Source organism: Oncorhynchus mykiss, chromosome 7, assembly GCF_057628025.1.
Source record: "Oncorhynchus mykiss isolate SJ-2025 chromosome 7, ASM5762802v1, whole genome shotgun sequence".
Classification (NCBI taxonomy): domain Eukaryota; kingdom Metazoa; phylum Chordata; class Actinopteri; order Salmoniformes; family Salmonidae; genus Oncorhynchus; species Oncorhynchus mykiss.
Genome location: NC_143028.1, coordinates 79,562,729 through 79,851,086, shown reverse-complemented (window position 1 = coordinate 79,851,086; position 288,358 = coordinate 79,562,729). Strand labels below are relative to the sequence as shown.

Sequence of the window (288,358 nt, the reverse complement as noted above, 5' to 3'; positions counted from 1 at the left end):
TCGTGACTGCAGGTACGTTGAGCAGACAGCCTTGGAGACGTGTGAGGCTGAGCCGAAGTCGATGACCTTGACCCTGTAGGGCTGTCTGAGTGGATCCACCAGCATGATGTTCTCTGGCTTCAGGTCAGCATGGATCAGACCCAGAGACTTCAACTTCATCAGCGCCGTCGCCACCTGGTGGGGAAATAGACGTAGCACTGAAGAGTTAAACAGCTGTGTGCCAGCTATGGACACTGAAGGGTTAAACAGCTGTGTGCCAGCTATGGACACTGAAGGGTTAAACAGCTGTGTGCCAGCTATGGACACTGAAGGGTTAAACAGCTGTGTGCCAGCTATGGACACTGAAGGGTTAAACAGCTGTGTGCCAGCTATGGACACTGAAGGGTTAAACAGCTGTGTGCCAGCTATGGACACTGAAGGGTTAAACAGCTGTGTGCCAGCTATGGACACTAAAGGGTTAAACAGCTGTGTGCCAGCTATGGACACTGAAGGGTTAAACAGCTGTGTGCCAGCTATGGACACTGAAGGGTTAAACAGCTGTGTGCCAGCTATGGACACTGAAGGGTTAAACAGCTGTGTGCCAGCTATGGACACTGAAGGGTTAAACAGCTGTGTGCCAGCTATGGACACTGAAATAATTGTCACATTGTCTCTGTGTCAATAAAGTTGTATTGTACTGTCACCTGTTGCAGTATGGGTCTGATGTGTTGTAGCGGCAGGGGGCTGAACTTGCTGTGCTTCAGGAAGTCATACAGATTCTGCTCCAGCATCTCGAACACCAGGCAGGTGTGACCTTTGTGTTGGAAACACTCGTAGGAACGCACAAAGTTAAACTCGTCGGCGTTCTCCGCGCTCAGACGGTTCAGGATGCCCACCTGGGAACAGACAGAATGACAAACCTTGACACTCTAGTTCTGTACATTTTAGTCATAGTCTAGCTCAAGTTGAGCTTGAATTTAATCTTGAAAGCCAATAGAAATCTATCAATTAAATTGATCTAGTACCTCAACATACTAAACAGTCAGTCCTATCTATTATAGAAGTAGGTGCGTCCCAATAACATCTAATTTCTCCTGAAGTGTGCACTCAGTCAATACTTCACACAAATCTGAAAAGCATTGGATTGGTGGAGGCATGGGTTAGTGGGGCATTACCCCATATTTTTTTTATACCAGTTATTTCCTTTCAAATCAGTGAAGGAAAAGTTAACAACGTAGGGAGGAAGGAGAGATGAATTGGGACTTCGCCCTGGTCTCGTGCTTGCATATGGTAATGACAGGAGGGGTTTAAAGAGGAACTACACCCGCTGATTCGGCCTCGTTTTTTTTGGCTTGCTCTTCAAGAAATGCTGGCGGCCGTGACAGAAGCCAAACGAGAGTTGGCTTGGGGGTGTGGTTTGATGTGGCTGTGTCCTTGCCACCACCAAGACACACCCCTTCTGTCAGAACCTCGCCCACAGCGGTTTCCTCTCCACTCAGTCACAACTAACAAACCTCCTGCAGGTTGAGCTCAGTAACTACAGGCAGATGTATAAGATAAGATCCCCGGAGGAAACTTCGGGTCGGTAGCCTCCAGAGTAAACTACGTTTTGTTTTTTATAAATAATGTTCAACTGGAGTAACAGGTCCATGTGGAATAAACAACCCTTTACGTAATACCATAGAAAGAAGCAGTGTTCTGCTAATATAATGTTCACCTTTCATTCCCAGCCGATACAGATACGGTGCCTGTCAGCATTTTATCTGGTGGTAATGGGTTTACCATGGTAACATGTCAGAGCGGTCTTAACTTCCTGTGTGGCGTCTCGTTTTCAACCGTTGTTCCCTGATCCTGGTTCAGAATACACAGGGTTTCTCCCTCCCCATATTGACTGATACCTGATCCTGGTCCAGAATACACAGGGTTTCTCCCTCCACATATTGACTGATACCTGATCCTGGTCCAGAATACACAGGGTTTCTCCCTCCACATATTGACTGATACCTGATCCTGGTTCAGAATACACAGGGTTTCTCCCTCCACATATTGACTGATACCTGATCCTGGTTCAGAATACACAGGGTTTCTCCCTCCCCATATTGACTGATACCTGATCCTGGTTCAGAATACACAGGGTTTCTCCCTCCCCATATTGACTGATACCTGATCCTGGTTCAGAATACACAGGGTTTCTCCCTCCACATATTGACTGATCCTGGTCCAGAATACACAGGGTTTCTCCCTCCACATATTGACTGATACCTGATCCTGGTCCAGAATACACAGGGTTTCTCCCTCCACATATTGACTGATCCTGGTCCAGAATACACAGGGTTTCTCCCTCCACATATTGACTGATACCTGATCCTGGTCCAGAATACACAGGGTTTCTCCCTCCACATATTGACTGATCCTGGTTCAGAATACACAGGGTTTCTCCCTCCACATATTGACTGATCCTGGTTCAGAATACACAGGGTTTCTCCCTCCCCATATTGACTGATACCTGATCCTGGTCCAGAATACACAGGGTTTCTCCCTCCACATATTGACTGATCCTGGTCCAGAATACACAGGGTTTCTCCCTCCACATATTGACTGATACCTGATCCTGGTCCAGAATACACAGGGTTTCTCCCTCCACATATTGACTGATACCTGCTCCTGGTCCAGAATACACAGGGTTTCTCCCTCCACATATTGACTGATCCTGGTCCAGAATACACAGGGTTTCTCCCTCCACATAGACTGATACCTGATCCTGGTTCAGAATACACAGGGTTTCTCCCTCCCCATATTGACTGATACCTGATCCTGGTTCAGAATACACAGGGTTTCTCCCTCCCCATATTGACTGATACCTGATCCTGGTCCAGAATACACACTGTTTCTCCCTCCCCATATTGACTGATACCTGATCCTGGTACAGAATACACAGGGTTTCTCCCTCCATATATTGACTGATACCTGATCCTGGTCCAGAATACACAGGGTTTCTCCCTCCCCATATTGACTGATACCTGATCCTGGTCCAGAATACACACTGTTTCTCCCTCCCCATATTGACTGATCCTGGTCCAGAATACACAGGGTTTCTCCCTCCCCATATTGACTGATACCTGATCCTGGTCCAGAATACACAGGGTTTCTCCCTCCATATATTGACTGATACCTGATCCTGGTCCAGAATACACAGGGTTTCTCCCTCCCCATATTGACTGATACCTGATCCTGGTCCAGAATACACAGGGTTTCTCCCTCCCCATATTGACTGATACCTGATCCTGGTCCAGAATACACAGGGTTTCTCCCTCCCCATATTGACTGATACCTGATCCTGGTCCAGAATACACAGGGTTTCTCCCTCCCCATATTGACTGATACCTGATCCTGGTCCAGAATACACACTGTTTCTCCCTCCCCATATTGACTGATCCTGGTCCAGAATACACAGGGTTTCTCCCTCCCCATATTGACTGATACCTGATCCTGGTCCAGAATACACAGGGTTTCTCCCTCCCCATATTGACTGATACCTGATCCTGGTCCAGAATACACAGGGTTTCTCCCTCCCCATATTGACTGATACCTGATCCTGGTCCAGAATACACAGGGTTTCTCCCTCCCCATATTGACTGATACCTGATCCTGGTCCAGAATACACAGGGTTTCTCCCTCCCCATATTGACTGATACCTGATCCTGGTCCAGAATACACAGGGTTTCTCCCTCCATATATTGACTGATACCTGATCCTGGTCCAGAATACACAGGGTTTCTCCCTCCCCATATTGACTGATACCTGATCCTGGTCCAGAATACACAGGGTTTCTCCCTCCATATATTGACTGATACCTGATCCTGGTCCAGAATACACACTGTTTCTCCCTCCCCATATTGACTGATACCTGATCCTGGTCCAGAATACACAGGGTTTCTCACTCCACATATTGACTGATACCTGATCCTGGGTCAGAATACACAGGGTTTCTCCCTCCCCATATTGACTGATACCTGATCCTGGTTCAGAATACACAGGGTTTCTCCCTCCCCATATTGACTGATACCTGATCCTGGTCCAGAATACACAGGGTTTCTCCCTCCTCATATTGACTGATACCTGATCCTGGTCCAGAATACACAGGGTTTCTCCCTCCCCATATTGACTGATACCTGATCCTGGGTCAGAATACACAGGGTTTCTCCCTCCACATATTGACTGATACCTGATCCTGGTCCAGAATACACAGGGTTTCTCCCTCCCCATATTGACTGATACCTGATCCTGGTCCAGAATACACAGGGTTTCTCCCTCCATATATTGACTGATACCTGATCCTGGTCCAGAATACACAGGGTTTCTCCCTCCCCATATTGACTGATACCTGATCCTGGTCCAGAATACACAGGGTTTCTCCCTCCATATATTGACTGATACCTGATCCTGGTCCAGAATACACACTGTTTCTCCCTCCCCATATTGACTGATACCTGATCCTGGTCCAGAATACACAGGGTTTCTCCCTCCACATATTGACTGATACCTGATCCTGGGTCAGAATACACAGGGTTTCTCCCTCCCCATATTGACTGATACCTGATCCTGGTTCAGAATACACAGGGTTTCTCCCTCCCCATATTGACTGATACCTGATCCTGGTTCAGAATACACAGGGTTTCTCCCTCCCCATATTGACTGATACCTGATCCTGGTCCAGAATACACAGGGTTTCTCCCTCCCCATATTGACTGATACCTGATCCTGGTCCAGAATACACAGGGTTTCTCCCTCCCCATATTGACTGATACCTGATCCTGGTCCAGAATACACAGGGTTTCTCCCTCCACATATTGACTGATACCTGATCCTGGGTCAGAATACACAGGGTTTCTCCCTCCCCATATTGACTGATCCTGGGTCAGAATACACAGGGTTTCTCCCTCCATATATTGACTGATACCTGATCCTGGTTCAGAATACACAGGGTTTCTCCCTCCCCATATTGACTGATCCTGGTTCAGAATACACAGGGTTTCTCCCTCCCCATATTGACTGATCCTGGTCCAGAATACACAGGGTTTCTCCCTCCCCATATTGACTGATACCTGATCCTGGTTCAGAATACACAGGGTTTCTCCCTCCCCATATTGACTGATCCTGGTCCAGAATACACAGGGTTTCTCCCTCCCCATATTGACTGATACCTGATCCTGGGTCAGAATACACAGGGTTTCTCCCTCCATATATTGACTGATAAAATGCAGTAATAAAAAAATACAATGTACAAAGTAAAAGATGTCAACTAGAAGTTTAATGCAGTGACAGGTTTCTTCTCCATTCCCGAGACATCAAACCCGTCTGGACGTCATCCCGCAAGTCTCCATAGATCCACCTGTGAACCCAGTTGTTGTGAACCCAGTTGCTGTGAACCCAGTTGCTGTGAACCCAGTTGAGTTGCTGTGAACCCAGTTGCTGTGAACCCAGTTGCTGTGAACCCAGTTGTTGTGAACCCAGTTGTTGTGAACCCAGTTGTTGTGAACCCAGTTGCTGTGAACCCAGTTGAGTTGCTGTGAACCCAGTTGTTGTGAACCCAGTTGTTGTGAACCCAGTTGTTGTGAACCCAGTTGCTGTGAACCCAGTTGCTGTGAACCCAGTTGCTGTAAACCCAGTTGCTGTGAACCTAGTTGCTGTGAACCCAGTTGTTGTTCTATGACCAACGGCAGTTAGGACCGATGCTATCTGACAAACAAACGTGTCCTCTTGTTTGAAGTTTGAACCGGTCAGACTAAACCTAACTAAATTATGTTCTCCCCACGGAAAACCGCTGGTCAGCAGGCAAAGAGGCTGGCAGAGTAGATCAGCTCCTGGCCCGTCATCAAAGACACTGGTCGGTCACACAAAAACAAGAAATCCACTTTTGTCATTATAGGGTAATTGTGTGTAGATGGGTGAGAAAATATATACTTTATGCATTTTTTTTATTTTTTATTCAAGCTGGAACACAACATGTGGAAGACATCAATCGGTATGAACAATTATGAACACTAATTATAATCCATCCAAACTACTAGGCCTCGCTCAAATGTACATGTAACCGGATGAGAAATGGCTAGCTAGTTAGCGAGGTGCGCGCTAATAGTGTTTCAATCGGTGACGTCACGCGCTCCCGAGACCTTGAAGTAGTGGTTCCCCTTTGCCCTGCTTTTGTATAAGGGATGGGTAACGATGCTTCGAGGGTGGCTGTTGTGCAGAGGGTCCCTGGTTCGAGCCCAGGTAGGGGCGAAGAGAAGAACGAAAGCTATAACTGTTACATATTAAACGATCCATGAAATAAACCAGGATGCCTAATAGAATTGTTCTGGGGGAAAAAAATGCCTCAGTAGTAGATTGATACACTGTATATATGGATCATATTTACATAGGCAGGCTACTTTTTTATGCCAGACAAAACCGGAGGATATTAAAACAAGCGCTTTCTGGTCACTAATGTCGATATGTGCGCCAATGTTGATGAATTGTCTTCGGTCAACATTCAAGGCACGGAGCTTTTTGGTTCTGAAGCACAGAGATGTTTTTTTGAAACAAGAATTTGGTGCAATTTTATTTTACCTTTATTTAACTAGGCAAGTCAGTTAATTAAGAACAAATTCTTATTTTCAATGACGGCCTAGGAACAGTGAGTTAACTGCCCTGTTCAGGGGCAGAACGACAGATTTGTACCTTGTCAGCTCAGGGGTTTGAACTTGCAACCTTCCAGTTACTAGTCTAACCACTAGGCTACCCTGCCGCTACCCTGCCGCAATGCCGTAGGGTCTATGTTAGTTACCAGATTGAATATGCAAAGGTATAAATAGAAAATACAAGTGGTAGGCTAATAGCCTATTAAAATATGTACAGCATATAAAATAAATCCCATTCCGTTTCACACCGACGGCCCCAAAAACCCTTCTCACTAGGCTAGCTCATCCGAAATGTGTTGATTGACAGTCTGCTGGTCCAATCAGAGGGCTGAATGTGCGTTTCACTAACCAGTTAGTTGTACTTTTTTTGCAAGCGCATAGCTGCAGCTACTGTCTCCAGCTGCTTGGAGTAACTACGTAGACTCTGTGCAACACAACAAGTAACAAAACATTACAAAAACCTGGTCAGATAATTTCAAGTAATCCGTCTCTAGTTATTATATTTTTCTATGAAGCCGAGTTTTAAGTCATCAAATTTGTGACTCGAGTCCAGGTCATGTGACTCGAGTCCAGGTCATGTGACTCGAGTCCAGGTCATGTGACTCGAGTCCAGGTCATGTGACTCGAGTCCAGGTCATGTGACTCGAGTCCAGGTCATGTGACTCGAGTCCAGGTCATCTACAGAGAGGGTATGTCTGCGTGATGCTGCGGGTCCCCTTTTCTGGTCTCCTCCCTGTTGCATGTTGGGCTGCAAACTGGATCCGTCTCGAACAACTGCAGCAGGCGATCCTCGTACACAATGTGGTGGTGTTGACACGAAGGGCCTGTGACAGGGTGATACAATAGACACGTGGTTAAATTGCATTTTGTTAGAAAAGGACAAAGATTTTTTGATAATGTACTTCACAACCAATATGACTCTGACTGGTTGTATCTGCTGGTTTGAGGAACTAACCTTGGTCTGTCATCAGGGCAGTAACCTCAGTAAAGCCATTTCTAAATCGTCACTAGTTACCACAGCCACAAACCACAACCATTTCTAAACATTCTTAAAATGTGATTTCAAAACCTAACCACAATGCTAACCTTATGCCTAACCTCAAATCAAAACCCGAAAAAGCTACCAAAAAAATAAATTTGGTTTTCATGATTTGTTACATTATAGCCAATTTTGACTTTGTGTCTGTGGTAAATCCTAATGGCATGCGTTTACAGATGTAGACTGGCTGCCTGTAGCCTCAGATGGGACTAGAGTCAGGTGGCTGACGAATTTGCGGTTTGATGCTCCAAATTCACTGTATAAATCCGACTCCGTGGTGAGGTTGTTACGACCAGAGTTGCACCCATTATTAAGTTTTGCCTTAAGGCAATATACACTTGTATGAGCCACAAACTAACTTGCAAATCGGACTTGCATGCTAACGTTAGCTAGCTAGCTAGCTACCTAACCTGTAACTAGCTTGCAACTCGCTAGCATGATCAAATAACAACATTAAATCACCAGCAGTATCTAGACAATACACAAACTGGTAGGAGCACGATTTAACTAACATTGTAATGAGACAGCTGGCTAGCTAGTTAAGACTTACGTTAGCTAAAATGTCAGCTAAGCCTGCCCCCGTTTTATCTATAAAAAAAGATATAATGTTTTAAAGATAGCTACCAACATAACCAGCAATAACATTATCGAACGTCGTTAACTAAGTCATACCAGGGAGGTCATTATCTCTGGTTATACTCACCACCACCAGACGAGCGCCATCCACCTGTTCCGCATAGCCAGGATCCTCCGGCAGGACATGCAAACCACATAACTTTGGCTGTGGAGGCATGGTCACGATCTGCCTTCCGTTGAACGTGTTGGGGGAGGCGGGGCCCATTCAATGAAAGGAAGCAGGCAGACCGGGGGCAATTTGCACGTGGAGCTTGGCCAAAAGGGGGCATGATTTTGTTAACAATTTTAATCCAAACCCCAATCTTCATTTGGCCCATAATTCCAACCCATACAACGACAACAGGCCTAGGGATATATATATATATATATACACAGAGAATGTAAAACATTAGGAACACCTTTCCATGACAGACTGACCGGGCGACAGCTATGATCCCTTGCTGATGTCACTTGTTAAATTCACTACCAGATCAATGTAGATGAAGGGGAGGGAGACATGTTAAAAGAGACGGTCTGTTTTCTCACATCTATTAAGAAGCCAGTGTTTTTCCTCTCGTTGTTTCTGAGTAACTTGGGTCACGCGGCCAAAGACAAAGAGCCTCAGACTGACTGACCACGTTTTTTTTTTTTGGTCCACCCTGTTCTTTTCCTATCTTTCAGTGTGGAGATATGAAGAGAACAGAGGTCAGCTTGAGCAGCAGTTATCACACACACACACACTCACTCACTCACTCACAGTTACAGTCCACAAAGACACACACAGACACACACACACTCACTCACTCACTCACTCACAGTTACAGTCCACAGAGACACACACACTCACTCACACACTCACTCACTCACTCACTCACTCACTCACTCACTCACTCACTCACACACTCACTCACTCACAGTTACAGTCCACAGAGACACACACACTCACTCACACACACACTCACTCACTCACTCACTCACTCACTCACAGTTACAGTCCACAAAGACACACACAGACACACACACAGACACACACTCACTCACTCACTCACTCACTCACTCACTCACTCACTCACTCACTCACTCACACAGTTACAGTCCACAGAGACACACACAGACACACACACACTCACTAACTCACACACTCACTCACTCACACACTCACTCACTCACTCACTCACACAGTTACAGTCCACAGAGACACACACAGACACACACAGACACACACAGACACACACAGACACACACAGACACACTCACAGTCCACAGAGACACACACAGACACACACAGACACACACACAGTCCACAGAGACACACACACAGGTTGTATTTTTCCTATAAAGGCTGAGACCCAAATCTTGTTTGTTGGGCTCTTAACGCTGCACTGTTGAGTGGATTGTTAACCAGCTCCAGATTTGCAAATCTTATAATACATTATATAATATTATAGTAAACAACATATAGGGCTTAACATAGAACCCCTTTAAGAACAACACTAAGAACAACACATTTTTTTTAGGCCAAGCAAATGATAGTAGGACAAACACATATCAGTCAGTCAGTCATAAGTAAGTAAGTAAGTAAGTACACTTCCCCTCAATAAAAAAAAAGCTATCAGCAAAGTCATAGCTAGTAAAGGGGAAAAAGCTTGGACAAGAGACCCGAGGTGGCAGGAAGGAAGGCTCAGGGTGTGGTGAAGGGTTTGAGCATAGCCTGAAAGTAAGGAGGGACAGTTCCACTTGCTGTGGTGGCTATTCAGCAGCCTGATGGTCTGGGGGTAAAAACTATCAGCCAGCAGGTAGCCTAGTGGTTAGAGCGTTGGGCCAGTAACCAAAAGTTTGCTAGATCGAATCCCCGAGCTGACAAGGTACAAATCTGTCATTCTGCCCATGAACAAGGCAGTTAACCCACTGTTCCTAGGCCGTCATTGTAAATGTGAATTTGTTCTTAAGTGACTTACCTAGATAAATAAAGGTTAAATTTAAAAATTAAGTCTGACAGTTTTTTGCCACGATGCTGCTATGTCTGAGTGATGGAAGCGGGGAGAACAGGCCATGACTCGGGTCCCTGATGTGTCCTGGAGGCCAGGCAGTGAGCGTACCAGCCTCTGTAGCACCTTGCGGTCTGCGGCGGTGCCGTACCAGGCGGTGTTGCACCCTGATAGTATGCTCTCGATGGTGCTCCTGTAGAACACTGAGGAGCCTCAGGGACATGACGAATTTCTTCAGTATCCTAAGTTGAAGAGTTGCTGTTGTGCCTGTAGAACACTGAGGAGCCTCAGGGACATGACAAATTTCTTCAGTATCCTAAGTTGAAGAGTTGCTGTTGTGCCTGTAGAACACTGAGGAGCCTCAGGGACATGACGAATTTCTTCAGTATCTTAAGTTGAAGAGTTGCTGTTGTGCCTGCACCACGGTGTCCATGTGGTTTGACCAGTACAGCTCATTCGGAGATGTGTACGCAGAAGAACTTAAGTTTTTGGTCGTCTCCACGGCAGCCCGGTTGATGAGAATGGGGGCATGCCCAGCCTGGTTTGTCCTGAAGTGCGCAATCAGCTCCTTTGTTTTTCTGACGTTGAGGGAGAGGTTGTTTACCTGGCACCATGCCGTCAGAGTGCCTACCTCCTCCCTGTAGACAGTTTCATTGTTGTTGGTAATCAGGCCTACTACGGTCGTCTTGTAAGCGAACTTAATGGAGTTGGAACTGTGCGAGGCCACGCAGTCGTGGGTATACAGGGAGTACAGGAGGGGACCGAGGACGTACCCTTGTGGGGCCCCCCTGAGTTGAGGATCATTGTGGAGGAGGTAATGTGGCCTACCTCCTCCACTTGGGGGCGTCTCGGCAGGATGTCCAGGGCCCAGCTGCATAGGGAGGAGTTCACTCCTTTGGCCGTTAGTTTTGTGGTGAGCTTAGAGGGCACTATGGTATTGAAGGTTGAGCTGTAGTCGATGGAACAGCACCCTCGCATATGCTTTCCTTTTGTCCAGGTGCGTGAAGGCAATGTGCCGTGCAATGGCGATTGTGTCATCCTTGGATCTGTCAAGGGCCGGCAGCCAAATTGGAAAGAGTCGAGTGTGTCGGGGAGGGAGGTGGTTATGTGGACTTTGAATCACTTCATGATGAAGGAAATGAGTTCTACTGGTCAGTTGTCATTCAGTTCGGTTACTTTCCCTTTCTTGGGAACGGGGATGATAGCGGACATCTTGAAGCAGGTGTGGATGGTGTTCTGTGCTCGAGGGAGATTGAAAATTCCAGAAAACACAACACCCAGCTGGTTTGAACTCTGAGGGCGTGGCTTTTGGATGCAGTCTCGGTCGGCAGCCCTGCGAGGGTTAACTTGTTTGAATGACTTACACACGTCCTCTGTGGAGACCGTAAGTACCTATCCCTCTTTGCCCCCGGGGGATTTTCCTCGGCCGCTCAAAATCGTCACTGTGCTCGAAAATGATGTTCAGCTCGTTCGGCAGTGCGGCGTTGGAGTCCGCGACGTGGCTGGCTTTCTTTTGGTAATCCGTAATCGATGGGGGCCCCTGCTCTGGAAGAACGTGTGAACGTTGAACACCAAGCGGTATGCAGCATTCTGAATAAGTTTGACAACATCAATTCGTTAGGGATATTAGATCCAACATGGGATCCAGGCATAACTGTTTTCACCGGCATAACGAAGGATACACCGAAGTATTCTGGACATTCCTCGCAAACACATTTTTTTCCCCCAACACTTGGGCTGTTGTCGCCGCGCACGCGCTATCCCAACAGCTGTTCTTCACTTGACTGTCAGTCAGAAAATTCCTTCCTGGATCAGATGATGTGTGAAAATATCAGTATAATTAGAAATATTCTACTTCATTTAACCTTTATTTAACTAGGAAATTATTATTTTACAATGACGGCCAAACCCGGACTACGCTGGGCCAATTGTGCGCCGCCCTAATGACAGTATCGATTTAGGTTTTAAGTATCGCGGTTAGGTCGGTTAGAGACGTTCAATTTCGTAATGCAATACATTATTTTGGATTTATTTAAAACAGTTTTCACCCCGTTGACACGAAGGAGACACTGTTACTAACTGTTACTGAGACCTCTATACAAAAAAACAACACAAAAAATAATTATCTGACAGATTGAACCTTGTAAGAATCCTGGATCTATGGCTAATTTAACTGACTGATTAGATGCAAGGACAGAGAAGTAAATGTTTGATGTCACACGAATCTGGACAAATCCGACAAGACGCCAACCAGGAGAAAGGCTTAAACACCAACGTGTGAGTTATATTGAATATGATCCCCCTTTATATAACAATGTTATAAACCGATTTAGCAAGTTGTCCCGTGTAGAAAATCCTCAGTGGTACCTAGTTTCTAGAGATGACCATGTATTAGTTGTGACACACTCAGGTTCCAAACTCTGTTTTAGACGAGACTGACTTTGATCCAATTTGATCCAATGATCCAATTTACACTTTCCGTGTCTGATTCATATCGATGCGACACAGGCTGTTTTCAAGGGGATTGGTTGAAATTGGTTGCTTTTTTTAGGGGCGGTCGCTCTAAGGGCTATGGGACATTTCCTCTTGAAAGGCAATAAACGTCTAGCCAGGTATCCGAGCTGATATGCTCTCACGTCACAAAACCATGAAGGTGAAACGGATCACATCGGTCTGGAATCCAGGCTAATACACATCGGTCTGGAATCCAGGCTAATACACATCGGTCTGGAATCCAGGCTAATACACATCGGTCTGGAATCCAGGCTAATACACATCGGTCTGGAATCCAGGCTAATACACATCACCAATTAAAATCAACCAAGCGTAACAGACTGACAAAGCAGTACCACGTCTTGAAGGGCGACAAACATGAATGAACCAAATCAAATAAAATGACTCACCTCGATCTGACCCTGTCGTGCGTACGAGGGGTGGTTCTTGAGGATCTTGATGGCCACGATATCATTGGTTCCCCTCTTCCAACACTTGGTTACCTGACCGAAGGTCCCTCTCCCCAGGAACTCCAGCACCTCATAACTACAGGAGACCGAACACAGAATCTCATGTTGCACCAGCTGGTAGTCCCCTTCTCCACTGGAGCTGGAGCTCTTGGTGGTGGTGGCCGAGTGGGGGATGGACTGGCCCGTACCCCCTCCTCCTCCTCCCGTACGCGTAGAGAAGACGGGAGGAGGGGCAGAGAGCTCCTCTAAGATCTGAACACTCCCACAGCCGCTCCCGCTCCCTTTGACGACCTCGTCATTCTTCCTCTTCTGGCCCTGTCGTCGCATCCCGTTCCCCATGCTGGCCGTCTCAGAGTTTGTGTGTGAGGGGTGCGTGTACTGGTCGTTGAGGCGGCGACTGGAACCCCGGGGGAGGTTGCCCGTGCTGTCTGCTGGCCTGACCACCACCTGGCCACGGGAGCCTGGGGCGGGAGGGAACACTAACGCAGAGGGGGCGAAGGGGGGCACCGCCATGCCTAGTGCAGGGGTGAAGGAGTAACCGCCTACTCCCTGCTGCCCCCCCACGGAACCGTATGGGCAGTCAGAGGAAGCGTCCCAAACACAGTTCTCCACCTTCATCTTCTTGACACGACAAAATGCGCTGGAGGAGCTGGAGGGAGCAGAGAACACCTGGAGCTGGGACGACATACCTGAGGAGAGGAGGGGAGAGGGAAGGAGAGGAGGGGAGAGGAAAGGAGAGGAGGGGAGAGGGAAGGAGAGGGGAGAGGGAAGGAGAGGAGGGGAGAGGGAAGGAGAGGGGAGAGGAGGGGAGAGGGAAGGAGAGGGAAGGAGAGATCCATATACAACATTTAACACGTCATCGTGCCTTGATCAAAGGTCTTATAGCAACAAAAAAACACATTGCATGTTACAGAATGCTCATTTAGCAAGAAATACATACTGTGAATGTGTGTTGTGTCCATTTTATCTGTCTGCTAAATTCCTCTCCTATCAGCCAAAAACTGACTCCTGAGCCTGTGTTTATGAAGCATCTCAGGAACAGGAATACTGAACTAGGGTGCGTTTTCTCTTTTCGATAAAGATTACATGGACACGAAAGACCTGGGGGCCTGGGCCCGTATACACAAAGCATTTCAGAGTAAGAGTACTGATCTGGGATCTGTCATTATGAAATAAAAGGGCAAAACTGATCCTAGATCCAGCACTCTTACTTTGAAATGCTTTGTGGATACGGCCCCAGATCTCGCCTGTCCATTCATGACAATCTTAAAGAGAAAACTGATCCTAGATCAGCACTCTTACTCTGAGACACTCTCACCTAGGCTGCTAGCATGCATCCCATCTCCTCTCACCTAGGCTGCTAGCATGCATCTCATCTCCTCGCACCTAGGCTGCTAGCATGCATCTCATCTCACCTAGGCTGCTAGCATGCATCTCCTCTCACCTAGGCTGCTAGCATGCATCTCATCTCCTCTCACCTAGGCTGCTAGCATGCATCTCATCTCCTCTCACCTAGGCTGCTAACATGCATCTCATCTCACCTAGGCTGCTAGCATGCATCTCATCTCACCTAGGCTGCTAGCATGCATCTCATCTCCTCTCACCTAGGCTGCTAGCATGCATCTCATCTCACCTAGGCTGCTAGCATGCATCTCCTCTCACCTAGGCTGCTAGCATGCATCTCATCTCACCTAGGCTGCTAGCATGCATCTCATCTCCTCTCACCTAGGCTGCTAGCATGCATCTCATCTCACCTAGGCTGCTAGCATGCATCTCCTCTCACCTAGGCTGCTAGCATGCATCTCCTCTCACCTAGGCTGCTAGCATGCATCTCATCTCCTCTCACCTAGGCTGCTAGCATGCATCTCATCTCACCTAGGCTGCTAGCATGCATCTCATCTCCTCTCACCTAGGCTGCTAGCATGCATCCCATCTCCTCTCACCTAGGCTGCTAGCATGCATCTCCTCTCACCTAGGCTGCTAACATGCATCTCCTCTCACCTAGGCTGCTAACATGCATCTCATCTCACCTAGGCTGCTAGCATGCATCTCATCTCCTCTCACCTAGGCTGCTAGCATGCATCTCATCTCACCTAGGCTGCTAGCATGCATCTCCTCTCACCTAGGCTGCTAACATGCATCTCATCTCACCTAGGCTGCTAGCATGCATCTCATCTCCTCTCACCTAGGCTGCTAGCATGCATCTCATCTCCTCTCACCTAGGCTGCTAGCATGCATCTCCTCTCACCTAGGCTGCTAGCATGCATCTCCTCTCACCTAGGCTGCTAGCATGCATCTCATCTCCTCTCACCTAGGCTGCTAGCATGCATCTCATCTCACCTAGGCTGCTAGCATGCATCTCATCTCCTCTCACCTAGGCTGCTAGCATGCATCCCATCTCCTCTCACCTAGGCTGCTAGCATGCATCTCCTCTCACCTAGGCTGCTAACATGCATCTCCTCTCACCTAGGCTGCTAACATGCATCTCATCTCACCTAGGCTGCTAGCATGCATCTCATCTCCTCTCACCTAGGCTGCTAGCATGCATCTCATCTCACCTAGGCTGCTAGCATGCATCTCCTCTCACCTAGGCTGCTAACATGCATCTCATCTCACCTAGGCTGCTAGCATGCATCTCATCTCCTCTCACCTAGGCTGCTAGCATGCATCTCATCTCCTCTCACCTAGGCTGCTAGCATGCATCTCATCTCACCTAGGCTGCTAGCATGCATCTCCTCTCACCTAGGCTGCTAGCATGCATCTCCTCTCACCTAGGCTGCTAACATGCATCTCATCTCACCTAGGCTGCTAGCATGCATCTCCTCTCACCTAGGCTGCTAGCATGCATCTCATCTCACCTAGGCTGCTAGCATGCATCTCATCTCACCTAGGCTGCTAGCATGCATCTCCTCTCACCTAGGCTGCTAGCATGCATCTCCTCTCACCTAGGCTGCTAGCATGCATCTCCTCTCACCTAGGCTGCTAGCATGCATCTCCTCTCACCTAGGCTGCTAGCATGCATCTCCTCTCACCTAGGCTGCTAGCATGCATCTCTTCTTCCATTGCCTGACTGCACTATAGAAGTATTTGGAGAGTTGGTTAAAGCTAGTCATGATGATTCTAACTGCATTGTGGGTTAAGGGCTTGTAAGTAAGCATTTCACGGTACGGTTGTATTCGGCACGTGTGACAAATAAAATTAGATTTGAACTGTGTCGAGGAGAAACCCACGTCCCAAATGATCGAATGTAGTGCACTAAATGGGCTGTAACAAAACCCTGCAAGGAAGTTAGCTAGCTCTCCTGGAGCACAAAACTGGACAGTTTTATCTCCATCTCTTAATTCAAAGACTCAATCATAGACACTCTTACTGACAGTTGTGGCTGCTTTGCGTGATGTATTGTTGTCTCTACCTTCCTGCTGTTGTCTGTGCCCAATAATGCTTGTACCATGCTGTGTTGTCATGTTGTGTTGCTACCATGCTGTGTTGTCATGTTGCCATGCTGTGTTGTCATGTGTTGCTACCATGCTGTGTTACATGCTATGTTGTTGTCTTAGGTCTCTCTCTTTATGTAGTGTTGTGTTGTGTTGTCTCTTTATGTAGTGTAGTGTTGTCTCTTTATGTAGTGTTGTGTTGTCTCTTTATGTAGTGTAGTGTTGTCTCTTTATGTAGTGTTGTGTTGTCTCTTTATGTAGTGTTGTGTAGTGTTGTCTCTTTATGTAGTGTAGTGTTGTCTCTTTATGTAGTGTAGTGTTGTCTCTTTATGTAGTGTTGTGTTGTCTCTTTATGTAGTGATGTGTTGTCTCTATGTAGTGTAGTGTTGTCTCTTTATGTAGTGTTGTGTTGTCTCTTTATGTAGTGTTGTCTCTTTATGTAGTGTAGTGTTGTCTCTTTATGTAGTGTTGTGTTGTCTCTTTATGTAGTGTTGTGTTGTCTCTTTATGTAGTGTTGTGTTTTCTCTTTATGTTGTGTTGTGTTGTCTCTTTATGTAGTGTTGTGTTGTCTCTTTATGTAGTGTTGTCTCTTTATGTAGTGTAGTGTTGTCTCTTTATGTAGTGTTGTGTTGTCTCTTTATGTAGTGTTGTGTTGTCTCTTTATGTAGTGTTGTGTTGTCTATGTAGTGTAGTGTTGTCTCTTTATGTAGTGTAGTGTTGTCTCTATGTAGTGTAGTGTTGTCTCTTTATGTAGTGTTGTGTTGTCTCTTTATGTAGTGTAGTGTTGTCTCTTTATGTAGTGTTGTGTTGTCTCTTTATGTAGTGTTGTGTTGTCTCTTTATGTAGTGTTGTGTTGTCTATGTAGTGTAGTGTTGTCTCTTTATGTAGTGTAGTGTTGTCTCTTTATGTAGTGTTGTGTTGTTTTTATGTAGTGTAGTGTTGTCTCTTTATGTAGCGTTGTGTTGTCTCTTTATGTAGTGTTGTCTCTTTATGTAGTGTTGTCTCTTTATGTAGTGTAGTGTTGTCTCTTTATGTAGTGTTGTGTTGTCTCTATGTAGTGTTGTCTCTTTATGTAGTGTTGTGTTGTCTCTTTATGTAGTGTTGTCTCTTTATGTAGTGTTGTCTCTTTATGTAGTGTAGTGTTGTCTCTTTATGTAGTGTTGTGTTGTCTCTTTATGTAGTGTTGTCTCTTTATGTAGTGTAGTGTTGTCTCTATGTAGTGTAGTGTTGTCTCTTTATGTAGTGTTGTGTTGTCTCTATGTAGTGTTGTCTCTTTATGTAGTGTAGTGTTGTCTCTTTATGTAGTGTTGTGTTGTCTCTATGTAGTGTTGTCTCTTTATGTAGTGTTGTCTCTTTATGTAGTGTAGTGTTGTCTCTTTATGTAGTGTTGTGTTGTCTCTTTATGTAGTGTTGTGTTGTCTCTTTATGTAGTGTTGTGTTGTCTATGTAGTGTAGTGTTGTCTCTATGTAGTGTAGTGTTGTCTCTTTATGTCGTGTTGTGTTGTCTCTATGTAGTGTAGTGTTGTCTCTTTATGTAGCGTTGTGTTGTCTCTTTATGTAGTGTTGTCTCTTTATGTAGTGTTGTCTCTTTATGTAGTGTAGTGTTGTCTCTTTATGTAGTGTTGTGTTGTCTCTATGTAGTGTTGTCTCTTTATGTAGTGTTGTGTTGTCTCTTTATGTAGTGTTGTGTTGTCTCTTTATGTAGTGTTGTGTTGTCTCTTTATGTAGTGTTGTCTCTTTATGTAGTGTTGTCTCTTTATGTAGTGTAGTGTTGTCTCTTTATGTAGTGTTGTGTTGTCTCTTTATGTAGTGTTGTGTTGTCTCTTTATGTAGTGTTGTCTCTTTATGTAGTGTTGTCTCTCTTTATGTAGTGTTGTGTTGTCTCTTTATGTAGTGTAGTGTTGTCTCTTTATGTAGTGTAGTGTTGTCTCTTTATGTAGTGTTGTCTCTTTATGTAGTGGTGTGTTGTCTCTTTATGTAGTGTTGTGTTGTCTCTAAGTAGTGTTGTGTTGTCTCTAAGTAGTGTTGTGTTGTCTCTTTATGTAGTGTAGTGTTGTCTCTTTATGTAGTGTTGTCTCTGTAGTGTTGTCTCTTTATGTAGTGGTGTGTTGTCTCTTTATGTAGTGTTGTGTTGTCTCTTTATGTAGTGTTGTCTCTTTATGTAGTGTAGTGTTGTCTCTATGTTGTGTTGTCTCTTTATGTAGTGTAGTGTTGTCTCTATGTTGTGTTGTCTCTTTATGTAGTGTTGTGTTGTCTCTTTAAGTAGTGTTGTGTTGTCTCTTTATGTAGTGTTGTGTTGTCTCTATGTAGTGTTGTGTTGTCTCTTTATCTAGTGTTGTGTTGTCTCTTTATGTAGTGTTGTGTTGTCTCTATGTAGTGTTGTTTTTATGTAGTGTAGTGTTGTCTCTTTATGTATTGTAGTGTTGTCTATGTTGTGTTGTCTCTTTATGGAGTGTTGTCTCTATGTAGTGTTGTCTCTTTATGTAGTGTAGTGTTGTCTCTTTATGTAGTGTAGTGTTGTCTATGTAGTGTAGTGTTGTCTCTTTATGTTGTGTTGTCTCTTTATGTAGTGTAGTGTTGTCTCTTTATGTAGTGTTGTCTCTTTATGTTGTGTTGTCTCTTTATGTAGTGTTGTGTTGTCTCTTTATGTAGTGTTGTGTTGTCTCTTTATGTTGTCTCTATGTAGTGTTGTCTCTTTATGTAGTGTAGTGTTGTCTCTTTATGTAGTGTTGTGTTGTCTCTTTATGTAGTGTTGTGTTTATGTAGTGTAGTGTTGTCTCTTTATGTAGTGTAGTGTTGTCTATGTAGTGTTGTGTTGTCTCTTTATGTAGTGTTGTGTTGTCTCTATGTTGTGTTGTCTCTTTATGTAGTGTTGTCTCTATGTAGTGTTGTCTCTTTATGTAGTGTAGTGTTGTCTCTTTATGTAGTGTTGTCTCTTTATGTAGTGTAGTGTTGTCTATGTAGTGTAGTGTTGTCTCTTTATGTTGTGTTGTCTCTTTATGTAGTGTTGTGTTGTCTCTTTATGTAGTGTTGTGTTGTCTCTTTATGTAGTGGTGTGTTGTCTCTATGTAGTGTTGTCTCTTTATGTAGTGTTGTGTTTATGTAGTGTAGTGTTGTCTCTTTATGTAGTGTAGTGTTGTCTATGTAGTGTTGTGTTGTCTCTTTATGTAGTGTTGTGTTGTCTCTATGTTGTGTTGTCTCTTTATGTAGTGTTGTCTCTATGTAGTGTTGTCTCTTTATGTAGTGTAGTGTTGTCTCTTCATGTAGTGTTGTCTCTTTATGTAGTGTAGTGTTGTCTATGTAGTGTAGTGTTGTCTCTTTATGTTGTGTTGTCTCTTTATGTAGTGTTGTGTTGTCTCTTTATGTAGTGTTGTCTCTTTATGTAGTGGTGTGTTGTCTCTATGTAGTGTTGTCTCTTTATGTAGTGTTGTCTCTTTATGTTGTGTTGTCTCTTTATGTAGTGTTGTGTTGTCTCTTTATGTAGTGTAGTGTTGTCTCTTTATGTAGTGTTGTGTTGTCTCTATGTAGTGTTGTCTCTTTATGTAGTGTTGTGTTGTCTCTTTATGTAGTGTTGTGTTGTCTCTTTATGTAGTGTTGTCTCTTTATGTAGTGTTGTCTCTTTATGTAGTGTTGTCTCTTTATGTAGTGTAGTGTTGTCTCTTTATGTTGTGTTGTCTCTTTATGTAGTGTTGTGTTGTCTCTTTATGTAGTGTAGTGTTGTCTCTATGTTGTGTTGTCTCTTTATGTAGTGTTGTGTTGTCTCTCTTTATGTAGTGTTGTCTCTTTATGTAGTGTTGTGTTGTCTCTCTTTATGTAGTGTTGTGTTGTCTCTTTATGTAGTGTTGTGTTGTCTCTATGTAGTGTTGTCTCTATGTTGTGTTGTCTCTCTTTATGTAGTGTTGTCTCTTTATGTAGTGTTGTGTTGTCTCTATGTAGTGTAGTGTTGTCTCTCTTTATGTAGTGTAGTGTTGTCTCTCTTTATGTAGTGTTGTGTTGTCTCTATGTAGTGTTGTCTCTTTATGTTGTGTTGTCTCTTTACGTAGTGTTGTGTTGTGTCTTTATGTAGTGTTGTCTCTTTATGTAGTGTTGTCTCTTTATGTAGTGTTGTCTCTTTACGTAGTGTTGTGTCTTTATGTAGTGTTGTCTCTTTATGTAGTGTTGTCTCTTTATGTAGTGTTGTGTTGTCTCTATGTTGTGTTGTCTCTTTATGTTGTCTCTCTTGTCGTGATGTGTTTTTAGTCATTTAGTTGTTTTACATGTTTAATCCCAAGCACCCGTCTCCGCATGAGGCCTTTTGCCTTCTGCTAGGCCGTCATTGTAAATAACAATTTGTTCTTAACTGACTTGCAAAATAAAAATACAGGCCACAGCCCTTATCTAGTGTCTGACTGTCAAGTTGTTGACAACAACGTTGTTCACAAACAGCTATCTAGCTAGTGTGCTCAAGACAACTGCACTTATCAACATTATACATGTTATACTAGCCATGTATGATACCAAAAAAAAGGAAAAGAGAAGGAGCTTCACCATCTGAACTGTTTTTCCATCTAGGTTGACCATTGCAATGTTAAGGCCAAAACAGTGGACTCTCCTGAGACAAAGGCCTAGCTAGATAACTATCAAAATGTTGTGCCACTCTGGTGAACATCCACATTTCACCTCCAGGCGTAATCTATTGCAGTGGTTCCCAAGCGGTGGGATGACATTGACAAAATAATAAATAAATAAATAAATAAATATATATATATATATATATATATACACAAATACACAGAGAACAAAAATATAAAACACAACATGTCTCATGAGCCGAAATACAAAATCCAATAAAATGTTCCATGATCACAAAAAGCTTATTTTTTCTCAAATGTTGTGCACAAATGTGTTTACATCCCTGTTTGTGTGCATTTCTCTTTTACTAAAATAATCCATCCCCCTGACGGTTGTGTCATATCAAGAAGTGGATTCAACAGCATGATTACACAGGTGCACCTTGTGCTGGGGACAATAACAGTCTACTATAAAATGTGCAGTTGTGTCACAACACAATGCCACAGATGTCTCAAGTTGAGGGAGCGCACAATTGGCATGCTGAGTGCAGGAATGTCCACCAGAGCGGTTGCTAGATAATTGAATGCTCATTTCTCTAATATAAGCCGTCTCCAACTTTATTTTAGAGAATTTGGCAGTACGTCCAACCGGCCTCACAACCGCAGACCACATGTAGCCATGCGAGCCCAGGGCATCCACATCCAGCTTCATCGCCTACGGGATTCGGAGGAGTATTTATGTCTGTAATAAAGCACTTTTGTGGGGGAAAAAGTCATTCTGATTGGCTGTGCCTGGCTCCCCAGTGGGTGGGCCTATTGCCCTCCAAATCATGTGAAATCCATAGATATATTCATTTGTCCCTAATCTATTTCAATTGACTTATTTCCTTATATGAACTGTAACTCAGTATAATCTTTGAAAGTGTTGCATTTATATTTTTGTTAAGAGTGTGTGTGTATATATATATATATATATAATGTTTCAGTATCAAAAAAAAATTCCAGTGTAAACTTAAACACCTAAAACCGAATAGATTTGATGTAAAAAGGCCTTGTACATTATACAATAGCCTATAATCTTTAATCATTTACAATCAACAAAATACAAGCTAGACAATCAGGGCCCCATTGATTTTGATATGTTTGAGCATAAGAACACAGCATTGGCCATGTCAAATTGCAATGAAATTAGCTTAAAAACGGTAACGTTTTACTTTCAGTTCCATGGCAGGGTGTCTGGATTTGCATGAGATTAACTTTGAAACTGCTAGTTTCAATCTGCTGCCAAGATAATATTGTTGATGTATTGCTTGGTCTACTTGTTTTTGCACCCCTCAACCCTTATGGTGGGTCGCAACTCAAAATACAACTCAATCGGTGGGTCATGAAGCAAAACAGTTTGGGAAGCCCTGATCTATTCAATAGGACGTTTTATTGTATGTTACCCATTTCTCAAACAATACAATCGATCAAACGCAGAAAAATAAAACAGAGCTAGCCGAGATTGTCATTACTTAAGTCATAGACAACTACAGTAGCTAGCTGGCTAACTTTAGCTACTTGTCCCATTTCAAGCCTAGCTAACTAACGTAGTTAGAAACGTCAATATCCCCCTCGGGATGTAAACCCTACCAAAAACATCGTGTTTGAGACATAAACCATCTACATACCTGATTTGATTTCACAGTGTAATGTCGATGATTAATACAGTCATCAATTGAAATCCCACACAGGCTAGCAGAATATCTGATTTAGTTAGCTGACGTTCGCTATTTTGCCGATTAACTAGTAACGCTAGGCCTTCATTTCATTGTTTTCCAACGACAGAGAAGTAGATAAGAAGAAACACACAATTCGCGTGGGGGTTTCGGTCGGAAACAGTCGACTCGGTTGAAATAAAAATGAAATAAAAAGCAATAAAATAATAAAAACGTATTTCAGTAAATTAAAAAACACTTATTTTATAAGCTAAAACCCGATCATAAGACCACCTAACAGCAGACCGCTGTGAAGCAAGCCAGAAATACTAAGTACTTCCGGGTCACGGATTCTTCTTCTGCGGTAGGGTTTATCGGCGGTTGGTATGTAGCGTTATGGTGCATTTACCGCCACCTACTGTACTGGAGTGTGGGCCAGAGACCGGGACAAACTAAATCCTACCTGCCAGCCCCGTTGCTCTCAAAAAAGAAAAAACATGTCAGACTATATCTAATGACGTTCTACTCAATATACTCTTTGAAATAATTTCCTGTATGCCCTTCTCCCTCATACTAGATGTCAGCCTCTCTCTTTCCCTCTGATACTGCCCACACTGTAGCAGTACATGCTCCAGGGTCTCTGTTTCCTGGCAATAATCACACTTTCCTGTTGGATGCTTTCCCATCACATTTAAGGTCTTATTCAACCGGCTGTGTCCCACCCTTAATCTACTGGCTGTGTCCCACCCTTAATCTACTGGCTGTGTCCCACCCTTAATCTACTGGCTGTGTCCCATCCTTAATCTACTGGCTGTGTCCCACCCTTAATCTACTGGCTGTGTCCCATCCTTAATCTACTGGCTGTGTCCCACCCTTAATCTACTGGCTGTGTCCCACCCTTAATCTACTGGCTGTGCCCCACCCTTAATCTACTGGCTGTGTCCCACCCTTAATCTACTGGCTGTGTCCCACCCTTAATCTACTGTCTGTGTCCCACCCTTAATCTACTGTCTGTGTCCCACCCTTAATCTACTGTCTGTGTCCCACCCTTAATCTACTGGTTGTGTCCCACCCTTAATCTACTGTCTGTGTCCCATCCTTAATCTACTGGCTGTGTCCCACCCTTAATCTACTGGCTGTGTCCCACCCTTAATCTACTGGCTGTGTCCCACCCTTAATCTACTGGCTGTGTCCCACCCTTAATCTACTGGCTGTGTCCCACCCTTAATCTACTTGCTGTGTCCCACCCTTAATCTACTGTCTGTGTCCCACCCTTAATCTACTGTCTGTGTCCCACCCTTAATCTACTGGCTGTGTCCCACCCTTAATCTACTGTCTGTGTCCCAACCTTAATCTACTGTCTGTGTCCCACCCTTAATCTACTGTCTGTGTCCCACCCTTAATCTACTGGCTGTGTCCCAACCTTAATCTACTGTCTGTGTCCCACCCTTAATCTACTGTCTGTGTCCCACCCTTAATCTACTGTCTGTGTCCCACCCTTAATCTACTGTCTGTGTCCCACCCTTAATCTACTGGCTGTGTCCCACCCTTAATCTACTGGCTGTGTCCCACCCTTAATCTACTGTCTGTGTCCCACCCTTAATCTACTGGCTGTGTCCCACCCTTAATCTACTGTCTGTGTCCCACCCTTAATCTACTGGCTGTGTCCCACCCTTAATCTTGTAAAAATAGCCTCCTCTCTACTGTCCCTTCCTGCCGTCCTCCCTTTCCAGACTTTCCTCTGTACTTGAAATAAATGCCTGCCTTTAGTATCTCTATTCCACTGCTCCTGTCATCTCTACACCATCACTGTCCATATCAGGCTTTAAACCTGTCATCTCTACACCATCACTGTCCATATCAGGCTTTATTAAACCTGCTCCTGTCATCTCTACACCATCACTGTCTATATCAGGCTTTTAACCTGTCATCTCTACACCATCACTGTCTATATCAGGCTTTAAACCTGCTCCTGTCATCTCTACACCATCACTGTCTATATCAGGCTTTAAACCTGTCATCTCTACACCATCACTGTCTATATCAGGCTTTAAACCTGTCATCTCTACACCATCACTGTCTATATCAGGCTTTAAACCTGTCATCTCTACACCATCACTGTCCATATCAGGCTATTAACCTGCTCCTGTCATCTCTACACCACCACTGTCTATATCAGGCTATTAACCTGCTCCTGTCATCTCTACACCATAACTGTCCATATCAGGCTTTAAACCTGCTCCTGTCATCTCTACACCATCACTGTCTATATCAGGCTTTAAACCTGTCATCTCTACACCATCACTGTCTATATCAGGCTTTAAACCTGTCATCTCTACACCATCACTGTCTATATCAGGCTTTTAACCTGCTCCTGCCATCTCTACACCATCACTGTCTATATCAGGCTTTAACCAGCTCCTGTAATCTCTACACCATCACTGTCTATATCAGGCTTTAACCTGCTCCTGTCATCTCTACACCATCACTGTCTATATCAGGCTTTTAGCCTGTCATCTCTACACCATCACTGTCCATATCAGGCATTTAGCCTGTCATCTCTACACCATCACTGTCTATATCAGGCTATTAACCTGTCATCTCTACACCATCACTGTCTATATCAGGCTTTAAACCTGTCATCTCTACACCATCACTGTCTATATCAGGCTTTTAACCTGCTCCTGTCATCTCTACACCATCACTGTCTATATCAGGCTGTTAACCTGCTCCTGTCATCTCTACACCATCACTGTCTATATCAGGCTTTTAACCTGCTCCTGTCATCTCTACACCATCACTGTCTATATCAGGCTATTAACCTGTCATCTCTACACCATCACTGTTTATATCAGGCTTTAAACCTGCTCCTGTCATCTCTACACCATCACTGTCTATATCAGGCTATTAACCTGTCATCTCTACACCATCACTGTTTATATCAGGCTATTAACCTGTCATCTCTACACCATCACTGTCCATCAACATCCCCACTACTAAGTGCTTGTTTAGCCAGTACATCAACTGCCTCCTTCCCCTTCACCCCCACATGAGCTGGGACCCAAGTCAATCTTATCTGTTTGCACTACAGATGCTGACCCAGTACGTCTTGTCCTTGGATCTTTTGAACCATCTGTGTAAATGGCCACAAAATTCTGATACACAGTATCCAGACGTCTCTTAAACCAATCATATGGATCAAAACCCTCCCTATCTTTCTGTAGTCTCTCCAATACTTCTAGATCTACTACTGGAGGTGGGAGGAGCCATGGTGGATTTACAGGAATACCTACCGTTAGACTAAACTCCCTTCCACACAGCTCCATCTCCTTCACCTGGGTATTACCAACCCACCCAAAGCTCGTGTTCTGTCTTCGCTCATGTTCCCAGCATGCCTGTAAAATCCCTTTCGCAGGATGAGACACCCCATGTCCCTGTAGGTTGACCCAATAATTCATTGCCAGCTGCAGTCTCCTAATCTGCAATGGCACATCCCCATCTCCACCTGTAGTTCAGCCAATGGGGAGGTCTGAAACGCCCCCCCCCCCCCACACTCCTTCCCTGTCAGACCGGATCAATGCAACATACATGGTCCTCAATGAGGAAAAATACAGCTACAAGTCTCCTTGTTCCCCTGAGCCTTCCTGACCTCTGCTTCTAAGCAGAGCACTGGGTCCATAGTTCCCCTTCCCTTCCTGAATCCACTCTGATGTGGCGATACTAGCCCCCTACTCTCCAGGAAGTAAGTTAGCCTCTCCGTAATCATACGTTCCATAGTCTTACATACATGTGATGTTAAAGCTATCGGCCAATAGCTTGTTGGCCTCGATGGGTCCTTCCCTGGCTGGATGCCAGACTCATTTGCAAATTCCTGTCATCCGCTTTCGCCATTTTCTCCCTCCAACCAAAGATGTTCAGAACTAATCCATTGTGCCCCATTGTCCTTAAGAAAGCCTGTAACTTGAGCATCAAGGATGATCAATCAATCAAGATTTTTAAAAAACAGATCTCAGAATTGTAAAACCTCTTCTATTTTCAGTCATAGATAGTAGTTTAGTTAGCTACAGTGCATTCAGAAAGTATTCAGACCCCTTCCATTTTGTTACATTACAGCTTTATTATAAAATTGATTAAATAAAATAAAATCAATCTACACACAATAACCCATAATGACATCACAATACCCCATAATAACATCACAATACCCCATCATGACATCACAATACCCCATCATGACATCACAATACCCCATCATGAAAACGAGATGGTGAGATAAGACACATTGTGTCAGACTCATTTTCAATTGACTGTCACAGCCCCACATGAACAGTATGTGATGGTGAGTTGAGAAGACAAATCAGAAATACAGTTAGAATGTTTTACAATTGACTGCCAAAGCCCCACATTTAGTTTATTTAGTAAATATTTTCTTAACTCTATTTCTTGAACTACATTGTTTGTTAAGGGGCTTGTAAGTAAGCATTTCAACGGAAGGTCTACTACACCTGTTGTATTTGGCGCATGTGACACATAGGATTTGATTTGAGTTGAGAAGACAATCAGAAATCCTGCTAGAATGAGTGCATTTTAGTGCATTTAATTTAATTTAATTATTATTTGAGTGCATTTAATTACCACATTTTTTCACATGGTTGAGGTCACAAGAATTTGGGGTCGTAGGGCAAAAAAGTTTGGGAACCCTTGCAACATTGTCTACCTGTGCTTTTAAGCCACTGCGAAGGTGAGGGTAGCCTAGTGGTTAGAGTGTTAGACTAGTAACCGGAAGGTTGCAAGTTCAAACCCCTGAGCTGACAAGGTACAAATCTGTCGTTCTGCCCCTGAACAGGCAGTTAACCCACTGTTCCCAGGCCGTCATTGAAAATAAGAATTTGTTCTTAACTGACTTGCCTGGTTAAAATAAAGATACTTTTTTTTTTTTCTTGTTTCATAAGGGGCGGTCTCTCACCTCCTCCGCTCTCAGGTGACGCAGGTTAGTTCCATGGAAGTCCAAAAACACAGAATTGTCAACACTTGTGGAGAATTCACGCCATGTTTTATTTCTTCCAGGAAATGCTTTGATGGAATCCTCTTTGTCAGGCCCTTGCAGAGACATTTAGGGAACAGGTATTCATGTCTAAAAACGACACACATGTCCAGTTTTTGGTCACCGATATCTAAAATAGATCAATCTTATTTTGTAGGGGTATTTTCACTGGAGGAGGGTAGCACTTCTAGACCCCTATCTGAGAACGTGCCTTGTCATTGTAGTGGTTTTAACTGAAGTCGATGTCCGCGCGCAGTTGGAAATCTAATTGGCATTATGAAAAAAATCCCCATAAAAATCAGTCTGTTTAAACTAGAGAGAGATTCTGATTTTGGAAACAGTGAGAGGAAACGCCAATCAGATGTTTCACATTTATTCATCCGGTGAAATATCTGGCACATTGTTCTGTCTGTGGACCAACCGTCTGTCATCACCTTTAGGTTTCCCCCTTTCAGTTTCACTTCTCAAGAATCAGCTGTTTTTCCTGCATCTCCGGTCCGGGGTCACGGATTTATGTAATCCTTCAGAATAAAAGTCCAGTCCCGTATACTTTGTAAATTAACAATTAGGGCGAAAATTATGAAAATGTGCACAATTATCGCAGAAGGTTCCTGACTGTTTTTTTTTTTTTTTACCGAACAAACGACGTCCTTTATAAACCCTTAACTCTGAATTCTCAATACCGTTATAACAGTGAGAGCTGTCGCACCTATACCGTAATTACACTAAGAGCTGTCGCACCATGGATACAAGCTTTCTAACCCCAGTGGCATAACAATGACATGGCAGCGAATGTAACGTAATTCTATGATATTGTTGCGAATTACAACACACTTACGGGTACAATAACATTAGCTTATTTTGCTGTTACTACAATAATAGTTCCTCAAACCAGAGGGAGAGGGAGAGAGAGAGAATTGATTGCACCAGAGTGATTTCACAACTAGAAGACAGTTATTTTAAAGCAGATTAATTTATTTTACAATCATAGCAATAAATATCACTTGAGTACAAAAAATATGCACTTCAGACATAAAGGGACAATCATATTACAGGGTTCATTTGAAAAAGAGAAACTAGGTCTCAAAAAAACTACATGTTGAAATAAAGGTGACATATTTGTTTTGATTATAAAGATTGTAGACCGTATATTGTATAAAATATAACAAATAAATACTGAAAAAGAAAGACCTTGGTATCCCAACTGCTGCTTCCTGTCCTAGACTACTACGGTGACATCATCTATCAAAACACAACCAAGACCTTCATTTCTTCCCTTCTTTTAGTGCTCTCTGACCACTGTGCCTCATTCTCCTCCAGAAACTCTGTAGCTTGATCCTCACACCAGAATGCCCCAATGAAGAGCTAGAAGATAGGACCAGAGCAGAAAGAGGGAGAGAATTACAATATAGTGATGTTTAACAGACTCTTGAAATACCTCCTATCCTGAGCATCAACCCAATAACAAAACTGATACGATCATCATAAGTGACACCAAAAGTAAAACTATCACAGTACGACAAAAAAAAACAAGATTCAGAGAGAGAGCGAGAGAGAGAGAGAGAAGATTGAGTTAGACAGAGAGAGAGACTGGAGGAAGATCAGACATCAACAGACATCCATTAACAGAGACCAGAGGAAGGTTTCAAGAAGTTTCTAAATCCATCTACATAGCAGCTATCCATCCATCCATCCATCTTAGCCTGGAGTACTCACCATTTGTACTGTGTGGAGGTCTGTGTCTGTCTGTTATTTCCTATCCACGCCTCCATCTCCTCCTCTTCCTCCTGTCTGTCTGCTATCTGGTCCCAGATCTCAGTGTTGACAACCAGAGAACCAGCAAAGGGTAGGCTGACCTGGCTACAGGTGATCCAGCGACACAGAGGGCAGCACGCGGTCAGGAGGCCACTCTGGAGCCTGGAGATTGTCTCCAAGCACGGCCCACAGAAGGTGTGTTCACAGTGGAGCACCCGAGGGATTTTCTCCCTGCGAGAGTAGGGTTGGAAGCAGACGCAACAATTCATGTCTTCACTCATCAGACCCATGGCTGGTTGGCTGGGGTGTGGAGGGATGAATGGATGGATAGACGGATGGACAGCTGGAGCACAGGAGGAACTCTGGATGGAGAGCAGTGTCTGGACAGGAAGACGTGGGGTTTAAATGCTGGTCTCAGGTCCGTTTTCCCCTTTGTGGATTATTAAGGTCCTGGTTTGGATTTGACGAGGGTGAGCTGATCCTAGATCTGTCCTTTGGAGCATGGATCAGGAAGCTGCAATAGACATCAATCAGGGTGTTTAAATTACTTCAATCACTGACATTATAGAAACATATCTAATGATTTCTCTCAAATCAACAGTCTGGCAGGTTTTTCTGAGAAGACGTGAATAAATTGTTTTTTTAACATCACACAACTCTTAATCACATCCATAGTTATCACACTTAGACAATATGTTTTCCTTTCATCATTATCAATAAGAGGAAAGATTTTACTTACTTGGGAGGTTTACAGCCCAGGAACCAACTATTCGATGCCTAAACTTTATCCGTGAATGTGTGTGAGAGAGAATAAAAGTCTTGTAATATTGTCTGCCTGTGTGTCTGCTCTCCTTTTAAGCCACTGGGGAGGTGAATTTTTTTTTTTGTTTCATAAGGGGCGGTCTCTCACCTCCTCCGCTCTCAGGTGACACAGGTTAGTTCCATGGAAGTTCAAAAACACTTTTAGCCCTCTTCTACAGAATTGTCAACACTTGTGGAGAATTCACGCCATGTTTTCTTTCTTCCAGGAAATGCTTTGATGGAATCCTCTTTGTCAGGACCTTGCAGAGACATTTAGGGAACAGGTATTCATGTCTAAAAACGACACACATGTCCAGTTTTTGGTCACCGATATCTAAAATAGATCAATCTTATTTTGTAGGGGTATTTTCACTGGAGGAGGGTAGCACTTCTAGACCCCTATCTGAGAACGTGCCTTGTCATTGTAGTGGTTTTAACTAAAGTCGATGTCTGCTCATTACGCCAATCCAATTAGCATAATAAAACAATTGCCCATTTAAAAAAAAAATCTGTCTGTTTAAGCTGAAGAGAGCTGCTGTTGTTTTGTTGCATGGGCTGCGTGTCAATCTACTGTATCTGCTGATGTCGGAGTTCCGTATCTGGTAGAGCAACAGAGGTGTGAGTCAGACCAGGAAGTATCCCGAAAAATCGATATAGTCACACTTAAACATCTGTAGCATCTGAACGGTTTGGTATACAAATTATTACCGAACCCTTCTATGGAAAGATGAGACTCTCACAATCAGTTGTGGGTAATGCATTTACAAAGTAACAGCTTAGAGTACTCAAATAACACGTTCGTTTTTTCAAATAAGCATATATTTACTTAAAAAACATTTTTTATTACAAAATAAAAATCATAAAATGCAAACTGGGCCTCGGTGATAAGTGCATTTCAACTGCGAATAACTCAACTTCAAATATCAAGACGCACCTTCAGGTCAAGCACATCTCCACAAGACTGGTGGAGAAAGACCCACGTCAGCCGATTTGCCTTGAACGCCGAGGATGACGGTTCTGCTCCAAAACAGCAAAAGCTTTGATTTCTGTTCAGCTCTTTGTTCCCAGAGAGAACTAAATGAGCCTGTATGCGTCTTTGATGATTGTACGTCATTCATTTTGATTGCATGCCGTTTATTTCAATGCATTATTTTTTTTGGGGGGGGGGGGGTTTATCAACGTTTCGTGGTCAACAGTTTAATGGATAGGTTATTTTATTTTTCTTGTCGATGTTTCAAATCGGGCTTGTTGTGACTTCATAGCCTGCTTTTAGTGGCTTTAGTGTGTATATTTAGTTTCATAAAGCTTCCTAAATGTTGGTTTTGATTCACGGACAATGTTCCTTTGATGCCTTGGATTTATGAAGAAAGAATGCATTCATCAGACATTTAGACGTTCAGACGTTCAGACATTCATCAGGCATTCAGACATTCATCAGACATTCATCAGACATTCAGACATTCATCAGACATTCATCAGACATTCAGACATTCATCAGACATTCATCAGACATTCAGACATTCGGACATTCATCAGACATTCATCAGACATTCAGACATTCATCAGACATTCATCAGACATTCATCAGACATTCATCAGACATTCAGACATTCGGACATTCATCAGACATTCATCAGACATTCATCAGACATTCATCAGACATTTAGACATTCAGGCATTCATCAGACATTTAGACATTCATCAGACATTCATCAGACATTCAGACATTCATCAGACATTCAGACATTCATCAGACATTTAGACATTCATCAGACATTCAGACATTCATCAGACATTCAGACATTCATCAGACATTCAGACATTCATCAGACATTCAGACATTCATCAGACATTTAGACATTCATCAGACATTTAGACATTCATCAGATATTTAGACATTCATCAGACATTCAGACATTCATCAGACATTCAGACATTCATCAGATGTTTAGACATTCATCAGACATTCAGACATTCATCAGACATTTAGACATTCAGACATTCATCAGATATTTAGACATTCATCAGACATTCAGACATTCATCAGACATTTAGACATTCATCAGACTTTCAGACATTCATCAGACATTCAGACATTCATCAGACATTTAGACATTCATCAGACATTCAGACATTCATCAGACATTTAGACATTCATCAGACATTCAGACATTCATCATACATTCAGACATTCATCAGATATTTAGACATTCATCAGACATTTCAATAGTTTAATATGGAATTTCGTTTGAACACTTAAGGCCATTATTTATACATAATTCTTTATTATCATAACGTGTAAATATTTCTCCTCCATCACACATTGTTTGTGGAACAGTTAGGCTACATTTCAATACAGACTGCTGAACCACAAAGGCCCCTTATTTTTGGCAATAAAAAGTCTAAAGCCATATCTAAGGATAATTTAGCAATTTGAATTTGAATTGTAAGACCCCTGGAAATATCCAAAATATATACACGTGTGCAAAGCTGTCGTCAAGGCAAAGGGTGTCTACTTGAAGAAAAATAGATTCTGATTTGTTTAACACCCCTTTTTTTCGGTTACTACATGATTCCATGTGTTATTTCATAGTTTTGATGTCTTCACTATTATTCTCCAATGTATAAATGAGTAAAAGAAAGAAAGAAAGAAAAACCCCTGTACTGAGAAGATGTGACCAAACGTTTGACTGGTACTGTATATTGTTATATAGTCTCTACATGTTATATAGTCTCTCTCTACATGTTATATAGTCTCTCTCTACATGTTATATAGTCTCTACATGTTATATAGTCTCTCTCTACATGTTATATAGTCTCTACATGTTATATAGTCTCTCTCTACATGTTATATAGTCTCTACATGTTATATAGTCTCTCTCTACATGTTATATAGTCTCTCTCTACATGTTATATAGTCTCTCTACATGTTATATAGTCTCTCTCTACATGTTATATAGTCTCTCTCTACATGTTATATAGTCTCTCTCTACATGTTATATAGTCTCTCTCTCTACATGTTATATAGTCTCTCTCTACATGTTATATAGTCTCTCTCTCTACATGTTATATAGTCTCTCTCTACATGTTATATAGTCTCTCTCTCTACATGTTATATAGTCTCTCTCTACATGTTATATAGTCTCTCTCTACATGTTATATAGTCTCTCTCTCTACATGTTATATAGTCTCTCTCTACATATTATTTAGTCTCTCTGCATGTTACATAGTCTCTACAGGTTATTTAGTCTCTCTCTACATATTATTTAGTCTCTCTGCATGTTATATAGTCTCTACAAGTTATTTAGTCTCTCTCTACATATTATTTAGTCTCTCTACATGTTATATAGTCTCTCTCTACATATTATTTAGTCTCTCTGCATGTTATATAGTCTCTCTCTACATGTTATATAGTCTCTCTCTACATGTTATATAGTCTCTCTCTACATGTTATAATGTTATATAGTCTCTCTCTACATGTTATTTAGTCTCTCTACATGTTATATAGTCTCTCTGCATGTTATATAGTCTCTCTACAGGTTATTTAGTCTCTCTCTACAGGTTATTTAGTCTCTCTCTACATGTTATTTAGTCTCTCTACATGTTATTTAGTCTCTCTACATGTTATATAGTCTCTCTACATGTTATATAGTCTCTCTACATGTTATATAGTCTCTCTACATGTTATATAGTCTCTCTCTACATGTTATTTAGTCTCTCTCTCTACATGTTATATAGTCTACATGTTATATAGTCTCTCTCTACATGTTATATAGTCTCTCTCTACATGTTATATAGTCTCTCTCTCTACATGTTATATAGTCTCTCTCTACATGTTGTATAGTCTCTCTCTCTACATGTTATATAGTCTCTCTCTACATGTTATATAGTCTCTCTCTACATGTTATATAGTCTCTCTCTACATGTTATATAGTCTCTCTCTACATGTTATATAGTCTCTCTCTCTACATGTTATATAGTCTCTCTCTACATGTTATATAGTCTCTCTCTACATGTTATATAGTCTCTCTCTCTACATGTTATATAGTCTCTCTCTACATATTATTTAGTCTCTCTGCATGTTACATAGTCTCTACAGGTTATTTAGTCTCTCTCTACATATTATTTAGTCTCTCTGCATGTTATATAGTCTCTACAAGTTATTTAGTCTCTCTCTACATATTATTTAGTCTCTCTGCATGTTATATAGTCTCTACAAGTTATTTAGTCTCTCTCTACATATTATTTAGTCTCTCTACATGTTATATAGTCTCTCTCTACATATTATTTAGTCTCTCTGCATGTTATATAGTCTCTCTCTACATGTTATATAGTCTCTCTCTACATGTTATATAGTCTCTCTCTACATGTTATAATGTTATATAGTCTCTCTCTACATGTTATTTAGTCTCTCTACATGTTATATAGTCTCTCTGCATGTTATATAGTCTCTCTCTACATGTTATATAGTCTCTCTCTACATGTTATATAGTCTCTCTCTACATGTTATAATGTTATATAGTCTCTCTCTACATGTTATTTAGTCTCTCTACATGTTATATAGTCTCTCTGCATGTTATATAGTCTCTCTCTACATGTTATATAGTCTCTCTCTACATGTTATATAGTCTCTCTCTACATGTTATATAGTCTCTCTCTACATGTTATATAGTCTCTCTCTACATGTTATATAGTCTCTCTCTACATGTTATATAGTCTCTCTCTCTACATGTTATATAGTCTCTCTCTACATGTTATATAGTCTCTCTCTCTACATGTTATATAGTCTCTCTCTACATGTTATATAGTCTCTCTCTCTACATGTTATATAGTCTCTCTCTACATGTTATATAGTCTCTCTCTACATGTTATATAGTCTCTCTCTCTACATGTTATATAGTCTCTCTCTACATATTATTTAGTCTCTCTGCATGTTACATAGTCTCTACAGGTTATTTAGTCTCTCTCTACATATTATTTAGTCTCTCTGCATGTTATATAGTCTCTACAAGTTATTTAGTCTCTCTCTACATATTATTTAGTCTCTCTGCATGTTATATAGTCTCTACAAGTTATTTAGTCTCTCTCTACATATTATTTAGTCTCTCTACATGTTATATAGTCTCTCTCTACATATTATTTAGTCTCTCTGCATGTTATATAGTCTCTCTCTACATGTTATATAGTCTCTCTCTACATGTTATATAGTCTCTCTCTACATGTTATAATGTTATATAGTCTCTCTCTACATGTTATTTAGTCTCTCTACATGTTATAAAGTTATATAGTCTCTCTCTACATGTTATTTAGTCTCTCTACATGTTATATAGTCTCTCTACATGTTATATAGTCTCTCTGCATGTTATATAGTCTCTCTACAGGTTATTTAATCTCTCTCTACAGGTTATTTAGTCTCTCTCTACATGTTATTTAGTCTCTCTACATGTTATTTAGTCTCTCTACATGTTATATAGTCTCTCTACATGTTATATAGTCTCTCTACATGTTATATAGTCTCTCTACATGTTATATAGTCTCTCTCTACATGTTATTTAGTCTCTCTCTACATGTTATATAGTCTACATGTTATATAGTCTCTCTCTACATGTTATATAGTCTCTCTCTACATGTTATATAGTCTCTCTCTCTACATGTTATATAGTCTCTCTCTACATGTTGTATAGTCTCTCTCTCTACATGTTATATAGTCTCTCTCTACATGTTATATAGTCTCCCTCTACATGTTATATAGTCTCTCTCTACATGTTATATAGTCTCTCTCTACATGTTATATAGTCTCTCTCTCTACATGGTATATAGTCTCTCTCTACATGTTATATAGTCTCTCTCTACATGTTATATAGTTTCTCTCTCTACATGTTATATAGTCTCTCTCTACATATTATTTAGTCTCTCTGCATGTTACATAGTCTCTACAGGTTATTTAGTCTCTCTCTACATATTATTTAGTCTCTCTGCATGTTATATAGTCTCTACAAGTTATTTAGTCTCTCTCTACATATTATTTAGTCTCTCTGCATGTTATATAGTCTCTACAAGTTATTTAGTCTCTCTCTACATATTATTTAGTCTCTCTGCATGTTATATAGTCTCTCTCTACATGTTATATAGTCTCTCTCTACATGTTATATAGTCTCTCTCTACATGTTATAATGTTATATAGTCTCTCTCTACATGTTATTTAGTCTCTCTACATGTTATATAGTCTCTCTGCATGTTATATAGTCTCTCTCTACATGTTATATAGTCTCTCTCTACATGTTATATAGTCTCTCTCTACATGTTATAATGTTATATAGTCTCTCTCTACATGTTATTTAGTCTCTCTACATGTTATATAGTCTCTCTGCATGTTATATAGTCTCTCTACAGGTTATTTAGTCTCTCTCTACAGGTTATTTAGTCTCTCTCTACATGTTATTTAGTCTCTCTACATGTTATTTAGTCTCTCTACATGTTATTTAGTCTCTCTACATGTTATATAGTCTCTCTACATGTTATATAGTCTCTCTACATGTTATATAGTCTCTCTCTACATGTTATTTAGTCTCTCTCTACATGTTATATAGTCTACATGTTATATAGTCTCTCTCTACATGTTATATAGTCTCTCTCTACATGTTATATAGTCTCTCTCTCTACATGTTATATAGTCTCTCTCTACATGTTGTATAGTCTCTCTCTCTACATGTTATATAGTCTCTCTCTACATGTTATATAGTCTCTCTCTACATGTTATATAGTCTCTCTCTACATGTTATATAGTCTCTCTCTACATGTTATATATTCTCTCTCTACATGTTATATAGTCTCTCTCTACATGTTATATAGTCTACATGTTATATAGTCTCTCTCTACATGTTATATAGTCTCTCTCTACATGTTATATAGTCTCTCTCTCTACATGTTATATAGTCTCTCTCTACATGTTGTATAGTCTCTCTCTCTACATGTTATATAGTCTCTCTCTACATGTTATATAGTCTCTCTCTACATGTTATATAGTCTCTCTCTACATGTTATATAGTCTCTCTCTACATGTTATATAGTCTCTCTCTACATGTTATATAGTCTCTCTCTACATGTTATATAGTCTACATGTTATATAGTCTCTCTCTACATGTTATATAGTCTCTCTCTGCATGTTATATAGTCTCTCTCTACATGTTATATAGTCTCTCTCTACATGTTATATAGTCTCTCTCTACATGTTATATAGTCTCTCTCTACATGTTATATAGTCTCTCTCTACATGTTATATAGTCTCTCTCTACATGTTATATAGTCTCTCTCTCTACATGTTATATAGTCTCTCTCTACATGTTGTATAGTCTCTCTCTCTACATGTTATATAGTCTCTCTCTACATGTTATATAGTCTCTCTCTACATGTTATATAGTCTCTCTCTACATGTTATATAGTCTCTCTCTACATGTTATATAGTCTCTCTCTACATGTTATATAGTCTCTCTCTACATGTTATATAGTCTACATGTTATATAGTCTCTCTCTACATGTTATATAGTCTCTCTCTACATGTTATATAGTCTCTCTCTCTACATGTTATATAGTCTCTCTCTACATGTTGTATAGTCTCTCTCTCTACATGTTATATAGTCTCTCTCTACATGTTATATAGTCTCTCTCTACATGTTATATAGTCTCTCTCTACATGTTATATAGTCTCTCTCTACATGTTATATAGTCTACATGTTATATAGTCTCTCTCTACATGTTATATAGTCTCTCTCTACATGTTATATAGTCTCTCTCTCTACATGTTGTATAGTCTCTCTCTCTACATGTTATATAGTCTCTCTCTACATGTTATATAGTCTCTCTCTACATGTTATATAGTCTCTCTCTACATGTTATATAGTCTCTCTCTACATGTTATATAGTCTCTCTCTACATGTTATATAGTCTCTCTCTCTACATGTTATATAGTCTCTCTCTACATGTTATATAGTCTCTCTCTACATGTTATATAGTCTCTCTCTACATGTTATATAGTCTACATGTTATATAGTCTCTACATGTTATATAGTCTCTCTGCATGTTATATAGTCTCTCTCTACATGTTATATAGTCTACATGTTATATAGTATCTCTCTACATGTTATTTAGTCTCTCTCTACATGTTATTTAGTCTCTCTCTACATGTTATTTAGTCTCTCTCTCTACAGTTTTTGTTATTGATGTGTTGTGCTGCTTGCATCATACCTTGTTTGAAGAAGTCTGTTACAGATGTGGTACAGGCTTCAGGTATGATGCCCTTGCTTGATGCTCCTGAAGAAGATGCAGATACGGAATCTAACTTCCGGAGACAGATGGGGCTGACTGAGGATGACCCCTGGTTTGCTGTGGGTGAGGTCGTGGAATGATAACTTCTTAAATAAATATCATGTACGATATAACTTGTCCTCTCTTATGTGAAGGTTTAGAGTCCCTGGGTGGCAAGGAGCCCACCTGGTACAGGATAGGAGTAGCTGAGAGGACCAGATGGTTTATAATACAAGGAGCCCACCTGGTACAGGATAGGAGTAGCTGAGAGGACCAGATGGTTTATAATAATGCTTTGCTTTACTCTGTTTTCCATGACCAAAGTTTTATCCTATATGTGACATGTCAATAAACAATGAAGTTTTATCCTACATGTGACATGTCAATAAACAATGAAGTTTTATCCTATTTTTGGTAAGTGACACCCTTGTGTGTGTCAAAAGGGGGAGACAAAAGCATGTATCATTTGTTAATTTATTTTTTAAATTTTTCTTTGTTGATTTTTCTTTTCTGTTTTTCTGTAAAAATATATATATATATATTATAATAAACGTTTTATTATTTTCATGAAATGCTATTAACATATTACTATGTTGGGACCGCTGAAATAAAGGATAATGAGTGACACCCGCTAGGGGACTTAAATTTAACACAATTTTATTTTATTCTGTTTTTAAACGAGCTGTTGTTCTCTTTTGACATGAGGGTTTAGAGTTCCTAGGTGGCTGGTAGCCAATCTAGTACATAGTGGGATCGAATGGAGGACATGAAGGTATTTTAAACTTTGTAGCTTTTATATGATTCATTGCTGAATTTGTATTCACACCCATGGGGGGTGTGAAAAGGGGGATTGTGAGGATTGAAAATATGCTTGGCCTATCATGATGTCTGTGGTGTCTGTGTATGTTAAAAGCAACATATGGTGTGACTAGCGGGAAGGCTGTGGCTGGCCTTGAGGTGTAGGCAGCTATCATGAGTTGTGGGAGACACGTACAGAACGTAGGCAGTTAAACAGACTGTCTTTTGTTAAAACTCAAACTTAGCAATAACAGGAACCAGATAACGGTATCTAGGGTATGAGCGCATAGATACTCTACACAGCAACAGTTACATCTATCAACTGGAGCGCCCGGGGGCTGGGACCAGCTCGTGCGCCAACAATCAACGATAGGTTGAGTAAGTTTAAACCACACTTGACCTCTACTCTGACAGGCCGGCTCGGAAGCAGGAACTACTTCTGTCAGAGTATTAAAGAAGATAGCTTTAGGGTGTTGGCCAGTTCTCTGTCTGCCCTGCGAGGTGTGACAGAGAGCCCGTATATACGAAAATTGCATTTATCACTTAGTGCTTAGCTTATAAAAAGTACATAGTATACAATCGGTGACTCATTGTCATATTTATCCTGATACCAGATTCGATTGACGCAACCCTTAACAAGCAGCAGAACGCAACATTGAACATTCAGGTTGCAAAGCAGGAGAGGAAACTCCCCGAAATGGAGTCAAAGGTTAACGAGAATGACCGGTATAGTCGGAGATGGAGTCTTCGAATTAATGGAAGGCAGAAAAATCTGACAAGAACATCAAAGCAAGAGTGAAGGACATTTGTAGGGCAATTAGTCCCGGAGGAGGAGCGAAATGTTGTTGCAGGTTCTTTGGATGTAGTGCACTGCCTGGGTAGGCTGAGAGATGGGGAAAACAACCAGCCACCACGACCAGTGATCATGAGATTCATCTCGAGGACAGTGAGGGATATGACATGGAAAAGTGCAAAGAAAAATGACCTGAGGATCTGACAGCATTTGACAAAGAAGCTCGGGAATCGTCTGTGGCGGATGATTGAGAGAGCAAGGAAGGAAGGGAAAAGGTCATTCACAACGTATCTAGCCAAGGCTTTTGGTAATGGAAGGGAAATTCACGCTGACGCCTAGTTTGTTGACTGCTGGACTTATCAAGTGAGTTGTGCAGGACTGATTTTTTATTTGCATCTGATAAAACTTTATATTTCTTGTGGAAAGAGCATATTTTTTTGTGTGAGCCAAGCTTTTTTTAATATATATATTTTTTTTATGGCAGGGAAATTCGCACTGACTTTTAATGTTAGCTTGATGGCTATTCGTTTTACCAATCTATGGTACAATGTTATTTGCAATTGTATAAAAATATATATATATAATTTACGTCAACCACTTGCGTGGTGCAAAGGACTGTTTTTATTTGCAACTAGTTAGAACATTTCTATTTGTGAAACCCTGATTCATGTGAACGTATACAAGTGTAATATTCTTCATACAGTCACTGTGGTAGTAAATGTCAATTTTCAGTTTTTTGTATTAATGCCATGGAAATCCGTAATATTTTGAAAAGGAAATCTTTATTTTTGTATTGTACGGGTAAGAGTGCCGACTTTTATTTAATTCAAGAAACTCATGCCTGTTCCACAGATACTGCGTTTTGGAAGTGTCAATGGGAGAATGATATTTGGTTTTCATTTGGTACTAATCGGTCAGCAGGTGTCGCTATTTTAAAAGGCAACATTAAGGGTCACATATTGAGTCATGAAGCAGATCATACAGGGAGATGGATTATACTATTGGTAGATGTCAACCACGTTGAATTCATTGTTGTAAATACTTATGCTTCCAATAACAAGTCAAGTAACTGTATTTTATTTTGAGACATTGAGAGGAAAATAAGTAAAATTATGTCTACATTTCCATTGGCCAAAGAAATATGTGGTGGAGATTTTAATAGAGTATTACATGATAATCTAGGTAGATGTCCTCCTAAGGATAGCAATACTGTTTGTAAGATTAGGAATATATGTCTAAGGTTAAGTGTTCTAGATATTTGGAGACATAAGAACCCAGATAAGATTATGTTTACATGGAGTACCAAAGATGTATCTATACAATCCCGTATTGATTTCTGGCTGATATCTGTAGATATGACTGACAAGGTTGATACAGTCTCGACTGAACCATTGATTTTAACAGTCCACAAAGGGATCTCAATAAAGAGATCGGCAGGGTAGCCTAGTGGACTAGTAACCGGAAGGTTGCAAGTTCAAATCCCCGAGCTGACAAGGTACAAAGAGCTGACATGGTTCTCAATCAGAGGCAGGTGTCGTTAGTTGTCTCTGATTGAGAATCATACTTAGGTAGCCTTTTCCCACTTGTGTTTCGTGGGTGTTTAATTTCCGTGTGAGTGTTTGTTCCACACGGAACTGTTTCGGTTTGGTTATTTCACGTGTCGTTTATTGTTTTGTTTCAGTGTCAGATTGTTTTAATAAAGAGTATGAATGAACACGTACCATGCTGCACCTTGGTCCGATCCTTGCTTCTCCTCTTCAGACGAAGAGGAGGAAATCCGTTACAACTCTGTTGGCATTTTTTGCTTCGATGTAATTTTGATGTTGATAAAATCCCAGTCAAATTTGCCAAATTCCATAAGTCGACAATTTTAGCTTGGATGTTAGCGTATAAAAACAATTTCCCCCCTCACATATACGTTCTATGGAACAACAAAGATATATAATTTAAAAATAAGTATTTTTTTCGTAACTGGTTTGAAAATAAAATGATTTTAGTTGGTCAGTTACTGAATGAGGATGGATATCTACTCTCATATGGGGAATTTCTTGATAAAAAATAATATGCAATTGTTTTTGATGCGATTCCAAGAGGGTTTGTATCTCTTTTAAATTCCTCTGTGGTTGATGTAAGTAACATAGATTTACATGAAAATATATTCATTGGCAATATTAACATCAAAGATAAATGTAGTAATAAACAGATTAGGAATAATGTTTGTGATACAATTCCCTCAGTAAGATTATTTTGGTCAAATATCTATGATGATATACAATGGGGGAAAGCATGGAAAATTGCTAACAAATATTGTATCAGTAACAAGGTAAACGAAGTTTCATTTAAAATGTTACATAGAATTTATCCTGTGAAACATGTTTTGGAAATAGTCATGCTGAATATTGACTATAAATGTGATTTCTGTGGAACGGAGAAGGAGACCATTTTGCATTTGTTTTTTGCCTTTATTTATAGTACAATGTTTTGGATTGACATACACAATTTTGTTACAAACAAAAATAGGACCGTTTTTACTATTTAATGGTTTTGATATGATGATTTATTTCAGAAATTCTGACATTGATAAAGATGTAGTATATTTAAGTCATCTGCTAATAATACTAGGTACATTTCATATTCACAAATGCAAATGGTCTAATACAAAACCTAACTTTTTATTCACTTTATAAATGAAGTTTAAACAATATGGCACTACTTTAACTAAAATGAAAAAACGAAAAAGGCCATTAAAATGTGTTGTATTATTAATGAATGTGACTTGTTTGTTTAGGATTCCTGGTAATGTAAATAGTTTGTTTGTATGCTTGTTTGCATGCGACAATTCCTCTTTTTTGTTCATAAATAAATAAATATGAATAAAGACTACAAATACCAAGAAGTGCAGGGCTGTATTCCAAACACTCAAAAGACACACCCTCTCCCCTCCGCCCTCAAATGAAGTGGACACTTCTGATGACGTCTGACGAGTTGACACTTGCAGGTCGAGGGTCGAGGGTCGAGGGAAGAATTCATTCATTTCAAATGGATCTCTCTTGCCCGGAAATGTGTCACTCGTTCATCCCAAGGTTTTTTGTTCAGTCATCATGGAACTGATGTGGGTGCCTTATATTACACTACAGTCATTTATGATTGCATTTCATATCTTGGCTAAAAGACAGCTCACAAAATGAGTTCATGTTATTTTTGCTATATTAAATACATGCTTAATCATGTGGACAAGTAAATAACATTTCTAAATAATAATAATAGTTTTAAAAAAAGGTCTTTTGCTATGGTCCTACATGCATGAAACCATTTATGTGGCTCTACAGGTTCCATGTCCTAATGATGATAACGGGGGCTAAATGCCAGAGGTGATGAGCCATTAAGAGGAGTTGCTATGAGCAGGACGTGAGGAGGATACATTTATAAAATGTGTGCGCCAAGACTGGAAGACAGGGGTGTTCATGATCCAGCTGGGCTTTTATTATGAAGTAATTAAAAGTCTAATTGAACTCACAGGCTCTGGTATTTGTGAAATGTGATTGACCAGATATTTCCACGACAACACCTCTTCAAATTAGTGGATTCAGTTATTTCAGCCCCCACCCGTTGCCAGTGGTGTAAACTACTTCAGTAAAGATACTTTCAAGTACTACTTAAGTAGTTTTTTGGGGGTATCTGTACTTTACTATTTATATTTTTGCCAACTTTGACATTTGCTGCACTACATTCCTAAAGAAAATAATGTCATTTTTACTCCATACATTTCCCTTGACACCCAAAAGTACTTGTTAAATTTGACAGGAAAATTGTCAAATTCACACACTTATCAAGAGAACATCTCTGGTCATCCCTACTGGCTCTGATCTGGTGGACTCACTAAACAGAGAACATCCCTGGTCATCCCTACTGCCTCTGATCTGGAGGACTCACTAAACAGAGAACATCCCTGGTCATCCCTACTGCCTCTGATCTGGAGGAGTCACTAAACAGAGAACATCCCTGGTCATCCCTACTGCCTCTGATCTGGAGGACTCACTAAACAGAGAACATCCCTGGTCATCTACTGCCTCTGATCTGGAGGACTCACTAAACAGAGAACATCCCTGGTCATCCCTACTGCCTCTGATCTGGAGAACTCACTAAACAGAGAACATCCCTGGTCATCTCTACTGCCTCTGATCTGGTGGACTCACTAAACAGAGAACATCCCTGGTCATCCCTACTGCCTCTGATCTGGAGAACTCACTAAACAGAGAACATCCCTGGTCATCCCTACTGCCTCTGATCTGGAGGACTCACTAAACAGAGAACATCCCTGGTCATCCCTACTGCCTCTGATCTGGAGGACTCACTAAACAGAGAACATCCCTGGTCATCCCTACTGCCTCTGATCTGGAGGACTCACTAAACAGAGAACATCCCTGGTCATCTACTGCCTCTGATCTGGAGGACTCACTAAACAGAGAACATCCCTGGTCATCCCTACTGCCTCTGATCTGGAGAACTCACTAAACAGAGAACATCCCTGGTCATCTCTACTGCCTCTGATCTGGTGGACTCACTAAACAGAGAACATCCCTGGTCATCCCTACTGCATCTGATCTGAAGGACTCACTAAACAGAGAACATCCCTGGTCATCCCTACTGCCTCTGATCTGGAGGACTCACTAAACAGAGAACATCCCTGGTCATCCCTACAGCCTCTGATCTGGAGGACTCACTAAACAGAGAACATCCCTGGTCATCCCTACTGCCTCTGATCTGGAGGACTCACTAAACAGAGAACATCCCTGGTCATCCCTACGGCCTCTGATCTGGAGGACTCACTAAACAGAGAACATCCCTGGTCATCCCTACTGCCTCTGATCTGGAGGACTCACTAAACAGAGAACATCCCTGGTCCATCCCTACTGCCTCTGATCTGGAGGACTCACTAAACAGAGAACATCCCTGGTCATCCCTACTGCCTCTGATCTGGAGGACTCACTAAACAGAGAACATCCCTGGTCATCCCTACTGCCTCTGATCTGGAGGACTCACTAAACAGAGAACATCCCTGGTCATCCCTACTGCATCTGATCTGGAGGACTCACTAAACAGAGAACATCCCTGGTCATCCCTACTGCCTCTGATCTGGTGGACTCACTAAACAGAGAACATCCCTGGTCATCCCTACTGACTCTGATCTGGTGGACTCACTAAACAGAGAACATCCCTGGTCATCCCTACTGCCTCTGATCTGGAGGACTCACTAAACAGAGAACATCCCTGGTCATCCCTACTGCCTCTGATCTGGAGGACTCACTAAACAGAGAACATCCCTGGTCATCCCTACTGCCTCTGATCTGGAGGACTCACTAAACAGAGAACATCCCTGGTCCATCCCTACTGCCTCTGATCTGGAGGACTCACTAAACAGAGAACATCCCTGGTCATCCCTACTGCCTCTGATCTGGAGGACTCACTAAACAGAGAACATCCCTGGTCATCCCTACTGCATCTGATCTGGAGGACTCACTAAACAGAGAACATCCCTGGTCATCCCTACTGCCTCTGATCTGGTGGACTCACTAAACAGAGAACATCCCTGGTCATCCCTACTGACTCTGATCTGGTGGACTCACTAAACAGAGAACATCCCTGGTCATCCCTACTGCCTCTGATCTGGAGGACTCACTAAACAGAGAACATCCCTGGTCATCCCTACTGCCTCTGATCTGGAGGACTCACTAAACAGAGAACATCCCTGGTCATCCCTACTGCCTCTGATCTGGAGGACTCACTAAACAGAGAACATCCCTGGTCATCCCTACTGCCTCTGATCTGGAGGACTCACTAAACAGAGAACATCCCTGGTCATCCCTACTGCATCTGATCTGGAGGACTCACTAAACAGAGAACATCCCTGGTCCATCCCTACTGCCTCTGATCTGGAGGACTCACTAAACAGAGAACATCCCTGGTCATCCCTACTGCCTCTGATCTGGAGGACTCACTAAACAGAGAACATCCCTGGTCATCCCTACTGCCTCTGATCTGGAGGACTCACTAAACAGAGAACATCCCTGGTCATCCCTACTGCCTCTGATCTGGAGGACTCACTAAACAGAGAACATCCCTTGTCATCCCTACTGCCTCTGATCTGGAGGACTCACTAAACAGAGAACATCCCTGGTCATCCCTACTGCCTCTGATCTGGAAGACTCACTAAACACAAATACTTTGTTTGTGAATGATGTCTGAGTGATGGAGTGTGCCCCTAGCTATTGGTAAATTTAAAAAAATAAAAAAAAATTAAATGCCGTCTGGTTTGCTTAATATAAGGAATTTGAAATGGTTTATACTTTTACTTTTGATACTTAAGCACATTTGAGCAATTTACTTATAGACTATTACTCAATTAGTATTTTACTGGGTGATTTTCATTTTTACTTGAGTCATTTTTAATGAAGGTATCTTTACTTTTACTCAAGTATAAAAATGGAGTACTTTTTCCACCACTACTTTTTGCTGATAGTTCCCACCAATATCCAGCAACTTCCCACAGCCACTGAAGAGGAGTGGGAGAACATTCCACAGGCCACAGTCAACAGCCCAATCAACTCTATGTGAAGGAGATATGTCACGTTGCATGAGGTAAATGGTGGTCACACCAGGTTCTGATACTGGTTTTCTGATCCACGCCCCTACATTTTTTTAAAGGTATATGTGACCAATAGATGCATCTCTGTATTCCCAGTCATGTGAAATCCATAGATTAGGGCCTAATGAATTCATATGAACTGTAACCAGGAAAATTTCTACTGAGAAAACGCTGTAGATGGCTCATCCAACTACCTACCTCAACCCCATACTTGTTTTTGTTTTTCTGCTCTTTTGCACACCAGCATTTCTACTTGCACATCCTCATCTGCACACCTATAACTCCAGTGTTAATTGCTAAATTGTAATTATTTCGCCACTATTGGCCTATTTATTGCCTTATCTCCTTACTTCACTTGCACACACTGTATACAGATTTTTCTATTGTGTTATTGACTGAACGGTTGTTTATGTGTAACTCTGTGTTGTTGTTTTTGTCACACTGCTTTGCTTTATCTTGGCCAGGTCACAGTTGTAAATGAGAAAAAAAAGGTAGGGTCAGAAAACCAGCCTATCTGGTGACCACCATTTTTGCCTCATGAATTAAGCGCAGACAAAATCCTAGAGGAAAATCTAGTTCAGTCTGCTTTCCACCAGACACGGGGAGATGAATTCACCTTTCAGCAGGACAATAACCTAAAACACAAGGTCAAATCCACACTGGAGTTCATTACCATGACGACAGTGAACGTTCCATAGCGGTGGATAAATGATAATTACCCATCCGCACTAGCGTTGAAATGAAAGCCAGTTAGGAAGAAGTTGCCTACCTTAAATTGTTTTTGCTTGAATACAAGGCTTTGGGCTAAAAACGTAACTCAAAAAAACATGTCCTGCTTAAGTACTAGCCGATAAGTCACATTTAAGTAGCTTGTCAATGATAAAGCAAAATAAAAAGACAATAGTCCCCAAAAAAACGGATTACTACCAGGATGTTGAGCATCTCCGTTGTCTAATCTATGTATGCCTGGTCCCGTATGCAAGCAACAACCTTGTTAGTATGTAAATGAATTTACCTTGATAGTATGTTAACACAGTCCAATGTGTTTCCGTGGCTGTTATAGTTTACATGTTTGTTTTTCCCAGCAGGGCTTTTAATAAAACACAAGACGGTGCGGTTCACTGCGTCTAGCAGTATGACCAGGCAAAGTTTGAGACTAACTATGTGATATAATATGGCCGGGGTCCGACGTTTGCTAAATTAGCTAACAAAATATCTGATGACGTTTATGCTAAACACTGCTGATCCTGGTGTCAGATTCATGTTGGCTGAATTTCTATAGCCAGTGATGAGAAACAGATCCTTCCACTGTAAACTAGCTGATAAACTTTACGATTCAGTAACAACACATGTCTAAGACAAAACAGTCACCTTGTAAAGGTTCAAACTCTGCTTGCAGTGGAAAAGGAAGTCCCTCCAAACGGTGAAATCTGGTTGAAAGGAGGGAAATCGGCTAGTAAAATGAGTATATTTAAGGACCGCGTTAAGTTAGCGTGTGTAGGTGTATATTTAGCAGCTGTAGGCGTTAACTTGACATGTGCAGAGCTGCTTGCAGGCGTTTGTTTAGTACATGTTGAATTTAGCGCCCGCACCTGTTTTACTTTACACACGTAGCATTTAAAACATCGCAATATTTGTTTAAAAACGTTAACGCTATTAGATGTTTGGACCATATCCAGCAGCCCTAACGTGTGGGAGAGGGTTGTCTGCTAAATATTTAGCAGTATGCGACAAATAACATTTCATTTCACCTACATCACAAATGCCATCTAGTGATTTAAGTTTAGGAGTGAAGTTGTGGAATTATAGCAAAAAAAAAAAAAAAAAGACTGGTACACGGACTAGGAAATTGTGACTTTCTAGCTTAATTAACTTTTTTGTTAACATTTTGTGTCTATCTGTCGATTTGTGTAGGAGATAAGCGTTGTCGCCAGGGGGCGACGGTGGCCATTTTTAGAGCAGAATAACCCCCTGCACCCTATATAAATCTATGGGGATGTCAAAGTACAGCTTTTTTGTAAGCTGCACTGACATTCCGTTTTCTGGATTGTAAAAATGCTTAAGTGCACCGTTGTGGCACGTGTTTTCATATGTGTAAATAAAACCAATCTATATCTTTGCCCATTTGTGTTGTAGACATTATCCATCACAGTTTGTAATACTGAACAACTAACTGCCCCATGCTTAGTAGTGTTGCAGACTCTGGGGCCTTTCAGAACAGGTGTATATATACTGAGATCGTGTGACACTTAGATTGCATACAGGTGGACTTTATTTAACTAATTATGTGACTTCTGAAGGTAATTGGTTGCTCCAGATCTTATTTAGGGGCTTCATAGCATAGGGGGTGAATAAATATGCACTCACCACTATTTTGTTTTTTTAGTTTTGTTGAATTTTTTGAAACAAGTTATTTTTTTCATTTCACTTCACCAATTTGGACTATTTTAGTGTATGTCCATTGCATGAAATTCAAATAAAAATCTATTTATATTACAGGAAATGCAACACAATAGGAAAAACGCCAAGTGGGATGAATTATTTTGCAAGGCACTGTATGCTGAGCACTTGTTGGCTGCTTTTCCTTCACTCTGTTTTCCAACTGGGTTGAGGTCAGGTGATTGTGGAGGCCAGGTCATCTGATGCAGCACTCCATGAATCTCCTTCTTGGTCAAATAGCCCATACACAGCATGGAGGTGTGTTTTTGGTCATTGTGTTGTTGAAAAAAAAAAATGATAGTCCCACTAAGCGCAAACCAGACGGGATGCCGTGTACCTGCAGAATGCTGTGGTAGCCATGCTGGTTAAGTGTGCCTTGAATTCTAAATAAATCACTAACAGAGTCACCAGCAAAGCACCCCCACACCATCACACCACCTCACCATCACACCACCTCCTCCATGCTTCACAGTGGGAACCACACATGCAGAGAGATCTGTTCACCTACTCTGCGTCTCACGAAGACATGGCGATTGGAACTAAAAATCTCAAATTTAGACTCCTCAGACCAAAGGACAGATTTCCACCGGTCTAATGTCCTTTGCTCTTGTTTCTGCCCAAGCAAGTCTCTTCTTATTGATGTCCTTTAGTAGTGGTTTCTTTGCAGCAATTCGACCATGAAGACCTGATTCACACAGTCTCCTCTGAACAGTTGATGTTGAGGTGTGTCTGTTACTTGAACTCTGTGAAGCATTTATTTGGACTGCCATCTGAGGCTGGTAACTCTAATGAACTTATCCCCTGCAGCAGAGTTAACTCTGGGTCTTCCTTTCCTGTGGCGGTCCTCATGAGAGCCAGTTTCATTATAGTGCTTGATGGTTTTTGAAACTGCACTTGATGAAACTTTAAAAGCTATTGATTTGAATCCAGGCAGCATCACATCCGGCCATGATTGGGAGTCACATAGGGCGGTGCACAATTGGCCCAGCGTCGTCCGGGTTTGGCCGGGGTAGGCCATTATTGTAACGGCAGATTTCCTCCTCTTCGTCTGAAGAGGAGTAAGGATCGGACCAAGATGAGGCGTGGTAAGTGTTCATGACGATTTTAATAAGAAAAGCACTGAACACGATGAAATACAAAAACAATAAACGAATATGTGAAATAACCAAACCGAAACAGTACCGTGTGGAAACAAACACCCATAAACCAACAGTGAAACCCAGGCTACCTAAGTATGATTCTCAATCAGAGACAACTATTCAAGGTGACAAGCTCATGAGGCTGGTTGATAAAATGCCTGGAGTTTGCAAAGCTATCATCAAGGCAACGGGTGGCTACTTTGAAGAATCTCAAATAAAAAATATATATTCTTGGTTACTACATGATTCCATATGTGATATTTCGTAGTTTTGATGTCTTCACAATTATTCTACAATGTAGAAAATAGTACAAATAAAGAAAAACCTTTTGAAAGAGTTAGTTTGTCCAAACGTTTGACTGGTACTTTTATATACAGTGGTATTTGTTTTTGTGTCAGAAATTAATCATGCGATAACCATCAAATTGAATTAAACTTGAGACTCACACTTTATGGCGTGTGGTCGTCCTGCTATGACTCAGGGGAAACAATGCAGTTTATTAGTCGACAGAGGAAACCAACGATGATGAACTTCACTGAATCGTGCCAGATAATCAAGTTGATGCTTCTTTCCAATAAATGATCGATGCTTGACTGCCATTTGACAAATACAAATATTCTCACTCTTTAGTTGTACCCTTAATGATCTCATGTAGACTAGCCTAACCGCACTGTATCTGCCAGTTGTTGGCTAGAGTGTACGTACCAAGACCGGAGTGGGCATATTTGCCATTTAACGCAACAGTGTTTGACAAAACTAATTGGTACAGTTGAAAATGCGATGGAAACACATTGAACCTTTTTATTAATTTATTTTATTTTATTCCGTCTTTTTATTCATTTATTTTATTTTATTCCGTCTTTTTATTCATTTATTTTATTTTATTCAGTCTAGTCGGACTCCTGAGATGTCTGAACAACAGAACAAGTTGTTCATTTCACTATAGTCTCAGTCGTTTGGTCCTTGTCCTCTTCTTGAAGTCCTGAATGAACTCGTGCAACTGGTTGATCAAATTCCTCCCAGAGTTTTGGCGATAGTGTATGCATGAAATCAGCTACAGATGCTGGGGGGGATTAGAGAAGAGGGGGGGGGGGGGGGATTAAAAGAGTGTCTGATGAGAGCAGTATGCATGGTGAGGAGGAAAGAGGTCAACAGAAGAGGGGGAAAGGGATCAGAGTAAATGAGGAGAGTTTCAAATGATTTTCCTCCGGGACAAGCTGCTGGCTCCGGTGCGTGACGTTCTCCAGATTTTTTAGATCTGTCTTCAATCGTTTGCGATGTCTTTGCCAGTGATGTGTCAAGGGCTGAGTCTGCAGCTCTTTCCTTCCCTTCTCACACCCATGCTACTACTGCTGCTGCTCTGTGGCATCGCTGAGGAGCTCACAGCCCTGCTGCTACTGCTGCTCTGTGGAGTGGGTGAGGAGCTCACAGCCCTGCTTCTACTGCTGCTCTGTGGAGTGGGTGAGGAGCTCACAGCCCTGCTTCTACTGCTGCTCTGTGGAGTGGGTGAGGAGCTCACAGCCCTGCTGCTACTGCTGCTCTGTGGAGTGGGTGAGGAGCTCACAGCCCTGCTGCTACTGCTTCTCTGTGGAGTGGGTGAGGAGCTCACAGCCCTGCTGCTACTGCTTCTCTGTGGAGTGGGTGAGGAGCTCACAGCCCTGCTGCTACTGCTGCTCTGTGGAGTGAGGAGCTCACAGCCCTGCTGCTACTGCTGCTCTGTGGAGTGGGTGAGGAGCTCACAGCCCTGCTGCTACTGCTGCTCTGTGGAGTGAGGAGCTCACAGCCCTGCTGCTACTGCTGCTCTGTGGAGTGGGTGAGGAGCTCACAGCCCTGCTGCTACTGCTACTCTGTGGAGTGAGGAGCAAGCCAGTAGGTCTTTGAGATGGGGCCCAGGACAGGGGCCTGCATGGAAATGCTTTTCCATTTTATTTGTTTATTTCACCTTTATTTAACCAGGTAGGCTAGTTGAGAACACATTTATTTAACCAGGTAGGCTAGTTGAGAACAAGTTCTCATTTACAACTGCAGCTCAGTGCAGGAGATGGACGAGGACCAGTAAGTGCTGTGGGCTGGTGAACAGGCAGTGCTGGGTGACAAAAAGAAAACTGTCCCCGTTCGATGGTGTTTTGTAAAATTAAATTAAAAAGTAGAGGGCTATTTAGTACACATATCCAAACCAAACACAAGATCAAAGAACAACATATCTAATATCATTAACCCGAGACTACCATAGACGAGCAAGCTATAATGCTGCAAGTGTTTGAGCAGAGTTGAGTAGGCCTGGCATAGCTACTCAACTCTGCTCAAACGTTTGCCTCATTTTAGCTAGCTGGACCTTCCTACTGAACTTTGACTTCAGTGTAAACCAATTTCGGGAAGCTCATGATTATCTTTCTGTGACAAAATGTTTGTAAAGACTGTGGCAATGAACGCAACAAAAACCGCTACCATCTTTTCACGAGCAACTCTTGTTTTGTCAATTATTTTGATCATAGGAGATTTGATTGATCGCTCTAACTTTTGCCAACTCAATCTCCTTCCCCCTTACAGGGCACTCCAGGAACTCAGGATCATGATCCCCACCACAACACTGTCGTCCTTTTACACACCTTTCTTCAGTATACTCTATTCATTGGGCTCCCAAGTGGCACAGCGGTCTAAGCATCTCAGTTCAAGAGGTGTCACTACAGTCCCTGGTTCAAATCCAGGCTGTATCACATCCAGCCGTGATTGGGAGTCCCATAGGGCAGCGGGTTTGGCATCCTGGTTTGGCCGGGAAAGGCCAAACCAGGATAAGAATTTGTTCTTAACTGACTACTTAAATAAAGGTTCAATTTAAATAAAACATCTGCACACACTTGAAACATGGCCAAATCCTTTACAATTCTTACACAAGCAGTGGTTTGGGGACAAAGCTTTTATGGCATATCTTACATAACCAAGACCAACGGACTTTCTTAATTTCCTCCAATCTCCCAGCGGGTCAGAGGCCGGGCACCAACCACACGAGGAATTCTCATCAGGGATTCAACCTGAACATCCCTGAGATGACTCCTTTGACCGGCGCTCTACTCCGAAGTTCAAAACACAAAACCTTTGTTGTCCGGATTCTTTTGAGACCGACTGCAATATTCCTCTGTTCTTCAGAAATACAACTAATCAAAATAAGACCACTCCTGGTCACTCTGACAGACTCTACTTTTCCAAGCCCAGACGTCACAATTTTCGACACCTCAAACGGTTTTCCCACATATGCATCCTTACTCAACAAACGCATCCCAACAAGAAACGATTAATTGTCATTTACACACGTATCCTTCACTCCAATTTCAGACAATGTAGTTTTTGTTCCAGTTTTCGATATTACTGTTGTCCATTCAGAACATTCGTCTTCACCAAATTTACTCGACGCGCTACTTAATTGGAACTCCGCATCTACTTCCGCCAAACACTGAGTTTAGGGCTGATTGGAGTCCAGTCGCGGGTTAGTGGGAGAGGATGGAACTAGGTGAAACTGGGCCTACATTCTGCAAATGTTCTCATCGATTTAAACATCTGGGCCCAGATTCACACAAAAACATAAGAAGCTTTTTAAGAAAGAAAAAAACAAGAAGTTCGTAAAATAGTAAGTGCAATTCCTCAACAATATCTTTTAAGATTTTATGATTTTCTTGGAAACTTGACAAATATCTTCCTCTGAATCTTCTTAAGATGTTTGTTGCTAGGCAACCAATTTAGCTAGCTATCTAGCTACCATTGACAATCATGTTAGACCAATAATCTCAGAAGGAAATAATCTAAAACATGTTCTTGGGTTTAAAGTCATCAATACCGAAACTTTCAGATTAAGTTTGTGAGTGAATTAAACATGTACTGTTGCTTTCATGATCTTATTATCTCACTGCCCAGAGTTTAGGACAAGGTGTTGGTAATGTATTTAAGAAAATTTCCATTAACTTTATTTTCAATAATAATTTTTTTTCTTCACTTTTTGCTTAAGGAGAAACATGAGAAATAGCTCAATACATTTTCCAATAACCTTTTTGAGGAATAGCAATTTTGCTTAATTTCATTCTTAAGTCTATAGTTAAGAAAAAAAAAGCCAGTTATTGCTTCTTTAAAAGGTTTTGTGAATCTGGGGCAAGATCTCCTTATATTTTTCTGTTCCCAAAACATTTTTCTGTTCCCAAAACTACAAACACAATCCATTAAGTTTTATAGAATTAACGTTTTCCCAAAGTAAAAAAATATTGCGAAGTTTAGGTGTGCAAGGTCAAATAGAGTTTGTGTACACGCTTACTATACAGAGGAGGCGTTCCCTAACGAAATATGCAAATAGATGATACTACAACGCGCCAATAGGATCTCGTGTTTGGCTTTGCCCCACCTCCTTACTTGTTCCGCCCACTATATGCTTCATTAGCTACCGATCTAAACGACACAATCTTGGATTAGTTATAAAAATGTCTTTGCTAGCGTCAGCCTTACAATTGAACCAATCACCGACGAAGGGGCGTTGACTAAGGCTATCGAACTTCGGCTTGACTACAGAAGAAGAAGAAGAAAAAGAAGAAAATAATGTCGTGTGCACGAACATCCGACAAAAACCGTTACCGAAAACCGTTACCGAATACCAAAACCGTCACAAAATGTCGTCATAATATATGCCGTACCGAACTGTTTTGGATGCGAAGCATGCCGTTATTAGACGGGAGAGTGACACACACACACACAGATATATATTGTTGCCTGAACTGAGGGACCCGAATTAGCTATTGTGCTAAACCGAGTCGCTGCTAACTAGCTAGCTTGTTATCGTGTGTTTTAGTCAGACATTTAGCTAGCGTTAGCTAAGGTTTACAGAGTACCTACCACCTGAATACCCTTTCTCAGGTTGCAAGCACGTCCTAGCTAGTTAGCCATGTTGACTTGTAGCGAACATTAACTACATCGATTTAAGTCAACAGTAACTAGCTAAAATGCAGTCACACAGGCTACAAGTTATCTGCTAACGCGTTAGCTAGCTAAGGTTTATTTCGGGCGGGCACAGTAGGCAGGGGTCTGTCCTGTTTGCCCTCCGATTTGGGTTTTGCTTTCATCTGTCAAACTGAGGATTCACAAACCCGGTAAGTAAACAACGTTAGCTAACCTTGGTATAATGTGTAATGTTAGCGTAGTTGTAAAACTATTTGGCGAGCATTGCCAAAAAAACGTTGTACCTAATATAGCCAAATATGTTTATCTAGCTGAGCTAAAGTCTTTATTGGATTAAGCATACCTAACGTACATGTTTTGGTGGGCTAACTGGCAAGCTAACGTCATACTCCTCGCACAATGTAATCAGTTAACGTTACAATCTGGATCTTTGCCAGGGTTGGTTGTTGATACTGCAATGACTGATATAAACATGAATGTTATAATGTTTGCTGTAGCTATCCATATGTGATAGAACCTTTTTGAAAAAACATCAACCGTTTTTAGTGTTAGGGCAGTAAACAACTGCTCACACTCAAAGCCTCCATCGTGCAATGAAAACATGTTACGTCGGTATTCAGCTGTGACAACCTATGGTCGGTCATATGTAACACTGGAGAAGCAAGTGTGACTTAATCTGCCTCGTATATTTAAATATGAAGGATTGTATTGTCAAAATAACGCTCAGTCTGTACGTACTCTCAGATATTTGTCTACATATAGGCCTATCATATATTCATTAATGTGTTTATCCTTCCCATTTTCTACCAATGTATTTAGTGCCTCTGAGGATGTGGTAAAGGGATATTAGTTATCGAAAACCCTACTCCATATGTGTAGTGTTTACAGCGGTTACGTTCGCCCACATTTGGCTCCGTGTCAACTACAATTCCGACGCGGTGTTTTTAACGTTTTAGAGCAGTTTTGCACATTTCCACAAGCAGTATGTGCCTCCAGTTGACAAACTACACTAACTCCCCAGTTGCGTTTACACATAGGTGTTCAGAGCACGCGAGATAGCTATGAAAAGCCAACTGACATTTACTCCTGAGGTGCTGACCTGCTGCACCCTCTACAACCACTGTGATTATTATTATTTGACCCTGCTGGTCATCTATGAACGTTTGAACATCTTGGCCATGTTCTGTTGTAATCTCCACCTGGCACAGCCAGAAGAGAACTGGCCACCCCTCATAGCCTAGTTTCTCTCTAGGTTTCTTCCTAGGTTCCTGCCTTTCTAGGGAGGTTTTCCTAGCCAACATGCTTCTATATCTGCATTGCTTGCTGTTTGTGGTTTTAGGCTGGGTTTCTGTAAAGCACTTTGTGACATTGACTGATGTAAAAATGGCTTTAAAAATACATTTGATTGTTTGATAATTAGCACAGGTGGCTGCATATTTATTCTGTCTGTCTTCCGTAGTAACATGGAGAAATGGCTTTGTGGGAACACAAAGGTGTGTAGTAATTTAACCTTTTTGTTTTTTAAAGATACATTCCTTATGTTTCCAAAAACGTACAACAAGCGATGTCAGAAGACACCATCATCAGTAGGCTCTAAAGCAGTTAGCATCTATGAATGTGGTAGGGGGAGATCAGTTGAATGATTTATGTGATCACATATTAGGAGCCAATCCAGCTGTGGCTTTTGAAAAGCCAGTTGGCCCTGTGTCATTCTGTGGCCTGTCCTACCGGGACATCCTAGAGTTACTGCCTGCCCCACTGACGGGCTGTGCCCCATCAATTAGCATGGGTCACCTGTTGAATGTGTCTCTGTGACAAATGTTATTCTTTCCACATGCAGCGTCCCTATACGTTCCTCTCTAGAGGTCACCAACCTAGCCCGTTTCTCTGGCTCCTGCGTGCTGGCTGACCTCCCTGGAGTTGACAGTGATGTTGAGATGGGGGGGGGGTGTTTGAGTGGCATGCGTAGCCATGTTATTAGACATAGCTGTTGTTGAAGGATATCGCTGAAGGCTAGGAGCCTAACCCATTATGGTTGGTGTCTTGGGGAGTGACATTGTTGTTTTAACAGTGCTGGTGTCTGTCACTCTGCACAGCTCTCTTTCTTCAAAAGCATAATCCCATGTAGAGAGATCACACGCCACTGACGAAATGACATTTTATGCTGGTAGAAAGACAACAACAACTGCATAGTAAACATTCGGTCAGCAAAAGCGATATACATTTGCAGACTTGCATGTTGTAAGTTATGACATGTCTGTGAGTGTGAGAAGATGTTGATTAAGCATTTTTTAAAGTTGTTTTTTTTTATAAAGCTATTCTATCAAGCTTCCCCAGCAGTTAACCTACATGCCCATTCAATAGGCCTACCTCCACCCAGCTATTACACATGTTCATTCAAATCCTCCACCTCTAGTCTAAATATTTGTTGTTGTTGAAATTCTGTTTTTATTTGGGGGGGGGGGAGCAAAAATAAGATTCAGACACAAGTTACATTTCATTGAGACTTCTCTCACACCAAGCCATAGTTCAGTTGTCCATGAGAAAGTCCACTCATGCAACACAGCCCCTCAGGGCCACTCCACATCACCAAGTCCAAATATAGAATGTACATATAGTTGCCTCCATTTTTAAGTGTGAATATGCAAGATGTCTACAATGAAAAGCATCAAGACAAAGAGAGCACAAAAGTTAAAAAGCATTAAAACTAAAAAAAAATTAAGACATTCAGTGAGTCTCAGGAATGCAGTGTCATAGAACAAAGGTCTTTGTTCTCAATGTTCCAATATTTTTCTCTCCCGTTTTTTTTTACAGTAACTATTAACAGGTGAACAGATGGATTGTATTACAGAGCCAGATTTTTCCACTTTGACCATTAAACAAAATCAGACCTTAACGATGTTATATTTACTCAATCCATTTTGACAGTCACTATGAATCCATTTTTCCCCCCTGTAGTCTCAGAGAAAAGGTCAGCCTCTCCATCACATAGATCACATGTTATCCAGTCATCTACCACGGACGCCTTTGATTCTAACTGTTATAAGGGCTTTCTTACTTGCGATTGGGAGTATTACCAATCAAGCTTGTTCCCTGAATATATATATATATATATATATATAAAAACAATGTAACCTTCTTTTATTTAACTAGGCAAGTCAGTTAAAGAACAAATTATTATTTACAATGACAGCCTACAGGGAAACAGTGGGTTTAACTGCTTTGTTCAGGGGCAGAACAACAGATTTTTTTTACCTTGTCAGCTCGGGGATTTGAACCAGCAACCTTTCAGTTAGTGGCCCAAGTCTCTAACCAGTAGGCCACTGAATACAGAACCTCACCTCTGCATGAGACATCAACCCTAAATATGCCTTCCATGCATCTTTGCACGTCCTGCCAGTAAGAAACAAGCTCAGGGCATTCACAAAATATGTGGTAATGGTTTGCCTCATTTGCCTCATATCTCTACCTGTACATGACCATCTGATCATTTATCACTCCAGTGTTAATCTGCAAAAGTGTAATTATTCGCGTACCTCCTCATGCCTTTTGCGCACAATGTATATAGACTCTCTTTTTTTTCTACTGTGTTATTGACTTGTTAATTGTTTACTCCATGTGTAACTCTATGTTGTCTGTTCACACTGCTATGCTTTATCTTGGTCCAGGTCGCAGTTGTAAATGAGAATTAGTTCTCAACTAGCCTACCTGGTTAAATAAAGGTGAAATAAAAAAAAAATTGTACCCGCATGATGTCCAACACCCCATTCCACCACTCTGATGTCTTTCTGCAGATGAGTGATTAAAAAAAATATGATGCGCTTCTATCTAAATTCCCTCCAAGTCAATGATCTTCTTAATTTCCATAGTGATTGGAATAAGGTCTCCCGAATGGCACAGCGGTCTAAGGCACTGCATCTCAGTGCAAGAGGTGTCACTACAGTCCCTGGTTTAGAACCCGGGCTGTATCACATCCGGCCGTGATTGGGAGTCCCATAGGGTGGCGCGCAATTGACCCAGCGTCGTTCAGGTTTGGCCCGGGGTAGGCCGTCATTCTAAATGAGAATTTGTTCTTAGTTGACTTGCCTACTTTCCCATTCCTACACAGAAATGACCAGGTTCTCCTCCCTTTTCCATTACTATTTTACATACAGTACCTTCACACCCCTTGACTTTTTCCACATTTTGTTGCTTGAATTTCAAATTGATTACAAAAAAATTGTTTTGGTCAATGGCCTACTGCACACAAAAACCCATAATGTTGAAGTGGAATGATGTATTTTGATATTTTTACCAATTAATACAGAATGAAAAGCTGAAATGTCTTTAGTCAATAAGTATTCAACCCTCTTTGTTAATGGTAAGCCTGAATATGTTCAGGAGTAAACATTTGCTTAACAAGTCACATAATAAATTGTATGGACTCACTCTGTGTGCAATAATAGTGTTTAACATGATTTTTGAATGACTACCTTATCTCTGTACCCCCACACAAACAATTAACCTTTAAGGTCCCTAAGTTGAGCAGTGCATTTCAAACACAGATTCAACCACAAAGACCAGGGAGGTTTTCCAATGTCTCGCAAAGAAAGGCCCCTATTGGCAGATGTGTAAAAAAACAAACAAAAAAAACAACAGCCATTGTATATCCCTTTTGAGCATGGTGAAGATATTAATTACACTTTGGATGATGTGTCAATCCACCCAGTCACTACAAAGATACAGGCGTCCTTCCTAACTCAGTTGCCAGAGAGGAAGGAAACCGCTCAGGAATTTCACCATGAGGCCACTGGTGACTTTAAAACACAGTTTAATGGCTGTGATAGGAGATAACTGAGGATGGATCAACAACATCAAATCCTATTAGTCACATGCACCGAATACAACAGGCCTTACAGTGAAATGCTTGCTTACAAGCCCTTACTCAACAATGCTTGAAGATAAGTGTTAAGTAAATAAAAGTAACAAATAGTTTAACAGCAGCAGTATAATAACAATAGCGAGGCTATATACAGGGGGTACTGGTACAGAGTCAATGTGGAGGCTATATACAGGGGGTACCAGTACAGAGTCAATGTGGAGGCTATATACAGGGGGTGCCGGTACAGAGTCAATGTGGAGGCTATATACAGGGGGTACCGGTACAGAGTCAATGTGGAGGCTATATACAGGGGGTACCGGTACAGAGTCAATGTGGAGGCTATATACAGGGGGTACCGGTACAGAGTCAATGTGGAGGCTATATACAGGGGGTACCGGTACAGAGTCAATGTGGAGGCTATATACAGGGGGTACCGGTACAGAGTCAATGTGGAGACTATATACAGGGGGTACCGGTACAGAGTCAATGTGCGGGGGCACCGGTTATTTGAGGTCTCTGACCTCCCTATAGGCTTTCTCATTGTTGTCGGTGATTAGGCTTACCACTGTTGTCATCGGCAAACCTTGATGATGGTGTTGGAGTCGTGCCTGGCCATCCAGTCATGAGTGAACAGGGAGTACAGGAAGGGACTGAGCACGCACCCCTGAGGGTAGGGCTGGGCGCTATACCGTATTTTACGATATACCGGTATTAATGCATGGACCAGTTTGGGTTTTTACTTACCTTCTATAACGGTATTTGAATGTTTGATTTAAAATTTAAAAAAAGTGATGCGTCGTGTGTAACATCCGTTTTTATAGTTTACTTCGCTACATGAGTCATCTCTCGCTCTCTCTCTCTTCATGCTGCTTTCAGTCTGCATGGTCAATGCAGCGCATGCAACAATGTCGATGGCAACATTGCTGTTTTCACTTTGTTTCTTCATATAAATCCACCAGTGTTCTATAATTACACCATTAGTTTGTGTTTCTTACATCAGCACACAGCTAGTTTGTCTTTTCTTAGCAAGTTGGGGCCTAAAATCTTGTTAGCCGCTAATCGCTAGGTAGCTAGCTAATGTACGGAGTCAGAGCAAACATAATTAGTTATACAGCCTGATACTACCAGTGATGGTATAGACCAAAATCAGCATGTTGTTTGTGCAACAGTATCTTCTAAATCAAAGAGGAATACCAGAAGCAGTAATATGTTAGCTACATGAGGTAGCTAAGAGAAAACAGACAATGTAGCCAAAGATTATAGGGTCCCCTAGGAAACAATTATCAACACTTTGGTTCCTACCCTAAGTGTTAGGTTCCTAAAAAAAAATCGCAATAACTCCTCCCTGGCATTTTCATTTGTTTTCATGTCAAACAACACTATTCAAAGTGACCACTATCATATTCTAACTATAGAATTAGAATAGTCATTCTATTTCCATGATTCCAACATTTCAAAGTGTTTTGCTCGAAATCACAAGTCAAAACGCTATTGCAACGTTTGGTTCAAAATAAGGTTTATTCATGCAGCCCTGTATGGCAGTGTGACAATTATCTCAAATGAGTGCAACAAATGCATAAAATATATGAAAATACCCCCCAAAAATTGTTGAATTGAACAGTATAAAACATTCAGAATGGAGAAAGACCCATTTTGAAGTTACTTAATGTATTTGTTGCCACCCTAAGGTCATGCACTACTTATAAAGCACATTTAGAAATGTTCTAATTTAAAAACATAAAATACTGTGATACTGTGATAAAAAAACTATATATATATATATATTTAAAAAAAATTCAATACCGTGATATGATGTTTTGGCCATATCGCCCAGCCAGACTTGAAGGGCCCTCGTGTTGAGGATCAGCGTGGCGGGTATGTTGTTACCTACTCTTACCACCTGGGGGCGGCCCATCAGGAAGTCCAGGATCCAATTGCAGGGGGAGGTGTTTAGTCCCAGGGTTCTCAGCTGAGTGATGAGCTTTGAGAGCGGTATGGTGTTGAACGTTGAGCTGTAGTCAATGAACAGCATTCTCACGTAGGTGTTCCTTTTGTTCAGGTGGGAAAGGGTAGTGTGGAGTGCAATAGAGATTGCATCATCTGGATCTGTTGGGGCGGTATGCAAATCGGTGTGGGTCTAAGGTTAGTGGGATTATGGTGTTGATGTGAGCCATGACCAGCCTTTCAAAGCACTTCCGTCATGGCTGCAGACGTGAGTGCTACAGGTCGGTAGTCATTTAGGCTGGTTACCTTAGTGTTCTTGGGCACTGGGACGATGGTGGTCTGCTTGACACATGTTGGTATTACAGACTCAGACAGGGACATGTTGAGATGTCAGTGAAGACACTTGCCAGTTGGTTAGGTCCAGGTCCAACATTGTAGTTACTCCACAATATGAACCTAATTGACAGAGTGAAAAGAAGGAATCCTGTCCTGGACCTGTTCTGTCACCACACTAAAGAGGCTTATTAGGGTCACCTCTTGCTCTCTCTCTCCGACTCCTCCTCTCGTTCTCTCTCCTGCTCCTCTCTCTCTCTCTCTCTCTCTCTCTCTCTCGCTCCTTCTCTTTCTCTCTCCCGCTCCTCCTCTCTCGCGCTCATTCTCTCTCTCAGCTGTCGCCTTTCTTTTCTGTTGGGTCCTGAAGCATGGCCTCAATTTTAGAGGGGACTGTCGCTACAAAGCAGTGTTTTGAGTTTTGAACTGATTTGGAGTGGGGCTTGAACCAGAGGGTGAAGTATGACTGTATTTCTATAATTCCCTGGAAAATAATGGCAAAAAAACAAACTGAACAGGAAGGAAGTTTATGCCAAACACTTAAAGGCTTTAATCCCTCCCTCTTTGAGCCCTAGGTATCTTTGAGCTGAGTGCCAGCCAGTCAGTCTCTCGTATAGGACTAGCACAGCACAACATGGCTAGCAAGCTCTGACTGAGACAACAGGAAGAGAAGGAAAACACTAAGGCTGGATACTACTGTACTTCTCTCATCACAAGGAAGATGTCAGAATGAGCAGGTAAAGAGTAGACTGTTATGTACCTACTTTTCTTCAGTCGTGTCTTTTCAAGTTGATAGTAGTTGATAGTTTCTTCATTCCTAGTTTGAGCCACATTGGTGTGAATCTTCTGTTAAACAGGATTTAATTTTTTTATTTTTTTAAGCTCCGTTATAATTCCATGGTGTTTGGGATAGACTGAGGTCGTAGCTTGGAATCCTATTAATTGTAGGCTAGGGTATGTTTCATATCCGTTACACTGACACCGGCCGTCGGAGCATGCCTTTTATTGTTATGGTAATGTGGTCAAGCAAAAACAGTGTCAGATTATCGTGGTTGTCATGGGGAAATAATGTAGTAAAGAAATCTATATATGAAGAAAGTGTGTTGTTGTTGTGTGAATGATTGGCTGATGTTCTTGCATTAGCCTAGTTTATTGCGACTAGAGACGAAGTGCTGTCGTCTCCTTTAACAGGGATTTTTCTGCCGTTGTAATCCTTGGGTTGGCCGCCTAAGCATTTTCTCGGATCGTCCAAGTGTAAAAATACCAACCAAAAAACCCCCCAACTAAACCAGATATAAACTATGTAGAAAAGATAATGGATCTAATATATATTTTTAAATTTAGGGTATCTTTGAGAACTAACAGTCACCAAAGTAAATAAAAACTAGACAGGGAGAATTGACATAACCCCAAAATAATGAATTTAGCAGTACTAATTTTGTCATTTTTTGAGCAAAATAAAATAGAATTAGCCTTGGCAAAATGCATAGAATCACAGGAAATGAACTGTCACATTTCCTCTCAGCTGCATGGTAAAATGTGTGTAATTGCAGGAAATATGCTTGCTTTTAAAAAAAAAATGTTTTTAATGGAGGCCTCAAACCATCACATTTTATTTATTAAGCCGTTTTTACATCAGCAGATGTCACAAAGTACTTATACAGAAACCCAGCCTATAACACCAGAAACGCAAGCAATGCAGATGTCGAAGCACAGTGGCTAGTGAAAAAAAAAAAAAAAACTTCCTTGAATGCCTGGAACCTAGAAAGAAACCTAGAGAGGAACCAGGTTCTGTGTGCCAGGTGGAGATCATAAGAGTACGTGGCCGCTAAGGCCAGATCGTCTTTCAAGATGTTCAAAGAAGACCAGCAGGGTGAAGTAATAATCACAGTGGTTGTAGAGGGTGCAAGAGGGCAGAGTTAATGTCAGATGGCTTTTCATAGCCGAACATTCAGAGGTCGAGACAGCAGGTGCCGCGGGGGGGGGGTGGGTCGTAAAAGCAGGTCTGGGACAAGGTGGTTAGGATTCCATAGCTGCAGCCTAACAACAGAAACTGGATCAGCAGCACGACCAGGTGGACTGGGGATGGGGACAGCCAAGTCAGTGGACAGGAATGAAGATCACGCCAGTGACTCAATCCACTTAGGTTGAGAAAGCCTGGTACGACGTGATTCAGGGGACGGCATTGGAGAGCGTGAGCATTCTAGTGACTCCGCCCCCGTAATATGGTCAGAGATAAAGAATCCCAGTGGACATAAGGGAACCGGCCAGGCAGAGACGGCAAGGGTGGTTGGTCACTCCATTGCCTTGTCGTTCACTTTCGGTCCCCTGGGCAGGACCACGCTCAATCATAGGACCTACTGAAGAGATGAGTCTAAAGTAAAGACTTGAAACCGAGTCTGCGTCTCTCATATGGATAGGCAGACCATTCCATAAAAATGTATTTCTATAGTAGAAAGCCCTGCCTCCAGCTGTTTGCTCAGAAATTCTAGGAACAGTAAGGAGGCCTGCGTCTTGTGACCGTAGCGTACGTGTAGGTATGTACGGCAGAACCAAATCATCTGGTTGGAGCAAGTCCATGTAATGATTTGTAGGGTAGCAGTAACACCTTGAAATCAGCACTGGCCTTAATTAACAGGAAGCCACTGTAGAGAGGCTAGCACTGGAGTAATATGATCAAAATGTTTTGGTTCTAGTCAGGATTCTAGCAGCCTTGTTTAGCACTAACTGAAGACTATTTAGTGCTTTATCCGGGTAGCCTGAGAGTAAAGCATTACAGTAGTCTAATCTAGAAGTGACAAACGCATGGATTCGTTTTTCTGCCAGAAAATGTTTTACCAAAAAGTGTCTGATTTTTGCAATGTTACAAATCTGGAAAAATGCTGCTCTTTAAATATTGTTGATATGTTTGTCAGCAGAGAGACGCAGAGATCCTTCAGTTTTATTTGAGCCGACTGTACAACTATCCTTGTCAAACAGCAGATATTTTTGTGTCTTGAGACCTAGAATTAGCATCTCTGTTTTGTCCAAGTTTAAACTTAAAAACATTTGCAACCATCCACTTCCTTACGTCTGAAACACAGGCTTCCAGGGAAGGCAATTTAGGTGCTTCACTATGTTTCATTGAAATGTACAGCTGTGTTTCGTCCGCATGGCAGTGAAAGTTGACATTTGTATTTCCCAATGACCACTAAGAGGTAGCATATATAGTGAAAATAATAGTGGTCCTAGAACGGAACCTTGAGGAACACCGAAACTTACCATTGATTTGTCAGAGGACAAACCATCCACAGAGATGAACTGACATCTTTCTGAACGATATGATCTCGACCAGGCAAGAACATGTTCATGTCGACCAATTAGGGTTTCCAATCTCTCCAAAAGAATGTGGTGATCGATGGTGCAGAAAGCGGCACTAAGGTCTAGGAGCAGGAGGACAAACACAAAGCCTTGGTCTGAGGTCATTAAAAGGTAATTTACCACCTTTACGAGTGCGATCTCAGCGCTATGATGACTGGAGCGTTTAGTAGACATGATCTGTCTTCAGAAAGGCAGTGAGTTGCCTAGCAACAACTTTTTCTTACATTTTTGAGAGGAATGACAAATTCGATAAAGGCCATTTAATTTTATTTTTTTTTTCCACTAAATATTATTTCAGGAGAGGCTTTGTTGCTGCCACTTTTAGTACGTTTGGTACATATCTGGTAGATAGGGAGGCATTTATTATGCTCTGCATATGAGGGCCAAGCACAGGAAGTAGCTCTTTCAGTAGTTTAGTTGGAATAGGGTCCAGTAGAGAGCTGGAAGGTTTAGAGGCCATTACTATTTGTGAATGTTTCAAAAGATGCATGATTTAAAAAAAAAAACTTGAGTGTCTCCATTGATCCTAGGTCCTCTAAAATGTAATGTAAATGTAATCTCTGTCACGCCCCCTGCTACGCCCACCACCTAAGCCCATAAAAGAAAATGCCTGTGTAAGTGCAGTCTTTTAAAAAAAATGTTCAGTGAGAACAGTTCATAAGGAAGGGCATTGGGGATCAACAGCTGTCTAGTTCTGCCTTGTGCCTCCTCTACCCACCCCGGGGTTATTTTCACTGGTAAGTTGCATCACCGTTGTCGACACGTTTGACAATACTACCATCTACTATTCATGTCATGGAGTATTCTGTTAATTAAAATCAACCACATTTTGACTACAGACCGTGTTCACACCCCTTGACTTTTCCCACGTGTTTGTTGTTACAGCCTGAATTTAAAATGGACTACATTGAGATTTGTTTTGTCACTGACCAACTATACACATTACCCCATAATGTCAGTGGAATTATGTTTTCTGTACGTTTTCTTTTTTTTTTACAACTTAATTAAAAATGAAAAGCTGAAATGTCTTTAGTCAATAACTATTCAACCCCTTTGTTAATGCAAGCCTAAATCATTTAAAGAGTAAAAATGTGCTTAAGTTACATACTCGCTCTGTATTCAATAACAGTGTTTAACATGATTTTTGAATGACTACCTCATCTCTGTACCCAACACGTACAATTATCTCTAAGGTCCCTCAGTCGAGCAGTGAATTTCAAACACAGATTCAACCACAAAGACCAGGAAGCTTTTCCAATGCCTCGCAAAGAAGGGCCCCTATTGAAGAAAAAAAAAGCAACAATTGAATATCCCTTTGAGCAGGGAGACGTTATTATTTGCACGATTGCCGTGCGTGCGTGCGGTTGCCGTGCGTGCGGTTGCCGTGCGGGCGGTTGCCGTGCGTGCGGGCGGTTGCCGTGCGGGCGGTTGCCGTTGTGTGCGTGCGGGCGGTTGCCTAGTGTGTGCGTGCGCGCGGTTGCCTAGTGTGTGCGTGCGCGCGGTTGCCTAGTGTGTGCGTGCGCGCGGTTGCCTAGTGTGTGCGTGCGCGCGGTTGCCTAGTGTGTGCGTGCGCGCGGTTGCCTAGTGTGTGCGTGCGCGCGGTTGCCTAGTGTGTGTGTGTTCGGTTGCCTAGTGTGTGTGTGTTTGTAGTTGCCTGGTGTGTTTGTAGTTGCCTGGTGTGTGTGTGTGTGTGTGTGTGTGTGTGTGTGTGTGTATATATGTGTGTGTGTGTGTGTGTGTGTAGTTGCCTAATTGTGTGTGTGTGTGTGTAGTTGCCTAATTGTGTTTGTGTAGTTGCCTAATTGTGTGTGTGTTTGTGTAGTTGCCTAATTGTGTGTGTGTTTGTAGTTGCCTAGGGTCTGTTTTGTAGTTGCTTGTGTGTTTTTGTTTCTGTGAAATCTTGACATTTGAACTTATTTCTCTTTTGTAGTCTTTGATTTAGAGAAGCTACGTTCACTCTGTCTGTGTCTGAGGTTGTGTGTCTTCATAAGTCTCTTGTGTATATAACACAGGTATTGTGATATTTGATTAGAATAGCTCTTCCAAAAGCAACAGCTACTCTTCCTGGGCTCCACATGAATCATGACATTACACAGAACATTTTAATAGACAAGAATAGCTCAAGGACAGAGCTACATAATTATTTTTTTTTTAAAGGCACACGTAGCCTACATATCAATACACACAAACTTATCTAGGTCAAATAGGGGAGAGGCGTTGTGTGCGGTGAAGTGTTGCTTCATCTGTTTTGGGTTTTTTTAAAAACCAGGTTTGCTGTTCACTTGAACAATAGGAGATGGAACGGAGTTCCATCCAATAATGTCTCTATATAATATTTGTACTCTTTCTTGATTTTTATACTGTATTTGGGGACTCTGTTGCTCATAGAGGCTATATAGAATACTAATGTACTTGAAAGGGTAAGTATTTGTTTGGTTTTTTAAACTGTATAGTATAGTTATGGGCTTGTATTCATTGTCTGAGTAGGAGTTCTGATCTAGGATCAGTATAGTTATGGGCTTGTATTCATTGTCTGAGTAGGAGTTCTGATCTAGGATCAGTATAGTTATCGGTTTGTGTAGGGTATAGGGTGCACTACTTTAGACCAGGGCCCATAGGGTATAGGGTGCACTACTTTAGACCAGGCCCCATAGGGTGTAGGGTGCACTACTTTAGACCAGGGCCCATAGGGTATAGGGTGCACTACTTTAGACCAGGGCCCATAGGGTATAGGGTGCACTACTTTAGACCGGGCCCCATAGGGTATAGGGTGCACTACTTTAGACCGGGCCCCATAGGGTGTAGGGTGCACTACTTTAGATCAGGGCCCATAGGGTATAGGGTGCACTACTTTAGACCAGGCCCCATAGGGTATAGGGTGCACTACTTTAGACCGGGCCCCATAGGGTATAGGGTGCACTACTTTAGACCAGGGCCCATAGGGTATAGGGTGCACTACTTTAGACCAGGCCCCATAGGGTGTAGGGTGCACTACTTTAGACCAGGGCCCATAGGGTATAGGGTGCACTACTTTAGACCAGGGCCCATAGGGTATAGGGTGCACTACTTTAGACCGGGCCCCATAGGGTATAGGGTGCACTACTTTAGACCGGGCCCCATAGGGTGTAGGGTGCACTACTTTAGATCAGGGCCCATAGGGTATAGGGTGCACTACTTTAGACCAGGCCCCATAGGGTATAGGGTGCACTACTTTAGACCGGGCCCCATAGGGTATAGGGTGCACTACTTTAGACCGGGCCCCATAGGGTATAGGGTGCACTACTTTAGACCGGGCCCCATAGTGTATAGGGTGCACTACTTTAGACCAGGGCCCATAGGGTATAGGGTGCACTACTTTAGACCGGGCCCCATAGTGTATAGGGTGCACTACTTTAGACCAGGGCCCATAGGGTATAGGGTGCACTACTTTAGACCAGGGCCCATAGGGTATAGGGTGCACTACTTTAGACCAGGCCCCATAGGGTGCACTACTTTAGACCAGGCCCCGTAGGGTGCACTACTTTAGACCAGGGCCCATAGGGAATTGGGTGCCATTTGGGGAATCAAGCAAATTTAAAAGTCATTTTCAATGTCTCACAGTGTAGCTGTAGGCTAGATCTGTGTTGATGATATACTTCTTGTTATAATTACGTTGGTAGACCTTGTTACTATGAAGCCTAAACAGCCTGGAAAAGTAGGTTTTAAACTCTTTAAACCAGGGTCGCCCAGCTGGTGGCCACTTCAATCAGTGTAGTTGAAGGGGAGGACACGGGTTAAAGAAGGATTTTTAAGCCATGAGACAGTTGAGACATGGATTGTGTATGTGTGCCATTCAGAGGGTGAATGGGCAAGACGAAAGATTTAAGTGCCTTTGAACAGGGTATGGTAGTAGGTGCCAGGCGCACTGGTTTGAACAGGATATGGTAGTAGGTGCCAGGCGCACCGGTTTGAACGTGTCAAGAACTGTAACGCTGCTGGGGTTTTCACGCTCGACAGTTTCCCGTGTGTATCAAGAATGGTCCACCACCCAAAGGACATCCAGCCAACTTGACACAACTGTGGGAAGCGTTGGCATCAACATGGGCCAGCATCCCTGTGGAACACCTTCAACACCTTGTAGTCCATGCCGCAACAAATTGAGGCTGTTCTGAGGACAAAAGAGAGGGGGGGCACTCAATATTAGGATGGTGTTCCTAATGTTTTGTACACTCATTGTATGTATGTATGTATGTATGTCTTTGGAAAGTATTCACACTCCTTGTCTTATTCCACGTTTTGTTAGTCTGACTTAAAAAAGGATTCAATAGAATTGTTTTCTTTCACCCATCTACACACACAATACCCGACCCATAATGCCAAAACTAAAAACATGTTTCTAGAGAGTTTTGCAAATGTATTGAAAATGAAATAGAGAAATATCTCTGCTATAATACATAACAGCTACTCCGAGCTTCACACATTCAAATAAGATCTACATTCATTTCCTCCCATGCCTGTTACGCTCTGCATGCTGTAGCTTGAATCGAGGGTTTAGGTTAGCCAAAATCTCTCATAGGGGAAATGTTGGATTTCCCCGATGGCCAGTAGGAGATATCCGCCCCGATGGCCAGTAGGAGATATCCGCCCCGATGGCCAGTAGGAGATATCCGCCCCGATGGCCAGTAGGAGATATCCGCCCCGATGGCCAGTAGGAGATATCCGCCCCGATGGCCAGTAGGGGATAATCCCTTTTATTCCATTTCTATGGTGGAAAGGCTGTGTACTGTTACGTGGTAGAATCAATCATTGATATATCGTCGTCTATATACTATACCCTATGTGATGTCTATCTATGCTAGAATACTGAGGCAACTGGAGCAGGGTTGCAAAATTTACAGGAAATCCTAAGAAATTTGTGGAATGGTACAACCCTTATCTTGCAGACTTGGTTTTCCTGGAAGTCCTTGGCTGGTCTGAGGCTCACTGTGGCCTTTTGCATGGCGTGCCAGCGTCTCTAACGGACTACTGATAGAAATAGCTGATAATCTTGACCTGGATGTTACTGTAGTCCATAGAGTTGGATAGAGGGCACACTCTGACCAAAGCCTGTTTTTTGTTTTGCCACTGAGTACTTTAACCGTTTTTGAAGTAGTTATTTCGATGGGACTATTTATGAATTCCAATACACTCATAGAAGAAGAACTAAAGAAAAAAATGTCTGATTTGTTGTGGGGTAATACTCACGTATTACCCATAATGCAATTAACAGTAAACAAAGTCTATCAAAAATATTTATCTGACTCCATAAAGCTCCGCCTTATCTCAGTTCACTGGTCACGATAACAACACCCACCCGTAGCACACGCTCCAGCAGGTGTATCTCACTGATCATCCCTAAAGCCAACACCTCATTTGGCCGCCCTTCCTTCGGGTTCTCTGCTGCCAGTGACTGGAACGAACTGCACAAATCGCTGAAGTTGGAGACTTTTTTTTATCTCCCTCGCCAACTTTAAACATCAACTATCTGAGCAACTAACCGATCGCTGCACCTGTACATAGTCCATCTGTAAATAGCCCACCCAATCTACCTACCTCATCCCCATACTGTTTTTATTTACTTTTCTGCTTTTTTGCACACCAGTATCTCTACATGCACATGTTCATCTGATCATTTATCACTCCAGTGTTAATTTGCTGAATTGTAACTATTCACTCCTATGGCCTATGTATTGCCTTACCTCCTCATGCCTTTTGCACACACTGTATATAGACATTATTTTTTTTCTACTGTGTCATCGACTTGTTTATTGTGTTATTGGCTCGTTTCTTGTTTATTCCATGTGTAACTCTGTGTTGTTGTTTGTGTCACACTGCTTTGTTTTATCTTGGTCCAGTTGTAAATGAGAACTACTTCTCAACTGACCTACCTGGTTAAATAAAGGTGAAATAAACAAATAAAGCAACGCAAGAGACTATAGTTACAGGAATTGGCTCTCAATAAAGATTTGAACATTTGAATTCTAAAGGCATTTATATTTCATGTCATTGTAAAATGAATGGATTCACATACGGCATAAATATTAAGTTACAAGACAATACTGACATTAACAAAACATTAAAGGTCCTCACCAGAGAGAAATATCACCCCTATTTCAACGTAATTGTTGTTGTTGTTATTATTTTTAATTTAAACTTTATTTAACTAGGCAAGTCAGTTAAGAACCAATTCTTAGTAACAATTAACGGCCTACCCCGGCCAAACCCTGACGACGCTTTTGCCAATTGTGCACTGCCCTAAGGGACTCCCAATCACGGCTGTGGTACAGCCTGGATTCGAACCATGGACTGTAGTTTCTGTAGCTGCGCCACTCAGGAGCGTCAATTCCTGTTCTATAAGGGAAATTGTTGTTTAGTTTCCACCTCCGAAGAATGACGCAGGCTGCCAGAGGCTGAAGAAGAAGCGCGACACCCCAATCACTTTTTTTTTTTTCTGGGTCAATGACAGTCCATTAACAAAGTAGACCAGATCCAGCTGCTAATGCATTGGAGTGTATGGGAAACACACCCCCTTAAGTAGACCGGGAACGGATTTTCTTTTCAATGGTGAACGTCATGAGTACACCATCTTCATTTATACACCATCTTTGCTGTAGCCAAAGATGATCTATTATATTGCTCAGCTATGACTCGTGAACTTTGTAGGTGTTTCTGATTAATAAACAATGCCACTCTGTTGGATGGTACCATTTTAAATGAAACCCAGCCCGTGAAACCCAGCCCGTGAAACCCAGCCCGTGAAACCCAGCCCTGAAACCCAGCCCTGAAACCCAGCCCGTAGTCTAAAAATATCAGTGGCAGGTAATTTAATAGGAAATGACACGTCATTGAATTTGCACAAAGTGGGTGCTTTGGGTTTGTCACGTCAAGACCAGATATATCATACTTTAACTAAAACAATGACTTATTGACTTAAATCGTTGTGCAATGATGGGTCAGCATTCTCCTGGTGTGGGTGTTTTTTAAGTGAAGTATCTAGGCATGATCAGTTAGGGAGGGGGGGGGGGGAGGGGGAGGGGGGGGGGGGAGAGACATGGTCCATAGCTCTTGGGGGAGATGGGGAGAATGACAGTCTCTCACCACAACATCTGACTTGTTGGATTCAAAATATGAGTTGTTAACTCAACCGCTATGCTATTGGTCAATATCCAATCAGCTATCAGACCTACAGGATGCTATCACAACAGAACCTCTGCTACACAGAAGTGTGACAATTCCTGAGAAGACAATAGGAGTCACTTAGGGGGGCTGCGTTGCTCTAGAAAATGGACTATTTTAATGTTGGAGGTCAATTGCGCTGCCCAATGCTGTCAGAAGATGCTATTGCAAGGTTAGGAGGTGTGGTATCATTTCATCTCTATGTTGCAGTCTAATGACATGGAGGCGCCCTCTTTCATCCGTCCTGACCCGTGATGATGTAAGTGCTTAGATGGAGCTTAGCAGCCACACGAGGATCCAACCACATCGGGACGGAAAATCTTAAGAGGCACACATTAATGCTTTTGTTTGTGTGAACGAAACGAAGCCTTTGCTCTTCTCCCTTTCATGTTGTTGTTGTTGTTGTTGTTGATGAGGCCTAGTGGTCTGTAATAATCCATTCCAAAACCCCACTTGACTTGACTTGGCAAACATGTCTGTTTATACCATGATGCTATGGATGACTAGATTTCAGATAGACCTAGTGGGGGGCCTGACCCTACCGCTAGGCCTGACCCTACCGCTGGGCCTGACCCTACCGCCGGGCCTGACCCTACCGCCGGGCCTGACCCTACTGCCAGGCCTGACCTAGTGGTCTGAGGTCAGTGTTTCTCATTCAGTGTTAGTATATACCTGTTGTAAAGAGCTCTATGGAACACACAGTGGTAGATAGGGCATGGACGCTGTCATGAAATCTGATCGAACCAAGTGGATATTCGTAAAAAAACTCATGTTTTATGCGTTCTAACAGGCCCACGATGTAGTTATTACTAAAATCAGATTCCGCTGCGTAACATTTTTAGAAGTTGTCCTTTTTTTTTGGATGGGTTTAGGAAAGAAGGGGAAAAAAAATGCTAACTCTCGTTCGTGTTAAACTGGTAGCGTAGTGAGCCCTTATAGAAATCGGTGGCGCCAGTTGAACGCGTGCGTGGCATATTGAACAACAACAACAACAACTGGTTTTGAGCAAATATATTGACAAAGTGATTCCATCCAGAGTCAGATGTGGCCACAGCCACACACATATGTCTATTTTAGTCTTTAAACACCCCTGAGAACACTGTTTACTGACCAACACCCCTGAGACGTGTGTGTGTGTGTACTGTGTTAACCCCTGAGACGTGTGCGTGTACTATGTTGACCCCTGAAGTGTGTGTGTACTGTGTTGACCCCTGAGACGTGTGTGTACACTGTGTTGACCCCTGAAGTGTGTGTGTGTGTGTGTACTGTGTTGACAACACTCATGAGACTAGCGTCGTTTACTCTGTGGACTGTGGGAGAGACTCATATTTTTATTTATTTAACTAGGCAAGTCAGTTAAGAACTAATTCTTATTTTACAACGACGACCTAAGCCGGCCAAACCATCCCTTTTAACTGGACGATGCTGAGACGATTGTGGGCCGCCCTATGGGACACCCGATCACGGCCGGTTGTGATACAGCCCCGATTCAAACCAGGGACTGTAGTGACGCCTCTGTGGTCCCTGTCTGATCACGTTCATGGATCTGTTTCAATGACTCTTTCCTCAATTCCTCGGGTCTTCTCTTCTCGCCACCGCCTTCTTTAAAAAGTATTGGGGGAGAGGAATTTCTCCTTCTTTTTGAAGAGGAGGAGGAGGAGGAGGTGATGATGAGAAGAGCAGATGTGAGGAATCAAGGAAAGATTTGTTGAGAGAAGTCCCAATCAGCCCATGGTACTGTCGTGGACAGACTGGGTGATGTCTTTTCCATGAATCCCCAGTAGTTTAGCTTTTTCACTGACCCAGCTGCTTCCGACCCGTGCCTAATGCAGGAACACATTGTCCACATTCCTCTGTCAACCACTCATGCAGACAAGATATCACACACACACCAATGCAAATAGGGTTAGGCTACACGCAGCTGTTATCAATCTCGGTCATCTTTTAGTTACACAACAAGCCTTCATTGTAATTGTGTTTTCCATTAAAAACTAATATCATTGCTCAAGCTCTTAAATGTAATGATCTGTACAGGCTGTATTAAATGTAAGGATCTGTATTAAATGTAATGATTTGTACACTACAGGCTGTATTAAATGTAAGGATCTGTACACTACAGGCTATATTTAAATGTAATGATCTGTACACTACAGGCTGTATTTAAATGTAATGATCTGTACACTACAGGCTGTATTAAATGTAATGATCTGTACACTACAGGCTGTATTAAATGTAATGATCTGTACACTACAGGCTGTATTTAAATGTAATGATCTGTACACTACAGGCTGTATTTAAATGTAAGGATCTGTACACTACAGGCTGTATTAAATGTAAGGATCTGTACACTACAGGCTGTATTAAATGTAATGATCTGTACACTACAGGCTGTATTAAATGTAATGATCTGTACACTACAGGCTGTATTAAATGTAATGATCTGTACACTACAGGCTGTATTTAAATGTAATGATCTGTACACTACAGGCTGTATTAAATGTTAAGATCTGTATTAAATGTAATGATCTGTACACTACAGGCTGTATTTAAATGTAATGATCTGTACACTACAGGCTGTATTTAAATGTAAGGATCTGTACACTACAGGCTGTATTAAATGTAAGGATCTGTACACTACAGGCTGTATTAAATGTAATGATCTGTACACTACAGGCTGTATTAAATGTAATGATCTGTACACTACAGGCTGTATTAAATGTAATGATCTGTACACTACAGGCTGTATTTAAATGTAAGGATCTGTACACTACAGGCTGTATTAAATGTAAGGATCTGTATTAAATGTAATGATTTGTACACTACAGGCTGTATTAAATGTAATGATCTGTACACTACAGGCTGTATTAAATGTAATGATCTGTACACTACAGGCTGTATTAAATGTAATGATCTGTACACTACAGGCTGTATTTAAATGTAATGATCTGTACACTACAGGCTGTATTAAATGTAATGATCTGTACACTACAGGCTGTATTAAATGTAATGATATGTACACTACAGGCTGTATTAAATGTAATGATCTGTACACTACAGGCTGTATTAAATGTAATGATCTGTATTTAAATGTAATGACCTGTATTTAAATGTAATGATCTGTACACTACAGGCTGTATTTAAATGTAATGATCTGTACACTACAGGCTGTATTAAATGTAATGATCTGTACACTACAGGCTGTATTAAATGTAATGATCAGTACACTACAGGCTGTATTAAATGTAATGATCTGTACACTACAGGCTGTATTTAAATGTAATGATCTGTACACTACAGGCTGTATTTAAATATAATGATCTGTACACTACAGGCTGTATTAAATGTAATGATCTGTACACTACAGGCTGTATTTAAATGTAATGATCTGTACACTACAGGCTGTATTAAATGTAAGGATCTGTATTAAATGTAATGATTTGTACACTACAGGCTGTATTAAATGTAATGATCTGTACACTACAGGCTGTATTTAAATGTAATGATCTGTACAGGCTGTATTTAAATGTAATGATCTGTACAGGCTGTATTAAATGTAATGATCTGTACACTACAGGCTGTATTAAATGTAATGATCTGTACACTACAGGCTGTATTAAATGTAATGATCTGTACACTACAGGCTGTATTTAAATGTAATGATCTGTACACTACAGGCTGTATTTAAATGTAATGATCTGTACACTACAGGCTGTATTTAAATGTAAGGATCTGTACACTACAGGCTGTATTAAATGTAATGATCTGTACACTACAGGCTGTATTAAATGTAAGGATCTGTATTAAATGTAATGATTTGTACACTACAGGCTGTATTAAATGTAATGATCTGTACACTACAGGCTGTATTACATGTAAGGATCTGTACACTACAGGCTGTATTAAATGTAATGATCTGTACACTACAGGCTGTATTAAATGTAATGATCTGTACACTACAGGCTGTATTTAAATGTAATGATCTGTACACTACAGGCTGTATTAAATGTAATGATCTGTACACTACAGGCTGTATTTAAATGTAATGATCTGTACACTACAGGCTGTATTAAATGTAATGATCTGTACACTACAGGCTGTATTAAATGTAATGATCTGTACACTACAGGCTGTATTTAAATGTAATGATCTGTACAGGCTGTATTTAAATGTAATGATCTGTACAGGCTGTATTAAATGTAATGATCTGTACACTACAGGCTGTATTAAATGTAATGATCTGTACACTACAGGCTGTATTAAATGTAATGATCTGTACACTACAGGCTGTATTTAAATGTAATGATCTGTACACTACAGGCTGTATTTAAATGTAATGATCTGTACACTACAGGCTGTATTTAAATGTAAGGATCTGTACACTACAGGCTGTATTAAATGTAATGATCTGTACACTACAGGCTGTATTAAATGTAATGATCTGTACACTACAGGCTGCATTTAAATGTAATGATCTGTACACTACAGGCTGTATTAAATGTAATGATCTGTACACTACAGGCTGTATTAAATGTAATGATCTGTACACTACAGGCTGTATTAAATGTAATGATCTGTACACTACAGGCTGTATTTAAATGTAATGATCTGTACACTACAGGCTGTATTTAAATGTAATGATCTGTACACTACAGGCTGTATTAAATGTAATGATCTGTACACTACAGGCTGTATTAAATGTAATGATCTGTACACTACAGGCTGTATTAAATGTAATGATCTGTACACTACAGGCTGTATTAAATGTAATGATCTGTACACTACAGGCTGTATTAAATGTAATGATCTGTACATTACAGGCTGTATTAAATGTTAAGATCTGTACACTACAGGCTGTATTTAAATGTAATGATCTGTACACTACAGGCTGTATTTAAATGTAATGATCTGTACACTACAGGCTGTATTAAATGTAATGATCTGTACACTACAGGCTGTATTAAATGTAATGATCTGTACACTACAGGCTGTATTAAATGTAATGATCTGTACACTACAGGCTGTATTTAAATGTAATGATCTGTACACTACAGGCTGTATTTAAATGTAATGATCTGTACACTACAGGCTGCATTTAAATGTAATGATCTGTACACTACAGGCTGTATTAAATGTAATGATCTGTACACTACAGGCTGTATTAAATGTAATGATCTGTACACTACAGGCTGTATTAAATGTAATGATCTGTACACTACAGGCTGTATTTAAATGTAATGATCTGTACACTACAGGCTGTATTTAAATGTAATGATCTGTACACTACAGGCTGTATTAAATGTAATGATCTGTACACTACAGGCTGTATTAAATGTAATGATCTGTACACTACAGGCTGTATTAAATGTAATGATCTGTACACTACAGGCTGTATTAAATGTAATGATCTGTACACTACAGGCTGTATTAAATGTAATGATCTGTACATTACAGGCTGTATTAAATGTTAAGATCTGTACACTACAGGCTGTATTTAAATGTAATGATCTGTACACTACAGGCTGTATTTAAATGTAATGATCTGTACACTACAGGCTGTATTAAATGTAATGATCTGTACACTACAGGCTGTATTAAATGTAATGATCTGTACACTACAGGCTGTATTAAATGTAATGATCTGTACACTACAGGCTGTATTTAAATGTAATGATCTGTACACTACAGGCTGTATTTAAATGTAATGATCTGTACACTACAGGCTGTATTTAAATGTAATGATCTGTACACTACAGGCTGTATTTAAATGTAATGATCTGTACACTACAGGCTGTATTTAAATGTAATGATCTGTACACTACAGGCTGTATTAAATGTAATGATCTGTACACTACAGGCTGTATTAAATGTAATGATCTGTACACTACAGGCTGTATTAAATGTAATGATATGTACACTACAGGCTGTATTTAAATGTAATGATCTGTCCATTACGGGCTGTATTTAAATGTAATGATCTGTACACTACAGGCTGTATTAAATGTTAAGATCTGTATTAAATGTAATGATCTGTACACTACAGGCTGTATTAAATGTAATGATCTGTACACTACAGGCTGTATTAAATGTAATGATCTGTACACTACAGGCTGTATTAAATGTAATGATCTGTACACTACAGGCTGTATTAAATGTAATGATCTGTACACTACAGGCTGTATTTAAATGTAATGATCTGTACACTACAGGCTGTATTTAAATGTAATGATCTGTACACTACAGGCTGTATTTAAATGCTCCATTCCGTTGTGTGCGAAAGGAATATCCATTTATTTGATATCTCCGACACGACGATTGGTTGCTGACAATACCACAGTCCACAGCCAGGTTTTAGAACGGGCGCCGCTGTTAGCGCTTTCATTCTCCTAATGTTGATGCCTCTGACAGTTCTCTATGAAATGACCTGCTGTAAACAAGCGAATCGGAGCAGAGAATTTAACATCTGACAGTTCTCTATGAAATGACCTGCTGTAAACAAGCAAAACAGAGCAGAGAATTTATCATCTCTGACAGTTCTCTATGAAATGACCTGCTGTAAACAAGCAAAACAGAGCAGAGAATTTAACATTCGACAGTTCTCTATGAAATGACCTGCTGTAAACAAGCGAATCGGAGCAGAGAATTTATCATCTCTGACAGTTCTCTATGAAATGACTTGCTGTAAACAAGGAAATCGGAGCAGAGAATTTAAGACCTTTTATATTGATTGGTGTTCAGGACAATGTGTATCCACATCTTTTTGGTGTCAATTAATTGCATATCTGCTTTCACTGGACATATTTATGTTTTAAAATCAGAAATAACAGCCCAAGGCGGAATGGTTATCACTTATCAACGGCTATGGAACGTTCACTGTCGTCATGGTAATGAACTCGTGTGGATTTGACCTTGTGTTTTAGGGTATTGTCCTGCTGAAAGGTGAATTAATCTCCCCGTGTCTGGTGGAAAGCAGACTGAGCTAGATTTTCCTCTAGGATTTTGTCTGCGCTTAATTCATGAGGCAAATGGTGGTCACCAGATAGGCTGGTTTTCTGACCCTACCTTTAAAAAAAAAAAGCTAGCTGTGACCAATAGATGCATATCTGTATTCCCAGTCATGTGAAATCCATAGATTAGGGCCTAATGAATTTATTTAAATTGACTGAGTTCTTGGTTCAGTGTACGTTAGTATTGTGGAGTAACTACACTGTTGTTGATCCATCTTAAGTTTCCTTCCTCCCCAGGAACTGAGTTTGGAAGGACTTCTGTATGTTTGTAGTGAATGGGTGTATTCATAAACTATCCAAAGTGTAATTAATAACTTCACCATACTCAGAGGGGGGTACTAGCTGAAGGTCACCGGAAATGTATTCAACGTTGATATTGCTTGTGTCCGTAATGTTACCTAATCTCTTTTACTGTTCACCAGAGCTGCGTGGACGTAGGACTCAATTCGAAACGCTAGCTAGCCTGTTCACCAGAGCTGCGTGGACGTCGGACTCAATTCAAAACGCTAGCTAATTAAAACGTTAGCTAGCCTGTTCACCAGAGCTGCGTGGACGTAGGACTCAATTCAAAACGCTAGCTAGCCTGTTCACCAGAGCTGCGTGGACGTAGGACTCAATTCAAAACGCTAGCTAATCAAACGCTAGCTAGCCTGTTCACCAGAGCTGCGTGGACGTAGGACTCAATTCAAAACGCTAGCTAGCCTGTTCACCAGAGCTGCGTGGACGTAGGACTCAATTCAAAACGCTAGCTAGCCTGTTCACCAGAGCTGCGTGGACGTAGGACTGGTACGGTAAAAAAAAAAAAAGGGGCTTGGACGTAGGACTGGTACGGTATAAAAAAAAAAGGGGCCATTTCCATTCAAAGGTATATTATGTCTCAACTGCATGGCAATACAGTGTACAGTGGGTACACTGTCCTCTTATTCTTCTCCCATCCTTCTCTCCTCCATGTTCTTCTGCTCGACTGTCTGTCTGATGACTCATCTCTGCTCTCTCTGAGAGCCCTGTGGTAATCCTGCTACAGCAGTCCTCCCCATTCCCTTCTCCTAATATAAACAGTATTTATCTGCCTCTCTATTCCTCTTCTCCTAACATAAACAGACTCAATTCCTTCTCTCTCGCTTGCTCTCTTTTATTCCTCCTCCCTTCTTCTCCTCCTTCTCATAACATAGTCTGTCTCACTCATTCCCCTCTGCTCTCTCTATTCCCCCCTGATCCTGTCCTCATAGTGTAGTGCCCTTTCTCTGGTTTCTTTGATTTCCTCCTCAGAGCAGTGTGTTAGGATTGCCAGTACCATGCTCAGTAAACAGTATTGACCATAGCTCTAACTAATGAGCTTCCTCTATAAACCTTTAAGTGGCCAGTCTCTGGATACGTGCCAAATAGCACCCTATTCCCTATTATAGTGCACTCATTTCGACAAGGACCTATAGGGAATAGGGTGCCATTTTGGACACATGCTCTGTCGGTGTCTACCCCTGTGACCCTGGCGACAACCTTTACAGTCTACAGGTGAAGAAGACATCTCTGGTGGAAAAACAATACTGACCAGAGGAGAAGAAGACATCTCTGGTGGAAAAACAATACTGACCAGAGGAGAAGAAGACATATCTGGTGGAAAACAATACTGACCAGAGGAGAAGAAGACATCTCTGGTAGAAAAACAATACTGACCAGAGGAGAAGAAGACATCTCTGGTAGAAAAACAATACTGACCAGAGGAGAAGAAGACATCTCTGATGGAAAAACAATACTGACCAGAGGAGAAGAAGACATCTCTGGTGGAAACACAATACTGACCAGAGGAGAAGAAGACATCTCTGGTGGAAACACAATACTGACCAGAGGAGAAGAAGACATCTCTGGTGGAAACACAATACTGACCAGAGGAGAAGAAGACATCTCTGGTGGAAACACAATACTGACCAGAGGAGAAGAAGACATCTCTGGTGGAAACACAATACTGACCAGAGGAGAGAACATTAAAAGAGAATATGTCAGTTCAATCCAATAGCCTGAACTTTATTCATCCCAGAGGGGAAACTCTTGGAAGACAAGTGTTTAAACAATATTATACGTGTTATTGAAGTCCACTTCTTTATTGAGTTGCTGTCTGAGCATTTCTATTTTTACAAGAGGAGATCTCCTGGCTGGGCTGTATGTGTGGAGTGGTCATAGACTGTATGCATCCCAAATATAGGGAATAGGGTGCTATAAGACCCATGGGGATCAAGTCAAACGTAGTGCTCTATGTACTAGGGAATAGAGTGCCATTTGGAACATAGACAAAGCCTTTCCTTCAATCTAGAGAGCTCTATCACTACACTCTGAAAGCCTCTGTCGCTAGGCTACACTCTGAAAGCCTCCGTCGCTAGGCTACACTCTGGAAGCCTCCGTCGCTAGGCTACACTCTGGAAGCCTCCGTCGCTAGGCTACACTCTGGAAGCCCCCGTCGCTAGGCTACACTCTGAAAGCCCCCGTCGCTAGGCTACACTCTGAAAGCCTCCGTCGCCTAGGCTACACTCAGAAAGCCCCCGTCGCTAGGCTACACTCTGAAAGCCCCCGTCGCTAGGCTACACTCTGAAAGCCTCCGTCGCTAGGCTACACTCAGAAAGCCCCCGTCGCTAGGCTACACTCAGAAAGCCCCCGTCGCTAGGCTACACTCTGAAAGCCCCCGTCGCTAGGCTACACTCTGAAAGCCCCCGTCGCTAGGCTACACTCTGAAAGCCCCCGTCGCTAGGCTACACTCTGAAAGCCTCCGTCGCTAGGCTACACTCTGAAAGCCTCCGTCGCTAATGAGCAGAGAAACAAGTGGTTTCCTAACAAGACATTTGGAGGGAGTTCATCCTGTCACTGTTTTTTCAGGATCTTAGTTAGGGGTGTATATGTTTAAACGTTTTAACGAAGTTGGGATCCTTCACCCAAACCCCCCCCCCCCCCCCCCCCATAATTCTAATCGCAGTGCATGTATCGCAAAACATTATTTTCTGTAGCCTAACTAGACTAGTGTATTCGAAAATTATTCAGACCCTATGACTTTTTTCACATTTTGTTATGTTACAGCCTTGTGCTAAAATTGATTAAATGTTTGTTTTTTCATCAATCTACACACACTACCCCATAACGACAAAGCGATAACAGGTTTTTAGACATTTTTGCAGATGTATTAAAAATAAAAAGTGCCATCCATCATTCTTAAAAGGAAACAAACAAGACTCATCCTTGAGATGAGTCCACCGGTGGTAAATTAAATTGATTGGACATGATTTGGAAAGGAACACACCTGTCTATATAAGGTCCCACACCTGTCTATATAAGGTCCCACACCTGTCTATATAAGGTCCCACACCTGTCTATATAAGGTCACACACCTGTCTATATAAGGTCACACAGCTGACAGTGCATGTCAGAGCAAAACCAAGCCATGAGGTCGAAGGAGTTTTCCGTAGAGCTCAGAGACAGGATTGTGTCGAGGCACAGATCTGGGGAAGGGTAACAAAATATTTCTGCAGAATTGAAGGTCCCCAAGAACACAGTGGCCTCCATCATTCTTAAATGGAAGAATTTTGGAAACACCAAGACTCTTCCTCAAGCTGACTGCCCAGCCAAACTGCACAATCGGGGGAGAAAGACCTTGGTCAGGGAGGTGACCAAGAACTTGATGGTCACTCTGACAGAGCTCCAGAGTTCCTCTGTGGAGATGGGAAAAACCTTCCAGAAGGACAACCATCTCTGCAGCAGTCTACCAATCAGGCCTTTGTGGTAGAGTGGCCAGACCTAAGCCACTCCTCAGTAAAAAATTATCTGGTCTGATGAAACCAAGATTAAACTCTTTGGCCTGAATGCCAAGCGTCATGTCTGGAAGAAACCTGGCACCATCCCTACGGTGAAGCATGGTGGTGGCAGCATAATGCTGTGGGATGTTTTTTAGCCGCAAGGACCGGGAGACTAGTCAGGATCGAGGGAAAGATAAATGGAGCAAAGTACAGAAAGATCCTTGATGAAAACCTGCTCCAGAGCAACTCTAAACACACAGCCAAAATAACACAGGAGTGGCTTCGGGACAAGTCTCTAAACGTCCTTGAGTGGCCCAGCCAGAGCTCGGACTTGAACCCGATCGAACATCTCTGGAGAGACCTGAAAATAGCTGTTCTGCGACGCTCTCCATCCAACCTGACAGAGCTTGAGAGGATCTGCAGAGAAGAATGGGAGAAACTCCCCAAATACAGGTGTGCCAAGCTTGTAGCATCATACCCAAGAAGACGTGAGGCTGTAATTGCTGCCTAAGGTGCTTCATACATATGTAAATGTAATATTTGAGTTTTATGTTTAATACATTGGCTAAAATAATGTTTTTGCTTTTTCATTATGTGGGTAGTGTGTTTTAGATTGATTTAATCCATTTTAGAATAAGGCTGGAATGTAACACAATGTGGAAATGTCAAGGGGTCTGAATACTTTCCAAATGCACTATATATGACTATAAAGGCCTGGAGAAAGTTCTGTAATTTAAATAAACCAGAGAAGAAGAGGCTACTGTGGTGAATTTGCGAGGCATGCCAGTCAAGACATTGCGAGATGCAGATTACTTAGACAAATGTGCATAGTTCTGCCTGCCCCTCCTCTCTCTCGTGCTGGCCTGCCTGCCCCTCCTCTCTCCTCTCTCTCGTGCTGGCCTGCCTGCCCCTCCTCTCTCTCGCGCTGGCCTGTCTGCCCCTCCTCTCTCTCGCGCTGGCCTGCCCCTCCCCTCTCTCGTGCTGGCCTGCCTGCCCCTCCTCTCTCTCGTGCTGGCCTGCCTGCCCCTCCCCTCTCTCGTGCTGGCCTGCCTGCCCCTCCTCTCTCTCGTGCTGGCCTGCCTGCCCCTCCTCTCTCTCGTGCTGGCCTGCCTGCCCCTCCTCTCTCTCGCGCTGGCCTGCCTGCCCCTCCTCTCTCTCGCGCTGGCCTGCCTGCCCCTCCTCTCTCTCGTGCTGGCCTGCCTGCCCCTCCTCTCTTTCCCTCCCTCCCGCTGGCCTGCCTGCCCCTCTTTCCCTCCCTCCCGCTGGCCTGCCTGCCCCTCCTCTCTCTCGTGCTGGCCTGCCTGCCCCTCCTCTCTCTCGTGCTGGCCTGCCTGCCCCTCCTCTCTTTCCCTCCCTCCCGCTGGCCTGCCTGCCCCTCTCTTTCCCTCCCTCCCGCTGGCCTGCCTGCCCCTCCTCTCTCTCGCGCTGGCCTGCCTGCCCCTCCTCTCTCTCGCGCTGGCCTGCCTGCCCCTCCTCTCTCTCGTGCTGGCCTGCCTGCCCCTCCTCTCTTTCCCTCCCTCCCGCTGGCCTGCCTGCCCCTCTCTTTCCCTCCCTCCCGCTGGCCTGCCTGCCCCTCCTCTCTCTCGCGCTGGCCTGCCTGCCCCTCCTCTCTCTCGCGCTGGCCTGCCTGCCCCTCCTCTCTCTCGTGCTGGCCTGCCTGCCCCTCCTCTCTTTCCCTCCCTCCCGCTGGCCTGCCTGCCCCTCTCTTTCCCTCCCTCGCGCTGGCCTGCCTGCCCCTCCTCTCTCTCGTGCTGGCCTTGGTATGGTATGGTATGTGGCCCTTTGAAGGTGCCTTGGTTACTGGATGTTTGTCTGTCTGTTAGGCTAGGCCACGCCAAGGCATTCTCTGGAGATATGAACAACATTTTACTTGTTTTACTTGTCTTGTCTGTAAAGTAGTCCTGCTTCCGAAGCAGCAATATCTTCCATCATTCGGCCACCAGAGTTCTCGAGTGGCTGTGTGCAGGCTGCCTGCTGCCAGACATTTATAAAGAAAGAAAGCACATCTAGCTACCGTACCAAAAAAACGGTATAAATAACACCGCAGCACATCAATCAGCAATTGTTGTCAGGGAAACAACAGAACATTCAATACTGGAGTAGAATTATATTTTCTATAAAGGTAGAAACAAATTTTTGATGCTGTAGTTTTAATTGTTTGAAAAGTGATCAATAGCTGCTATTGACATGTTACTGCAGCTGCGTTCTGTGACTGTGAAGGTTTGTGGTAGATATGACTTCATTGTCCGGTCCTAGCTGTCCTACATTATTCTACGTTGGGAATCGGACGAGGAATTTTTATTATAAAAAATAAAAAAATCTCGTAATTTAACTGAAAATCGATTTTTAAAAACATTTAAATAAATGACAGTTTAAACTTTTAAGCAAAAATTTGTCCATTTGTCACATCCCTAATCTTAGACATTTGTTTTTTAAATTTTCTCTAGTGGTCATGGTCACTGGCTGTTATCTCTGTCACAGTGGCTCTGTTGACAAGTTTGTGAAGTGTGTGAGTGCGGCGGGCATTTTGAGAGTGTGTTTTTCGTGCGCGACCTAGGGATCGGCACTGTTCATCGAATATCTCAATGGATGTTAGTATTTCGATTACTTGAGTCTGTTCATTTTCTTTTTTTCTTTTTGAGAAAATGTAATGATCAACAAACTTTTAAGAATGTAGTTTTTTATTACTGTGATTTGAGCATTCAGCTCTCCCGTCTGCCCTGACATCGGTATCCCCCCCCCCCACACTTCAAATAGCAATGGCAGGTGCTGACCTAACAGAGCTTCCGCAATACCGGACACCGATAAATGCACTTACCAGGAAACCTTTATTGTAACAGAATCAGTTCTATCATGGCGAAAATCAGACTACTGTCTTTTGCTGCTAGCCCAACTACCAGAGAAAAGCCTGCTGTTTACCTCCTGCCATGTGCATTTGCGTCATTCTGATTGGTCGAGAGTCGATAACAATTATTTTTTATTTTGGCCAACCCGGATATTCGAAAAGAATGTCATGATGTTATTTGAATAGTGAAATAGAATTTCAAATGCTCATCCTTAGTGCGTGTTCAACTTACTAATAGTTGTTCCCTCTGCCTCTCAGACATAACTGTTTCTGTCCTTTTCTACCTGGTGTTATGGTCCGAGTCCAGCTGAGTTGGAATGTGAGAGACTTTCTCACAGCTCTCTACTTTTAGGTCACAACCCTTGACAGTGGGAGTCTGGGGGGGACCAGTAGGGTGTCTTGTGTCTAGGAGGGAGAAAGGGAAGGTAATCAGACTTGGGGGGAGGGGCTATAGGGTGTCTCATGAGTCAAGGGGTGAGACGGGGGGGTGGCCTGAAGGGTGTCTCTTGTGTCAAGGGGGGGCTGTAGGGTGTCTCTTGTGTCAAGGGGGGGGGGGGGGGGCTGTAGGGTGTCTCTTGTGTCAGGGGGGGTGGCCTGTAGGGTGTCTCTTGTGTCAAGGGGTGAGGAGGGGGACAGGGGGTTGTTATGTGGTGTTGTTAGTGTAATCAGGGTGTCTCATTTAAAGACAACAACTCAAGTCTCTCTCTCTACAGCCGATTCCTGTCAAAACATTTAGAATATTTTAAAGCAAAAAATATATAATTAAACACATGTAAATCGAGTTGATACGGATTTACATTTTCACCTTTTTGATAAGCTCTATTTCCTGTTGATATTAACACTGAGTGCTCTTGGCAACTAATTAGTACTCTTTGGTTGCACCCTATAATGGTTCCCTATTCCCTTTTTACAGTGCACTACTTTTGACCAGGGCTCTGTACCGGGAATAGGGCTCTGGTCCAAAGTCCCTTTTATAAGGGAAGAGGGTGCTGTTTGGGATACATCTTTGGCAGTGTGTAGGGAAGAGAGTGATTACGGTGGGAAGACTGGCACTGGGGCCAAGCTGCTCGTGTTGAGTCGACAATCTGTTGTCTCACATGGAAACCTGGTGCAAAGACGTCAGCAACACATAGACCTCCACTGCTGGCTGGACGGCATCACCATGATATCTCTGGAATCTAGATTTGCTGATATAATTTTATGGGTGAATTTTTATGATGTCACTGTCAGCTGAAGAAGATGCAGCGCCATAGCAACTGTCTTACCAGCTCCTGACCAATCCTGCTATTAGAAAAAAAAATATATATATATTTTATTTCCAGTGACCGAAAAACATCTTCTGGACATTTTAGAACAGCGATCAATAACCTCGATTTGGATCAACATTCCTATTTCAATGAAATTCAGTATGAAATTCACAGAACCGCTTGTTGCAATTTCAATGAGGCTCTCTTGTTCAGATATCGGTAAGTGAACTGGAGGTGTCCGTTTCGGGAAAGTACCTGTGTAATTGCGCACCCAAGCTCACTCGTGCTTCGCTATATCACATTTGACATTGTCCGTAAGCTTCAGTTTATTTGCACACAAAAAAATCGTATAATGATGGAAAGACCTGTGTGTTGTCCTTGTTAATGCAGACAGAAAAAGAGCTCCAACTTCTTAATCAAAGCCTCAATTTTGTCCTGCACATTGAATATAGTTGAGAAGAGTCCCTCTAATCCTAGATCCGGATCATTCAGGAAAGAAAAACCATCACCCAGATAGGCCAGTCGTGTGAGGAACTCACCAAAATGTATAGCCCCATTTAGAAAATATAAATGTACTGTTTGAAAATGTGAATACAAAAAACATGTGAATCACATTTACTTGGCATACCCCCGACGGTGTTGCTCGTCCCCGAGTTTACTTGGCATACCCCCGACGGTGTTGCTCGTCCCCGAGTTTACTTGGCATACCCCCGACGGTGTTGCTCGTCCCCGAGTTTACTTGGCATACCCCCGACGGTGTTGCTCGTCCCCGAGTTTACTTGGCATACCCCCGACGGTGTTGCTCGTCCCCGAGTTTACTTGGCATACCCCCGACGGTGTTGCTCGTCCCCGAGTTTACTTGGCATACCCCCGACGGTGTTGCTCGTCCCCGAGTTTACTTGGCATACCCCCGACGGTGTTGCTCGTCCCCGAGTTTACTTGGCATACCCCCGACGGTGTTGCTCGTCCCCGAGTTTGGGAATATCTGAACTGGAACTACAGTTTATCGGCAGGCCCCTACTATATGAACTACAGTTTATCGGCAGGCCCCTACTATATGAACTACAGTTTATCGGCAGGCCCCTACTATATGAACTACAGTTTATCGGCAGGCCCCTACTATATGAACTACAGTTGAAGTCGGAAGTTTACATACACCTTAGCCAAATACATTTAAACTCAGTTTTTCACAATTCCTGACATTTAATCCTAGTAAAAATTCCCTGTTTTAGGTCAGTTAGGATTAACACTTTATTTTAAGAATGTGAAATGTCATAATAATAGTAGAGGATGATTTCAGCTTTTTCTTTCATCACATTCCCAGTGGGTCAGAAGTTTACGTACGCTCAATTAGTATTTGGTAGCATTGACTTTAAATTGTTTATCTTGTGTCAAATGTTTTGGGTAGCCTTCCACAAGCTTCCCACAATAAGTTGGGTGAATTTTGGCCCATTTCTCCTGACAGAGCTGGTGTAACTGAGTCAGGTTTGTAGGCCTCCTTGCTCGCACACGCTTTTTCAGTTCTGCCCACAAATGTTCTATAGGATGGGGGTCAGGGCTTTGTGATGGCCACTCCAATACCTTGACTTTGTTGTCCTTAAGCCATTTTGCCACGACTTTGGAAGTCGTTTGCAACCAATCTTTAACTTCCTGACTGATGTCTTGAGATGTTGCTTCAATATATCCACATAATTGTCCTTCCTCATGATGCCATCTATTTTGTGAAGTGCACCAGTCCCTCCTGCAGAAAAGCACCCCCACAACATGACGCTGCCACTCCTGTGCTTCATGGTTGGGTTGGTGTTCTTCAACTTGCAAGCCTCCCCCTTTTTCCTCCAAACATAACAATGGTCATTATGGCCATTATGGTTCTATTTTTGTTTCATCAGACCAGAGGACATTTCTCCAAAAGTACGATCTTCGTCCCCATGTGCAGTTGCAAACCGTAGTCTGGCTTTTTTATGGCAGTTTTGGAGCAGTGGCTTCTTCGTTGATGAGCGACCTTTCAGGTTATGTCGATATAGGACTCGTTTTACTGTGGATATAGATACTTTTGTACCTGTTTCCTCCAGCATCTTCACATGGTCCTATAGATGAACGTGGTACCTTCAGGCGTTTGGAAATTGCTCCCATGGACGAACAGACTTGTGGAGGTCTACAATTTTTTTTCTGATGTCTTGGCTGATTTCTTTTGATTTTCCAATGATGTCAAGCAAAGAGGCACTGAGTTTGAAGGTAGGCCTTGAAATACATCCACAGGTACACCTCCAATTGACTCAAATTATGTCAATTATCCTATCAGAAGATTCTAAAGCCATGACATTTTCTGGAATTTTCCAAGCTGTTGAAAGGCACAGTCAATTTAGTGTATGTAAACTTCTGACCCACTGGAATTGTGATACAGTACATTATAAGTGAAGTAATCTGTAGGGAAACAATTGTTGGAAAAATTACTTGTGTCATGTACAAAGTAGATGTCCGATCCGACTTGCCAAAACTATAGTTTGTTAACAAGAAATTTGTGGAGTGGTTGAAAAACGAGTTTTAATGACTCCAACCTAAGTGTATGTAAACTTCTGACTTCAACTGTATATCTGTATGGCCCCTACTGCCTGAATTATGTCTGTCGTGCCCCTACTGCCTAAACTATGTCTGTCGTGCCCCTACTGCCTAAACTATGTCTGTCGTGCCCCTACTGCCTAAACTATGTCTGTCGTGCCCCTACTGCCTGAACTATGTCTGTCGGGCCCCGACTGCCTGAACTATGTCTGTCGGGCCCCGACTGCCTGAACTATGTCTGTCGGGCCCCGACTGCCTGAACTATGTCTGTCGGGCCCCGACTGCCTGAACTATGTCTGTCGGGCCCCTACTGCCTGAAGTGTCTGTAGGGCCCCTACTGCCTGAAGTGTCTGTAGGGCCCCTACTGCCTGAACTATGTCTGTCGGGCCCCTGCTGCCTGAACTATGTCTGTCGGGCCCCTACTGCCTGAAGTGTCTGTAGGGACCCTACTGCCTGAACTATGTCTGTCGGGACCCTACTGCCTGAACTATGTCTGTCGGGCCCCTGCTGCCTGAAGTGTGTCTGTAGGGCCCCTGCTGCCTGAAGTGTGTCTGTAGGGCCCCTGCTGCCTGAAGTGTGTCTGTAGGGCCCCTGCTGCCTAAACTGTGTCTGTAGGGCCCCTGCTGCCTGAAGTGTGTCTGTAGGGCCCCTGCTGCCTAAACTGTGTCTGTAGGGCCCCTGCTGCCTAAACTGTGTCTGTAGGGCCCCTGCTGCCTAAACTGTGTCTGTAGGGCCCCTGCTGCCTGAAGTGTGTCTGTAGGGCCCCTGCTGCCTAAACTGTGTCTGTAGGGCCCCTGCTGCCTAAACTGTGTCTGTAGGGCCCCTGCTGCCTAAACTGTGTCTGTAGGGCCCCTGCTGCCTAAACTGTGTCTGTAGGGCCCCTGCTGCCTGAAGTGTGTCTGTAGGGCCCCTGCTGCCTAAACTGTGTCTGTAGGGCCCCTGCTGCCTGAACTGTGTCTGTAGGGCCCCTGCTGCCTGAACTGTGTCTGTAGGGCCCCTGCTGCCTGAACTGTGTCTGTAGGGCCCCTGCTGCCTAAACTGTGTCTGTAGGGCCCCTGCTGCCTAAACTGTGTCTGTAGGGCCCCTGCTGCCTGAACTTGTCCAATAAGAACAGTCATTTTAAAATATGTATTCTGCTTTCATGCCTGGTGAGCATTCGGGACCTACTTTCCAACCCAGGGTGTAATGGAGTCACTGTGATGCACAGTCTCTGTTAACCCTTCTGAAGCAGACAGCCAGTGTTTATCTCCTTCCTCACCTGTTTGTGGCTCTGTCACAAATGGCATCCTGTTCCCTACTTTAACCAGACTGCCCTGTTCAAAAGTAGTGTACTAAAAAAGGGAATTAGGGTGCCATTTGGAATGCACCCAGTGGTCTACAACAAGACTGTCACGTGGTCACTTACCACTTTTCCTTTAGTATCTCTAGATTCGCTGTCATAATCTCCGATCTACCAGGGTGGCCCTAGCATAAAATAGGAATTACGCCACCCTGCCTATTTTTAAAACACTTCTATTTCGTCCCAGTGTTTTGCAAGCACAAACAAATGCATACATGGTATACATGTAGCCATGGCGATGGTTGTTTATAAGTACAATGTGAATTGACTGTGAGGTGTCTGCATGGAGAAATGCATAGTGCTTTACTAATGGACCATGTAGCCTGTACAGTTCTATGAGTCCTAAACTGGGTGGATCTTTGTAAACTGACAGACGCTGTCAAGATCGATTCTTTTTTGGAATAGTTTTTTTTTTCTGCATTGTCTGCATGCACGGAGAATAAAAATTTGTTCTTAACTGACTCACCTAGTTAAATCAATAAAATATATGTATGTAGGCAAGATACAGTTCTATAAGTATAATGTATATATCTATAGTAGTAGTATAATGTAAACTGACAGAAGCTGTCAGTGTCTATTTGTGGTCCGTGTTAAATCCTTCGCACTCTGACATTAGTCCTTTTAACGTTGTAAATTTAGTCCAGACTTTCCGCATTGCTGTCGCCGACCGCCCAAAGGCTCGCATGCCTCCAAGGTGATGCAAATTAAGCCGAAAGGGCCGAGGTCAAATCGGACAAAATGATGTCACTGTTGTTGACCTGCCAGAGCCATAGATAGACTTTAGGGTGGTAAGACTTTAGAAGAGCAAAGCAATAACTAAATCCACTGAATAGTGCTGAAAAGCATTTCATGTTAATTATTTTAGAAACGCCAGTCAGGAGGATACAGACAGCCAGAGAGAGAGGTAGCCTGTGCTTAGATAAGCAGAAAAATATATGAATATATATAGAAACTGCACGCAGAGACATATTAAAAATGTGTATCCACAAGTTAATCTGACTCTGGGGAAGTAAAGGGCTTCATTGCCTAAATCCCCAAGTATCCATTTAAACCGTTTTGTACCCTTTTTATGTCTTAACTCTCAAAATGTGTCACAGAGCAGACCCGTACTACGACGGAAGTATCAATCAACATGATTGAGGAAAATGTATGTTCAGTTTGTCGCGCTCGCGCCCTTGCGGTAAGTACCACGTTCTGCTAGCATCATTTTAGCCACAGACTTAGGTGCTAGCTGTCTTGTCTGTGTTTTTATAAATGTGCAAGGAGCATAAAAATATGCATTTGTATAAGGAATTGGCAAATCGTTCTCATTCGGGGGGGGAATAAGAATTTTATTTTTCAGGTCGGCCACTTGATTTCAACATCTGTTGACAGAATAGAATAGTAGAATACACAAGGTGCAATTTCTAAACGTGGTTGTGTGTCAGCAGGGTTTCCTCTTTTATGTCAGCCACTGACAGTCACTAAATTAACCCTGTGTTTAGGTTGGTAAGTTAGTCTATCGGCCAGCTACCTAACCACACTGTACCCACCCACCCACACTAACCACCCACCCTGTACCCACACTGTACCCACCCACTCTCTACCCACCCACCCACACTACCCAACCACACTGTAAACCCAGCCACACTGTACCCACACTACCCACCCAGCCACACTGTACCCACACACCCACCCTGTACCCACACTACCCACACACCCACCCTGTACCCACACTAACCACCCAGCCACACTGTACCCACACAACCCACTCAGCCACACTGTACCCACACTACCCACCCAGCCACACTAACCAACCACCCACACTGTACCCACACTACCCAACCAGCCACACTGTACCCATATTACCCACCCAGCCACACTGTACCCACACTACCCACCCACCCACACTAACCACCCACCCACACCGTACCCACACTACCCACCCACCCACCCACACTAACCACCCAGCCACATTGTACCCACACTACCCACCCAGCCACACTGTACCCACACTACCCAACCACACTGTAAACCCAGCCACACTGTACCCACACTACCCACCCTGTACCCACACTACCCACCCACACTGTACCCACACTACCCACCCACCCACACTAACCACCCAGCCACACTGTACCCAGACTACCCGCCCACCCACACTGTACCCACACTGTACCCACCCAGCCACACTGTACCCACCCAGCCACACTGTACCCCTACTACCCACCCTGTACCCACACTAACCACCCAGCCACACTAACCACCCACCCACCCTGTACCCACACTACCCAACCAGCCACACTGTACCCACACTAACCACCCAGCCACACTAACCACCCAGTCACACTGTACCCACCCAGCCACACTACCCACCCAGCCACACTACCCACCCAGCCACACTGTACCCACACTACCCACCCAGCCACACTGTACCCACCCAGTCACACTGTACCCACCCAGCCACACTACCCACCCAGCCACACTACCCACCCAGCCACACTGTACCCACACTACCCACCCAGCCACACTGTACCCACACTACCCACCCAGCCACGCTACCCACCCAGCCACACTGTACCCACCCAGCCACACTGTACTCACACTACCCACCCAGCCACACTGTACCCACACTACCCACCCAGCCACACTGTACCCACACTACCCACCCAGCCACACTGTACCCACACTACCCACCCACCCTGTACCCCCCCCCACCCACCCACCCTGTACCCACCCTGTACCCTCCCACCCACGCTGTACCCACCCACGCTGCACCCACCCATTTCTCATTATCTCACTACTATGGGCCAGTTGGCGGCATTCTCTCACTGCTATGGGCCAGTTGTCACTGCTATGGGCCAGTTGGAGGCATCCTCTCACTGCTATGGGCCAGTTGTCACTGCTATAGGCCAGTTGTCACTACTATGGGCCAGTTGTCACTGCTATGGGCCAGTTGGAGGCATCCTCTCACTGCTATGGGCCAGTTGTCACTGCTATAGGCCAGTTGTCACTACTATGGGCCAGCTGTCACTGCTATGGGCCAGTTGGAGGCATCCTCTCACTGCTATGGGCCAGTTGTCACTGCTATAGGCCAGTTGTCACTACTATGGGCCAGTTGTCACTGCTATGGGCCAGTTGGAGGCATCCTCTCACTGCTATGGGCCAGTTGGCGGCATTCTCTCACTGCTATGGGCCAGTTGTCACTGCTATAGGCCAGTTGTCACTACTATGGGCCAGTTGGAGGCATCCTCTCACTGCTATGGGCCAGTTGGCGGCATTCTCTCACTGCTATGGGCCAGTTGTCACTACTATGGGCCAGTTTTCCCAGATTACGCCTCCTCGCCTACTCCTGTACCAAATCATTGTATTTGTAACATCCTTGGTAAACAACAGGTGTAGACTAACAGTGACATTGTTACTTACGGGTTCTTCCCAACCATGCAGAGAGACAGAAAAGATAAATAATACAAAGATTAAACACATAATAAACAATAGCAGCGTATGTGATGAGTTTGGGCAAAAAAGGGTCAATGCTGATATTCCGGGTAGCTGGTTAGCTGTTTGGTTAGCTGTTTGGTTAGCTGTTTGGTTAGCTGTTTGGTTAGCTGTTTGGTTAGCTGTTTGGTTAGCTGTTTGGTTAGCTGTTTGGTTAGCTGTTTGGTTAGCTGTTTGGCTAGCTGTTTGGCTAGCTGTTTAGCTAGCTGTTTAGCTAGCTGTTTAGCTAATTGTTTAGCAAACTGTTTAGCTAGCTGTTTAGCTAGCTGTTTAGCTAACTGTTTAGCTCGCTGTTTAGCTCACTGTTTAGCTAATTGTTTAGCAAACTGTTTAGCAGTCTTAAGGCTTGTTCAGGTTCCTGTTGCTTCCAGACTTGGTGCACTGGCACTGCTTGTTGTTAAGTAGCAGAGTAAACATTACGTGACTTGGGTGGCTGGAGTCTTTGAAATGTTTTGTGACTTCCTCTGAAACCGCCTGGTATAGAGGTGCTAGGTGGCAGGAAGCTTGGCCCCAGCTATGTACTGGGTCGTAGGTCGTATGCACATTTGTCACACCAAGCGGCGATGCAGCCAGTCAACATGCTCTCTGGAAAACAGACCCCTGTGTTGTTTTAACAATTGATTAGCCTATATTTGGGAAAGCTTCTATTGTGGAATGGAAAACACGTCACCTGTCAGATGAATAATCCAATAGGCCGGTGAGTCAGGTGAGCTATCTGTTTGTTCTGTTACGTGGATAAGGAGTCCCGATTGGCTCTCTGCAGATTAACCTACAGATCCATACATGAATTTTTCCACTGGAAGATTTCAGGTGTGTCTCTCTCCTAAGCCTAGACCTACACTGAGACACTGCAGACTCCTATGTCCTAACGTCGTTGTTTTAAAAGTGTATCTGTAACTCAAACATCCCCCTACTTACAGAGAGTAGCTAAGCCTAGACCTACACTGAGACACTGCAGACTCCTATGTCCTAACGTTGTTGTTTTAAAAGTGTATCTGTAACTCAAACATCCCCCTACTTAGCTAAGCCTAGACCTACACTGAGACACTGCAGACTCCTATGTCCTAACGTTGTTGTTTTAAAAGTGTATCTGTAACTCAAACATCCCCCTACTTACAGAGAGTAGCTAAGCCTAGACCTACACTGAGACACTGCAGACTCCTATGTCCTAACGTTGTTGTTTTAAAAGTGTATCTGTAACTCAAACATCCCCCTACTTACAGAGAGTAGCTAAGCCTAGACCTACACTGAGACACTGCAGACTCCTATGTCCTAACGTTGTTGTTTTAAAAGTGTATCTGTAACTCAAACATCCCCCTACTTAGCTAAGCCTAGACCTACACTGAGACACTGCAGACTCCTATGTCCTAACATCGTTGTTTTAAAAGTGTATCTGTAACTCAAACATCCCCCTACTTACAGAGAGTAGCTAAGCCTAGACCTACACTGAGACATATACATATTAATAGGGGGCCAGTAACCAAAAGGTTGTGGGTTTGAATCCCGGGGCCGACGAGCTGAAAAACAAAAACAAATATGTCGCTGTGCCCTTGAGCAAGGAACTGAAACCATAATTGGAGGCGCTGGACATTGGTGACCCTGGCCGTGACCCCACTCCCTGCGCTTGTCTCAGGGAGAGTTACGATACGCAAGAAAGACATTTCCATTCAAAACATTTGTACAAGTGTGTAACAGGACACATTTAAGCACCCCAGCATTATTAGAATGATATTTTATGAGGTAGTCGGACTTTATGAGGAATTATATTTTCCAGGTCATGTGGCCTTGACGTGTGTGCTGTTCTTGTGTTGTTGTTGTTGGGGGGGAATGTATGGTGGCGTTCCCAAATGGCACCCTATTCCCTATATAGTGTCTTATGGGCTCTTGTCAAAGTAGTGCACTATATAGTGAATCAGTTTGGATGCTGTCGGAGCCCTGGGATAGGAAATACTTCAAATGCTGTTCTGCGTACGGCTAGTTCACTCACTCAATTAACCCTCTCGCTCTCTCTCGCGCTCTCCCTCTCGCTCGCTCGCTCGCTCACTCACTCTCGTGAGTGATAAATGTCAATGATCCCAAATGTGTTTAAACGTCACACCCCTAATAAGGCCTGAATAATGAACAATTCTGACTGACGTTGTTCTCTTCTCTTCTCTCTCTCCCCACCCTGCCTCACATCTCTCAGGTGGCTGTCGGAGGTGTGACGTCATCGCCCGGTGCTCTTCATCGAGGAGCCGGGATCTGATTGGTCCGTTTGGGTTGCGGCTGGCGGGCTGGCTCCTCCCCCTCCCGGCGGCAGCGTGCGTTCCCAGCTGCCTCCCTGCACCCCGCGCTCGCCCGGCCTGCTCGCCCATGCCCCCGCCACCCCCACCAGGCCCTCCAACGCCATGTGCCTTCCCCACACCATGGAAGCAGCAATGGGGAAGCACGGAGCGAGTCAGGCAGGGTTAGGCCTCGGGGGGCTGGGCCAGGGGGGACGGCGGTGTGGAGGGGTACCACTAGAGCCCTTCGTACACCAGGTGGGAGGGCACACCAGTATGATGCGTTACGACGACCACACGGTGTGTAAACCCCTCATCAGCCGGGAGCAACGCTTCTACGAGTCGCTGCCTCCGGAGATGAAGGAGTTTACAGCAGAGTACAAAGGTAAGAGGAGGAACAGACACACACCCACACACACGTCAGAACCAAGCAATGGTAGTGTAATGTTACCTGACATGCTCTTAGTTAAACACACGTCATCCATCCATCCATTCATCTGTTCGTCCGTCCATCCATTCATTCATCTGTTCGTCCATCCATCCATTCATTCATCTGTTCGTCCGTCCATCCATTCATCCATCTGGTCGTCCGTCCGTCCATCTATCCATCCATCCATTCATCCATCTGTTCATCCATCTGTTCATCCGTTCGTCCATCTGTTCATCCATCCATTCATTCATTCATCTGTTCATCCATTTATTCTTCTGTTCATCAGTCCATCTGTTCATTCATCTGTTCATCAGTCCATCTGTTCATCCGTTCGTCCATCTGTTCATCCATCCATTCATTCATTCATCTGTTCATCCATTTATTCATCTGTTCATCAGTCCATCTGTTCATTCATCTGTTCATCAGTCCATCTGTTCATTCATCTGTTCATCAGTCCATCTGTTCATCCATCCGTCCATCTGCTCATCAATCCATTCATTCATTCATTCATCTGTTCATCCATTCATTCATCTGTTCATTCATTCATCCGTCCATCCATTCATTCATTCTGACCCAGTACAGAGGTGGGAGGAATGTTCCAATGTCAAATGAATGTCCCTCTGTTCGGATGATGAAAGTGAGTTGAGAGAGAGAGAACCGGAGCACTCCTGCCTCGTGCCATGAAAAGCACTGTGGTTCATCACACGCTGACCGAGGTGCCACTGTGCAACAGTTCAGGGAGTGTTGTGCCACGCAAAACGGCCAAAATCACACTGGCAAAGCTATTACAGTCAGATGGCGTCACTCCTACCCCTCCATTCCTACCCCTCCTAGGGTCCCTCCTCTCCTACCCCTCCTAGGGTCCCTCCTCTCCTACCCCTCCTAGGGTCCCTCCTCTCCTACCCCTCCTAGGGTCCCTCCACTCCTACCCCTCCACTCCTACCCCTCCTAGGGTCCCTCCTCTCCTACCCCTCCTAGGGTCCCTCCTCTCCTACCCCTCCTAGGGTCCCTCCACTCCTACCCCTCCACTCCTACCCCTCCTAGGGTCCCTCCTCTCCTACCCCTCCTAGGGTCCCTCCACTCCTACCCCTCCTAGGGTCCCTCCATTCCTACCCCTCCACTCCTACCCCTCCTAGGGTCCCTCCTCTCCTACCCCTCCTAGGGTCCCTCCACTCCTACCCCTCCACTCCTACCCCTCCTAGGGTCCCTCCTCTCCTACCCCTCCTAGGGTCTCTCCACTCCTACCCCTCCTAGGGTCCCTCCTCTCCTACCCCTCCTAGGGTCCCTCCACTCCTACCCCTCCACTCCTACCCCTCCTAGGGTCCCTCCTCTCCTACCCCTCCTAGGGTCTCTCCACTCCTACCCCTCCTAGGGTCCCTCCTCTCCTACCCCTCCTAGGGTCCCTCCACTCCTACCCCTCCACTCCTACCCCTCCTAGGGTCCCTCCTCTCCTACCCCTCCTAGGGTCCCGCCACTCCTACCCCTCCACTCCTACCCCTCCTAGGGTCCCTCCTCTCCTACCCCTCCTAGGGTCTCTCCACTCCTACCCCTCCTAGGGTCCCTCCTCTCCTACCCCTCCTAGGGTCCCTCCACTCCTACCCCTCCTCCTACCCCGACACTCCTACCCCTCCACTCCTACCCCGACACTCCTACCCCTCCACTCCTATCCCTCCTAGGGTCCCTCCTTGCCTACCCCTCCTAGGGTCTCTCCACTCCTACCCCTCCTAGGGTCTCTCCACTCCTACCCCTCCTAGGGTCCCTCCACTCCTACCCCTCCTAGGGTCCCTCCACTCCTACCCCTCCTCTCCTACCCCTCCTAGGGTCCCTCCACTCCTACCCCTCCTCTCCTACCCCTCCTAGGGTCCCTCCACTCCTACCCCTCCTAGGGTCCCTCCACTCCTACCCCTCCACTCCTACCCCGACACTCCTACCACTCCACTCCTACCCCGACACTCCTACCCCTCCACTCCTATCCCTCCTAGGGTCCCTCCTTGCCTACCCCTCCTAGGGTCTCTCCACTCCTACCCCTCCTAGGGTCTCTCCACTCCTACCCCTCCTAGGGTCCCTCCACTCCTATGGTCTCTCCACTCCTACCCCTCCTAGGGTCCCTCCACTCCTGCCCCTCCTAGGGTCCCTCCACTCCTACCCCTCCTAGGGTCCCTCCACTCCTACCCCACCTCTCCTACCCCTCCTAGGGTCCCTCCACTCCTACCCCACCTCTCTTACCCCTCCTAGGGTCCCTCCACTCCTACCCCACCTCTCCTACCCCTCCTAGGGTCCCTCCACTCCTACCCCTCCTCTCCTACCCCTCCTAGGGTCCCTCCACTCCTACCCCTCCTAGGGTCCCTCTACTCCTACCCCTCCACTCCTACCCCGACACTCCTACCCCTCCACTCCTATCCCTCCTAGGGTCCCTCCTTTCCTACCCCTCCTAGGGTCTCTCCACTCTTACCCCTCCTAGGGTCTCTCCACTCCTAACCCTCCTAGGGTCCCTCCACTCCTAGGGTCTCTCCACTCCTACCCCTCCTAGGGTCTCTCCACTCCTACCCCTCCTAGGGTCTCTCCACTCCTAACCCTCCTAGGGTCCCTCCACTCCTATGGTCTCTCCACTCCTACCCCTCCTAGGGTCTCTCCACTCCTACCCCTCCTAGGGTCTCTCCACTCCTACCCCTCCTAGGGTCCCTCCACTCCTACCCCTCCTAGGGTCCCTCCACTCCTAAACGTTGCAGACAGAAGACAATGAGGTCTGATTCTCAACCAACATTGTTCCTGAGTGTTTTCTCTTGACGTGTCAAACAGACAGCCTAGTTTCCTGTAGGATTCAGTTCCTCGTCACCCACTCAGAGGCTTTCCCCTGCAGCCTTCAGAGAGAGAGAGAGAGAGAGAGAGAGAGAGAGAGAGACAGACCCTGTGGACCTTGATGCACACTGTCACTAAGTCTCCTGGGAAAAACAATGTCACACCCTGCCAAAAGTAGGACAGACCAGGAGTTCTCATAGGCTTTGATCTGATTCTCCTGTTGTCACGGTGTGGGTTTGGCCTTTTCTTGGCAGGTCTGACAGGACACAGAGTTCTCTATCTGAGAGAGGAGACAGGATGTTATAACTATAATATCAGGCAGACGTTAACATTAGCCACGCTGTCTATGTATCTACGAGAGGACAGAGCTAACTAGAACAAAACAGGACCATGATTCTTTGGGATATTCACAAAATGAATCCATAGACTTGGAGCAGGGATTGTTGACATGTATATATTCTACATTTTGTTTGTTGAAGCATAATTGAGAAATAATTGATCAAAGTTTGCATAATACATTTACCCAGGCTTCCCTTTAAGACTCCATGATGTTTAATCTGTAGGTGCTACCATTTACCCAGGCTTCCCTTTAAGACTCCATGATGTTTAATCTGTAGGTGCTACCATTTACCCAGGCTTCCCTTTAAGACTCCATGATGTTTAATCTGTAGGTGCTACCATTTACCCAGGCTTCCCTTTTAAGACTCCATGATGTTTAATCTGTAGGTGCTACCATTTACCCAGGCTTCCCTTTTAAGACTCCATGATGTTTAATCTGTAGGTGCTACCATTTACCCAGGCTTCCCTTTAAGACTCCATGATGTTTAATCTGTAGGTGCTACCATTTACCCAGGCTTCCCTTTTAAGACTCCATGATGTTTAATCTGTAGGTGCTACCATTTACCCAGGCTTCCCTTTTAAGACTCCATGATGTTTAATCTGTAGGTGCTACCATTTACCCAGGCTTCCCTTTAAGACTCCATGATGTTTAATCTGTAGGTGCTACCATTTACCCAGGCTTCCCTTTTAAGACTCCATGATGTTTAATCTGTAGGTGCTACCATTTACCCAGGCTTCCCTTTAAGACTCCATGATGTTTAATCTGTATGTGCTACCATTTACCCAGGCTTCCCTTTTAAGACTCCATGATGTTTAATCTGTAGGTGCTACCATTTACCCAGGCTTCCCTTTAAGACTCCATGATGTTTAATCTGTAGGTGCTACCATTTACCCAGGCTTCCCTTTAAGACTCCATGATGTTTAATCTGTAGGTGCTACCATTTACCCAGGCTTCCCTTTTAAGACTCCATGATGTTTAATCTGTAGGTGCTACCATTTACCCAGGCTTCCCTTTTAAGACTCCATGATGTTTAATCTGTAGGTGCTACCATTTACCCAGGCTTCCCCTTTAAGACTCCATGATGTTTAATCTGTAGGTGCTACCATTTACCCAGGCTTCCCTTTAAGACTCCATGATATTTAATCTGTAGGTGCTACCATTTACCCAGGCTTCCCTTTTAAGACTCCATGATGTTTAATCTGTAGGTGCTACCATTTACCCAGGCTTCCCTTTTAAGACTCCATGATGTTTAATCTGTAGGTGCTACCATTTACCCAGGCTTCCCCTTTAAGACTCCATGATGTTTAATCTGTAGGTGCTACCATTTACCCAGGCTTCCCTTTTAAGACTCCATGATGTTTAATCTGTAGGTGCTACCATTTACCCAGGCTTCCCCTTTAAGACTCCATGATGTTTAATCTGTAGGTGCTACAAAGCAGACATTTGTGTCATAAAAACCTTTACCGTTTTGTTCTTAATAATGAGTAGTATTTTGATTTCAATAACACTTTTCTTACATTTCTTTTTTTATTTTTTATATTGAAAATATCTTTGATTTGGCTAATCTTTCAGTATATTGCTGAACGTAATATACTCTACGGGCAAAGTGTGACTAACTGATGAGGATATTTTTCTTCATTTACGGTGGGTCCGTGTTTCTAAATCCTGAGTAAATCCACAGTGTTATAACGCACGTAGAGCAGCACGCCTGCCTCCCCAGCCAGCCATCTGTGTTTGGGATGGCATCATTTGGTCTAATCAATCATTTTGAGTTAGACAGCTATTAAAAGCACTGCAGTGGAAATAGCTGTGGTGTTGGCTCTCGTCTGATTGTGGTCGGTGGTTCTGCCTCTGGCTGTGGTGTTGGCTCTGGCTGTGGTCTGTGGTGTTGGCTCTGGCTGTGGTCTGTTTTGTTGGCTCTGGCTGTGGTCTGTGGTGTTGGCTCTGACTGTGGTCTGTGGTGTTGGCTCTGGCTGTGGTCTGTCTGTGGTGTTGGCTCTGGTATGGCTGTGGTCTGTGGTGTTGGCTCTCGTCTGGCTGTGGTCTGTGGTGTTGGCTCTGGCTGTGGGCTGTGGTGTTGGCTCTTGCTGTGGTCTGTGGTGTTGGCTCTCATCTGGCTGTGGTCTGGCTGTGGTCTGGTCTGGCTGTGGTCTGTGGTGCTGGTGCTGGTTCTGGTCTGGCTGTGGTCTGTGGTGCTGGTTCTGGTCTGTCTGTGGTGTTGGCTCTCGTCTGGCTGTGGTCTGTGGTGTTGGCTCTGGTCTGGCTGTGGTCTGTGGTGTTGGCTCTGGTCTGGCTGTGGTCTGGTCTGGCTCTGGTCTGTGGTTCCTGTAGGAGGAGGCAGTGAGAGATCTGTACCGTGTCTCTCAGCGGTTAATTTTAGGAGAATGTACTGTTCTATTTCCTGACAGAGGACTTGAGGTCACACTCTAACATACCTGGTATCCGTCAGGAGGAGAAAGGGTACGGTATTACATGATGTCCTCGTAGGAGGCTTTATTCACAGACTTTATTGTTGCTCTATGTAGATAGACGTTGAATAGGTCCAACTATTTTTTTCCCCCCTTTTTTTATTTAAAAAAAATTAATTTTTGGTCTTGCTTACTATACTGACATACATTGAAATCCAACAGAGTAGAACCTCAATTTACTGAGCGCTGCCAGGTGTATATATATATATATACTAGAGGTCGACCGATTATGATTTTTCAAAGCCGATACCGACTATTGGAGGACCAAAAAAGCCGATACCGATTATTCGGCCGATTTTAAAAAATAAATTCAAAATAATAATAAAAATAAAAAAATCTTTACATTTTTTATTTTTAATAATGACAATTACAACAATACTGAATGAGCACTTATTTTAAGTTAATATAATACATCAATAAAATCAATTTAGCCTCAAATAAATAATGAAACATGTTAAATTTGGTTTAAATAATGCAAAAACAAAGTGTTGGAGAAGAAAGTAATGTGTGCCATGTAAAATGTGTGCCATGTAAAAAAAGCTAACGTTTCAGTTCCTTGCTCAGAACATGAGAACATAATGAAAGTTGGTGGTTCCTTTTAACATGAGACTTCAATATTCCAAATGTAAGAGGTTTTAGGTTGTAGGTAATATAGTATTTATAGGACTATTTCTCTCTATACCATTTGTATTTCATTAACCTTTGACTATTGGATGTTCTTATAGGCACTATAGTATTGCCAGTGTAACAGTATAGCTTCCGTCCCCCTCCCTGCCCCTACCTGGGCTCGAACCAGCAATACAACGACAACAGCCACACTCAAAGCATCGTTACCCATCGCTCCACAAAAGCCGCGGCCCTTGCAGCGCAAGAGGAATAACTACCCCAAATCTAAAAGCGAGTGACGTTTGAAACAGTATTAGCGCACACCCAGCTAACTAAAGTGCTGTTTGAATGAATGATTACGGGCCTGCTGCTGCTCAGTCAGACTGCTCTATCAAATCAGACTTAATTATAACATAATAACACACAGAAATACGAGCCTTTGGTCATTAATATGGTCGAATCCGGAACCGTTCGGTATTTTATCTTACGTGGTTGGCCATCCTGCACAACCAGCATCTCTCCAGGAGGATGGTTGGCCGTCCTGCACACCCAGTATCTCTCCAGGAGGATGGTTGGCCGTCCTGCACACCCAGTATCTCTCCAGGAGGATGGTTGGCCGTCCTGCACAACCAGCATCTCTCCAGGAGGATGGTTGGTCGTCCTGCACACCCAGTATCTCTCCAGGAGGATGGTTGGCCGTCCTGCACACCCAGTATCTCTCCAGGAGGATGGTTGGCCGTCCTGCACACCCAGTATCTCTCCAGGAGGATGGTTGTCCGTCCTGCACACCCAGTATCTCTCCAGGAGGATGGTTGGCCGTCCTGCACACCCAGTATCTCTCCAGGAGGATGGTTGGCCGTCCTGCACAACCAGCATCTCTCCAGGAGGATGGTTGGTCGTCCTGCACACCCAGTATCTCTCCAGGAGGATGGTTGGCCGTCCTGCACACCCAGTATCTCTCCAGGAGGATGGTTGGCCGTCCTGCACACCCAGTATCTCTCCAGGAGGATGGTTGTCCGTCCTGCACACCCAGCATCTCTCCTGGAAGATGGTTGGCCTTCCTGCACACCCAGTATCTCTCCTGGAGGATGGTTGGCCTTCCTGCACACCCAGTATCTCTCCTGGAGGATGGTTGGCCTTCCTGCACACCCAGTATCTCTCCTGGAGGATGGTTGGCCTTCCTGCACACCCAGTATCTCCCCTGGAGGATGGTTGGCCTTCCTGCACACTCAGTATCTCCCCTGGAGGATGGTTGGCCGTCCTGCACACCCAGTATCTCTCCTGGAGGATGGTTGGCCATCCTGCACACCCAGTATCTCTCCTGGAGGATGGTTGGCCACCCTGCAACAATGCAATTACAACCAAATAGTTTTTGTCTTCTATAAAATGATTCCCTCATTCAATGAACCAGGGATCAAATGGCTAAGATGGGCGAGGTAGCAAACTAAGATATTTATCTATTTGTAAGGTCAAAAATATTCCATGTTCAGGGGAGACCTTGACCTTATAGGAGTTACTTTAGGACATGGCACATGACATTGACCATAATTCACACTAATAGTTAACTAGCGAGAACCAGCCAAACGACACAATATGTTTGGAATTGGCTATCTTGTTAGTCTGTTGTGTTTTTCATTATTTTACCTGCTGTGTAATGTCTCTCTCCTCTGGCTATGGGCCACAGGCACACACAGGTGATGCACACATCACTTTCCCAGGATTTTCATTGCTGACCAAAAATGAGCTACAACTGGACAAATAACTCACTAACTAGCAATGAATTTCTAAAATTATCTACAAAAAAAAACCCTGAATGATTTTAAAAACGGCTTGTTCCTGTCAATGCAGGTCTACAACAATTATACTCTGAGATTGGGAGGACAGTGTGTAAAACATTACATCTGGAGGCCATTGATCCAGTTCTGATGGGCCTAATTGTTTGATATAGTTTTTGTATATTTTTTAAAATATATTTTTATTTAATTATATTCATCTTGTCTATTTTTTTTTCAACTTCCCCCGGGTAATCGGACTAGCGAATTTTCAACTTTTAAATTAAAAGTAACCTAGTTAATATGAAGTGGAAAAGTAGCTGGCTGAAAATGAGTAACCGGCTGATGAGGTAACTGCCGGTGCTAATGGAAAACACTGTCAACGTGGTCCTATTGAGTTTGGTAGGTAGCCTAGCAGTTAAGAGCGATGGGTTTTTGGTTCGAATCCCCGAGCCGAATAAGTGAAAAATCTGTATGTGACCTTGAGCAAAGCACTTAACCCTAATTGTTCCTGTAAGTGGCTCTGGATAGGACTGTAGGCTAAATGCAGTGGTCTAAAGCACTGCATCTCAGTGCTAGAGGCGTCACTACAGACCCTGGTTCGATTCCAGGCTGTATCACAACCGGCCAGGGTTTGGGAGTCCCATAGGGCGGTAACGCAATTGTCCCAGCGTCGTTAGGGTGTCTCTACTGCAGAGACTTTGATATTACCGAACGCAATCGATATGGTGGAAAAAAGTGAATCAGTGGATCCAGGGGAAAGAATTCTTATTGGAGAGTCTTTCAAAAGAGAACCACGCCCCCTTCCCTCAGGCTGTGCATGTTTCTAACACAAAACGGCAACGGTTAGTGTCCCCACTTGAGTGACGACTGCTCACCTCCAATGCTTGGATGAGCACTTTGGGACCTACTTCCCAATCCGTTTGACTGTGATCCTGGCTCAGTTGATATGCCAGTAAGTGAAATCGAACAGCTGAAGGAACTGCATTCACAGGTCATGACGGAGGAGCTTTGGTTTCTGACTCTGAGCATTAATGCCGCTTTCGAAACAACTTGGAACTCGGATAACTCCAACTTCAGTGTGTTCAAGAAAACTAGGAACTTGGGGGGGGGACTACCTCCGACTGGGGGAAATCATTTTGAATGGTCATCCAACTCAGGAACTCTGGAGTTCCGACTTGAAGATTCATGACATCATGATTTGACCTAGTTTTTTCCCCGACTTTCCTAGTTGTCTTGAAAGCACCATAAAACTCATTAGTACCCTTCTCCAGCTCATATCTGTGTGAACCTGGATTCAGTGTTCTCGTCTGTGCATTAAAACCCAATATCCATCCAGGTTGGATTTGACAGTAGAGATGAGGTGTGCGCTATCAACCACGCCCCCTGACATGCGTCAAACACACCCATCTCATTAGTGGAGGTGAGATAAGATGTGTCAGACTCATTTTCAATTGACTGTCACAGCCCCACATGAACAGTATGTGATGGTGAGTTGAGAAGACAAATCAGAAATACAGTTAGAATGTTTTACAATTTACTTCCAAAGCCCCAAATAAAACAAGGTAAACATTGGCCGTTAACTACAGTGCATTTGGAAACGTTCCAGCCTCAATCTACACACGATACCCCATAACGACAAAGCAAAACCAGGTTTTTAGAAATGTTTGCAATTTTTTATTTTTTTAAATCAACTGAAATATCACCCAAGTATTCAGACCCTTTAATCTGTACTTTGTTGAATCACCTTTTGCAGTGATTACAGCCTCGAGTCTTCTTGGGTATGATGCTACAAGCTTGGCACACCTGTATTTGGGGAGTTTCTCCCATTCTTCTCTGCAGATCCTCTCAAGCTCTGTCAGGTTGGATGGGGTGCGTTGCTGCACAGCTATTTTCAGGTCTCTCCGGAGATGTTTGATCGGGTTCAAGTCAGGGCTCTGATTGTGCAACAAGGACATTCAGAAACTTGTCCCGAAGCCACTCCTGTGTTGTCTTGGCTGCGTGATTAGGGTCGTAGTCCTGTTGGAAGGTGAACCTTGGCCCCAGTCTGAGGTCCTGAGCGTTCTGGAGCAGGTTTTCATCAAGGATCTCTCTGTACTTTGCTTCGTTAATCTTTCCTCGATCCTGACTAGTCTCCCAGTCCCTGCCACTGAAAACATCCCCACAGCATGATGCTGCCACCACCATGCTTCACCGTAGAGATGGTGCCAGGTTTCCTCCAGATGTGACGCTTGGCATTCAGGCCAAAGAATTCAATCTTGGTTTCATCAGACCATAGAATCTTATTTTTCATGGTCTGAGAGTCTAGGTGCCTTGTGGCAAACTCCAAGTGGGCTGTCATGTGCCTTTTTACTGAGGAGTGGCTTCTATTTGGCCACTCTAAAGGCCTGATTTGATTGAATGCTGCAGAGATGGTTGTCAATCTGGGAAGTTCTCCCATCTCCACAGAGGAACTCTGGTGCTCTGTCAGAGTGACCATCGGGTTCTTGGTCACCTCCCTGACCAAGTCCCTTCTCCCCCGATTGCTCAGTTTGGCCAGGCGGCCAGATCTAGGAAGAGTCTTGGTGGTTCCAAACTTCTTCCATTTAAGAATGATGGAGGCCACTGTGTTCTTTGGGACCTTCAATGCTGCAGACATTTCTTTGGTACCTTTCCCCAGATCTGTGCCTTGACACAATCCTGTCTCGGAGCTCTACGGACAATTCCTTCGAACTCATGGCTTGGCTTTTGCTCTGACATGCGCTATCAACTGTGGGACATTAAATATAATTATTTGTGCCTTTCCAAATCATGTCCAATCAATTGAATTTACCACAGGTGGACTCCAATCAAGTTGTTGAAACATCTCAAGGATGACCAATGGAAACAGGATGTACCTGAGCTCAATTTCGAGTCTCACAGCAAAGGGTCTGAATACATCTGAATATTTCTGTTTATATTTCATGAATTTGCTCATGAACACTTGCTTTGTCATGGGGTATTGTGTGTAGATTGATGAGGGAGAAAAATGTATATATTGTGGAATAAGGCTGTAACGTAACATGAGGAAAAAGTGAAGGGATCTGAATACTTTACATTATTTATTTCCCATGGTTGGGGTCGCGAGAATTTTCAGATATTAAAATGGGGTTGTGGGCCAAAAAAAAAGTATGGGTACCTCTGAGTTGGATCGACATGGCCCTATGGGAAGCCCTGAGTTGGATCGACATGGCCCTATGGGAAGCCCCGAGTTGGATCGACATGGCCCTATGGGAACCCCTGAGTTGGATCGACATGGCCCTATGGGAAGCCCCGAGTTGGATCGACATGGCCCTATGGGAAGCCCCGAGTTGGATCGACATGGCCCTATGGGAAGCCCCGAGTTGGATCGACATGGCCCTATGGGAACCCCTGAGTTGGATCGACATGGCCCTATGGGAAGCCCTGAGTTGGATCGACATGGCCCTATGGGAAGCCCTGAGTTGGATCGACATGGCCCTGTTCCGTGCTGCTGAGCTCAGTTAGCTGTTGTTGCATGAAAGAGAAGTCTCAAAATAGGAGTGCTGATCTGGGATCAGGTCCCATCGGTCCATGTCTTCTTGTTTGTCATGTTGTAGTGCTGATCTGGGATCAGGTCCCATCGGTCCATGTCTTCTTGTTTGTTATGTTGTAGTGCTGATCTGGGATCAGGTCCCATCGGTCCATGTCTTCTTGTTTGTTATGTTGTAGTGCTGATCTGGGATCAGGTCCCATCGGTCCATGTCTTCTTGTTTGTTATGTTGTAGTGCTGATCTGGGATCAGGTCCCATCTGTCCATGTCTTCTTCTTTGTTATGTTGTAAAAGGTGAAGCTTTTTGAATATGTGCTCATGCCAGGGGCTCACCTGGGATTGAACCAGTCTGTGTGTAAGAGCTCTGAACACACACACAGGCTGAATATTTAATGGTCATTAAACTGATCCCTGACAGAATTAGCTGTCTGTTTCAGGAGTACAGTTACACTGCTGTGCTCACATAATCACGTTTTCTCCTCTTACGCTCTCTGGCTGTCTCTCACTTACACACGTAAGCACAGATGGTCTTCCCCTGACATCAGCCTTGTCTCCATTGGCTAAGCGGTGTTGAACCCTGGTCGGCTGGTGACATCATCTAGGCCGGATCTGAGAGTCTAAAACCTTAGCTGCTGTCTAACCATCCATCCATCCATCCGTCCATCTCTATCCATCATTCATCATCTATCTATCCATTATCCATCATCTATCTATCAAGAGTCAGCAGGAGAGGAGAGAGGCTAAGAGCATTTACCCACTGCTGCCCTTCCCCATCCAACCTGATACTTCCCCCGCCCTGCCGTCCCCCGCCGCCCTGCCGTCCCCCGCTCTGTCGTCCCCCGCCATGCCGTGCCCTGTCGTCCCCCGCTCTGCCGTCCCCCGCCCTGTCGTCCCCCACCCTTCCCTACACCACCCCATCCTTCCCTGCCCTAGCTGTGTTTTTTTGTAGCCCACGTGGGAGAGTTTGTAAAACTGACAAGGCTACATTGTAGTTACCTTTTAATAGAGAAGGTTTTTGGGAAAGTCTTTCCATCAACCAGAAGACTGTTTTCATTAGCATCATTGCTAACGGCTACACAAAATGGTTGACGCTCGTACCGCACACACAGGGCATTCCCATTGTCTCTTCAGAAAGTTTCAGGAAATGCCCCTACTCTACCTTTCCCTACCTCGCCCGCCTCCTTCTCTCTCTGAGTGGCTAGCATCATTTACCCACTCTGGCCCCACCCTGCCGGTCTCTCTCTACTGTAATCTTTCACCTACACATTCTCTACCACTCTAGAATGAATCAAAGAGGAGATGGATGAGTCCTATTTCTGTCTCTCTCTCTCTCTCTCTCCTGTTCCCTCTCAACCTCTCCCTAACCCTGACGTTGTGACAGACTGCCTGGCCAGATGAGATGACATTCACCTCTATCTCCTATAAACCTGAACCCATATCGTTTCCCTTTCCCTGCTTATCTTACACTCTGGTGGTATTTTCCTGTAGTTTCAGGTTTCTGACAGCACATTATGTCTCATCAGTCTTTCTCCCATGGAAGACCCTTATTATCATCAAAATATTTAACGCAGGCTTATTTTTATTCCATACACATTTTACATTTTCATAAGATTTTCCATACTCTATAATCCAATGAATTAAAACATTTTTTTTTAACATTGTAATGTATCCAGAAATATTTCAAATGTAATTGTGTAAATCACCCAAGTGCATCTTCTGCCCTCTCCTCTAGGCATGGTGTTGGTATGTTTTGAGGGGGATATTGACGGATACATCAACTTGGTAGCGTACCCGTATGTGGAGAGCGAGATCCTGGACCACGAGGACCTACCGGAGAGGGACCAACCCCGGAGGAAACACTCCCGGCGCAGCCTCCTCCGCTCCACCTCCGAGATCAAAGAGGAGAGGCTACCACACGAGAGCGACAGCACTGAGAAGTGAGTAGAGCAGTAGGGATAGGGAATGGTGTGTGTCTACCTCCTGAGATCAAGGAGGAGAGGCTACCACACGAGAGCGACAGCACTGAGAAGTGAGTAGAGCAGTAGGGATAGGGAATGGTGTGTGTCTACCTCCTGAGATCAAGGAGGAGAGGCTACCACACGAGAGCGACAGCACTGAGAAGTGAGTAGAGCAGTGGGGATAGGGAATGGTGTGTGTCTACCTCCTGAGATCAAGGAGGAGAGGCTACCACACGAGAGCGACAGCACTGAGAAGTGAGTAGAGCAGTGGGGATAGGGAATGGTGTGTGTCTACCTCCTGAGATCAAGGAGGAGAGGCTACCACACGAGAGCGACAGCACTGAGAAGTGAGTAGAGCAGTGGGGATAGGGAATGGTGTGTGTCTACCTCCTGAGATCAAGGAGGAGAGGCTACCACACGAGAGCGACAGCACTGAGAAGTGAGTAGAGCAGTGGGGATAGGGAATGGTGTGTGTCTACCTCCTGAGATCAAGGAGGAGAGGCTACCACACGAGAGCGACAGCACTGAGAAGTGAGTAGGACCCAGTTGCTTGATTTGTTCATATGATAGACTAAAATAATGTAGGTTGGCTATAACTAAGTTGAATATGTTGTGATGCCCCTGGGTTTGTGTTTCGGTGGCCTGCGTTAGTTGTTAACCTGTGTTCCCGTGTGTTGTTCAGGTGTTACACACAGAAGGGAGAGACATGTACGACAGACCTACTGTAGGCCTGCTGAGACGTCATGTAGGACAGGCCTGCTGAGACGTCATGTAGGACAGGCCTGCTGAGACGTCGCGTAGGACAGGCCTGCTGAGATGTCGCGTAGGACAGGCCTGCTGAGACGTCGCGTAGGACAGGCCTGCTGAGACGTCATGTAGGACAGGCCTGCTGAGACGCCGCGTAGGACAGGCCTGCTGAGACGCCGCGTAGGACAGGCCTGCTGAGACGCCGCGTAGGACAGGCCTGCTGAGACGCCGCGTAGGACAGGCCTGCTGAGACGTCGCGTAGGACAGGCCTGCTGAGACGCCGCGTAGGACAGGCCTGCTGAGACGCCGCGTAGGACAGGCCTGCTGAGACGCCGCGTAGGACAGGCCTGCTGAGACGCCGCGTAGGACAGGCCTGCTGAGACGTCGCGTAGGACAGGCCTGCTGAGACGCCGCGTAGGACAGGCCTGCTGAGACGCCGCGTAGGACAGGCCTGCTGAGACGCCGCGTAGGACAGGCCTGCTGAGAGAAATGAACATTAAATTATATGGCAACAGCTAAGGTGGACATTCCTGCAGTCAGCATGCCAATTTCCCGCTCCCTCAAAACTTGAGACATCTGTGGCATTTCAGTGCCCTTTTATAGTCCCCAGCACAAGGTGCACCTGTGTAATGATCATGCTGTTTTAATCAGCTTCTTGATATGCCACACCTGTCAGGTGGATGGATTATCTTGGCAAAGGATAAAATGGTCGCTAACAGAGATGTAAACACATTCGTACTGAACATTTGAGAGAAATTCGCTTTTTTTTTTTTGAGTGTCTGGGATCTATTATTTCAGCTCATGAAACACGGGTCCGACATTTACACGTTGATTTTACGGGATCTATAGGGGATCTATTTACTACTTTAAAATGGGTCCAATGAAATGTGGATGTTGTAGGTCTGCCAGTAGCCTACTTCACCAGTATGATCCACGAGTCAGAAAAAGTGAGCAATTTATTCTGAAATGATCATGGAAATTAAAAAGGAAATAGATTCATATTTCTAACAATAATAACAATCTTGTTTTTATATTTACCTGTTGTTGTTATGAATAGGCATGCCATCATATATCCCCCGTCTGCACAAAATACTAATCTAATCTGCCTGTTTGCAATGGAATGCTTCAACCACTAGAAACCGAGCATACACATGGTTTAAAAGTTACCAGGAAGTCAAGCACATTCTCACATCTATTCAGTTTTTAGATATGACAACTTTTGAGTGAAAACTGGCACACCCATCTTTTGGGGGTCTATTTTTGTAGATGCGTATAGTTTCTACATGAGGCCCCTGGAGCTCCTGATCCACACTTGACATGTTGTGGTGCTGTAGTTGACCTGTTAGTTGACCTGCGGCTCCAGATCCACACTGACATGCTTTAGTTAACCAGCGGTCTCTCCTGTGTTAACCCTGTTGTCCCTGTGTCCTCTCCCTCCAGTCTCCAGGAGCTGAAGAGTCCTCGTCTAGAGCTCCAGATCCACACTGACATGCTTTAGTTTAACCAGCGGTCTCTCCTGTGTTAACCCTGTTGTCCCTGTGTCCTCTCCCTCCAGTCTCCAGGAGCTGAAGAGTCCTCGTCTAGAGCTCCAGATCTACAGTGATATTCCCTTCCAGATGCTGGATAACAACAGCGGCTTGGGCTCAGAGAAGATCAGCCACAACCCCTGGAGCCTCCGCTGTCACAGGCAGCAGCTCAGCCGCATGAGATCAGAGTCCAAGGACAGGAAGCTCTACAGTATCCCTTTTTTTTAACTAGACAAGTCAGTTAAGAACACATTCTTATTTTACAATGGACGGCCTACCCCCCCGGCCAAACCCGGACGATACTGGCCAATTGTGCGCCGCCCTACGGGACTCCCAATCACGGCCGGTTGTGATACAGCCTGGATTCGAACCAGGGACTGTAGTGGCGCCTCTTGCACTGAGATGCAGTGCCTTAGACCGCTACGCCACTCGACATCAAAACCTATTTAGCCATCTATCAATGCCTTGTTATATCTGCTGGGTTCTTTAGTTAGTATAGTAACACAAATCAAACAGACGTTTGGAAGCTCAGCAGAATCACGTACCAGGAAGATGTTTCTACTTATTCAGGAACAGGATGCACAATGGCTCAATGCTCCTGATAATGAGGCAATGTTTTCCTTATTGAGCGTTACGGTCCTCATGTTGAGGTGTCTGGGACTGACTCAACCAATCAATGAGGATCCATCAGTCTCCTGTTTCCATGTTGTTGCCTAACCAGATAGATAGACGGGGTTAGATGGTAGATAAATTGAGGGTAAGTGCTAACTGGGTTAAGTTCAACTTTCCTTGATTAGGTACCTGGAACTGAGACTGATCATTTCCCTCATTGATTAGTTAATTTAGTTCTATATTCACGCTTACCTTTATCAGACAGGGTGAGGGGAAAGGATCAGGATACTTACCTTAACCAGACAGGATGAGGAGAAAAGATCAGGATACTTACCTTAACCAGACAGGATGAGGAGAAAATATCAGGATACTTACCTTAACCAGACAGGATGAGGATACTTACCTTAACCAGACAGGATGAGGATACTTACCTTAACCAGACAGGATGAGGAGAAAAGATCAGGATACTTACCTTAACCAGACAGGATGAGGGGAAAAGATCAGGATACTTACCTTAACCAGACGGGATGAGGAGAAAAGATCAGGATACTTACCTTAACCAGACAGGATGAGGAGAAAATATCAGGATACTTACCTTAACCAGACAGGATGAGGATACTTACCTTAACCAGACAGGATGAGGATACTTACCTTAACCAGACAGGATGAGGGGGACAGAAAAGGACAGACACATGGAAGGATAAACAGAGGGAAAACGCTGACAGGGGAGTTGACCATTGACCTGGTCAAGTTGAACAAACACGATCTATCTGACTCCATTACCTGAACAAGGCATTGGTCAGGAGTAGTGTTACAACCCTCCTGTCCTTAACGGACCCTGGGAGTTGTCTGGTGATCTAACCTGTCAATGTAGGCCGTGGGAAAAGACCTGGGCTCACACCAACCTCTGTCCCAAATGGAACGCCGGTCTCTATATAGTCAATAGGGTTCCATTTGGGACACAAGCCTGGAGTTTGAGGTGCTTCCCGAAATGTAGAAATCACAGCAAGGGCACTACTCGAGAGCTACACCCTTCTTTCCCAACTGTCAAAGTAGTGTCAGGTTCTTCACTGACCACCTCACCACAGGAACCAAATATTATCAGAAGATAATATCATGTTGTACTTAACAATCTGGGGAATTCCTCAACTTTAGTCTACTGTGTGTTTGTCTCAAAATGCACCCTATTTCCCTACATAGTGCACTACTTTTGACCAGAGCTCTATGGGCCCTGGTCAAAAGTAGTGCACTATATAGGGGAATAGGGTGCCATTTTTGGAAGTTGTCCTGTATCTACGATGGCCTGCGAGTGAACGAGCGGTTTGATTGTTTAAGGCGCTTAGTTCAAGTTCACTGTGTACCTGACTGTCGGTCCTTCCTGTCTTAGCTGACGTGAGCCCCCATGTTAAAGGAGAACACTGTCTCCTGCGTCTCTCTCTCACATGTACAGCGGCAGCGGAAACTAGAGACGGCGGGGGGGGCAGGGGTAGATTGGACTTTCCACTGTGCTCACACATTCTTCTTGCTCCTTTTAGTTTTTTTTTTTGCACACTGAGAGGAAAAAGATTACAATTATATTTTACTGAGACTTGACTCCTGCACGTTAAACGGTCTCATTTGGGTTCAAAAGTTAAGAAAAGCTAAAGAGATTGACTGTCTGAATTGTTTTTATATTTTTTTTTCAGTCCTCAAAAGTGGTTGAAAGTCGAGTTCAATGTCCATGTCTTACCAGGCCATCTGTTTTGTCGATCCAGCTGTAGTCCTCTGGCCCAATCACCAATGCAGTTTAATTTAGACCTATAGAATGATCCAGCTGTAGTCCTCTGGCCCAATCACCAATGAAGTTTAATTTAGACCTATAGAATGATCCAGCTGTAGTCCTCTGGCCCAATCACCAATGCAGTTTAATTTAGACCTATAGAATAATCCAGCTGTAGTCCTCTGGCCCAATCACCAATGCAGTTTAATTTAGACCTATATAATAATCCAGATGTAGTCCTCTGGCCCAATCACCAATGCAGTTTAATTTAGACCTATAGAATGATCCAGCTGTAGTCCTCTGGCCCAATCACCAATGCAGTTTAATTTAGACCTATAGAATGATCCAGATGTAGTCCTCTGGCCCAATCACCAATGAAGTTTAATTTAGACCTATAGAATGATCCAGCTGTAGACCTCTGGCCCAATCACCAATGCAGTTTAATTTAGACCTATGGAATGATCACTATGATGACACATATGCCTGGGGTTTAAAGAATGCTGAACAATTCTAGACCAGAACAACTTACCACAGAGTAGCACAAGGCTGTGATGTAGTGTAGTGGACGACTGTTGGCTGTGATACAGTGTAGCGGACGACTGTTGGCTGTGATACAGTGTAGTGGACGACTGTTGGCTGTGATATAGTGTAGTGGACGACTGTTGGCTGTGATATAGTGTAGTGGACGACTGTTGGCTGTGATATAGTGTAGTGGACGACTGTTGGCTGTGATATAGTGTAGTGGACGACTGTTGGCTGTGATATAGTGTAGTGGACGACTGTTGGCTGTGATATAGTGTAGTGGACGACTGTTGGCTGTGATATAGTGTAGTGGACGACTGTTGGCTGTGATATAGTGTAGTGGAAGACTGTTGGCTGTGATATAGTGTAGTGGACGACTGTTGGCTGTGATATAGTGTAGTGGACGACTGTTGGCTGTGATATAGTGTAGTGGACGACTGTTGGCTGTGATATAGTGTAGTGGACGACTGTTGGCTGTGATATAGTGTAGTGGACGACTGTTGGCTGTGATATAGTGTAGTGGACGACTGTTGGCTGTGATATAGTGTAGTGGACAACTGTTGGCTGTGATATAGTGTAGTGGAAGACTGTTGGCTGTGATATAGTGTAGTGGAAGACTGTTGGCTGTGATATAGTGTAGTGGACGACTGTTGGCTGTGATATAGTGTAGTGGAAGACTGTTGGCTGTGATATAGTGTAGTGGACGACTGCTGGCTGTGATATAGTGTAGTGGAAGACTGTTGGCTGTGATATAGTGTAGTGGAAGACTGTTGGCTGTGATATAGTGTAGTGGACGACTGCTGGCTGTGATATAGTGTAGTGGAAGACTGTTGGATGTGATATAGTGTAGTGGACGACTGTTGGCTGTGATATAGTGTAGTGGACGACTGTTGGCTGTGATATAGTGTAGTGGACGACTGTTGGCTGTGATATAGTGTAGTGGACGACTGTTGGCTGTGATATAGTGTAGTGGACGACTGTTGGCTGTGATATAGTGTAGTGGACGACTGTTGGCTGTGATATAGTGTAGTGGACGACTGTTGGCTGTGATATAGTGTAGTGGAAGACTGTTGGCTGTGATATAGTGTAGTGGACGACTGTTGGCTGTGATATAGTGTAGTGGACGACTGTTGGCTGTGATATAGTGTAGTGGACGACTGTTGGCTGTGATATAGTGTAGTGGACGACTGTTGGCTGTGATATAGTGTAGTGGACGACTGTTGGCTGTGATATAGTGTAGTGGACGACTGTTGGCTGTGATATAGTGTAGTGGACAACTGTTGGCTGTGATATAGTGTAGTGGAAGACTGTTGGCTGTGATATAGTGTAGTGGAAGACTGTTGGCTGTGATATAGTGTAGTGGACGACTGTTGGCTGTGATATAGTGTAGTGGAAGACTGTTGGCTGTGATATAGTGTAGTGGACGACTGCTGGCTGTGATATAGTGTAGTGGAAGACTGTTGGCTGTGATATAGTGTAGTGGAAGACTGTTGGCTGTGATATAGTGTAGTGGACGACTGCTGGCTGTGATATAGTGTAGTGGAAGACTGTTGGATGTGATATAGTGTAGTGGACGACTGCTGGCTGTGATACAGTGTTGTGGACAACTGTTGGCTGTGATATAGTGTAGTGGATGACTGTTGGCTGTGTTATACCAGCTAAACTATGCTGTGTTATACCAACTAAACTATGAAATACTATGTTATACCAACTAAACTATACTGTGTTATACCAACTAAACTATGAAATACTATGTTATACCAACTAAACTATACTGTGTTATACCAGCTAAACTATACGGTGTTATACCAACTAAACTATACTGTGTTATACCAACTAAACTATACTGTGTTATACCAACTAAACTATGAAATACTATGTTATACCAACTAAACTATACTGTGTTATACCAACTAAACTATGAAATACTATGTTATACCAACTAAACTATGAAATACTATGTTATACCAGCTAAACTATACTATGTTATACCAACTAAACTATGAAATACTATGTTATACCAACTAAACTATACTGTGTTATACCAACTAAACTATACGGTGTTATACCAACTAAACTATACTGTGTTATACCAACTAAACTATACTGTGTTATACCAACTAAACTATGAAATACTATGTTATACCAACTAAACTATGCTGTGTTATACCAGCTAAACTATACTGTGTTATACCAACTAAACTATGAAATACTATGTTATACCAACTAAACTATGAAATACTATGTTATACCAACTAAACTATGAAATACTATGTTATACCAACTAAACTATACTGTGTTATACCAACTAAACTATGCTGTGTTATACCAGCTAAACTATACTGTGTTATACCAACTAAACTATGCTGTGTTATACCAACTAAACTATACTGTGTTATACCAACTAAACTATACTGTGTTATACCAACTAAACTATGAAATACTATGTTATACCAACTAAACTATGCTGTGTTATACCAACTAAACTATGAAATACTATGTTATACCAACTAAACTATACTGTGTTATACCAACTAAACTATACTGTGTTATACCAGCTAAACTATGAAATACTATGTTATACCAACTAAACTATGCTGTGTTATACCAGCTAAACTATACTGTGTTATACCAACTAAACTATGAAATACTATGTTATACCAACTAAACTATACTGTGTTATACCAACTAAACTATGAAATACTATGTTATACCAACTAAACTATACTGTGTTATACCAACTAAACTATGAAATACTGTGTTATACCAGCTAAACTTTACGGTGTTATACCAACTAAACTATACTGTGTTATACCAACTAAACTATGAAATACTGTGTTATACCAGCTAAACTTTACGGTGTTATACCAACTAAACTATACTGTGTTATACCAACTAAACTATGAAATACTATGTTATACCAACTAAACTATACTGTGTTATACCAACTAAACTATACTGTGTTATACCAGCTAAACTATGAAATACTATGTTATACCAACTAAACTATGCTGTGTTATACCAGCTAAACTATACTGTGTTATACCAACTAAACTATGAAATACTATGTTATACCAACTAAACTATACTGTGTTATACCAACTAAACTATGAAATACTATGTTATACCAACTAAACTATACTGTGTTATACCAACTAAACTATGAAATACTATGTTATATCAGCTAAACTATACGGTGTTATACCAACTAAACTATACTGTGTTATACCAGCTAAACTATACTGTGTTATACCAACTAAACTATGAAATACTGTGTTATACCAACTAAACTATACGGTGTTATACCAACTAAACTATACTGTGTTATACCAGCTAAACTATGAAATACTATGTTATACCAACTAAACTATACTGTGTTATACCAGCTAAACTTTACTGTGTTATACCAACTAAACTATGAAATACTATGTTATACCAACTAAACTATGAAATACTATGTTATACCAACTAAACTATACGGTGTTATACCAACTAAACTATACTGTGTTATACCAGCTAAACTATACTATGTTATACCAACTAAACTATACTGTGTTATACCAGCTAAACTATACGGTGTTATACCAACTAAACTATGCTGTGTTATACCAGCTAAACTATACTGTGTTATACCAACTAAACTATGAAATACTATGTTATACCAACTAAACTATGCTGTGTTATACCAGCTAAACTATACTGTGTTATACCAACTAAACTATGAAATACTATGTTATACCAACTAAACTATACTGTGTTATACCAGCTAAACTATACTGTGTTATACCAACTAAACTATGCTGTGTTATACCAGCTAAACTATACGGTGTTATACCAACTAAACTATACTGTGTTATACCAGCTAAACTATACGGTGTTATACCAACTAAACTATACTGTGTTATACCAGCTAAACTATGAAATACTATGTTATACCAACTAAACTATACTGTGTTATACCAACTAAACTATGAAATACTGTGTTATACCAACTAAACTATGAAATACTGTGTTATACCAGCTAAACTATACGGTGTTATACCAACTAAACTATGCTGTGTTATACCAACTAAACTATACTGTGTTATACCAACTAAACTATACTGTGTTATACCAACTAAACTGTTACAAGAGTACTATTGAATGAAATTAAGTGAGACTTTGACTTCCTTTTAAATCTGACACCTCCCCTGTGTAACTGGTGGGATCTGACCCCTGGTCTCCCACTCAATAATCCAAGGTCTTGACCTTGAAGAGCAATTGCCCTCTTGAACCGAGGTTGCCACTGATTTGCAGTCACAGGCAGGGTGTGAGTCCCGAAGAGAGAGAGAAAGATAATTCCTTGAGTGACTTTTTAAACATTTAGATAATTAACCTTGGAATAGAGTGTTGTCTCCTTGACCTCTCACCTCTCCCAGAGTTTCTGCTCCTGGAGAACGTGGTTCACCTCTTCAGCTACCCGTGCATCCTGGACCTGAAGATGGGCACGCGGCAGCACGGGGACGATGCCTCGGAGGAGAAGGCAGCCAGGCAGATGCAGAAGTGCGAGCAGAGCACCTCCGCCACCCTGGGGGTGCGTGTCTGTGGGATGCAGGTGAGCCCAGAGTTTTTTTTGTTTGTTTGTTTTTCAAACTTTTATTTCACCTGAAAGTTTTTAAAGCTCTCTTCTTTTTTTTTACAACGGGAGATCTAGCCAAGACAACAGAAAACACATCGGCATAGACTACCACTTAGAATGCATGCCCAATACACTGCTTCCTTCTACATGTGTATGTTCTGTTTGGGTTTCAGTTTATTTCACCTTTATTTAACCAGGTAAGCTAGTTGAGAACAAGTTCTCATTTACAACTGCGACCTGGACCAAGATAAAGCAAAGCAGTTCGACACACAACAATAGTTACAATTTAGCAGATTAACTACTGGAGTGATAAATGAGCAGATGATGATGTGTAAGTAGGGATACTGGTGTGTAAAAGAGCAGAAAAGTAAATAAAAAAACCCAATATGGGGATGAGGTAGGTAGATGGCTTTACACAGTAGCTACTGCACCATAGATCCCGTACTCAGTATCTCTTCATATTGATCCGACTAACACACCTGTGCTGACACAGAGATCCCACAGCGGTGAGCTGAGCAGGACAGAAGAGATACTGAATATCTTATCAAGTTACAAAGAAAAGAGAGAACTGGGACAATACTAGATACTTTATTGTCTGTTTCGGGTTGGAACTGAAATTCACCTTCCGTTTCGTCGATCCCAACACATGTTGAGAGGTACACCATGAATTACAGCTTTTATCTCCAAAAGCTTTCAATTTGGATTTTAGCTGCAGATTTGAATAACATTCTAGGTATTGGGAGGCACAGTAACTGTACACTAGTGGAGTGGTTGTCGGCGTGGTTGTCTTGTTTTACAATTTACAGCACTGGTACACGAGCAGGGACAATAGCCCCAGCATTGATCCCAACGTCCAGCTTCACAAGGCCTCCTCCATTACGTATGGGTTTGGTTCTCTCTCTAACGTAAATCGGAATGACTCACCACGTTCTGTTTTAATGTTTACAGGTCTAACCTCTGCACTCTCTGCCTGCATCACAATGGCATCCTAGTCCCTACATTGTGCACTACTGCTATTGGCCGGAGCACTATGTAGGGAATAGGGTTTAATTTGGGAAGGAGCCTCTGTGTGTTGTGTAGTACCAGGTGTAGCCTCTTTTCCTCTGTGGTTCTATTGTCCAGGTGTAACCTCTGGTTCTCTTCATGGTCCAGGTGTAACCTCTGGTTCTCTTCATGGTCCAGGTGTATCCTCAGTTCTCTCTATGGTCCAGGTGTAACCTCTGGTTCTCTTCATGGTCCAGGTGTAACCTCAGTTCTCTCTACGGTCCAGGTGTATCCTCTGGTTCTCTCTATGGTCCAGGTGTATCATCTGGTTCTCTTCATGGTCCAGGTGTATCCTCTGTTCTCTCTATGGTCCAGGTGTAACCTCAGTTCTCTCTATGGTCCAGGGGTATCCTCAGTTCTCTCTATGGTCCAGGTGTAACCTCAGTTCTCTCTACGGTCCAGGTGTATCCTCTGGTTCTCTCTATGGTCCAGGTGTATCCTCTGTTGTCTCTATGGTCCAGGTGTAACCTCTAATCTCTCTATGGTCCAGGTGTATCATCTGGTTCTCTTCATGGTCCAGGTGTATCCTCTGTTCTCTCTATGGTCCAGGTGTAACCTCTGTTCTCTCTATGGTCCAGGTGTAACCTCTGTTCTCTCTATGGTCCAGGTGTAACCTCAGTTCTCTCTATGGTCCAGGGGTAACCTCTAATCTCTCTATGGTCCAGGTGTAACCTCAGTTCTCTCTATGGTCCAGGGGTAACCTCTAATCTCTCTATGGTCCAGGTGTAACCTCAGTTCTCTCTATGGTCCAGGTGTAACCTCAGTTCTCTCTATGATCCAGGTGTAACCTCAGTTCTCTCTATGGTCCAGGTGTAACCTCAGTTCTCTCTATGGTCCAGGTGTAACCTCAGTTCTCTCTATGGTCCAGGTGTAACCTCAGTTCTCTCTATGGTCCAGGTGTAACCTCAGTTCTCTCTATGGTCCAGGTGTAACCTCAGTATCCCCGTGTTGTATGGTCCAGGTATCACCTCGTGTTGTATGGTCCAGGTATCACCTCGTGTTGTATGGTCCAGGTTTCACCTCGTGTTGTATGGTCCAGGTATCACCTCGTGTTGTATGGTCCAGGTATCACCTCGTGTTGTATGGTCCAGGTATCACCTCGTGTTGTATGGTCCAGGTATCACCTCGTGTTGTATGGTCCAGGTATCACCTCGTGTTGTATGGTCCAGGTATCACCTCGTGTTGTATGGTCCAGGTATCACCTCGTGTTGTATGGTCCAGGTATCACCTTGTGTTGTATGGTCCAGGTATCACCTCGTGTTGTATGGTCCAGGTATCACCTCGTGTTGTATGGTCCAGGTATCACCTCGTGTTGTATGGTCCAGGTATCACCTCGTGTTGTATGGTCCAGGTATCACCTCGTGTTGTATGGTCCAGGTATCACCTCGTGTTGTATGGTCCAGGTTTCACCTCGTGTTGTATGGTCCAGGTTTCACCTCGTGTTGTATGGTCCAGGTATCACCTCGTGTTGTATGGTCCAGGTATCACCTCGTGTTGTATGGTCCAGGTATCACCTCGTGTTGTATGGTCCAGGTATCACCTCGTGTTGTATGGTCCAGGTATCACCTCGTGTTGTATGGTCCAGGTATCACCTCGTGTTGTATGGTCCAGGTATCACCTCGTGTTGTATGGTCCAGGTTTCACCTCGTGTTGTATGGTCCAGGTATCACCTCGTGTTGTATGGTCCAGGTATCACCTCGTGTTGTATGGTCCAGGTATCACCTCGTGTTGTATGGTCCAGGTATCACCTCGTGTTGTATGGTCCAGGTATCACCTCGTGTTGTATGGTCCAGGTATCACCTCGTGTTGTATGGTCCAGGTATCACCTCGTGTTGTATGGTCCAGGTTTCACCTCGTGTTGTATGGTCCAGGTATCACCTCGTGTTGTATGGTCCAGGTGTATCCTCGTGTTGTATGGTCCAGGTATCACCTCGTGTTGTATGGTCCAGGTGTATCCTAGTGTTGTATGGTCCAGGTATCACCTCGTGTTGTATGGTCCAGGTATCACCTCGTGTTGTATGGTCCAGGTATCACCTCGTGTTGTATGGTCCAGGTATCACCTCGTGTTGTATGGTCCAGGTATCACCTCGTGTTGTATGGTCCAGGTATCACCTCGTGTTGTATGGTCCAGGTATCACCTCGTGTTGTATGGTCCAGGTATCACCTCGTGTTGTATGGTCCAGGTTTCACCTCGTGTTGTATGGTCCAGGTATCACCTCGTGTTGTATGGTCCAGGTATCACCTCGTGTTGTATGGTCCAGGTTTCACCTCGTGTTGTATGGTCCAGGTATCACCTCGTGTTGTATGGTCCAGGTATCACCTCGTGTTGTATGGTCCAGGTATCACCTCGTGTTGTATGGTCCAGGTATCACCTCGTGTTGTATGGTCCAGGTATCACCTCGTGTTGTATGGTCCAGGTATCACCTCGTGTTGTATGGTCCAGGTATCACCTCGTGTTGTATGGTCCAGGTATCACCTCGTGTTTTATGGTCCAGGTATCACCTCGTGTTGTATGGTCCAGGTATCACCTCGTGTTGTATGGTCCAGGTATCACCTCGTGTTGTATGGTCCAGGTATCACCTCGTGTTGTATGGTCCAGGTATCACCTCGTGTTGTATGGTCCAGGTATCACCTCGTGTTGTATGGTCCAGGTATCACCTCGTGTTGTATGGTCCAGGTTTAACCTCTGTTCTCTCTATGGTCCAGGTTTAACCTCTGTTCTCTCTATGGTCCAGGTTTAACCTCTGTTCTCTCTATGGTCCAGGTTTTCATCTCATATCCCTGTGTTCTATGGTCCAGGTGTATCCTCGTATCTCTGTGTTCTATGGTCCAGGTGTATCCTCGTATCTCTGTGTTCTATGGTCCAGGTGTAACCTCTAATCTCTGTGTTCTATGGTCCAGGTGTATCCTCGTATCTCTGTGTTCTATGGTCCAGGTGTAACCTCTAATCTCTGTGTTCTATGGTCCAGGTGTAACCTCGTATCTCTGTGTTCTATGGTCCAGGTGTAACCTCGTATCTCTGTGTTCTATGGTCCAGGTGTATCCTCTAATCTCTGTGTTCTATGGTCCAGGTGTATCCTCGTATCTCTGTGTTCTATGGTCCAGGTGTATCCTCGTATCTCTGTGTTCTATGGTCCAGGTGTAACCTCTAATCTCTGTGTTCTATGGTCCAGGTGTAACCTCTAATCTCTGTGTTCTATGGTCCAGGTGTAACCTCTAATCTCTGTGTTCTATGGTCCAGGTGTAACCTCTAATCTCTGTGTTCTATGGTCCAGGTGTAACCTCTAATCTCTGTGTTCTATGGTCCAGGTGTAACCTCTAATCTCTGTGTTCTATGGTCCAGGTGTAACCTCTAATCTCTGTTCTATGGTCCAGGTGTAACCTCTAATCTCTGTGGTTCTATGGTCCAGGTGTAACCTCTAATCTCTGTGTTCTATGGTCCAGGTTTAACCTCTGTTCTCTCTATGGTCCAGGTGTAACCTCTAATCTCTGTGTTCTATGGTCCAGGTGTAACCTCTAATCTCTGTGTTCTATGGTCCAGGTTTAACCTCTGTTCTCTCTATGGTCCAGGTGTAACCTCTAATCTCTGTGTTCTATGGTCCAGGTGTAACCTCTAATCTCTGTGTTCTATGGTCCAGGTGTAACCTCTAATCTCTGTGTTCTATGGTCCAGGTGTAACCTCTAATCTCTGTGTTCTATGGTCCAGGTGTAACCTCTAATCTCTCTATGGTCCAGGTGTAACCTCTAATCTCTGTGTTCTATGGTCCAGGTGTAACCTCTAATCTCTGTGTTCTATGGTCCAGGTTTAACCTCTGTTCTCTCTATGGTCCAGGTGTAACCTCTAATCTCTGTGTTCTATGGTCCAGGTGTAACCTCTAATCTCTGTGTTCTATGGTCCAGGTGTAACCTCTAATCTCTGTGTTCTATGGTCCAGGTGTAACCTCTAATCTCTGTGTTCTATGGTCCAGGTGTAACCTCTAATCTCTGTGTTCTATGGTCCAGGTTTAACCTCTGTTCTCTCTATGGTCCAGGTTTAACCTCTGTGTTCTATGGTCCAGGTGTAACCTCTAATCTCTGTGTTCTATGGTCCAGGTGTAACCTCTAATCTCTGTGTTCTATGGTCCAGGTGTAACCTCTAATCTCTGTGTTCTATGGTCCAGGTGTAACCTCTAATCTCTGTGTTCTATGGTCCAGGTGTACCAGATGGATACGGGCCACTATCTGTGCAGGAACAAGTACTACGGCCGCAGCCTGTCCATCGAGGGCTTCCGCCACGCCCTCCACCAATACCTGCACAACGGGGCGTCGCTCAGGAAGGACCTGTTTGAGCCCATGCTGTGTAAGTTACGCAGCCTGAAGGCCATTCTGGAGAGACAGACCACCTACCGCTTCTACTCATCCTCCCTGCTAATCATCTATGAGGGGAAGGAGCCTGAGCTGGCGTACGTCTGGCAGAAAGCACCACAGGAGACCTGGCAGCAGAAAGCAGCATCACCACCACAGGCCCCGGCAGAGCCCTTGGAAAACCAAAAAACACCAGCACCACAACCAGCAGCTGAGCTGCCCTCAGAGAAGGGGGTGGCAGTCAACCCAGGGCTAGGACTCCAAGGTGTCCAAGGACCAGGGATAGGAGTGGGGCTCCAAGGTGGAGTCCACCAAGGTATCCAAGAACCAGGGTCAGGAGTGGGGCTCCAAGGTGTCCAAGGACCAGGGTCAGGAGTGGGGCTCCAAGGACCAGGGATAGGAGTGGGGCTCCAAGGTGTCCAAGGACCAGGGTCAGGAGTGGGGCTCCAAGGCGGAGTCCACCAAGGTGTCCAAGGACCAGGGTCAGGAGTGGGGCTCCAAGGTGTCCAAGGACCAGGGTCAGGAGTGGGGCTCCAAGGACCAGGGATAGGAGTGGGGCTCCAAGGCGGAGTCCACCAAGGTGTCCAAGGACCGGGGTTAGGAGTGGGGCTCCAAGGTGTCCAAGGACCAGGCTTAGGAGTGGGGCTCCAAGGTGTCCAAGGACCAGGGTCAGGAGTGGGGCTCCAAGGCGGAGTCCACCAAGGTGTCCAAGGACCAGGGTCAGGAGTGGGGCTCCAAGGCGGAGTCCACCAAGGTGTCCAAGGACCGGGCTTAGGAGTGGGGCTCCAAGGCGGAGTCCACCAAGGTGCCCATGGACTGACAGAAGCCCCTCTCCAGCTGCCCCAGGCAATACCACCTCCACCAGACTACCCCCCCACGCCCGTCCCAACCCCTCCACAGCAGCTCCACCAGGATCCTCTCCAGCCCCTTCCACCCCAGCCCTCAGACCCCCACACCCCCCCTCCACCACTACCACTCCCCTCCAGCCCGAGCATCAGTGTGGACGTCCGCATGATAGACTTTGCCCACAGCACCTTCAAAGGTTTCCGCGACGACCAGACGGTGCACGACGGGCCGGATCGGGGCTACGTGTTTGGATTGGAGAGCCTCATCAAGATCCTAGAGGGCCTCCGAGAGGAGAACCTGTAGTAGCCGAACCTGGGACTGACGAATTGGTCGTGTCTCAAATGGATGGTACCCCCTATTCACTATGTAGTACACTACTTTTGAACAGGGCCCATAGGGTGTTAACACGTCTTCTTTCATCTTTAATTATTATTATTTTTTTTTTTTTTTTTATAAAACCCAGCGTGCATCCAAAAAAGGGAAGCCTTTACTCCTATAAGGATCTGGTCAAAAGTAGTGTACTATGTAGGGAATAGGGTGCCATTTGGGATGTACGGATGATGGTGGTTCAGGAGAAGACTAACTGACACATCTTCAGATGTCCTCCTCTCCCTCAGTGCTACTACCCACTACCCTGTCCTCAATGACTCTGTTTTGGAGCAAGAAAAGCACATTATCTGTAATAAGAAACCTGATGGAGCAGTGATCTGTAATGAGGATCTGATGGAGCAATGATATGTAATAAGGAGGGCCTGATGGAGCAATGTTCTGTAATAAGAAGGACCCGGTGGAGCAACGATCTGTAATGAGGACCTGATGGAGCAATGATCTGTAACAAGAGGGATCAGATGGAGCAGTGATCTGTAATAAGAGGGATCTGATGGAGCAGTGATCTGTAACAAGGACCTGATGGAGCAGTGATCTGTAATGAGGACCTGATGGAGCAGTGATCTGTAATAAGGACATGATGGAGCAATGATCTGTAATAAGGACATGATGGAGCAATGATCTGTAATAAGAAGGATCTGATGGAGCAGTGAGCTGTAATGAGGACAAGATGGAGCAGTGGTCTGTAATGAGGACCTGATGGAGCAGTAATCTGTAATAAGGATGACTTGATGGAGAAATTATCTGTAATGAGGACCTGGTGGAGCAGTGATCTGTAATAAGGACCTGATGGAGCATTTATCTGTAATGACGGATCTGATGAAGCAATGATCTGTAATAAGAAGGACCTGATGGAGCAATAATCTGTAATAAGGACCTGATGGAGCAATGATCTGTAATGAGGACCTGGTGGAGCAATGATCTGTAATGAGAAGGATCTGATGGAGCACTGATCTGTAATGAGAAGGATCTGATGGAGCAATTATCTGTAGTAAGGAGGACCTGATGGAGCAGTGATCTATAGTAAGGAGGACCTGATGGAGCAGTGATCTGTCGTAAGGAGGACCTGATGGAGCAGTGATCTGTAGTAAGGAGGACCTGATGGAGCAGTGATCTGTAGTAAGGAGGACCTGATGGAGCAGTGATCTGTAGTAAGAAGGACCTGATGGAGCAGTGATGGAATGGATGGAAGGCCGGGGGTATGTCTATGCTACTGTCTGACAGTAAAGGTGAAAGGCCGTGACCTTAGACTGTAAATGTCACTCCTTTCTGACTGTTGTGCTCCTAGAATTAGAGACACAAACTTAAAGGGAGCGTCTACAGCCAAGCCGTGTGTGTATCCTATCAATCCTCCTGGACAGAAATGGCTGCCATTCCACTGAGGGAAACATAAAAAGGGCCATGTCTGCCTTGTTGGTTTTGTTGCCACTGAGTGGCCAACTGAAGTATTGCATTGAAGAAAAGGCACAAGATGGATTTGGTTTTGAAGGTAGTGGAGCCACTGCTCAGGGCAAGTCCAGGTCCTGTTTCGGGCCCATATGGCATCCTATTCCAATTTTCTCGTGCACTACTTTTGATCTGGGCCCACAGGGAAACCCATAGGGCTCTGGTCAAAAGTAGTGCACTACAAAGTGGATGGGTGCTGTGGGACTGGTACAGAGACTGAAGTGTGTATACGTCAATATGTGTTAAGGGACAGTGGGTGGGGGGGGGGGTCTTGGGGAAGGGAAGTCTCCATACAGCTGTAGTCCCTAGTCTCCATACAGCCGTAGTCCCTAGTCTCCATACAGCTGTAGTCCCTAGTCTCCATACAGCTGTAGTCCCTAGTCTCAATACAGCTGTAGTCCCTAGTCTCCATACAGCTGTAGTCCCTAGTCTCAATACAGCTGTAGTCCCTAGTCTCAATACAGCTGTAGTCCCTAGTCTCCATACAACTGTAGTCCCTAGTCTCCATACAGCTGTAGTCCCTAGTCTCCATACAGCTGTAGTTCCTAGTCTCCATACAACTGTAGTCCCTAGTCTCCATACAACTGTAGTCCCTAGTCTCCATACAACTGTAGTCACTAGTCTCCATACAGCTGTAGTCACTAGTCTCCATACAGCTGTAGTCACTAGTCTCCATACAGCTGTAGTCCGATCAGGGGTTTCATAGATTAGCAACTTTGCTTACAGGCTGATGTTTGTCATGAAAAGCAAGGGTTAATACATTAGTTTCCCTTCTTGATAAAGAGGTTGAAAAATAAATAAAACCCAGGGTACCTCTGAAATTGGCACCCTATTCCCTAATGTAGTGCACTACTTTTAAGACCAGAGCCCTATGGGTTATGTATCCCTGGTCAAAGCCAGTGCATTAGATAGGGACTAGGCCCCAGCCTTCAGGCTTCAATTGAAATACAGCACAGCTCTGTGTCTCCCCAAATGGTTACCTAATTTATTAACAGGTCACGGTTTTACTATGTTGCTTTCTATGGTTAGTATCTTGCTTATTCTGTTCTAAATAGAGCCACCAACCCGTTTCATTTAAAGGTATCCAACTCATTTTCGAACGTTGCCATGGGCACAGCCAAACAACAGATGTGATTCATTCGACTTCCACTTTATTTCTGCTACCGTTGTGCGCCAGTGGCAAACTTGCCAGAGTAATTTATTTGAGTCAAAGGGAATAAAAGTAAGTAAGTAAACAAGTGTAATGTTATATTATCGAATTTGAGTTTGCTAACGTTAGCTAGACCTGCCGGTAGGCTAGTTCTGTTGTGATAATGACGTTAGCTAGACCTGCCGGTAGTCTAGTTCTGTTGTGATAATAACGTTAACTTGACCTACCGGTGGGCTAGTTCTGTTGTGATAATAACGTTAACTTGACCTACCGGTGGGCTAGTTCTGTTGTGATAATAACGTTGACTTGACCTGCCGGTAGGCTAGTTCTGTTGTGATAATAACGTTGACTTTACCTACCGGTAGTCTAGTTCTGTTGTGATAATAACGTTGACTTGACCTGCCGGTAGTCTAGTTCGGTTGTGATAATGACGTTAGCTAGACCTACCGGTAGTCTAGTTCTGTTATGATAATGACGTTAGCTAGACCTACCGGTAGGCTAGTTCTGTTGTGATAATAACTTTGACTTGACCTGCCGGTAGTCTAGTTCTGTTGTGATAATAACGTTGACTTGACCTGCCGGTAGTCTAGTTCGGTTGTGATAATGACGTTAGCTAGACCTACCGGTAGGCTAGTTCTGTTGTGATAATAACGTTGACTTGACCTGCCGGTAGTCTAGTTCTGTTGTGATAATGACGTTAGCTAGACCTACCGGTAGGCTAGTTCTGTTGTGATAATGACGTTAGCTAGACCTACCGGTAGGCTAGTTCTGTTGTGATAACAACGTTAGCTAGACCTACCGGTAGGCTAGTTCTGTTATGATAATGACGTTAGCTAGACCTACCGGTAGGCTAGTTCTGTTGTGATAATAACTTTGACTTGACCTGCCGGTAGGCTAGTTCTGTTGTGATAATAACATTGACTTTACCTACCGGTAGGCTAGTTCTGTTGTGATAATAACATTGACTTTACCTACCGGTAGGCTAGTTCGGTTGTGATAATAACGTTAACTTGACCTACCGGTTAGGCTAGTTCGGTTGTGATAATGACGTTAGCTTGACCTACCGGTAGGCTAGTTCTGTTGTGATAATAACATTGACTTTACCTACCGGTAGTCTAGTTCGGTTGTGATAATAACGTTAACTTGACCTACCGGTGGGCTAGTTCTGTTGTGATAATGACGTTAGCTTGACCTACTGGTATTCTAGTTCTGTTGTGATAATAACGTTAGCTAGACCTACCGGTAGTCTAGTTCTGTTGTGATAATAACGTTGGCTAGACCTACCGGTAGTCTAGTTCTGTTGTGATAACAACGTTAGCTAGACCTACCGGTAGGCTAGTTCTGTTGTGATAATAACGTTAGCTAGATCTACCGGTAGGCTAGGTCTGTTGTGATAATAACGTTAGCTAGACCTACCGGTAGACTAGTTCTGTTGTGATAATGACGTTAGCGTGACCTACCGGTAGGCTAGTTCTGTTATGATAATGACGTTAGCTAGACCTACCGGTAGGCTAGTTCTGTTGTGATAATAAAGTTGACTTTACCTACCGGTAGGCTAGTTCGTTTGTGATAATGACGTTAGCTTGACCTACCGGTAGGCTAGTTCTCTTGTGATAATAACGCTAGCTGGGCCTACTGGTAGGCTAGTTCTGTTGTGGTAGAGTTAAGGCCCGGGCCATCCACCAAGCCAATAACTATAATGATAAACTATAGGCTACATAACTATAAAACACCTGTCAATCAACTGATCGACGTATCCTACTGCAAGCCGCTATTAATAAAGTGGTGACACAAGACCATTCAGTGCTTTCAGGGTGTGTTTGTCATAGTGGGAACCGCATATAGTAGACGACTTCAATGTACATGTCCGCTTAATGGAGAAAAAACAATGTAGTAACTCGTATTTAAATGTAGCATTTCAACAACAAACGCTGTTTAGCCTGCACATCTTTTACAGCACCTCATTGCTCACGTGGCTTCCATTTCCCTGTTCTCATCTCTGTTTGTCCTGTGCAAGTATGTGCAATGCATCAGTACAGCAAAATTATCACGTGGCCAAAACTGATCCCACCGATGCCACGATCTCTCTTCAACTTTCCTCACCGTCATTTCATATGCTCTAGGCCTGTTTTTACATTCAGCAATTAGCAAGATCAAGGCTATTTCCTTCCCCAAATAGAATAAAAACAGATTTAAATAAATGTCCTGTCGCTTTTGTAGCCTATAGCTTTTCCTGGCATTTCACGAGAAGAGACAATGGCGTATTGCGGAGAGGCTTGCGTAGCCTATAGCCTGTTGCGCACAGGTACCTCTGGAAGAGAGAGGCTAGTGAATTGTAGTTGAAGGAAGAAGCAATATGTTAGCTAGATATTAACCTGCCAAAGTGCAAAGAAAAATAACTTAACATGATGATGAAACGGTTCGTTCCTCCAGGCTGTGCTCTTGTAACGGATGTGAAATGGCTAGCTAGTTAGCGGTGGTGCGCGCTACTCTGTGGTCTCCGACTCGTAAAGCTTCACTATTGATCAGTCCTACATCGTTAGACAATAACATTATTCTACCCTGGGCTACAACAACAACAACAACAGAGCAATGAGGAATCTATTATTGTTATCTAGGGAGTACACCATTTTTTATTTTTTATTTTTTTTGTCCATAGGCTGTAGTGATGTAGGCTCGTTTGAATAACCGCTCACGCTTCCTGCCGAAAACACAGCCTAGGTCATTTTTACGTAACCGTCTGAGTCTATTCTTCACAGTTGAGAAGGTCCAGAAAGGTACATTAACAGGCCACTCGTATGGTGTTAGATCTATTTTGTCAGGATGAAGCCGTGTGTTGAGATTCTACTATAGGAAAGTATGCAGTTTGCACTACACTCCGCCCGTTAATGCTGTTTTACATTCAGCAAGCAAGGGTGCAATCTCTCCTCCAGTAGGCTATCAGTACGCTAAAGGAAATACGTGCGCAACAAGCTTTTTGTTGTCAGGCTTTTACCCGGGACTCCGAATGATTTTTAGAGGAATCGCCGCGGCAGCGGAGACGACAGGCGCGTCATTGCGCCACACAACAATGAAGACCGATAAGGCTCCAGATGTAGCCTGGACCCTAAATTAGAAGCGTATTAGCCAATAATTCATAAACTCAGTGTAAGGCTTAATACTGCAGTGAATAGCCAGTTTAAAGTGAGTGGGGAGAACTAGTTTTGGCTGTGAACCTGCCTATGTCATTTTGAATAACAATTCAAATTTTTTTTTAATGCATATTGATTTGGAAATAAACTCATCTAGCCTGTCTGATTAGGAAACCATTTGGAACATTTGGCTGTTTGTTCTCGGCAGTTTAGTCTGAAAGGTCCAGGCACATTAGCAGAACAGTAAAAGGTTGTATCAGCCATCAGGAACATGGTAATGCAGGGATTTTTTCTAAATATTGTTTTTATTATGATCATGTTGAAGAAGTTGTATCCATAGTTTCGTCGTTTGGCTTCCGTGTTTAAAAAGCGTTTGAAAATGAGGTGGATATAATATTATAATTGTTTATTTTTTTCCTCCCTATACCAGAGTCTGGTAGTTAGGCCCGTCCCAGTCCAGGTATACCATTGGGACACTGTATAACACATGTCCTTTAGTCCAGACACATTGATGCCCCTCTCTGTTTTACAAACTAAGCCTTTCTCTCATTTTATGATCTTTTTTAATTTGCGCTGTAGAAGGTGTATTGAAAGCCTGATTTTTTTTTTTTTCTTATTTTTTATAGTACTCGTTTTCTTTTGGGGGCGGTTAAGTCACGTCGAGGGGCAGACTAGAGACCTGGCTTCAAATAGGTTTCAAATCATTTCAAATACTTTTTTAGCAGGGTTTTAATTGAAAAAATAAATAACCCAGGGTATGTCTGAAATTGCACCCTATTGCCTGGCAAAATGTAACCAATAGAATAGTCTCAAAACTGCAAATCCCGCCTATGACCTGGCCCTCCAGGCAAGCAGGCTAAAGAAAAAGCATTTGAACCCAGGTCTGCTACTCTCTCACCACCGATACACAGTGAACCCTTGTCCTCCATCTTAGCACATGTAGCAGAATGATAGTAGAGAGACTCCACTCCTTCACCACTCTCACCCTCTTCTTCTCCTGTGTCCTCCTCCCTCTGTTCCCCAAGCCCACTCACCATAGTCTGTTAGTCGAGTGTCACCCAGTTGGTTAGGATGTCTCTCTCTCTGTGTAGATTGGTTGAATAATGGTGCACTGTAGCTTTAATTCACTTTGATACATTTTGTTTAATGTGGATTCTTTTTTTTCTTCTTCTCTGCTCTGGCACGGTTGGTTAGGATGTCTCTCTCTCTCTGTGTAGATTGGTTGAATAATGGTGCACTGTAGCTTTAATTCACTTTGATACATTTTGTTTAATGTGGATTATTTTTTTTCTTCTTCTCTGCTCTGGCACGGTTGCGCGTCTTGTCATAGTTTAATATCTTTGACAGGGTTTCAAAATTCCCAGGTTTTCCACATCCCAGTTAGAAGAATCCCAGACTCGGAGGATGAAATAGGCTGGTTCCTGCTTATCAGGACTTCTGGGGATATGGGGAAAGTTACCAGGAACACTTTGCTACTCTACTCTGACTACAAAGCACTAGGATGCTATAATATCGTATCTTTACGTATAACTAATATTATCTACTGCTACACAAGGACATGAACTTGACTTGGATGTGGCCAGAACTGTAAAAAAAACTCAATTTCAACACATGCAATTCAATGTTGAAAAACAGACACTGTAGAATTACTGGTTTTCTATTGGTTTAGAGTTCTATCTATCTACTACATGCATGCTGATTCTATTCTGATTCTAGAACCAATTCTATGTGTGTTTCTATTTGGCATTATGGAGAAAATTTAGTCTCCCGCAAAAGTCACACTCCTCGTCACAACTGTTACAAATTTTTGTTTTCTTACCCCCAGAGTTCCAAATTCATTCTTATTTATTCAAGACCTCTTCTTCAAACTAATTTATATGGAAAAATATGATAATGGAATTTCCACCTGTGGGGAATGGTGGCCTCTTTATCAGTCTACTTGGCAGGGCTTTGTAATGTGTTATTGTCCAAAAATACATTTTTCAGGTTGATTAACCCAGAAGAAAAAAAAATGCTTTGGAGGGACAAAGTAGTTTTTAGATGGAAGGGGAAAAAAAACTATTTCAAGATGCCAAAATAAATATATTTTCAAAGCAGCTTACTATCTTCCAAAAAACGGGGAATAGTTTGTTTGAGCCTTTTTTAAAGAGTGGGCATTTGTGTTAAATTAATAAGTCTACACCGCAGCGATACAAACCACAAAACTGGTGCTGTGTCAGAGACAAAGTATCCCATTGAAATGGCACCCTATTCCCGCTATATAGTAGTGCACAACTTTTGACCTGAGCCCTATGGGTCCTTAGGTTAAAAGTATGGCACTATGAAGGGGAATTAGGGTGCCATTTTGAACTCAGCCAAAGAAGATAAAGGAATAATAATAATGTAAAAGTAATACAAGAGGGGAAGAAGAATCCATAGGAGTCTATACAAAGGGATCTGGGAAGGAGAAGTGTCCTCCTCTGTGGTGGATGTTATTTGTCTTTACATAGATCTGAAAAATTACTTGTAGAAGAAAAAAATATAAATATATATAAATATATTACCCCCAAAAGTATCTTTTTCCCTTTGTTGTTGTTGCATGGATGGATATTTTTTTACGAATTATAATATGACATCTTTATGACAACTTTGAATGTGAGCTATAAAACCATTTATTTAAGAAATAAATGTTTCTGTGTTGTCTGTTTTTGCTTATTTGTATTTTATTTATATTCTCTAGTATCAGGGAAAATGCCAGACCTAAGGTAACTGCACTAGTGTGTGCTAGAACATTGTTCATGTGGTAGGCAACCTGTCTGCCCCAGGGCCGGCAGATAGCCTAGAGTGTTGGGCCAGTAACCGAAAGGTTGCTGGATTGAATCCCCGAGCTGACAAGGTTCTGCCCCTGAACAAGGCAGTTAAACCCACTGTTTCCCAGGTAAGGCTGACATTGTAAATAATCATTTGTTCTAACTGACCAGTTAAATCAAGGTACTAAAAAAAACAAAAAAGGGGAGAGACTATAGTACCTACTATCTAATAAGGTTGCATACACACAAAGTAGAACATGCTCTAGCCTATACATCCTCAGAGCAAGCAGAGGTGGCAGCTGCAAGAAAGAAAGAAAGACAACTGATGAAGAAACGTTCAGTGGAACCAGACAATAGTTGCATCCACCGACTTCGAAACATTCATCACTAGTGGACATACTGTACTTGTCCCTATTTGACTCAAGTGATTTGAAAGTGACAACATTACATGGCTACTATTTTAGTTTCAGTTTTGTAGGAATGTATTTATGCAACATTTGGTATTATGAAAAAAGACTCGTACCCTTTTTTTTGTGTGGCTGTGTCCAATGTTGGGGAAGAAAATATAGTTCACACTGAAAGAAGTTCAGAAACACAGTTGAAATAACTAACGTTACTTTGGATGTAATGAACAACTTTTTTTTTCTTCTCCAATCTACTTCGTGAAAAAATTATACCTAAATCTGAAGAGTCATGGACTTCAAATTGCAAATCACTCTGGAGTCCGATGTAAACAGAATGTGTGATTTTAGCCTATTAAATGCAAAGTGAGAATCAGGCAGGTCTGATTGCCGATCAAGAAAGGAAATGTTTGCATACTTCACCCGTTTTGTTGTTTGTTGTAGTTCCGATAGTTAGCTACACCACTACAAGGTAAAAAAAAAAACCTAATGAACTACTTAAAACACTACCAACGTTTGAATTTAGTTCAAGTACCACCAAGCTACGGCAAAATCGAATTAAATTACTAGTTGAACTACCTACAGCAATTTAACTACTCCCCAACAAATTATATACGTGTATTCACTAGATGACTGACGGCGCTGTTCTGAAGTCCCCCGTCCGCCGTTATGATACTCATAAGGAACAGCCTCCATAGGAATGAATGGGAATCTACAGTGTTTCAAAGTAGTGTTTCAAGAACAAAAATACATTTTACGTATTTATTTGAAAGTAGTGAGGACTGCAACATAAGAACTCTATAAAAAAAAATCTAAAATGTTCTTTATATTTTAAATGTTTATTGAGAAATGATTGGTGTCTGTTCAGTTCATACAACACTATGTATTGTTCTAAAAAAATATTACATTGTTTGTAATAATAATTTAAAATATATATTTATTTTCCAAAACATGTAGCTTTTGAAATGAAAACATGTAGCTTTTGAAATGAAAACATGTAGTTAGATAGCTCACGTCTCTGCACTACAAAACAATACATGTCGATTACTGTAATGTAAAGCTGGATCATCTAATATATTATCCCATTATATTGTGTTCAATATTACTGACCAATTTTAAGATCAATCCGATGTAAAGTTACTCCCCCCAAGAAGCCAGTAAAAGACATGGCAATAGTGTCCAGATCAATAAATTGCTCTCAGTACAATTAGCCCAGGAAGTGGTTCACTAGTGAGACTGTAAAAATCACTGGGTTCACTGGTGGCCTTTTGTAAACCAGGCCTGAAATTTTTTTTTTGCAGCAAGACAAGAGTTGCCACATTTATCCAATAAACCCTTTTCCCATAACGATATCATGCAAATTATTGACACAATTACCGGCCCAGGTGACAGGCCCAGGCCGATAGTGGTCAAGTTCATGGGGTTCAAGAACAAGATAGGGGTTCTGGAAACAGCCAAGAACTTGAGGAAGATCAACTTTCCTCTCGAGGACAATCCTGAAGCTGTGCACCAGAAGATGAAAGAACTGATCCCAGCCATGAAAGCTGCCAAAGCACATGGGGATATTGCTTACATCCGCTATGACAGACTCATTGCCCATCCTCCCAAAAGACTGGAAGGGATGAGAGAGCCAAGCCTATGGGTTCTTAGCTTCAACCCCACAGTACACACACACCAATTGATTAATGGACTGCTGAATGTGTTTTTAATTTTTTTTATCTTGCTTTGTTTGCTCTTTCCCATATTAAGTCTATCTCTGATAAGCTACCCAGGAAAGGGTTGAAAATAGACCATTTAAATATATGCAGCCTTAGAAATAAGGTTAATGAAATCAATAACTTGCTAACATCAAATACAGTGGGGCAAAACAAATATTTAGTCAGCCACCAATTGTGCAAGTTCTCCCACTTAAAAAGATGAGAGAGGCCTGTAATTTTCATCATAGGTACACTTCAACTATGACAGACAAAATGAGAAAAAAAATCCAGAAAATCACATTGTAGGATTTTTAATGAATATATTTGCAAATTATGGTGGAAAATAAGTATTTGGTCAATAACAAAAGTTTATCTCAATACTTTGTTATATCACAAATCGGTACGCCTGGCACCTACTACCATACCCTGTTCAAAGGCACTTAATTATTTTGTCTTGCCCGTTCACCCTCTGAATGGCACCACATACACAATGCATATCTCAATTGTCTCAAGGCTTAAAAATAATTCTGTATCCTGTCTCCTCCCCTATACACTGATTGAAGTGGATTTAACTTGTGAGGGATCATAAGAGCAGGTGTTTATAATGTTTTGTAGAGTCTTTATGACACTGGTTGGCCTATCCCTCTGCACTGGCACAGATCAACTACTCACAGGGATCCATCCTCTGCTTTCTTCAGCGTCTCAGCATACGACACATTCTGTACTATTCTGAGCCTGGCCACCTCAACCTGCCTCTCTCGCACCAGACACCTCTGATCCCCAGCAACATAGGCACCCCTACAGTTGACACGGATAACTTTTTCCACCGAAACTACACATCCCTTTGTCCCATGCCCTCCTGCACTCTTCCCACATCTTGGAATCTCCCTCCTACACACTGCTGTGACATGACCATAAACGTGGCACCTGAAACCCTGCAGCGGGTTCGGCACAAAAGCTCTAAAAGTAACTCATATCTCCTAACATGACTTTGTCGGGTATCACCAGCTGTCTGTTACAGCTGTCTACTACCTTAGATACGGATAACGTGATTTGGCAGACGTGATCAGCAGAGCTAGAGCTAAGCCTGTCCAGCTAGCAAACATAAAAGTAAGTATTTTGAGAACACTATGTAAAAACCAGCTCCTCCCTCGGCAGAGATCGATCATCTCGAAAACAAAACCAGATTGCTTACTACGGCTCACCACCTAGTTCAAAACACCTGGCAACTTGGAAATCACTTTCAAGCGGATTACTTCCCCCTGTATATATAGCCTCGTTATTATTTTGTGTTACTTTTTAAATTTGATTTTTTTATGTAAATATTTTTTAAACTTATTTTTCTTAACTGTATTGTTGGTTAAGGGCTTGTAAGTAAGCATTTCACGGTAAGGTCTATGTATTCGGCATATGTGAAAAATAAAATTTGATTTGATTTCAAAGTGTTTTGCTTTATGAGGATAAAAATTGTAGATTGCATGACTTTTACAAAAGTTGACTGCAAGTTTCTGCAGTGGCTCTTCACCAACTTCATCCTGAAGCCATCGCCTGGATTGTGGGAGGTTCTATTGTCAACCAATTATTAGGTTGTTTTTGTTTGACCCACGCAAACGTGACCAAAGACGTGACTGAAACAGGAACAAACTTTGTATTCATGTTAGCTTGCAGTGGATATACAAACGAATGGGAAATATGAGGCTCTCGCTCACTAGTTGATTGTGCAATCCACACACATATGATTTCAGTTTGTGAGGATGTGATATGGTGGTTGGAAACATGTTTATTTCAATCAAATGTATTTATAAAGCCCTTCTTACATCAGCTGATGTTACAAAGTGCTGTACAGAAACCCAGCTTAAAACCCCAAACAGCAAGCAATGCAGGTGTAGAAGCACAATGGCTAGGAAAACGCCCTAGAAAGGCCAAAACCTAGGAAGAAACCTAAAGAGGAACCAGGCTATGAGGGGGGGCCAGTCCTCTTCTGGCTGTGCCGGGTGGAGATTATAACAGAACATGGCCAAGCTGTTCAAATGTTCATAGATGACCAGCAGGGTCAAATAATAATAATCACAGTGGTTGTCGAGGGTGCAACAGGTCAGCACCTCAGGAGTAAATGTCAGTTGGCTTTTCATAGCCGATCATTCAGAATATCTCTACCGCTCCTGCTGTCTCTAGAGAGTTGAAAACAGCAGGTCTGGGACAGGTAGCACGTCGGTGAACAAGTCAAGGTTCCATAGCCACAGTCAGAACAGTTGAAACTGGAGCAGTAAGTCTACACAACAGCCCTTATTTTAAGGGATTCTAAAATCCCCTTTGTGAAAAATGAATGGTGGAAAAACAATGGAAAAATGTCCCTGTTTGACCGCTAGGTTTTATGGGTATTATGATACTTCCACTGTGGGGCTCTATACTGACAAGTTACACGTCTCCACTCTACGAATGAGAGTCGTTGTCCACAAAGCAGCTTTTGGGCTGTCTTGCTCCCACCAATCCTTTCTTTGGATTGGTGGATAGTAGGCCGTCATTGTAAATAATAATTTGTTCTTAACTGACTTGCCTTGTTTAATAAAAAATTTAATACATCCCATTATTGTAATAATTTTTTAAATATTCGATGAGGGTTGTTGACGTCAGCCGCCTGTATTCAATGGAGAGAGATGCTACACTACACGCCTCATGACATGAATATGCATATACATCAAGACAAATCCGATATAAATCGTTTTTTCTCTCAAAGTTGCCAGGATGTTAAGTGTCCTACTTATATATCAATACACTCGTAACAACTTAAGCATGACGCTTCTATTCGATCAAATAAACCTCACGTAGAAAGTAAGCCATTCATTTTTGTTGTTGACCAAATTCGACACTCTCATTGACCTCCACACAAAAAATGCCTTGCTCGGTGAGCGAAACAATGCCACGTCCTGGAGGGATAGTTGGGCCTCTCTTCCTCTGTTAACACTCACAACGCGCCCATTATGACAGTTGAGCACCTGTCGTGTGTTGTGCCATTTTGGGGTTCCCAATCACTGTCGTTTACTCACATATTGGGGCAACTTTATGTTATCCAGATTTTCGATGTTAGTTATCATGTCCATTCACTTATATATATATAAATATTGTAAGACACAAATATATATAAATAAATAAAGTGGCATTTTGACAGCACTTCCTAGCCACGTTGTTTTTCTGTGATTGGTCAAGAAACAAAAGGGGCGCGGCCAAATAAGGATTTGAGACGTTCTATTATCGGCTATGGTTACTAATAAAACGCTAAATAAAACCCGCATTTTAGAGATCCTGATATTACTATGCACTCGTATAGTCTTAAATAAATTCATATTATATCCACAATTATGTTGTTGTTTTTTAGCCCCAATGGCAAATGTGAAGGTGCATATTTTAATTCCAACGTCCCTTTTACGTCACGAGTTGTAGTCGAAAGGCATTGTGGTCTAGATCCGCCCGGAAATATTGTTTTAAAGTGTTTCTTGTCATTCAAGGATTTAAAACCCCGTTTTTACACGTTGTTTAGTGGTTACGTGTCATATTGATACATAGTCAGTTCTAGCTATTTCTTGACGTTTTGAAGAAACAAGTTGGCAAAGGATTTATTAACTTTTTGAGTGAGTTTTTTTTTTTTTTGTACTTTGTTGTTGATTTAGCTACCATCCAGTTAGCTAGCCAACCTAACGATTGTTGGCTAGGGAGCTAACGTGACTTACTGTACGTTTAGCTAGGTAGATGTATGAAGTTTGACTAGCTAAAGATTTACAGTTTATTTATAGTTTTTCTTTATTTTCAAAGAGATCGTTTGAAGTGCCTCAACTCTCCTGCAAATATGATACTTGATGGTTATTGAATTTGCTGGTTTCATATTTCATTCATTTAGCTAGCTAACCAAGACAGGACGCTAACTTAACTATCTAACTTGGGTAGTTAACTAAATAGGCTTCCTGTGAGTTGAAACCACTGATTTGTTTACTCGTATCAGCTGAACATATTTTGTTGTTATCACGGTGTATTTGTCCAGACAGTTAGTTAGCTAATCAGCTAACTTGCTACTAGGACTGAGGAAGGCAAAAGGTGCACGGCTGGCTGGGGTGTATTCAGGAACAATACATGGTTTCTAGTATGTTGTAAGGTTATTTACATTGTACCATCAAGGACAATCGCTTACTAGGGGGGTGAATGAGGGTGACCGCCCATGACCCTGTCAACACTTGCTCAACTAGACTGTTATAAATGTAACAACTGTTAAGGGGTAAACCAACCATTACACATTTTCAGCCATGGTTTAGTCATTACATTTCAATCTAAACAGCAATTGTTTCTGAACACACTTCCTTACAGCTACACCTCTGAATCCAATGTTGCATGTGTATGACTGTTCTAGTACAGTCATGGAGGATTCACTCATGTCACACGTTTTTGATTATTGTATCTAGGCACCACTATAACCTCAATCTCCCAGGACTTGATGCCCGCTGCCATCCTGATATTTTTAACCCATTGATGAACCCATCTCGTACTGGGCCAAGATGAAAGCTCTGATCCTAGTCGGTGGCTATGGGACTCGACTCAGACCTTTAACCCTCAGTGTCCCTAAACCACTGGTGGAGTTTGCCAACAAACCCATCCTTCTGCATCAAGTTGAAGCCCTGGTCAAGGTTAGTGACTCCTACAACCTGTCATTGTGAATATAAAATGTATCATTGATGTGTAATCTATTTACTGTAACATTCACATGCGTAGTGTAGATTGATCGGCTGTACCGAGTACAGTATGCACAATGACAGAATGTCAATGTATTATCCAAATGTTGAAAAAAAAAATTGAAGAAAAAATAGTGTCTAATTGTTTACACAATTGAACATTGGATAACATCTCATTGACAACAAGCTGGAGTGCTATTTTGTTAGTAGTTTAAACAAGACCTGGTAGAATTGCTTCTCAAGGCTGACTAGTGAGTCTATTGCTCTGACTGCTGTTTGACCTCAAGGCTGACTAGTGAGTCTATTGCTCTGACTGCTGTTGGACCTCAAGGCTGACTAGTGAGTCTATTGCTCTGACTGCTGTTGGACCTCAAGGCTGAATAGTGAGTCGTACAACTTGCCATCATGTACATTCATAGAGCATGGATTCATGCTCTATCTGGTAGATTATAAATCTGTAACATTCACATGTATAGTGACCGTACCTACCTACTCCAGTACAGTGTAAATGGATGTATCTGGGTTTCTGTACGGCACTTTGAGATATCAGCTGATGTAAGAAGGGCTATATAAATACATTTGATTTGATATCTACAGTTGAAGTCAGAAGTTTACATGCACTTAGGTTGGAGTCATTAAAACTTGTTTTTCAACCACTCCATACATTTCTTGTTAACAAACTATAGTTTTGCCAAGTCGGTTAGGACATCTACTTTGACACAAGTCATTTTTCCAACAATTGTTTCCAGACAGATTATTTTACTTGTAATTCACTGTATCACAATTCCAGTGGGTCAGACGTTTACATGCACTAAGTTGACTGTGCCTTTAAACAGCTTGGGAAATTCCAGTCATGGCTTTATAATCTTCTGATAGGCTGATTGACATCATGTGAGTCAGTTGGAGGTGTACCTGTTGATGTATTTCAAGGCCTACCTTCAAACTCAGTGCCTCTTTGCTTGACATCATGGGAAAATCAAAAGGAAATCAGCCCAAAAAAATTGTGACCTCCACAAGCCTGGTTCATCCTTGGAAGCAATTTCCAAATGCCTGAAGTTACCACGTTCATCTGTACATCTGTACAAACAATAGTACGCAAGTATAAACACCATGGGACCCCGCAGCCGCCATACCACTCAGGAAGTAGACGCGTTCTGTCTCCTAGAGATGAACGTACTTTGGTGCGAAAAGTGCAAATCAATCACAGAACAACCGCAAAGGACCTTGTGAAGATGCTAGAGGAAACAGGTGCAAAAGTATCTATATCCACAGTCAAACGGGTCAGCAAGGAAGAAGCCACTGCTCCGAAACCACCATAAAAAATACAGACTACGGTTTACAACTGCACATGGGGACAAAGATTGTACTTTTTGGAGAAATGTCCTCTGGTCTGATGAAACAAAAATAGAACTGTCTGGCCATAATGACCATCGTTGTGTTTGGAGGAAAAAGGGAGAGGCTTGTAAGCCGAAGAACACCATCCCAACCGTGAAGCACGGGGGTGGCAGCATCATGTTGTGGGGGTGCTTTGCTGCAGGAGGGACTGTTACACTTCACAAAATAGATGGCTTCATGAGGAAGGAAAATTTTGTGTATATATTGAAGCAACATCTCAAGACATCAGTCAGGAAGTTAAAGATTGGTTGCAAATGGGTCTTCCAAATGGACAATGACCCCAAGCATACTTCCAAAGTTGTGACAAAATGGCTTAAGGACAACAAAGGTTGGAGTTGGCATCACAAAGCCCTGACCTCAATCCTAAAGAAAATTTGGAGGCAGAACTGAAAAAGCATGTGCAAGCAAGGAGACCTACAAATCTGACTCAGTTACACCAGCTCTGTCAGGAGGAATGGGCCAAAATTCCCCCAACTTATTGTGGGAAGCTTGTGGAAGGCTACCCAAAACGTTTGACCCAAGTTAAACAATTTAAAGTCAATGCTACCAAATACTAATTGAGTGTGTATAAACTTCTGATCCACTGGGATTGTGATGAAAGTAAAATATGAAATAAATCATTCTCTCTACTATTATTCTGACATTTTACATTCTTAAAATAAAGTGGTGATCCTAACTGAACGAAGACAGGCCATTTTTACTAGGATTAAATGTCAGGAATTGTGCAAAACTGAGTTTAAATGTATTTGGCTAAGGTGTATGTAAACTTCCGACTTCAACTGTCCAGTACAATGTAAATGGCCGTACCTACCTACCTGTGTACACTGTGTACAGTGTACACAGGGTAGGCCTTCTTATTCCTTACTGTACACTCAACATAATGAAACGTTTTGTATCCAGGAAAGGAAAGTGTACGTTGTTTATTCTGTGTCTGACTGTCGACAGGCTGGAGTTAACCATGTGATCCTGGCTGTCAGTTACATGTCCGATCTGTTGGAGCGAGAGATGAGGGTTCAGGAAGAGAGGGTAAGGCTTTTTTCCCCTGTTGTCAATGTATGTTTTGTTTTGTATTTGAGCTTTTTGTCTAAACAAATTACTAAGCACTTGACACACGTACCGTTTTCTGTTTTACAGCTCGGTATTAGAATCTCCCTGTCACATGAGAAGGAACCCCTTGGAACAGGTACAACCTGCGGATCAACTCGGGCGTATGCAGTCATTAGTCTGCTCCTACAAGTTAGGGAGAAATCTCACCAGACCGTTTGTCTGTGTGCATAGTACAGGGCCGTTCGCTTGCTGTCAGAGCGGTATCTTATTTTAATAATTTGTTTTGGGGTGGGGGAATAGATCAGCTTTAATATTGCAGATAGATTGTAGCTTCCATCAATATAATTGTCTGCATCACTTCCAGTCCCCCATACATTTTTTCACATAAATATATATATATATATATATATACACACACACACACACACACCTTTTTTAAAAACAATATTTTCCTTTATTCCTTTATAACCCTACCACCCCCCCTAATTGGAGTTAACTAGTGAACAAACAGTCTTAGGCTTCTACTTCCTGCTTATAGATTTTATGGGTCCAGTCTATTTCACAATAGTTTTTTATTTTATTTTATTTTTTTACTCCTGTCCTTCCTCTAACCTCAACCGCTATTTCTTTCACAAAAGTAATGATCCAATATATGTTTTATGGACAGACTGTTTTACATGAGTTATCTTGTTGTTATTGTTCCCAACATTCAGCTCCGTTCAACTCCTCCCGTCTATCTCATAACACCATCCATATTGGATTTCTGTTTGCCATATATTTTTCAACTGTGCTGTTATCTTTCACAAGTTCTGAACCTTTCTATTCTCATAATTTCTACAGATTATAAATAAAAAAAATAAACCTTTTTGCTAAAAATAATTATTATATTATTGATCAATTTACTTGATTTTTCTTATCAAAAAATGTTCAATAAATAAATATGGCCATTTTCAACCCAGCAGCAATAGATCCTTTCATTGGCATAAAAATCAAGTTGATGGAATATAATTGAGCTGTACACCTCCAGTTTTGGTCCTTTATCCTTACGGATATTTAACAAAGTTAATAGAATTGTTAACTCGGAGTGTGTGTGTGTGTGTCTCCCCCCCCCCCCCAGCCGGTCCTCTTGCTCTGGCCAGAGAGCTGCTAACGGACAACGACGAGCCATTCTTCGTCCTCAACAGTGACGTAATCTGTGACTTCCCCTTCGAGGACATGTTAAAGTTCCACAAGCACCACGGCAGAGAGGGGACCATTGTGGTAAGTGGAAACTGTTACTGTTGGCCCTGTAGCTCCTACACCCTAGATACTCCTGTAGATCTGAGAGGATTGGCTGGGTTTAAGCCACATGGTGAAAAATACCACCCAGCCTATCGGATGGCAAGGTGGAAATACTACCACGTTGCTTATAAACCTATCAGGAGTGTTTAGAGGCAAGGGACCTCTGCTGTTAGAGCAGTCCAATCAACACTGTCAAACTGTTTCAGGGGATCAGCTTGAGCAAGACGAGACCTCTAATGAGTTATTGGTGATGCAAGGGGATTGGTAGACTGCAATGTAGTCCGTCTCAAACGAGCGCTGGTGTGACTGTGTCTGTTCCTAGGTGACGAAGGTAGAGGAGCCGTCGAAGTATGGCGTGGTGATGTACGAGGTAGAGAGCGGACGCATCCACCGATTTGTGGAGAAACCCCAGGTGTTCGTCTCCAACAAGATCAACGCTGGGATGTACATCTTTAGCCCAACCATGCTCAAGAGGATCAAGGTTAGTGCGGATGTGAAACCTCTTCATTTTATCACATAATAGGATGTTTCGACACAGCTAGTAAAGAGAACTGTTTTTTTTCTTCGTGGATTTAGAATCTCTATTTAAAATCTCTATTTAGAATCTCTATTTAGAATCTCTATTTAGAATCTATATTTAGAATCTATATTTAAAATCTATATTTAGAATCTATTTAGAATCTATTTAGAATCTATTTAGTAACCTTGAGCCGATGTTCTGAAAAGGTGTCCACTCACTGTACTGTAAGTCACGTTGGATAAAATGGTGTGCTAAAGTGGATTGTGGTACGTACACTGTGTGTACAAGACATTAGGAACGCCTCGATTCGTCGGGGCATGGACTCTGCAAGGTGTCGAAAGCGTTTCCACAGGGATGCTGCCCCATGTTGACTCCAATGCTTCCCACAGTTGTGTCCAGTTGGCTGGATGTCCTTTGGGTGGTGGATCATTCTTGATACACACGGGAGACTGTTTAGCGTTAAAATCCCAGCAGCGTTGCAGTTCTCGAAACACTCAAACCGGTGCGCCTGGCATCTACTACCGTAACCCATTCAAAGGCACTTTAAATCTTCTGTTTTGCCCATTCACCCTCGGAATGGTACCACATACACAATCCATGTCTCAAGGCTTAAAAATCCTTCTTTGACATCAACACGGGACATCAGTAGGGGACCATAACTTTAATCTGGCCAGTCTATGTCATGGAAAGAGCAGGTGTTCATGTTTGTTTTTGTTTTTTTACACTCCGTGTATATTGTGTTCTTCCAGCTCAGGCCCACCTCTATTGAGAAAGAGATCTTCCCGTTCATGGCCGAGGAGAACCATCTCTACGCAATGGAGCTACAAGGGTTCTGGATGGACATTGGTCAGCCTAAGGACTTCCTGACGGGGATGTGTATGTACCTGCAGTCTGTACGACAACACACACCTGACAGACTGAAGACTGGGCCTGGGTTCCTGGGTAACGTGCTGGTGGTGAGTCAACCAGTCTGACACCGGATCATATAACTCAGTTCAACAAGGCAGGCAGATCTGAAAAAAACATTAGCAGTAGCCCTCTGATTGGCTTGGTGGTGGCTCCTCCATTTAGCTGCCCTCTGATTGGCTTGGCGGTGGCTCCTCCATTTAGCTGCCCTCTGATTGGCTTGGTGGTGGCGCCTCCATTTAGCTGCCCTCTGATTGGCTTGGTGGTGGCTCCTCCATTTAGCTGCCCTCTGATTGGCTTGGCGGTGGCTCCTCCATTTAGCTGCCCTCTGATTGGCTTGGGGGTGGCTCCTCCATTTAGCTGCCCTCTGATTGGCTTGGCGGTGGCTCCTCCATTTAGCTGCCCTCTGATTGGCTTGGTGGTGGCTCCTCCATTTAGCTGCCCTCTGGTTGGTGGTGGCTCCTCCATTTAGCTGCCCTCTGATTGGCTTGGTGGTGGCTCCTCCAGTTAGCTGCCCTCTGATTGGCTTGGTGGCGGCTCCTCCATTTAGCTGCCCTCTGATTGGCTTGGTGGTGGCTCATCCAGTTAGCTGCCCTCTGATTGGCTTGGTGGTGGCTCCTCCATTTAGCTGACACCTTTCAGGTCATGAGGTCCTAGGGTTTGTGCCTGGACTAAGCCACAAAATATAGACATTAACCGGGTGTAGGATTTTAGCCCATTCCATCAATTACTGTATAAATAAGTTACACATGTGGTATGTTCCTGCAGTTACAGACACATCCCACCAGAGGGAGCCTCATCAGAAGATCAGATATAACCAGGCTCTTTGTCATCGGTGTGCTGATCTAGGATCAGTTTAGCCTTTAGATCCATAATGAATACGATTATGTGAACAAAATGGACCTGATCCAAGATCAGCTTTATATGTACATGCCATATTCTAACCTGGCATTGCTCTGTGTTCTGGTCCAGGATCCTACAGCCCAGATAGGGGAGAACTGCACCATCGGGCCCAACGTGACCATCGGGGCGGGGGTGGTGCTGGAGGACGGGGTCAGGATTAAAAGGTGTACGGTACTGAAGGGGTCAAGGGTCAGATCACACTCTTGGCTCGAGTCCTGCATCGTAGGGTGGAGCTCCTCCGTAGGACAGTGGGTGAGTAGAGAGGAGACACACACACACACAGTGGGTGATTAGACCCTGTTGAATATAATTATATATGTGTAATAATACCACAGAGATATTATTTGTAGAGTAGAGGACTGTTTACTACTTCATTAACTAGACTCAATCTTCACACACACTCACGTGGTTTCCCCAAGCAACACACTTGCACGCTCACTCGCACGCTCACTCAACTGCTGATGTAAAAGGCCTTGATGAGTAAATTTGTGTTGATTTAGACTATATATATATATATATATATATATATATATATATATATACATACATACATACATACATACATACATACATACATACATACATACATACATACATACATACATGCATAGATACATACTATCGTTCTTAAAAATGTCCTTGTTTTTTAAAGAAAAGCTAATATTTCTGTCCATTAAAATAACATCAAATTAATCCGAAATAAAGTGTAAACATTGTTACTGTTGTGAAGGACTATTGTAGCTGGAAACATTAACGCCGCTGTAAACTGTTCTGATTATTAAAGAAGCAATAAAACCGGCCTTCTTTAAACCAGTTGAGTATCTGGAGCATCGGAATAGATTTAGATGACTGTCCTCTGTCCAGGGTCTGTCTGTTCTTTTGCCCATCTTAATCTATTAATCTATTCAGATGACGACTTGTCTGTTTCTCAAACTAAATACTTTAATGGACTTGTCCTCTTTCTCATTTGTGCATCGGGGCCTCCCACTCCTCTTTCTATTCTGGTTAGAGCCAGTTTGCGCTGTTCTGTGAAGGGAGTAGTACACAGCGTTGTACCAGATCTTCAGTTTCTTGGCAATTTCTCGCATGGAATAGCCTTAATTTCTCAGAACAAGAATAGACTGACAAGTTTCAGAAGAAAGTTCTTTGTTTCTGGCCATTTTGAGCCTGTAATCGAACCCACAAATGCTGACGCTCCCAGATACACAACTAGTCTAAAGAAGGCCAGTTTTATTGTTTTTTTAATCAGAACAACAGTTTTCAGCTGTACTAACATAATTACAAAAGGGTTTTCTAATGATCAATTAGCCTTTTTAAAATGATAAACATGGATTAGCTAACACAACGTGTCATTGGAACACAGGAGTGATGGTTGCTGATAATGGGCCTCTGTACACCTATGTAGATATTCCATTAAAAAAATCTGCCGTTTCCAGCTACAACAGTCATTTACAACATTAACAATGTCTACACTGTATTTCTGATCAATTTGATGTTATTTTAATGGACAAAAAAAAGATGAGCTTTTCTAGCAAAAACAAGGACATTTTCTGTTGAACATTCGTGTATATTAATAGAATAGCTGTGATATGGAACGTCTTATTTTGATGGGGGGGGGGATGGGGGACGGGACGCTGAACTGCTTCATTAACATGACTCTACTGATGGTGACACACAACCCTGCCTGAGTAATATGGAAGTGTGACATCACAAATACTTGGTGTGTGTATGATTCCGTTGGTCTGGTACACAGGATATGACACAACGGAATTGTCCCAAAAAGACTACAGATTTCCAAGTCATACTTTCCAATATACTTCACGTAAACACAGTATGGCTGCGTTTTTACACAGGCGGCCCAATTCTGATCCTTCAGCCAATTGTTTGCATAAGAGCTGAATCTGGGCGGCCTGTATAAACGCAGCCTGTGTGACTCAGGGTCTGTTTCGATCTAGGAGAAAATATCCAGTGACACTAACAAAATATTTGTTTGGGTTTCTCTCCCTGTCGTGATCATATCTGTCCCTGACTGTGTGCTCTTTTCCCTCTGAAAGTATTTCACATAATGTCCGGTGTGTGTGTGTGACTGAGGTCTGTCAGCAATGATTAGTCCCAAACGCCAAGCCAAAATCATCAAACGCACATCAGCTCAAACATTTGAAATAACGTTTTTGAAAAAAAATGTCTTTCACATGTATACAGTATGTGTCCTAGGGCTTTATCAAGCTCTCTCTTTAACTCTCTCACCCTCCCCCTCTCTGTCTCTCCCCCTCTCTCTCTCTCTCTCTCTCCCGCCCTCTCTGTCTCTCCCCCTCTCTGTCTCTCTGTGTCTCTCTGTGTCTCTCTGTGTCTCTCTGTGTCTCTCTGTCTCTGTCTCTCTCTCCCCCTCTGTCTCTCCCCCTCTGTCTCTCTCCCCCCCTCTCTGTCTCTCCCCCCCTCTCTGTCTCTCTGTCTCTCTGTGTCTCTCTGTGTCTCTCTCTCTCTGTCTCTGTCTCTGTCTCAGGTGCGTATGGAGAATGTGACCGTCCTCGGGGAGGATGTTATTGTGAACGACGAGCTCTACCTCAACGGTGCCAACGTGCTTCCTCACAAGTCCATCACCGACTCCGTGCCTGAACCGCGCATCATCATGTAGTTCTAGAACAACAGACAGGCCACCAGCGCTTTCTTAGAACCGGGCCTCAAGCGCTTGAAGTGCCACAGAGATGGGTTTCTAGTAGTACTGGGTGCCGTTCCGATTCTGCTGACATTCTACTCCTTGTCCTCCTGACATTCTACTCCTTATATGTTTAGCACGAAGGAGTGGAATGAAGGCAGAAACAGACTAGTACCCAGGCTAGGATCTGGGTAGTGGGGGCTTACATTTTAAACCAAGGACAACTAGCTAGCTACGGCCTGGTCTAGAACCCTAGACTCTTAAGTAGATCTGAAACAGTTGGTTAGTTGAGGTCCACGCAGTATGATAGTAGCATCACCTCGCCTTCTGGTGGGTTAGGGGGTGTTTTTAAAACACTTCTCTTTTTCAAAATACATGTTTGTGTTTCAATGAGGCAAACCTGTATAAATAAAGGATCCATTTTTGCCATATTGCTGACCCCTATCCAATCCTCTTATATGTACACTAGGGGTTGATTCTGGCTGGTTAGGGGTTGATTCTGGTCTGGTCTGGCTGGTTAGGGGTTGATTCTGGTCTGTCTGGTTAGGGGTTGATTCTGGTCTGTCTGATTAGGGGTTGATTCTGGTCTGTCTGATTAGGGGTTGATTCTGGTCTGTCTGATTAGGGGTTGACTCTGGTCTGGCTGGTTAGGGGTTGATTCTGGTCTGGTCTGGCTGGTTAGGGGTTGATTCTGGTCTGGTCTGGCTGGTTAGGGGTTGATTCTGGTCTGGTCTGGCTGGTTAGGGGTTGATTCTGGTCTGGTCTGGCTGGTTAGGGGTTGATTCTGGTCTGGTCTGGCTGGTTAGGGGTTGATTCTGGTCTGGTCTGGCTGGTTAGGGGTTGATTCTGGTCTGGGTTGATTCTGGGTTGGCTACCTGTCAGTATGGTGGTAGAACTGGATAGACAGTCAGGGTCTGAAATGGCACCCTATTCCCTATTTAGTACACTACATTTGACTGGTGGCTCTGGTTGACAGTAGTGCACTAAATAAGGATTATGGTGCCATTTGGGATGTTTATGCTCTGCTGCCAACCTCTTCTTCTGCTGGCAGTCTACTGGCTCTACTGTTGATTTGATTAGGACCCTCATTGGTCAATAGAATATAATTTTAAATACATGTTTTGATCTTAAGGATTCTGGTTAAGCTGATCATTTTAGATGCAACAGTGTCTGTAAAACTATCCCCTTTTGTGAGCCGTTCCATTTGATCTCATAATCGCAGGATACTCTTAAAAGTCCTTCTTCGCATCCTGTCTCCTGCTTTGTTTCTAAGAGGAAAGGATGTGAGGAATCAAGGAAGCACTTTTGAGATTTATTCAAACCCTAAACATATTATTGCCTGTCTTTTTTTTAAGAGGAATTGTTTTGTCAGTGACTGATCCGATTGTGTTTTCCCCCAAGACCACTAGAGTACTGAGATATAGAGTTAAACGTCCAGATTGTAAAATATACATCTTTCGCTTCTAAAGGTGAGCGGTAGGTTTGAATATTCCTGTTAACTTTCCTCAAATTTGCCTGTTTTCCAGAAATCCTTGTTTGGAATATTCCTGGAATTACAAGGGAATAACTAGGAAATCCAGCCAGGATTTTGATGAAAATCCAGGGAATTTTTACAGAAGTTAGTGGAATTTTGCGACTAGGTTGACGTAAAGATTGTTCTTCAATGTATCCCTTTTCCAATCGATTTGTGATGTGTCAATCACCATGGAAGCGATCAGTGGACCTGTCAATCAAACAGTAACTACTGATGATGTCACAATCAAGTGAACTCCTTTTAATTAAGTAGTTTTATCATAATATAATTAATTAATTGAACTTGTTTTGTTTTTTTTCCCCCCTAATTTTTCTATCACAATTGTCTAATGTATGTAATATGGTTTGAGATTTATTGATGAACAATATCAATAAAAGTGAGAAATGTCTCTCAAACACATCTCTACCTTACCTACGTTATGGCTGTCGTATTTCTGGATAGTATTCTGTATGAATGGGTCATTTAATGGGACTTGCGACAGCAATCAATAACTGAAATTGATTCTACAATTCTTCGACTAGCATGAGAATACTTTTGTCCAGCTGAAACAAGTCCGGAACATTTTGTTCCATGGAAAATTACTATAATGATATCACTTATTTGGGGCGGCAGGGTAGCCTAGTGGTTAGAGCGTTGGACTAGTAACCGGAAGGTTGCATGTTCAAACCCTCGAGCTGACAAGGTACAAATCTGTCGTTCTGCCCCTGAACAGGCAGTTAACCCACTGTTCCTAGGCCGTCATTGAAAATAAGAATTTGTTCTTAACTGACTAGTAAAATAAATTATTCAGGAAATGCAAAGTGATGTCATGAAGGGAGTGTTTTTTGTTGTTGTTTTGTTTACCTCTCCTATAGGTGACAGTATTTGATAAACATTTACAAAGGTTGTTCCTGAAATTACAGCCTATTTACTATGTAGTGCCCTTAATTTGACCAGGGGACCCATAGGGCTCGGATGATAAACGGTGCACTAAAGGATAAAGGTGCCATTTCAGTTCATGTTCTCTGAAGTATGTGTGATTTCAGGATTGACTGTAAGATCTAGTAATTAAGAAGAAAAAAAATATTGTTTTGTCTTAAAACACTAATTCTACTTTACATTGCGTCCTATTTCATACCAATGTTTATATTCTGTTGGGTGTATAAGCAACGTTGGCCCCGTCACACATCGGTTTTTAAAAACACGGTGGAAATGATTCATTATTCTTACCACATTCCAGAGTAAGTATGGTTGACTGTCTCGTTCTCGTCCCCCGCATTCTAACTTCAGCGCGTGGGTTTGTACTACGTACGCCTGAATCACCCCACTCTTCCATTAAAAAAAGGCCAAATAAAGCCGTTTAACAGTACAGGAAACGTCTCTCCAACTTTTTAACTACGAGATCACCATGATGTCTACATCCCAAATGACGGCCTCTTCCTATGTAGGGAACAGGGCACTGTTTAGGACAGGTCCTATGTGAGCAGCACATTCCTCGGGACCGATATCGCGTTCTCACTCTTCGGTGACGTCATGTCTCTCTGTTCCAGAGGATGGGTGTTCACAATTTGGGCGGAGGAGAAAAAGGAAAATACCACTTAAATTCTATTGGTTGTGGGATTTCTTTTTTTTTCTTTTTTATTTGCTGTGATTGGTTGGCATGAGTGTTCCAGGGAATCCCTCCAGCCAGTCATTTAAGCTGTCTGTTAGACTCATGTGGAGCAGAAAGTTCACAGTCCTCTGAAAAGGAGAGAGCTATCCAATACCTTTCACTTTGAAATTGTATCTCAGCCCTTCAACTTGAGCACTATGGATTTGACCTCCGGAATAGAGAAGGTGAGTGAAACACACTTGTGAATACGTTATTGTGTGTCTCGGATTTTGAGTTAATTTAACTAGTTTTTTTTTGTTGTTTTTTTTACATTTTCAACCAAAACAAGTAACAACAATAGTATTAAATCAGCAGAAAATGAATGAATGAATACGCTTCTGTATTTCCTGTCACGTTTGCTACTGCTGTACTCTGTTACAGTGTAACATGTTAACACTCTCGGCTGTGTGTGTTTGGGGATGAAAGGTTTTCTCATTAGAATGCATACACAGGCTAAATTAGACTGACCAGTAACACCTAAAAAAAATCGTAGAAGTAGAGCACATAGAACAGATCTACCTCTTCCTAGACTCGCTGTCAATGAGAACAACGTATCTATGACTCAAATTTCTATGTGAATTTATTCAAGACCCACGAAGCTACATACTGCATACATACTCTTACTGGAAGGAGGTGAAAGACATTTTAGCGTGTAGAAAATATTTCATGTTCGTTTGATATTGAAAATGGCCCTTCCACAATCACCTGTCCCAGGGTGAGATTCTACAGAGATGGAGAACAGACCATGGAAATAAATACCAAAACTAAGCCACAACCTTTTTCTAAATCATCTCTGAAATAGTTTGACCGTCCCTTATGGTTTATCCTGAATTTACCCGTTGTTGTGCTGCAGAGGATCACAGCCAACAATACTTTCCCTCCCTGTGTATTGTAGGCTACCTCCCCAATGACACCTCTAAACCCTGATGTAGTGCACTACTTTTAACCAGAGCCCTATGGCTTCTGGTCAAAAGTAGTGCACTATAAAGGGAATAGGGTGCCATAAGGGACTGATACTTAGTCTCTCTCTTTCTGTTTCTCTCTTTCTGTTTTTCTACAGGATATCATTTAAAGAAGTGTGATTTATAGAGCAACAATGACCCAGTCAATCAACTTGCTATTTGAGATGTGCGATATGCTCGCTATTTAGCCGTAAATAGAGTTGCCATGGAAACCATTATAAAAAATAAAATAAAAAAGGTATTTCATTGCAACCACATTAGGGTGTAGAGAAAAGACAAATGGTGTGCTGAGTGGGAAACTGAAGTGTGTGTGTGTCTAATACCATCTAAACTGAAGAGGGCCAGGTCAATGACCACTTCACTCTCTTCACGTTGACACATCCCACCGACTATACAGAGGATTGTAGATTAATAGAATACAATAGCACACTTCTTTTGTAGTGACATAATCATTATAATAAGAAATCATAATTAGAAACACATTTATTGGTTTCAGGTGTTTCTCTCTGAGCATACTATCTGTGAAATGGTTTGTTTTTCCGAAACACTGAGGCAGTGTAGTCTGAAACATCAAGACAGTTTAAGTGTAGTCTGAAACATCAAGACAGTGTAAGTGTAGTCTGAAACATCAAGACAGTGTAAGTGTAGTCTGAAACATCAAGACAGTGTAAGTGTAGTCTGAAACATCAAGACAGTGTAAGTGTAGTCTGAAACATCAAGACAGTGTAAGTGTAGTCTGAAACATCAACACAGTGTAAGTGTAGTCTGAAACATCAAGACAGTGTAATTGTAGTCTGAAACATCAACACAGTGTAAGTGTAGTCTGAAACATCAACACAGTAAGTGTAGTCTGAAACATCAAGACAGTGTAAGTGTAGTCTGAAACATCAACACAGTGTAAGTGTAGTCTGAAACATCAAGACGGTGTAAGTGTAGTCTTTCATAAATGTTAACCCTTACCTATTGTGGAGTTTAGGAGATACAGTGCATTTGGAAAGTATTCAGACCCCTTGACTTACATAAATGTGATATTTTAGTTTTTTTCATTTGTAATACATTTTTTTTAAACAATACTAAAAATCTGTTTTCGCTTTGTCATTACTGGGTATGTTGTGTAGATTGATGCGGGGGGGGGGGCAATTTAATACATTTTAGAGTAAGGCTGTAACGTAACAAAATGTGGAAAAAGTCAAGGGGTTTGAATACTTTGTCTGTGTGAACGTCATGCTCGTTCAGGTTCTTGTTGACTTTAGAGGTCCCATTGGTGCGTAACAGACGTCAGACAGTCTGCCAATCAGAAGTGGCTGCCTCACCCTGCCTGCGTCGTTAACACTCACTTGAAACATACTTCTACTTGCCCAGCGGTTATCAGACCTCTTCCATCACTGTTCAGACACTTACTGCAACTCAAACGGCATCCTATCCTGTTCCCATAGGGCTGTTCCCATAGGGCTGTTCCCATAGGGCTGTTGCCATAGGGCTGTTGCCATAGGGCTGTTGCCATAGGGCTGTTCCCATAGGGCTGTTCCCATAGGGCTGTTCCCATAGGGCTGTTCCCATAGGGCTGGTTCCATAGGGCTGTTCCATAGGGCTGTTCCATAGGGCTGTTCCCACAGGGCTGTTCCCATAGGGCTGGTCCCATAGGGCTGGTTCCATAGGGCTGGTTCCATAGGGCTGTTCCATAGGGCTGTTCCCACAGGGCTGTTCCCATAGGGCTGGTTCCCACAGGGCTTTTCCCACAGGGCTGTTCCCACAGGGCTGTTCCCATAGGGCTGTTCCCATAGGGCTGTTCCCATAGGGCTTTTCCCACAGGGCTGTTCCCATAGGGCTGGTCCCATAGGGCTGTTCCCATAGGGCTGTTCCCACAGGGCTTTTCCCACAGGGCTGTTCCCATAGGGCTGTTCCCATAGGGCTGTTCCCATAGGGCTGTTCCCATAGGGCTGTTGCCATAGGGCTGTTCCCATAGGGCTGTTCCCATAGGGCTGTTGCCATAGGGCTGTTGCCATAGGGCTGTTGCCATAGGGCTGTTGCCATAGGGCTGTTCCCATAGGGCTGTTGCCACAGGGCTGTTGCCATAGGGCTGTTCACATAGGGCTGTTGCCATAGGGCTGTTGCCATAGGGCTGTTGCCATAGGGCTGTTCCCATAGGGCTGTTGCCATAGGGCTGTTCACATAGGGCTGTTCCCATAGGGCTGTTCCCATAGGGCTGTTCCCATAGGGCTGTTGCCATAGGGCTGTTGCCATAGGGCTGTTCACATAGGGCTGTTCACATAGGGCTGTTGCCATAGTGCTCTGGTAGTGCGCTATACAGTATAGGGAATAGGCTGCCATTTTGGGATGTGTCATTACGGCCTGGACTAGCCTGGAATAGGGAGGCTGTTACTCATCTCATATGTATATACTGTACTCTATACCATCTACTGCATCTTGCCTATGCCGTTCTGTACCATCACTCATTCCAATATGTTTATGTTCTTCATCCCTTTACACTTGTGTGTATAAGGTAGTAGTTTCGGAATTGTTAGGTTAGATTACTCGTTATTACTGCATTGTTTCGGAACTAGAAGCACAAGCATTTCGCTACACTCTCATTAACATCTGCTAACCATGTGTATGTGACAAATAAAATTTGATTTGATGAGTTCTGGTCTAAAGTAGTGCACTATATAGGGAATAGGATTCCATTTGGGTATCTGTATAAGCACTTTGTGACAACTGGTGATGCCAAAGGGCTTTATAACATCAATTAAATAAGCTTTGTGGATACCGGCTTTGTGTTGATACCGGCACTGTGGATACCGGCTTTGTGTTGATACCGGAACTGTGGATACCGGCTTTGTGTTGATACCGGCACTGTGGATACCGGCTTTGGGTTGATACCGGCTTTGTGTTGATACCGGCTTTGTGTTGATACCGGCACTGTGGATACCGGCTTTGTGTTGATACCGGCACTGTGGATACCGGCTTTGTGTTGATACCGGCACTGTGGATACCGGCACTGTGGATACCGGCTTTGTGTTGATACCGGGTTTGTGTTGATACCGGGTTTGTGCGGATACCGGCTTTGTGCTGATACCGGCACTGTGGATACCGGCACTGTGGATACCGGCTTTGTGGATACCGGGTTTGTGTTGATACCGGCTTTGTGGATACCGGGTTTGTGTTGATACCGGCTTTGTGGATACCGGATTTGTGAATACCGGATTTGTGAATACAGGATTTGTGAATACCGGATTTGTGAATACAGGATTTGTGAATACTGGATTTGTGAATACCGGATTTGTGAATACAGGCCATTGTATTTTCTGTCAGACTAGGAACCCCTCCGCCCCTTCAGGCTTTCTCCAATATAGAGAGAGAGAACCTCTCAAGTTAAAATAAACATCTTTAACACACCAATTTGTTACAGTGTGATCTTTCTGAGCCCTTCATTCATGAGGTTGTTATGACTCTTGGCTCAGACTCAGAGACCACACACACACACACACGCTGCAGGAGGATAACACAGTTTTCCTCTGTGGTTTCAAGTTACTGTTAGATTTAATCTGTTAGATTTAATCTGTTAGATTTATTTGAAGATGTACATCTCTACATCTGTTACATTTTATTGTCTCAACAGTGAGTAGTCATGAATAGCTTATTTCTTTTAGCAATGACATCATTCTTGTCATGGGAAAATTCCATCGCAGCGTATCTGTGATATAACTACACTGCTCGTCCTGCACACCTGTATTTGTGTGTCACTGTCTGTGTCTTGAGGCAGGGTTTGTGTGTCACTGTCTGTGTCTTGAGGCAGGGTTTGTGTGTCACTGTCTGTGTCTTGAGGCAGGGTTTGTCTAGTTTGTCTATAAAGGTTGTCTGTGTCCCTGTCTGTGTGTCATTGTTTGAGTTTTTTATTGAATGTTTTACAGTTGTGGTAGCCAGTGCATCTATCTACAGATGTGGCATCTTAATGCTGCAGAATCAGTCCTGCAGCATCACAGGATCCGAATGGGCCGTCACATTCCTTTTCCTGTTGAGGAGGAAAACATTCTGTGGCAAAAGGGGGATCAAATGAACACGGCAGATCAGGAAGAGCCTTGGTGTTATTCGGTGTACAGCCTTGGTGTTATTCAGTGTACAGCCTTGGTGTTATTCAGTGTAGAGCCTTGGTGTTATACAGTGTAGAGCTTTGGTATTATACAGTATAGAGCCTTGGTGTTATTCAGTGTAGAGCCTTGGTATTATAGAGTGTAGAGCCTTGGTATTATACAGTTTATAGCCTTGGTGTTATTCAGTGTAGAGCCTTGGTGTTATTCAGTGTAGAGCCTTGGTGTTATACAGTGTAGAGCCTTGGTGTTATACAGTGTAGAGCCTTGGTGTTATACAGTGTAGAGCCTTGGTGTTATACAGTGTAAAGCCTTGGTGTTATTCAGTGTAGCGCCTTGGTGTTATTCAGTATAGAGCCTTGGTGTTATTCAGTTTAGAGCCTTGGTATTATACAGTATAGAGCCTTGGTATTATAGAGTGTAGAGTCTTGTTATTATACAGTGTAGAGCCTTGGTATTATACAACGTAGAGCCTTGGTATTATACAACGTAGAGCCTTGGTATTATACAATGTAGAGCCTTGGTATTATACAGTGTAGAGCATTGGTATTATACAGTGTAGAGCCTTGGTATTATACAGTTTATAGCCTTGGTATTATACAGTTTATAGCCTTGGTATTATACAGTGTAGAGCCTTGGTATTATACAGTGTAGAGCCTTGGTATTATACAGTGTAGAGCCTTGGTATTATACAGTGTAGAGCATTGGTATTATACAGTGTAGAGCCTTGGTATTATACAGTGTAGAGCCTTAGTATTATACAGTGTAGAGCCTTGGTATTATACAACGTAGAGCCTTGGTATTATACAGTGTAGAGCCTTAGTATTATACAGTGTAGAGCCTTAGTATTATACAGTGTAGAGCATTGGTATTATACAGTGTAGAGCCTTAGTATTATACAGTGTAGAGCCTTAGTATTATACAGTGTAGAGCATTGGTATTATACAGTTTATAGCCTTGGTATTATACAGTGTAGAGCCTTGGTATTATACAGTTTATAGCCTTGGTATTATACAGTGTAGAGCCTTAGTATTATACAGTGTAGAGCCTTAGTATTATACAGTGTAGAGCATTGGTATTATACAGTGTAGAGCCTTAGTATTATACAGTGTAGAGCCTTAGTATTATACAGTGTAGAGCATTGGTATTATACAGTGTAGAGCATTGGTATTATACAGTTTATAGCCTTAGTATTATACAGTGTAGAGCCTTAGTATTATACAGTGTAGAGCCTTAGTATTATACAGTGTAGAGCATTGGTATTATACAGTGTAGAGCATTGGTATTATACAGTTTATAGCCTTGGTATTATACAGTGTAGAGCCTTGGTATTATACAGTTTATAGCCTTGGTATTATACAGTGTAGAGCCTTGGTATTATACAGTTTATAGCCTTGGTATTATACAGTGTAGAGCCTTGGTATTATACAGTTTATAGCCTTGGTATTATACAGTTTATAGCCTTGGTATTATACAGTGTAGAGCCTTGGTATTATACAGTTTATAGCCTTGGTATTATACAGTTTATAGCCTTGGTATTATACAGTGTAGAGCCTTGGTATTATACAGTGTAGAGCCTTGGTATTATACAGTGTAGAGCCTTGGTATTATACAGTGTAGAGCCTTGTAGAGCCTACAGTGTGATTGGATTTGGGGGAAAAGAGCCAAAGGGCTCTGAGGCTGTTGAGTGTTTACCTTTCTGTGTTCCTTGTCTAATCATTGTCCCTTTCCTTCCTTCCTTCCCCCCTTTATTTTTAATTTCCTTTCCTTTCCTCCCCTCCATTTCCTTCCTTTCCTTCCTTCCCCTCCCTTTCCTTTCCTTCCTTCCTTCACTTCTTTCCTTTCCTTCCGTCCCTCCTTTCCTTTCCTTCCTTCCTTCCCCTCCCTTTCCTTTCCTTTCCTTCCTTCCTTCACTTATTTCCTTTCCTTCCGTCCCTCCTTTCCTTCCTTCCCCTCCCCCCCTTTCCTTTCCTTTCCTTTCCTTCCTTCCCTTCTTTCCTTTTCTTTCCTTTCCTTTCCTTTCCTTTCCTTTCCTTTCCTTTCCTTCCTTCCTTCCTTCCCTCCCCTTCCATTCCTTTCCTTTCCTTTCCTTTCCCTTCCTTCCTTCCTTCCTTCCTTCCTTCCTCCCTCCCTTCCTTCCTTCCTTCCCCTCCCTTTCCTTTCATTGCCCTTCTTGCCCCTCTATTTCCAGATGTGTGTGGGGCAGCAGCCAGTGTTTCCAGTGGCGAGGGGCGCGACGTGTCTGTCATGTAAAGGGATCTGCTCTGGATTCATCCCACATTCCTGGAGGTAATTTAACCCTGACGATATAAAAACACACACACACCACAGCATATTAAGGAAGGTTTTTTTAATGACGATAAACAGAATATACAGACAACATATAGATGTCGAATAACACAGAAATCAGGAAGGCATGCACCCAATGGGGCTGCAGTGTGGAGGAGCATGGTTCTAGCTGTGACCTAGAGGGTGACCTTAACCTTACCTTACCACAGCTTAACCTTATCTTACCACAACTTTACCTTACCACAGCTTTACCTTACCGTACCTTACCACAGCTTTACCTTACCACAGCTTTACCTTACCTTACCACAGCTTTACCTTACCTTACATTAACCTACCTTACCATACTTGTCATCCCCACCAGGAAAGTGTGCACAGTGTGTGGTTGCAGTGTGGAGGACCACGGCTCCAGTTGTGACCTGGACGATGACCGCAAGATTGGCCGACTCCTGGCCGACTCCAAATATGCCCACCTGACCGCCAAGGTGATCTTTTATGTGATTAATCAGACCATTTAAAAAACCCTATTCAGCCATTCTGATTGGATACAGTGCCTTTAGAATCATCAAGGATTCACACCTCTGACCATTTCTGAAAACAGGTGAAGGGCATCCGGGTGTACAAACGGAACCGCATGGTCGTCACCAACTCTGTGGTGTCCAGGAAGGACCCCACCTTCAACACCATCACCTACGACTGGGCCCCGCCAGGACTCACACAGAAACTGGTGAGGAGGGAGGGAGGGAGGGAGGGAGGGAGGGAGGGAGGGAGGGAGGGTCGGTCGTCACCAACTCTGTCGTCTCAAAGAAGGACCCCACCTTCAACACCATCACCTACGACTGGGCCCCGGCAGGACTCACACAGAAACTGGTGAAGAGGGAGGGAGGGAGGGAGGGAGGGTCGGTCGTCACCAACTCTGTCGTCTCAAAGAAGGACCCCACCTTCAACACCATCACCTACGACTGGGCCCCGCCAGGACTCACACAGAAACTGGTGAGAGAGGGAGGTGTTCAACAACATCACATACGATTGGGAGGGAGGGAAACGTTCAATACCATTACATACAACCTACAATACCTGGTTAAATGGCACCTTATGGACCCTGGTTAAATGGTACCTTATGGACCCTGGTTAAATGGCACCTTATGGACCCTGGTTAAATGGTGCCTTATGGACCCTGGTTAAATGGTGCCTTATGGACCCTGGTTAAATGGTACCTTATGGTGCTTTATGGACCCTGGTTAAATGGTACCTTATGGACCCTGGTTAAATGGTACCTTATGGACCCTGGTTAAATGGCACCTTATGGACCCTGCTTAAATGGTACCTTATGGACCCTGGTTAAATGGTACCTTATGGACCCTGGTTAAATGGCACCTTATGGACCCTGGTTAAATGGTACCTTATGGACCCTGGTTAAATGGCACCTTATGGACCCTGCTTAAATGGTACCTTATGGACCCTGCTTAAATGGTACCTTATGGACCCTGGTTAAATGGCACCTTATGGACCCTGCTTAAATGGTACCTTATGGACCCTGGTTAAATGGTGCCTTATGGACCCTGGTTAAATGGTACCTTATGGACCCTGGTTCAATGGTACCTTATGGACCCTGGTTAAATGATACCTTATTAAATGGTACCTGGTTAAATGGTACCTTATGGACCCTGGTTAAATGGTACCTTATGGACCCTGGTTAAATGGTACCTTATGGACCCTGGTTAAATGGTACCTTATGGACCCTGGTTAAATGGTACCTTATGGACCCTGGTTAAATGGTACCTTATGGACCCTGGTTAAATGGCACCTTATGGACCCTGCTTAAATGGTACCTTATGGACCCTGGTTAAATGGTACCTTATGGACCCTGGTTAAATGGTACCTTATGGACCCTGGTTCAATGGTACCTTATGGACCCTGGTTAAATGATACCTTATTAAATGGTACCTGGTTAAATGGCACCTTATGGACCCTGGTTAAATGGTACCTTATGGACCCTGGTTAAATGGTACCTTATGGACCCTGGTTAAATGGCACCTTATGGACCCTGCTTAAATGGTACCTTATGGACCCTGGTTAAATGGTGCCTTATGGACCCTGGTTAAATGGTACCTTATGGACCCTGGTTCAATGGTACCTTATGGACCCTGGTTAAATGATACCTTATTAAATGGTACCTGGTTAAATGGTACCTTATGGACCCTGGTTAAATGGTACCTTATGGACCCTGGTTAAATGGTACCTTATGGACCCTGGTTAAATGGTACCTTATGGACCCTGGTTAAATGGTACCTTATGGACCCTGGTTAAATGGTACCTTATGGACCCTGGTTAAATGGCACCTTATGGACCCTGCTTAAATGGTACCTTATGGACCCTGGTTAAATGGTACCTTATGGACCCTGGTTAAATGGTACCTTATGGACCCTGGTTCAATGGTACCTTATGGACCCTGGTTAAATGATACCTTATTAAATGGTACCTGGTTAAATGGCACCTTATGGACCCTGGTTAAATGGTACCTTATGGACCCTGGTTAAATGGTACCTTATGGACCCTGGTTAAATGGTACCTTATGGACCCTGGTTAAATGGTACCTTATGGACCCTGGTTCAATGGTACCTTATGGACCCTGGTTAAATGGTACCTTATGGACCCTGGTTAAATGGTACCTTATGGACCCTGGTTAAATGGTACCTTATGGACCCTGGTTAAATGGTACCTTATGGACCCTGGTTAAATGATACCTTATTAAATGGTACCTGGTTAAATGGTACCTTATGGACCCTGGTTAAATGGTACCTTATGGACCCTGGTTAAATGGTACCTTATGGACCCTGGTTAAATGGTACCTTATGGACCCTGGTTAAATGGTACCTTATGGACCCTGGTTAAATGGTACCTTAAGGACCCTGGTTAAATGGTACCTTATGGACCCTGGTTAAATGGTACCTTATGGACCCTGGTTAAATGGTACCTTATGGACCCTGGTTAAATGGTACCTTATGGACCCTGGTTAAATGGTACCTTATGGACCCTGGTTAAATGGTACCTTATGGACCCTGGTTAAATGGTACCTTAAGGACCCTGGTTAAATGGTACCTTATGGACCCTGGTTAAATGGTACCTTATGGACCCTGGTTAAATGGTACCTTATGGACCCTGGTTAAATGGTACCTTATGGACCCTGGTTAAATGGTACCTTATTAAATGGTACCTGGTTAAATGGTACCTTATGGACCCTGGTTAAATGGTACCTTATGGACCCTGGTTAAATGGTACCTTATGGACCCTGGTTCAATGGTACCTTATGGACCCTGGTTAAATGATACCTTATTAAATGGTACCTGGTTAAATGGTACCTTATGGACCCTGGTTCAATGGTACCTTATGGACCCTGGTTAAATGATACCTTATTAAATGGTACCTGGTGAAATGGTACCTTATGGACCCTGGTGAAATGGTACCTTATGGACCCTGGTTAAATGGTACCTTATGGACCCTGGTTAAATGGTACCTTATGGACCCTGGTTAAATGGTACCTTATGGACCCTGGTTAAATGGTACCTTATGGACCCTGGTTAAATGGTACCTTATGGACCCTGGTTAAATGGTACCTTATGGACCCTGGTTAAATGGTACCTTATGGACCCTGGTTAAATGGTACCTTATAGACCCTGGTTAAATGGTACCTTATGGACCCTGGTTAAATGGTACCTTATGGACCCTGGTTAAATGGTACCTTATGGACCCTGGTTAAATGGTACCTTATGGACCCTGGTTAAATGATACCTTATTAAATGGTACCTGGTGAAATGGTACCTTATGGACCCTGGTGAAATGGTACCTTATGGACCCTGGTTAAATGGTACCTTATGGACCCTGGTTAAATGGTACCTTATGGACCCTGGTTAAATGGTACCTTATGGACCCTGGTTAAATGGTACCTTATGGACCCTGGTTAAATGGTACCTTATGGACCCTGGTTAAATGGTACCTTATGGACCCTGGTTAAATGGTACCTTATGGACCCTGGTTAAATGGTACCTTATAGACCCTGGTTAAATGGTACCTTATGGACCCATGGTACCTTATGGACCCTGGTTAAATGGTACCTTATGGACCCTGGTTAAATTGTACCTTATGGACCCTGGTTAAATGGTACCTTATGGACCCTGGTTAAATGGTACCTTATGGACCCTGGTTAAATGATACCTTATTAAATGGTACCTGGTGAAATGGTACCTTATGGACCCTGGTTAAATGGTACCTTATGGACCCTGGTTAAATGGTACCTTATGGACCCTGGTTAAATGGTACCTTATGGACCCTGGTTAAATGGTACCTTATGGACCCTGGTTAAATGGTACCTTATGGACCCTGGTTAAATGGTACCTTATGGACCCTGGTTAAATGGTACCTTATAGACCCTGGTTAAATGGTACCTTATGGACCCTGGTTAAATTGTACCTTATGGACCCTGGTTAAATGGTACCTTATGGACCCTGGTTAAATGGTACCTTATAGACCCTGGTTAAATGGTACCTTATGGACCCTGGTTAAATGGTACCTTATAGACCCTGGTTAAATGGTACCTTATGGACCCTGGTTAAATGGTACCTTATGGACCCATGGTACCTTATGGACCCTGGTTAAATGGTACCTTATGGACCCTGGTTAAATTGTACCTTATAGACCCTGGTTAAATGGTACCTTATGGACCCATGGTACCTTATGGACCCTGGTGAAATGGTACCTTATAGAACCTGGTTAAATGGTACCTTATGGACCCTGGTTAAATGGTACCTTATAGACCCTGGTTAAATGGTACCTTATGGACCCTGGTTAAATTGTACCTTATGGACCCTGGTTAAATGGTACCTTATGGACCCTGGTTAAATGGTACCTTATAGACCCTGGTTAAATGGTACCTTATGGACCCTGGTTAAATGGTACCTTATGGACCCATGGTACCTTATGGACCCTGGTTAAATGGTACCTTATGGACCCTGGTTAAATGGTACCTTATAGACCCTGGTTAAATGGTACCTTATGGACCCTGGTTAAATGGTACCTTATGGACCCATGGTACCTTATGGACCCTGGTTAAATGGTACCTTATGGACCCTGGTTAAATTGTACCTTATAGACCCTGGTTAAATGGTACCTTATGGACCCATGGTACCTTATGGACCCTGGTGAAATGGTACCTTATAGACCCTGGTTAAATGGTACCTTATGGACCCTGGTTAAATGGTACCTTATAGACCCTGGTTAAATGGTACCTTATGGACCCATGGTACCTTATGGACCCTGGTTAAATGGTACCTTATGGACCCTGGTTAAATTGTACCTTATGGACCCTGGTTAAATGGTACCTTATGGACCCTGGTTAAATGGTACCTTATAGACCCTGGTTAAATGGTACCTTATGGACCCTGGTTAAATGGTGCCTTATGGACCCTGGTTAAAGTAAATAATAGGAAACTTAACAGCACAGAGAACTAGAGGCTTATAATATATAATGATATAATTAAGGTCAACTTCGTTCCAGGCTTGTTGTAGTAAATCCAGCAGTCTACAGGCATTCTTCTCCTTAGTCAGAGTTGTTCGGTCCACGTGCCACAGCCGGCGCCTGCTTGACTGGCTCCATCACCTCTGACCTAAACAACAGACCACTGAGCAGAACAACTTCTGCACACCTGAAATATCAAATTACCAGGTGCAGATCCCGTCAAATTCAAATCTGGATCTCAAAGCCAGTTCCATTGCCCTCTTTTCATTGTTTTTCTCTAATCAGGGACTGATTTAGACCTGGGGACACCAGGTGGGTGATTCCCCTCTAATCAGGGACTGATTTAGACCTGGGGACACCAGGTGGGTGATTCCCCTCTAATCAGAGACTGGTTTAGACCTGGGGACACCAGGTGGGTGATTCCCCTCTAATCAGGGACTGATTTAGACCTGGGGACACCAGGTGGGTGATTCCCCTCTAATCAGGGACTGATTTAGACCTGGGGACACCAGGTGGGTGATTCCCCTCTAATCAGAGACTGGTTTAGACCTGGGGACACCAGGTGGGTGATTCCCCTCTAATCAGTGACTGATTTAGACCTGGGACACCAGGTGGGTGATTCCCCTCTAATCAGGGCCTGATTTAGACCTGGGACACCAGGTGGGTGATTCCCCTCTAATCAGGGCCTGATTTAGACCTGGGACACCAGGTGGGTGATTCCCCTCTAATCACGGACTGATTTAGACCTGGGGACACCAGGTGGGTGATTCCCCTCTAATCAGGGACTGATTTAGACCTGGGACACCAGGTGGGTGATTCCCCTCTAATCACGGACTGATTTAGACCTGGGGACACCAGGTGGGTGATTCCCCTCTAATCAGGGACTGATTTAGACCTGGGACACCAGGTGGGTGATTCCCCTCTAATCACGGACTGATTTAGACCTGGGGACACCAGGTGGGTGATTCCCCTCTAATCAGGGACTGATTTAGACCTGGGACACCAGGTGGGTGATTCCCCTCTAATCACGGACTGATTTAGACCTGGGGACACCAGGTGGGTGCAATAATTATCAGGTAGAACAGAAAACGAGCAGTAGTCCAGACCTCGTAAGGTAAGAGTTAAACACCTCTGCCTAGATCATCTTTGATGATAGGAGAAGGTACTATTCAGGACCTCGTAGGGCTAGGTGATAGATGGTAGGAGAAGGCAGTAGATTTGAAGCAAAAACCCCAATGAACTCTAGATCCCTTCCTATAGAGTAAACACAGATTAGATGCAGTAGCAAAGTTTCCATCCAATTAGATGCAGTAGCTAGGTTTTCATCCAATTAGACGCAGTAGCTAGGTTTCCATCCAATTAGACGCAGTAGCTAGGTTTCCATCCAATTAGATGCAGTAGCTAGGTTTCCATCCAATTAGACGCAGTAGCTAGGTTTCCATCCAATTAGATGCAGTAGCTAGGTTTCCATCCAATTAGATGCAGTAGCTAGGTTTCCATCCAATTAGATGCAGTAGCTAGGTTTCCATCCAATTAGATGCAGTAGCTAGGTTTCCATCCAATTAGATGCAGTAGCTAGGTATCCATCCAATTAGATGCAGTATCTAGGTTTCCATACAATTAGACGCAGTAGCTAGGTTTCCATCCAATTAGATGCAGTAGCTAGGTTTCCATCCAATTAGATGCAGTAGCTAGGTTTCCATCCAATTAGATGCAGTAGCTAGGTATCCATCCAATTAGACGCAGTAGCTAGGTTTCCATCCAATTAGATGCAGTAGCTAGGTATCCATCCAATTAGATGCAGTATCTAGGTTTCCATACAATAAGACGCAGTAGCTAGGTTTCCATCCAATTAGACGCAGTAGCTAGGTTTCCATCCAATTAGATGCAGTAGCTAGGTTTCCATCCAATTAGATGCAGTAGCTAGGTTTCCATCCAATTAGATGCAGTAGCTAGGTTTCCATCCAATTAGATGCAGTAGCTAGGTTTCCATCCAATTAGATGCAGTAGCTAGGTTTCCATCCAATCGGCAACAGATTTTCATGCAAATATTCTAAAATCTGCAGAAGAACAGTATGCACATTTTCGCAGCAGAGATGTGTTCCCGTCAAATTAACTTGGTGTGGACTAAAGGCTGTGTGTGATGACGTAGTGTACATTTGCGGTGATATACCCATATATCGAATGAAAAACATAAGTTGAATGGGTTTCCATCGTATTTTCAACTCTACTGATGGGTTTTTCACAATAGTTTTTTTCGTTATATAGCCAGTGCTTGACTTGGACTGAAATATGTGCCGGTACTAATTTTTTGGTGTCAGTACTGTTTATATTTAGGTGCAGGAGCTCCAGAATACTTTTGAGCTAATATTCTATAAGAGGAACAAGTCAAGCACTGGATATAGTGAATGTGCCCATTCCGGGTTTGGCACGTGCGCTTTAGCCAACAGCTCGCAGATACAGTGCAGGTATAGCCGAAATAATTAAATAAATATGGGCAAAAGAGCAAGATCATCGTGTCACCAGAATAAGACCCTGGATATTTACTGGAAGAAGAGCATCAAGCTCATCACCGTGCACTTTCACCACCCTGGGAAGTTCATCAAAACTTATTTCATCTGTAGCCTAATAAACCGCATGATGTCCCGAGTCGTAGTGGGAGGACACACGTCATATGATCGCGTGACTACACGTTTACTTCAATATGATGGTTATTATATCAATATTTGCGCATAAAGTTGTTCCCACTGCCATTTCTCTGCTAATTAATTTTACAGACAAAAATATCTCACCATGTCGAGGGTATTTTGTTTTGTCAACATTTTTTATTTTTTATTTTAACCAGGCAAGTCAGTTAAGAACAACTTCTTATTTTCAATGATGGCCTAGGAACAGTGGGTTAACTGCCTGTTCAGGGGCAGAACGACAGATTTGTACCTTGTCAGCTCGGGGATTTGAACTTGCAACCTTTCGGTTACTAGTCCAACGCTCTAACCACTAGGCTACCCTGCCGCCCCATTTGGAAAGTTCACCGACAAAAATTTGCTGTGGTGACATTTTTGTCTGATGTACTTTAGTTACATTAAAAGGTTGGATAGAAACCTGTTCAGTTTGACTGTTACATTTATCACCGTCTTCATCAGATCAAGATAGTTTGTTGAATTGAAAGTTTAATTCATCGGTCACACAATCTCAGTGTAGCAATTTTACTGTAGATATATCTACTCTGTTAGTGGGCTAGTAAATATATCTACTCTGTTAGTGGGCTAGTACATATATCTACTCTGTTAGTGGGCCAGTACATATATTTAGTCTGTTAGTGGGCTAGTAAATATATCTACTCTGTTAGTGGGCTAGTAAATATATCTACTCTGTTAGTGGGCTAGTAAATATATCTACTCTGTTAGTGGGCTAGTAAATATATCTACTCTGTTAGTGGGCTAGTAAATATATCTACTCTGTTAGTGGGCTAGTAAATATATCTACTCTGTTAGTGGGCTAGTAAATATATCTACTCTGTTCGTGGGCTAGTAAATATATCTACTCTGTTCATGGGCTAGTAAATATATCTACTCTGTTAGTGGGCTAGTAAATATATCTACTCTGTTAGTGGGCTAGTAAATATATCTACTCTGTTAGTGGGCTAGTACATATATATACTCTGTTAGTGGGCTAGTACATATATATACTCTGTTAGTGGGCTAGTAAATATATCTACTCTGTTAGTGGGTTAGTAAATATATCTACTCTGTTAGTGGGCTAGTACATATATATACTCTGTTAGTGGGCTAGTAAATATATCTACTCTGTTAGTGGGCTAGTAAATATATCTACTCTGTTGGTGGGCTAGTAAATATATCTACTCTGTTGGTGGGCTAGTAAATATATCTACTCTGTTAGTGGGCTAGTACATATATATATACTCTGTTAGTGGGCTAGTAAATATATCTACTCTGTTAGTGGGCTAGTACATATATATACTCTGTTAGTGGGCTAGTAAATATATATACTCTGTTAGTGGGCTAGTACATATATATACTCTGTTAGTGGGCTAGTAAATATTTATACTCTGTTAGTGGGCTAGTACATATATATACTCTGTTAGTGGGCTAGTACATATATATACTCTGTTAGTGGGCTAGTAAATATATCTACTCTGTTAGTGGGCTAGTACATATATATACTCTGTTAGTGGGCTAGTACATATATATACTCTGTTAGTGGGTTAGTAAATATATATACTCTTTTAGTGGGCTAGTACATATATATACTCTGTTAGTGGGCTAGTACATATATATACTCTGTTAGTGGGCTAGTAAATATATCTACTCTGTTAGTGGGCTAGTAAATATATCTACTCTGTTAGTGGGCTAGTAAATATATCTACTCTGTTAGTGGGCTAGTACATATATCTACTCTGTTCGTGGGCTAGTACATATATCTACTCTGTTAGTGGGCTAGTAAATATATCTACTCTGTTAGTGGGCTAGTACATATATCTACTCTGTTCGTGGGCTAGTACATATATCTACTCTGTTAGTGGGCTAGTAAATATATCTACTCTGTTCGTGGGCTAGTACATATATCTACTCTGTTAGTGGGCTAGTAAATATATCTACTCTGTTAGTGGGCTAGTACATATATATACTCTGTTAGTGGGTTAGTAAATATATCTACTCTGTTAGTGGGCTAGTAAATATATCTACTCTGTTAGTGGGCTAGTACATATATATCTACTCTGTTAGTGGGCTAGTAAATATATCTACTCTGTTAGTGGGTTAGTAAATATATCTACTCTGTTAGTGGGTTAGTAAATATATCTACTCTGTTAGTGGGTTAGTACATATATCTACTCTGTTAGTGGGTTAGTAAATATATCTACTCTGTTAGTGGGCTAGTACATATATCTACTCTGTTAGTGGGTTAGTAAATATATCTACTCTGTTAGTGGGCTAGTAAATATATCTACTCTGTTCGTGGGCTAGTACATATATATACTCTGTTAGTGGGCTAGTAAATATATCTACTCTGTTAGTGGGCTAGTAAATATATCTACTCTGTTAGTGGGTTAGTAAATATATCTACTCTGTTAGTGGGTTAGTAAATATATCTACTCTGTTAGTGGGCTAGTACATATATCTACTCTGTTAGTGGGTTAGTAAATATATCTACTCTGTTAGTGGGCTAGTAAATATATCTACTCTGTTCGTGGGCTAGTACATATATATACTCTGTTAGTGGGCTAGTACATATATCTACTCTGTTCGTGGGCTAGTACATATATATACTCTGTTAGTGGGCTAGTACATATATCTACTCTGTTCGTGGGCCAGTACATATATATACTCTGTTAGTGGGCTAGTACATATATCTACTCTGTTCGTGGGCTAGTACATATATATACTCTGTTAGTGGGCTAGTACATATATCTACTCTGTTCGTGGGCTAGTACATATATCTACTCTGTTCGTGGGCTAGTACATATATATACTCTGTTAGTGGGCTAGTACATATATCTACTCTGTTCGTGGGCTAGTACATATATATACTCTGTTAGTGGGCTAGTACATATATCTACTCTGTTCGTGGGCCAGTACATATATATACTCTGTTAGTGGGCTAGTACATATATCTACTCTGTTCGTGGGCTAGTACATATATATACTCTGTTAGTGGGCTAGTACATATATCTACTCTGTTAGTGGGCTAGTACATATATCTACTCTGTTCGTGGGCTAGTACATATATATACTCTGTTAGTGGGCTAGTACATATATCTACTCTGTTCGTGGGCTAGTACATATTTGTGGTCTCTATAAGAATACTTTATGATGCAACTAGGAACATTAACCAGTCCATGTCCGTGGTGCAGTCTGCTTACTGAAGCCTGCTTACTGAAGCCTGCTTACTGAAGCCTGCTTACTGAAGCCTGCCTCCTGAACCCTGCTTAATGAAGCCTGCTTACTGAAGCCTGCCTCCTGAAGCCTGCTTACTGAAGCCTGCTTACTGAAGCCTACTTACTGAAGCCTGCCTCCTGAAGCCTGCTTACTGAAGCCTGCTTACTGAAGCCTGCCTCCTGAAGCCTGCCTCCTGAACCCTGCTTACTGAACCCTGCTTACTGAAGCCTGCTTACTGAAGCCTGCTTCCTGAAGCCTGCTTCCTGAAGCCTGCTTCCTGAAGCCTGCTTCCTGAAGCCTGCCTGCTTACTGAAGCCTGCTTACTGAAGCCTGCGGGGAGGGCGTGCATGTGTGTGGTACAGCCTGTCTGTCTATCTGTGACTGGTTTAGCCTTCAAGCCTTCATCAGGACACACTAATGACATGCAAGCCTGTAGAGTGATGATAGGTCAGCTTCACCCCAGGATTGTAGAGTGGTGATAGGTCAGCTTCACCCCAGGATTGTAGAGTGGTGATAGGTCAGCTTTACCCCAGGATAGTAGAGTGGTGATAGGTCAGCTTTACCCCAGGATTGTAGAGTGGTGATAGATCAGCTTTACCCCAGGATTGTAGAGTGGCGATAGGTCAGCTTTACCCCAGGATTGTAGAGTGGTGATAGGTCAGCTTCACCCCAGGATAGTAGAGTGGTGATAGGTCAGCTTTACCCCAGGATTGTAGAGTGGTGATAGGTCAGCTTTACCCCAGGATTGTAGAGTGGTGATAGGTCAGCTTTACCCCAGGATTGTAGAGTGGTGATAGGTCAGCTTTACCCCAGAATTGTAGAGTGGGGAGCAGAGGTTTACCCCTTAAAGAGTGCTGTAGACCCCCCCCCCGTGTCCTCTTCCAAGACGTTTAGTATTTACTGAGGAGTGTTTGATGACTTGTCTGTTATTAGGGGAGAGATGAAGAATGATTGGCTGTTAGAGTTACTAGCTAGCGCCCAGCTAGCTAGATAAGTGTAGTTAGAGATGTTTAAAAAGAGGAATAGAATGGTGTGTTACTGTCGGTCACAGAGCACTGACAGTAGAAGAGAAGGAGGGATGATTGTGCTAGGTCACAGAGTGCTGACAGTAGAAGAGTAGGGATGATTGTGCTAGGTCACAGAGTGCTGACAGTAGAAGAGAAGGAGGGATGATTGTGCTAGGTCACAGAGTGCTGACAGTAGAAGAGAAGGGGGGATGATTGTGCTAGGTCACAGAGCACTGACAGTAGAAGAGAAGGAGGGATGATTGTGCTAGGTCACAGAGTGCTGACAGTAGAAGAGAAGGAGGGATGATTGTGCTAGGTCACAGAGTGCTGACAGTAGAAGAGGAGGGATGATTGTGCTAGGTCACAGAGTGCTGACAGTAGAAGAGAAGGAGGGATGATTGTGCTAGGTCACAGAGTGCTGACAGTAGAAGAGAAGGAGGGATGATTGTGCTAGGTCACAGAGTGCTGACAGTAGAAGAGAAGGAGGGATGATTGTGCTAGGTCACAGTGCTGACAGTAGAAGAGAAGGAGGGATGATTGTGCTAGGTCACAGAGTGCTGACAGTAGAAGAGAAGGAGGGATGATTGTGCTAGGTCACAGAGTGCTGACAGTAGAAGAGAAGGAGGGATGATTGTGCTAGGTCACAGAGTGCTGACAGTAGAAGAGAAGGAGGGATGATTGTGCTAGGTCACAGAGTGCTGACAGTAGAAGAGAAGGAGGGATGATTGTGCTAGGTCACAGAGTGCTGACAGTAGAAAAGAAGGAGGGATGATTGTGCTAGGTCACAGAGTGCTGACAGTAGAAGCCTGGAGGTCAGAATAGGGAGTGATGATTTATTTTCCAGCACTGTGAGGGCTGCTTGGCCACCACTCTGAAACATGTCCCAAAAGCACCTTATTCCCTAAATAGTGCACTACTGCAGCATCCCAACTGACACTCTATTCCTTACATAGTGCTCTACTTTTGACTTGCGGTTATGGTAAAAATAATAGTCCACTATATAGGGAATAAGGTGTCATTTGGGACCTAGACCCAAAGTCAGGGCCTGTGAAGTATTTCTCCGGTTTAAAAGGACACATCCCAGGTCCCAAAGCCAGGTAGCGTTGCTGCCTACAGTCACGTACAATATAAAGCTTTGTTCAAAGACCAACTGTAAGTTCTCTGGAGTCTATGCTTTACATAGGAGGTCATCTATGAACGCTTGAACATCTTGGCCATGTTCTGTTATAATCTCCTGTTGGTCATCTATGAACATTTGAACATCTTGGCCATGTTCTGTTATAATCTCCTGTTGGTCATCTATGAACATTTGAACATCTTGGCCATGTTCTGTTATAATCTCCTGTTGGTCATCTATGAACGTTTGAACATCTTGGCCATGTTCTGTTATAATCTCCACCCGGCGCAGCCAGAAGAGACTGGCCACCCCTCATAGCCTGGTTCCTCTCTAGGTTTCTTCCTAGGTTTTGGCCTTTCTAGGGAGTTTCTCCTAGCCACCGTGCTTCTACACCTGCATTGCTTGCTGTTTGGGGTTTTAGGATGGGTTTCTGTACAGCACTTTGTGACATCAGCTGATGTACGAAGGGCTATATAAATACATTTGATTTGATTTGATTTAGCTCTGTCACACTGGTCTGGTGCTGTTGTTGTTGTTGCTGTAAAGTTGAGTCCTCAGTCCTTGTTGTTCCATGTAGTTTACTCTCTCCTGGGCTGTGTTAACTCCTCTTCCTCTCTCACCCTCCCTCTCCCTCTGTAGGCCATGCTGTACATGGCGTTGGTCCCGGAGGAGAAGCGTCCAGTAGCAGGGACGGAGGGAGCGATGTACCGGCGCAGGCAGTTGATGAGACAGCTACCAGTCTACGATCAGGACCCCTCCCTGTGCCACGGGTCTCTGTCAGAGGACCAGGTTAGATTTTGGTGCCGTCCAAATCCTCTTTATGTTTGTATTTAAGCCTCCATTTTGGAATTTTGTCCAGATTATCGACAGGTCACTTCTTCTCGTATTCTAATTTTGATTCATATTCTTCATTTACATTTGATTATTTATGAATAGACCTACGTATAAAGATGCACTAGCTGTGACAAACATAATATCCATTAAACATAGTTGTGGCTAAATTTACACCATATAGGGCAGGCAGGTAGCCTAGTGGTTAGTGCAAGATCAAATCCCCCGAGCTGACAAGGTACAAATCTGTCGTTCTGCCCCTGAACAGGCAGTTAACCCACCGTTCAAATTCGTATTGAAAATACGAAGTTGTTCTTTAACTGACTTGCCTAGTTAAATGAAGGTTAAATACAAAATATAGCCTGAATGCTTATTTCCCATCGTTGGTCTTGTTCCTTCCACCAGCTCCAGGCCATGTCTGTCTTCATGAAGCGCTACAAAGAGGAGGCTCTAGGAGTAGGGGAGGTGGCGCTGCCTGGGGAAGGAGGCGCTAACCCTCCGCCCGTCATCAAAGGACATAGGCAGAAGAACGGGGCTGTGACCGGGGGACCTAGGAAGGCCCCCATTATCCAGTCAGACCCTAACACGACCACCACCAACGGGACAGACGACCACTATAAGAAGAGTAAATACGTAAGTCTTTACAGTTTAAAAACAAATATATATAAACATTTGCATCTACATTAACTTATACACACTCATTCATCCACAAACAAATACATTCACATGCCACTTAAATGGGAGTATTCTGGTGTATTGGCTAACTGCACTGTAGACTTAGACTGAGAAACTTGGTAACAACCTGCGAAATGTACTAAATAAATGTCCAATGAGAGACCGGATGTTTATTTGTTTATTTCCTGTCTGTCCCAGACCTGGGTTCAAATATTATTTGAAATCTTTCAAACTACTTGTTTTATCCCTGGAGTACCAGATGGGTGAGGTTTGCCGTTTAGAAAATATTCTACAGGTCCATTAAAGCCAGGCAAGCTCAATCAAGCGCAGATAAAAAAAATAGTATTTAAACCCAGGTCTGTTCTGTCCCCGCCTCGTAAGAAGCATTTCAACGTCTTGGAGTGGCCTAGCCAGTCTCCAGATCTCAACCCCATAGAAAATCTTTGGAGGGAGTTGAAAGTCCGTGTTGCCCAGCAACAGCCCCAAAACATCATTGCTCTAGAGGAGATCTGCATGGAGGAATGGGCCAAAATACCAGCAACAGTGTGTGAAAACCTTGTGAAGACTTACAGAAAATGTTTGACCTCTGTCATTGCCAACAAAGGGTATATAACAAAGTATTGAGAAACTTTTGTTTCTCTTCTGGCTGTGCCGGGTGGAGATTATAACAAAACATGGTCAAGATGTTCAAATGTTCATAAATGACCAGCATGGTCGAATAATAATAAGGCAGAACAGTTGAAACTGGAGCAGCAGCACAGTCAGGTGGACTGGGGACAGCAAGGAGTCATCATGTCAGGTATTCCTGGGGCATGGTCCTAGGGCTCAGGTCCTCCTCCGAGAGAGAAAGAAAGAGAGAATTAGAGAACACACACCTAGATTCACACAGGACACCGAATAGGACAGGAGAAGTACTCCAGATATAACAAACTGACCTTAGCCCCCCGACACATAAACTACTACTGCAGCATAAATACTGGAGGCTGAGACAGGAGGGGTCAGGAGACACTGTGGCCCATTCCGAGGACACCCCCGGACAGGGCCAAACAGGAAGGATATAACCCCACCCACTTTGCCAAAGCACAGCCCCCACACCACTAGAGGGATATCTTCAACCACCAACTTACCATCCTGAGACAAGGCTGAGTATAGCCCACAAAGACCTCCACCACGGCACAACCCAGGGGGGGGGGGGGGGGGCGCCAACCCAGACAGGATGACCACATCAGTGACTCAACCCACTCAGGTGACGCACCCCCTCCAGGGACGGCATGAGAGAGCCCCAGTAAGCCAGTGACTCAGCCCCTGTAATAGGGTTAGAGGCAGAGAATCCCAGTGGAAAGAGGGGAACCGGCCAGGCAGAGACAGCAAGGGCGGTTCGTTGCTCCAGAGCCTTTCCGTTCACCCTCCCACTCCTGGGCCAGACTACACTCAATCATATGACCCGCTGAAGAGATGAGTCTTCAGTAGAGACTTAAAGGTTGAGACCGAGTTTGCGTCTCTGACATGGGTAGGCAGACCGTTCCATAAAAATTGAGCTCTATAGGAGAAAGCCCTGCCTCCAGCTGTTTGCTTAGAAATTTTAGGGACAATTAGGAGGCCTGCGTCTTGTGACCGTAGCGTACGTGTAGGTATGTACGGCAGGACCAAATCAGAGAGATAGGTAGGAGCAAGCCCATGTAATGCTTTGTAGGTTAGCAGTAAAACCTTGAAATCAGCCCTTGCTTTGACAGGAAGCCAGTGTAGAGAGGCTAGCTCTGGAGTAATATGATCAAATTTTTTGGTTCTAGTCAGGATTCTAGCAGCCGTATTTAGCACTAACTGAAGTTTATTTAGTGCTTTATCCGGGTAGCCGGAAAGTAGAGCATTGCAGTAGTAACCTAGAAGTGACAAAAGCATGGATTAATTTTTCTGCATCATTTTTGGACAGAAAGTTTCTGATTTTTGCAATGTTACGTAGATGGAAAAAAGCTGTCCTTGAAATGGTCTTGATATGTTCGTCAAAAGAGAGATCAGGGTCCAGAGTAACGCCGAGGTCCTTCACAGTTTTATTTGAGACGACTGTACAACCATTAAGATTAATTGTCAGATTCAACAGAAGATCTCTTTGTTTCTTGGGACCTAGAACAAGCATCTCTGTTTTGTCCGAGTTTAAAAGTAGAAAGTTTGCAGCCATCCACTTCCTTATGTCTGAAACACATTCTTCTAGCAAGGGCAATTTTGGGGCTTCACCATGTTTAATTGAAATGTACAGCTGTGTGTCATCCGCATAGCAGTGAAAGTTAACATTATGTTTTCGAATAACATCCCCAAGAGGTAAAATATATAGTGAAAACAATAGTGGTCCTAAAACGGAACCTTGAGGAACACCGAAATTTACAGTTGATTTGTCAGAGGACAAACCATTCACAGAGACAAAACTACTTAGCTTCGGCTGTTGGAGGTCCTGACGAACCACGTCCAGATAAAGCGTCCGGAGTGAAAAAGTTGAGGAGGAAAAAACTAAAATATAAACGGTAATTAAAAAGTAAAAACCGTAAATTTGTCAGGTAGCTAAACAGGTTGGCAACAAAACGCACAGCAACTCAAAAACAAGTCTGCAAGTGTACCTATGATGAAAATTACAGGCCTCTCTCATCTTTTTAAGTGGGAGACCTTGCACAATTGGTGGCTGACTAAATACTTTTTTGCCCCACTGTACTTAACACAATGGAAAGATTTACCAAAAAAATTAGAATGCTATTTGGCCCCAAACAGAGAGTGCACAGTGGCAGAATACCTGACCACTGTGACTGACCCAAACTTAAGAAAGCTTTGAGTATGTACAGACTCAGTGAGCATAGTCTTGCTATTGAGAAAGGTCGCTGAAGGCAGACATGGCTCTCAAGATGAAACAGGCTATGTGCACACTGCTCACAAAATGAGGTGGAAACTGAGCTGCACTTCCTAACCTCCTGTCAAATGTATGACCATATTAGAGACACATATTTCCCTCAGATTACACAGACCCACAAAGAATTCGAAAACAAATCCAATTTTGATAAACTCCCATATCTACTGGGTGAAATACCACAGTGTGACATCACAGCAGCAAGATTTGTGACCTGTTGCCACAAGAAAAGGGCAACCAGTGAAGAACAAACACCATTATAAATACAACCCATATTTATGTTTATTTATTTTCCCTTTTGTACATCATTACAACACTGTATATATACATAATAGGACATTTCAAATGTCTTTATTCTTTAAGAATAAGGCTGTAATATAACAAAATGTGGAAAAAGTCAAGGGGTCTGAATACTTTCCGAATGCACTTTATCGTATATTATCAATACATATTATGACAAGGAACATTTTTTTGATAATTTTGTTGTGTGTTGTTTTACATTGATGACAGGCAGTGAATAGAAGCAATAGTTCAGATTATTATTATTAATGTTAAACCAGTCAGTCCAAAAAAACAGAAAATATTCAGAAAATGTCAAGTTTCCTCCGTTAACAGACGTACCAATGATGAAGCTTTAGAAGCTATTTTGAAAGACGTTTTGTCCCAGAGTCATAAAATGTTCAGAATATATTGAAGGTAGTTTAAAAACAACAACATTTGAGTTATGATGTTTTCATCAGAAAGAGACAGAGGGCAGAGTTCTAACTCACTTTATAGTGCACTACTTCTGACCATGGCACTATATAGAGAATAGGGTGCCATTTGGGATGTACCCTACTAGGTGTGTGTCTTTAAACACTAGTACTATAAGTGCCTGGTGGATGACGATAAAACGGGAGATTTATGACTGAAAAAAAAGGGAGTCTGTGTTCAGCTGTTAAAATATCAACAGAACAACACTGCGTGTAGAGGTGGCAGGTAGCCTAGTGGTTAGAGTGTAGAGGTGGCAGGTAGCCTAGTGGTTAGAGTGTAGAGGTGGCAGGTAGCCTAGTGGTTAGAGTGTAGAGGTGGCAGGTAGCCTAGTGGTTAGAGTGTAGAGGTGGCAGGTAGCCTAGTGGTTAGAGTGTAGACGTGGCAGGTAGCCTAGTGGTTAGAGTGTAGAGGTGGCAGGTAGCCTAGTGGTTAGAGTGTAGAGGTGGCAGGTAGCCTAGTGGTTAGAGTGTAGAGGTGGCAGGTAGCCTAGTGGTTAGAGTGTAGAGGTGGCAGGTAGCCTAGTGGTTAGAGTGTAGAGGTGGCAGGTAGCCTAGTGGTTAGAGTGTAGAGGTGGCAGGGTAGTCTAGTGGTTAGAGTGTAGAGGCGGCAGGGTAGCCTAGTGGTTAGAGTGTAGAGGCGGCAGGGTAGCCTAGTGGTTAGAGTGTAGAGGCGGCAGGGTAGCCTAGTGGTTAGAGTGTAGGGGCGGCAGGGTAGCCTAGTGGTTAGAGTGTAGAGGCGGCAGGGTAGCCTAGTGGTTAGAGCGTTGGACTAGTAACCGAAAGGTTGCAAGTTTATATCCCCGAGCTGACAAGGTACAAATCTGTCCTTCTGCCCCTTTCCTAGGCCGTCATTGAAAATAAGAATATCTTCTTAAATGACTTGCCTAGTAAAATAAAGGTAAAAAAGTGAAATATTAGCTTTTTGTCTGAAGCCGAAAATACCAGGAAATTCCAAATCTAATTGGACTTATGCACTAACAAGGCTTTTCAACATAACGGCACCTACTAGAGTTCTGTAAACATGTGTTTTTTTTCTTCATGTAAGACACATATGCAATCTCTCATCTGAGAATCTGTTCCGTGGTCCTCATCTAGATTCCCATTGGTTATTACAGGGACGATCTACAGTTTAAAGAACAACAAGCCCACACCCCGTCACTGTTTTGGTAAAAAGCAGAAGAATTTGGGATGGAGAAATGGTAACCACTCTCAAATTAATCGATAGAGCTATGGATACAAAATAACAACTTTAACCATGTTCTGAGGCTCAACAGTGTTTGTGTTTGTACAATTCCTCTCACTTTAGGCTGTACAATCCGTCGCTCATTCCTAACCATAAATCACATGTTCAGTTATTCAAACCTGATCTGTTATTCATGATGACAACTAGATGGCCCAGGTCTTTTATGTAATTTTGGTAATGTGTACTTTTCCCTGCCCGTGAGACTCCAGCTAAGTCTGGAGCCTGGATAGCTAGCCTGGATAGCTAGCCTGGATAGCTAGCCTGGATAGCTAGCTAGCAGGCAACGACAACATCAAACTATACAGAAACGGATACAATTAAAAAAATGCAAGCTCATCTGGCTTGAATTACATTTTGAATATGGCTGAGGATATAACGGTAGCTAGCTAGGACTTTTTAAAAGTTTTTTGTCTCTTGATGAGAGAGACCTGGCGAGGTGTCTGTTTGATACGTCACAGGCCCGAACATAGATCAAGTAGATATCCAATCAAGGGCCGCTGCATTCTCACCTAGACTGAGACTGTATGATCTGTAATCCTATTTCTGTCCATTTTTTTTTTCTCCTTCAGCAAAAATGAAATATTAGCTGTTAGCGGTTGCTTTCCCCCTTTGTAATTAGTTAGCTTTGCTTAAGATTTTTCTTGGAAAGATAGCAGAGAAAATATATATTTTTAATTCAAATCAACAACACCACTTTTCGGATATTCAAATAGAAGGTGAAGGTCATAATTCATCATCATTCATGCATTCATTCTCTGGTGTCACTTTAGACAACTTTTGAATTTATTGGAAGTTATTTTAAAAAAAAGTCCCTGTGGGAGATGCGAAATTATCATCAAATCTTTTTACATTAAAACTAGCGAGCGGATCGCGCCGCCATCTGCTAACCACGTAGGGAATGGTTTTCAGCATATGTGCCAAATTTAATTCAAAAATATGGACTATAGATGGAGAATGACGAGGGGGGAAAAAAAACTAACTTTAAAAAGTGTATATTGTGACTATCTTTTAATATTGATGATTTTGTTGCCCTCTCTCTTGTTATTATACATTCAGAATGAAGAGAGAGCTTCATACAGATACACAGACAAACCTTTTACTCTGTTTAGAAAAGCAGTTTAGAGAGGGAGCGCGTGGGGGAGAGGGTGGAGGAGCGTGGGGGGGAGGGTGAGGGAGAGGGTGGGGAGCGTGGGGAGCGCGTGGGGGAGAGGGTGGGGGAGCGTGGGGGGGGGGGGGTGAGGGAGAGGGTGGGGGAAACAATCAAAGGCTGACTTAACATCTGCATCTGATTGCTTCTATCATAACAGAAATGGCACCATGGTTTGGGTTCACGGTTGACCTTGGTGCTGTTGTTATGGTGATGTGAGCTTGATTACTTTGAGAGAGGCCCATGCAGTATCATCACGTTGTTTCGTGTTGATTAAACAGTGTACTGGTTCCGTGGGTTACACCCAGCCAGCCTCCCAACGTCTCTCTAGGACTGGGCTGGAGTGGCTCCATCTGGATCACCAGTGTCATGTCTTCGTGGTGCTCAGATTCTGTTATTTTATTGTTCCACAAAATTCTCAATGGTTTTGTTTTTCTCTTCCTCTGTTCCCTCTTATTCCCCATCTCTCTCTCTCTCTCTCTCTCTCTTTCTCTGTTTCTCTCTGTCTTTCTGTCTCTCTCTCCCTCTCTCTGTTTCTCTCTGTCTCTCTCTCTCTCTCTCTCTCTGTCTCTCTCTGTCTTTCTGTCTCTCTCTATGTCTCTCTCTCTCTCTCTCTCTGTCTCTCTGTCTACTCTCTCAACTATCTCTACGTCTCTCTCTCTCTCGCTCCCTCTCTCTGTCTACTCTCTGTCTCTCTACCTCCCCCTCGCCATTCCCTCTACTTCTCCTCTCTCCTACAGCATTGCAGTGGTTGCTGGGAGCTCACCCCCCTGGACAGTCCTGTGGTGTATGCAGAGGGGGCAGGCTACGACAAGCAGTGGCACCCGACCTGCTTTGTGTGTTCAGAGTGTGGGGAGGCCCTGGTTGATCTGGTATACTTCTGGAAGGAAGGAGAGCTGCTGTGTGGAAGACACTACTGCCAGAGGAACAGACCCCGTTGTGCAGGCTGTGACGAGGTGAGAGCAGGAGAGGAGAGGAGAGGAGAGGAGAGGAGAGGGGTGGAGAGGAGAGGAGAGGAGAGGCGAGGAGAGGATGGGGGAGGCGAAAGGAGGAGGGAGAGGAGGGAGGGGAGAGGTGAAGGGAGGTGAAAGGTGGGGAGGAGGGAGGGGAGAGGAGGGAGGCAAAAGGAGAGGAGGGAGAGGTAAGGAGAAGGGAGGTGAAAGGTGGGGAGGAGGGAAGGGAGGAGAGCTGCTGTGTGGAAGACACTACTGCCAGAAGACCAGACGCTGCCATGGCTGTGACGAGGTGACTGGGACTCATAGCGATAGAAGGAGGGAAGCCCATTCTATCCATTCTTATTCTATGGGGAGATTACCACAGACACGTGGTTAGAGTGTGGAGGCGGCAGGGTAGCCTAGTGGTTAGAGTGTAGAGGCGGCAGGGTAGCCTAGTGGTTAGAGTGTAGAGGCGGCAGGGTAGCCTAGTGGTTAGAGTGTAGAGGCGGCAGGGTAGCCTAGTGGTTAGAGTGTGGAGGCGGCAGGGTTGCCTAGTGGTTAGAGTGTAGAGGCGGCAGGGTAGCCTAGTGGTTAGAGTGTAGAGGCGGCAGGGTAGCCTAGTGGTTAGAGTGTGGAGGCGGCAGGGTAGCCTAGTGGTTAGAGTGTAGGGGCGGCAGGGTAGCCTAGTGGTTAGAGTGTGGAGGCGGCAGGGTAGCCTAGTGGTTAGAGTGTAGGGGCGGCAGGGTAGCCTAGTGGTTAGAGTGTGGAGGCGGCAGGGTAGCCTAGTGGTTAGAGTGTTGGACTAGTAATCAAAAGGTTGCAAGTTCAAATCCCCGAGCTGACAAGGTACAAAATCTGTCGTTCTGCCCCTGAACAAGGCAGTGTTCCCCGGTAGGCCGTCATTGAAAATAAGAATTTGTTCTTAACTGACTTGCCTAGTAAAATAAATAAATAGTCACAGGGAGAACCCTTAAACATATTCTGTATTTTCTGCAGCTGATCTTCTGTGAGGACTACAAGAAGGGGGCAGATGGCCGGGCGTGGCACCAGGACCATTACTGCTGCTGGCGGTGTGGACAGAGTCTGGACAGCCCCTGTTCCTGCCCCCAAACAAACTGCCCCAGCACTGTTTAGGTCCCCTGGCCCCACTCCTTTCCCCCAGCCCTGTTTAGGTCCCCTGGCCCCACTCCTTTCCCCCAGCCCTGTTTAGGTCCCCTGGCCCCACTCCTTTCCCCCAGCACTGTTTAGGTCCCCTGGCCCCACTCCTTTCCCCCAGCCCTGTTTAGGTCCCCTGGCCCCACTCCTTTCCCCCAGCCCTGTTTATGTCCCCTGGCCCCACTCCTTTCCCCCAGCACTGTTTAGGTCCCCTGGCCCCACTCCTTTCCCCCAGCCCTGTTTAGGTCCCCTGGCCCCACTCCTTTCCCCCAGCCCTGTTTAAGTTCCCTGGCCCCACTCCTTTCCCCCAGCCCTGTTTAGGTCCCCTGGTCCTAAAAATGTAATTATAAATATGTTAATATTTAATAATAATTATAAATTATAATATGCAATAATTCTTCTAAAATGTAATAACAGTGTAATAATAGTAAATCTGTTTTTTTTTAGTTAAATTAGTTCAATGCCTTGTTAGATTATAGAGAATAAATAAAGATAATTTGTTTGTTTTTAAAATGGCCGTTATTTGTGCTCTTATGCTAACAATTTGACCATTTCTGCCTCGTTGAAGTAGATGATTATGTTAATTTTAATCTAATTTAAGTAGTTATCCATTTTGTTTTAGTTAGTAGTTAATGTACAGTTAACGATTTTGTTGGTCTAGTTACTAATTTACCAATTTTGTTTGTCTAGTTAGTAGTTAATGTACAGTTAACGATTTTGTTGGTCTAGTTACTAATTTACCAATTTTGTTTGTCTAGTTAGTAGTTAATGTACAGTTAACGATTTTGTTGGTCTAGTTACTAATTTAACAATTTTGTTGGTCTAGTTAGTAATTTAAGTACAGGTATCCATTTTGTTTGTCTAGTTAGTCGTTAATGTACAGTTAACGATTTTGTTGGTCTAGTTACTAATTTAACGATTTTGTTTGTCTAGTTAGTAGTTAATGTCCGGTTATCCATTTCCTACATATACATTATAGATATTTGATGTTATAAAACTGTTTTGATCCCATCCTAATTCTTAGTACTCGCTAATGGTCCTTTATTTATATTGGTCTCGCTATCACTCACTCACTCGCTCTCACTCACTCTCACTCACTCTCACTCACTCACTCACTCACTCACTCACTCACTCACTCACTCACTCACTCACTCACTCACTCGCTCTCACTCACTCTCACTCACACTCGCTCTCACTCACTCACTCACTCACTCGCTCTCACTCACTCACTCACTCACTCGCTCTCACTCACTCACTCACTCACTCACTCACTCACTCACTCACTCACTCACTCACTCACTCGCTCTCACTCACTCTCACTCACACTCGCTCTCACTCACTCACTCACTCACTCGCTCTCACTCACTCACTCACTCACTCACTCGCTCTCACTCACTCTCACTCACACTCGCTCTCACTCACTCACTCACTCACTCGCTCTCACTCACTCACTCACTCACTCGCTCTCACTCACTCACTCACTCTCTCTCACTCTCACTCACTCACTTGCTCTCACTTACTCTCACTCACTCTCACTCACTCTCACTCACTCACTCACTCACTCACTCTCACTCACTCGCTCTCACTCACTCTCACTCACTCACTCTCACTCACTCACTCTCACTCACTCACTCACTCACTCGCTCTCACTCACTCACTCGCTCTCACTCACTCACTCGCTCTCACTCACTCGCTCTCACTCGCACGCACGCACACATACAGTGCCTTGTGAAAGTATTCGGCCCCCTTGAACTTTGCGACATTTTGCCACATTTCAGGCTTCAAACATAAAGATATAAAACTGTATTTTTTTGTGAAGAATCAACAACAAGTGGGACATAATCATGAAGTGGAACGACATTTATTGGATATTTCAAACTTTTTTAACAAATCAAAAACTGAAAAATTGGGCGTGCAAAACTATTCAGCCCCCTTAAGTTAATACTTTGTAGCGCCACCTTTTGCTGCGATTACAGCTGTAAGTCGCTTGGGGTATGTCTCTATCGGTTTTGCACATCGAGAGACTGAAATTTTTTCGCATTCCTCCTTGCAAAACAGCTCGAGCTCAGTGAGGTTGGATGGAGAGCATTTGTGAACAGCAGTTTTCAGTTCTTTCCACAGATTCTCGATTGGATTCAGGTCTGGACTTTGACTTGGCCATTCTAACACCTGGATATGTTTATTTTTGAACCATTCCATTGTAGATTTTGCTTTATGTTTTGGATCATTGTCTTGTTGGAAGACAAATCTCCGTCCCAGTCTCAGGTCTTTTGCAGACTCCATCAGGTTTTCTTCCAGAATGGTCCTGTATTTGGCTCCATCCATCTTCCCATCAATTTTAACCATCTTCCCTGTCCCTGCTGAAGAAAAGCAGGCCCAAACCATGATGCTGGCACCACCATGTTTGACAGTGGGGATGGTGTGTTCAGGGTGATGAGCTGTGTTGCTTTTACGCCAAACATAACGTTTTGCATTGTTGCCAAAAAGTTAAATTTTGGTTTCATCTGACCAGAGCACCTTCTTCCACATGTTTGGTGTGTCTCCCAGGTGGCTTGTGGTAAACTTTAAACGACACTTTTTATGGATATCTTTAAGAAATGGCTTTCTTCTTGCCACTCTTCCATAAAGGCCAGATTTGTGCAATATACGACTGATTGTTGTCATATGGACAGAGTCTCCCACCTCAGCTGTGATCATGGGCCTCTTGGCTGCATCTCTGATCAGTCTTCTCCTTGTATGAGCTGAAAGTTTAGAGGGACGGCCAGGTCTTGGTAGATTTGCAGTGGTCTGATACTCCTTCCATTTCAATATTATCGCTTGCACAGTGCTCCTTGGGATGTTTAAAGCTTGGGAAATATTTTTGTATCCAAATCCGGCTTTAAACTTCTTCACAACAGTATCTCGGACCTGCCTGGTGTGTTCCTTGTTCTTCATGATGCTCTCTGCGCTTTTGACGGACCTCTGAGACTATCACAGTGCAGGTGCATTTATACGGAGACTTGATTACACACAGGTGGATTGTATTTATCATCATTAGTCATTTAGGTCAACATTGGATCATTCAGAGATCCTCACTAAACTTCTGGAGAGAGTTTGCTGCACTGAAAGTAAAGGGGCTGAATAATTTTGCACGCCCAATTTTTCAGTTTTTGATTTGTTAAAAAAGTTTGAAATATCCAATAAATGTCGTTCCACTTCATGATTGTGTTGCACTTGTTGATGATTCTTCACAAAAAAATACAGTTTTATATCTTTATGTTTGAAGCCTGAAATGTGGCAAAAGGTCGCAAAGTTCAAGGGGGCCGAATACTTTCGCAAGGCACTGTATACACACACGAAATCAAGACTCAATCCCAAAGAGGTCTAAAGTTATTGGTTCAGTATGTAATGTCATCAACGGAGCTGGTTTAGAAACAGTCGGTCTGTGTGGTGTAATAGTTAGGGTGGAATGTGTTTGATCAGCAGCTCACCTCTTCAGTAGTAGGAAGTAGAGTACTGTATATCCAGGGTGTATAGAGGACGATCTATGACAGTGTAGCCAAGGTAGAGTTAGTTTATCAGCAGCTCACCTCTTCAGTAGTAGGATGTAGAGTACTGTATATCCAGGGTGTATAGAGGACGATCTATGACAGTGTATCCAAGGTAGAGTTAGTTTATCAGCAGCTCACCTCTTCAGTAGTAGGATGTAGAGTACTGTATATCCAGGGTGTATAGAGGACGATCTATGACAGTGTAGCCAAGGTAGAGTTAGTTTATCAGCAGCTCACCTCTTCAGTAGTAGGATGTAGAGTACTGTATATCCAGGGTGTATAGAGGACGATCTATGACAGTGTATCCAATGTAGAGTTAGTTTATCAGCAGCTCATCTCTCCAGTATCCTCCTGGTTAATACCAGTCTACAATCTCCTCCTGGTTAATACCAGTCTACAAACTCCTCCTAGTTAATACCAGTCCCCAGTATCCTTCTGGTTAATACCAGTCTACAAACTCCTCCTTGTTAATACCAGTCCCCAGTATCCTCCTGGTTAATACCAGTCTACAAACTCCCCCTAGTTAATACCAGTCCCCAGTATCCTGGTTAATACCAGTCTACAATCTCCTCCTGGTTAATGCCAGTCTACAAACTCCTCCTAGTTAATACCAGTCTACAAACTCCTCCTAGTTAATACCAGTCTACAATCTCCTCCTGGTTAATACCAGTCTACAAACTCATCCTGGTTATTGCCAGTCCCCAGTATCCTCCTGGTTAATACCAGTCTGCAGTCTCCTCCTGGTTAATCCCAGTCTCCAGTCTGCAGTCTCCTCCTGGTTAATACCAGTCTCCAGTCTGCAGTCTCCTCCTGGTTAATCCCAGTCTACAGTCTCCTCCTGGTTAATGCCAGTCTCCAATCTCCTCCTGGTTAATTCCAGTCTCCTCCTGGTTAATACCAGTCTCCAATATCCTCCTGGTTAATACCAGTCTCCAGTCTCCTCCTGGTTAATACCAGTCTCCAGTCTCCTCCTGGTTAATACCAGTCTCTAGTATCCTCCTGGTTAATACCAGTCTATAAACTCCTCCTGGTTAATACCAGTCTCTAGTATCCTCCTGGTTAATACCAGTCTCTAGTATCCTCCTGGTTAATACCAGTCTCCAGTCTCCTCCAGGTTAATACCAGTCTCCAGTTTCCTCCTGGTTAATACCAGTCTCCAGTCTCCTCCTAGTTAATACAAGTCTCTAGTCTCATCCTGGTTAATACCAGTCTCTAATCTCCTCCTAGTTAATAGCAGTCCCCAATATCCTCCTAGTTAATACCAGTCTCCAGTCTGCAGTCTCCTCCTGGTTAATACCAGTCTACAAACTCCTCCTGGTTAATACCAGTCTCCAGTCTCCTCCTGGTTAATCCCAGTCTCCAGTCTGCAGTCTCCTCCTGGTTAATACCAGTCTGCAGTATCCTCCTGGTTAATACCAGTCTCTAGTCTCCTCCTAGTTAATCCCAGTCTCCAGTCTGCAGTCTCCTCCTGGTTAATACCAGTCTCTAGTCTCCTCCTGGTTAATCCCAGTCTCCAGTCTGCAGTCTCCTCCTGGTTAATACCAGTCTCCAGTCTCCAGTCTCCTCCTAGTTAATACCAGTCTCTAGTATCCTCCTAGTTAATACCAGTCTCTAGTATCCTCATAGTTAATACCAGTCTCTAGTATCCTCCTAGTTAATACCAGTCTCTAGTATCCTCCTGGTTAATGCCAGTCTTCAGTCTGCTCCTGGTTAATACCAGTCTACAAACTCCTCCTGGTTAATGCCAGTCTCCAGTCTCCTCCTGGTTAATACCAGTCTCTAGTCTCCTCCTGGTTAATCCCAGTCTCCAGTCTGCAGTCTCCTCCTGGTTAATACCAGTCTCCAGTCTCTAGTCTCCTCCTAGTTAATCCCAGTCTCCAGTCTGCAGTCTCCTCCTGGTTAATACCAGTCTCTAGTCTCCTCCTGGTTAATCCCAGTCTCCAGTCTGCAGTCTCCTCCTGGTTAATACCAGTCTCCAGTCTCCAGTCTCCTCCTAGTTAATACCAGTCTCTAGTATCCTCCTAGTTAATACCAGTCTCTAGTATCCTCCTAGTTAATACCAGTCTCTAGTATCCTCATAGTTAATACCAGTCTCTAGTATCCTCCTAGTTAATACCAGTCTCTAGTATCCTCCTGGTTAATGCCAGTCTTCAGTCTGCTCCTGGTTAATACCAGTCTACAAACTCCTCCTGGTTAATGCCTGTCTCTAGTCTCCTCCTGGTTAATGCCAGTCTCCAGTCTCCTCCTGGTTAATACCAGTCTCCAGTTTCCTCCTGGTTAATCCCAGTCTACAGTCTCCTCCTGGTTAATCCCAGTCTCCAGTCTCCTCCTGGTTAATCCCAGTCTACAGTCTCCTCCTGTTTAATCCCAGTCTACAGTCTCCTCCTGGTTAATCCCAGTCTACAGTCTCCTCATGTTTAATCCCAGTCTCCAGTCTCCTCCTGGTTAATCCCAGTCTCCAGTCTCCTCATGTTTAATCCCAGTCTCCAGTCTCCTCCTGGTTAATCCCAGTCTACAGTCTCCCTTTAGTCTCCCCGCTCAGACCCAGTCTACAGTCTCCACGCTCAGAGAGAGAGAGTTGTCATGACGTTGCCCTCTTTGGGGATAGAGAGTACCATCCCTGTCATGCCCTGACCTTAGAGAGCTTTTTATGTCTCTATTTTAGTTTGGTCAGGGTGTGATTTGGGGTGGGCATTCTATGTTCTTGTTTCTATGTTTCGTATTTCTATGTTTTGGCCGGGTGTGGTTCTCAATCAGGGACAGCTGACTATCGTTGTCTCTGATTGGGAACTAAGTAGTAGCTTTTTCCCACCTATGTTTTGTGGGTAGTTGGTTCCTGTTTAGTGTTTTCTGCACCTGACAGGACTGTTTCGGTTTCGTTATTCACTTTGTTATTTTTGTTTCAGTGTTTAGTTTAACAAAAGTCATGAACATTTACCACGCTGCGCTTTGGTCCGGTTCTTCCTCATCAGACGACGACCGTTACAATCCCCCTCTCTCTGCTCCATCCCCCTCTCTCTCTCTCTCTCACCACCTCTCTCTTCCCTCTCTTCCCCCTACCAACAGGCTCTGTTAGGCAGGTCATAAATTCTTAGAGGAGTTCTCTCCTCATGGCCAGAGTATAAGAGAGAGTGAGTTTTCATAGAGAGAACAATGGAACTTCCACATCACAGAACTTGAGAACTGAACAATATTCATGTTCTGGAGAATGTATAAACGGCCGGTGAAGTAGCCAGCTACGAACTGGTCCGATTGGTACAAGTTGGTGACCTCTGGAAAGACATAATTCTGTTTATACAAGAGGCTCAGTTGTGAGGCTTGCATCTAATTGTTGTATAAAATGAATGAGTAAAGAGGGAACTATTTGTGAAATGACGTAATGTGATTTCAAACTGTTTAATGAAGGAAACTCCAATTCCCTTCGGAGTTCAACTAAATAATTGGCCCGCCCCATGAGCACAGACATTGATCTGGTGTCATGGGACAGCCCCTTTCTACTGTTACGAATATAACCCCCACCTTGGGAGGAGTTCCCTTCAGACCAGCTTACCTCGATTACCACGAAAGGGCTAAGGTTTGAGGAGAGACCATAAACCTGAGTATAAGCTAAGGTTTGAGGAGAGACCATAAACCTGAGTATAAGCTAAGGTTTGAGGAGAGACCATAAACCTGAGTATAAGCTAAGGTTTGAGTAGATTGCTGAATCTTTTAACCACGTGGTTAAACTCTGAGACTATCGATCCGACAGAATAATAGCTACTCTTTGATACTAATTACTAGTCTGCAGCTAGAAATTATGTCAAATCAAAATCAAATGTATTTACATAGCCCTTCGTACATCAGCTGATATCTCAAAGTGTCTCACGTCTTGTCTGCGAGAAGTTAACAAATTCCTCTCACAATCTTATGTGCCTCTGAGGCACCAGGACTCCAGAACATGTTGACTAAATGGCTTTCTCTGGATAGCTTTCAAATGCTAACACCAAACCTTTGAAAATAACATATTTCCTTAAAACTGTGGAAAAACAGTTGAATTTCATTCAATAAAATCAGTTTCTATCAGGAGAGTCGTACTGAGACCAAGGTCACGTTTACAGCTGAGCTTAGCTTGAATTAGAATAAATGACAGAAAATACACACATCAACAAAATGCAGAAAAAAACAAACACATTCATAAATAAGTCCCCAGGCAGGTTTCTGAATCGCCCTAGAGGCAGCAAAACATCATATCTTTTTATTTATTAATGTTGAATTTTACCCCTTTTTCTCCCCAATTTCGTGGTATCCAATTGTTTAGTAGCTACTATCTTGTCTCATCGCTACAACTCCGGTACGGGCTCGAGAGAGACGAAGGCTGAAAGTCATGCGTCCTCCGATACACAACCCAACCAAGCCGCACTGCTTCTTAACACAGCGCGCATCCAACCCGGAAGCCAGCTGCACCAATGTGTCGGAGGAAGCACCGTGCACCTGGCAACCTTGGTTAGCGCGCACTGTGCCCGGCCCGCCACAGGAGTCGCTAGTGCGCGATGAGACAAGGATATCCCTACCGGTCAAACCCTTCCTAACCTGGACGACGCTAGGCCAATTGTGCGTCGCCCCACGGACCTCCCAGTCGCAGCCGGTTACGACAGAGCCTGGGCGCGAACCAGGGACTGTAGTGACGCCTCTTGCACTGAGATGCAGGGCCTTAAACCGCTGCGTCACTCAGGAGTTATCAAAGCGGGCCAACCAACTTTCTGGTAGAGAATGCAGTGATTAGTATTGTCGCCTGTAATAAATAGCAGTGCGCTATGACAAACTGCATCTAACGGCTCTAATGAAGTAGCAGCTGCGTTCATATAGACGATGTCGCCATAGTCTAGGACAGACAGGAACGTCGACTGAATAATCTGCTTTCTGCTATTTATCGGCAGGACCTACTTCTATAGAAGATAGATTTTATTCTCAGCTTCTCAACTTGTCAATAAGCTTTTTTTAAACGACAGCTTTTCATCTACCCAGACGCCCAGATATTAGTAAGCAGGGACACCATCAATCTGGACACCATCAATCTGGACACCATCAATCTGGGACACCATCAATCTGGACACCATCAATCTGGGACACCATCAATCTGGGACACCATCAATCTGGGACACCATCAGTCTGGACACCATCAATCTGGGACACCATCAATCTGGACACCATCAATCTGGACACCATCAATCTGGGACACCATCAACCTGGACACCATCAATCTGGACACCATCAACAGTACATGTGGTAAAATCATCAGAGTTATCTTAATGCACTCTAGAATCATCAGAGTTATCTTAATGCACTCTAGAATCATCAGAGGTATCTTAATGCACTCTAGAATCATTAGAGTTATCTTAATGCACTCTAGAATCATCAGAGTTATCTTAATGCACTCTAGAGAACAACACAGAACCCTTGACTTTTTTCCACATTTTGTTACGTTACAGCCTTATTCTAAAATGGATTTCACTGTGTGTCCCCCCCCATCAAACAACACCTATAATGACATAGTAAAAACAGTTGTTTTGAGAATAAACACTTCAATATCACATTTATATCAGTATTCAGACTTTGTTGAAGCACCTGTGGCAGCGATGGCGCTACAAGCTCGACCCACCTGTATTTGGGGAGTTTCTCCCATTCTTCTCTGCACATCGTCTCAAGCTCTGTCAGGTTGGATGGGAAGTGTTGCTGCACAGCTATTTCCAGGTCTTTCCAAAGATCGTGTTCAATTCCACTCAAGGACATTCAGAGACTTGTCCCGAAGCCAGTCCTGCATTGTCTTGACTGTGTGCTTAAGGTTGTTGTCCTGTTGTAAGGTGAACCTTTGCCCCAGTCTGAGGTCCTCAGCGCTCTGGAACAGGTTTTTTATCAATGATCTCTCTGTACTTTGCACCATTCATCTTGTTTCTCATGGTCTGAGAGTCTTTAGGTGCCTTTTGGCAAACTCCTAGCGGGATGTCATGTGCCTTTTACTGAGGAGTGGCTTCTGTCTGGCCACTCTACCATAAAGGCCTGATAGGTGATTGTTGTCTTTTCTGGAAGGTTCTCCCATCTCCACAGAGGAACTCGAGAGCTCTGTCAGAGTGACCATCGGGTTCTTGGTCACCTCCCTGACCAAGGCCCTTCTCCTCCGATTGCTCAGTTTGGCTGGGTGTCCAGCTGAAGGAAGAGTCTTGGTGTTTCCAAACTTCTTCCACTTAAGAATGATGGAGGCCACTGTGTTCTTGGGGACCTTCAATGCTGCAGACATTTTTGGGAACCCTTCCCCAGATCTGTGCCTCGACACAATCCTGTCTCGGAGCTCTACGGACAATTCCTTCAACCTCATGGCTTGGTTTTTGCTCTGACATGCACTGTCAACTGTGGGACCTTATATAGACAGATGTGTGCCTTTCCAAATAATGTCCAATCAATTGAATTTACTACAGATGGACTCCGATCAAGTTGTAGAAACATTTCAAGGAAGATCAATGGAAACAGGATGCACCTGAGCTCAATTTCGAGTCTCACAGCAAAGGGTCTGAATACTTATGTAAATAAAATATTTCTGCTTTTTTTTTATTTTTATACATTTGCAGAAATGCTTGCTTTGTCCTAAAGATACGGGACCCAAAATGTACCCCTGCAGGACCACTTTCGTAATATCCAAGAAACCTGATTTAATACCGTCTGTAGATACACGTTGAGTTCTGTCTATCAAGTCATGTTTAAACCAGTTCCATGCAGCCTGGTCTAGTCCAAAAGAGGAAAGCCTCTGTATTAGCAGTGAGTGATCAATAGTATCGAAAGACTTTGACAGGTCAATGAAGAGGGCAGCAGAATGATGCCTTTTATCCATACAATTATAACGAAATAATTTATAACTTGGGATGCAGTAGAGATAATGCTATGAACTTGGTATAAATCCCGAATGATGTACATTTAGTATCCCGACTTCCGCCCGAAGTCGGCTCCTCTCCTTGTCCGTTCGGCTCCTCTCCTTGTCCGTTCGGCTCCTCTCCTTGTCCGTTCGGCTCCTCTCCTTGTCCGTTCGGCTCCTCTCCTTGTTCGAGCTTCGTTCGGCGGTCGTCGTCACGGGCCTTCTAGCCGTGACCCATCCACTTTTCATTTTCCATTTGTTTTGCCTGTGTTTTTTTTACACACCTGGTTTCATTACATGTTCATTATTTAACCCTCTGGTTTCCTCCATGTTTGTGTCCGTGTTGATGGCTGTATCTGATGGCTGGTCTTTTGTTGCCGGGTTTTGTATTTACGCCCGTTTACTCGTGGTACCTGTGTATTTCACACACCGTTGTATTGTTGTTATACTGGTGTTTTTTCATGTATTAAATACCTTGTCCACGCATCTCAACTCTCCTGCGCCTGACTCCTTTTCACCAGTTACCCAAAGCCTTGACATGTAGAGTACATTTCAAAGATAAGAAAGATATTAGCTGAGAATAATCAAGGATTCTAATATTTTAACAAGGCAAAAAAAGTGTAGAAATATGGCAATATTTATTTAGGTCACAAGGGTCACCTCCTTAGGGAAGTACATGGACCGCTTTCCAAACCTTGGGGATAGTACCAGATATAATATAGAAAATATTGGTTAATAATTTTTACTGAACCAAGAGTTGTTAAAAATCTCTCACTTCAATTCCAGACCCCCCAAAAAACACATTTGATTTTGAATGTACAGTTGTACATATATCTAGGTCATACGAGGGACATTTCAGACTCTCTGGTAAAGCTATATCTGTACTGACTGGAGTCCCAAATAATACCATATTATGCACAACTTTAGACCAGAGCCCTATGGCACCCTATTCCCTATATAGTGCACTACTTTAGACCAGAGCCCTATGGCACCCTATTCCCTATAGAGTGCACTTATTTTGATCAGAGACAAAATGGGCCCTAAAGTCATTAGTGCACTCTGGGACGCAGCCATCGGGGACGCAGCCTGTTCTGTAAGGTTTTGAAATTCACTTTAGAAGGCGGTTTATTTCTCCCCAGACCTCATAACCTTCTGGCACTTGTCACCAATAGGATGTCTGCTTTTATCCTCAGCCACAATAATGTCCTGCTTGGGCCCCCGTAGTCTAAACATCCACATCACTCTGTGGCAACAGCGCCCAAGACAGAAAAACGGTGCTACTTGATTGCTGCATGAGATCAACTGGTACCTGTCAGCATACTGTGAGTGTGTGCAGACGTGTGTGTGTGTACTCGGCGTGCGTTCGTGCATGTGTGTGCGCATAATTGGTGCGTGTGTTTCTGGATTGGAACATGAACCATTTTACTCTGTGCCACTGCCCAGAGCAACCAGCTAATCATAAACATGCAGGAATCTTTTGTTTGATTTCACAGTTTTTGGATTATATTCCCTTCGCAAGCAATAAGACACCTAAGACCCAAACGTCATACATACGAACCCACAAACCCCAACAACTTTCTGAAATATGTTCCAGGACTCATCTGATAACAGGAATTTAACACTTCGGTCACTGGCTTCACAGTGACTGTACGTACATTTGAAGTCAGAAGTTTACATACACTTACGTTGGAGTCATTAAAACTCGTTTTTCAACCACTCCATACATTTCTTGTTAACAAACTATAGTTTTGGCAAGTCGGTTAGGACATCTACTTTGTACAAGTGATTTTTACCAACAATTGTTTGCAGACAGATTATTTCACTTATAATTCACTGTATCACAATTCCAGTGGGTCAGAAGTTTACATACACTAAGCTGACTGTGCCTTTAAACAGCTTGGAAAATTCCAGAAAATTATGTCATGGCTTTAGAAGCTTCTGATAGGCTAATTGACATAATCTGAGTCAATAGGAAGTGTACCCGTGGATGTATTTCAAGGCCTACCTTCAAACTCAGTGCCTCTTTGCTTGACATCATGGGAAAATCAAAAGAAATCAGCCAAGACCTCAGAAAAAAATGGTAGACCTCCACAAGTCTGTTCGTCCATGGGAGCAATTTCCAAATGCATGAAGGTACCACGTTCATCTGTACAAACAATAGTACGCAAGTACAAACACCATTGGACCACGCAGCCGTCATGCCGCTCTGGAAGGAGATGTGTTCTGTCTCCTGGAGATGAACGTACTTTGGTGCAAATGGTGCAAATCAATCCCAGAACAACAGCAAAGGACCTTGTGAAGATGCTGGAGGAAACAGGTGCAAAAGTATCTATATCCACAGTCAAACGAGTCCTATATCTACATAACCTGAAAGGCCAATCAGCAAGGAAGAAGCCACTGCTCCAAAATCGCCATAAAAAAGCTAGACTACGGTTTGCAACTGCATATGGGGACAAAGATCACTTCAAGTGCAATTCATAAAATAGATATCATCATGAGGAAGGACAATTATGTGGACATATTGAAGCAACATCTCAATTCATTAGTCAGGAAGTTAAAGCTTGGTTGCAAATGGGTCTTTCAAATGGACAATACCCCAAGCATACTTACAAAGTTGTGGCAAAATGGCTTAAGGACAACAGTCAAGGTATTGGAGTGGCCATCACAAAACCCTGACCTCAATCCTGTAGAACATTTGTGGGCAGAACTGAAAAACGGTGTGTGAGCAAGGAGGCCTACAAACCTGACTCAGTTACACCAGCTCTGTCAGGAGGAATGGGCCAAAATTCACCCAATTTATTGTGGGAAGCTTGTGGAAGGCTACCCGAAACGTTTGACCCAAGTTAAACAATTTAAAGGCAATGCTACCAAATACTAATTGAGTGTATGTAAACTTCTGACCCACTGGGAATGTGATGAAAGAAATAAAAGCAGAAATAAATCATTCTCTCTACTATTTCTCTGACATTTCACATTCTTAAAATAAAGTGGTGATCCTAACTGAACTAAGACAGGGAATTTTTACTAGGATTAAATGTCAGGAATTGTGAAAAACTGAGTTTAAATGTATTTGGCTAAGGTGTATGTAAACTTCTGACTTCAACTGTATGTGCATACACCAATCAGAAGCCATGGATTACAGGCAACATCTGCACTGAGCTAAAGGCAAGAGCTTCCGCTTTCCAGTAGCATGACATTAATCCGGACGCTTATAAGAAATCCCTCTATGACCTCTGAGCCATCAAACAATCAAAACATCAATACAAGACTAAAAATGAATCTTACTGGAAGGGCTTGGAATATATCACGGACTACAAAGGGAAACCCAGCCGCGAGGTGCCCAGTAACACGAGCTTACCTTCTATGCTGGCTTCGAGGCAAGCAACACTGAACCATGCATGAGAGCACCAGCTGTTTAGGATGACTGTGTGATCTCGCTCTCCGTAGCCGATGTGAGTAAGACATTTAAACAGGTTAACATTCACAGGGCCACAGGGCCATACGAACTACCAGGACTCGTACTCAGAGCATGCGCTGACCAGCTGGCAAGTGTCTTCACTGACATTTTCAACCTCTCCCTGACCCAGTCTGTAATACATACATGTTTCAAGAAGACCATTATAGTCCTTGTGCCCAAGAACACCAAGGTCACACTCCACACTGCCCTCTTCCACTCGGACAAGAGTAACACGTAAGAATGCTGTTCATTTACTATAGCTCAGTGATCAACACCATAGTACCCTCCAAGCTCATCACTAATCTAAGGATCATGGGGACTGGTGAGGGTAGGCAACAACATATACACCACTCTGACCCTCAACACGGGGGGCGAGTGGGGTGAGTCCCCTCCTGTAATATCCTGTTCACCAACGACTGTGTGGCCAAACACGGCAAGTTTGCTGACAACGCAATGGTTGACTGACGACGATGAGGCACTCTATAGGAGGACTTCAGTGACCTGGCCAGGGAATTAAAAACAGCCATTCAGATTTTTTTTACCAACCAGAATATTATTACATTATTAATATTGAAAAAATTATGAGCATGTTCTGTAATGTTTGTAAAACAATACATGTAATACTAGTAAGAAGTAATGTGATATATTGTTTAATTTCATTTTTTTGTGACCTGAGTCATATCACAGATGAGACAAAATATTTCACCTGCCCCTTTAAGGGCGGGAGGTTACCGTGGTAAGCTCTACTCAAGTCATGTTTGTGCCTGTGAGATTGAGTCTGACTAGTAGAAGTGTTGTCTTCCCTTCCCTAGCAGTTGAAAGTCAAACATAGAAAAATAACCTTGATTGTGGACTTCGGGAGGAACAAGGCTGGACACGCCCCCATCCTCATCAACGTCGTGGAGACGGTCAATAAGTCCTCTGCGTACATCTCAGAGAAGGTGAAATGATCTAACCTCACGGACACCGTAGTGAAAGCAGGACAGCTACTCTTCAACCTCAGGATGCTGAAGAAATTCAGTCTGTCCCCAAGGGATGCTGAAGTAATTCAGCCTGTCCCCAAGGGATGCTGAAGAAAATTGGCCTGTCCCCGAGCCCTGCTTCAATCACTCATACTCGGGCAGTAGAGGAGAATCATGGCAAAAACTGAAAGACTGGCCAATAGTTTCTACCCTCAGATCATCAGGCTGCTGAATAGCCACCACTAGTTAGCTACCTGCCCTCCCCCATTCTACTCCTCCTATGGACACCCCCCCCCTTCCAACGGCTCTCATCACTGTTGCAGTCGTTATTATGTATGTAGCTCTATTTATATTGTTTTTAATGACCATTTCCATTATTTTATTTTACCAAGCCCTGCATGTTGGAGCTCAAAGCCTAAGATTTTCCATGTGCTTTGCAATCACACCTTCAACTTCTTTGCAATCACACCTTCAGCGTCTTTGCAATCACACCTTCAACGTCTTTGCAATCACACCCTCAACGTCTTTGCAATCACATCTTCAACGTCTTTGCAATCACACCTTCAACGTCTTTGCAATCACATCTTCAACGTCTTTGCAATCACACCTTCAACGTCTTTGCAATCACACCTTCAGCATCTTTGCAATCACATCTTCAACTTCTTTGCAATCACACCTTCAACGTCTTTGCAATCACACCTTCAACGTCTTTGCAATCACACCTTCAACGTCTTTGCAATCACACCCTCAACGTCTTTGCAATCACACCTTCAACTTCTTTGCAATCACACCTTCAACGTCTTTGCAATCACACCTTCAACGTCTTTGCAATCACACTTTCAACGTCTTTGCAATCACACCTTCAACGTCTTTGCAATCACACCTTCAACGTCTTTGCAATCACACCCTCAACGTCTGTAAGACAATGCTGCTGATCGTGGACTAGAGGAAACGGAGCACGCCCCCATCCACATTGACTGGGCTGTAGTGGTGTACTGTAGGTCGGGAGCTTCAAAATCCTCTGTGTCCACATTACTACGGAATTATCATGGTCCACTGTCCACACACACCAACACAGTCGTGTTAAAGGAGGCTGAAAAGATTCGGCATGGGTCCTCAGATCCTCAAAATGTTATCCAGCTGCTCCCGAGTGGAGCACTACAGACACTCTGGTTCGAATCCAGGCTGTAACACAACCGGCCGTGATTGGGAGTCCTACAGGGCGGTGCACAATTGGCCCAGCGTCGTCCAGGTGGTGACCAAGAACCCAATGCTCACTCTGACAGAGCTCCAGAGTTCCTCTGTGGAGATGAGAGAACCTTCCAGAAAGACAACCATCTCTGCAGCACTCCACCAATCAGGCCTTTACGGTAGACTGGCCAGAGGGAAGCCAATCCTCAGTAAAAGGCACATGACAGCCTGCTTGGGAGTTTTCCAATAGCCACCTAAAGGACTCAGACCATGAGAAACAAGATTCTCTGGTCTGATGAAACCAAGACTGAACTATTTGGCCTGAATGCCAAGCGTCATGTTTGGAGGAAACCTACATTTCTAAAGACCTGTTTTTGCTTTGTCATTATGAGGTATTGTGATGTCATTAAGGGGTATTGTGATGTCATTATGGGGTATTGTGATGTCATTATGGGGTATTGTGATGTCATTAAGGGGTATTGTGATGTCATTAAGGGGTATTGTGTATAGATTGATGAGGGGGAAAAAACAATTTAATCAATTTTAGAATAAGGTTGTAACGTAACAAAATTACCTGGTACCCCTGCACATTAACTCAGTACTGGTACCCCGTGTAATATAGCCTAGTTATCGTTATCGTGTAGATTTATTCCTCATGTTATTTTTATATTATTTCTCTATTTTCTTTCTCTCTGCATTGCCGGGAAGGGCCCATAAACTAAGCGTTTCACTGTTAGTCTCCACCTGTTTATAAAGCATGTGACAAATAACATTTGATTTGATTTAACACACACACACACACGCACACACGCACGCACACACACACACACACACACAGAGTTGCTGGCAAGTGTTAAGATACCTCAGACCCTAATCTCATACTAGTTTTTGTTGATGAATGACCGTGGGGCTAACAATAACCCGTGTGTGTTGACATAGCCCCAGTAAGAATCCCAGATATTCCCCCCTTTTAGAACCTATTCTACATTCTATCCAAGCTATTCCACATTCTACATTCTAAGGTCATTGCATCATCCACAATTACCGGTAACCAGACGCAGCTCACTTCCTGAAAAAAAACAAGACAAATTAACGATTATCGCATTTCATATGATTGAAATGGACCTATGCTGGCTGCTATTTTGGGTGAACTGCATGGCATAATGGAGATGGAATGTTCTTTATTCCCTGTTGATGATCTATTTCCAGCTCAGGTGAGAAGCTTGCCGATGTCATATAATACCACTGGACTCTCAGAGGATGGTAAGGGAAATGATTAGCTCAGTGGGCTAACACAGTCTTGTCATATAATACCACTGGACTCTCAGAGGATGGTAAGGGAAATGATTAGCTCAGTGGGCTAACACAGTCTTGTCATATAATACCACTGGACTCTCAGAGGATGGTAAGGGAAATGATTAGCTCAGTGGGCTAACACAGTCTTGTCATATAATACCACTGGACTCTCAGAGGATGGTAAGAGAAATGATTAGCTCAGTGGGCTAACACAGTCTTGTCATATAATACCACTGGACTCTCAGAGGATGGTAAGAGAAATGATTAGCTCAGTGGGCTAACACAGTCTTGTCATATAATACCACTGGACTCTCAGAGGATGGTAAGGGAAATGATTAGCTCAGTGGGCTAACACAGTCTTGTCATATAATACCACTGGACTCTCAGAGGATGGTAAGAGAAATGATTAGCTCAGTGGGCTAACACAGTCTTGTAGCACACAGCGGATCAGAGGTTTTTATTTTTATTTTTTAAAACATTTTTAATTTCACCTTTATTTAACCAGGTAGGCTAGTTGAGAACAAGTTCTCATTTGCAACTGCGACCTGGCCAAGATAAAGCGTAGCAATTCGACACATACAACAACACAGAGTTACACATGGAATAAACAAAACATACAGTCAATAATACAGTAGAACAAAAGAAAACAAAAAGTCTATATACAGTGAGTGCAAATGAGGTAAGTTAAGGAAATAAATAGGCCATGGTGGCAAAGTAATTACAATATAGCAATTAAACACTGGAATGGTAGATCGGCAGAAGATGAATGTGCAGGTAGAGATACTGGGGTGCAAAGGAGAATGATAAATAAATAAATACAGTACGAGGATGATGTAGATAGGTGGGCTGTTTACAGATGGGCTATGTACAGGTGCAGTGATCTGTGAGCTGCTCTGACAGCTGGTTCTTAAAGCTAGTGAGGGAGATATGAGTCTCCAGCTTCAGTGATTTTTGCAGTTCGATCCAGTCATTGACAGCAGACAACTGTAAGGAAAGAAAGGAAGGTTGGTCAGCCCTTTATCGCAAGTGGTCTTTCCTTGAAACCAGAGGAGACAGATAGACCCAACATTCAGACCACAGCAGCCAACAGCAACATGTCACAACCTCACAGGCCCACAGTACAGACCTGGCATTTGTATCCCACACCAGCTGTTGCTTTAGAGTATGGAACTATGAATCCTAGACCAGAACTCATCCTCCAGACGGTTACTCCAGCTGGGTTTAGGGAAACTGGCCAGCAATCACAATGTGTTTGTTGGAGGCAATAGGTTCTATAGGTAGGGAAGGGGTAAAAAAATGAACAATGAAGACGAGATCTAGGAATTAAGATGTTTGAAGAGATGGGTAGGTATGTTTCCTGGCTAGTGTCAGTCAGACTGATAGGTACAGTGCATTTGGAAAGTGTTCAGACCCCTTGACTTTTCCCACATTTTGTTACGTTATAGTCTTATTCTTAAAAGGAATAAATATACACACAATACCCCATAACGACTAGAGAGCTGGTGTCAGTCTGACTGGTATGTATGTTTCCTGGCTGGTGTCAGTCTGACTGGTAGGTATGTTTCCTGGCTGGTGTCAGTCTGACTGGTATGTATGTTTCCTGGCTGGTGTCAGTCTGACTGGAAGGTATGTTTCCTGGCTGGTGTCAGTCTGACTGGTAGGTATGTTTCCTGGCTGGTGTCAGTCTGACTGGTAGGTATGTTTCCTGGCTGGTGTCAGTCTGACTGGTAGGTATGTTTCCTGGCTGGTGTCAGTCTGACTGGTATGTATGTTTCCTGGCTGGTGTCAGTCTGACTGGTAGGTATGTTTCCTGGCTGGTGTCAGTCTGACTGGTAGGTATGTTTCCTGGCTAGTGTCAGTCTGACTGGTAGGTATGTTTCCTGGCTGGTGTCAGTCAGACTGGTAGGTATGTTTCCTGGCTGGTGTCAGTCTGACTGGTAGGTATGTTTCCTGGCTGGTGTCAGTCTGACTGGAAGGTATGTTTCCTGGCTGGTGTCAGTCAGACTGGTAGGTATGTTTCCTGGCTGGTGTCAGTCTGACTGGTAGGTATGTTTCCTGGCTGGTGTCAGTCTGACTGGAAGGTATGTTTCCTGGCTGGTGTCAGTCTGACTGGTAGGTATGTTTCCTGGCTGGTGTCAGTCTGACTGGTAGGTATGTAGAGAAGGATCAAATATACAGAATCAGTCAAAGGTTTGAACTCACCGTCTCATTAAAGGGTTTTTCTGAAGTTTTTACTATTTTCTACACAGTAGAATAAAAGTGAAAGACATCAAAACTATTTAATAACATTTGCTTCAACTCCCAGCTGTTCAGTGTGTTCCGTAAATCAGGTAGGCACATTCGTTAATTTAATGTGGGAGTACCCTGCAGTTAAATGGATTGGTGGAAAAAATACCCAATCATCAAACTTAAGTAAAAGTGAAGATACCTTAGTAGAAAATAACTCGAGTAAAAGTGAAGATACCTTAGTAGAAAATGACTTGAGTAAAAGTGAAGATACCTTAGTAGAAAATAACTCGAGTAAAAGTGAAGATACCTTAGTAGAAAATGACTTGAGTAAAAGTGAAGATACCTTAGTAGAAAATGACTTGATTAAAAGTGAAGATACCTTAGTAGAAAATAACTCAAGTAAAAGTGAAGATACCTTAGTAGAAAATGACTTGAGTAAAAGTGAAGATACCTTAGTAGAAAATGACTTGAGTAAAAGTGAAAGTCACCCAGTAAAATATTACTTGAGTAAAGTCTAAAAGTATTTGGGTTTTAAATATACGTATATATGAGTATAGTATCATAAGTAAATGTAATTGCTAAAATATGCTTAAGTCTGAAGAGAAGATTACTGCTGGGGGCTCTAAAATGGCAACCACATCACTCTTTTCCATTTAACCAGTTGACACACTAACTATCAGAAGTTATAATGGGGACTGAGGAAGGGGGGATACGGGGACTGAGGTGGGTATATGGGACCTGAGGGGGGTATATGGGACCTGAGGGGGTATATGGGGACTGAGGGGTGTATATGGGGACTGAGGGGGGTATATGGGAACTGATGGGGGAATATGGGGCCTGAGGGGGGTATATGGGAACTGATTGGGGAATATGGGGCCTTAGGGGGGTATATGGGGACTGAGGGGGGTATATGGGGCCTGAGAGGGATATATGGGGACTGAGGGGGGTATATGGGGCCTGAGAGGGATATATGGGGACTGAGGGGGGTATATGGGGACTGAGGGGGGTATATGGGGACTGAGGGGGGTATATGGGGACTGAGGGGGAATATGGGGCCTGAGGGCGGAATATTTATATATAAATCTGATTTATAAACGATATGTATATTAACAGTCTCAACAGCTTCTAAACTCTTAAACACACAGAGGGCATCTTAAATGAACCAATTAAACACACAGAGGGCATCTTAAAAGAACCAATTAAACACACAGAGGGCATCTTAAATGAACCAATTAAACACACAGAGAGGGCATCTTAAAGGAACCAATTAAACACACAGAGAGGGCATCTTAAAGGAACCAATTAAACACACAGAGAGGGCATCTTAAAGGAATCAATTAAACACACAGAGGGCATCTTAAATGAACCAATTAAACACACAGAGAGGGCATCTTAAAGGAACCAATTAAACACACAGAGAGGGCATCTTAAAGGAACCAATTAAACACACAGAGAGGGCATCTTAAAAGAACCAATTAAACACACAGAGGGCATCTTAAATGAACCAATTAAACACACAGAGGGCATCTTAAAGGAACCAATTAAACACACAGAGAGGGCATCTTAAAGGAACCAATTAAACACACAGAGGGCATCTTAAAGGAACCAATTAAACACACAGAGAGGGCATCTTAAAAGAACCAATTAAACACACAGAGGGCATCTTAAAGGAACCAATTAAACACACAGAGAGGGCATCTTAAAGGAACCAATTAAACACACAGAGAGGGCATCTTAAAGGAACCAATTAAACACAGAGAGGGCATCTTAAAAGAACCAATTAAACACACAGAGGGCATCTTAAAGGAACCAATTAAACACACACAGAGGGCATCTTAAAGGAACCAATTAAACACACAGAGAGGGCATCTTAAAGGAACCAATTAAACACAGAGAGGGCATCTTAAAAGAACCAATTAAACACACAGAGGGCATCTTAAAGGAACCAATTAAACACACAGAGAGGGCATCTTAAAGGAACCAATTAAACACACAGAGAGGGCATCTTAAAGGAACCAATTGCTATCTATATGATGCCCCTTAATGTTTCAGTCATTATTTCAACCTCCTCCTATTTTGAATACAGGTTCAGTAAAAAGTGTACTACAGGGTAGCCTATTGGTTAGAGCGTTCGTCAAGTAACCGAAAGGTTGCTGGCTCTAATCCCTGAGCTGACAAGGTAAAAATATGTTGTTCTCCCCCCTGAACAAGGCAGTTAAACCCACTGTTTTCCTGGTAGGCTGTCATTGTAAAATAAGAGTTTGTTCTTAACTGAGTTAAATAAAATAAAAATCTCATTATGTCCAGACACTCACTCACACTTTAGTTACTCACATTTCATTTTAATATTTTTTTCCATAAGGAGTCAATGGCTGCTCCCTTTCCCTACATGGTCCTATGGACCCTGGTCAAAACTTGTGTACTATATAGGGAATCGGGCCCCATTTTGGATGTGGTCATTCTCTTCGGTAGGCTATGGCAGTGGGCATGATCTATTGGGAAACAATATATGTGACACCTCATGATGCAACACGCACGTGTGTGTCCATGTGTGTGTGTGTGTGTGCGCTCTGTGTGTGTGTGTGTGTGTGTGTGTGCGCGCTGTGTGTGTGTGTGTGTGTGTGTGTGTGTGTGTGTGTGTGTGTGTGTGTGTGTGTGTGTGTGTGTGTGTGTGTGTGTGTGTGTGTGTGTGTGTGTGTGTGTGTGTGTGTGTGTGTGTGTGTGTGTGCGCTCTGTGTGTGTGTGTGTGTGTGAGATTCAGAACATCTCTAGACTGTTGGTGAAAGTAAATCCAGGGTCTAGAGTTGTATTACCTGCTCTGTCAGCAGGGGGGTATCTCATCCTAACCAAAACAAACATTTAATCCCCTCTTAGTAATCAAATCTCTGACAGGTTAGTGGGGGTGGGATCAGTAGTCATACTCTGAGACACTTCATGAATACTACCCATAATCGTCAGTAAATGAGCTGAGATTTGATTTACTTTTGTCGCCATCTAGTGGTTGAAATCATTAAGCTAACGCAAGGTGGCGGTAGTCAGCAAACAGCAGGTCTGCGACATGTTACGTTCCGTCCGTCAATGTAGAAGAAGAGTATGACGCATGCGCATGTCACCTCGGACGTGATATTTGAAAGTTGTGGATATTTTCCGAGTTGGATGATCAATCTTTGAAAACATCAGGTAGGTTTTCTGCAACACTTGTACGAATTAATGTCTAGTTGTTTGTTATGATTATCAGTTTTTTCGTACTGCAGCTTCTATCCACAACTTTCAGTGTTTGCGAGCTAGCCACTAGTTAGCTAACGTTAGCTAGCGATCTAACAGTACTGCCCCAGTATCCAAATATATTTATAGGTTACCCTTCTTATCTGTGCAGTAGGCAATGTACAGTCTTACCTATGGATCTCGGGTCTATGAAATTGGTTATCAGCCTAATCAATGACACCTACAGAAAACAACTGTGAAGAGTTGTCACTTAGCTAGTAACATTACTCCTACGTTATGATGTAAGTATGGACCCAAGATCCACAGGGAAGGCTGTACGTTATGATGTAAGTATGGACCCAAGATCCACAGGGAAGGCTGTACGTTATGATGTAAGTATGGACCCAAGATCCACAGGGAAGGCTGTACGTTATGATGTAAGTATGGACCCAAGATCCACAGGGAAGGCTGTACGTTATGATGTAAGTATGGACCCAAGATCCACAGGGAAGGCTGTACATTACGATGTAAGTATGGACCCAAGAACCATGGTTAAGGCTGTACATTATGATGTAAGTATGGACCCAAGAACCATGGGTAAGGCTGTAAATCATGATGTAAGTATGGACCCAAGAACCATGGTTAAGGCTGTACATTATGATGTAAGTATGGACCCAAGAACCATGGGTAAGGCTGTAAATCATGATGTAAGTATGGACCCAAGAACCATGGTTAAGGCTGTACATTATGATGTAAGTATGGACCCAAGAACCATGGGTAAGGCTGTAAATCATGATGTAAGTATGGACCCAAGAACCATGGTTAAGGCTGTACATTATGATGTAAGTATGGACCCAAGAACCATGGGTAAGGCTGTACATTATGATGTAAGTATGGACCCAAGATCCACAGGTAAGGCTGTACATTATGATGTAAGTATGGACCCAAGATCCACAGGTAAGGCTGTACATTATGATGTAAGTATGGACCCAAGATCCACAGGGAAGGCTGTACGTTATGATGTAAGTATGGACCCAAGAACCATGGTTAAGGCTGTACATTATGATGTAAGTATGGACCCAAGATCCACAGGGAAGGCTGTACATTATGATGTAAGTATGGACCCAAGAACCATGGGTACGGCTGTACATTATGATGTAAGTATGGACCCAAGATCCACAGGGAAGGCTGTACATTATGATGTAAGTATGGACCCAAGATCCACGGGTAAGGCTGTACATTACGATGTAAGTATGGACCCAAGATCCACAGGGAAGGCTGTACATTATGATGTAAGTATGGACCCAAGATCCACGGGTAAGGCTGTACATTACGATGTAAGTATGGACCCAAGATCCACGGGTAAGGCTGTACATTACGATGTAAGTATGGACTCACTACAATTCTGAAGTCTAATACATCAACAATCAACAAAACTGATTTAAAAAAACAAACTTTTTTGTGTGAAATGATTGTCTTTTGTTTAATTTATATAACAGCATTCCAACCTTGTTTACCATTATCTAGACCAAATATGGCACGATTACACTATCCGTTTGAATCACTTTCAATGGGGGACCTGAAGGCAAAATGCAAATTCCACTATTGTGTCTTATCTTTATTGTGGCTAGCTTCACACAGGAAACTTGTCTCTTCTCTAACGCACAGGACCCGGCTTCCCAATAGCGATATAATTGAGGTTTTATCGAGTGTTTTTAAATATGCATCTTTCCTTACAAGGGAATTTCCCAAAACCTCCATGGAGAGCGAACGTCGTTGAAGTATGTGTCGATACTGACAGGATGGAAAGAAGAACGACAATGCTTTCTCCATTCAGATGTTACCTTTGCATTAGAATTGTTCCACTATATACTGAGGACGGATCAGCTCCTCGAGAGATACAGTATTATCACCTATGACTGCAAATATTGAGGAGGAGTATTGTAATGCTTATCCTATAATGCACTAAATCACGATTTTAGCACATCAACATTTGCACACGTTACACATCATTAAAATATATTGAGACCAAAATTTGACAGTAGCCTACAATTAGCAAAATATAACTCAATAGGATTTAAATATATAGGCCAAAAGCCTGTACTTTGTGTATATTTTAATGCAGACATATTTTTTTTTTTAACTGTTCGCTTGTTTGTAACAATTGCAAAGTCATTGGCAACTTAGTATTTGTAGTCAACTTCGTCAGAGAGGAAGAAGCGAAGTGAGAGGTTTCACTCTCACGGCTCGCCAAAATCTGTCCAAAATAAGCACAATGTGTTTCTATGTGCAGGTTCAGTAGTGGTAGTACAGGTTCAGTAGTGGTAGTACAGGTTCAGTAGTGACAGGACAGGTTCAGTAGTGGTAGTACAGGTTCAGTAGTGATAGGACAGGTTCAGTAGTGGTAGGACAGGTTCAGTAGTGGTAGGACAGGTTCCGTAGTGGTAGTACAGGTTCAGTAGTGGTAGTACAGGTTCAGTAGTGGTAGTACAGGTTCAGTAGTGGTAGTACAGGTTCAGTAGTGACAGGACAGGTTCAGTAGTGGTAGTACAGGTTCAGTAGTGATAGGACAGGTTCAGTAGTGGTAGGACAGGTTCAGTAGTGGTAGGACAGGTTCCGTAGTGGTAGTACAGGTTCAGTAGTGGTAGTACAGGTTCAGTAGTGGTAGTACAGGTTCAGTAGTGGTAGGACAGGTTCAGTAGTGGTAGTACAGGTTCAGTAGTGGTAGTACAGGTTCAGTAGTGACAGGACAGGTTCCGTAGTGATTGGACAGGTACAGTAATGTAGTACAGGTTCAGTAGTGACAGGACAGGTACAGTAATGTAGTACAGGTTCAGTAGTGATTGGACAGGTACAGTAATGTAGTACAGGTTCAGTAGTGACAGGACAGGTACAGTAATGTAGTACAGGTTCAGTAGTGGTAGTACAGGTTCAGTAGTGACAGGACAGGTTCAGTAGTGATTGGACAGGTACAGTAATGTAGTACAGGTTCAGTAGTGGTAGTACAGGTTCAGTAGTGACAGGACAGGTTCAGTAGTGATTGGACAGGTTCAGTAGTGGTAGTACAGGTTCAGTAGTGGTAGTACAGGTTCAGTAGTGGTAGTACAGGTTCAGTAGTGACAGGACAGGTTCAGTAGTGACTGGACAGGTTCAGTAGTGATTGGACAGGTACAGTAATGTAGTACAGGTTCAGTAGTGGTAGTACAGGTTCAGTAGTGGTAGGACAGGTTCAGTAGTGATTGGACAGGTACAGTAATGTAGTACAGGTTCAGTAGTGGTAGTACAGGTTCAGTAGTGGTAGTACAGGTTCAGTAGTGACAGGACAGGTTCAGTAGTGATTGGACAGGTTCAGTAGTGATTGGACAGGTACAGTAATGTAGTACAGGTTCAGTAGTGGTAGTACAGGTTCAGTAGTGACAGGACAGGTTCAGTAGTGACAGGACAGGTTCAGTAGTGATTGGACAGGTTCAGTAGTGGTAGTACAGGTTCAGTAGTGGTAGTACAGGTTCAGTAGTGGTAGGACAGGTTCAGTAGTGGTAGGACAGGTTCAGTAGTGATTGGACAGGTACAGTAATGTAGTACAGGTTCAGTAGTGGTAGTACAGGTTCAGTAGTGACAGGACAGGTTCAGTAGTGATTGGACAGGTACAGTAATGTAGTACAGGTTCAGTAGTGACAGGACAGGTACAGTAATGTAGTACAGGTTCAGTAGTGATTGGACAGGTACAGTAATGTAGTACAGGTTCAGTAGTGACAGGACAGGTACAGTAATGTAGTACAGGTTCAGTAGTGACAGGACAGGTTCAGTAGTGATTGGACAGGTACAGTAATGTAGTACAGGTTCAGTAGTGACAGGACAGGTACAGTAATGTAGTACAGGTTCAGTAGTGATTGGACAGGTACAGTAATGTAGTACAGGTTCAGTAGTGACAGGACAGGTACAGTAATGTAGTACAGGTTCAGTAGTGACAGGACAGGTTCAGTAGTGATTGGACAGGTACAGTAATGTAGTACAGGTTCAGTAGTGACAGGACAGGTACAGTAATGTAGTACAGGTTCAGTAGTGATTGGACAGGTACAGTAATGTAGTACAGGTTCAGTAGTGACAGGACAGGTACAGTAATGTAGTACAGGTTCAGTAGTGGTAGTACAGGTTCAGTAGTGACAGGACAGGTTCAGTAGTGATTGGACAGGTACAGTAATGTAGTACAGGTTCAGTAGTGACAGGACAGGTACAGTAATGTAGTACAGGTTCAGTAGTGGTAGTACAGGTTCAGTAGTGACAGGACAGGTTCAGTAGTGATTGGACAGGTTCAGTAGTGGTAGTACAGGTTCAGTAGTGGTAGTACAGGTTCAGTAGTGGTAGGACAGGTTCAGTAGTGGTAGGACAGGTTCAGTAGTGATTGGACAGGTACAGTAATGTAGTACAGGTTCAGTAGTGGTAGCACAGGTTCAGTAGTGACAGGACAGGTTCAGTAGTGATTGGACAGGTTCAGTAGTGATTGGACAGGTACAGTAATGTAGTACAGGTTCAGTAGTGGTAGTACAGGTTCAGTAGTGACAGGACAGGTTCAGTAGTGGTAGGACAGGTTCAGTAGTGGTAGTACAGGTTCAGTAGTGACAGGACAGGTTCAGTAGTGACAGGACAGGTTCAGTAGTGGTAGGACAGGTTCAGTAGTGGTAGGACAGGTTCAGTAGTGGTAGTACAGGTTCAGTAGTGACAGGACAGGTTCAGTAGTGGTAGGACAGGTTCAGTAGTGGTAGTACAGGTTCAGTAGTGACAGGACAGGTTCAGTAGTGATTGGACAGGTTCAGTAGTGGTAGTACAGGTTCAGTAGTGGTAGTACAGGTTCAGTAGTGGTAGGACAGGTTCAGTAGTGGTAGGACAGGTTCAGTAGTGATTGGACAGGTACAGTAATGTAGTACAGGTTCAGTAGTGGTAGTACAGGTTCAGTAGTGACAGGACAGGTTCAGTAGTGGTAGGACAGGTTCAGTAGTGGTAGTACAGGTTCAGTAGTGACAGGACAGTTTCAGTAGTGACAGGACAGGTTCAGTAGTGGTAGGACAGGTTCAGTAGTGGTAGTATAGGTTCAGTAGTGGTAGTACAGGTTCAGTAGTGGTAGTACAGGTTCAGTAGTGGTAGTACAGGTTCAGTAGTGACAGGACAGGTTCAGTAGTGACCGGACAGGTTCAGTAGTGGTAGGACAGGTTCAGTAGTGGTAGTACAGGTTCAGTAGTGACAGGACAGGTTCAGTAGTGGTAGTACAGGTTCAGTAGTGGTAGGACAGGTTCAGTAGTGGTAGTACAGGTTCAGTAGTGGTAGTACAGGTTCAGTAGTGGTAGTACAGGTTCAGTAGTGACTGGACAGGTTCAGTAGTGACTGGACAGGTTCAGTAGTGGTAGTACAGGTTCAGTAGTGGTAGTACAGGTTCAGTAGTGGTAGGACAGGTTCAGTAGTGGTAGGACAGGTTCAGTAGTGGTAGGACAGGTTCAGTAGTGGTAGTACAGGTTCAGTAGTGGTAGGACAGGTTCAGTAGTGGTAGGACAGGTTCAGTAGTGGTAGGATAAATAAATAAATGGCTGTTTAAATGTTAAGAAAGCATTTGAATTTGTCACATCCCTAGTCAGATGAAGTTTGGTCTGAATGGGATGTTTGGTACTATATTGACTCAATATGATCTGAATTCTATAAATTAAAATGGCCAATTTGGATCAGTGAGCTTAATTTCCCCAAGATGATAGCATTTAATTTCCACAAAATAAAGTTTCAGAAATACCAATCTCATTTGTTTCTAAATACAGAAACAATTTCAGAACAATCTAAACAATATCTTGCTGAAATGACATAGAACAAAATGTTTTTATTTATTTATTTATTTATTGTTTTTATTTTTTTCACGTACACATCTAATTTTCAATAGTTTCTTATCTCAATGACAAATGCCCACCTGTAAAACCATGTTAGGTCATTGACCCCACCCATTAGATTTTTTTTACATGACTATTTCCAGTTATGGGTGTTTTTTTTCCCAATAGATCACTGTCCTGATGAGCTACAGGTCTACAGACAGGTGTTGTGGGGTATTTTAGATATGTATCCTATTACAGCTGTGGTTATTTATTCAGAATCAAATGTTCTCTAACTCTACATCCAGACGGCTTTGAACTCTAATAGTGAAAAATGTTTACAATATTTATTTAACAATAAATGTTAAATAATATAATAATAATAAAAATAATAATAATAATATAATACACTATTTAGGCAATATTCCCAATATCAAAACTGAAAAATGTTTACAATATTGCACTTTGTTTGTATATACCTTCCACTAGGTGGAGCTCTTCCCGTGTGGATATATATTTTAACTGTTTTATTTAACATTTATTAAACTAGGCAATATTCCCAATATCAAAACTGAAAAATGTTTACAGCAGTGTTACCGTTTCTGAAATAGAGATGATAAGTCAGCTAGCTACTTCATCGTTTGCAGGCAGTTCTCTCCACGTAGCAATGTTTACTGTAGCTTCCTTATTCAAACAAGTCGAGCACTTGCTATTATTTATCCGAACTTCATCCGTATGATTGAAAGTGCAGTTCATTTGTATTTTTGTTGTTCTTCTGTAGGCTCCTTCAACCATGTCGTCCAGATTAGGAGGTAGGTCCTCTCCCATCTCCCCTGTCCTGTTCCTGACGGTAGACGGTGAACCCATGCAATTCTTCCTACGCCCCGGTCCCACCAAGGTTCGACTGCAGCCCGTCATCAAGGCTGGTGGAGGCCTGGTGTGCAGGGCCCAGGAGCCTGGGGCTTTCCTACTGATTGACCCAGAGGAGATGGGGTCCGTTGCGGGTTCGGCAGCCCACTGGTACGTGTCCACCCAGTACATCCGGGACTGCGTGGAGAAGAACCAGCAGCTGGAGGTGGAGGATTACCGCTTCAAGCCTGACAACGTAAAGGTAACTTGATACAGAGAAGGGTTCTCCCCAGGATTTATTTAACCAGGTGCGGGGTGGGTGTGTGTGTGTGCTCCAAAACTATTGGGACAGTGACACATTTTGTGTTGTTTTGGCTCTGTACTCCAGTACTTTCGATGATAAAATTACTGAGGTTAAAGTGCTGACTTATTTGATAGTATTTCCATCCATAGTCATAGTCCCCCCCCCCCCGCCATTTTAAGGGACCAAAAATATGAGGACAAATTCAGTTATATGTCTATTTAAGTAGTCAAAAGTTTAGTATTTAGTCCCATATTCCTAGCACACAATGGTTACATCAAGCTGGTGACTCTACAAACTTGTTGGATGCATTTGCTGTTTGTTTTTAAGTTGTGTTTGAAAATAAATTCATTTTTAAATAGTGTATTGTGGCATTTTGGAGTCGCACACACACACAAAAAGAATAGGATATGTTTCCAAACACTAATACATTAACGTGGATGCTACCGTAGTTACGGATAGTCCAGAATGGATCGACGACAATGATGAGTGACACAGTTTTACACCAAGGACATGCATAACATCTCACCATTACAATAACAATGAACTCTCTCCCTATGTACAGGCGAACGTCCAGACCAGGTCAGCGAAACAGAGCGTAGGTAGCATCGGACGAATGGGCTACACTCCGGAGGAGGATAAGGCCATTATGACGTACATCTGTGAGCACAAGCGTGAGTCGCATGGGAACAAGGTGTGGCAGGAGATGGCGAAGAATGGTCTGACCTGTCACAGCTGGCAGTCGATGAAGGACCGTTACCTTAAACAGCTCGTTAAAAGACAACCTGAGCCTCGGGACGGCAGGGGAAGGAACAAAACTGTCGCTACTGCTGCTTCGGAGGAGAAAGGAGGGAACTCGTTTGAGAAAGAGAGAGAGAAAGACATCCCACCACTGACTTCCTCACTTCAGAAAAACTCTCGACAGCCTGATATTATTATGCCGTTGGCCCAGGAGTCAGACTCCTCAAAGACTTCCTCTGAATCCAAACTCCCTCGGGCATCATCATCATCATCATCAGACACTGGTCTCCAACTCCCACAGAAGTCCCCTCAGAAAGACCAGGCTCAGTGCTGTCCTGAAGGACCGGGAACAGAGGAATCAACTGTGGAACCAGAGAGAGATCCCTCGACCCAGCTAGAGTCACCAGCAGACCCTGCCCAGTCTGACACTACAACACCCCAGCTGGTCCCTTCTAAGAGACTCCACCAGCCTTCTCCTCCTGGGGGCAAACACACACATCCCCAGACTGAGGAGGCAGCAGCCACCCCCTCACTTAAAAGAGCCAGGTTAAATAGTGGAGCAGTGGTGGTGGTCTTAGAGAAAAAGGATTCAGCTGTTACGTCAGGTAGGGTTAGGGTTGAACAACTGATAGAACTACCCTCTGTCTGTCTGTCTGTCTGTCTGTCTGTCTGTCTCTGTGTGTCTGTCTGTGTCTCTGTCTGTCTCTCTGTCTCTCTCTCTGTTTCTCTGTTTCTCTCACGTTCTCTCTGTCTTTGTCTCTCACGTTCTCTCTGTCTCTCTCTCTGTCTTTGTCTCTCACTTTCTCTGTCTTTGTATCTCTCTGTCTCTCTCTCTCTCTCTTTGTTAGTTATAAAATGTATTTTGTTCTTACTTCAGGAGAGAAGGCAACAAGCTCCAACACGACAGAGGGGCAGCTGGGAAAGAAAAAGGCCAACAAGCGAAAACTGGGCATCCTCGAGAGTGCAGTGAGAGAATTTGAGGGGTCAGATGAGGTATGATAATCTGTGACACCTAGGCTAGTTATTACACATGTAGGACCTAGAGTCAGGAAGAACCCTGTCGTCCAAACTCCTCTGTTTAGGACCAAGAGTCAGGAAGAACCCTGGAGTCCAAACTCCTCTGTTTAGGACCAAGAGTCAGGAAGAACCCTGGAGTCCAAACTCCTCTGTTTAGGACCAAGAGTCAGGAAGAACCCTGGAGTCCAAACTCCTCTGTTTAGGACCAAGAGTCAGGAAGAACCCTGGAGTCCAAACTCCTCTGTTTAGGACCAAGAGTCAGGAAGAACCCTGGACAGATTGGGAAAACCTCCTGTCCTCACTCATACTGAATACAAAAGATGACTGTATTTATTGTTTAGCCTATTGAACATGAACCTGTATTAGAATGTCAGTGGTTGTATTCATTAGTGCACAATGTAGCAAAAGGTATTGCAACAGAAAATGAAAACAAACGTTACTGTCGGATTTGGTTCCTTGTACTGACAGTTGTTTCCTTTTCCTAGTCAGGGGATGAGGATGACGATGATACTCCAGACCTGGCTGAGATTGCTGGCCATGCACCAGTCCCAGGCCGGGAGACTCAGACACCAGTAGCTGCCCCCCAGACAGAGAATAGCTCCTCTCAGATACAGCCCCAGCCTGCTGCCCAAGAGAAGAGCTCAGAGACCCAGCCTGAGGGCCAACTACCTGAGGCCAGTGGTCCCGCAATGAGTGGGTCGGCCCCAAATGCACCAACGGTCCCAAATGCACCTGCAACGAGTATCCATGTCCCGAAAGACCCTGCTATCCCGTCCACTTCGACAGTTCCTCACCTGTTCCTGTTTGAGCGTGACTCCCAACAGGTAAGAAGGGGCAGACTCCATTGAGATTTTTCAATAACTTTTTTTAGCTTCAGTGATGCTGTTTTTATGACACATTGTGTTTTTTGGTTCTTTTCCCTTTTACTGTTTGTGTGCTTTTACTTCTTATTATTTTACTGTAAAATTTGTTTTGATACAATTTGAGGCGGAGGAAGAGGAGCCTTCCCAGACCTTCACCCAACTCCAGCTCCAGGAGGCCAAGCGGCTGGTCCTCAGCCTGATGCGGGAATCCAAACTGGGGCTGGTCGCTGTCACCAAGGCGCTCCTGAAAAACAGTGGAGATGTCTCCGCTGCCCTGAGAGACCCACTGATGATGCCTAACGTAGGTAGGTAGCCCGGTGACTAAGGAGGTGGCGGTAAAGTTGCCCGGTTTGAGTCCCAGACTGGTGAATGGGGGGGGGGGGAATGAAGGTGATTTGATCTGAAGGGCTGCTGGGTTCAAATCCCCCCCCAAATACATTGAGCAAGGCATGTAACCCATAACATGCACTCTATCCAGGGTCGCTTCACTGCTGTTTGACCCTGTGCTTCTCTTAACTGTGTATGCTATGTAGGTATGGAGGGGGAGTGTGTGTGTGTTAATGAACAGAAGACGCATATTGTTCACTGTAACATATGGACACTAAAGTCATATTGTATTATTGTAGGGAACGGGGTTCAGCAGGGCCCTCGATGGGAACGTCATGACGACCGCCTGCTGCTGTCAGCTGATCCTTCGGAACTCCAGAACAAGTTTGGGGAAGAGGGAGTGGCCAAGAGGATGGCTTTCCTCAATGCAGAGTGACACTGGGGGGGGGTTCAATAGTATGCAACGTTGTGCGACCTTTAGTTCTGAACAACACGTTTCCACCCCCCCCCCCCCCCCCACAAAAAAATGATACCCACCGTTCTTCAACATTCTTTGAGGTATGATTGTTCCTGTTTGGTCGGTGTGTCCTGATCAATATGGGTCCGACATTACCATTTTAAATCGCAAAATGTCATGCAGCCAGCACATCATAAACAATCGTACCTCTGGGCTAACAATAATTACAATGTTGTTTCCTACTGAACGCGTTCCTGTGTTGTATTAACCAAATGGATAAAAACAGGAAGGACTACTTTAGCCCTTGATCATGACTGGCAGTTCTATTCTATTATAAAATAAGAGTCCTGGGACGAAGGCGCATTCTATACGGGAGAGTTTTGTCAAAGAGTCACGACGCTCGGTCTGAACATTTAACGAGCATCGTTTTGCGGTACGGTTTTGGAAGCATAAGGACTTTATCTTTCATTTCAGCAAGAAGGCTAAATTCATACACACCTTTTATAGGGTTCACACAGGGCCGTGTCTCCATTTAAGCACTAGTTTAGGGAAAACATACGGAGGACAGAGTGGACTACCTGTGCTAATTAGTTATCAGCGTCTCCGAACATCTGTGTGTAAATGGAAGATGACAAACGGTGTTGTCACTGAAAAATACTGTCGGCTGCAACTGTGTTGAAACCGGTTAAAACGGAGTACAGTGTTTATTTTGTGTATTTTGCATTTGAGAAATTATTTTGATGTGATATTATAAAGTAGAGAACTTTTATTTTTCTATAACCGTACCTCAAATTGAGAATCAATTCATGTTTAGTTGGGAGTATTTGGCCATTTTCCAGAGCCACTTCGTCTTTAAATAGAACACGTAACGTCATTGGACTATAAAGGAATAACATTGGGCTCCTTTAGTCTATCGTAGGGCTAGGACTACCTGAACTTGTCCAACAAGTACAATAGTTATCAAAGTGTTATGTTATACAATTTTAAATCGTTTTCTTTCTCGTCTCTGACATGAAATGTTTTTTTTTATTTTATTGATTGATTGTGGATGCTAATATAACCGTACAGTTTGTGCTTCAGGAAATGCCTTTGATCTTCATTCTGTTCCATTACATTGCACACTAATCATTGGAGGAAGGCATCTTCTGGAACGGGGGGAGTTTTGTTAAGTGTCCCCCGACACTCGGTCTGAACATTTAACACGCATCACTTATGGTACTGTTTTTGGAAGCGTAAGGACCTTATCTTTAAAAAGTCAAAAATGAATTGATACACACTGTTTTAGGGTTCCCACAATGCCATATTTCCATGTTACAGAGCTTGTTTACGGAAGACAGAGTGGACTACCTGTGCTAATTAGATAGCTTCACCTCCTGTGTGTAAACGATGGACGCCACAAACGTGTTGTCACTATAAAATATGGCCCGGATGCAACTGTGTTAAAACCGTGTAAGTGTGTATTTTGAAATTGTGAAATTATTTTTGGACGTGATATGAAAGTAGAGGGATTTATGTTTCTAGAACCGTACTGCAATTGAGAATCGATTCATGTTTAGATGGAGTGTTTTGTCTGTTTTGGCTTCCAGGGCCACTTCACCTTTAACAGAACATGTTAGGTCCTTGGACAAAGGAGTAACATTGGGCTCATTATAGTCAGTCCATTATTGGGCTATGAAATGCCATGTCCCATGTAAGATGGCACATTTTTAACTTGTAATATTTTAACTTTTGTAATGTGTCTGTTTGGAATTTTTTTGCAATAGTAAACATGCTACATATGTGAAATATACTGTATGCATATGATGATTTGTGACAATCTGCCAATGTAATAAAATAACTGATGTAATTCGCTTCATAAGTAATCTTAACTTGCTTGATTCCTGTAGCCAATTTAGTGATAATATGCATTTTGAGTGAATTAGTGGGAGATGGGTCATATTAGTTTTGGGTATATGGGTTGCCGAATAGTACCAGTATTTTAAGAATATTTAGTAGCTTGTGCAAAATATATGACAAATGGCAACAATACTACCTACCAAACACAACACATCACACCACCGTGTCATTTTTGGACCACTTTCTACTACCCCGACGGAGTATATATCTCATCAGCCCATTCGCGTTCTGCAATGAGATCTATTTTGGACCATCTGGTACTCCGTGACTTGGAATCGCTTGACAATAATAGGATTGTTAAACATTTTAAAAGGGGGGGAGTGATCGTCTGCGTGCTTAACCGCACATTTTTGTCCAAACAAGCATAATTGATATTTAAATTGACTTTTTTTTTTTTTTTTGAGGTGTTATGCGTTCTTGAAAGGGAACCGGGTAAGTGTTCAAACCAGCCAGTTTACTTAGCAGCTAACGCGAGCAAGCCAATGATGGCTGTCACTGCCCGTGTAACCAAGGGTTGATCGTGTACTGCAAATGCCTGCAAATTTAACCGAGAACAAGATCGTGAAATAATCATAGGCTAAAGTACTTTATCAGTGCCGTAGTCAGTCACTCCATTTTAAGTGTTTGGGTATTCACATAGCTACTGTAGCTCGTTTATTTGATTGAGATGTGAGTGTTATTTGTTGTTGTGCACAACCGCACAATCCTTAGCAACTAGCTAGCAAGCTAACGTTGTTTTGCAACCCTGGATACAACACCTGGCTAACTTAGCAACTAGGTACAATAACTTTAATGTGTGGGTAGTCAATGTGTAATCTATTTGCACTACGGTCGTGATTTGGTTAGCCTAGCTATAAAAGTCATGTTTAGTTTAGCTACCTGTTCACGTTGCACCAGGCAGGTACTTAGCTTGGCTCATTGGCTAGCTAACGTTAGCAAGCTAGCTAGTTAGCAACAGTAGCCTCTCTTCAGGCTGAAATGTGCTTGCCTTGCGAGTTAGCAAGCTAACGTTAATGAACGTTACTGGTATTGTCTTGTACAGTGTGTCTGCCTACGCCCTATTCTGCTCTTACACACCTGCTGTGCACGTACGCGTTGTATACACTCCAATACACAATTGTATTGCATTGTAGTACAGGTTAACAGGAAACGTTACTGCTCTCAATTCCACATACGTAGCCACCGAGTTAATATGACAAAATTGTCAACTCCATTCCATGCAAAGCTATAGCATTGGTAATACGATGTTAACTAACTTAGAGTAGAGCAAATGTTTAGTCCGTGTCACCCAACCCAGGCGTAGTTCCCAGCAGCTCCTCTTTATGAGAGCATTATTTGTGCATGCAGTATGTACGAACCAAATGCCACCCTATTCCCTATAACAGTGCACTCCCTTTTGCCCATAGGCCCGACGTCCGTAGTGCAATATAAAGGGAATAGGGTGCCGTTTGAGACGCACAACGTATGCTTTTCTCAGTATGTGGACAAGTTGGTTCATTATGAGTGTGGTGGTCTTTTCCTAGCCGTGCATGGGTCAACGTCGGCAGGTAAACCCATCTCCTGACCAACCCACTGAGGCAGAATGAGTTCTAAGGGGGGAGGAAGCACAGCTCTGACCCGACGAAACTACAGACTGGCCTCCGACACAGACAAGCCCAAAGTCACAGGTGAGGAGATGGGGGAGCAGGAATGAGTGGCGAGAGGACAAGGGAGGGAGAGATGGATGGGCAAAAGTCAAGTCAGGTGAGGACAGGCGGCGCAGGAATGAGAGGAGGAGAGGACAGGTTGGGAGGGAGGGAGGGATGGAAGGACAAAAGTCAAGTCAGGTGAGGAGTGGAACAGATGGTCGAAAAATGAGGTTTTTAAACGAGAGGAGGGGAGGGAGGGATTGGTGGATAGATAGACAGTGAAAGGACAGACAGTAGCCTGGTCCCAGATCTGTTTTTGTTGTCATGCCAACTCCTATGGTCATTGTTTTCAGGCGAATATGACCATTGGAGTTGACAAGACAGCTGATCAGATACTGTTCTGGAACCAGCCTAGTAGACCTCCATCTTGTTCTCACATTCTTTCCCCATTGGACTTGGTCTCTGTCTTTCTCAGGTATTGTTAGAACACTGAGTGGCTCTATAATACATCAACATATTCTGTCTTGTTTATTGTGGTCGGCACCATTTTCAACAGGTCAAATTCCTGGTACATTTACTTGGAGGATAAAGGTTATTCTGTCCTCTCTCTCTCTGTCTCTGTCTCTGTCTGTCTCTCTCTCCTCTCTCAGGTCTTGTGAATGAGAAATTACTGAGTGACTACCTACACCATGTATTTCCTGCCTCTCACCTTCCACGCCCCCCACTGGCTTCCCTCAGGTATCTGTCTGACTCGTGTCTACAACTCTTTGGTTCAACCAATGTCTACTCTCAGAGGGGAGGTTTCCCCGGACACAGATCAAGCCTAGTCTTGGACTAAAACTATTTAAATGGAGATTCCCACTTGAGCATGCTTTTTTTAGTCTAGGATTAGGCTTAATCTGTGTCTGGGAAACTGGCCCTTGTAGTGTGTTTACGCTTTTGGTTGTGATGCGTGTGCCATAGAAATAAAATCTATGGTGTCTTTGATTCTATTTCTCTCTGTGTGTGTGTGTGTGCGTGTAAGGAAATACGCTACATCAACAGATGCTATTCAGTGTTTATTTCTCTATGACCTTAGATTTCAGTCATCCTGCAATGTCTCTTAATAACAAGCCATATTACCACACCATGTGGCACGGTGCCCTTCCTGGCTGCAATCTCAGTCTGTGTCTCAAATGACACCCGGCCTATTCCCTAGGTAGTGCACTACTTTAGACCAGGGCCCTATTCCCTAGGTAGTGCACTACTTTAGACCAGGACCCTATTCCCTAGGTAGTGCACTCCTTTAGACCAGGGCCCTATTCCCTAGGTAGTGCACTACTTTAGACCGGGACCCTATTCCCTAGGTAGTGCACTCCTTTAGACCAGGGCCCTATTCCCTAGGTAGTGCACTACTTTAGACCAGGACCCTATTCCCTAGGTAGTGCACTCCTTTAGACCAGGGCCCTATTCCCTAGGTAGTGCACTCCTTTAGACCAGGGCCCTATTCCCTAGGTAGTGCACTCCTTTAGACCAGGGCCCTATTCCCTAGGTAGTGCACTCCTTTAGACCAGGACCCTATTCCCTAGGTAGTGCACTCCTTTTGACCGTGGGCTCTGGGGCCATATCTCAGCGTAGGAGTGCTGTTCTAGGATCAGGTACCCCCCTCCTGTCCGTGTGATTATAATTAGTTGTGATCTACAGGGGTTTTCTTTCTGCATGAAAAAGGGGTTGTGGTGATGGACGTGGCAATGAACACTTTCAGCCGGTCAGCGCGGCTGAACTAGAGACTTTAAGGCCCTTTTTTTGGTGGCATAAAATAAATGTTTGCATTTTTATGCCAGTTTTCTGAAATGTTAGACATTACTCAGTGGGGAATTTTCATTTTCTTTAATTCTATGCATTTTGCCATGGCTTTTGCTCAAACATAATAACAAAATCAATACTGCTAAATTGATTGTTTTTTTGAGTTTTCAATTCTCCCTGACTGTGTAACTTCTATTTTGGTAATTGCTAGTTTTCAAAGTTGATATTATAAAAAAACACACAGGTCGATTTAATTTCTGTAAATGTTTTTATTTTTTTTACCTCCCCAATTCCGTGGTTTCCAATGGGTAGTTAGTCTTGTCTCGTCGCTGCAACTCCCGTACGGACTCGGGAGAGACGATGGTCGAGTGTCGTGCGTCCTCCGAAACAAACCAACCAAGCTGCACTGCTTCTTTGACACAATACTCACTTAAACCCGGAAGCCAGTCACACCAATGTGTCGGAGGAAACACCGGGCAACCGTGTCAGCGTGTACTGCGCCCGGCTCGCCACAGGAGTACACTAGAGCGCGATGGGACAAGGACATCCATGCCTGCCAAACCCTCCCCTAACCCGGACGACGCTGGGCCGATTGTGTGCCTCCCCCATGGGTCTCCCGGTCGCGGCCGGCTGCAGAATCTCTAGTGGCACAGCTAGCACAGCGATGCAGTGTCTTAGACCACTGCGCCACTCGGGAGGCCCACCTAGGTCAAATTCTCCTTACTTTTTTTTTTTTTTTGTTGTTTAAGTTTACACACTGAAGTGTTTTTTTTCCATCCTGAAAATGTATAATACAATGATCATTATTATTATTTTAACTGTTCGGATAAAGGCGACCCGATTTAAAAACGCTTATGCGGCCCGCCTAAGGATTTCAATGGTAGAAAAAAAAATCCCTGCTCTAACAGGCAAAACTGATCTTCAATCAGCACTACTACTTAGAGACACTTGATACTTCTGGCCCCAGGTCACTGCGTAGGGATTAGAGTGACATTTGTGATGTGCCTCCAGTCCTTTTCCAGTTTGCTGTCAAAGCAGCCTAGTGGTGCTATGGGTTAGGATGAAGCAACAGGTCTAGATGTTGAAAGTAACGTTGGTGTGTGTGTGTGTGTGTGACATCATAGAGGCGTGGAGCAATTGATCCACGTCTCCACCGAACTTCAAATAGTATTCGTTTTCTTTTCAAGTCTTTAAAAAAAAAAAAATGTTACAACCTTGCTGAATTGTGTTTAACCCTGGCGCAATGGAGCTAATGTAAATGGTCCCAAGAGTGCGAACCTCGGCTACCTCGTTCCATCAGGCTATCAAGCGAAAGCAAACGCTCCCAAGTAAAAAAATAAAATAAAAAATTGGGGGGGAAAAACGGATACAGTTTGAACCCATGTGTCCCCATTCCTCACTAGTCCAGGGGGCTCAGTGTCGGGTTCCCCCCCCCCCCCCCCCCTCTCCACGCCGCGGCTCTATAGATAGGGTATGAAGACAGACCAGGAGGAAAGATGAACTGCCTCTAACACTACTTGTTGATGAGTTTACGTTGGGATGGATCTCCTTTTGCCAAGTGTCCCTTGTAATTCCTGCATAGATAAAGGTTAAATAAGATAATGTCACGAATTCAATAAGAGAAAAGCTGTGAAATGGACAGCTGAATACAAAGTGAAGGGAGGGCCAGAACATAATGTTTGGGAACGATTTGGTGAAGTGGTAAAAGAGATTGATGTGTGATTATTGTGAAGGTGCAAGATGGGGACTTTTATTTATTTAATTTTACCTTTATTTAACTAGTCAGTTAAGAACAAATTCTTATTTTCAATGACGGCCTAGGAACAGTGGGTTAACTGCCTGTTCAGGGGCAGAACGACAGATTTGTACCTTGTCAGCTCGGGGGTTTGAACTTGCAACCTTCCGGTTACTAGTCCTTCCGGTTACTAACCACTAGGCTACCCTGCCGCCCCTTGACGTGCCATATTTGAACTCTGACCTACTGTTCAGATGGGTTAATTGGAATAGTAAACTTTCTGAAGTATTGACACTGACTGTAGGTCTATGACCTCTCACATAGTCTAATATAATATGAATTCCTGCAGAATTAAGTATTTATTGATGTAAAATGAGTCTGGAGTGGAGAAATTATTTCTTTCAGCATTTTGAGAGAATGAATGTGCGGTAAGGGGCCGGTGTTATCTTTATCAGTATCATTAAAGCTGATAGTATTTCAACCACAGTTAGGGACCGTCTGTAAAGGTGTTATCTTTATCAGCATCATAAAAGCTGATAGTATTTCAACCACAGTTAGGGACCGTCTGTAAAGGTGTTATCTTTATCAGCATCATAAAAGCTGACTTGTTTTTCAACCATATAAAATATGCATCCAAGCCCAAACTGAAATCTTTTCAGAAACACGTTGTTGTTTTCACTGCTTTAAATTTCCTTAACTGGTCAAACTAATGTCATTTGGAAATTTAGCACAGAAAATCATTCCTGTTTTATTAATTATTGTATTTCTAAACGTCTTCTGCACGAGAGAAGCAGAGATGACAGAGAACATTACCGACGTCAACTAGAATGACGCACTCATCGATTTAACAACATTATTCTGGTGACCAAGAAGTTTGTCTTATAAGGCAGTAGAGACCGAAGAGAAGCTGCGCGTTTCTATTTATAGAGAAGGTGACAAACACAGCCTAACAAAATGTCTGAAATTATAATCAGAAACATAAGTTTATCTAAATTAGGATTTTAAAAAGAAAGACCGCAACCCTGTCTCAGAAAACGTGCTGTACGATCAATCGGCCTATTTGGGGGTTAGTGCCGGCTGCAGGCGTCAGATTTTCACTTTATTACATAAACCATATATTCGTGCTCTTGCGGATTATTGCGGTTATTAGCAATTGAGGGTGGGTGATGGTGACCAAACAGCTGACCGGCGAATCACTAGTCACCAGCATGACTGTGTGCTTACTAAGTTTATAGTGTTTTAAATTAGGTGGGACAATTTATTTTTTTTCTTCACAGATTACTTGATAATTAACATGTGAAAATATTACCATCAAAACCTTGACTAGTTGAATCAGGTGTGCCAGTTCAGGGCTACGATAACACTGAAACAGTGGGGGGGGGGGGGGGGTCTCTGTTAGTTTCACAAACACTTTTACAGAACGACCTACAGTAAGTACTTGGACCCCCAAAAATATTGTCAACGAAACGTGTCAGAAATGCACTTTTGAAAGGATCTAAGCTGTCTTCCGGAACCTTCCTTTACAAATAAAATAAGTACATTCAACCACAAACCGATAAAACGACAATAACCCACTATCAGGCCAAGTAGGGGGTGAATGTTGTCTGATGGTTGTTTTTTCTTCCATCCTTAGGAAACCTCTGGGCTTCCAGGACCTGGGTGCTCATCTGGAGAGGCTGCTAACTGAGGGAGAGCCTACTGAGGACACCAGAGGTGTGTACACACACACACACACACACACACACACACTATTCTTCTGAGGACACCAGAGGTGTACACACACACACTATTCTACTGAGGACACCAGAGGTGTACACACACACACACTATTCTACTGAGGACACCAGACTCATATGTTCATAAAGCTATCAGTTTGTGTTTATGGTGTAAAGACTATTGTCCTCTCCACCCTAGCCGGTGGCATTTATTTATGAAGTAATTGGTTATTGGATTGCAATGAACCCCCCCCCCCTCCCCCCAAAAAAAAATGTTTAACACCTATGGAATCATGTAGTAACCAAAACAAGTGTTTTCTCTCAACCAGCTTCACTTGGAATGCTTTTCCAACAGTCTTGAAGGAGTTCCCACATATTCTGAGCACTTGTTGGCTGCTTGTCCTTCACTCTGCAGTCCAATTCATCCCAAACCATCTCAATTGGGTTGAGGTCAGGTGATAGTGGAGGCCAGATCATCTGATGCAGCACTCCATCACTCACCTTCTTGGTCAAATAGCCCTTACACAGCCTGGAGGTGTGTTGGGTCATTGTCCTGTTGAAAAACAAACAATAGTCCCACTAAGCGCAAACCAGATGGGATGGCGTATCACTGCAGAATGATGTGGTAGCCATGCTGGTTAAGTGTGCCTTGAATTCTGAATAAATCACCAACAGTGTCACCAGCAACGCACCATCACACCTCCTCCTCCATGCTTCACGGAGGGAACCATAGATGCAGAGATAATCTGTTCACCTACTCTGTGTCTCACAAAGACACAGCGGTTGGAACCAAAAATCTCAAATTTAGACTCCTCAGACCAAACGACAGCTCGTGTTTCTTGGCCCAAGCAAGTCTCTTCTTCTTATTGGTGTCCTTTAGTAGTGGTTTCTTTGCAGCAATTTGACCATGAAGGCCTGATTCACGCAATCTCCTCTGCACTGTTGATGTTGAGATGTGTTTGTTACTTGATCTCTGTGAGGTGCTATCTGTGGTGCTGTTAATTGCCAATTTTTAAGGCTGTAAATTAATGAATTTATCCTCTGCAGCAGATGTAACTCTGGGTCTTCCTTTCTTGTGGCGGTCCTCATGAGACCCGGTTTCATCATAGCGCCGGATGGTTTTTGCAACTGCTCTTGAAGAAACTTTGAAAGTTTTTGAAGTGTTCCCCATTAACTGACCTTCATGTCTTAAAGTAATGATGGACTGTCGTTTCTCTTTGCTTATTTGAGCTGTTCTAACCATAATATGGACTTGGTCTTTTACCAAATAGTGCTATCTTCTGTATACCATCCCTACCTTGTCACAACGCAACTGCTTGGCTCAAACGCGTTAATAAGGAAAGAGATTCAACAAATACATATAAAAAAAGACACCTGTTAATTGAAATGCATTCCAGGTGACTACCCCATGAAGCTGGTTGAGAGAATGCCAAGTGTGCAAAGCTGTAATCCATGCAAAGGGTGGCTACTTTGAATAATCTAAAATATATTTAGATTTGTTAAAATATTTGAGTTATTTCATAGATTTGGTGTCTTACTATTATTCTACAATGTAGAAAATAGTAAAAAAAGAATAACCCTTAAATGAGTAGATGTGTCAGAACTTTTGACTGGTGCTGTACATGGCCCTCACCAAACTGATACTAGAGCCTGTCCTCGTCCTCCAGATCAGCCAGTGGATGGTTGTCTAGGTCCTCTGACCGTGGTCCTGGATCACACCAGTGGCTTCGAGGGCCTCCTGTTTGTGGATGATGATCTGCTGGGGGTGAGAAACATAGCATTGGGGTTGGGCTCAGTGGGTAGAGCGTGGCGCTTGCAACGCCAGGGTTATGGGTTTCTGAAATCCCACAGGGGGGACCGTTATGAAAATGTATGCTCTCAAAATGTAAGTTGCTCTGGATAAGAGTGTCTGCTAAATGATAAAATGGTTGGATTTACTAGAATTTTAGAATACGTTTACTAGAATTTTGGAATACGTTTACTAGAATTTTGGAATACGTTTACTAGAATTTTGGAATACGTTTACTAGAATTTTAGAATACGTTTACTAGAATTTTGGAATACGTTTACTAGAATTTTAGAATACGTTTACTAGAATTTTGGAATACGTTTACTAGAATTTTAGAATACGTTTACTAGAATTTTAGAATACATTCTAAGAATCAACTCGAAGTGATCTAGAATCATTTTTATGTTGTACCTAAAAAATCTGTTTCTCTTTTTTTTTTCCCCTCCATATGTTGTCACAGATTGGTCATTGTTTTTTCTTCTTCTTTCCAGGTCATAGGTCATAGCAATTTCAGTTCCATTAGAGCTACTACCTGTGTATACAGAGGTAAATGCTTCAGAATCAAGCCAATTCAACACTATCATATTTTCACTGAATGTACAGATCTTAATATTTTTTGAAAAATCAGACAAATTTCATGTTGGTACAGAAGCATGTCTAACGTTGACTACTGTACCATGGATTCCAGGGAAATGGGCGTACGAGGTGCTGATCTCATCACAGGGCCTGATGCAGATAGGATGGTGCACTCTGAACTGCAGGTTCAACCAGGAGGTAAGATCATTCTTATAACCAGAAACGTATGCTGAGGCACTGATAGGGTGGTGCACTGTGACAACCTGGAGGTACAGTAGGGGCACTGTGACAACCTGTGACAATTCTATTCTCTGGCAACAGGTTTGGTGGACATTCCTGCAGTCAGCCAATTGCACGCTTCTAATTGCGACATCGGTGGCGTTGTCTGACAAAACTGCACATTTTATCGTGGCCTCTTATTGTCCCCAGCACAAGGCGCACCTGTGTAATGATCATGCTTCAGTTTTCTTGATATGTCACAACTGTCAGGTGGATGAATGTATATGGGCAAAGGAGAAATGCTCACTAACAGGGATGTAAAACAAATGTTTGCACAAACTGAGCAAAATCATCTTTTTGTGCATATTGAACATTTCTGGGCTCTATTTCAGGTCATGAAACATGGGACCAACACTTTTGATATGTTGTGTCCAGCATATGTTTTGTCTTCCATCGGGACGGTGTGTGTATAGCACAGGAGGCTGGTGGCACCTTAGTTGGGGAGGAGGGAATGGAATCAAACACGTTGTTCCATGAGTTTGATGCCATTCCATTCCCTCTGTTCCAGCCATTCTTATGAGCCGTCCTCCGCTCATCGCAGCCTCCGCTGGTGTACAGTGGTACTGCAATGTGTGTGTTTTCTCTCTTTTATCAGGAAGGTGTGGGTGACACTCCAGACTCGTACGCTTACGATGGAAACCGAGTCAGGAAGTGGAACGTAACGACCACTAACTATGGCAAGGTGAGAAGATCATCACAATGGTTCATCTAGCTCAACGTTTTTATTATGGGGTCGTGTGCTAGCTAATGTAGCGAATGTAATGTCCTGACGTGTTTCTGGTTTTGTAGTCGTGGGCAGCTGGAGACATAGTGAGCTGTTTGATAGACCTTGACGAGGGAACCATCACATTCTGTCTGTAAGTTTTCACTGTTTTCTAATCACATTATTGTGATGTTTAATTTTTTTTGAAAATGTTTACATTTTTTTACCTGCTCGTTTACCGTACTCATGTTTTGCTATATTGTAATGTTAATTTCTTTTGTAAAATGGATATTAAAGTAGCTTTTATTCTCTTCAATTCCCTCTCTCAGGAATGGCCAGTCACTGGGCACAGCGTTCAGTAACATTAAGATGGGTCCGGGTGTGGCCTATTTCCCTGCTATCAGCCTGTCCTTTAAAGAGTCCGTGGCGTTCAACTTCGGCAGTCGCCCCCTCAGATACCCCGTAGAGGGCTACCTGCCCCTCCAGAACCCTCCAACTGCAGACCTGCTCAGGGCTCACAAACTGCTAGGTTATATCAAGACAGTCCTGTCTACCACCTTAGACACACAGGTAACATTGAAGGGGGTTATCTGGGATTCAAACATCAACAAAGCGGTCAATTCGCTATTTTATTGTTCAACAGCTGAGGGATGGTGTAACCTCACGGGCTCAATTCTGCTTCATCGTGCAGGGTATTCACCAAATGCGATAGTATGAGTACTATGTAAGTGAATACTGTTTTAAAATGGTAATTTATTAATATATCTTACGATACATTTGTGTCTAAATATGTTTCAGAAACCCTGGTTAGAGGATTACCTGCTTATTTTCCTTACTCCGGGAATCAATCAATAAACCACTTACATTTGTGGAAGTTTCCAGAATTGTTTGGCCATCATATGTCGACCTTTCTCTCCCCTTTGTCCGTTCCCAACAGGAGGAGAAGGTGCTGGAGAAAGACAGTGCCTGCTGGAGCCTACATGGAGAACCCACCACCCTAGTGACTCTGGCACACATCTTTAACTACTTTGCGCCACTTATGGTGAGTGAAGAGTCGTTGAACTTGTCTACTTTTCAATCAACTTTATAAAGCCCTTCTTAGATCAGCTGATATCTCAAAGTACTGTACAGAAACCCAGCCTAAAAACCCTAAACAGCAAGCAATGCAGGTGTAGAAGCACGGTGGCTAGGAAAACCTCCCTAGAAAGGCAAAAACCTAGGAAGAAACCTAGAGAGGAACCAGGCTATGAAGGGTGGCCAGTCCTCTTCTGGCTGTGCCGGGTGGAGATTATAACAAAACATGGCCAAGATGTTCAAATGTTCATAGATGACCAACAGGGTCAAATAATAATAATCACAGTGGCTGTCGAGGGTGCAACAGGTCAGCATCTCAGGAGTAAATGTCAGTTGGCTTTTCATAGCCGATCATTCAGAGTATCTCTATCGCTCCTGCTGTCTCTAGAGTTGAAAACAGCAGGTCTGGGACAATGTAGCACCTCCGGGTCAGGGTTCCATAGCCGCAGGCAGAACAGTTGAAACTGGAGCAGCAGCACGACCAGGTGGACTGGGGACAGCAAGGAGTCATCAGGCTAGGGGGGAGGGTGAGACTTAAATTCACACAGGACACCAGATAAGACAGGAGAAATACTCCAGATATAACAGACTGACCCTAGCCCCCCAACACAAACTATTGCAGCATAAATACTGGAGGCTGAGACGGGAGGGGTCGGGAGACACTGTGGCCCCTGTCCGACAATACCCCGGACAGGGTCAAACAAACTTTGCCAAAGCACAGCCTCCACACCACTATTCAACCACCTACTTACTATCCTGAGACAAGGCCGAGTATAACCCATGAAGATCTCCCCCACGTCACGAACTCAAGGGGGTGCGCCAAACCGGACAGGAAGATCATGTCAGTGACTCAACTCACTCAAGTGACGCACCCCTCCTAGGGACGGCATGGAAGAGCACCAGTAAGCCAGTGACTCAGCCTCTGTAATAGGGTTAGAGGCAGAGAATCCCAGTGGAGAGAGGGGAACTGGCCAGGCAGAGACAGCAAGGGCGGTTCGTTGCTCCAGTGCCTTTCCATTCACCTTCATATTCCTGGGCCAGACTACACTCAATGCTCAATGCTTTGTAGGTTAGCAGTAAAACCTTGAAATCAGCCCTTGCCTTAACAGAAAGCCAGTGTAGGGAGGCTAGCACTGGAGTAATATGATCACATTTTTTGGTTCTAGTCAAGATTCTAGTAGCCGTGTTTAGCACTAACTGAAGTGTATTTAGTGCTTTATCCGGGTAGCCGGAAAGTAAAGCATTGCAGTAGTATAACCTAGAAGTAACAAAAGCATGGATTACTTTTTCAGCTTCATTTTTGGACAGAAAGTTTCAGGTAATTGCAGTGTTACGTAGATGGAAAAAAAGTTGTCTTTGGAACAGTCTTGATATGTTTGTCAAAAGAGAGATCAGTGTCCAGAGTAACGCCGGGGTCTTTCAGTTTTATTTGAGACGACTGTACAACCATCAAGATTAATTGTCAGATTCAACAGAAGATCTCTTTGTTTCTTGGGACCTAGAACAAGCATCTCTGTTTTGTCCGAGTTTAAAAGTAAAACATTTGCCGCCATCCACTTCCTTATGTCGGAAACACAGGCTTCCAGGCAGGGCAATTTTGGGGCTTCACCATGTTTCATCGAAATGTACAGCTGTGTGTCGTCCACATAGCAGTGAAAGTTAACATTATGTTTCCCGAATGACATCACCAAGAGTTCAAATATATTGTGAAAACAATAGTGGTCCTAAAACGAAGCCTTGAGGAACACCGGAATTTACAGAAGACAAAACATCCACAGAGACAAACTGATATCTTTCCGACATAAGATCTAAACCAGGCCAGAACTTGTCCGTGTAGACCATTTTGGGTTTCCAGTCTCTCCAAAAACAACGTGGTCACCGATGGCATCAAAAGCAGCACTAAGGTCTAGGAACACGAGGACAGATGCAGAGCATTGGTCTGACGCCATTTAAAGGTAATTTACCACCTTCAAAAGTGCAGTCTCAGTGCTTTGATGGGGTCTAAAACCAGACTGAAGCATTTCGTTACATGGTTTGTCTTCAGGAAGGCAGTCAGTTGCTGTGCAACAGCTTTTTCAAAAAATGTTGAGAGGAATGTAATTTTTGATATAGACCGATAGTTTTAAAAATATTTTCTGGGACAAGGTTTGGCTTTTTCAAGAGAGGCTTTATTACTGCCACTTTTAATGAGTTTGGTACACATCTGGTAGATAGAGCCTTTTATTATATTCCACATAGGAATGCCAAGCACAGGAAGCAGTTCTTTCAGTAGTTTAGTTGGAATAGGGTCCAGTATGCAGCTTGACGGTTTAGAGAGTCTGATTATTTTCATCAATGTGTCAAGAGATATAGTATTCAAATTCTTGAGTGTCTCCCTTGATCCTAGGTCCTGGCAGTGTTGTGCAGACTCAGGACAACTGAGCTTTGGAGAAATACGCTGATTTAAAGAGGAGTCCGTAATTTGCTTTCTAATGATCATGATATTTTCGTCAAAAGTTCCATTTCCTGACTCGGTTTCCATCTGCTGAAGTGAAAGCCATCCTCTCTTGGGGAATGCTGCTTTTTTTAGTTAGCTTTGCAACACTATCAAAAATACATTTTGGATTTTTCTTATTCTCCTCAATTAAGTTGGAAAAATAGGATTTATTTATTTTACCTTTATTTAACTAGGCAAGTCAGTTAAGAACAAATTCTTATTTTCAATGACGGCCTAGGAACAGTGGGTTAACTGCCTGTTCAGGGGCAGAACAACAGATTTGTACCTTGTCAGCTCGGGGGTTTGAACTTGCAACCTTCCGGTTACTAGTCCAACGCTCTAACCACTAGGCAGCAGTGAGGACTCTTCGATACTGCACGGTACTGTCTTTCCAAGCTAGTCGGAAGACTTCCAGTTTGGTGTAGCGCCATTTCCGTTCCAATTTTCTGGAAGCTTGCTTCAGGGCTCAGGTATTTTCTGTATACCAGGGAGCTATTTTCTTATGAAAAATGTTTTTGGTTTTTAGGGGTGCAACTGCATCTAGGGTATTGCGCAAGGTTAAATTAAGTTTGTCAGTTAGGTGGTTAACTGATTTTTGTACTCCTTGGGTAGGCGGAGCGAGTCTGGTTGGCCATCTAGGAATCTTTGGGTTGTCTGAGAATTTATAGCACGGCTTTTGATGATCCTTGGTTGGGGTCTGAGCAGATTATTTGTTGCGATTGCAAACGTAATGAAATAGTGGTCTGATCGTCCAGGATTATGAGGAAAAACATTAAGATCCACAACATTTATTCCATGGGACAAAACTAGGTCCAGAGTGTGACTGTGGCAGTGAGTAGGTCCGGAGACATGTTGGACAAAACCCACTGAGTTGATGATGCCTCCGAAATATTTTTTGGAGTGGGTCTGTGGACTTTTCCATGTGAATATTGAAGTCACCCCTCCAGCTAGGATGGAGTCCGTCACTCCTCAGTAGGCCAGGTTTGGTCCTGTTTGTGGGTGAGTCCCAGAAAGAGGGCCAATTATCTCCAAATTCTATCTTTTGGGGAGGGACAGAAAACAATTTTCAACCAGCGATTGCGTTGTGAGACTCTGCTGTAGAGCTCATCACTCCCCCTAACTGCGAGGGGGCCAAAAACAATTTTTCGATGCCGACACATGGTTCTATTTGATTTACACGCTGAAGCTATGTTGCACTTGTTGACCTCTGACTGTTTCATCCTAACATCGTTGGTGCCGACATGGACAATATCCCTATACTCTCTACACTCGCCAGTGTTGTACTCCAATATGTATTGTGTACGGACCCCCATTTGTTGGGGGGGTCTGGTGTCGTCCCCGGGAGAATGTTTATTACTGAGAAGCTCAGATGACATTTTAAGGAGACATTCCACTCCAAAATTACTGAAAATATAATTATACTGACACCATCTAAAATATAATTTCCACCTCCAGAAATGAGCCCAATAATGTATTGTAATTTTGTATTATGTTATCATATTCGACCATGCACTACTTCTCATTGAGTTCAGTGTGTCAAATCGGAGGGCCTGTTGTCCGGACCTCTGGCAGTCTCTATGGGGGTGCCACAGGGTTCAATCCTCGGGCCGACTCTCTTCTCTGTTTATATCAATGTCGTCGCTCTTGATGCTGGTGATTCTCTGATCCACCTCTACGTAGATGACACCATTCTGTATACTTCTGGCCCTTCTTTGGACACTGTGTTAACAACCATCCAGACGAGCTTCAATGCCATACAACTCTCCTTCCGTGGCCTCCAACTGCTCTTGAATGCAAGTTAAACTAAATGCATGCTCTTCAACCAATTGCTGCCCGCACCTGCCCGCCCATCCAGCATCACTACTCTGGACGGTTCTGACTTAGAATATGTGGACAACTACAAATATCTAGGTGTCTGGTTAGACTGTAAACTCTCCTCCCAGACTCACATTAAGCATCTCCGATCCAAAATGAAATCTAGAATCGGCTTCCTATTTCGCAATCAAACATCCTTCACTCATGCTGCCAAACATACCCTTGTAAAACTGACTATCCTACCGATCCTTGTCTTCGGCGATGTCATTTACAAACTAGCCTCCAACACTCTACACTCTCAACACTCTACTCTGCAAACTGGATGCAGTCTATCACAGTGCCATTTGTTTTGTCACCAAAGCCCCATATACTACCCACCACTGCGACCTGTATGCTCTTGTTGGGTAAAGCCCCGCCTTATCTCAGCTCACTGGTCACCACAGCAGCACCCACCCGTAGCACGCGCTCCAGCAGGTATATTTCACTGGTCATCCCCAAAGCCAACTCTTCTTTTGGCCGCCTTTCCTTCCAGTTCTCTGCTGCCAATGAATGGAACGACCTGCAAAAATCACTGAAGATGGAGACTCCTATCTCCCTCACTAACTTAACTTTAAGCACCAGCTGTCAGAGCAGCTCACAGATCACTGTACCTGCACATAGCCCATCTGTAAATAGCCCATCCAACTACATCATCCCCACACTGTTATTTATTTGATTTATTTTGCACCTTTGCACCCCCAGTATTTCTACTGGCACATCCATCTTCTGCTCATCTGTCACTCCAGTGTTTAATTGCTAAATTGTAATTACTTTGCCACTATGGCGTATTTATTGCCTTATCCTACCTCATTTGCACACAGTGTATATAGACTTTTTCTATTGTATTATTGACTGTTTGTTTATTCCTGTGTGACTCTGTTTTTGTTGCACTGCATTGCTTGATCTTGTCCAGGTCGCAGTTGTAAATGATAACTTGTTCTCAACTGGCCTACCTGGTTAAATAAAGGCGAATAAAAAAAAATATGATAAGTAATAAGCAGTATCACCTGAAGCCCAACTGATTCAGTGTAGTGGCTATAAATAGGCTGAAGCATGGGGTTGCCCATTTATCTGCATTTACCCTATTGGGTTAATCATTAACTAGATCCCAAATGTGATATTTTAACTAGTTAGCATTATATTTATTTTATGTCCCGAAAACACATGCACAAACACAGTGAATGTAATGTAGGTCTACCCTTTTTAGGGTAACTTGGGGTAACCCATCACCCGGTGGGGTAACACGTCCACTGCCTGTACTTCTCACAGACAAAAATAAACACTTAATGTCACCATTTTCCCTCAATCCTTTCCCTGGCTGCCAGAAATTGATAAAGTAAGAATGGAAATTTGGGCTCGTCTTTCTAATTATTATTTTTTAAAACCAATGCCATTACAACTGCTATTTTCCCTACGAATGCATTATGAGTTGTTGTGCGTTGTCTGAATGCATGTTTCCTTCCCTATGGCACTCGTAACTTAACCGTGCCCCGAGAGGGATATTTCTCTGGCATAGAAGGCACAACAACAAGCCGACTAGGTTAATCAACTGTTCTACTGTTGGCTTGTCAGTTTTCTTCTTCTATTCATTACTTGTTATGTTTGCAGAGGAAACAGTGAATGTGGACTGTTCGTATAGCATCTTCTAAGTGCGCCTCCACAGATTAGTTTTTTTTTTCTTCGTATTTTTGGGGCTTTTGTGTGTTCTCACCGCTAAATGACTGCAGCTGAAACTGGTGTACATTTTGTCCTTTTTTTCGGGACAATATGATTTGGACATTGATTCTGCAATGTGGTTCACATTGTGGTCAGTTGAAGGTATCCCAATCGGAATCAAATGGTGTTCATGTCATTTATCTTGTGTGTATTATTGTCTCTAGTCTCGTGTGTAAAATGTTGAGGTTCTGTCTCCACAGTGTAACATGTTGAAGGTCTGTCTCCACAGTGTAACATGTAGAGGGTCTGTTTCCACGGTGTAACATGTTGAAGGTCTGTCTCCACAGTGTAACATGTATAGGGTCTGTTTCCACAGTGTAATATGTTGAGGTTCTGTCTCCACAGTGTAACATGTTGAGGTTCTGTCTCCACAGTGTAACATGTTGAAGGTCTGTCTCCACAGTGTAACATGTTGAAGGTCTGTCTCCACAGTGTCACATGTCGAGGGTCTGTCTCCACAGTGTCACATGTCGAGGGTCTGTCTCCACAGTGTCACATGTCGAGGGTCTGTCTCCACAGTGTCACATGTCGAGGGTCTGTCTCCACAGTGTCACATGTCGAGGGTCTGTCTCCACAGTGTCACATGTCGAGGGTCTGTCTCCACAGTGTCACATGTCGAGGGTCTGTCTCCACAGTGTCACATGTCGAGGGTCTGTCTCCACAGTGTGACATGTTGAGGGTCTGTCTCCACAGTGTAAGGTGTATCTAGTAGAAGATGTGCTGATGAACTTCCTGCTGGGTATTCTGGAGGGGGGTGGCTCAGTGGACGAACACCCTCTCATCCAGCAGCTTCTGGACCTCTTCTGGCTTCTCATGGAGGTCAGTACCTACCCTCTACCCTTTACCTCTAACCCTAAGGTGAGGTGAGCCTCTGGCCTAGCATGTAGCCAACGCTAGCTAGTCTTTGCTGAACATATCTCCTGCACTTGCATTTGGCCAATCCTAGTTTGAAAATCTTTATCGCTTAACTCAAATGTTTGTATAAATCATGCGTTGATGACAATGGTAGAATTGTGCAACTAACTCAGTCATGCGTGCGGCTCTCGAGGTAGGGTTGGGGCCTAATGTGCAAAATGTAATCTTTTTCTGAATGCAATGACTCTGCCCGTACAGGACTACGAGGTGAACGAGTGTCTGAAGCAGCTGATGATGTCACTGCTGAGGGCCTATAGATTCTCCCCCATCATCCCAGACTTGGGCTTCCAGGTAGGATGCCACACCCACGGACCGTACTCTAGCATACCTGTGGATTTACTTCCTGTCTTAGACTCCGGCCCCCACCCCCTCCATACCATACCTGGGCTGCATTCCAAACACATAAGACACACCCTCTCCCCTCAGCTCTCAAATTAAGTGGACACTTCTGATTTACATATCATGAGGTGTATTGAGTTGACCACTTGCAGGGAAAGGAGCAAAGGAAATGTCACTCCTTTGTCCCACCAGTTGTGGTTTTCAGTCATGGTACCACCGGTTGTGGTTTTCAATCGTCATGGTACCACCGGTTGTGGTTTTCAGTCGTCATGGTACCACCGGTTGTGGTTTTCAGTTAACACTGTCTTAACACTGTACATTTGTCATGAATAAAATGCAGAAACAAAGAGCACCACATATTGGTCATTGGTCTCTGTTCCTATAGAAACTATTCTCTGTTGTGCCTCCAATGTTTTTTTTATTATTATTTTTTATTTATTTAGCCTTTATTTTACCAGGTAAGTTTACTGAGAAGACATTGTCATTTACAGCAATGACCTGGGGACATAGTTACAAAGGAGAGGAGGGTGGGTTGAATGAGCCAATTGTAAGCTATGTATAACAGCAGCAGAGGGAGAGTTTTCAGGTGTGGGTCCACTGTCACACTAGTTCCTAGTTTTAGTAGTGCAATGGTACGCATGGTATACCCTGAGTGTGCAAAACATTTAAGAACACCTGCTCTGTCCATGACGTAGTCTGACCAGGTATATCCAGGTGAAAAGCTATGATCCCTTATTGATGTCACTTGTTAAATCCATTTCAATCAGTGTAGATGAAGGGGAGGAGACGGGTTAAAGAAGGATTGTTAAGCCTTGAGAAAATTGAGACATCCAATGTATTTATAAAGCCCTTCTTACATCAGCTGATATCTCAAAGTGCTGTACAGAAACCCAGCCTAAAACCCCAAACAGCAAGCAATGCAGGTGTAGAAGCACGGTGGCTAGGAAAAACTCCCTAGAAAGGCCAAAACCTAAGAAGAAACCTAGAGAGGAACCAGGCTATGAGGGGTGGCCAGTCCTCTTCTGGCTGTGCCGGTTGGAGATTATAACAGAACATGACCAAGATGTTCAAACATTCATAGATGACCAGCAGGGTCAAATAATAATAATCAGTTGTCGAGGGTGTAACAGGTCAGCACCTCAGGAGTAATGTCATTTGGCTTTTCATAGCCGATCATTGAGAGTATCTCTACCGCTCCTGCTGTCTCTAGAGAGTTGAAAACAGCAGGTCTGGGACAGGTAGCACGTCGGTGAACAGGTCAGGGTTCCATAGCCACAGGCACAACAGTTGAAACTGGAGCAGCAGCACAGCCAGGTGGACTGGGGACAGCAAGGAGTCATCAGGCCAGGTAGTCCTGAGGCATGGTCCTAGGGCTCAGGTCCTCTGAGAGATAATTAGAGAGAGCATACTTAAATTCACACAGGACACAGGAGAAATACTCCAGATAAAACAGACGGATCCTATCCCCCCGACACATAAACTACTGCAGCATAAATACTGGAGGCTGAGACGGGAAGGGTCAGGAGACACTGTGGCCCCATCCGAGGACATCCCCGGACAGGGCCAAACAGGCAGGATATAACCCCACCCACTTTGCCAAAGCACAGCCCCCACACCACTAGAGGGATATCTTCAACCACCAACTTACCATCCTGAGACAAGGCAGAGTATAGCCCACAAAGATCTCCGCCACGGCACAACCCAAGGGGGGGGGGGGGGGCGCCAACACAGACAGGAAGACTGGTGTGTGACTCAACCCACTCAAGTGACGCACCCCTCCCAGGGACGGTATGAAAGAGCCCCAGTAAGCCAGTGACTCTGCCCCTCTAATAGGGTTAGAGGCAGAGAATCCCAGTGGAGAGAGGGGAACCGGCCAGGCAGAGACAGTAAGGGCAGTTCGTTGCTCCAGAGCCTTTCCGTTCACCTTCACACTCCTGGGCCAGACTACAGTCAATCATAGGACCTACTGAAGAGATGAGTCTTCAATAAAGATGAGATGAGTCATGGATAGTCTGTAGTCCTTGCATCATGCAATGCGGAGTCTGAGTTGTCGAACATCAATTCAAGTTTGAGTCTGTAGTGGCTCTATGCGTCCCTAATGGATCTGTGGAGCTCGTACCTGCTTGCCTTGAACGCGTCGCTCCACCGAGTCAGCAGAACAAACTCTGATGACATTGAATGCTGCAGTGCTGCCTCTCAGCATGGTACGGATATCTCCGTTCATCCAGGGTTTTTGGTTGGGGTATGTCCGGTTCATGATGATAATTTATTATTGTGGGCACATCATCAACACATTTCCTATTGAAGCCTGTGACTGGCAACGTATATTCCTCAATGTGGATGGATGAGTCCCGGGTGGATGAATCTTTTTGAACATATTCCAGCCAGCATTCTCAAATCAATCCTACAGCATTGAGCCTGCCTGCCTCTTCTGTCCAGGGCCTCAATTTTTACAACTTTGCACCTGTGCCCTATGTTGCTCTAGTCAAAGTAGTGCACTCGGTAGGGAATAGGGTGTCATTTGAAACACATGAAGGACACAGAGGAGGAGATGATAAACAGTCAATCAGATATCACCTTGGTGTGATATACATAGTTGGTTAATTCAAAAAGTGCCTCGTAAATTAAAAAAAAAAGAATTTACGACGTTGATGTTTAACCTTAGATGCGTCAAAGGAGCAGCTGTGTTTGTGAAGGAGTTGGGTGTCTTTCAGTTTGTCCTTGTCATGGTTCAGAGCTGTGTGTGTGTGTGTGTTTAGGAGTAGGATCTGTTTCATTTCGTCCTTGTCACATTTAGCAGAGGAGAGCTTGTTGAGGTTACGATCTGAGAGAGGTGGTTAAAAATGTCCAGCAGCTCTGCTGTTATTTACTGGGGTGGGTCGTGGGTCCTGGGGGGTGGGTGGGTCCTGGGGGGTGGGTGGGTCCTGGGGGGTGGGTGGGTGGGTCCTGGGGAGTGGGTGGGTCCTGGGGGAGTGGGTGGGTCCTGGGGGGGTGGGTGGGTCGTGGTGGGGTGGGAGGGTCGTGGGGTCCTGGGGGGTGGGTGGGTCCTGGGGAGTGGGTGGGTGGATCCTGGGGGAGTGGGTGGGTGGATCCTGGGGGAGTGGGTGGGTCCTGGGGGGGTGGGGGGTGGGTGGATCCTGGGGGGTGGGTGGGTCCTGGGGAGTGGGTGGGTCCTGGGGGGTGGGAGTGGGTGGATCCTGGGGAGTGGGTGGATCCTGGGGGGTGGGTGGGTCCTGGGGGGGTGGGGGTGGGTTTGGGGTGTGTATATTCAATGTATTGTAATGGTAATTGTGACTGCATATGACTTGTCATTTGTCTTCTATGACTTTCTCCAGATTCACTACCTTCGTTTGACGACAGCTATTCTGCGCCATGAGAAGTCCAGGAAGTATCTGCTCAGCAATGTTCTATATCCTTTCATTGGTTAATGAAGTGCTTATTATGCTTCATAATTATCACACTAAGCGGTCATGTACTTGCGATGCATGAGTTTGAGACAGTGTAGTTAGTTATCTCATCAATTTTAAATGCTCTTTAGTTGGTCAGGATAAGATTCTGCCTTGGCTCCGTGTGAAATGTGTTTACAGTATATTTTGATTGTCTGTGTAGTCTTCAACTGTGTAATCTTGCACGCTGTGTTGCTTGGTATGTGTAGGATGTTGTCGGGCGTGTGTTAGCGTGTTTGTCTGGCGCGAGTTAGCGTGTTGTCTGGCGCGTGTTTGCGTGTATATAATCTGTATTGTCTTTAACTCTCAACACGTTTGATGTTTTGCGCTCAGTGGTGTTCTTCTACATTAAGACTCCTCTGAGGGTGAAGGAGGCGGGACTAGAGGAACTCATCCCCACCACCTGGTGGCCCACACGCTTCGACAAAGAGGTACAGCCTATCACGGCTTTCCTCTGAGAGGTGCAGCCTATCACAGCTCTGAAAAGGATGTCATGATTTGGCTACCATTTATTTTTGTTTGTTTCAGAAGCGCATAAAATTTCTAGCTACAAAAAAAAGTGTTTGTTTGTCCCCATAGGAGATAACCCTTTTGCTTCCATGTAGAGCCCTTTGGAACCTTGTCTCAATGCAGCGTTTCCCAAACTCAGTTGTCCCCATGGGGAAAAAAAACCCTCTGGAAAATAAAGATGTTTTTAGTTCCAAGTGGAACCCTTTCACTAACAGAGGGTTTCCCTAAACTCGGTCCTCTGTTTTTTTTTTTTTCCCCCCCCTAGCACTACACAGCTGATTCAAATGATCAAAGCTTGATGATTAGTTGGTTAATTGAATCAGCTGTGTAGTGCTAGGGGCACAAACCCAAAAACGTGAACCCCCTTGTGGTCCTGAGGACCGAGTTTAGGGAAACCCTCTGTTAGTGAAAGGGTTCCACTTGGAACTAAAAAAATATTTATTTTCCAGAGGGGTTTTTCCCCACGGGGACAACTGAAGAATCCTTTATGGTTCTAGGTAGCAGGTTCTAGGTTCTAGCTAGGTAGGTTCTAGGTAGCGCTGCTCGTTTCTAAGAGTGTAACAAATTGATAACAACAACTGTGGTTATATGCAATACTGTCCCCTCTCGTGTGACTAGGGAAAGGAGTCTAAAGATGAGAGTGCAGAGGAGAGGCTGAGGCGCCGGGCCTACGAGAGAGGCTGTCAGAGGCTTAAAAAGAGGATTGAGGGTTAGTCATGTCCACTACAAATTCCTCATCACATTTGTCTGCCTGTCTACAGCCAGAAGGGGTTGGGTTCCTCTCTGTTTTCTTCCTTGGGAGCTTTTTTTTCCTTCCCTCCTTTCGTATGCTTCTGTTCCTGCTTCTTCTTGCTCTTTGTGGTCTAGGCCTGGTTCTGTGAAAGCTCTTTGTGCTGATGTAAAAAATAATGTTATTATGATGCTCTGGCTCAGCTGTGCGGTCTCTTCTGTCCTGTCAGTGGTGGAGGAGTTGCAGGTTCAGATCCTGAAGTTGATGCTTAACAACAAGGACAAAGGAACGGTACGTTTTTAAACCCCTGAAATGTACATACAGAAAATGTCAACGTTGACACACTTATTCGTTGGAGACGCACCGTTGAGGCCGTTGGCTTCACGAGGAAAGGAACACATGTTAACTCATGTTCAGGATATCTGGGGGAATCGAAACGCAACGTGACTGCTGTTGTTTTTTGGTGTCCTCCGATTTTATAATGCAGTTCTACTTCTTCTGTTATAAAACGTCTCCAACTCTCACTGACCATCGCTGCTTCTGTCTCTCACAGGGTGAAGCATCGCGGTACATATTCCTGAATAAGTTCAGGAAGTTTCTACAGGAGAACGCCAGCAACAGAGGGGTAAGAGATGTGTTTCCTGTGTGTGTGTGTGTTACACGGATGCTGTGTGTGTTTCAGCACCCCACAGCGCTGCGTCCTCCAGAATACATGATGTGTTTCCTGTGTGTGTGTGTTTCAGCACCCCACAGCGCTGTGTCCTCCAGATTACATGATGTGTTTCCTGTGTGTGTGTGTTTCAGCACCCCACAGCGCTGTCCTCCAGAATACATGATGTGTTTCCTGTGTGTATGTGTGTTTCAGCACCCCACAGCACTGTGTCCTCCAGAATACATGTGTTTCCTGTGTGTGTGTTTCAGCACCCCACAGCGCTGTGTCCTCCAGAATACATGTGTTTCCTGTGTGTGTGTTTCAGCACCCCACAGCGCTGTGTCCTCCAGAATACATGGTGTGTTTCCTGCATCGGCTCATCACGGCCGTAAGGAGCTACTGGGACGAAGGGAAGATGAGGAACCCTGGCTGCGTCAGCAGTGACGGTGAGGGAGAGAGGGGGAGAGGGAGAGGGAGAGAGGGAGAGAGGCACAGACACAGACCAGGATTTTCGTTAGGAAAATGTGGCGCCGGCCATTTCACCAGCAGCATTTAAATTTACCAGACCCATATGCATTGGGTGGGTAACCTGATTTTAGGGTGTCCATCCACAGTGCTCAGAATGACCGAAATCTCATTGACATTTTGGTAGTTCATGTGAACAGAACATGAAACAGCGTGCGTCTTCTTCTTCTTCTCAAATTCCAGATGTGCATTTGAAGATGTTACAATACCTGTCCACATTTTACTTTTCCCTTTGGCCAACAAGACGAGTAACGAACAGCAAAGTCACTAGCTTATGTCTATCTACTAACCCCCCCCCATAGTAGAAAAGTGTATCTATACTACTGGTCAGCTTGCTGTTCTCTGGGAGAAAGAAATGGCCTATTCCAAACTAAATCTGCTACAGTTGTGGGATGATATATTCCAAATTCATACAATCCGTTGGCCTAGGCTACATCAACAAATAAAACAATTAGTCTGATGCAACAGATCAGATCGGTTTGGTTTGGTTTACAATGTTGATCAACTCTTTATTTCATCACCTCATAAGTGCAGCAATACGCACAAGGAATATATATATTTTTTGTTTCCTGTAATGCATCTTGCGAGAAAACACTGTCAAAAGCGCACCGCACATGAGAGCTGTTTCATGAGACGGAGATGAAAATATCCGTTTGAATTTTCGAATGAGGGAAGATTTAAAGATGCAACAACTAGCACGGGATGCTAATATGACTAGGATTATTATCAACTAGCACGGGATGCTAATATGACTAGGATTATCATCAACTAGCACGGGTTGCTAATATGACTAGGATTATCATCAACTAGCACGGGTTGCTAATATGACTAGGATTATCATCAACTAGCACGGGTTGCTAATATGACTAGGATTATTATCAACTAGCACGGGTTGCTAATATGACTAGGATTATCATCAACTAGCACGGGTTGCTAATATGACTAGGATTATTATCAACTAGCACGGGATGCTAATATGACTAGGATTATCATCAACTAGCATGGGTTGCTAATATGACTAGGATTATCATCAACTAGCATGGGTTACTAATGACTAGGATTATCATCAACTAGCACGGGATGCTAATATGACTAGGATTATCATCAACTAGCATGGGTTGCTAATATGACTAGGATTATCATCAACTAGCATGGGTTACTAATGACTAGGATTATCATCAACTAGCATGGGATGCTAATATGACTAGGATTATCATCAACTAGCACGGGTTGCTAATATGACTAGGATTATCATCAACTAGCACGGGTTGCTAATATGACTAGGATTATCATCAACTAGCACGGGTTGCTAATATGACTAGGATTATCATCAACTAGCACGGGTTGCTAATATGACTAGGATTATTATCAACTAGCACGGGTTGCTAATATGACTAGGATTATCATCAACTAGCACGGGTTGCTAATATGACTAGGATTATCATCAACTAGCATGGGATGCTAATATGACTAGGATTATCATCAACTAGCACGGGTTGCTAATATGAGTAGGATTATCATCAACTAGCACAGGTTGCTAATATGACTAGGATTATCAACTAGCACGGGATGCTAATATGACTAAGATTATCATCAACTAGCATGGGATGCTAATATGACTAGGATTATCATCAACTAGCATGGGATGCTAATATGACTAGGATTATCATCAACTAGCACGGGATGCTAATATGACTAGGATTATCATCAACTAGCATGGGATGCTAATATGACTAGGATTATCATCAACTAGCATGGGATGCTAATATGACTAGGATTATTATCAACTAGCATGGGATGCTAATATGACTAGGATTATCATCAACTAGCATGGGATGCTAATATGACTAGGATTATCATCAACTAGCATGGGATGCTAATATGACTAGGATTCTCATCTACTAGCATGGGATGCTAGTATGACTAGGATAATGCCTTTGCCTTTAAGACAATAAAGAAAACCGTATAACGTGTGAGAAATAGGCTAATGGTTTCAATGGCATATGGAAGTCTTTAAAATAATTGGTCTATATTTTGGCTAGGCTACTTTGAAGCAAGGTAAATTTTCCTCCATAATATGCAATAAAACGTTCCGGATTTAAGTACGTGTTTTCACAATGTGCCTCCAGCCCACAAAGTGGTGTGCGCCGCGGGGAAAGCCTGCCTACCGTTATGTGCAATTGGAATGGGAAGTGTGCTCCAAATCTCTTTTTAATCTTGGCTATCTAAACTGTTTTTGAAAGGCGATTAATATGGTGAGCAAAATTATTAATCATACCACTTTAGTAAATCATTTTTGAAGGACCATTTTAGATTTGAAGATTTGTGGCCTACATGTCAGAAATGTTTTCTAAAATGTGACATTGGCTTTACCGTCGTTGGCGTTACCATCGTAGGCGTTACCATCGTAGGCGTTACCATCGTTGGCGTTACCATCGTTGGCGTTACCATCGTAGGCGTTACCATCGTAGGCGTTACCATCGTTGGCGTTACCATCGTTGGCGTTACCATCGTTGGCGTTACCATCGTAGGCGTTACCATCGTTGGCGTTACCATCGTGGGCGTTACCATTGTTGGCGTTACCATCGTAGGCGTTACCATCGTAGGCGTTACCATTGTAGGCGTTACCATCGTAGGCGTTACCATCGTTGGCGTTACCATCGTGGGCGTTACCATCGTGGGCGTTACCATCGTTGGCGTTACCATCGTAGGCGTTACCATCGTAGGCGTTACCATCGTTGGCGTTACCATCGTTGGCGTTACCATCGTAGGCGTTACCATCGTAGGCGTTACCATCGTTGGCGTTACCATCGTTGGCGTTACCATCGTTGGCGTTACCATCGTTGGCGTTACCATCGTAGGCGTTACCATCGTTGGCGTTACCATCGTGGGCGTTACCATTGTAGGCGTTACCATCGTTGGCGTTACCATCGTAGGCGTTACCATCGTTGGCGTTACCATCGTAGGCGTTACCATCGTTGGCGTTACCATCGTTGGCGTTACCATCGTTGGCGTTACCATCGTTGGCGTTACCATCGTTGGCTTTACTACTCCTACTGGTTACACAATGTTATCATAATGGTAGAAATGATTTAAAGTCATTGAGCTACCATATTAGTTGATTTAGAATGGGGAAAATGTACCCACATTTATTTTTAATTTTTTATATAAAATCAAAACGCCATGCCCAAATGCCACTGTAATTCAAGAACGACCCAACTTCGAACTTCGAGCGGGGGAATTCAACAGCCCAATGTCACGTTACTTGTATTATAATACATAATACATGATTTGGAAGAGCGTTCAAAGCTCTCAAACTGATCTTGGACCAGTGTGTCTAGGGGAAACTTAACCCTTACGGCTGAGCTAGAATACAATGTCAATGTATTCCTATTAAAGGGATACTTCAGGCTTTTGGCAAATCAAATCAAATTTTATTTGTCACAGACACATGGTTAGCAGATGTTAATGCGAGGGTAGTGAAATGCTTGTGCTTCTAGTTCCTGACAATGCAGTAATATATAACAATTAATATAACCCAACAATTTCACAGCAGCTACCTTATATACACAAGTGTAAAGGGATGAAGAACATAAACATATAGGAATGAGAAAGAAAGGCAAAGGCAAGATGCAGTAGATGGTATAGAGTACAGTATATACATATGAGATGAGTAATGTAGGCTATGTAAACATTATATTAAGTGGCATTGTTTAAAGTGGCTAGTGATACATGTACTACATAAAGATGGCAAGATGCAGTAGATGGTATAGAGTACAGTATATACATATGAGATGAGTCACGTAAGGTATGTAAACATTATATTAAGTGGCATTGTTTAAAGTGGCTAGTGATACATTTTTTTGATTTCTATTTTCCCATTATTAAAGTGGCTGGAGTTGTTGTCAGTATGTTGGCAGCAGCCACTCAATGTTAGTGGTGGCTGTTTAACAATTGAAACCCTTCATGAGACTCTGGGGAAGTTTGAAGGAAGTTGTTAACTAGTGTTAGCATGCTAGCTGTTACCATATACTTCTAATCATTGCCCTAACGCTAGTTAGCTTTGTCTTGAATTTGACTTGAATCCTTGAATTTGAATTGCCACTGTCTGTACGAACCCTGTCCTGTACTAAACACTCTGCTCACTTTTCCCCTGTACCCATTATACTCTTAGCCAACTACATGAAGGGCATCTCGTCCCCTGGTATTAATAGGACATGGGAGATATTTCACAGAAAAGCTTTTCCTGAGCCATGTGTCCTTTATAAAAAAAAAAATCCCCCCTCTCATCCTATTGCTCAGGGGACTGAGTTTATGATTATCTTAATTACTTTACGGGTAATTACCCACAATAGCCCTGTCTTCATCTACCATCTCAATGGTAATGCTAATTATTTTCTCCTCCTCTCCTCTCTTCCCCTCCTCTCCCTCTCCAGAGGCCTATGTTCCGCCTCAGCTCTTCTACAATGGGAAGGTGGACTACTTTGACCTGCAGCGACTTGGAGGCCTTCTCTCTCATCTGAAGAAAACCCTCAAAGGTTTGAAACAACCGTCTTCTACTTTTCTTTTGATCCAGAGAAATATGTCCAAAAGAATGCTATTAACTGACAAAAGAGTTCTAAAGCTAGCGTACAGAAGAGTTCTAAAGCTAGAATTCTGAAAAGAGTTCTAAAGCTAGAATTCTGAAAAGAGTTCTAAAGCTAGCGTGCTGAAAAGAGTTTGAAAGCTAGAATTCTGAAAAGAGTTCTAAAGCTAGAATTCTGAAAAGAGTTCTAAAGCTAGAATTCTGAAAAGAGTTCTAAAGCTAGAATTCTGAAAAGAGTTCTAAAGCTAGAATTCTGAAAATAATGTGGTTTTGATATGGATGTACTTGGTTTGATTAGGAAATGTGTTAAGTTCACCCACTTTCAGGAATTATATCAGCTCAAGACAAGTTCTCAAATCCCTCTGACACAGCGTTATACAGAAATGGCTTTGAGAATAGAGGCAAGTCTGAAATGTTCCCGATTCCCTATGAAATGAACTTGTTTTGGCCCAAGCCAAGTAGTGCACTATTAGTGTTTTTTTGAGGTCGTTTCAGGTTTCTCTCCCTATCCCAGTCTGCTTTCCCCACTTGCTTCAAGATGTCCACCATTGTTCCTGTATCCCAGAAAGTGAAGGTAACTGAACTAAATGACTATCGCCTCGTAGCACTCACTTCTGTCATCCTGAAGTGCTTTGGGAGGCTAGTTAAGGATCACCTCCCGCATCTTACCCGACACCCTGGACACACTACAATTTGCATACCGCCCCAACAGATCCACAGACGACTCCATTAGGAGGAATGCTGTTCATTGACTCCAGCTCAGCCTTCAACACCATGAGTCTGAATCCCTACCTGTGATACTGCACTGTCCGCAACCGCAGGGCTCTCTAGAGGTGCGGTCAGCCCAACGTATCACCAGGGGGCACACTGCCTGTCCTCCAGGACATCTACAGCACCCGGTGTCTTTATGTCCAAGAAGATGATCAAGGACCTCCGCCACCCGAGTCATAGCCTGATCATAGAGATGGTACAGGTGCATCAAGCCTCCAGACCCGTCAGGCTGTTACGTGGTCACCATTAGGCGGCCTCCGCCCAGTGCCCTGCCCTGAACCTTAGTCACTGTTACTAGCCAGCTCAGCTAACACCCGGTACTCTACCCTGCACCTAAGAGACTACTGTCCTATGTACGTAGTCACCATTAGCCGGCCTCCGCCCAGTGCCCTGCCCTGAACCTTAGTCACTGTTACTAGCCAGCTCAGCTAACACCCGGTACTCTACCCTGCACCTAAGAGACTACTGTCCTATGTACGTAGTCACCATTAGCCGGCCTCCGCCCAGTGCCCTGCCCTGAACCTTAGTCACTGTTACTAGCCAGCTCAGCTAACACCCGGTACTCTACCCTGCACCTAAGAGACTACTGTCCTATGTACATAGTCATTGAACACTGGTTCACAATGCATGTATCATCTCATCATGGTAATTGTTTTTCTCTTGTGACAGAGAGGCCTACATTTGCTGCAGCATAGCCTATGCTATCACTCTCGATCGCATGTTCTCTCTTCTCTTCCTCGCTGTGTCTGCCCCCCCCCCCCCCACCAGATATCTCTATATAATGACGAGTTGCTCATGTCTCCGCCCTAAAAATGGGAGGAGTTATCCCGAAGGAAGACAGGTGGCAAGTTAAGGTCCAAAATAAACCCATAGAAATGCATTGGTCTTGTTTTGTATAGATTTTTGGCGAGATTGATATCTCTCACTACTTGTATTTATTATGGGTCCCCATTAATTACTGGCAAGACAGCAGCTACTCTTCCTGGGGTTTATTATGGATCCCCATTAGTTCCTGACAAGGCAGCAGCTACTCTTCCTGGTGTTTATTATGGATCCCCATTAGTTCCTGTCAAGGCAGCAGCGACTCTTCCTGGTGTTTATTATGGATCCCCATTAGTTCCTGCCAAGGCATCAGCTACTTTTCCAGGGGTTTATTATGGATCCCCATTAGTTCCTGCCGTTTGAAACGCTATTAGCACACGCTAACTAGCTAGCCATTTCACTTCGGTTACACCAGCCTCATCTCGGGAGTTGATAGGCTTGAAGTCATAAACAGCGCAATGTTTGACACACAACGAAGAGCTGCTGGCAAAACGCACAAAAGTGCTGTTTGAATGAATGTTTACGCGCCTGCTTCTGCCTACCACCGCTCAGTCAGATACTTAGATACTTGTATGCTTGTATGCTCAGTCAGATTATAGATACACACTAGATACAATCTAGTAATAGAATCAACCATGTGTAGTTAACTAGTGATTATGATTGTTTTTTATGAGAAGTTTAATGCTAGCTAGCAACTTACCTTGGCTTACTACATCCACGTAACAGGCAGTCTCCTTGTGGAGTGCAACGAGAGAGAGCCAGGTTGTTATTGCGTTGGACTAGTTAACTGTAAGGTTGCAAGATTGGATCCCCCAGGCTGACAAGGTGAAAATCTATCATTCTGCCCCTGAAATAGGCAGTTAACCCACCGTTCGTTCCTAGACCGTCATTGAAAATAAGAATGTGTTCTTAACTGACTTGCCTAGTTAAATAAAGATTAAATAAAGGTGTAAAAAAAATAAAAAATAATAACAATTGGCAAAATCGGTGTCCAAAAATACAGATTTCCGATTGTTATAACTTGAAATCGGCACTAATTAATCAGCCATTCCGATTAATCGGTCGACCTCTAGTTCAGAGTAGTGATGCTAGTCGGGCGGGTGCGGGCAGCAATCGGTTGAAGAGCATGCATTTAGTGTTACTTGCATTTAAAAGCAGTTGGAGGCCACGGAAGGAGTGTTTGGCATTGAAGCCCATTTGTAGGTTTATTAACAGTGTCCAAAGAAGGGCCAGAGGAAAACAGAATGGTGTTGTCTGCGTGGAGGTGGATCAGAGAATCACCAGCCGCAAGAGCGACATCATTGATGTATACAGAGAAAAGAGTTGGCCCGAGAATTGAACCCTGTGGCACCCCCATAGAAGACTGCCAAAGGTCCGGACAAGAGGCCCTCCAATTTGACACAATGAACTCTGTCTGAGAAGTAGTTGGTGAACCAGACGAGTCAGTCACTTGAGGAACCAAGACTGTTGAGTCTGCCGATAAGAATGTGGTGATTGACAGTCAAAAGCCTTGGCCAGGTCGTTGAATACAGCTGCACAGTATTGTCTCTTATCGATGGCGGTTATGATATCGTTTAGGACCTTGAGCGACATCATTGATATAAACAGAGAAAAGAGTTGACCCGAGAATTTAACCCTGTGTCACCCCCATAGTTACTCCATAGTTACTGTCCGGACAACAGGCCCTCAGAGTTCAGTTTGTCAAAATGATCTGAGAAGTAGTTGGTGAACCAGATGAGGCAGTCATTTGAGAAACCAAGGCTATTGAGACTGACGATTTAGAATGTGGTGATTGACAGAGTCGAAAGCCTTGGCTTGGTCGATGAATACAGCTGCGCAGTATCGTCTCTTATTGATGGCGGTTATGATATCGTTTAGGACTTTGAGCAGCGTGGCTGAGGTGCACCTATGACCAGCTCGGAAGAGGGAGATGACTGCGGCAGCTTTCCAATCTTTGGGAATCTCAGACGATACGAAAGGGAGGTTGAATAGGCTAGTAATAGGGTTGCAACAATTTCTGCGGATAATATTTGAAAGAGGGGGTCCAGATTGTCTAGCCCCGCTGATTTGTAGGGATCCCGATTTTGCAGCTCTTTCAGATCATCAGCTGTCTGGATTTGGGTGAAGGAGAGGGCTTGGGCAAGTTCCTGCAGGGTGTGCAGAGCTGTTGGCCGGGGTAGGGGTAGTCAGGTGGAAAGCATAGCCAGCCGTAGAATAATGCTTATTGAAATTATCGACTATTGTAATTTTATTGGTGGTGACAGTGTTTCCTAGGCTCAGTTGTGGGCAGCGGGGAGGAGGTGCTCTTATTCTCCATGGACTTTACAGTGCCCCAAAATGCTTTGGATGTGAAGCAATAACACATATGTTTTTTTTTCCATCAGCAGACTATGATCAATAATGTTATAATGCCACATTGAAGTCTTTAACAAAACAGCCCCCACAATTATTTTTATCATCAATTTCTCTCAGCCAATCATCAGTCATTTGTGTAAGTGCTCTGCTTGTTGATTGTCCTTCCCTATGAGCGTACTGAGTCTGTCAGTTTTGTTTACTGTAAAATAGCATTCACCACTTCCACTCCGCCCACACAGACCGGACAAGTAGGCGCGCAATGTATTATGGTCATTGTAGTTAGTTTAGCGCAGAAAACGTGCTAATTTGATCAAATATTGGCCAGTTGGAAACTATAACGCCCTACTACATCGGCACAGTTGATTTGATTTATCTCAAGAGACACTTCGCATTGCGCTTACAGAACATTGGTTAATTAGTAAAAAAATTCTATACAAAAATAACATTTTGGTTAATCACTTAGCACTATATAGAGCCCCACAGTGGACATGTCGTAATACCCATAAAACCTAGCAATCACAGAACTGGTTCCAATAATTTTTTCCCACCATTTTTTTATATAACCATTTCAAACAAGATCTGTGTTTTAAATGGGGGCTTTCCCTGTCGTGATGTTTTGATAGCTTTTTAAATCTCTCTCAGACTTATCAATACAGTGGTTCCTTATTTTAATAGTTGTGTCATACTGTATCACACTTTGCGGGCTGCTGCAGCATTCTGTGGCACGTTATTTAATTGTCAGACATTTTTTTCTATTAATGCAAGTTAGTGCTAGTTTGACCACCAGAGGCAACTTTGAGAAGCATTTGATAGTCTTCCATATTGGCATTAACAGAGAATTTAAAACCTTTTCTGTAATAACATAGTATTTGGGAATGATTTTAAGAAATTTAGTTTAATTAATTTGATTAATATTATGGTGTTTCTATTCAGAGAAAAACGAAACCCTCAGGGTTTCCGTTTGGATGGAATGGAAAATATGGCGCTGTACAACGTGACGGTCGGGAGTAGGCTACAGGATTGGAGGATTCTACATTGTTTGCCTTCATTAGACAACTTTGTTCCAATATTTCTGTAAATCAGTGATATTTATTCCCATAGTAATTTGTTATGGATCCGTAACTAAATCAACATCTGCATTTGAAAGAGTATTTTTATCATTTTATTAACGAAAGCATAAAGATGAAGATGAAATACAGGACTGTACAATATGCTTTTACATTTTGGATTTGAAAGCATTTTGAAGTTATAAGCCACCTTCATGTGTTAATTAGGCTACTGTGCAGTGTGACAAATAAACATAGCCTACAGTACATACTGTAGTAAACACGAGAAAGTGCCTAATTCCTTACAAAAGGGAGAGCAGGCCCATGTCCAGACTTTCTCCGTGACCTCAAGTACTCATCAACTCGGTCTTTAATGCTTTTTCGTGTTGCATCAGTCACGGACAGAAACTACTGAGAAATAGACTCCAATTAAGCCCTCTTGTTGTTTTGTAAAGTCACATTGCTGCGCTGGTGTAGGTTTTCTCCATCTGTTGGTGTGCAAAACTTGCATAACAAGGTAGCTTTATTTTCAGCACCAGGCCTCCTATTGATTGTGCTGCAGTTGCTGCAAGTTTTTTAAATTAGTTTTTATTTAAATGTAGCCTTTATTTCACTAGGCAAGTCAGGGAAGAACAAATTGTTATTTGCAATGATGGCCTACATCAGCCAAACCCGGATGTCACTGGGCCATTTGTGCGCCGCCCTATGGCACTCCCAATCACGGTCGGATGGGATACAGCCTGTATTCGAACCGGGGACTGTAGTAATGCCTCTTGCACTGAGATGCAGTGCCTTAGACCGCTACGCCACTCGGGAGCCATGAACTATAGATCTATGTCCCAGTTTAGTAATCATAGTTACTATGGTGATCTATGTCCCAGGTTAGTAATCATAGAGCACCATAATGAACTATGTCCCAGGTTAGTAATCATAGTTACTATGGTGATCTATGTCCCAGGTTAGTAATCATAGTTACTCTGGTGATCTGTGTCCACTGTGTGTGAACGATGGAAGAGTATGTGTGGTCACTTAGGTCTGTACGTCAACCAGTATTGGGACCATTGGAGACTTGGGATGCATGTTCTCAAAGTCCCGGGGGGGGGGGGGGGGTGTATTTGAGACTTTCTGAAAACGCACTCCTGCTTTTCAGGAATTCAGGAAGTCTATGGTATCTGCTAACATGCTAGCAGACCAAATAAGGAGAATAGTGTTCCAGGTTGAAACAGCTGATCTAGTTGAGAGGTGATGAGACCCAGGCACCCATTGGTTCTGGAATAAAGAAGGTGCAAATAAGGTTTACAATTTGGCATCAATAACATGACAGTAATTCTACCTAAAAAAACAAACATCAATAAAATGACGACAGTAATTCTACCTCAAAAATAAACGTGTGAATACCCAATACATTTTAAAAGCTCCATAGCAGATAGGACTAAATAAGATGACAACCTTGTCTACTAGCTATACTAATGATCTGCTGTCCAGAGGGTACCAGCTAACAGATCAATGTCTTCCCGCAGTAAAGTAAACCTCTCAAAACGCCAGACCAAAATAATACCGCTAGCTAGGGTAGCTTCAAGTCAAGTAGTACTTGAAGTAGGCTACCGTCCCCTCACCCACATACACAAACAAACATGATCAAGAACGTCTAGCTTCGCCAAGTTAGCTAGCTATTTAACTAGAAAGCTGGACGTGTTTTTATAAATTGTATAAATTAAATCGTGCATTTAAAATGGCTACTTTAGGAAGCATCGTCCAGATCATTATGGGCCCTGTTGAGTGACGTGATTCTTGAGACAAGCATTTATAGTTCTGTATGGTAGCCACATTAGCAGCTAATTCGCGTTACATTTTTGGGAGGTAAACACAGGCGACTATATTGACATAAGTCACCTTGTCAGAGAGCGATTTTACACTGTTATCAAAGCGTCACGCCAGGGTACACGAAACACAGCCCTTATTTGAAGTGTTTCTAAAATCCCCATGAATGGTGGAAAACCGATTTGGAACCTTTTCCTTGTGTGACTGCTAGGTTTTATGGGTATTATGACTCATACTGTGGTACTCTATAGGGAATTAGTGTGCTGCCTATGAGAACCACTAGAGGGAGTTGTACTCTTTGTCCTTCCCTACCACAAAATGTGCAGCTCTATGGAGCAGTCTAACAGTGGCTTTTACTGCTTCAATCTGAGGCCTTGTGGAAAGCTTGATTTAAAAAAGGGTCTGTAGTGAAGAGGGTCTGTAGTGTGTGTGTGTATGGCAGGGGTCTGTAGGGGGGTGTGTGTGTGTGGCGGGGGTTTGTAGGGGGGTGTGTGTGTGTGTGTGGCGGGGGTCTGTAGGTGTGTGTGTGTGTGTGTGTAGGGGGGGGGTACGCGCGTGTGTATGGCGGGGGTCTGTAGGGGGGGGTGGTGGTGTGTGTGTGTGTGTAAACGCCTACTCCTACTGTTACATGTGTTTTATAAGACTCTTAACTGGGTATGTATCTAAGACCTCATGTCATACTTCAGAAACACTGCTACTTCTCTTTCATCTATCTCATCTGAAATCCTGCTCCCCTCAGTATTTACTCTACCTACCGGTCTCCTACCACTCAACCCCAGCTGGAACTAGGATGATTCAGTTTATCAACCAGCTAATTATTCAAATGAGTTGTGATATATTAGGGTTGGATTCAAGTTACAGGATGTTAACTTTCCAGGAACAGGGTTGGAGTGAACTTACTGGACGTTAACTCTCCAGGAACAGGGTTGGTGTGAAGTTATAGGACGTTAACTCTCCAGGAACAGGGTTGGAGTGAAGTTACAGGACGTTAGCTCTCCAGGAACAGGGTTGGAGTGAAGTTACAGGACGTTAACTCTCCAGGACCAGGGTTGGAGTGAAGTTATAGGACGTTAGCTCTCCAGGAACAGGGTTGGAGTGAAGTTACAGGACGTTAGCTCTCCAGGAACAGGGTTGGAGAGCCCTGCTCTAGGGAGTAGAGATGAACATTAGCGCTCTAGCTACAGCATATCTGGTACAATGCATAACATTTCCTGTGAGATCAAGGAAAGAGTTAACTTTATGTTTTAATTGAACACGGCCCTTGTCAAATATACAGTGCCTTGCGAAAGTATTCGGCCCCCTTGAACTTTGCGACCTTTTGCCACATTTCAGGCTTCAAACATAAAGATATAAAACTGTATTTTTTTGTGAAGAATCAACAACAAGTGGGACACAATCATGAAGTGGAACGACATTTATTGGATATTTCAAACTTTTTTAACAAATCAAAAACTGAAAAATTGGGCGTGCAAAATTATTCAGCCCCTTTACTTTCAGTGCAGCAAACTCTCTCCAGAAGTTCAGTGAGGATCTCTGAATGATCCAATGTTGACCTAAATGACTAATGATGATAAATACAATCCACCTGTGTGTAATCAAGTCTCCGAATAAATGCACCTGCACTGTGATAGTCTCAGAGGTCTGTTAAAAGCGCAGAGAGCATCATGAAGAACAAGGAACACACCAGGCAGGTCCGAGATACTGTTGTGAAGAAGTTTAAAGCCGGATTTGGATACAAAAAGATTTCCCAAGCTTTAAACATCCCAAGGAGCACTGTGCAAGCGATAATATTGAAATGGTAGATTTGCAGTGGTCTGATACTCCTTCCAAGACCTGGCCGTCCCTCTAAACCTTCAGCTCATACAAGGAGAAAACTGATCAGAGATGCAGCCAAGAGGCCCATGATCACTCTGGATGAACTGCAGAGATCTACAGCTGAGGTGGGAGACTCTGTCCATAGGACAACAATCGGTCGTATATTGCACAAATCTGGCCTTTATGGAAGAGTGGCAAGAAGAAAGCCATTTCTTAAAGATATCCATAAAAAGTGTTGTTTAAAGTTTGCCACAAGCCACCTGGGAGACACACCAAACATGTGGAAGAAGGTGTTCTGGTCAGATGAAACCAAAATTGAACTTTTTGGCAACAATGCAAAACGTTATGTTTGGCGTAAAAGCAACACAGCTGAACACACCATCCCCACTGTCAAACATGGTGGTGGCAGCATCATGGTCTGGGCCTGCTTTTCTTCAGCAGGGACAGGGAAGATGGTTAAAATTGATGGGAAGATGGATGGAGCCAAATACAGGAGCATTCTGGAAGAAAACCTGATGGAGTCTGCAAAAGACCTGAGACTGGGACGGAGATTTGTCTTCCAACAAGACAATGATCCAAAACATAAAGCAAAATCTACAATGGAATGGTTCAAAAATAAACATATCCAGGTGTTAGAATGGCCAAGTCAAAGTCCAGACCTGAATCCAATCGAGAATCTGTGGAAAGAACTGAAAACTGCTGTTCACAAATGCTCTCCATCCAACCTCACTGAGCTCGAGCTGTTTTGCAAGGTGGAATGGGAAAAAATGTCAGTCTCTCGATGTGCAAAACTGATAGAGACATACCCCAAGCGACTTACAGCTGTAATCGCAGCAAAAGGTGGCGCTACAAAGTATTAACTTAAGGGGGCTGAATAATTTTGCACACCCAATTTTTCAGTTTTTGATTTGTTAAAAAAGTTTGAAATATCCAATAAATGTTGTACCACTTCATGATTGTGTCCCACTTGTTGTTGATTCTTCACAAAAAAATACAGTTTTATATCTTTATGTTTGAAGTCTGAAATGTGGCAAAAGGTTGCAAAGTTCAAGGGGGCCGAATACTTTCGCAACAACTACCAAATCATCCCCATTTGTATTCATTTTGATGGTGTGGTTTCTGGTTATCGTAGTTTGGTGAAGGCATGTAATTTTACCCCCTTTTTCGATCTCGTCTCATCGCTGCAACTCCCCAACGGGCTCTGGAGGTGGAATCATGCGTCCTCTGAAACACAACCCGCCTAATCGCGTTCCATTAACACCCGCCAACTTAACCCAGAAGGCCAGCCACACCAATGTGTCGGAGGAAAACACCGTTCAGCTGGTGACTGGGGTCAGCCTGCAGGCACCCGGCCAGCGAAGCCTCACCGGCCCAACCCTCCGCTAACCCAGTCCTACGGGACTCCCAGCCACGGCCGGGTTGTGGCACAGCCCGGGAATGAACCCGGTCTGTGTGAGTGTGTGTTTTCCATCTCTATCGGGATCAGAATTGAATACATGGGAAACGGTGACGCTGGAGATTAACAGATGTTTTGAACAGTCTGCCTGAACCTCTTTCATCAGAGTCCAAACACGACCCATCTGGCTCCAGGTGTAATGCCTGGCATGAGACCTGAGTTACAAATCACACCCTATTCCCTACATAGTGTACATTTTAATATTAGTGCACTAGGCTATATAGGGAATAGGGTGCCATTTGGGATATAGTCCTAGTGTTTTGCTGCGTGTAACAGCAGCTGGTTACATCACCCCGCCCTACTGCTTCCAGCATCTTCCTAATGTTTCTCAAAGGCCTCCCATCCAGGCTAAGCGGTCATTCAATTGGGATTTTTTAATCTATTTATTTGACCTTTTATTTGACTCAGTCAGTTAAGAACATATTCTTATTTTCAATGACGGCCTGGTCAGGGGCAGAACGACAGATCGGGGGTTTGAACTCGCAACCTTCCGGTTACTAGTCCAACGCTCTAACCACTAGGCTACCCTGCCACCCCGGGATACAAGGGAGAGATAATTGGAAGCGGAGTTTGGGACAAGAAGGACAGGACAAGATTGAATGTATTCAGGGAAGGGCCGTAGTGAATACCACTAGATGGTGATAGTGATTAACATGAGGTCATGGTGGTAGTGATTAATCATGATTAACATGAGGTCATGTTGAGCTGACCCAGGAGATGGTGGTAGTGATTTACATGAGGTCATGTTGAGCTGACCCAGGAGATGGTGGTAGTGATTAACATGAGGTCATGTTGAGCTGACCAGGAGATGGTGGTAGTGATTTACATGAGGTCATGTTGAGCTGACCCGGGAGATGGTGGTAGTGATTAACATGAGGTCATGTTGAGCTGACCCAGGAGATGGTGGTAGTGATTAACATGAGGTCATGTTGAGCTGACCAGGAGATGGTGGTAGTGATTAACATGAGGTCATGTTGAGCTGACCAGGAGATGGTGGTAGTGATAAACATGAGGTCATGTTGAGCTGATCAGGAGATGGTGGTAGTGATAAACATGAGGTCATGTTGAGCTGATCAGGAGATGGTGGTAGTGATTAACATGAGGTCATGCTGAGCTGACCCAGGAGATGGTGGTAGTGATTAACATGAGGTCATGTTGAGCTGATCAGGAGATGGTGGTAGTGATGAACATGAGGTCATGTTGAGCTGACCAGGAGATGGTAGTTCCCCTCTATCTTCTCTCTATAATCTAGATGGACATTACATCTACAATGATTCAAAAATATAAACACAACATGTGAAGTGTTGGTCCCATGTCTCACGAGTTAAAATAAAAGATCCCAGAAATTTTCCAAAATTTATTTTTTTTCTCAAGTTGTAAACACATTTGTTTACATCCCTGTTTATGAGCATTTTCTCTTTTGCCAAGATAATCCTTCCACCTGACAGGTGTGGCATATCAAGAAGCTGATTAAACGACATGATCATTGTACAGGTGCAATTTGTGATGGGGACAATAAAAGGCCACTCTAAAATGTGCAGTTTTGTCACAGAACACAATGACACAGATGTCTCAAGTTTTGAGGGAGTATGCAATTGGCAGAGCTGTTGGCAGATAATTTTATGTTAATTTTCTTACCATAAGCCACCTCCAATGTCGTTTTTAAGAATTTGACACTAAGTTCAACGGGCCCACAACGGCACACCACGTACGGACACTTCAGTCGAGAGGAACTACTGAATATAAGAGCAGCGTCAACTCACCATCAGTACGACCAAAAATATGACTTTCCCGGAGCGGATCCTGTGTTCTGCCTTTCACCCAGGACAATGGAATGGATCCCAGCTGGCGACCCAAAACAACGACTTCGTAAAAGAGGGAAACGAAGCGGTCTTCTGGTCAGACTCCGGAGACGGGCACATCGCGCACCACTCCCTAGCATACTTCTCGCCCATGTCCAGTCTCTTGACAACAAGGTTGATGAAATCCGAGCAAAGGGTAGCATTCCAGAGGGACATCAGAGACTGTAACGTTCTTTGCTTCACGGAAACATGGCTCACTCGAGACACGCTATCGGAGTCGGTGCAGCCAGCTGGTTTCTCCACGCACCCCGCCAACAGAAACAAACATCTTTCTGGTAAGAAGTGGGGCGGGGGCGTATGCTTTATGGTTAACGAGACGTGGTGTGGTCATAACAACATACAGGAACTCAAGTCCTTCTGTTCACCTGATTTAGAATTCCTCACAATCAAATGTCGACCGCATTATCTAACAAGAGAATTCTCTTCGATTATAATCACAACCGCATATATTCCCCCCCAAGCAGACACATCGATGGCTCTGAACGAACTTTATTTGACTCTTTGCAAACTGGAAACCACATATCCGGAGGCTGCATTCATTGTAGCTGGGGATTTTAACAAGGCTAATCTGAAAACAAGACTCCCTAAATTGTATCAGAATATCGATTGTGCAACCAGGGCTGGTAAAACCTTGGATCATTGTTATTCTAACTTCCGCGACGCATATAAGGCCCTCCCCGCCCTCCTTTCGGATAAGCTGACCACGACTCCATTTTGTTGCTCCCTGCCTACAGACAGAAGCTAAAACAAGAAGCTCCCGCGCTGAGGTCTGTTCAACGCTGGTCCGACCAATGTGATTCCACGCTCCAAGACTGCTTCCATCACGTTGACTGGGATATGTTTCGTATTGCGTCAAACAACAACATTGACGAATACCACCACTAAAGTGGTTGAGCAGGAGGAGAAGGAGCAGCTCAACCACTTTAGTGGAGGAGGAGGAGGTGCAGCTCAACCACTTTAGTGGAGGAGGAGGAGGATGGAGGAGGTGCAGCTCGACCACTTTAGTGGAGGAGGAGAAGGTGCAGCTCGACCACTTTAGTGGAGGAGGAGGAGGAGCAGCTCGACCACTTTAGTGGAGGAGGAGCAGCTCGACCACTTTAGTGGAGGAGGAGGAGGAGGAGCAGCTCGACCACTTTAGTGGAGGGGGAGGAGGAGCAGCTCAACCACTTTAGTGGAGGAGGAGGAGGAGGAGGAGGAGGAGCAGCTCAACCACTTTAGTGGAGGAGGAGGAGGAGCAGCTCAACCACTTTAGTGGAGGAGGAGGAGGAGCAGCAGCAGCTCAACCATTTTAGTGGAGGAGGAGAAGGAGCAGCTCAACCACTTTAGTGGAGGAGGAGGATGGAGGAGGTGCAGCTCAACCACTTTAGTGGAGGAGGAGGAGGATGGAGGAGGTGCAGCTCAACCACTTTAGTGGAGGAGGAGGAGCAGCAGCTCAACCACTTTAGTGGAGGAGGAGGAGCAGCAGCTCAACCACTTTAGTGGAGGAGGAGGGGCAGCAGCAGCTCAACCACTTTAGTGGAGGAGGAGCAGCAGCAGCTCAACCACTTTAGTGGAGGAGAAGGAGCAGCTCAACCACTAGTGGAGGAGGAGGAGGAGGAGGAGCAGCAGCAGCTCAACCACTTTAGTGGAGGAGGAGGAGGAGCAGCAGCTCAACCACTTTAGTGGAGGAGGAGGAGCAGCAGCTCAACCACTTTAGTGGAGGAGGAGGAGGAGCAGCAGCTCAACCACTTTAGTGGAGGAGGAGGAGGAGGAGCAGCAGCTCAACCACTTTAGTGGAGGAGGAGGAGGAGGAGCAGCAGCTCAACCACTTTAGTGGAGGAGGAGGAGGAGCAGCAGCTCAACCACTTTAGTGGAGGAGGAGGAGGAGCAGCAGCTCAACCACTTTAGAGGAGGAGGAGGAGGAGCAGCAGCTCAACCACTTTAGTGGAGGAGGAGGAGGAGCAGCAGCTCAACCACTTTAGTGGAGGAGGAGGAGCAGCAGCAGCTCAACCACTTTAGTGGAGGAGGAGGAGGAGCAGCAGCAGCTCAACCACTTTAGTGGAGGAGGAGGAGGAGCAGCAGCTCAACCACTTTAGTGGAGGAGGAGGAGTAGCAGCAGCTCAACCACTTTAGTGGAGGAGTAGCAGCAGCTCAACCACTTTAGTGGAGGAGTAGCAGCAGCTCAACCACTTTAGTGGAGGAGGAGGAGTAGCAGCAGCTCAACCACTTTAGTGGAGGAGGAGGAGGAGCAGCAGCTCAACCACTTTAGTGGAGGAGGAGGAGTAGCAGCAGCTCAACCGCTTTAGTGGAGGAGGAGGAGCAGCTCAACCGCTTTAGTGGAGGAGGAGGAGCAGCTCAACCGCTTTAGTGGAGGAGGAGGAGCAGCTCAACCACTTCAGTAGAGGAGGAGGAGGAGGAGCAGCTCAACCACTAGTGGAGGAGGAAGAGCAGCTCAACCGCTTTAGTGGAGGAAGAGGAGGAGAAGGAGGAGGAGCAGCTCAACCACTAGTGGAGGAGGAGGAGCATCTCAACTACTTTAGTGGAGGAGGAGGAGGAGGAGCAGCTCAACCACTTTAGTGGAGGAGAAGGAGCAGCTCAACCGCTTTAGAGGAGGAGAAGGAGCAGCTCAACCGCTTTAGATGAGGAGGAGGAGGAAGAGAAGGAGCAGCTCAACCACTTTAGTGGAGGAGGAGGAGGAGCAGCTCAACCACTTTAGTGGAGGAGGAGGAGGAGCAGCAGCAGCAGCTCAACCACTTTAGTGGAGGAGAAGGAGCAGCTCAACCACTAGTGGAGGAGGAGGAGCAGCAGCTCAACCACTTTAGTGGAGGAGGAGCAGCTCAACCGCTCAACCACTTTAGTGGAGGAGGAGGAGCAGCTCAACCGCTTTAGTGGAGGAGGAGGAGCAGCTCAACCGCTTTAGTGGAGGAGGAGGAGCAGCTCAACCGCTTTAGTGGAGGAGGAGGAGCAGCTCAACCGCTTTAGTGGAGGAGGAGGAGCAGCTCAACCGCTTTAGTGGAGGAGGAGGAGCAGCAGCTCAACCGCTTTAGTGGAGGAGGAGAAGGAGCAGCTCAACCGCTTTAGTGGAGGAGGAGCAGGAGCAGCTCAACCGCTTTAGTGGAGGAGGAGCAGCTCAACCGCTTTAGTGGAGGAGGAGGAGCTCAACCGCTTTAGTGGAGGAGGACCATCTCAACCACTTTAGTGGAGGAGGACCATCTCAACCACTTCAGTAGAGGAGGATGAGGAGGAGGAGCAGCTCAACCACTAGTGGAGGAGGAAGAGCAGCTCAACCACTTTAGTGGAGGAAGAGGAGGAGAAGGAGGAGGAGCAGCTCAACCACTAGTGGAGGAGGAGGAGCAGCTCAACTACTTTAGTGGAGGAGAAGGAGGAGGAGCAGCTCAACCGCTTTAGAGGTGGAGAAGGAGCAGCTCAACCGCTTTAGATGAGGAGGAGGAGAAGGAGCAGCTCAACCACTTTAGTGGAGGAGGAGCAGCTCAACCACTTTAGTGGAGGAGGAGGAGGAGCAGCAGCAGCAGCTCAACCACTTTAGTGGAGGAGAAGGAGCAGCTCAACCACTAGTGGAGGAGGAGGAGCAGCAGCTCAACCACTTTAGTGGAGGAGGAGGAGCAGCTCAACCGCTCAACCACTTTAGTGGAGGAGGAGGAGCAGCTCAACCGCTTTAGTGGAGGAGGAGCAGCTCAGCCGCTTTAGTGGAGGAGGAGGAGCAGCTCAACCGCTTTAGTTGAGTAGGAGGAGCAGCTCAACCGCTTTAGTTGAGGAGGAGGAGCAGCTCAACCGCTTTAGTGGAGGAGGAGCAGCTCAACCGCTTTAGTGGAGGAGGAGCAGCTCAAACGCTTTAGTGGAGGAGGAGCAGCTCAACCGCTTTAGTGGAGGAGGAGCAGCTCAACCGCTTTAGTGGAGGAGGAGGAGCAGCTCAACCGCTTTAGTGGAGGAGGAGGAGCAGCTCAACCGCTTTAGTGGAGGAGGAGGAGCAGCTCAACCACTTTAGTGGAGGAGGAGGAGCAGCTCAACCGCTTTAGTGGAGGAGGAGGAGCAGCTCAACCGCTTTAGTGGAGGAGGAGGAGCAGCTCAACCGCTTTAGTGGAGGAGGAGGAGCAGCTCAACCGCTTTAGTGGAGGAGGAGGAGCAGCTCAACCGCTTTAGTGGAGGAGGAGGAGCAGCTCAACCGCTTTAGTGGAGGAGGAGGAGCAGCTCAACCGCTTTAGTGGAGGAGGAGGAGCAGCTCAACCGCTTTAGTGGAGGAGGAGGAGCAGCTCAACCGCTTTAGTGGAGGAGGAGGAGCAGCTCAACCGCTTTAGTGGAGGAGGAGGAGCAGCTCAACCGCTTTAGTGGAGGAGGAGGAGCAGCTCAACCGCTTTAGTGGAGGAGGAGGAGCAGCTCAACCGCTTTAGTGGAGGAGGAGGAGCAGCTCAACCGCTTTAGTGGAGGAGGAGGAGCAGCTCAACCGCTTTAGTGGAGGAGGAGGAGCAGCTCAACCGCTTTAGTGGAGGAGGAGGAGCAGCTCAACCGCTTTAGTGGAGGAGGAGGAGCAGCTCAACCGCTTTAGTGGAGGAGGAGGAGGAGCAGCTCAACCGCTTTAGTGGAGGCGGAGAAGGAGCAGCTCAACCGCTTTAGTGGAGGAGGAGAAGGAGCAGCTCAACCGCTTTAGTGGAGGAGGAGGAGAAGGAGCAGCTCAACCGCTTTAGTGGAGGAGGAGGAGAAGGAGCAGCTCAACCGCTTTAGTGGAGGAGGAGGAGAAGGAGCAGCTCAACCACTTTAGTGGAGGAGGAGGAGCTCAACCACTTTAGTGGAGGAGGACCATCTCAACCACTTCAGTAGAGGAGGAGGAGGAGGAGGAGGAGGAGCAGCTCAACCACTAGTGGAGGAGGAGGAGCAGCTCAACCACTAGTGGAGGAGGAAGAGCAGCTCAACCACTTTAGAGGAGGAGAAGGAGGAGGAGCAGCTCAACCACTTCATTAGAGGAGGAGGAGGAGGAGCAGCTCAACCACTAGTGGAGGAGGAGGAGCAGCTCAACTACTTTAGTGGAGGAGGAGGAGAAGGAGGAGGAGCAGCTCAACCACTTTAGTGGAGGAGAAGGAGCAGCTCAACCGCTTTAGAGGAGGAGAAGGAGCACCTCAACCGCTTTAGATGAGAAGGAGGAGGAGGAGAAGGAGCAGCTCAACCACTTTAGTGGAGGAGGAGGAGGAGGAGCAGCTCAACCACTTTAGTGGAGGAGGAGGAGGAGAAGGAGCAGCTCAACCACTAGTGGAGGAGGAGGAGGAGCAGCAGCTCAACCACTTTAGTGGAGGAGGAGGAGTAGCAGCAGCTCAACCACTTTAGTGGAGGAGGAGGAGCAGCTCAACCGCTTTAGTGGAGGAGGAGGAGCAGCTCAACCGCTTTAGTGGAGGAGGAGGAGCAGCTCAACCGCTTTAGTGGAGGAGGAGGAGCAGCTCAACCGCTTTAGTGGAGGAGGAGGAGCAGCTCAACCACTTTAGTGGAGGAGGAGGAGCAGCTCAACCGCTTTAGTGGAGGAGGAGGAGCAGCTCAACAGCTTTAGTGGAGGAGGAGGAGCAGCTCAACCGCTTTAGTGGAGGAGGAGGAGCAGCTCAACCGCTTTAGTGGAGGAGGAGGAGCAGCTCAACCGCTTTAGTGGAGGAGGAGGAGCAGCTCAACCGCTTTAGTGGAGGAGGAGGAGCAGCTCAACCGCTTTAGTGGAGGAGGAGGAGCAGCTCAACCGCTTTAGTGGAGGAGGAGGAGCAGCTCAACCGCTTTAGTTGAGGAGGAGGTGCAGCTCAACCGCTTTAGTGGAGGAGGAGAAGGAGCTCAACCACTTTAGTGGAGGAGGACCATCTCAACCACTTCAGTAGAGGAGGAGGAGGAGGAGCAGCTCAACCACTAGTGGAGGAGGAAGAGCAGCTCAACCACTTTAGTGGAGGAAGAGGAGGAGAAGGAGGAGGAGCAGCTCAACCACTTCATTAGAGGAGGAGGAGGAGGAGCAGCTCAACCACTTGTGGAGGAGGAGGAGCAGCTCAACTACTTTAGTGGAGGAGGAGGAGAAGGAGGAGGAGCAGCTCAACCACTTTAGTGGAGGAGAAGGAGCAGCTCAACCGCTTTAGAGGAGGAGGAGGAGAAGGAGCAGCTCAACCGCTTTAGATGAGGAGGAGGAGGAGGAGAAGGAGCAGCTCAACCACTTTAGTGGAGGAGGAGGAGGAGGAGCAGCTCAACCACTTTAGTGGAGGAGGAGGAGCAGCTCAGCCACTTGAGTGGAGGAGGAGCAGCTCAACCGCTTTAGTGGAGGAGGAGGAGCTCAACCGCTTTAGTGGAGGAGGACCAACTCAACCACTTTAGTGGAGGAGGACCATCTCAACCACTTCAGTAGAGGAGGAGGAGGAGGAGGAGCAGCTCAACCACTAGTGGAGGAGGAAGAGCAGCTCAACCACTTTAGTGGAGGAAGAGGAGGAGGAGAAGGAGGAGGAGCAGCTCAACCACTTTAGTGGAGGAGGAGGAGCAGCAGCTCAACCACTTTAGTGGAGGAGGAGGAGGAGCAGCAGCTCAACCACTTTAGTGGAGGAGGAGGAGGAGCAGCAGCTCAACCACTTTAGTGGAGGAGGAGGAGCAGCAGCTCAACCACTTTAGTGGAGGAGGAGGAGGAGCAGCAGCTCAACCACTTTAGTGGAGGAGGAGGAGGAGGAGCAGCAGCTCAACCACTTTAGTGGAGGAGGAGGAGGAGCAGCAGCTCAACCACTTTAGTGGAGGAGGAGGAGCAGCAGCTCAACCACTTTAGTGGAGGAGGAGGAGGAGCAGCAGCTCAACCACTTTAGAGGAGGAGGAGGAGGAGCAGCAGCTCAACCACTTTAGTGGAGGAGGAGGAGGAGCAGCAGCTCAACCACTTTAGTGGAGGAGGAGGAGCAGCAGCAGCTCAACCACTTTAGTGGAGGAGGAGGAGGAGCAGCAGCAGCTCAACCACTTTAGTGGAGGAGGAGGAGGAGCAGCAGCTCAACCACTTTAGTGGAGGAGGAGGAGGAGCAGCAGCAGCTCAACCACTTTAGTGGAGGAGGAGGAGGAGCAGCAGCTCAACCGCTTTAGTGGAGGAGGAGGAGCAGCTCAACCGCTTTAGTGGAGGAGGAGGAGCAGCTCAACCGCTTTAGTGGAGGAGGAGGAGCAGCTCAACCACTTCAGTAGAGGAGGAGGAGGAGGAGCAGCTCAACCACTAGTGGAGGAGGAAGAGCAGCTCAACCGCTTTAGTGGAGGAAGAGGAGGAGAAGGAGGAGGAGCAGCTCAACCACTAGTGGAGGAGGAGGAGCAGCTCAACTACTTTAGTGGAGGAGAAGGAGGAGGAGCAGCTCAACCACTTTAGTGGAGGAGAAGGAGCAGCTCAACCGCTTTAGAGGAGGAGAAGGAGCAGCTCAACCGCTTTAGAGGAGGAGGAGGAAGAGAAGGAGCAGCTCAACCACTTTAGTGGAGGAGGAGGAGGAGGAGCAGCTCAACCACTTTAGTGGAGGAGGAGGAGGAGCAGCAGCAGCAGCTCAACCACTTTAGTGGAGGAGAAAGAGCAGCTCAACCACTAGTGGAGGAGGAGGAGCAGCAGCTCAACCACTTTAGTGGAGGAGGAGGAGCAGCTCAACCGCTCAACCACTTTAGTGGAGGAGGAGGAGCAGCTCAACCGCTTTAGTGGAGGAGGAGGAGCAGCTCAACCGCTTTAGTGGAGGAGGAGGAGCAGCTCAACCGCTTTAGTGGAGGAGGAGGAGCAGCTCAACCGCTTTAGTGGAGGAGGAGGAGCAGCAGCTCAACCGCTTTAGTGGAGGAGGAGAAGGAGCAGCTCAACCGCTTTAGTGGAGGAGGAGCAGGAGCAGCTCAACCGCTTTAGTGGAGGAGGAGCAGCTCAACCGCTTTAGTGGAGGAGGAGGAGCTCAACCGCTTTAGTGGAGGAGGACCATCTCAACCACTTTAGTGGAGGAGGACCATCTCAACCACTTCAGTAGAGGAGGAGGAGGAGGAGGAGCAGCTCAACCACTAGTGGAGGAGGAAGAGCAGCTCAACCACTTTAGTGGAGGAAGAGGAGGAGAAGGAGGAGGAGCAGCTCAACCACTAGTGGAGGAGGAGGAGCAGCTCAACTACTTTAGTGGAGGAGAAGGAGGAGGAGCAGCTCAACCGCTTTAGAGGAGGAGAAGGAGCAGCTCAACCGCTTTAGATGAGGAGGAGGAGGAGAAGGAGCAGCTCAACCACTTTAGTGGAGGAGGAGCAGCTCAACCACTTTAGTGGAGGAGGAGGAGGAGCAGCAGCAGCAGCTCAACCACTTTAGTGGAGGAGAAGGAGCAGCTCAACCACTAGTGGAGGAGGAGAAGGAGCAGCTCAACCACTAGTGGAGGAGGAGGAGCAGCAGCTCAACCACTTTAGTGGAGGAGGAGGAGCAGCTCAACCGCTCAACCACTTTAGTGGAGGAGGAGGAGCAGCTCAACCGCTTTAGTGGAGGAGGAGCAGCTCAGCCGCTTTAGTGGAGGAGGAGCAGCTCAACCGCTTTAGTGGAGGAGGAGGAGCAGCTCAACCGCTTTAGTGGAGGAGGAGGAGCAGCTCAACCGCTTTAGTTGAGGAGGAGGAGCAGCTCAACCGCTTTAGTGGAGGAGGAGCAGCTCAACCGCTTTAGTGGAGGAGGAGCAGCTCAACCGCTTTAGTGGAGGAGGAGCAGCTCAACCGCTTTAGTGGAGGAGGAGCAGCTCAACCGCTTTAGTGGAGGAGGAGCAGCTCAACCGCTTTAGTGGAGGAGGAGCAGCTCAACCGCTTTAGTGGAGGAGGAGCAGCTCAACCGCTTTAGTGGAGGAGGAGGAGCAGCTCAACCGCTTTAGTGGAGGAGGAGGAGCAGCTCAACCGCTTTAGTGGAGGAGGAGGAGCAGCTCAACCGCTTTAGTGGAGGAGGAGGAGCAGCTCAACCGCTTTAGTGGAGGAGGAGGAGCAGCTCAACCGCTTTAGTGGAGGAGGAGGAGCAGCTCAACCGCTTTAGTGGAGGAGGAGGAGCAGCTCAACCGCTTTAGTGGAGGAGGAGGAGCAGCTCAACCGCTTTAGTGGAGGAGGAGGAGCAGCTCAACCGCTTTAGTGGAGGAGGAGGAGCAGCTCAACCGCTTTAGTGGAGGAGGAGGAGCAGCTCAACCGCTTTAGTGGAGGAGGAGGAGCAGCTCAACCGCTTTAGTGGAGGAGGAGGAGCAGCTCAACCGCTTTAGTGGAGGAGGAGGAGCAGCTCAACCGCTTTAGTGGAGGAGGAGGAGCAGCTCAACCGCTTTAGTGGAGGAGGAGGAGCAGCTCTACCGCTTTAGTGGAGGAGGAGGAGCAGCTCAACCGCTTTAGTGGAGGAGGAGGAGGAGCAGCTCAACCGCTTTAGTGGAGGCGGAGAAGGAGCAGCTCAACCGCTTTAGTGGAGGAGGAGAAGGAGCAGCTCAACCGCTTTAGTGGAGGAGGAGAAGGAGCAGCTCAACCGCTTTAGTGGAGGAGGAGAAGGAGCAGCTCAACCGCTTTAGTGGAGGAGGAGGAGAAGGAGCAGCTCAACCACTTTAGTGGAGGAGGAGGAGCTCAACCACTTTAGTGGAGGAGGACCATCTCAACCACTTTAGTGGAGGAGGAGCAGCTCAACCACTAGTGGAGGAGGAGGAGCAGCTCAACCACTAGTGGAGGAGGAAGAGCAGCTCAACCACTTTAGAGGAGGAGAAGGAGGAGGAGCAGCTCAACCACTTCATTAGAGGAGGAGGAGGAGGAGCAGCTCAACCACTAGTGAAGGAGGAGGAGCAGCTCAACTACTTTAGTGGAGGAGGAGGAGAAGGAGGAGGAGCAGCTCAACCACTTTAGTGGAGGAGAAGGAGCAGCTCAACCGCTTTAGAGGAGGAGAAGGAGCACCTCAACCGCTTTAGATGAGAAGGAGGAGGAGGAGAAGGAGCAGCTCAACCACTTTAGTGGAGGAGGAGGAGGAGGAGCAGCTCAACCACTTTAGTGGAGGAGGAGGAGGAGAAGGAGCAGCTCAACCACTAGTGGAGGAGGAGGAGGAGCAGCAGCTCAACCACTTTAGTGGAGGAGGAGGAGTAGCAGCAGCTCAACCACTTTAGTGGAGGAGGAGGAGCAGCTCAACCGCTTTAGTGGAGGAGGAGGAGCAGCTCAACCGCTTTAGTGGAGGAGGAGGAGCAGCTCAACCGCTTTAGTGGAGGAGGAGGAGCAGCTCAACCACTTTAGTGGAGGAGGAGGAGCAGCTCAACCGCTTTAGTGGAGGAGGAGGAGCAGCTCAACCGCTTTAGTGGAGGAGGAGGAGCAGCTCAACCGCTTTAGTGGAGGAGGAGGAGCAGCTCAACCGCTTTAGTGGAGGAGGAGGAGCAGCTCAACCGCTTTAGTGGAGGAGGAGGAGCAGCTCAACCGCTTTAGTGGAGGAGGAGGAGCAGCTCAACCGCTTTAGTGGAGGAGGAGGAGCAGCTCAACCGCTTTAGTGGAGGAGGAGGTGCAGCTCAACCGCTTTAGTGGAGGAGGAGAAGGAGCTCAACCACTTTAGTGGAGGAGGACCATCTCAACCACTTTAGTGGAGGAGGACCATCTCAACCACTTCAGTAGAGGAGGAGGAGCAGCTCAACCACTTTAGTGGAGGAAGAGGAGGAGAAGGAGGAGGAGCAGCTCAACCACTTCATTAGAGGAGGAGGAGGAGGAGCAGCTCAACCACTTGTGGAGGAGGAGGAGCAGCTCAACTACTTTAGTGGAGGAGGAGGAGAAGGAGGAGGAGCAGCTCAACCACTTTAGTGGAGGAGAAGGAGCAGCTCAACCGCTTTAGAGGAGGAGGAGGAGAAGGAGCAGCTCAACCGCTTTAGATGATGAGGAGGAGGAGGAGGAGGAGAAGGAGCAGCTCAACCACTTTAGTGGAGGAGGAGGAGGAGGAGCAGCTCAACCACTTTAGTGGAGGAGGAGGAGCAGCTCAGCCACTTGAGTGGAGGAGGAGCAGCTCAACCGCTTTAGTGGAGGAGGACCAACTCAACCACTTTAGTGGAGGAGGACCATCTCAACCACTTCAGTAGAGGAGGAGGAGGAGGAGGAGCAGCTCAACCACTAGTGGAGGAGGAAGAGCAGCTCAACCACTTTAGTGGAGGAAGAGGAGGAGGAGAAGGAGGAGGAGCAGCTCAACCACTAGTGGAGGAGGAGGAGCAGCTCAACTACTTTAGTGGAGGAGAAGGAGGAGGAGCAGCTCAACCACTTTAGAGGAGGAGAAGGAGCAGCTCAACCGCTTTAGATGAGGAGGAGGAGGAGAAGGAGCAGCTCAACCACATTAGTGGAGGAGGAGGAGGAGGAGCAGCAGCAGCAGCTCAACCACTTTAGTGGAGGAGAAGGAGCAGCTCAACCGCTTTAGTGGAGGAGGAGGAGGAGCAGCTCTACCGCTTTAGTGGAGGAGGAGCAGCTCTACCGCTTTAGTGGAGGAGGAGGAGCAGCTCAACCGCTTTAGTGGAGGAGGAGGAGCAGCTCAACCGCTTTAGTGGAGGAGGAGGAGCAGCTCAACCGCTTTAGTGGAGGAGGAGGAGCAGCTCAACCACTAGTGGAGGAGGAAGAGCAGCTCAACCACTTTCGTGGAGGAAGAGGAGGAGAAGGAGGAGGAGCAGCTCAACCACTTCATTAGAGGGGGAGGAGGAGCAGCTCAACCACTAGTGGAGGAGGAGGAGCAGCTCAACTACTTTAGTGGAGGAGAAGGAGGAGGAGCAGCTCAACCACTTTAGTGGAGAAGGAGCAGCTCAACCGCTTTAGAGGAGGAGGAGGAAAAGGAGCAGCTCAACCGCTTTAGATGAGGAGGAGGAGGAGGAGGAGCAGCTCAACCACTTTAGTGGAGGAGGAGGAGCAGCAGCTCAACCACTTTAGTGGAGGAGGAGGAGCAGCTCAACCGCTTTAGTGGAGGAGGAGGAGCAGCTCAACCGCTTTAGTGGAGGAGGAGGAGCAGCTCAACCGCTTTAGTGGAGGAGGAGGAGCAGCTCAACCGCTTTAGTGGAGGAGGAGGAGCAGCTCAACCGCTTTAGTGGAGGAGGAGGAGCAGCTCAACCGCTTTAGTGGAGGAGGAGGAGCAGCTCAACCGCTTTAGTGGAGGAGGAGGAGCAGCTCAACCGCTTTAGTGGAGGAGGAGGAGCAGCTCAACCGCTTTAGTGGAGGAGGAGGAGCAGCTCAACCGCTTTAGTGGAGGAGGAGGAGGAGCAGCTCAACCGCTTTAGTGGAGGCGGAGAAGGAGCAGCTCAACCGCTTTAGTGGAGGAGGAGAAGGAGCAGCTCAACCGCTTTAGTGGAGGAGGAGAAGGAGCAGCTCAACCGCTTTAGTGGAGGAGGAGAAGGAGCAGCTCAACCGCTTTAGTGGAGGAGGAGGAGAAGGAGCAGCTCAACCACTTTAGTGGAGGAGGAGGAGCTCAACCACTTTAGTGGAGGAGGACCATCTCAACCACTTCAGTAGAGGAGGAGGAGGAGGAGCAGCTCAACCACTAGTGGAGGAGGAGGAGCAGCTCAACCACTAGTGGAGGAGGAGGAGCAGCTCAACCACTAGTGGAGGAGGAAGAGCAGCTCAACCACTTTAGAGGAGGAGAAGGAGGAGGAGCAGCTCAACCACTTCATTAGAGGAGGAGGAGGAGGAGCAGCTCAACCACTAGTGGAGGAGGAGGAGCAGCTCAACTACTTTAGTGGAGGAGGAGGAGAAGGAGGAGGAGCAGCTCAACCACTTTAGTGGAGGAGAAGGAGCAGCTCAACCGCTTTAGAGGAGGAGAAGGAGCACCTCAACCACTTTAGTGGAGGAGGAGGAGGAGGAGCAGCTCAACCACTTTAGTGGAGGAGGAGGAGGAGAAGGAGCAGCTCAACCACTAGTGGAGGAGGAGGAGGAGCAGCAGCTCAACCACTTTAGTGGAGGAGGAGGAGTAGCAGCAGCTCAACCACTTTAGTGGAGGAGGAGGAGCAGCTCAACCGCTTTAGTGGAGGAGGAGGAGCAGCTCAACCGCTTTAGTGGAGGAGGAGGAGCAGCTCAACCGCTTTAGTGGAGGAGGAGGAGCAGCTCAACCACTTTAGTGGAGGAGGAGGAGCAGCTCAACCGCTTTAGTGGAGGAGGAGGAGCAGCTCAACCGCTTTAGTGGAGGAGGAGGAGCAGCTCAACCGCTTTAGTGGAGGAGGAGGAGCAGCTCAACCGCTTTAGTGGAGGAGGAGGAGCAGCTCAACCGCTTTAGTGGAGGAGGAGGAGCAGCTCAACCGCTTTAGTGGAGGAGGAGGAGCAGCTCAACCGCTTTAGTGGAGGAGGAGGAGCAGCTCAACCGCTTTAGTGGAGGAGGAGGAGCAGCTCAACCGCTTTAGTGGAGGAGGAGGAGCAGCTCAACCGCTTTAGTGGAGGAGGAGGAGCAGCTCAACCGCTTTAGTGGAGGAGGAGGAGCAGCTCAACCGCTTTAGTGGAGGAGGAGGTGCAGCTCAACCGCTTTAGTGGAGGAGGAGAAGGAGCTCAACCACTTTAGTGGAGGAGGACCATCTCAACCACTTCAGTAGAGGAGGAGGAGGAGGAGCAGCTCAACCACTAGTGGAGGAGGAAGAGCAGCTCAACCACTTTAGTGGAGGAAGAGGAGGAGAAGGAGGAGGAGCAGCTCAACCACTTCATTAGAGGAGGAGGAGGAGGAGCAGCTCAACCACTTGTGGAGGAGGAGGAGCAGCTCAACTACTTTAGTGGAGGAGGAGGAGAAGGAGGAGGAGCAGCTCAACCACTTTAGTGGAGGAGAAGGAGCAGCTCAACCGCTTTAGAGGAGGAGGAGGAGAAGGAGCAGCTCAACCGCTTTAGATGAGGAGGAGGAGGAGGAGAAGGAGCAGCTCAACCACTTTAGTGGAGGAGGAGGAGGAGGAGCAGCTCAACCACTTTAGTGGAGGAGGAGGAGCAGCTCAACCGCTTTAGTGGAGGAGGAGGAGCTCAACCGCTTTAGTGGAGGAGGACCAACTCAACCACTTTAGTGGAGGAGGACCATCTCAACCACTTCAGTAGAGGAGGAGGAGGAGGAGGAGCAGCTCAACCACTAGTGGAGGAAGAGGAGGAGGAGAAGGAGGAGGAGCAGCTCAACCACTAGTGGAGGAGGAGGAGCAGCTCAACTACTTTAGTGGAGGAGGAGGAGCAGCTCAACCACTTTAGAGGAGGAGAAGGAGCAGCTCAACCGCTTTAGAGGAGGAGAAGGAGCAGCTCAACCGCTTTAGATGAGGAGGAGGAGGAGAAGGAGCAGCTCAACCACTTTAGTGGAGGAGGAGCAGCTCAACCACTTTAGTGGAGGAGGAGGAGAAGCAGCAGCAGCAGCTCAACCACTTTAGTGGAGGAGAAGGAGCAGCTCAACCGCTTTAGTGGAGGAGGAGGAGCAGCTCTACCGCTTTAGTGGAGGAGGAGGAGCAGCTCTACCGCTTTAGTGGAGGAGGAGGAGCAGCTCAACCGCTTTAGTGGAGGAGGAGGAGCAGCTCAACCGCTTTAGTGGAGGAGGAGGAGCAGCTCAACCGCTTTAGTGGAGGAGGAGGAGCAGCTCAACCACTAGTGGAGGAGGAAGAGCAGCTCAACCACTTTAGTGGAGGAAGAGGAGGAGAAGGAGGAGGAGCAGCTCAACCACTTCATTAGAGGGGGAGGAGGAGCAGCTCAACCACTAGTGGAGGAGGAGGAGCAGCTCAACTACTTTAGTGGAGGAGAAGGAGGAGGAGCAGCTCAACCACTTTAGTGGAGGAGAAGGAGCAGCTCAACCGCTTTAGAGGAGGAGGAGGAGAAGGAGCAGCTCAACCGCTTTAGATGAGGAGGAGGAGGAGAAGGAGCAGCTCAACCACTTTAGTGGAGGAGGAGGAGGAGGAGCAGCAGCTCAACCACTTTAGTGGAGGAGGAGGAGCAGCAGCTCAACCACTTTAGTGGAGGAGGAGGAGCAGCTCAACCGCTCAACCACTTTAGTGGAGGAGGAGGAGCAGCTCAACCGCTTTAGTGGAGGAGGAGCAGCTCAGCCGCTTTAGTGGAGGAGGAGGAGCAGCTCAGCCGCTTTAGTGGAGGAGGAGGAGCAGCTCAACCGCTTTAGTGGAGGAGGAGGAGCAGCTCAACCGCTTTAGTGGAGGAGGAGGAGCAGCTCAACCGCTTTAGTGGAGGAGGAGCAGCTCAACCGCTTTAGTGGAGGAGGAGCAGCTCAACCGCTTTAGTGGAGGAGGAGCAGCTCAACCGCTTTAGTGGAGGAGGAGGAGCAGCTCAACCGCTTTAGTGGAGGAGGAGGAGCAGCTCAACCGCTTTATTGGAGGAGGAGGAGCAGCTCAACCGCTTTAGTGGAGGAGGAGGAGCAGCTCAACCGCTTTAGTGGAGGAGGAGGAGCAGCTCAACCGCTTTAGTGGAGGAGGAGGAGCAGCTCAACCGCTTTAGTGGAGGAGGAGGAGCAGCTCAACCGCTTTAGTGGAGGAGGAGGAGCAGCTCAACCGCTTTAGTGGAGGAGGAGGAGCAGCTCAACCGCTTTAGTGGAGGAGGAGGAGCAGCTCAACCGCTTTAGTGGAGGAGGAGGAGCAGCTCAACCGCTTTAGTGGAGGAGGAGGAGCAGCTCAACCGCTTTAGTGGAGGAGGAGGAGCAGCTCAACCGCTTTAGTGGAGGAGGAGGAGCAGCTCAACCGCTTTAGTGGAGGAGGAGGAGCAGCTCAACCGCTTTAGTGGAGGAGGAGGAGCAGCTCAACCGCTTTAGTGGAGGAGGAGGAGCAGCTCAACCGCTTTAGTGGAGGAGGAGGAGCAGCTCAACCGCTTTAGTGGAGGAGGAGGAGCAGCTCAACCGCTTTAGTGGAGGAGGAGGAGCAGCTCAACCGCTTTAGTGGAGGAGGAGGAGCAGCTCAACCGCTTTAGTGGAGGAGGAGGAGCAGCTCAACCGCTTTAGTGGAGGAGGAGGAGCAGCTCAACCGCTTTAGTGGAGGAGGAGGAGCAGCTCAACCGCTTTAGTGGAGGAGGAGGAGCAGCTCAATCGCTTTAGTGGAGGAGGAGGAGCAGCTCAACCGCTTTAGTGGAGGAGGAGGAGCAGCTCAACCGCTTTAGTGGAGGAGGAGGAGCAGCTCAACCGCTTTAGTGGAGGAGGAGGAGCAGCTCAACCGCTTTAGTGGAGGAGGAGGAGCAGCTCAACCGCTTTAGTGGAGGAGGAGGAGCAGCTCAACCGCTTTAGTGGAGGAGGAGGAGCAGCTCAACCGCTTTAGTGGAGGAGGAGGAGCAGCTCAACCGCTTTAGTGGAGGAGGACCATCTCAACCACTTTAGTGGAGGAGGACCCTCTCAACCACTTCAGTAGAGGAGGAGGAGGAGGAGCAGCTCAACCACTAGTGGAGGAGGAAGAGCAGCTCAACCACTTTAGAGAAGGAGGAGGAGCAGCTCAACCACTTCATTAGAGGAGGAGGAGGAGGAGCAGCTCAACCACTAGTGGAGGAGGAGGAGCAGCTCAACTACTTTAGTGGAGGAGGAGGAGAAGGAGGAGGAGCAGCTCAACCACTTTAGTGGAGGAGAAGGAGCAGCTCAACCGCTTTAGAGGAGGAGAAGGAGCACCTCAACCGCTTTAGATGAGGAGGAGGAGGAGGAGAAGGAGCAGCTCAACCACTTTAGTGGAGGAGGAGGAGGAGGAGCAGCTCAACCACTTTAGTGGAAGAGGAGGAGGAGCAGCAGCAGCTCAACCACTTTAGTGGAGGAGAAGGAGCAGCTCAACCACTAGTATAGGAGGAGGAGGAGCAGCAGCTCAACCACTTTAGTGGAGGAGGAGGAGTAGCAGCAGCTCAACCACTTTAGTGGAGGAGGAGTAGCAGCTCAACCGCTTTAGTGGAGGAGGAGGAGCAGCTCAACCGCTTTAGTGGAGGAGGAGGAGCAGCTCAACCGCTTTAGTGGAGGAGGAGGAGCAGCTCAACCGCTTTAGTGGAGGAGGAGGAGCAGCTCAACCGCTTTAGTGGAGGAGGAGGAGCAGCTCTACCGCTTTAGTGGAGGAGGAGGAGCAGCTCTACCGCTTTAGTGGAGGAGGAGGAGCAGCTCTACCGCTTTAGTGGAGGAGGAGGAGCAGCTCTACCGCTTTAGTGGAGGAGGAGGAGCAGCTCAACCGCTTTAGTGGAGGAGGAGGAGCAGCTCAACCGCTTTAGTGGAGGAGGAGGAGGAGCAGCTCAACCGCTTTAGTGGAGGAGGAGGAGGAGCAGCTCAACCACTTTAGTGGAGGAGGAGGAGCAGCTCAACCGCTTTAGTGGAGGAGGAGGAGCAGCTCAACCGCTTTAGTGGAGGAGGAGGAGCAGCTCAACCGCTTTAGTGGAGGAGGAGGAGCAGCTCTACCGCTTTAGTGGAGGAGGAGGAGCAGCTCTACCGCTTTAGTGGAGGAGGAGGAGCAGCTCAACCGCTTTAGTGGAGGAGGAGGAGCAGCTCAACCGCTTTAGTGGAGGAGGAGGAGCAGCTCAACCGCTTTAGTGGAGGAGGAGGAGCAGCTCAACCACTAGTGGAGGAGGAAGAGCAGCTCAACCACTTTAGTGGAGGAAGAGGAGGAGAAGGAGGAGGAGCAGCTCAACCACTAGTGGAGGAGGAGGAGCAGCTCAACTACTTTAGTGGAGGAGAAGGAGGAGGAGCAGCTCAACCACTTTAGTGGAGGAGAAGGAGCAGCTCAACCGCTTTAGAGGAGGAGGAGGAGAAGGAGCAGCTCAACCGCTTTAGATGAGGAGGAGGAGGAGGAGAAGGAGCAGCTCAACCACTTTAGTGGAGGAGGAGGAGGAGGAGGAGCAGCTCAACCACTTTAGTGGAGGAGGAGGAGGAGGAGCAGCTCAGCCACTTTAGTGGAGGAGGAGCCGCTCAACCACTTTAGATGAGGAGGAGGAGGAGGAGAAGGAGCAGCTCAACCACTTTAGTGGAGGAGGAGGAGGAGGAGGAGGAGGAGGAGGAGGAGGAGGAGCAGCTCAGCCACTTTAGTGGAGGAGGAGAAGGAGGAGAAGCTGGCTGGTGATGGATTGTTTTGGACGTGGGCTGAGTACCAAATGGCACCATATTCCCTTCATAGTGCACTACTTTTGACCAATGGCTATAGAGCTCTGGTCAAAAGTAGTGCACTGTGTAGGGAAATTGGGTGCGTTTTGGGACTTAGCCCTCTAATGTGATGGATTTGAAGTTAGAGTAGTTTAGGACCTGGATTCGTCGACGGCAGCAGCAGTGGCCTCCCCACCTGACCATGAACAACGTGTCCCCTCTGTTCCACAGTACTGGGAGGTGGAACCTGGCCCTGCAAACACATCTGACCAGTTCTAGATTTATGGACACGTCCTCTGATCGGATTTTAATAGACTTGTAGATTTACGATGGTTCTGGGTTGATCAGAAGTGTAAGCAACAATATCCAGACACTTAGAGGTCAGCACTGACTCTGTAATGAATTCTCTATATCACCATAGCAATCAACCTATCAACATCACTAGACTGTCACAATAATGACTGTAATCAAATGGCTACCCTGACTATTTGCTTTGTGTTTGCGCCCCCCCCCCCCCCCAAACCCCTCTCTTACGCTGCTGCTACTCTCTGTTTATCATAAATGCATAGTCACTTTAACTATTCATTCATGTACATACTACCTCAATTGGCCAGACTAACCGGTGCCTGTAGGTAGCCTCCCTACTGTATATAGCCTCCCTACTGTATATAGCCTCTACTGTATAAAGCCTCCCTACTGTATAAAGCCTCTCTACTGTATATAGCCTCTCTACTGTATATAGCCTCTCTACTGTATATAGCCTCTCTACTGTATATAGCCTCCCTACTGTATATAGCCTCCCTACTGTATATAGCCTCCCTACTGTATATAGCCTCCCTACTGTATAAAGCCTCTACTGTATATAGCCTCTCTACTGTATATAGCCTCCCTACTGTATATAGCCTCCCTACTGTATATAGCCTCCCTACTGTATATAGCCTCCCTACTGTATATAGCCTCCATACTGTATATAGCCTCCCTACTGTATATAGCCTCCCTACTGTATATAGCCTCCCTACTGTATATAGCCTCCCTACTGTATATAGCCTCCCTACTGTATATAGCCTCCCTACTGTATATAGCCTCTCTACTGTATATAGCCTCTCTACTGTATATAGCCTCTCTACTGTATATAGCCTCTCTACTGTATATAGCCTCTCTACTGTATATAGCCTCTCTACTGTATATAGTCTCTCTACTGTATATAGTCTCTCTACTGTATATAGCCTCTCTACTGTATATAGCCTCTCTACTGTATATAGCCTCTCTACTGTATATAGCCTCCCTACTGTATATAGCCTCCCTACTGTATATAGCCTCCCTACTGTATATAGCCTCTCTACTGTATATAGCCTCTCTACTGTATATAGCCTCTCTACTGTATATAGCCTCTCTACTGTTATAGCCTCTACTGTATATAGCCTCCCTACTGTATAAAGCCTCTACTGTATATAGCCTCTCTACTGTATATAGCCTCTCTACTGTATATAGCCTCTCTACTGTATATAGCCTCTCTACTGTATATAGCCTCTCTACTGTATATAGCCTCTCTACTGTATATAGCCTCTCTACTGTATATAGCCTCCCTAATGTATATAGCCTGGTTGTGTAGAACTGGTTGTGCTTGGCAGGAGAGGTTAGCTTCCTGGTGGTCAGAACTGGTTGTGCTTGGCAGGAGAGGTTAGCTTCCTGGTGGTCAGAACTGGTTGTGCTTGGCAGGAGAGGTTAGCTTCCTGGTGGTCAGAACTGGTTGTGCTTGGCAGGAGAGGTTAGCTTCCTGGTGGTCAGAACTGGTTGTGCTTGGCAGGAGAGGTTAGCTTCCTGGTGGTCAGAACTGGTTGTGCTTGGCAGGAGAGGTTAGCTTCCTGGTGGTCAGAACTGGTTGTGCTTGGCAGGAGAGGTTAGCTTCCTGGTGGTCAGAACTGGTTGTCCTTGGCAGGAGAGGTTAGCTTCCTGGTGGTCAGAACTCGTTTAAACATTCTAATGGTTTGAAACCAAAGATAATGGAAACAGGATACGGCCTGTCTGGAGACAGGATACGGCCTGTCTGGAGACAGGATACGGCCTGTCTGGAGACAGGATACGGCCTGTCTGGAGACAGGATACGGCCTGTTGTATTATGATGTAATTGTTGTGCTGTGTTTGTCTGTTTTCTGCTTCTAGACGACCTGGCCTCCAAAGCCAACATCCTCATGGACCCGGCTGAGATCCAGGCTACCTCTATGGATGATTTGGATGAGGAGGAGGAGAGTGGCTCAGCTCAGGTACAGACTAGGGTGTCATCCTCCACACTCATGTTCTTGTATATCATCCACCTAGACCATATACATTTTGATTTGACTGGGGACTTGATTCCACCATATTGGTGTTCTCAAGTCTAAATTCTCCCTTTTTTTGGGGTACAGCGTTTTCAATCACGTTTTATTTGTCATTGCGCCGAATATAACAGGTGTAGACTTGACCCTGAAATGCTCATTTATACAAGCCCTTTCCCAATAATGCGGAGTTAAAAAGTTATAATTACCAAATAAGAAAAAATAGGAAATAGTTACACAATAAAATAACAATGAGGCTATGTACAAGTAGCACCGGTACTGAGTCAATGTGCAGGGGTACCAGGTAGTAATGAGGCTATATACGAGGAGTACCAGTACTGAGTCAATGTGCAGGGGTACCAGGTAGTAATGAGGCTATATACGAGGAGTACCAGTACTGAGTCAATGTGCAGGGGTACCAGGTAGTAATGAGGCTATATACGAGGAGTACCAGTACTGAGTCAATGTGCAGGGGTACCAGGTAGTAATGAGGCTATATACGAGGAGTACCAGTACTGAGTCAATGTGCAGGGGTACCTGGTAGTAATGAGGCTATATACGAGGAGTACCAGTACTGAGTCAATGTGCAGGGGTACCAGGTAGTAATGAGGTAATGCACTACGTACATAAAAGTATGTGGACACCCATTCAAATGAGTGGATTCAGCTATTTCAGACACACTAGTTGCTGACAGGTCTATTTATTATTATTTATTTTTAATCCATCCTTTATTTACTATGCAAGTCAGTTAAGAACAAATTCTTATTTACAATGGAACAGTGGGTTAACTGCCTTGTTCAGGGGCAGAACGACAGATTTTTACCTTGTCAGCTCGGGGATTCGATCCAGCAACCTTTCGGCCCAACGCTCTAACCACTAGGCTACCTGACGCCCCGTTATAGAGTGATGGGTGACTTACTGTCATTTATACAGTGTTACCAACATGTCTCTATGTATTGGAGCGCTTCATGTCTATCTGTCCTGTAACAGAGGCCTTTTGGAGCGGTGGCTATGGGTGGTGCCCTGGCCAGACCCAGCTGGCTCAGTTCTCCCACTCTGGGCCGAGCCAATCGTTTCCTGAGTACTGCTGCCGTCAGCCTCATGACTCCCAGGCGACCCCTGGCACCCCCGGAGAAAGTTAAAGTTCGCACCCTGGCCGTGGAGCAGAGGACGGAGGAGGACAGTGAGTGGCTTTTTTACCTTGAATATACATGGAGGGCGTATTGAGAACGTTTATCTCTCTTTCTCCGTCTTTCACTCTCTCGCTTTCTGTCTTTCAACCACCACTGTAAATATAGAGTTTAGTCGACAGATGTCAAGGCTAAAGTACAGAAAATGTAGTGGGGTGCCAATTATCTGCGGATGAGTGTGAAAACGTATTCATCACCTCTAGAAATGGTCTAGTACTTTTTGACCTATTATTACCTGGGTGTCTAGTTATTGTACTGAACGGAACACCAGGTTAGGAACATGATGTTTTCTTTCTTCCCTTCCTCTCCTCAAGTCGAGGGAAGCCATGGTAACGACGGCCTGTTGCTGGGGCGACCGTTGGAAGAGCCCGACCATCCAATCACGGAGAAGTCCCTGCTGGAGATTTTGGATGGGATTGTGATGATGTACAACCTGAGTGTTCATCAACAGCTGGGCAAGGTAAGAGGCTGAGGGAACCTGGTCTAAAGCAGTGCACCGTGGGGGTCTGGTCTAAAGCAGTGCACCGTGGGGGTCTGGTCTAAAGCAGTGCACCGTGGGGGTCTAAAGTAGTGCACCGTGGGGGTCTAAAGTAGTGCACCATGGGGGTCTAAAGCAGTGCACCATGGGGGTCTAAAGCAGTGCACCGTCGGGGTCTAAAGTAGTGCACCGTGGGGGTCTAAAGTAGTGCACCGTGGGGGTCTAAAGTAGTGCACCGTGGGGGTCTAAAGCAGTGCACCGTGGGGGTCTGGTCTAAAGTAGTGCACCGTGGGGGTCTGGTCTAAAGTAGTGCACCGTGGGGGTCTGGTCTAAAGCAGTGCTCCGTGGGGGTCTGGTCTAAAGCAGTGCACCGTGGGGGTCTGGTCTAAAGCACTGCACCGTGGGGGTCTGGTCTAAAGTAGTGCACCGTGGGGGTCTGGTCTAAAGCAGTGCACCGTGGGGGTCTGGTCTAAAGTAGTGCACCGTGGGGGTCTGGTCTAAAGCAGTGCACCGTGGGGGTCTGGTCTAAAGTAGTGCACCATGGGGGTCTGGTCTAAAGCAGTGCACCGTGGGGGTCTGGTCTAAAGCAGTGCACCGTGGAGGTCTGGTCTAAAGCAGTGCACCATGGGGGTCTGGTCTAAAGCAGTGCACCGTGGGGGTCTGGTCTAAAGCAGTGCACCGTGGGGGTCTGGTCTAAAGCAGTGCACCGTGGGGGTCTGGTCTAAAGCAGTGCACCGTGGGGGTCTGGTCTAAAGCAGTACACCGTGGGGGTCTGGTCTAAAGCACTGCACCGTGGGGGTCTGGTCTAAAGCAGTGCACCGTGGGGGTCTGGTCTAAAGTAGTGCACCGTGGGGGTCTGGTCTAAAGTAGTGCACCGTGGGGGTCTGGTCTAAAGCACTGCACCGTGGGGGTCTGGTCTAAAGCAGTGCACCGTGGGGGTCTGGTCTAAAGTAGTGCATCGTGGGGGTCTGGTCTAAAGCAGTGCACCGTGGGGGTCCGGTCTAAAGCAGTGCACCGTGGGGGTCTGGTCTAAAGCAGTGCACCGTGGGGGTCTGGTCTAAAGCAGTGCACCGTGGGGGTCTGGTCTAAAGCAGTGCACCGTGGGGGTCTGGTCTAAAGCAGTGCACCGTGGGGGTCTGGTCTAAAGCAGTGCACCGTGGGGGTCTGGTCTAAAGCAGTGCACCGTGGTGGTCTGGTCTAAAGCAGTGCACCGTGGGGGTCTGGTCTAAAGCAGTGCACCGTGGGGGTCTGGTCTAAAGCAGTGCACCGTGGGGGTCTGGTCTAAAGCAGTGCACCGTGGGGGTCTGGTCTAAAGCAGTGCACCGTGGGGGTCTGGTCTAAAGCAGTGCACCGTGGGGGTCTGGTCTAAAGCAGTGCACCGTGGGGGTCTGGTCTAAAGCAGTGCACCGTGGGGGTCTGGTCTAAAGCAGTCCATCGTGGGGTCTGGTCTAAAGTAGTGCACCGTGGGGGTCTGGTCTAAAGTAGTGCACCGTGGGGGTCTGGTCTAAAGTAGTGCACCGTGGGGGTCTGGTCTAAAGTAGTGCACCGTGGGGGTCTAAAGTAGTGCACTATAAAGGGAATTAAGGGATCTGTTGAGGTCAATACGGAACCGTAATGGAGCCGCTGTGTTGAGATTTGAAATGCTCTCTGGGTAAGAGTTTGAGGTGCAATTATGTCCACTGGAGACCATTCAACAGGACAGGGAATAGATGACCAACAGGACACGGTGCAGGGGGCCATTGAACAGGACAGTGATTAGATGACCGTTCATTAGGACAAGGTTATTGGGGGAGCTCATTAGGACAAGGTTATTGGGGGGCGCTCATTAGGACAAGGTTATTGGGGGGCGCTCATTGGGACAAGGTTATTGGGGGGCGCTCATTAGGACAAGGTTATTGGGGGGGCGCTCATTAGGACAAGGTTATTGGGGGCGCTCATTAGGACAAGGTTATTGGGGGCGCTCATTAGGACAAGGTTATTGGGGGGCGCTCATTAGGACAAGGTTATTGGGGGGCGCTCATTAGGACAAGGTTATTGGGGGGCGCTCAATAGGACAAGGTTATTGGGGGGCGCTCATTAGGACAAGGTTATTGGGGGGCGCTCATTAGGACAAGGTTATTGGGGGGCGCTCATTAGGACAAGGTTATTGGGGGGCGCTCATTAGGACAAGGGCACAGCCAGGGTAACCGTTGTGTAGTTCAGATTGGTTAACGTCTCTTAAGTGAAGTAGTCAACAAACACACACAGGCCTTGGTTCATGTACTATTTGAAATCCTTTCAAATACTTTACTCGTGTTTTATTGAGTTGTCATATGGAACCAATAGAATAGCCCCGAATGTTCAAACCATGTCCATCTCCAGGATCCAGCAAATAAATTTAAACACCGGTTTGGATGGACTGATGGGAGGTGTTTATTAGGACCCCCAGTAACTTTTACAGAGGCAGCAGCTATTCTTCCTGGAGTCTACAAAAAACACCAAAAAATAGAAGTATGGACACACCTACTCTTTCAAGGGTTTTTCTTTATTTTTACTATTTTCTACATTGTAGAATAATAGTGAAGACATCAAAACGATGAATTAATACATATGGAATCATGTAGTTATAATGAGATTATTCAAAGCAGCCACCCTTTGCCTTGATGACAGCTTTGCACACTCTTGGCTTTCTCTCAACCAACTTCACCTGGAATGCTTTTCCAGCAGTCTTGAAGGAGTTCCCACACATGCTGAGCACTTGTTTGCTGCTTTTCCTTCACTCTGTGGTCCAACTCATCCCAAACCATCTAAATTGGGTTGAGGTTGGGTGATTGTGGAGGCCAGGTCATCTGATGCAGCACTCCATCACTCTCCTTCTTGGTCAAAATAGCTCTTACACAGCCTGGAGGTGTGTTTGGTCATTGTCCTGTTGAAAAACAAATGATAGTGGGACTAAGAGCAAACCAGATGGGATGGTGTATTGCTGCAGAATGCTGTGGTAGCCATGCTGGTTAAGTGTGCCTTGAATTCTAAAGAAATCACCAACAGTGTCACCAGCAAAGCACCATCACACCACCACCTCCTCCATGCTTCACGGTGGGAACCACAGATGCGGAGATCATCCATTCACCTGTTCTGCGTTTCACAAAGACACGGCAGGTGGAACCAAAAATCTAACATTTAGACTCCTCAGACTAAAGGACAGATTTCCACCGGTCTAATGTCCACTGCTCATGTTTCTTGGCCCAAGCAAGCCTCTTCTTTTTATTGGTCTCCTTTAGTAGTGGTTTCTTTGCAGCAACATGGCCATGAAGGCCTGATTCACTCAGTCTCCTCTGAACTGTTGATGTTGATATGTCTGTTACTTGACCTCTGTGAAGCATTTATTTGGGCTACAATTTCTGAAGCTGGTAACTGTTATGAACTTGTCCTCTGCAGCAGAGGTAACTCTGGGGTCTTCCTTTCCTGGGTCGGTCCTCATGAGAGGCAGTTTCATCATAGCGCTGGATGGTTTTTGCTGCTACACTTGAATAAACTGTCTGTTCTGGATTGACTGTCTTAAAGTAATGGAGGTCATTTTGCTGTTTACTGTGTAATTGGAGTATAATACTGTGAAGGGAGTTCCATGAGATCATGACTCTGTTTAATACTGTGAAGGTAGTTCCATGAGATCATGACTCTGTTTAATACTGTGAAGGTAGTTCCATGAGATCATGACTCTGTTTAATACTGTGAAGGTAGTTCCATGAGATCATGACTCTGTATAATACTGTGAAGGTAGTTCCATGAGATCATGGCTCTGTATAATACTGTGAAGGTAGTTCCATGAGATCATGGCTCTGTATAATACTGTGAAGGGAGTTCCATATCATCATGGCTCTGTGTAATACTGTGAAGGTAGTTCCATGAGATCATGACTCTGTATAATACTGTGAAGGTAGTTCCATGAGATCATGGCTCTGTATAATACTGTGAAGGTAGTTCCATGAGATCATGGCTCTGTATAATACTGTGAAGGTAGTTCCATGAGATCATGGCTCTGTATAATACTGTGAAGGTAGTTCCGTGAGATCGTGGCTCTGTATAATACTGTGAAGGTAGTTCCTTGAGATCATGACTGTATAATACTGTGAAGGTAGTTCCATGAGATCATGACTGTATAATACTGTGTGTTGCCGTGAATTTGTTTTGGACTTTGGTGGCATATCTGGTTGGGGTATCTATGGCCGTCTGAGCTGTATGTTATTTGGTTGTTTGACTGTCCTGCATGTTTAAGGCGTGCTGCTCTGTTTTGAGTCAGCTGCAGCTTATGCTCGGTCGTTCTTTGCTGCACCTGACTATATTGCCGGACAGTAATCAAGATGGGACAAGACCAGAGCTTGAACAACTAGAACATTTGATCTTTGTGTCAAGTACAGACCATCGTATTATAACAGACATACTTCGCCACATCGTAGCCAATGATAATTAGCCATTCAATGTTAAACTCCTAGGAGTTTCTTCCTCAACTTGCTCAATGGTCACACCATTTATACATCTTTTTTATATTTTTTAAATGTAGGCTTTATTTAACGAGGCAGGTCAGGTAAGAACAAATGTTTATTTACAAGGATGGCCTACCC

General features: G+C 44.3%; 6 protein-coding genes across 17 annotated transcripts in view; 5 read left to right on the top strand and 1 right to left on the bottom strand.

The window, feature by feature from the left end:
- The window catches only part of LOC110528636 (homeodomain-interacting protein kinase 1), a 75,033-nt gene extending 51,725 nt beyond the window's left edge, over positions 1-23,308 (bottom strand). For all 6 annotated transcript variants that reach the window (XM_090242051.1, XM_090242053.1, XM_090242054.1 and 3 more), the window contains exons 1-4: positions 22,919-23,308; positions 13,205-13,953; positions 684-875; positions 1-174 (exon numbers count right to left, since the gene is read on the bottom strand). The exon at positions 1-174 is cut by the window's left edge and continues 8 nt beyond it. In XM_090242051.1, coding sequence (XP_090098177.1) covers positions 1-174; positions 684-875; positions 13,205-13,951 — 1,113 coding nt within the window. In that variant the 5' untranslated portion in view covers positions 13,952-13,953; positions 22,919-23,308. The remainder of the gene's footprint in view (positions 175-683; positions 876-13,204; positions 13,954-22,918) is intronic.
- Positions 23,309-55,073: 31,765 nt separating this feature from the next.
- On the top strand, positions 55,074-135,911 carry LOC110529054 (uncharacterized). 3 transcript variants are annotated; one of them, XM_090242050.1, is made up of 7 exons: positions 55,083-55,790; positions 97,721-98,181; positions 111,473-111,677; positions 114,001-114,182; positions 121,283-121,458; positions 126,721-127,285; positions 127,337-135,911. In XM_090242050.1, exons 2-7 carry the CDS (start codon positions 97,923-97,925, stop codon positions 128,017-128,019), a joined length of 2,070 nt encoding a protein of 689 aa, XP_090098176.1. In that variant the 5' UTR covers positions 55,083-55,790; positions 97,721-97,922; the 3' UTR covers positions 128,020-135,911. The 3 variants fall into 3 exon arrangements, with proteins under 3 accessions (XP_036840151.2, XP_090098176.1, XP_036840152.2); XM_036984256.2 differs by having other exon boundaries at positions 55,074-55,790; positions 126,721-135,911; XM_036984257.2 differs by lacking the exon at positions 55,083-55,790 and adding an exon at positions 63,024-63,471 and having other exon boundaries at positions 126,721-135,911.
- Positions 135,912-142,142: 6,231 nt separating this feature from the next.
- On the top strand, positions 142,143-154,072 carry gmppb (GDP-mannose pyrophosphorylase B). Its single transcript, XM_036984255.2, has 9 exons — positions 142,143-142,346; positions 143,169-143,390; positions 145,776-145,856; positions 145,965-146,013; positions 146,995-147,137; positions 147,481-147,639; positions 148,428-148,634; positions 149,557-149,739; positions 151,991-154,072. Exons 2-9 carry the CDS (start codon positions 143,262-143,264, stop codon positions 152,120-152,122), a joined length of 1,083 nt encoding a protein of 360 aa, XP_036840150.2. The 5' UTR covers positions 142,143-142,346; positions 143,169-143,261; the 3' UTR covers positions 152,123-154,072.
- Positions 154,073-155,049: 977 nt separating this feature from the next.
- On the top strand, positions 155,050-186,320 carry LOC110528639 (LIM and cysteine-rich domains protein 1). Its single transcript, XM_090242049.1, has 8 exons — positions 155,050-155,492; positions 162,549-162,646; positions 163,008-163,128; positions 163,245-163,370; positions 176,819-176,968; positions 177,416-177,643; positions 184,458-184,673; positions 185,649-186,320. Exons 1-8 carry the CDS (start codon positions 155,466-155,468, stop codon positions 185,784-185,786), a joined length of 1,104 nt encoding a protein of 367 aa, XP_090098175.1. The 5' UTR covers positions 155,050-155,465; the 3' UTR covers positions 185,787-186,320.
- Positions 186,321-208,432: 22,112 nt separating this feature from the next.
- On the top strand, positions 208,433-220,818 carry terf2ip (telomeric repeat binding factor 2, interacting protein). Its single transcript, XM_021610776.3, has 7 exons — positions 208,433-208,535; positions 215,187-215,516; positions 216,121-216,901; positions 217,174-217,289; positions 217,799-218,137; positions 218,301-218,481; positions 218,803-220,818. Exons 2-7 carry the CDS (start codon positions 215,199-215,201, stop codon positions 218,937-218,939), a joined length of 1,872 nt encoding a protein of 623 aa, XP_021466451.3. The 5' UTR covers positions 208,433-208,535; positions 215,187-215,198; the 3' UTR covers positions 218,940-220,818.
- A 252-nt stretch (positions 220,819-221,070) lies between these two features.
- rnf123 (ring finger protein 123) overlaps positions 221,071-288,358 on the top strand; it is a 259,771-nt gene continuing 192,483 nt past the window's right edge. For 2 of the 5 annotated variants that reach the window (XM_090242045.1, XM_090242042.1), the window contains exons 1-23: positions 221,071-221,288; positions 222,380-222,523; positions 223,135-223,222; positions 227,638-227,717; positions 229,387-229,484; positions 230,000-230,054; positions 230,197-230,282; positions 230,959-231,045; positions 231,153-231,220; positions 231,396-231,636; positions 232,004-232,108; positions 238,880-239,005; positions 239,300-239,392; positions 242,776-242,847; positions 243,198-243,317; positions 244,015-244,105; positions 244,356-244,417; positions 244,680-244,751; positions 245,104-245,224; positions 249,740-249,841; positions 281,938-282,038; positions 283,080-283,272; positions 283,594-283,739. In XM_090242045.1, coding sequence (XP_090098171.1) covers positions 222,439-222,523; positions 223,135-223,222; positions 227,638-227,717; positions 229,387-229,484; positions 230,000-230,054; positions 230,197-230,282; positions 230,959-231,045; positions 231,153-231,220; positions 231,396-231,636; positions 232,004-232,108; positions 238,880-239,005; positions 239,300-239,392; positions 242,776-242,847; positions 243,198-243,317; positions 244,015-244,105; positions 244,356-244,417; positions 244,680-244,751; positions 245,104-245,224; positions 249,740-249,841; positions 281,938-282,038; positions 283,080-283,272; positions 283,594-283,739 — 2,292 coding nt within the window. In that variant the 5' untranslated portion in view covers positions 221,071-221,288; positions 222,380-222,438. The other 3 variants (XM_090242043.1, XM_090242044.1, XM_090242046.1) reach the window with 3 other exon arrangements.

Excerpts from the sequence above, each read along its gene's own strand:
- LOC110529054 (XM_036984256.2), top strand. The coding sequence starts at position 97,923 with ATGTGCCTTCCCCACACCATGGAAGCAGCAATGGGGAAGCACGGAGCG. Across the intron at positions 98,182-111,472 it reads GTTTACAGCAGAGTACAAAG|GCATGGTGTTGGTATGTTTT; the intron begins GTAAGAGGAGGA and ends CCTCTCCTCTAG. Across the intron at positions 111,678-114,000 it reads GAGAGCGACAGCACTGAGAA|TCTCCAGGAGCTGAAGAGTC; the intron begins GTGAGTAGAGCA and ends CTCTCCCTCCAG.
- gmppb (XM_036984255.2), top strand. The coding sequence starts at position 143,262 with ATGAAAGCTCTGATCCTAGTCGGTGGCTATGGGACTCGACTCAGACCT. Across the intron at positions 148,635-149,556 it reads TCCTGGGTAACGTGCTGGTG|GATCCTACAGCCCAGATAGG; the intron begins GTGAGTCAACCA and ends GTTCTGGTCCAG. Across the intron at positions 149,740-151,990 it reads GCTCCTCCGTAGGACAGTGG|GTGCGTATGGAGAATGTGAC; the intron begins GTGAGTAGAGAG and ends TCTCTGTCTCAG.
- LOC110528639 (XM_090242049.1), top strand. The coding sequence starts at position 155,466 with ATGGATTTGACCTCCGGAATAGAGAAG. Across the intron at positions 163,371-176,818 it reads CAGGACTCACACAGAAACTG|GCCATGCTGTACATGGCGTT; the intron begins GTGAGGAGGGAG and ends CTCCCTCTGTAG. Across the intron at positions 176,969-177,415 it reads GGTCTCTGTCAGAGGACCAG|CTCCAGGCCATGTCTGTCTT; the intron begins GTTAGATTTTGG and ends TCCTTCCACCAG.
- terf2ip (XM_021610776.3), top strand. The coding sequence starts at position 215,199 with ATGTCGTCCAGATTAGGAGGTAGGTCCTCTCCCATCTCCCCTGTCCTG. Across the intron at positions 216,902-217,173 it reads GGATTCAGCTGTTACGTCAG|GAGAGAAGGCAACAAGCTCC; the intron begins GTAGGGTTAGGG and ends TTCTTACTTCAG. Across the intron at positions 217,290-217,798 it reads AATTTGAGGGGTCAGATGAG|TCAGGGGATGAGGATGACGA; the intron begins GTATGATAATCT and ends TCCTTTTCCTAG.